The sequence below is a fragment of the Pantherophis guttatus genome, chromosome 7 (genome assembly GCF_059756535.1).
Source record: "Pantherophis guttatus breed Tessera chromosome 7, ASM5975653v1, whole genome shotgun sequence".
Lineage (NCBI taxonomy): Eukaryota > Metazoa > Chordata > Lepidosauria > Squamata > Colubridae > Pantherophis > Pantherophis guttatus.
Genome location: NC_142069.1, coordinates 49,251,999 through 49,454,820, shown reverse-complemented (window position 1 = coordinate 49,454,820; position 202,822 = coordinate 49,251,999). Strand labels below are relative to the sequence as shown.

The 202,822-nt window shown below is 39.4% G+C and overlaps 4 protein-coding genes and 1 long non-coding RNA gene across 20 annotated transcripts in view; 4 read left to right on the top strand and 1 right to left on the bottom strand.

The window, feature by feature from the left end:
* The window catches only part of TBK1 (TANK binding kinase 1), a 41,603-nt gene extending 36,353 nt beyond the window's left edge, over window positions 1-5,250 (top strand). For 5 of the 9 annotated variants that reach the window (XM_087873186.1, XM_087873180.1, XM_087873181.1 and 2 more), the window contains 2 exons: window positions 1,962-2,005; window positions 3,854-5,250. In XM_087873186.1, the coding sequence (XP_087729312.1) occupies window positions 1,962-2,005; window positions 3,854-3,870 (61 nt within the window). In that variant the 3' untranslated portion in view covers window positions 3,871-5,250. Of the gene's footprint in view, window positions 1-1,961; window positions 2,755-3,853 lie in introns of those variants that run through there. The other 4 variants (XM_087873188.1, XM_087873183.1, XM_087873184.1 and 1 more) reach the window with 1 other exon arrangement.
* Window positions 5,251-15,053: 9,803 nt separating this feature from the next.
* RASSF3 (Ras association domain family member 3) lies at window positions 15,054-135,207 on the top strand. 2 transcript variants are annotated; one of them, XM_087873190.1, is made up of 5 exons: window positions 15,054-15,189; window positions 32,964-33,085; window positions 113,406-113,513; window positions 119,887-120,151; window positions 121,147-121,464. In XM_087873190.1, the coding sequence occupies exons 1-5, from the start codon at window positions 15,069-15,071 to the stop codon at window positions 121,320-121,322; spliced, it is 792 nt and encodes a 263-aa protein (XP_087729316.1). In that variant the 5' UTR covers window positions 15,054-15,068; the 3' UTR covers window positions 121,323-121,464. The 2 variants fall into 2 exon arrangements, with proteins under 2 accessions (XP_087729316.1, XP_034258994.2); XM_034403103.3 differs by lacking the exons at window positions 15,054-15,189; window positions 32,964-33,085 and adding exons at window positions 69,636-70,159; window positions 133,944-135,207 and having other exon boundaries at window positions 121,147-121,262.
* LOC148112838 (uncharacterized) lies at window positions 64,241-65,474 on the top strand. Its single transcript, XR_015728745.1, has 2 exons — window positions 64,241-64,347; window positions 65,252-65,474. It is a non-coding gene; the product is annotated as an uncharacterized LOC148112838 (long non-coding RNA).
* A 7,345-nt stretch (window positions 135,208-142,552) lies between the features above and the next one.
* GNS (glucosamine (N-acetyl)-6-sulfatase) lies at window positions 142,553-163,042 on the bottom strand. The gene is made up of 14 exons (XM_034403114.2): window positions 162,658-163,042; window positions 161,190-161,249; window positions 159,042-159,248; window positions 158,282-158,347; window positions 154,811-154,909; window positions 153,970-154,137; window positions 152,508-152,590; window positions 150,345-150,463; window positions 149,900-150,003; window positions 148,578-148,679; window positions 147,943-148,050; window positions 147,598-147,708; window positions 146,022-146,182; window positions 142,553-144,511 (listed from the first exon to the last, which is right to left on the bottom strand). Exons 1-14 carry the CDS (start codon window positions 162,823-162,825, stop codon window positions 144,436-144,438), a joined length of 1,632 nt encoding a protein of 543 aa, XP_034259005.1. The 5' UTR covers window positions 162,826-163,042; the 3' UTR covers window positions 142,553-144,435.
* TBC1D30 (TBC1 domain family member 30) lies at window positions 163,007-201,125 on the top strand. 7 transcript variants are annotated; one of them, XM_034403111.3, is made up of 14 exons: window positions 163,007-163,218; window positions 168,385-168,549; window positions 181,750-181,811; window positions 182,594-182,659; window positions 184,808-184,933; window positions 185,904-186,089; window positions 186,312-186,480; window positions 187,326-187,494; window positions 192,080-192,185; window positions 194,146-194,252; window positions 194,347-194,486; window positions 195,418-195,624; window positions 195,829-195,885; window positions 200,158-201,125. In XM_034403111.3, the coding sequence occupies exons 1-14, from the start codon at window positions 163,188-163,190 to the stop codon at window positions 200,886-200,888; spliced, it is 2,322 nt and encodes a 773-aa protein (XP_034259002.3). In that variant the 5' UTR covers window positions 163,007-163,187; the 3' UTR covers window positions 200,889-201,125. The 7 variants fall into 7 exon arrangements, with proteins under 7 accessions (XP_034259002.3, XP_034258998.1, XP_034258999.1 ...); XM_034403107.3 differs by lacking the exon at window positions 163,007-163,218 and adding an exon at window positions 165,553-166,162; XM_034403109.3 differs by lacking the exon at window positions 163,007-163,218 and adding an exon at window positions 165,570-165,966.
* Window positions 201,126-202,822: the final 1,697 nt, after the last annotated feature.

The following is a 202,822-nucleotide window of genomic DNA, read 5'->3' as shown; positions in this document are numbered from 1 at the left end:
TTTTCTTTTTTCTTCTTTGGGGGGATGACTTTTTTTCCCCATGTATGAGAGGCCCATTTCTTCTGCTTGCTCTCAGCAGAGCAGGAGGCCATGTGGTGTGCTAGTGCCACTGCCGTGACTCAGGGAAATGGAGCTGCCCCACACTGGCTTACCTCAGGTTCCCCACAGCCAGGACAGCCAGGCCCCAACACCTGCCTTGCCTTGTGGCAATAGCTCCAACAGCCCCATCCAGCAGGACTCCGCATGGCTGCTGGCCCACTTCTTTTGATTGCTCATAACCACAATGGAGCAGGAGGCTGAGTGATATGCTGTTGCTTTGGGCACGATACAAGTTGGTGTGGAACTGCCCCATGTGCCCGTATCGGTTTATCTCAGGGCCCCTGCAGCCAGGCCATCCACACCCCAACAACTGCCTCATCTTGGCGGCTGCGGCACCACCCACCACTTGGCCTCCTGCTCCATTGTGGCAGTGAGCAAGCAGAAGAAGCGGCCACATGAGCTCCTGCTGCACATGGCTGCTGCTGCTGCGAGGCAGGTGTCAAGGCATGGATAGCCTGGCTGCAGGAGCCCTGAGGTAAGCCGTTACGAGACGCGTGGGGCAGCTCCACCCCACCTCACCTCATGGCTGCAACACCACGAGCAACCAGACAGACTGGCCAGCCGGCTCTTAATTAGGGCTTATTTTGGGAGTACTGCTTATATAAGGTGCATGCATAAAAACATGCTAGGGCTTATTTTGGGATATATTTCTTTTCAGGGAAACGGTAGTAAGACATCTCGTAAATATCAGTGCTTTATAAACTAGAGATATATAAATCAATCACAGTTCAATTTGAATTCAAGATTCAAAAATGGCAATATTTGAGTCAAACTTTGATTCAACCAAGTTTCAAGCATATGCTATAATGGGAAAGTTCTCTGTAGTTCTTTATATTTTTTTTATGGAATGTAATTTTTTTTGGCAAATATAGCAGAAATATGGAAAGAATAAATCAGTGCAGAATGGGTCAGATTCTAAATAATAACAGCAACTTTTTTAAAATATAAGCTATTACTAAAATTCAGAGAATGTGCCATTCTCTGACTAAATGCTTTTCTAGGCTGCCCGTTCATTGACAGTGTTAGCCTCTTTAATGACTGTTGCACAAGTTGTATGTGCAACTTTTTATTTAAAAAATGCATTTGAGATGTATATTATTACTATGACAGATATAATACACTGACCTAAAGTGTTTATACACAAGCATACTATCTCAGTCCACTACAACCTAAGACAAAACAGAGAAACAAATAGTGTAAAGATGGTTTATTTCTGGATGTTTTATTTCTAAAATTGTTGAGAAGTAGGACGAACATAAAGGGGGGATGAATAGCATAAGAAGTGCAAGCCAGCAAAACGCAGAATTTGTACTGTAAACCAATAGATTGATAGGACAGAATAGCAGTAAAATCGGATGGATTGATGGAAATATAGAATATCACCCAAGGAAAATCAATCTGGAATTTTTTTTAAAAAAAACAAACCTTCCTGAATCAATTTTAGCAGTGAGAGCAAACAACAAAGTGGCCACACTGCCTCCCACCCACCCACCCCCCGATGTTCTTCCTAGGCAAGGTTTGTTGAAGTGTTAACAGTCATGGGAATTCTGCTTATGGCAGAATGGGGATTTGTGGGAGTCGTCAGTCAACTTTTCCCAACATTGTTCACATGTAAACAGAAAGTTTAGAACAAGAAACAGCAGATTCTTGCTTCTTCAAAGCAAGAAACAGCAGATAATCCATCAAATATCCACATCCTTTACCATCTTAAAGCACAATATTTCTTTCAAAGCTTTGCCTCACTTTAGGTATTACTTTGTTTATAACCTTGCGGTTACATCTCTAAGATAGTCTAAAAGCTAAGTTATGTAATATTTAGCATAGTGTTATTGGTAATAACTGAATTGTGTTTTTTAATTTAGGTTTGGTGCTTTGACAATGGATGGTGGCCCGCGAAATGTAGATTGTATGTAGCTATATATTTACCATTATAGCTTTATTGACTTTGCACAGCAAGAACTTTTATATGCAAAAAGAATATTCTCTTTTTGCATTTCCCTCAGTATTTAACAGAAATATGTAAATATGTATATACTGTAAATATGTAGACTTTATGTTTTGGTAATGTTAAAAGTAGTTTTAACATTTTCCATAACATCAAGATTTTCCCCTATATAAATATGTGTAGCAGCATATTGTGGCGATTCTGAGTACACTGACATAATTTTAAAAGTTCTTATTTCATTTTTGTAAGTGTTACTGGAAAAATTGTGGCCTTTTGAACTATCATGTTCTTTAAAAAATGATGAGGGTTTCCTTTAAATAATTTCAATAAAATCTCAGTAATGATAATCTAGAATTTCCCGTTTTGTTGTGAATATACATTTGTCACCAGTGACAGAAATATTTTTGGATTTTAAAATCATTCCTATTCTAGATGTGCTGATACTTTATTAAAAATGTAATTTTTCTAATTGGCACTTAGAGCTAAATTCAGCCTTCATTTGCTAAATTGCTAATTTGCTAAATCACAAATAAATTGCAAACTTGAAACCTTTTAAAATTATTTTCTTTAAGACAACACTATTTCAAATTCAATGAATCATGATAATTTTTATTGTTAAAAAGGTTGTATGTGTTTTTAAATATAATTTTAAATCCTAGCCCTAACATTATAACATGGAGATTCATAATAAACAACTTTGGTACAGAGAATATATTGATTCCAATCATTCAAACATTCTAATAAAATATTAGAAAGTTGTTTCCTTTTTTATTACATTCATACAGGTAATCCTCAATTTACAACCACAATTGAGCACAGAATTTTAGTTATAAGTCATAGATCTAATGACCAGATTCAATTTTTATGTCTTTATGATGATTGTTAAATGAGTCACTGTGATCATTAAGTAAGTGATGCAATTGTTTAGTTAATGATTTGGTCATAAGTCTAAATCCAATTTATCCAATGGCCATTTTTTGCCCAAAACCGCAAAAAACATCACAAAACATGTTCATGTGACTGCAGGATGCTGAAACTGGTCATAAATGCTCCTGATCATGTGACTAAGAGTGGTGGGGCAGTTATAACTTCACGGACTGATTACAAGTAACTTTTCAAGTTCATTGTAATGTAACAATTAAGCAACTGGTCGTAAGTCAAGAACTACCTGTATTAAGATATGACCATCTTAAAATAAAACAGAAGTTACAGAAGTTTGCACAAATACTTTTCATGTAGATGCCCCACATACAGAGTTGGATTCAGATGGATGGTTATACATGCTTAGATCCACTGAAAATACTGGGTTTTTTTTAAGTCTTATAGGAGTTGAATCTGAATAGTTCTGACTCCAACCCACAAAAATGTTCAAAGTTTCACTTCTGGTGATTAATTCTTGCAGATCAACCAAACCAAGCTAATGACATCATGTTGACTTCAGTAATAACTTGTTTTCCTGTTTGTCAGGTATCCAAGGCTGGTGTATCAATCTGTTCTGAGTCACTCCTGGAACAGACTAGCTAATTTGACACTATTTCATAATTAGTTAGCTTGAAGCTTTATGCACATTGTGTTTCTTTCAGTGGAGTTTATATAAAAAGCAAAACAAAACACCTAATTTCTATATAGATTGGCACTTGGCATTTTAAAGTTAAATAATACAGAAAAATTATTTCATTATTGTGTTTTGTAACTTCCTCATGGTCTCTTGGTTTCTAACCTTATGCTTTAACATGATTGAACAGAAGAAAAATCTGTCTAATAGTTTCAACATTCAGTGCAATTATGACTCTTATCTTTGTGTTGCAGCTAAATATAGAGAGTGAATCATTTTTCAACACTGCAATATCTCTCTTTTCTCCAAAGTTATGGTATGCAACTCTGTCTTAGGGGAACAAAGTGGAGATCTGGAAAGATGCAGAGAACTGTGCTAGCAAAATCTATTTAATTATTATGCTATATCTGCTGCCATAAGCTTTAACCACAAGATTCCGTGAGATTTGGTTGAGTAATAATGTCACTGCAGAAAATGTGGAATCTCAGTTTGCTTAGTTCTACTGATAAATATGCTCAGAAATGCCTAATTTAAACACTACAACATTCACTATCCAAAATATAGTAGAGAAAAGAGCATCTCCCTTATTTTAGACAATTTGTGTGTAAAAACAGCTATAATGCTTATACTGCAACTGGGAGCTGTCTGTGTACAGTATATGTAAAATTGCAGTCTGCAGAAACTTAAAGTAAATGTCCCTCTGCACCTATCTTGTAATTCAAGTACTAACCACAAGATTGCGTGGGATTTAACCTGTGGGTTAAAAACTGCCCTATTCAATAGCCTAATACAAAAATAATCCATGTTAAGTAGCAGAGTGTCAGGTATTAAGTAAGGAGCAACCCGACGCATTTAAATGGCATACATTTTGGTCCTTCTGCCCTGAATTTTCTTGAGTGGGAGCATGGCCAAGGATGTCCTGCCACCAATCCTGTCTCCAGGCAAGAAATCCTGAAGGATACTGTGAACAGGCTCTGGAGCCAGTTCATGGTGAAGGTCCACACAAGAGGCACTGTAGGCTATCCCAAGAGTTGGAGGAAGAGTGACATTTCTGGACCAGCTCCTGAAGTGGCTCAGCCTATCTACAGTATGGTGGGAACTGTGATGGAGAAAATGCTTCCCGCTCAGCTCAGCAGGATCCCAAGTTCCACAAGCGAGAGCAAGCAAGGAGCGCCCAAGATGAAAGTGCTACGGATTCTAGTTCCCCAGCCTCAGGAGCACTTAGGACACCCTTAGAAGGAGCTGCAACTGCTGCTGTCTTTTCAGCTTGGTTGTTGACGACAAGCAGCGCTTTACTCCATTTCGGACCAAGACTCCCGCTTTCATCAGCTTGGTCCACACCTGCCTTTCCGTGCTTGTCCTGATATTCAGAGGGTGTTGCACCTATATAGATATGAACGCTGCTCCCCTAATTCTATGCTACTCTCTTGTCATAATCCGTGAAGAAGGATGGCTGACAATCAACCTGTACTAGAGTCTTCTACCTGTCCATTCAGATATTTATTTTCTGATTATGGCCTATATAAATATGCATATGTAATTGTAAATACTGTATTTAAAACAAAGTATATTTTTTGTATCTAAATCCAATAATAATTTTAGTTTCAGAGGCTCTAAAAATTTAATGAACAGATTAATATTAATTGCCCAAATAGGTCCATATGATACATTTCTTAGCATTTCTTTAACCAGGAGGCAAATTTTCATGATGTCAAACAGTAGCATTTCTTGCCTCCTTCCCCTTCCCCAGTCATTATTCCAACAATGGGAACTCTGTAATGCTATAGAAGATTTTGTGACTTTCCCCTTCTATTCCACACATCTACTAACCATCCCTAGTTGGGCTGTACAGATTTCTGGAATGAATGCTTATATTTGCTATGGGGTGATGTTTTGGACATACATGTCCCACACTGAAAGGGGGGGGGGAAATCCTTTTTCTCTTCTTTATTCTTGATAATTTTTATATAATGCAGAGATGAGATAATTCATTTAAAAAACATAGTGTATATTCTCTCTTCCCATACGCACAATACTATAGAAAGAAAAAGTTAAGACTTTCAAAATCTGCTTTCAAAAACTAGAAATTAGTCTTTACTTATAACAGATTTTTTTTTGTTGAACATCAGAATTCATGATATGTATAAAACCTGTTCCAGATCGTCACCACTACCTTGTTCCTCACAAACAAAGCAGTGAGTGTTTGGGTAGAAAAAAGAACCAGTGAAACATGGTAAAGAATAAGCTTATTACATGAAAGTAAACATGAGCTGAGAGAGAGATAAAGATAGCAAGATTTTAAAGTTGCAGAATTTTGTGTAATATTTGGTTGCAAGAATAAGAAAACATTGGTGGAGTGCAAGCTTATTGTATAAGCTTGTAAAATTATTAATTATATAATTTAATTATTGTAAAATAAACAAGAGATAGAGATAGCAAGACTATAAAGTTGTGGAATTCGCCTTAATACTTGGTCTCAAAAATAAGAAGAAATAAAAGATTTTGCTAGAAAGAACAGGATAATTGTAGTATGATTACAAGTAATAATAAAGGCATTTGGATTATAAATACTGTAAGAAAAGCTCATACCAATCTTATGGAGTTGTTTCTCAGCCTTTTAAGTACTGATTCTTGAACTATTCTAGTGTTTCAAGCTAACATGTGCTAAGTCAGCAATCCCTAGAGCAGCTCCCAAATAATTGGTGATATTACTGAAAAACTAAGTAAAAAAGACACCTAACTATAAAGACAGTGCAACCAATATGGCTCACAATTTCACTGTCTACATTTATGGTTAAAGGAGAATGGAATGGTATGGATCCTTCTAAACTTCCTGCAGATGATGATGATGATGATGACATCCATTCAGTTAAGTCCGATTCTTGGTGATTCTGTAGGGCAGCTCTTTCTCCACATCTTCTGATCTTGCATTACTTCTTTGAGCTTTTCTATGTTCTGGTTGGTGTCAATTTTGATAGTGTTCAGCCACAGGGTTCTTTGACGCCTTAGTTTCCTTTTACCGCTAACCCTTCCAAACATAATTGCTTTCTCCAGTGAATGCCCTGCATGACATGACTAAAGTCAGTGAGATGAAGTTTTGTGATTTTGCCTTCCAGTGACATGTCTGGTGTTATATGCTCCAGTACTTACTTGTTAGTCACCTTTACTGTCTAAGAAATACATAGGAGCCTTCTCCAGCACCACAGCTCAAACAAATTGATTTTCTTCCTGTCTTGCTTTTTTTAAGATCCAACTTTCACAATCGTAGGTAGCTACGGGTAACATAATAGAGCAAACTATTTGTTGCCAGGCTGTCCTTGCTTCTACATATTCTGCAAGCAACCTAACAAATAATGCTTGAGAAATATTGACCCAGTACAGGTAGTCCTCAACTTATGATCACAATTGAGCCCATAATTTGTTACTAAGAGAAATTTGTTAAGTGAGTTTTGCCTCATTTTACGATTTTTCTCACCACATTTGTTAAGTGAATCACTGCAGTTCTTTAATTAGTAACACCGTTATTAAGTGGATCTAGTTTCCTCGTTGACTTTGCTTGTCAGAAAGTCGCAAAAGGGGATCTCATGACTCCAGGTACTGCAACCATCATAAGTGTGAGTCAGCTGTCCAAATGTAAATCAGGTGACCATGAATGCTGCAATGGTCATAAGTGCAAAAAATGGTCATAAGTCAGCTTTTTCTCTGCCGTTGTAACTTCTAACAGTCACTAACTGAACTGTTGTAAATCAAGGACTATCTGTATGAAAAATATAATTAAGACATTTTGTGAAATACAGTTTATTTCAGTTGTAAAGTTTATCATGAATTCTCTGGAGGGAAGAATTTTATTTAATGATCACCCTTTCCTTTGTATGGGGATTCCTTATAACTTGTCCTTAAAGACCAGAAACACTTTCTTGAACCACATAGCACCTTATTTGTCCTTTTAATCTACAGTATTACTTCTTAGTTCTCCATTGTATTCTGTTTGGAATGAAACAATTTGCTGCAGCCATCTCACCATGGCCAACTTGATTTGACCATGTTGATACAGCCATCTCGCTGCAGGACAGCTTGCCATGGCCAAGTTGCCATAGGATAATTTGCCACTGAAAATTCCATGTGTAATAATTCAACACAATAAATGTTATCTGCCACTGTTTCTTTGACATAATTTCCATTTTTGTCAATGGAAATAATGTTAAAGAAACAGTGGAGGATAACCTTTATTGCACTGAGTTATTCCACGTGGAATTTTCTATGGCAAGTTGTCCCACAACAAGTTTGCCACGGTGAGATAGCTGCTGCGAGATAGCCATAGTGAGATGACCATGGCAAGCTGTCCTAGACCCTATTCTGTTTTCTCTCTAGAGCAGCTCCCAAATAATTGGTGACTGAAAATTGGTGACTGAAATTTGCCTCGTTAACTGACTGTTGTTATGGCCATTTCAGAGATTCTTAACTCTGCTACAGAGAGCCCTTGACTTAGAACAGTTCAGTTAGTGACCGTTTGTTCTGCCCCAGCTACGGACCCCAAAGAACACAGCACACACAAAGTCCGTTCAAACCTTAGTTTACTGAATAAACCAGTCTTTTACAACAATGGCTGTTAATTAATTGCATTAACAGCTGCCAAGAATTCAAAGAATAATAACTGAAAGCTTACTATGGTTGTCAGAATGCCCAGAAGCAATTTGCAGGAAACTGATAAGATAAACAAGACGACACGAGAGTATGTGAACTAAGTTGTTCCCTGCAAATTGCTTCAGTCGGCGTTCCTCCTTAAATAGGCTAAGGGAGTGGCCAATTAGCCCCAAGCCTTACTCCGAGGAGACCTCCTCCTAGGAGCCACTCCTGCCTTTTGGCAGCTCTGTGCGCCCGTGCATCGAGAAGATGCTCCCCTTCATCCTCTTCACTTAAGGGAGCTTCTGAAGGCCCTGGCTGAATCCCTGCCTCTGGCACCACATCTTCTCCAGCCTCCTCATTGTCTGACTCGAGTGCCAGCTGCACAGGCTGCTGGCGCAGCACCATACCAGCCTCCTCGCTGTCGGAATCAGCTACTAGCTGCACAGGCCGCTGATGGGCCACAACACCATTTGAAGTTATAACGGCACTGAAAAAGGTGACTTACAACCATTTTTCACACTTATGACAATTGCAGCATCCCATGGTCACCTGATTTACATTTGGATGCTTGACAGCTGACTCACATTTATGATGGTTGCAGTGCCTGGAGTCATGAGATCCCCTTCTGCGACTTTCTGACAAGCAAAGTCAACGAGGAAACAAGATCCACTTAACAATGGTGTTACTAATTGAAGAACTGCAGTGATTCGCTTAATAAATGTGGCGAGAAAAATGGTAAAATGGGGCAAAATTCACTTAACAATTTTCTCACTTAGCAACAGAAATTTTGGGCTCAATTGTGGTCATAAGTGGAGGACTATCTTTTCATTGGTTGAAAACGTCAGGTTTTCAATATGCATTGTAAAATAGCTTACACATTGTAAAATTGTGATAATATTCATGTTTTGATGGGTATTTAAATATTGGTGGCCTGCTTTTGGGATGCTTTTTTGTTTAATGTAGATTTTTGCTGATTTTAGTTTTACTTTACATGTTTTAAGTTTACTGAATGGTAAGGATTTTAACCAGAAGCTTGCAGTATGCATAGCAAGCTTTTAACACTTGTATTGTATTTTACTGTATGAGCTGCCAGTCTCTTGAGACTGCACAATGTACAAATGCTTGTACTGTAATAAATAAATAAAACTATTCAACTGGTGCATTCTGCCGTCAGTACATTCCATCCTACATTACTGATATTTAAATAAAACATTGCATTCTGATTTTGCTGCATCTTTGTCAGAAAAAAAATGCTGTAATAAAAATATTAATCCTATAAATGGCAACTCAAGATGAAATTACCATATAATTGTTTTACAATTTAGAGGGTTTTTTCATCCTATAATTCCTATTTGCAACTTTTTATATACTACATTGCAAAATGACTCCAAGTGATTTATATTATAACATAAAAAATAGATCATCATCTCACTAAAAAGTAAAAAGGGTTATACCATAAAACCCATTCTACCGGTAGATAAATAATCTCAAGCATTGACCATTTTATCTGAGAACTATTTTAATGGCCATTTTAAATGATAGCAAAGAGCTGTTAAAATTTTAACCTCATTTCTAAACAAAAGGTTATATTCCAGAAGGAAGAGGCTACAGTGGGAAAACATTGCTTCTGCCCCTAATATTTTCACAATGTGGGGTACTTTGAGCATTCCTTCTGGGGTGAGAGATGCGATGGGACAATTCTAACTAAAGGAGACAATCCAGAGATACCTCAGAGCAAAGCTATGCTCTTTATATCCTTTAGAGGTTAAATTCAGCACTTTGAACTGAATCCCAAATTCTTATTAGAAGCCAATGCAACTGTCAAAATTTGGTGTTATGTGATAGTGGAAACTTGCCCATTTTGCAATGATTGCAGCTTCCACATTTCCTTCAAAGGCAGTACTATTCCTATAAAGTGCATTGGAATATCCTAAGTAGGACCTGTTGCCATAGCTGTGCAACATTTCTTCTATTTGTGGTCTCTACCTGCAAATCCAGGAGTAGCTGAAAGTCCAGGAAAATCATCAAGCACTATTTTAAAATATATAATCCTATCCAGAATCAAAGTAGTAACAACAGGCAACCAGATTATTTTGGAATAAACAGTATCAAGGAATTATGCAATGTTAGCTTGTATTTTTTCATCTATACCCATTCGACTTCCACACTGAGCCAAAACTGCTCTTGTCTCCAATTCTAACCAGAATAGCTGTACACTAAGTATGATCAGCATATTGATAAAACTTCATTGTGAAACAAAGGATAAAATCTCTCCGTAGTTTTATGTATATATTTAAAAAGCAGGAGCAAACTAGCTACTCACCTAGCTTTCTCAAGGAAGTAATCATTTCTACCTGCCACCATCAACCGTTACTGACCACTTGAAGAGTCAGTTCACTGTAAAATAGAGTGTCTCCTGCTCCCAGTCCTAAAGAAGGCGGTCAAGACGGATACAGTCAACCCCCTAAAATAAACAAACCAAAATTATGAATACTCATGCTACTTTTATTATAAGGTTACGGTAATACCATTGCAAGTGTGAATACATTCCTTCCCTCCACCCTTTCTTATCTTCATGAGAACTGGGGAGAATCTTGAGATTCTTTCTCAAATTACTTTTCTGTCCCAGATTCAGAATTCTTTTATTGGACTATTGTCTTGGTTGAATCTCTTCTGCCTGTTTCTCAAAGTTATTCCTTCTCTCCATTAGAGTACAATAAGCCACCACCAGGAGATCTAAAAAACCCAGAAGAGTTGTACTATCCTCAAATAATTGAACAATCTTCATCCAGCTCCTAATATTTATCAGAAGGACTTAACTAGTTTCACTCCCATTTGTTGTTGTTAGTTGCGAAGTTGTGTCCGACCCATGGACAACGTTCCTCCAGGTCTTCCTGTCCTCTACCATCCTCTGGAGTCCATTTAAGCTCATGCCTACTGCTTCAGTGACTCCATCCAGCCACCTCAATCTATGTTGTTCCCTTCTTTTGCCCTTAATCTTTCCCAGCATTAGGCTCTTCTCCAGTGAGTCCTTCCTTCTCATTAGGTGGCCAAAATATTTGAGTTTCATTTTCAGGATCTGGCCTTCTAAGGAGCAGTCAGGGTTGATCTCCTCTAGGACTGACTGGTTTGATCGCCTTGCAGTCCAGGGGACTCACAGGAGTCTTCTCCAGCACCATAGTTCAAAGGCCTCAATTCTTTGGCGCTCAGCCTTTCTTATGGTCTAACTTTCACAGCCATACATTGCAACTGGGAAAACGGTAGCCTTGACTATACGCACTTTTGTTGATAGGGTGATGTCTCTTTCATTCCCATACCTAAGCCTGAAGCTATATCAAAAGGGGTAATCCATTTCTCCAATGGACTCTCTACTTTCCCAACAAGTGGAATTGGCAATGGGTTTTAATTGGCCAATATTACTAGATCTAGAGAAACCATCTGAGGAGCTTTTCTCCATAAGAAGCATTGATAATTGGAATCTGTTATCTGTATAGGTTCAAGAGGAATAACAAAGTAGAATAACAGAGTTGGAAGAAACCCCCGAGGTCTTTTAGTCCAACCCGCTGTTCAAGCAGGATCAGGACCAAGGATCCAGTCCAAAGATGACAATGCTTATACCACAAAGCAAAATGCTTACTACTTCAGGTATACCAGCTGAAATGAGTTCCAGATAACATTATAAAATAATCCCAATCACTTTATCAAACCCTATTGATATGCAGTCCAGGCTAGTATGAACATGAGCAATATTACAGGTAATGTTTTCCTTAAGCAGGGTGCACCAACCTGCTGCTGTATTGCTTTGAGTCCTGTTTCCAAATGTATAACTGGCCCCCTCAAAGACTTCTGATCAACACCCTGTGGATGCAATAACACAGAAATACAGAAGTTTTGCTATCTTTATCATCATGTAGGCACAAACACGGGCCTACACACATACATATAAACAGATATAAAGGCCCATATTTGTTTTATATATTAGGGCCATGATGGCGAACCTATGGCACGGGTGCCACAGGTGGCACACAGAGCCGTACCAGTGGGCACGCGAGCATTGCCGAAGCTCAGCTCTGGCGCGCATGTGTGCGCCGGCCAGTTGATTTTTGGGCCTTTCGGTCCTACCAGAAGTTGGGAAATGGGCCGTTTCCGGCCTCCGGAGGGCCTCCAGAGGAGTGGGGAAGGCTGTTTTCGCCCTCCCCAGGCTCCTAGAAACCTCTGGAGCTTGGGGAGGGTGAAAAACGGGCCCACTGGGCCCACTGTGCCATCATGTGCTAAAAGTGGGGGGGGGTGCATGCACAGGGGTGGAACACATTGAATTATGGGTATGGGCACACGTGGACGACCTCGCTGCGCTCCCCCCGCTTTTGGCACGCGATGGCAAAAAGGTTAGCCATCACTGTATTAGGGTAAATTGTGTGCTTCATTACAGGCATATCGGTGTAAAAAGTGTAGAAATTTGATTACCGCTATCAGTCAATTAGAAGAATGCAAGGAAATAAATTGTTTTATTTTTCTAGTTTGAATCATGTCTTTGCTTTCAGAAATACAATCTGCATAATTTGTTTGTTTTAAATACATTTCCACTTCATCTTGTCCAACTCATCTCCTTATCAGTATTTTCAAATATAGGCAGTCCTTGACATATAACCACTATTGTACCCAAAATTTCTGTTGCTGAGCAAGACAGTTGTTAAGTGAGTTTTGTCCCATTTTATGACCTTTTCTGTCATATTTGTTAAGTGAATCATGTGGTGTCTCAGGAAATCTGGCTTCCCCCATTGACTTTGCTTGTCAGAGGTCAGCTAGGAAATGATGATCACATTTGCACAAGGACAGTGCAACTGTCATAAATACATGCCAGTTGCCAAATGCCTCAATTTTGATCAGGTGACCATGAGGATGCTGCAACGATCGTAAATGTGAAAAACAGTCATAAGTCACTTTTTTCAGTAACTTCGTAAATTTGAAAGGTCATTAAATCAATGGTTGAGGACTACCTGCAATATATTTGTGACAGAAATGTTGGAAAAGAAGAAAGCAGTATATTGAAAAGATTCAGAATAAAAGCTGAATCTAGAGTATCAGGATAATTTCTTGTTGGTAGATAAGCCAATATTTAATATTTGATTTTATCTTTAGTTTTTGAAACTACTTTAGCTTTATTATACATCATAATAGGTGGTTAGGCTTTGCTGCACACTGCTGGCTCATATTCAAATGATCATCCACTAAGACTCCAAGATCCCTCTCACAGTTACTGTTTTTGAGCCAGGTCTTGCTTAATCTGTACTTATACCTTTGATTATTCCTGCCTAAATGTAAAGTTTTGCTTTTCTCCACATTAAAATTCATTTTGTTGGATAGGGCCCATTGTTTAAGTTTGTCAAGATCTTTTTGGATTCTGAGTTTGTCTTCTGGGGTGTTGGCTAATTGTAAGAAGATGACCAGCCTCAACTTCTATAACATAGTCTAGTCCAGGGACCTTCCCTGGTTAAAATGAACACTGTGAATAATTGTAGCATATCACACATGGCAAACAGAGCCATTTGTAACAATTCAAATATTCTTGAGGGAAGATCTTGCAGATATGATTTCAAGGCTGGGACTGATTTGTTGTAAAGCTAAACTATGAGTTATTGTAATGTAGAAATAAACTGAATACTAAAGCTAAAGCCGCTTCAGAAGTTAAGAATAAAATCAAATATTCGGTTTCGGCTCTGTTATTTCCTAGAATCTAGTATTTGAATATGTAACTGGTACTTATTTCTGATTTCTGATTAGATTATTACTCTTAAATATGAAATGTCAATTAAATGTCTTCTATATTAACATTATTATCTACACAATTGAAATATATTTACGATAGGTCCCTAACATTTTTTATATTTATTCCTGAGCCTTTGTTTCTAGCCTTTGGTCTTGAAATGCTTTTTTGTTCTTTATATAGTGTTGCACATAATAGATTTTTTCAGCAGGATATTTATCTCTTATATTTAAATTAACTGAAGAAAGAATTGTAGTATATCTGGCACAATTGGATATGTTAGCTTTCAGGAAATAATGTTCTAGGAAAAACTATCTTGATTTAGTTGGCAAAAAATAAGTTAAAAATAACTGAAAGTGGGATATTAAATATTTAACATATTTTACTGTCTCTGAAACAAATATTTACTGAACAGCTGATACTCTGCATTGTTAGTCAAACTTTTTACCATTTTAGCTACAGAAACCTGAGTTCCATAACTTCATAACTTCCTGCAATTAGTCAAAGGACTATTAACCAGATGAGAAAAGGTAAAGAAATGATAAACAGAATCAAAATGTCAAACTTTTTTCAATTTAATGCAGTCAATTTAAATAATTACATAAGTGTCTGAAAATCAAATAATCAAAATATTAAACTGTCATTGTTATATAAATTCAGTCCTCAAAAAGGTTTTTTATTTTTATTTAAGTATGTCATTTAAGAAGACTTACCTTGGCAACATGAAAAGCAACCTGAGACCTTTCTATTTTATTCTATAAGTGGATTCTTGAACCAGGAAGAATAGTGTGTTTTAAAGCTATAGTCTAAGATTGCACATCTGGAAAGCCTAACACACTTAAAAGAAAATGGGAAATTATAAAAAGAAAGTATTCCTTAGTAAATATAGTAATTTAGTAATGCAGGTCAGATATGTATTCTTCCCTGAATGGAAAAGAGAGGATTTAGGACTGACAGGTGGTCCTGAGACACACTGTCTGAGGTTCTATCTATTCCCAGCTTTGAGGATTTAAGCTTCCCCCCCCTTCCTTTCTACAGTTTGCTGTGGTTATCTCAAGATTAGTTGATAACTTGACATTATGGCAATAAGACATGATTTTAATAAAACAATTAGAAGGATAGCCCGGTTTTTTTATTGGTTCCCAAAATCACTGGGGAGTCCAAGGAGGAGACATTTTAAACTTCTCTGGAAAACTTCTGGTAAGTTTCTTTTATTTTTTTTTCTTGCAACAAATACTCATTTGATCATAATAGAGCTAAAATTTCTTTATTTTTCAGTTTTGTTAAACTACCTATTTCAGATAATGTTCTAGGTCTCAGGTTATTCTAAGCAGATTTACTGTTTGAATATGATCAAAGGGATCTACTCCTTGATTTGAGCCCAAACATCTCTATGTAATATAATGAACTCCATTTGAAACTTCTGAAATTTCAAAAGTGATCTGCCATTAGGCTTAGAAGGCTGTGAAAAAAGAAAAATGCATTCCATCTACTGTTCTCTTCATAGGAATGGTTGTGCTGCAGTTTGAATTATTTTGTAAGTGTGTTACTACTGCATCCCAACCTGGAAAGTGCTGAAAAATCCTAGTAATTACCTAATCACATGCCTTTATTTTATTTTTTTTATTAACTTAAAACTTGTTGCTTCTTATTAAAACCTAAAATATATTAACTGAAGCTGATTCAAAAGAAATCATCTTAGAATTAAAAAGTTATTTTCATAGTTGTGCATATCAAAATTTTGCTGCTGTTGTCATATAAAAAACAAAGTTCTTTCCCAATTATTTGTCCATCAATCCCAAAAGGAGCATCTCTGATTTCAATTGTGAGTCTTCATTAAGTCTTTCAGAACTTCTGAATCAATGTTTATATTTAAATCCAATTTTAAAGCTTTTTTACATGTCCACCAAGCATGATAACAAGTTCCTTCTTGTTGATCACATTTCCAACATATATTTAGATAATCCAATTATCTACAATAAGTCACAGGGATGACATAGTCATAGCTCTAATAAAAATCTATTTCTAATTTTATAATCTTCCTTTATAAAATAAGGTGGAAGGAACTTTGTCGCTATTTTTATTGGCAGTATTTGTAGACAAGTGAATATCAGTCATATTTTATCACTATATAAAGTTTCCATGGGTGATGGCTCCAAAGAGTGGAAAACTAAACACTATTTTTCATTTCTTTTAGTCTAAAACATATAGTTCAATTAAGTTTCTTTTATAACTTCATGGTAGTCATCTCCACAAAGCTAATTCAGTTTGCTGGGACACAGACTTTCAATTATTTGGGACTTAGATGGACCACATTTTTTTCTTCTTGCCTCTCTTCAGCAATCTTACTTTTCCCCTTTGGATGAATACTCAGCCGTATTCAACAGTACTCAACAGTATTCAATCACTGTTGATCTGTTGAATATCTGTTGAACACACATTTTTTTCCTCTTATTTTAAACAGCAAAGTTATACTTTTTAATGGGTAGGTACTCGAACACCTATGTATACTTTTAGACAGGATTATATCCAACTATAATTAAAACTGTTAAAATCAATTCTAAATAATAATTTAAAAAGCACTACCTGTAATAACTTCCTATCTTTCTTGGCAGGATTGCTATATATTTTATTGATCCCATTAAAGTTAATGTGCATTATATCTTCCAAAAGACACAGAAGCCCGTTAAAGCTGACATTCTAAAATGTAATTTTGTTCTTTAAAATCTTAAATTGGGAATGAAGGGAATGAATTCAATTTTCTGTTGTCATGTTGCCTATCAGCACTAGGGGGCAATAAATAATAAACTAAACATGCTATTTATTTTTGATAGTTTTATTATTTATTAAGGAAAAGCTATTTTTAAACTTTGTTCCATCCTGATTAGAACTATGATAGAAAACAGTTCTGTCAGTTTTCAGAAATCATGGTTTGTATAAAACAACATATTTTGAGTAAACAGAATGTTCCATTCAAACAATTGATATAGTCTATTAAGAAATACAAAATAATTATTTCATATTTTTAATCATTATTTTTATGAACATCTACCTGGATTATTCTCCACATCAGCTTCTAAAGATAGTTTATAATTTAAAAACTAATTATAAAATAAACGGATTCGACTCCCTAGCATTGAAGCATCAGTAATCTCTATAGGTTGATGATGCCCTCCCAAACCTTTGGAGGGTGGGCATTAAATAATATATCAGGAGATCAGATAAGCAAAATGTCAGAGGTAGATATGTTTTAATCATATTTAATACTTACTCTCCTTATGCAGATTTATGGGCATGTCAAACCAGTTAAATCAAATCAGAATTATACTGCACAAATTCATAAAGACTACAATAAAATTAGCAGTTGCTGAGCAGTGGCAATAGCATCTGACTGTTTTTATTAGCACCAGCAAGCTCAATTATCCTATTCTGCTTGGGAAGTGTCTGTTCCTGCCTCTACAGCCCTGCAGATGTTCTATGATGGGAACAGCCCTATATAAACTATCAAGCAAAATCAATCTAGAAATGAAGAAAAAACAGGTAACAGGTATGTGGCAGTTGAAGGTGAACATTTACAATACATTCCAGGAGTATATATGGATTGTATATATAGAATTATAATGGCAGTTTTCAGGTTTTTTTCTCATAATTCTCTTTGGACTTTGGATTATAATACAACCTGGTCATTCAGTAGAACTAAACTTTGAGGCATGCTCTGCTACATTGCAGCCATATCCTATTAGTATGTCTAGAATCAAATACGTGAATAACAATTATCACAGCATTGTATTATTACATTAATTCAATATTCAAGGGAGTCATTTTCTGTTATTGATCTGGTAGTTTTTGAATCACAGTAAGGCCATCTTCAACTATCATTCAAAGTTTTCAGAAATGTTTAAGAAAAAGAGTTGAATAATCATATATAGGTAGTAAAATGATTTTTGCAGTAAACTGTTTATAGTGCTACATGATGCTTATTTTATGCAGGTCTGCACAAAAAAAATCAAAAGACTTTTAAAAAATATCATAATACATAATTCCTGCATTATTGATTTTGTTTCTGAGAGCAAAATTACCCATGATAATTTATTTCCTATGCCAGTTTTGAAACAGGATGGGGAATTAAAATGTTAGCAAATGTTGAAGATGCTGTAATAGCATTCAGTTCAATCTCATGTTATTATTTTTAACAAAAAAAGACAATTTAATACATAGTTTAGTTTTCAGTGGCTCTAGTGATATCTGGTAATTCCAATTCTTCTGGCCTCCTAAAGCCATGTGTGTGATATACTTGGGTTTTATATTCCTACCATTGAGGTTAACTGCAGGGAAAATGAAAATGTGCTATTGCTGTCAATAATCTCAGAAAATAATGAATGCTACATTAAATTACAAAGATAAATGGGGGTGAGGTCATTGTATCAGTAATACAAAGACAGTTTGGGTCTGAAATATGAATTATTCTCAAGATATTCAAAGTAAAATAGAATGTGAGAATTAAAGCAAATCTAGCAAAACACATTTCTTAATGTGATTCTTATCCTATTGGGGTATAAATAAACCACCATTCATTAGTTTTAATTATCAAAGTATGGAACACTATTATAAATAGCATATTAGGTTTGTGAAATACCTCTTTCTTAGCAATGTGCAATGACTATTACAGCATTTGTGAAGGAAACTTCTCAAATCTGCTGTGACTCTGGCTTGCTAAAGTCATAATATAAAACACATAGGAAAGTTGAAATATTTAATGTATTAAGATGTATTACTGAATATTTAATTGTTATCCTACATATTAAAAAGTGAAATAAATCCTTACTGATTAAATAGCACAATGAAGCTTAAGTTTTCAATATTACACAAAAAAAAAAAACCACCCCACTGCTTCTCCAGGAGCATTTCTCTTGAAATTATATTCAAGTGGACATTCAATACTTCTAGAACTAAAATGATTTTTACTTAAAAGTAAAAAAAAAAGAAGCCTCTGATGATCGTGTGGCATGGTGGGGGGGGGCACAGGGATTTTTGCTACCGGTTCTCCAAACCACCCGCTGCCATCGCTACTGGATTGGGCAATCCGGTCTGAACTGGGAGCATTTCACCCCTGTACTAAACCAATTTGCTAACTGATCCGGAACCCATTGCTGTTATCACTGAAGAATCTCTGGCTTCCGAAATAAACCTCCTTTCTGATAGCTCACTTCTCATTATTTTGTCTGTCAGCACTGATTGCGTTATCCTGGGTGGAGAGACTGAGATAACTTTTCTTCCATCAATTTGGTGACCATGACATCCCAGCTAACCTAGTCATTGGACTGGGCCCGGAGAGTCACCACCCTGCTGGCAACAGACCTCCTTCATCTGTGGGTGAGCTCCACGGACCCTGCCCTGGTGGCACAGAGTAGTAAAGGGAGTTTTTGAGTCTTGCGCTCAATAGCTGATTGGAAAGGAGCTAAATTAAAAATTGTTGGGAAAACCCCAGTGGGAGTGAAAGGATGTGAGTGTGTGTAAAGGGCTTTTTCTCCAACCACAACTGGATCCTACTCTCTCCGTGCCTTTCCATTTTTTTAAAACAAGTTTTATTAATTTTTTCTTTTACATACATATTTTATGAACAGAGTGTTGACCAGGTCACATCTTATACATCTTGTAAGTTATATATTGATTTTTATAGTCTATTCCAATCTTCCTTTTTGTTTTTTCCAAATACAATTTACATATTTCGGTTTCAGCCATAATATTCTTTTTCCCTACATCTTTATCTTATCTTAATCTTTCTTAATACATAATATGTAAACAATATCACCATCCGCCCTTCAATTCCTATTTTGTTAGCATAACATCAATTAATTATCTTATTTCTTTATTTATAAAATATATTTCTCAGAATCCCCATCACACTTTTTGTCTATAAACTATGTGCTTCATCGTATTTAATTCTTAGATTGAAACCCTTTAACTTAATTAACCTTCCACATCTTATTTTAATCTCTTCTTAGTACATAAGCAATATCACTATCCACCCTTAATTCCTGATTTCTTACTATAGCATCAATTATTTTATTTCATCATTTACATGTTTTATCAAAATCCCTATTGCACTTTTTATCATTTCAATTTTGTCTCTTGATTTCAGTTATTTTCATAATTGAACCAAATTGCCATTTCATATTTCATCTGCTGTTCTGTTTTACAATAAACAACATACATCATCATATTCGTTTCTTACATTCCCAATTAGTAATATTAATACAGTTCCCTTAGATCTACTAATAGATCTAATAGATAATAATTAGTAGATCTAATCTACTAACCTTCTGACCACTACAACCCACTGCAGGGAGGCGGAATCAATTAAATGGTTCCGCCCCAGGCGCCTGATGGATCCTGATAGTTTCCGGATGGAGCTTGGGCCATTTCCTGAGACCTTGGCTCATGACTCAGCTGAAGACCTAGTGGCGTCCTGAGATAGGATGGCTGCTGGTGCTTTAGACCGGGTCGTGCCTTTGTGGCCTCTGACCTGGCGTCGAACCTACCCAGCTTCTTGGATCTCTGATGAGCTGATGGGGATGAAACGTCGGAAAAGATGCCTAGAGAGCAGTTGGAGGAACAGCCGTTCCGAATCTGATTGAACACTAGTTAGATCTTATATTAAGACCTACTTAGTGGTGATAAAAGCGGCAAAATGTAACTATTTTTCCACTCTTATTGCATCGGCAGATAATCGCCCAGCCGCCTTGTTTAGGATTACCCGCTCTCTACTCCAGCTGAGAGTCCGGGAAGACCCTCTGCATGGACGAGCTGAGGATTTTGCACAATATCTGCACGATAAAATCGCTCAGATTTGGGAAGGCTTGGACTCTAACTGGGTTAATTCGGATGAAATGACGAGGGCAGATCTTGAGGACATTATCTGGGATGAGTTTGATACTGAGACTCCTAAGGACATGGACAGGTTACTGGGGAAGCTGAATGCGACCACATGTTTATTGGACCCGTGCCCTTCCTGGCTAGTGCTGGCTACCCGGGAGGTTACACGTAGCTGGCTCCAGAGAATTATTAACGCTTCTCTGAGCGAGGGATTCTTACCTCCTGCCTTGAAAGAGGCGGTGGTGAGACCCCTCCTTAAGAAGCCCTCTCTGGATCTGGCTGTTTTAGCAAACTACCGTCCAGTCTACAACCTTCGCTTTTTAGCGAAGGTTGTCGAAAGTGTGGTGGCACGACAGCTCCCACAGTACCTGGATGAAGCTGTCTATCTAGACTCATTCCAGTCCGGCTTCAGGCCTGGATACAACACAGGAACAGCATTGGTCGCATTGGTTGGTGATCTCTGGAGGGCTCGGGATAAGGGATGTTCCTCTGTCCTGGTTCTATTAGATCTCTCAGCGGCTTTTGATACCATTGATCATGGTATCATTCTGCACCGGTTGGAGGGGCTGGGAGTGGGAGGCACCATATTACGGTGGTTCTCGTCCTACCTCTCTGACAGGTCGCAGTCAGTGTTGACAGGTGGACAGAGATTGACCTCGAGGCCCCTTACTTGTGGGGTGCCCCAGGGGTCGGTCCTCTCGCCTCTCCTGTTCAACATTTATGTGAAGCCGTTGGGGGAGATCATCCATGGTTTTGGGGTGCAATGTCATCTGTATGCTGATGACACTCAGCTGTACATCTCCACCACAAACCACCCCAATGATGCCCTTGAAGTGATGTCCCAGTGCCTTGAGGCCGTATGGGTCTGGATGGGGAGAAACAGGCTTCGACTCAACCCTTCCAAGATTGAGTGGCTGTAGCTGCCGGCGTCCCGGTACAGCCAGTTAGTCCCATCACTAACTATTGGGGACGAGTCATTGACCTCCGCAGAGAAAGCTTGCAATTTAGGCATCCTCCTGGATGCACGACTGTCTTTAGAAGATCATATAACAGCCGTGGCCAGAGGAGCTTTCTATCAGGTTCGCCTGATTCGCCAATTGCGTCCCTTTCTAGACCGGGACTCATTACGCACAGTCACTCAAGCCCTCATCATTTCCCAACTTGACTACTGCAATGCTCTCTACAAGGGGCTCCCCTTGAAGTGCACCCGGAAGCTCCAACTGGTCCAGAATGTGGCCGTGCGAGTAATTATGGGAGCAACATGGCGCTCACATGTAACACCTCTTCTACGCGAGCTGCACTGGCTTCCGGTGGCCTTCCGAGTGCGCTTCAAGGTGTTGGTTCTTACCTTTAAAGTGCTCCATGGTTTAGGACCTGAGTACTTCCGAGACCACCTGCTGCAACTGATAACCTCCCACCAACCAATATGCTCTCACAGAGTAGGCCTACTCATAGTACCATCATTAAAACAATGTCGTTTAGTAGTTCCAAGGGAGAGAGCCTTCTCTGTGGGAGCACCTACTCTTTGGAACAAAATACCCCCTGGAATACGAATAATCCCAGATCTTCGCACTTTCCGATGTGCCCTGAAGACCTTTCTGTTTCAACAAGCAGGGCTAGCATAAACATCTAAATTCTATGCCAAGGTCTTAGCAGATACACTAAGTTGACTCAATTTATTATTTACTGTTTATTAAAAAAAAATATTATATGTATATGAAATCTTATTCTGTTCACCGCCCTGAGTCCTTCGGGAGAAGGGCGGTATAGAAATTCAATTAATAATAATAATAATAATAATAATAATAATAATAATAATAATAATAATATATACCTTATTTCCCTTCCACTTTTCCACTATTCTTCCCCTTTTAACCATTTTCTCTTGGTCACTCCAAAATTCCACTTCTTAATAATTTTCTCCTTTCATCCCATTCTCTTAACTTTTTCTTTTTTTCCTTTTCTTTTTATATTTCTTTTATTTTTTTTATTGAAAAAGTTTTACAATTACATTTTCTCCCCAATTTCCCCCCCAACCCTCCCTGACCTCCCTAACCCTCCCTAACCCCCCTAACCCTCCCCTCCCCTCCAGACTTCCTCAGAATATAATCCAAATCAAAATCCCCTTTTTATAAAACTTGAACCCATCCACCCCCTATATATTTTTCACATCTTCACAAAATTCTACTATTCTATCTCTATATAATACTTTCAGTTAAAAGCTATCTGATATTTCCTAGTTTGATATTTATTCTGCACATAATCTGTCCACTTTTTCCACTCCCATACATAAGTCTCTTGTGAGCGATCTTTTAAATATGCTGAAATCTTCGCCATCTCTGCAAAACTGGCCATCTTCAAAGTCCATTCTTCAATAGTAGGCATAGCTTCATTTTTCCAATATTGACCTATCAGTAATCTCGCTGCTGTTATCATATGCAATATCAGTTTTGTTTCACCCAATGTAAAACCTTTAACTATACCCAATAAGAACAATTGTGGAGAAAACTGAATTTTTTTCTTCAAAACATTCTGCATAACCCACCAGATTTTTATCCAAAAAGCCTTCACCTTCTTACAAGTCCACCACACATGATAATATGTAGCATCTAGGCAGTCACATCTCCAGCATTTTGGTTGAACATTAGGGTACATGCACGACAATTTCTTAGGATCTAAATGCCATCTATAAAACATTTTATAAAAATTTTCCCTCAAATTCTGCGACTGTGTAAATTTAACATTCTGAACCCATATTTTTCCCATGTTTCCAACATCACTGGTTCTGCAAAGTTTTGTGCCCACTTTATCATGCAATCTTTAACCAATTCAGTTTCTGAATCCCTTTCTAACAAAACATTATAAACCCTTTTAATATGCATTAATATGACCTTTCTCTTTTATATGTCTAACCAATTCTTCCTCATGCATCATTATACCAGTTTTTTGGTCCTCTTTCCATCTCAATTGAAGTTGATTATACTGTAACCAAGTTAAATTAATCCCTTCTTCCAACAGCGTTTCTAAAGTCTTCAGTTGCCATCTGCCCGCATCTGCAAAAAGAACTTCTTTATATAAACCCCCCCCGAGTGACATTATATTTGTATTCCACATGATATGACCAAGATCCAGCCATAACGGTATTTTGTAATCCCATTTGAGTCGGTGATTCTTCCAAACTCTCATCAAAGAATCTCTAAGTATGTGGCTTTTGAATACTTTATCCACTTTGTTCTCATAAAATAAGTAAGCATGCCAACCAAATTCAAGATCAAAACTTTCTATATTCTATATTCAGTATCCCAGTCTTTTTCCTTCCAAACCAGTCACTTGCTTGCGTCAAAGCTGCTGCTTCATAATATAATTGTAGGTTTGGAAGTTTAAGACCTCCCCTTTCTGGAACATCTTGCATAATTTTCAGTTTAACTCTCGGCTTTTTCTCGTTCCAGACAAACTTTCTCAGTCCTCTTTGCCATTCTCTCAGTTGTTTATCACTTTTAAGCACCAGAATCATTTGAAACAAAAAAAGAAATCTTGGCAAAATGTTCATCTTAACTGCTGCTATTCTTCCAAGTAGAGACAGCTGCAGTTTTTTCCAGGTCTCCATATCTTTCTGTACCTCTCGCCACAACACCTCATAATTATTTTGAAACAGTTTCATATTTGATTCTGCAACCTGAACTCCTAGATATTTAACCTTTGGTACTATCTCAAAACCTGCCCTGCTTTCAAGTTCCTGTTTTCGATCTTGTGTCATATTTTTAACTATCATCTTAGTTTTTTTCTGGTTCAATCTAAATCCTGATACTGTACCATATTGATCTATAATGTCTTTCATCTGGATTATTGATTCCATCGGCTGTGTTAGGGTAACAACCAGATCATCTGCAAATGCCCTTATTCTATAATCCTCTTGCCTTATCACTATTCGTTTCAAGGTACTCGAGTCCCGTATTGTATTCAACAAGACTTCTAATGTTAAAATAAATAACAATGGGGATAACGGACAACCTTGTCTTGTTCCTTTTTCAATTTTAAACTCTGTTGTCAAACTTCCATTAATAATAATCTGTGCCTTTTGTTCTTGATAGATTGCTGAAACCGCCTGTATAAATTGATCCCCAAAATCCATCTTTTTAAAAGTCTTTAGTAGAAAATTCCAATCCACTCTATCAAAGGCCTTCTCCGCATCCAAGAAGACCAGCACTGCAGGGATCTGTTTATTCTTCTCAAGATATTCCAGTAAATCTATAACTTGCCTTACATTGTATATTTATTGTATCTTTTCTCCTGAATCCTTTTTCTAACTTTTGGGTCTATTACTCGCATAATTCTCCCCAAGCTTTTTCCTAATCTTTTTCCATTTTCTTCTCTTCCCTTTGATTGATTCTTTTTTGGGGGATATTCCCCACTATCCACTCTTTTTTTGCCACTGTAAAGCCCAGTGTAATCACCTAACTTTTTACATTCAATTCCTTTTCCTTCAGTATTATTTTCTTGCTTCTCGTTTATATTCTCTTTTTCCTGTTTTGTGTGTTCTAGCAAAATTTCTGATTTTTTGTTGCCCTTTAATGATTCACACATGTTTTTAAACATCTCCATTAATTCCTCACACATCCAAGATTCCATGTTGTCAATTTAAACAATTGTTAATATTTTAGCTTATATTAAATTAAGATTTTAAAGTCCATATAGTTTCTTTTTTATTTCCAGATAATATCCAGTTCAAATGTTTGTCCAATCTACTCTAATTTAAAGCTTTTTAATTTACCACCTCTGTTGAAAGTCAAGACCAAGCAATTAAAAAAAAAAATCAAATATTTCTTAAAAGTTCTCAAAGTTTCTTTTAGTAGTCAAGGTCACTGCTTTCAATTTTCAGGCCAGTCTTGTAATGCTTTCTTTCCACCAGCAGATGTCTCTCTCCAACCCACAATGTTCTCAGAACAACAAAGTATCAAGCTTACAAAAGTATTTTAAATCCACATAGAAAATACTTCCCCTCGGATTTCTTTTCCTTTTATTATTTTTAATTTCGCCAAAATCAGTTTTAAGTCCAGTTATAAAATTTCCTTTCTTGGGCTTTAATATTTTAACTTCCTCTTTGTTCTTCCTTCAAGTGTCAAAACTGTCAAAAATATTTCAAATCCTCATAAAAAGTACTTTCCCTCAGGTTTCTTTTTCTTGTATTAATTTTAATTTCTCCAAATCCAATTTTAAATCCAGTTATAAAGTTTTCTTTCCTAGGCTTTAGTACTTCAACCTCCTCTTTGTTCTTCTCCCTCCATTAAAATTTCCAGGTGCCAATTAGCCGCACATTTCCGCTCTGGGACACCTTTAAAGTTTTTTTAAAATGTCCTTTTTTACCTGTAAGTTGGCCAATCACTCACCCGGTACCAGCACTCCTTTCAAATACTGCTCCTGCACAACTGCTTATTCCAGTTACCCCACTTCAGAGCGGTCATTTTTTAATGGCCGCTGTCCCCCGCCGCCAGTTCGAAGAGCTTCCTCTGACCCTGAGGAACTTGCCTGTTCCTCTTGGTCATCTGAGGTGCTTCTCCTTCTCCATCGTCCCTACAGGACAATTCCGGTCCGAAGACCCCCCAACAGCGGTTTGTCCGGCTGGATATTCATGGAGCTTGACGGAGCCCGCTATTTTCCAGCTGGTCTTGCTGCGATGCTTCCAGTTTCTCTCTCTCCATGCCTTTCCTAGCCACACCCAGACCCACTGCTACTCTCACCAGACCATGACCGGTTGGCTCAGGCCAAAACTGAAGCCAACCCATATACCTTACTGATATTTCTGAGCTGAACTCTCTAAATCAAGGTGCCCTGAGGAATCCCAAGTTGGCACAAGCACCTTTTCCTCACCTGATAATGAAGGGCCAAAGCTTATGGGCCCCCTTGCTAAGTAAACCTGTACCTGGATGGGCCAACTCAAGTACATCCTGACCCACATGCCTTTCTCCCCATCTGATCTAGTAATCTGGAGGAAAGATATTCTCCCTTTTAAATCAGACCCCCAGTCAGGAATACCCTAAAATCCATCATAGACAGCCACAACCCATCATAGGGAAACTTGACCCAATTATTCCATATCTTCCTCATGAAGGATGAGCTGTTAAAATTATTTGAAAAAACTGAGAAAATTGCCAGGCTACCAATAATAACAACCCCACACGGCAGGTCGCCCCTGTAAGGGTCACCTGGCACTAAATCATTCAGACTGGAACTACAACACTACTAATCACTGGGGTGAATATAATGGAGCCAAGGACAACATATTAGAGGCTCTACAAGAAATAGGACGAAAACCTCTCAATTGATGAGTTCTAACAAACGACCCAGAGGGAAAATGAAATGCCTGATGCTTTCTGGGTTCCTAGAAGCAGGCGTGGCTTATGTCCACTTAGACCTAAATTGGCAGAAGGATCAGAGAATATTAGCCTCTGCTTTCGTTGATCAGTCCACTAAGGGTATTAAAGGGCATTTTCACAAGATAGTTGTCAGGGTTCCAATGGATGCCCTAATTAAATCATGAGTCTTGTGCCAAGCTTCAAAAGAAATCCAGTTATTTATTAGGAGCTTCATGTCAGCACGTTCCCAAGTGAAGCCAGTTCTGACCCTACATAATTTATGCTCTGATTATGACCCTGTTTCCCCCCTCCCCCCAGGGTGTGTCATCAATCACATTCTCCAACGGAGCAATTTCATGAGTTGTAGAAGTCACTCCTCTTTGGCTGCTGTAGGTAACTCTGGGATACCCCCAGTAGTGAAATCCTCTGTGGATTGCCACTGGTTTGCTGTCCACCGCATGCACGGCGTGCACCAAAAGCACGCTGCGCACGCTCATGCTCAGTGCATGCCGAAAGCACATTGTGTGCGCATGCACAGTGCACACCAAATGCGTGCTTCATGCGGAAATAGGAGACTTGGGAAGGTAAGTAGAACAGCAGGGGGGAAACAGCTGTGCCACGTGATTTAGCTTTGCCCTGCTTTCTAATGAATATAAACCACGTGGCACAGCTGATCGTCGGAAATACCGGTTCAGATAAACCAGTAGTTTTATCACTACCAGTTCGCCTGAACAGGTGCGAACCAGTAGCATTTCTCCTTATCTATCGTTTATTATTGGTCTGTGGTATCGCTAAGAAAAACCTTCCAGAGTTACACCCAAAGGGAGCTTATATCTATTAATTCTATACCTTATATTTCCTTATCACTTCTATATCTTATATTTCTTATGTTTTGTTTTTCCTACAGAGAGATGTACACACAATCAAAAGTTATGCTTATAGTCTTAAGAAATGATCTTAAGCTTCTATACAGTAATGTTTATATTTAAAGATATAGAGAACGAATTAATCAATATTTAAATCTAGATTTCGATTATATAGTTAGTTAGTTCAAATAGTCTTAACCAAGATCTTAAGTTTCTATACAATAGCTGGCCTTTTGACAGGTGGATAAGATGCTGGCGATGTGAGGAGGAGGGATGGCTCGATACAAAATACAGGCATTGTTTCAAGTGTGGCAATGAGGGGCATTACAGACAAGAATGTAAGTGAAGCTCCTCAAGACCACAAGACCACAACCTCCCTCCAAGAGCTCCATTTGCAAGGGAGCCCCTCCCAACCCAGAGAACTCAGAGAAGCTCAAAACGACCCCAACAGGTGCAAGTGTGATCTCCAGACACCCTGACTATCAGGGCAGCCAACAGAATTTCAGTCCATCTTCCCTGGCCTTGCCATTCCTTTAAGGAATGGCCAGAGGGTAAACCCCTTCTTACACTCACAATAGGAGGGAGAACATATGAGTGCCTGGTGGACACCCGGGCCACATCATCATTCATTACAAAAACTCTTTTCAAAGGATCAGTAGTCCCAGGGTCTAGGGACAACATAATCGGGATAGGAGGGAAATCCCTGCTGAATTTACCAACGAAATGAGGGTAGAGGTCGGCCCTTTCTCTCTAGATCAGGGGTGTCAAACTCACAGCATCATGGCGGCATCACATAACATATTGGGACTTTTTTCCCCTTCGCTAAACCGGATGTGGGTGTTGCCAGCCTGTGATGCATCCAGCCCATGGGCTGGGAATTTGACAGCCCTGCTCTAGATCGTTGCTTTACTGTTTGCCCCCAATCTTCACTGTTCCTGATGGGTAGAGATCTGCTGTGCAAATTCAAAGCCACTATTAAGTGCACCCCTGAAGGATTCATACTAGACATCCCAGCAAAACATGTACACTTGTATCAGCACACTTGGCTACAGAAAAGAATCAGCTGTATCAAGACCTAAGGGATCTGCCACCCTCGCTTTGGGGATGGAACTACACTGAGGTGAGGCTGTTAAAAGGAGCCACCCCAGTAAAAAACCAAACTAAGGCAGGACCACCTCCATGCCTCCCTGAATATAAAATCCAGGATGACGCAATTGAGCTGATCAGGAAGCTAATAAAAATGTATTTAGAACAGGAAGTTCTCCACAAATACACCTTTCCAAATGCACCTCTAATACTCCCATTTTTCCAGTCTGGAAGCCACGACCTGACCCAGATAGCAAACCAATCTTTCATTTTGTACATGATTTGGGACTCATTAATAACTATGTGGTACCGAGAGCCCCCGTAGTGCCAAATCCAGCAAACATAGTAATGGAAGTGCTAGTGTCAGCCACCTATTTCACCATGATGGACTTTTGAGCTGCCTTCTTTAGCATTCCAGTTGACCCCACCTCCCAGTATCTCTTTGGAAGAATCAGCAATATACCCGGCCTTGCCTTCCCCAAGGTTACACAGAGTCACCCATGCTTTTCTCCCAGATCTTGAAAGTCGACCTCTCCTCTATCTGACTTCCTCAAAATAAAACAATTGTCCAGTATGTGGACGATCTGTTGTTAGCTTCAGAATTCAAAGAAGATTGCCAAATTGACACCCATCATCTGCTCCTCTCTCTAGCTGAGAGAGGGCATAAAGCCTCATTAATAAAGCTGCAGTATTTACAACAGGAAGTGATCTATTTGGCATGTGTCATAGCCCCAGGGATCGAACTTACAGTAATTACAGACAGCTGGTGTTAATCACAATGCTTAGTCTGCTGAGCCACCAGGTTCCTGGGTTTCTTTCTTTCTTTTTTTGTATATGTTTTATTTGCAATTTTCCTTTAACAACCAACATATTTTGTAGACAATGTAATGACTGGGTCAATACATTTTTTACACAGTGCTGACAGCAATACTACAATTACATATATATAGTTTTTATCTTCCAACTTCTTAATATACTCATTGTAATTATATATTCTTTTATATATCAATATATATAATACTATTTTCCCAATTTGTACTTATTTTTTCCCTACTTGTTAGGGTTCTTCAAATTCACCTCTTTATCTTTAAACAATACTATTCTCTCTTTATGTTACTTTATCACTTTCTCCAAAAATATATTTAAACATCAATTACATTTCTTCATATAATGTGTTAAGTCATCAATATTTTAATATTTTAAGTATTACTCAAGTTCCACCATATTTCCAAAATCCCAGTTTTCTATAAACACCAATAAAACCAATTTTTAATAAAATTTAATCGATCCTGGGATTATAGCTCTAAATCCCCTGAATTTGTAATCCTTAAAAGCTATGAATTCCAATATTTTTTGCACACTGTTAATTTGCACATTTAAATATGCCTAATCACCGTCTTCCACCTCCTAATCTTAGTATATTTGGGGTTATAATAAATTCTATTATATATCTATATATGTGTTACTATTTTCCCAATTTATAATTTCTATTTGTTTCTATTAGTTTTTAAAACAATCACAGTATTACAAAATATTATGTCGCTATCCGTCATCTCTCAACCTTTTTAGAATTTCATCATTTATTGACTGGTCGATAGGAGATCGTTGGTGGCAGCAGATGGTCTCAAAGGTATCCAGGTCCTATGCCATGGAGCGCTTTAAAGGTGATAACCAACACCTTGAAGTGCACCTGAAAGACCACTGGGAGCCAGTGCAGCTCACGCAGGAGGGGTGTTATGTGGGAGCGCCATGCAGCTCCCGTCACTACCCGCGCAGCCGCATTCTGGACCAGCTGAAGTCTCCGGGTGCTCTTCAAGAGAAGCCCCATGTAGAGAGCATTGCCGTAGTCCAGGCGAGAGGTGACGAGGGCATGAGTGACTGTACACAGGAATCCCGATCTAGGAAGAGCCGCAACTGGCGAATCAGGCGAACCTGATAAAAAGTCCCCCTGGCCACAGCCGTCAGATGTTCCTCCAAGGACAGCTGCGTATCCAGGAGGATGCCCAAGTTGCGCGCCCTCTCCGTGGGGGCCAACGACTCACCTCCAATAGTCAGTGATGGAGTCAACTGACTATATCGGGATGCCGGGAACCACAGCCACTCAGTCTTGGATGGGTTGAGCCTGAGCCTGTTCCTCCCCATCCAGATCCGCACGGCCTCCAGGCACCGGGACATCACTTCAGGGGCATCATTGGGGTGGCCTGGGGTGGAGATGTACAGCTGGGTGTCGTCAGCGTACTGGTGGTACTTCACCCCGAAGCCACGGATGATCTCACCCAGCGGCTTCACATAAATGTTGAACAAAAGGGGTGAGAGAACTGACCCCTGAGGCACCCCACATATGAGGCATCTCAAGGTCGACCTCTGCCCCCCTGCCAACATGAACTGCGACCAGTCTGAGAGAAAGGAGGAGAACCACCGCAACACGGTGCCTCCCATCCCCAACTCTTCCAACCGGCGCAGCATGATACCATGGTCGATGGTATCAAAAGCCACTGAGAGGTCTAACAGGACCAGAGGAGCAACCCCTGTCCCGAGCCCTCCAGAGATCATCTACCAATGCGACCAATGCCGTTTCCATGCTGTATCCGGACCTGAAGCCCGACTGGAATGGATCTAGATAAGACATTTCCTCCAGGTATTGTGGAAACTGTCATGCGACCACACTCTCAACAACCTTCGCAACAAAGCGAAGGTTGGAGACAGGATGATAGTTGGCTAATACTGCCGTGTCCAGGGAAGGCTTCTTGAGGAGAGGCCTCACCACCACCTCTTTCAAGGCCGCAGGGAGGTAACCCTCACTAAATGAAGTGTTGATAATTCCCTGGAGCCAGCTTTGTGTAACCTCCCGGGAAGCCAGTACTAAGCAGGAGGGACACGGGTCCAATAAACATGTGGCCGCACTAAGTCTCCCCAAAATCCTGTCCATGTCATCAGGGGTCACAGAGTCAAACTCTTCCCAGATAACGTTCTCAAGACTATTCCTCGCCACCCTGCCTGAATCTACCCAGTTAGAGTCCAAATCCCCCCGAATCTGTGCGATTTTGTCATGCAGATATTGTCCAAATTCCTCAGCCCTGCCTTCCATCGGGTCCTCCCGCACTCCCAGATGTAACAGGGAGTGGGTCACGCTGAACAGGCCAGATGGACGATTATCTGATGACGCAATAACGGCGGAAAAGTAATTAAACTTTGCCGCCTTTATCGCCACTAGGTAGGTCTTAATATGCGACCTTACCAGTGTTCGGTCAGATTCAGTGAGACTGGTCCTCAACAGCTCTCTAGGCGTCTTTTCCGGTGCTTCATCTCCCTCAGCTCCTCGGTAAACTATGGAGCCCCACAGGATCGGCACCGGGTCAGAGGCCGCAAAGGCACGACTTGATCTAGAGCCCCCCCCCAGCCGCCTGGTCCCAGACAGCTACCAGGTCATCGACCGAGTCGTGTGCTAGATCCTCAGGAAATGGCCCAAGCTCCATCTGGAACCTATCCGGGTCCATCAGGTACCTGGGGCGGACCCACCTTATCGGTTCTAGTTTGTGTCTTAGGAGGTGGTACAGCTTTGGACAGTTGAGTGAAAAAATGGGCTAGGGCTCCATTCCTCAAAGTAGCACCTTTGTTTGGTTGTGGGGTTGTATATGGCTAGAGGAATAACTGGATTACGGGTTGACTGGAGGAAGTGAGTGTGCAACTCCTATTTAAGATGAGCATTTGTGCTGGAGTCACAGATGTGATGACAAGGGTCTTGACAATGATTGCATTAAAACAATATAAATTTCTTCTGACTGTTTTTTAGATTGTAAATACACGTGCCATTCTCACTGTCGAGACTTAGTACACCTGGACTATCAGCAAAATGGAAAATTGATGGATTGTAGCTCTGGATGTGACAATTCAATTGGTGCTGATCCTAGAACGGTATTACCATTTATTCTTACAGATTTTATTCCTTCCATTTTTCAGCTATATAATATAAAGGGAGAAATGTTGAGTTGAAGCTTTTATTGTGTTAGTATATGCATTAATGTGTTAATATATTATACTAACTTTTCTGAGATTTTCCTATCAAAGTACAATTAGGTCCACCTCTATGCAGCTTTTCTGAGATCAGTCAATATAATTTATGTGCTGCTATCTGCTGTAACATTGTCTAGGAGAGTAACAGTGGTATGTGTTCTGATTAATTGATTGTGTTACATTTCTGTTAGGTATATATTGTACTGTATTGTGTACAAATTGTTAGACTAGACTAAAATGGAACCAAGCCATTTTAAGCAAAATGTATATGGCTTATTGGTTTGAACATAGGATGCTATATGAACACAATTATGATTTGTTAAATTCAGATTGTTTAGCGTATTATGTAATCTTAAACAGATAGTTGATATTATTTTCTTTTTTAAAAAATCACTCAGCTTCTCTTGAGTGATTTTTTGTTGTAAAACAGAGTAAAAAAATCAAAATGACATTGATATAAATCTACATCTTAGAATATTTTACATCCATTTAAAATTTTAAATCCTGCTAAAAAATTTTTTTTCTGAGCAACTAGCATCCACTTAAGGTTTTAATATAAATATTAGAAGAGATCAGTGTTTGTCATGCTGTCTGGAGAATTCTGGGAATTGAAATCCATGCATCTAAAAGTTGCTGAGGTTGAGAAACACTGAAATAGATATAGAATGTTCTTGATTTACAATCATTGATTTAACAACCACTTGAAGTTGTAACAGTACTGAAAAAAGTGATTTATAATTGGTCCTTTCAGTTACGACCATCATAGCATCCCTTTGTCATGTGCTCACAATCCAGGTGCTTGGCAAATAGTTCACACTTACAACAATGGCGTCCTGCAGTTATGTGATTACCATTTGTAATATTTCCAGTTGATTTCTGACAAGAAAAATCAATGGGAAAGCCGGCAGGGAAGGTCATATGTAATGGGCGTGTGATGTTTCACTTAATGACTGCTGTGATTCACTTAAAAACTATGGCAAAAAAAGTCATAAAATCAAGTTTGGTCATGTGATGCCTCATTTAATAGCCAGAACATTTAACAATGAATTTTCTGATCCCAATTATGTTTGTAATTTGAGGACTATCTGTAATGCAGAATAACGGAGCATACACACCAAGTCTTCTATGGATACATAACAAAATATTTATCACGCTAAATGAGAAAAACTCCTTTGCCATTTAAGACTGCCATAGCAAACAAAGCCAAAAGGTAGGAAATCTGAGCAGAATAATCTAATAACAAAAGTACTGCCTTATGTACATCAGAATTGTTGCAATATTTTCAGGATCAGACTCAATAAGATCAACAAGAGTTAAAGATTTAACTATATATTCTTTTATTTACATTAGGCATTCTATATTCACTGAATATTCACAGATAGAAGCAGGGGAAATGGTGTAGGTAGCTCCTTATATATACAATGGGTGGAGCTATATGTGGGAGTGGTGAATTATGAATACATTAAGAAGTGAAGAATAAATTAACCCCTGATACCCTGTCTGTACACTATTTACACATTGGAGAATAAGGCATTTATATCTGACAAATCCCCCTCTAAATGCCGATTCGTTATACAACACCAGTTACATTCAGATTCAGGACAATACAAAACATACAACTTAGAGGTTAAGTATCTATGTTGTTTAGAAGGTAAAGGCTTCGTTAATATATCAGCTAATTGTTCTGAAGTGTCACAATGCACTGCTTTAATAAATCCATCCTGAGATAATTGTCTCACATGTTTAAATTTTATATCTATATGTCTGGACCTTTGTCCAATGGCATCAGATCTAGATATTTCAATGGCTGCTTTATTGTCTTCATGCATAACAAAAGGCAGAGCAGGTTTTTTCCAAACATCTGAAATTAAATCATTAAACCATACAAGATTATTTGCGGCCTTGGATAAACAAACATATTCCGCTTCTGTTGTTGAAGTAGCCACTAGTTCTTGTTTACCAGTGTACCAGTAGACTGGACAGTCATTTAAGAGAAATACATAACCAGATGTGCTTTTTCTGCATGAGGTGTCTCCAGCCCAATCTGCATCTGCATAACACGTAAGCTTTGGTTCTTTAATATCATTAGGTTCTAACATTAAACAAAAGTCTAGTGTACCTTTTAAATATCTTAAAATTCTTTTAACAGCTTCCCAGTGGTACATTGTTGGTTTGCTGACATGCCTAGATAATAAATTGAGTGGTAAAGTGATGTCCGGTCTAGTCCAGTTAGATATGTAAAGGAGTGAACCTATGATTGATCTATAGAATGTATTATCCTTGAACTCGGGAGAAGATTCATCAGAATTCCTTAGAAAGTCAGTTTGCATAGGGGTATCACAAGGTTTGGCATTGTTTAAGTTACATTTATTTAAAAGATCTATGATCTTATCTCTCTGGGTAAGTTTGAATCCCCCTTTTGTCTTATTAATTTGGACACCAAGGTATTTGTTTACCTTGCCTAAAGATTTCAATGAGAAATGTTCATTTAGTTTAGTTACAAAAGTTTCTCTTCTTTCTTTATGTTTTCCTATGTATAAAATGTCATCCACATAAATCAATACAAATTCAACGTAATCATCACCCCTCTTGACAAAGAAACAATTATCAGCAGTGGTAGCGTTGAAGTCCATGGTCTTAAGTACTTTTACTAAACAATCATACCATCGTTTACCAGATTGTTTTAGCCCGTATAAACTCTTGTTTAACAACCAAGTCTCATTTTTGTTTGTGTATGGACTATGAGGTGCTCTCACGTATATTTCTTTATCTAATTTTGCGTGTAGGTACGCAGTCTGTATGTCATATTGGAATACATCTAGATTGAGTGCTGAAGCTACCACTAGAGCTGTTTTGACACTCTCTGTTCTTACAGTGGGGGAATACGTGTCAGTATAGTCCTCTGGATATTTCTGTGCATAACCCTGTGCAACCAATCTAGCTTTGTATAGAGTATTTCCTCCCTCTAAATTCTTAATTTTATATATCCATCTGGTACCAATAATTGTCTTATCTTTAGGTGCAGATGCAGGTGTAAATACATTTAGTCCTTGTAAACTTTCCATCTCTTTCTTCATAGCTAATTCCCATTTTTCTTTTTCTTCGTGAGGAAGTTTTAACACTTCCTCGTATGTATTGGGTGTTGTTGGTTCACCATTCATGTGCATTACATAATCCTTGTATTTATTTGGCATTTGATTTCTGGTGTTTCTAATGATTTTTTCTGGTTTACTATCGTTATCATGCAAATATCTTGCTTCCTTTTTTGTTAGTGTATCTGTCTTTATTTTGAGTTGGCTATTTGTCCAAGTTTTGGTTTTGTTTTTATATTTGTTGGTATTTTGTTTTTCTATAGTCCCTTTCTCATGAGATTTTGTATCTTCATGTTTATTTGGGAATATCTCATTAAGATGTAATTTAGACCAGTTAGCTTGTTCATGGAACACAGCTGTTCTGGAGACTATAAATTTGTTGTTACTATCAATGAATCTGTATCCTTTAGTGCCAGTCTCATATCCCATAAATCTGAGTCTCCTGGACACATTTTCTCCCTTTCTTCTTAATTGCTTAGGTATGTGTACGTCTGCTGTGACTCCAAATATATGCATGTGTGCTAATTTTGGTTTTCTATTATACATCACTTCATATGGTGTCTTATTTATAATGCTGGACCATGTTCTATTTTGTGTGTAATTTGAATAATGTAAGGCTTCTGACCAGAACTGTTTGCTTAAGCCAGCATCTTCCAATGTGCATCTAATCATGGTTTGTAACGTGGAATTTTTTCTCTCTGCAATCCCGTTTTGGAACGGAGAAAATGGACTAGATGTGTAATGTAACATTCCTTTGTCTTTTAACCATTGTGAGAATTCTTTAGACATGAATTCGCATCCTCTGTCTGTCATAATTTGTTTTATTTTGATGTTGTGTTGTGTTTCTATGCGTTTGTAAAATTCTTTAAATTTTTGAAATGTTTCATCTTTGTGTTTTAGTGTGTAAACAAATCCATAGCGGCTATAATCGTCCACTATTGTCAGGAAGTAACGTTTCCTATAAGTGATTGATGGAGTTAATGGACCAACTAAGTCCATGTGTACTAAATCAAAAATTTTGTTAGTTGATCTGGTAGATTTTCTTGGCCTGGGACTAGTTTTTAGTTTTGTAGATTTACATACTGAGCATTCCAGATAATTTTCACAATTCTTTATTTTAACACCTTCTGCGTGTTCAGTCATTTTTTGCACTACAGGAAAACTGGCATGTCCTAACTTCCTATGCAATATGTGAGCACACTCATCATGAATTGGTTTACCTATCTTTGGTTTCTTATCGTTGTGTGCATCTGTGTGATCATGAGATATTTTACATTCATCATTGTCACTGTTGCTAACATTCTCATCATCTATTTCAATACAATCTTCCATATTTGAATCAATGTTATGTAACCATTTTTCTTTTGTTATTAGGTAAGGTAGTCCTCCTTTAGTCACCACAGTGCCTACATTTATTTTATTCTTTTCCAAAGTTGCCTTTCCTTTTGAAAAAACAATGTTAATGTCAGAATCTCTGCTTAGTTTTATGGCACTTAATATGTTATGAGGTATTTCAGGTATTAGTAATACCCCCTCTATTTTTCCTAAACCAGGCAAGGTTACATTTCCTCTACCTAATACTTGAACCTTTTCTTGGTTAGCAACCTTAATTACAAATTTATCTTCTGCAAATGAAGACAATATACTTTTGTTATTAGTGGTGTGATTAGTTGCTCCAGAATCAATAAGCCAATTATTGTTCTCACTTTGTTGTGTGTTAGTGTTGTCTTGTTTATTTAATCCATTCAGTGAACCAGACTTTCTATCCTTTGAATTGTCTCTGCCCCCTCTATTCTCTCTGTGATTTGGTGGGCTCCTATATCTATGCCTTTCTATGGAAGGCTGTCTATAATCGTGTTTGTTTCTGTATTCTGATCTATATCTTTCTTTTAAGACTTTTGGGCAATCTCTTCTATTGTGTTCCCTGGATCCACAATTATGACATTTAAATGTTCCACTATATTTTTCTTGAAAAGCTACTTTCCTATATGGTTTATGTTCTGTGTGATTGTTAGAACGATTCCTTCTAGAATTATCTTCTGTTATCAATTTGTTAGATAGACTTTCTATGGATAAATACCCTAGATTGATTGTGTCTAAATGTGACATGAAATTGTCCCATGATGGGTCAAGTGAGTTGATAATGACACTTTTCATTGTTTGGTCTGAAATCACTTCCCCCCTTAAATGCAGTTCAGCTCTTATTTTGTTCAAAGATATTAAATGTTCACTTATGGAAACCCCTGGTTTTATCCTAGATGAAAAGAAGTCTTTAGATATCCTTGTGGTGGTGGCTACACTGTCACTGTGAAACAAATTAAACATGCATTGAATAATTTCTGAAACAGTCAAATTTGGCTTAATGCTGTGATACATTGCAGGAGACACACTAGATATTATTAAGAAAAAAGCTCTATGGTGTAAGCAATCTATTTTTAGTGTCCAAGGTCTTTTTGGGGGACTAGTGATAAAAAACAGTAAGTTTTCCTTCATAAAGACAACCTGGAGCTGTTGATACCATTCTTGTAAATTAATGCCATCAACCCTTAGTTTTGGGAAGTCACTGGGTAAATTTCCGACATTATTGGGTCCATTACTTACAACCTGAGGTAGTCCGTGGTCTCGTAAATGCAGAAAATTGCAAAACGGCATGGGGATGCTCGCTACGAGTCTGCATGATCTTCTCTCCTGTTCGTGTCTTCCCGGATCGTCAGCGTAGTTTCGCGCATGCGCGTTGTCCATTTCTTCTTCGGCGTCGTCGTGGAAGGTTCTCCTCATTGCGGCCCGCTCGTTCTGCTCCTCTTCAGATGAGTCGGTCTCTGGTTCGACTTTGGGCGTTCTGGCGACGGTGGCTGTTCTTCTTCTTCTATTGAAAGCGTTGGTGCTTGCTTCGGTCTGCGGCGTAGGGCGGTATCGGCAGGGCTCTCTGGGTTCCGGCGTCAGCGCTCTAGTAGTCAGGATGGGAGCGGGCAGGTCTTGAGGCATTGGTTTGCTCGTTCGCTTTTTTAGTGTCTTTTTAGTAATTTTCAGTTTTGGCCCAAATGCAGCAAAGAGCGTTTTCATCGCTGATTTTATTTGGTGTTTTGTTGGATCTTCCTCGCTTTCTGGTTCTGATTCTTCTGAGGTGTTTGAATCTTCCTTTTCGTTTTCGTTGTCCGGTAATATTTTTCGCGCCAGAAATTTTGAATCGAGATTGCTGATTGGCTCTTCTTCGTTCATCTTGGAGGCCGGTTGAAACCAAGATGGCTGCCATTCAAATTTTTGCGCGGGATCATCGTTTTTCTTCTTTGTAATGATTTTCTCCGCAGTCATATTACTCACTATTTTTGGCTCTTTGGGTTTTTCATTGGTGATGTTTTTCTCTCTCGCTGCTCCGCTGTTCTTTAGCATATCTTGGAGGTTCGCGATGAGGCTTTCATCATTCTTCTGACTTTTTAATAGTTTTAATATCTCTGACCTGAGTTCGTTATTTTCTATTTCGATTTCCTCCTGGTCATCAATTATTTCTTCGTCTTCAGTGGTGTATTCTTCGGATTCTCTTGAAATTGCATTCGTGGATTCGTTGATTATTTCTTGTTCCGTTTCCATTTCTTTGCTGTAGGCCCTGGTGTTGGGCCTATCTTTCTTAGACATTTTAAGGCTTTTTATTGAGTCAATTAACCATCCTCTGCTACCAGTGTGTTGCAATATTTTCAGGATCAGACTCAATAAGATCAACAAGAGTTAAAGATTTAACTATATATTCTTTTATTTACATTAGGCATTCTATATTCACTGAATATTCACAGATAGAAGCAGGGGAAATGGTGTAGGTAGCTCCTTATATATACAATGGGTGGAGCTATATGTGGGAGTGGTGAATTATGAATACATTAAGAAGTGAAGAATAAATTAACCCCTGATACCCTGTCTGTACACTATTTACACATTGGAGAATAAGGCATTTATATCTGACAAGAATATTACTGGCAGAACTCAATGCCTTTATTAAGGAACTTTTCTTGCACAAATGATATTAATTAAGAGAAAAGAACATGGCAGATTTTTAAGACTGGAATTCATTACAATCTGGAACTTGTCACAAATACAGAAATGTTGTGGCAGTAGAATTTAGTGATTTCTTTCACTAATCACTGGTGAATTTGAAATCTTAAGGCTATGCACATGTAATGCAAGATCTGCAAAGGTATATTAAAAGATGGCACAAATTTTTCATTTACTGTTCTAGCAAATGAATCTAGAGACCATGATACATCTTTTATTTGCTTTAGTAAATATTTCCCGTTTTTCAAAAACACAGTTTTTGAATATTTCACTTTTTGCTCAGCTGAATAGATTCTGTAGATATGTGGATTTGGTACCATTTAGAAGCAGTCGAGAAATATTTATTGATCACTTTGCAGGTGTTGCGCATTCATTCAACTATAGAGACAAGAAAAAGGAACAGATATGGTGTTCATGGGATGATGCACAGAGTGAAAACATTCCTCCCCTTGTTTTGGCAATAACTTTTCAGGGCCAAATATATTAGAACTACTTGATCTGGGGCATATTATTTTGGTTCCTTCCGGTACTGTTGCTGTTGCAATGGGATTGGGAAAAAAAGGTTCTTTGAGGCATTTTTGTATTTTCTTCATAATTCCAGACTTCTTCTTTATCTGCTTTTTCTCTTGATTCTCTTCTTCACTCATAGTAACAGGAAGCAATTATTTTTCTCTCTCCCTTTCTTTCTATTGATCATGAGAGATAAGGGAGGGAGGCAGTGCCTGATCAGGGTCTGTGAACAACATCTGTCTTTTTTCATTGTCTGTCTCTAAGGTGCTCCAGAACCATTTAGGGATGACAAGAAGAAAAATAATTCAATCAATCAATAGCGGGCCAGGCTCCTGGCCTCTTGTTCTTTGCCTTCCATGGCTGGTAATATTTAACAGGTAGAATTGACTGTGTAACTTGAAGGATTGTTTAATATATATAATGGAATAGAATTATGTACATCCTTTTGAAAGAGACAATAATATGTTCTCTCCAAAGGCTGAAATTTTAAATAAATACTGAATATTTATTTAATACTTTCACTGGCTAGGTCTTCCAAAGAGGGCAGGGATAACAGATAAATTGTAGTTTGGGTACATCTTTACCCATCTTTACCTATGCTTTTTAAAAAAATGCATAGGTGTCAAAAAAGGTAGAAAATAAATTTGATTGATTAATTTCTAGATTTAAATCCATGTTCATAGCAATGGCACTTAGGCTTATCTACCATCCTAATGTGCTTTACAGCACTCTCTGGATGGTTTACAATGTTAGCAAATTTCTCCCACCAATCTGGGTTTTCATTTTACCGACCTCAGAAGGATGGAAGTCTGAGTCAGCTTTGATCGAACTCCAGACCATGGGCACAGTAACCTGCAATACTGCATTCTAACCACTGCGCCACCAGTATTCATATACTAGATGTGGTGTATGATGCTAGCAATATTGTCATAATGTTCAACTATGTTTCCTTGTGTTTTCTGAATTAGAAGAAGATGTGCAGGGGTCATACATATGCCTGGAAGTGATTGTGGGAAGGTGGATCTCCATTCCCTAATTAATAAAAAAAAGTTTGGAATACAATTTGTAGATTTCCTTGCTATCCCCAAAGGCAGGAGAAAGGATTAGCTTTAATTATTTGTGAAAATATTGCAGATTTCAATCACTATACCCTAATAAAATCACAAATGTATTTTTACTGCAAAGAATACTGTGTTTTGAAAACTTCTGCACAGTAAAGAAAATTTAAAGTATTACTCTGGTTACCTGTAAGCCCCCAAACAGTACTATATACACAATACTTAGTAACTATGGTCTGAATATTTCTTTGTACTTGTCAATCAGCTGTAAAAGAAAAAGAGGACCTCCTGGATAATCTGTCTGAAGAAACCTTTCAGGACTGTCTCCCTAGGAAGTCCTGCCAGCCTCACACTGACAGATTGTAAGCAAAACTTTGGTATTTGAAAGAGAACCTGGCCTTGAGAATTTGTTGCATGGAGTTTATAGCTACAACATATTTACTGATTCAAGGGAAGTTGAGCTTGGCTCCATGTAAACTCTTTTAATGTCTTAAGAATGGCTTGGCACCTGTCCATTTGATTGTCAATGTTTTATGAAAAGGTCTAATAGGTTATGCTACAGCAGAGTTTATAGAACTAACATTTCCTGATAATGCTCCATTTTATGCATCTTGTTTCCTTTACCATTCAGACTACAAGGTTAATCTACTTCTACAATTAACCATGTAAACCTATCTCAACTTTCTTAGGAATGCTTCTGGGTAACCACGTACAGTATAACATTGTCTTTAATTGTAAAGTTGAGATTATAATAATAACTACACGGAGGAAAAGACTGTTGCTATCTCAATCTCTTGGAGCAGTATGTGGGGTGGGGAAAGACAAAACCCAAAGGGCTGGTACCACCTTTTTCCTTCTTGCCTTCCTTTCTTCTCTTTTCCTGCTCACTCACCTTCTCTCCTGCCTTCTTCCTTCCTGCCCTGGGAGGGAGGGCAGAAAGAAATCTCGCCTTTAAAAACATTGTTTCAAGCACATATACAAGCGTTCTCAAAAGTAGAATGAGAGTCCCACAATATTTTATTAATTAATTATTAATTAATTAATTAGTTTTTTTTGTCAGAGTTTAGGCAGCATGACTAGTATTATGAGATAAACCCAGGAGCAAAGCACAGCACACAGAGGCTTTAGATAATTAACAGTGGTTTATATACAGCTAAATATATACAGACTTATATGTGGTAAATACCTTATCATACAGCTACAGACACAAGGAGAGCAATGAGATATACGACGGGAGAGAACATGAGGAGAAGGGAGACGCCCTCTAATGGCTTTCCTTATATAGGCAACTTCTTACCCAGCTTCTTAAAGTAGCTGCTGCCTCATTCCCATTGCATCAACTTTCAGTTGCCTCTGCTTACAACCTTACATCAGCTTACAGCTATTAAATCTACATACACTGACAATTTCCATTTATTAAATTATTATACTTCCCATATTCCATGCAAAGTGACTCTGGGCCAGCTAATGGTAAATGTCCATTCTCATCATAGAGATTGAAACACGTGATATGAATATTTATCTGCAATGTTTAAAAATATAAATAGCCGTTTACAGTGCTGTAAAGAAAAGCATTAGCCTGCTGATTTCTGGCAAGACTTTTGCTTCTTGTCCCGTGTCTGGACAATAATCACTGACAAGCAGTAGGTATTTATTTTAACATAGCTTAATTTTTTTTTTGCAACATGTTAATGTAAATCCTGAACATTAAACTTATTTTAATACTTACGTTTAGGCTATGGCTGTTGCCCATTGTTTGCTCCATCATTTCATTCTTAAACACTATGATGCCACAAAATGTCTCACTGTCTCATTGACTAGAGCCTGACTTCCTTTCACAGCAATGATGCTGATTACTCTGCTTCTATGCAAATTTAAATCATGACTGATACAGCTCCATTCAATATGAGACCACTGAAAGATGGCATTTTGCCTTATAAGCAGTGGTGGGATTCTGGGGGTTCTAGGGGGTTCGGCCGAACCCTTTGTTAAATTGCTGGCTCGCCCGCCCCTCGCCTCCCATCCGCGCGGCGCCAGCCTACCGTAGCCAGGGGTAGGCAATTGTGGCTCTTTTACAACCTGTGGACTTCAACTTCCAGAATGTCTCAGGAATTCTGGGAGTTGAAGGCCACAGGTTGTAAAAGAGCCACAATTGCCCACCCCTTCCCTAGCCTGAGTTCCGCTGCCTGGGATCCACGTGGGCTGCCACGTGGTTCCCCACCGGCTGCGGATGCAAGAGAGCAGGATGGAGAAAGCAGCTTCCATGCCTTCACTCACCCTCACTCTCTGCTCTGTTGGATCGCCAGCCGTTCGCTTACCCCACCCACTCCCCATCTATTGCTGCCTCTGATGGCTAGAGGAAAAAAAAAAACTTCAAATTCTTGCCGCTGGGCTTCAAAGGGCCGCCCTAGAGCCAGTGGTGCAGCCGAACCCTTTGTTAAATTGCTGGCTTGCCCCGCCCCTCCGCACCACTATTTATTGCCAATAAATAGTGGTGGGCGAGGGGCAGGGGAGCCAGCAATTTAACAAAGGGTTCGGTGTTTGTTTTGTAATTTTATTGGCCCACGGAGCTTCAGCATAGGCTAATTGGCCTCCCGGCTCTCAGCTGATTTGTCTCAGCTGTTTTGCTCAGGGCTCTTCTGCTTCCTTGCAAAGAGTGCTGATTTTTTTCCCCCTAGCTATGCTGAGAAACGAAACTGAAACTGCTTTGCTGTTGCTGCAAGTTTGGAAAATTAGGCAGGCAGAATTCTTTTCTTTTTCCTCACCAAAAAAGGTAGGTGCAAACAATGGGAAATTAGGGAAAAAGAGGAGAATTCAGGATTTTAAAACACAAAAGAAAAAAAGCTCTATTTAACTAGGGAATTGTAATAATTGAGATACTATTAATTGTATATTTCTGAAAGCAGAAATGGTTAAGTTGTGGTTTGGAGGAATATATGGGGGAAATTATTTGGTTTATTATTATTGGTAAATATAATTAATTGATTTGTAAGAAATTGGATTGCATGGAAATAATTGGAATATTCATGTTCATATTGATTAATATACAAAAAAGGTAGTTATATAACTAATTGGATGGGGATGGAACAGGCTTCGGCTCAACCCTTCCAAGACAGAGTGGCTGTGGATGCCGGCGTCCCGGTATAGCCAGCTGGTGCCATCGCTGGCTATTGGGGGCGAGTCACTGACCCCCACAGAGGGGGCTTGCAACTTGGGCGTCCTCCTGGACACACGGCTGTCTTTAGAAGAGCATATGACGGCCGTGGCCAGGGGGGCTTTTTATCAGGTTCGCCTGATACGCCAGTTGCGCCCCTTTCTGGATCGGGACTCCTTGTGCACAGTCACTCATGCCTTGGTTACGTCATGCCTGGACTACTGTAACGCTCTCTACATGGGGCTCCCCCTGAGGAGCACCCGGAGGCTCCAGCTGGTGCAGAATGCGGCCGCGCGGGTGATTATGGGAGCGACGTGGCGCTCCCACGTAACACCTCTCCTGCGCGAGCTGCATTGGCTCCCGGTGGTCTTCCGGGTGCGCTTTAAGGTGTTGGTTCTCATCTTTAAAGCGCTCCATGGCTTAGGGCCAGGGTATTTGCGAGACCGCCTGCTGCTACTGATAACCTCCCACCGGCCAATACGCTCTCACAGAGAGGGCCTCCTCGGGGTGCCGTCGGTCAGGCAATGTCGGCTGGCGGCCCCCAGGAGGCGAGCCTTCTCTGTGGGGGCACCCGCCCTGTGGAATGAGCTGCCTCCTGGAATACGATTGATCCCGGACCTCCGGACCTTCCGTAAAGCCCTGAAGACGTTTTTATTTCATCAAGCCGGCCTAGCCTAAATGGTTTTTTAATTGGGATTTTAAATTTTATGGATTTGGGGTTTTAAATTTGGGTAGCCAATGATTTAATTCTTTTAATTATCTTAACTTTTGCATTTGTATGTTTTTTTAATTTTGGCTGTTCACCGCCCTGAGTCCCTTCTGGGAGAAGGGCGGTATACAAATTAAATTAATAATAATAATAATAATAATAATTGATTTATATTAAAATGTTGAATTTATATTAAACAACTAATATTACATAATTAACCAATGTGAGGATGGATATAAAAATAGATGACAATGGGAAGGGCTATAATATAGAATAGAAGGGAAAAATTGAATTTGATTAAGATTAGAGATGAGGATGAAGGGTAATATTGGTTTTTTACAAAAATAGATGAGGAATAAATATGGCAAAAAGGAAATATAGAAATTGTAAATTTAACTGAAATGACTAAACACTGTTTAAATTTGTGAACCGGCCAAATACTCTGTTCAAAGAAAATACATTGTATGTTTGTATGTGTGTTTCTAATTATTGTTATTTATTCATATTTGTTCTCTTTTATTCTTTAAAGTTTAACAATTCATTCTTTATCTTAATATCTTTATATTTGTTTGGGGTTGGCTTTCTTCCCTTTCATCTTTTTTATTGTACAGCAATCTTTCTCCTCAAACCTACCACCTCTCTTTTTTCTTTCCTTCTTACTTTCTCTTCCTCCCCCTCTTCTTCTCCTCCCTAATTCCTCTTCCTTTCTCCTTCTCCTCCTCTCTTCCTCCCTCTCTTACCCTCACTCCTACTCTAATTTCCCTTCCCTTCCTTCATCCCTCTCTATTGCTGTATCCTTTTATGCATATGGACTACTCAGAAGGCTGAAAAAGTTATTTCTGACTGGTCCTCGCACTTTTTTTTTTTTTAATTTGATTTTTATTATAACATATAGTGATACAATCGGTACATTTTCGGTTCATTGGTGCAATTATATACATATATACATCTACATGCATTATTGCTTGTCTTTTGTTGATATTGTTTCTTGAAGCTAGATTTAATTTCAATACACTTAAAGATAATAGTGCTCAACTCTCTAAGACTAAATATAATACTATTCATATAGATTTTGTTAATTAGTTAATATTTAATCTCTGTTACCTTCTTTATTTCTTTCCCCCATCCATTCGTACCACATGTCCCACACGCTATAAAATTCTGAATCTTCTCTGTCATTAATTTCTGAAGTCAATTTGTTCATTTCGGCGCACTCCAATATTTTTCCAATAACATGTTCTTGAGGTGGTATTTGTTTTTCTTTCCAATACTGGGCAAAGGAAATTCTAGCGGCTGTCAGAATATGTATAATTAAATACTTTTTCTTTTTTGCATATTCAGTTTTCAAAATTCCCAGGAGAAAAGCTTTTGGGTCGAAATCAAAATTTTCTTTTATTATTTCTCTAATCCACACCCATATCATCCTCCAGAATTTTTGTGCCTGATTACATGTCCACCAGCAATGATAAAAAGTACCCTGCTGATGGTCACATTTCCAACATTTAGGGCTCGAATTGGGGTAGATCTTCGCTATCCTAGCTGGGGCCATGTGCCATCTATAAAACAGCTTGTATTGGTTTTCCTTATAAGCCGTCGCCTTTGTCATTTTAAGATTATTATTCCATATTGAGTCCCATTCGTTCAGATTTATATTCTGTCCTATATTTTTGGCCCATGCTAACATCGGTTCTTTAACTACTTCCTCTGCCATATCGTACTCCAATAAGTAATTATATAATTTGGCTAGAATTTTGTCGTCCGTACCCATCCATATCTTGTCGAATCCATTTATGCTCATTTCAATGCCAAATTCCTCCTTATCTTTTTTATATCTGGATTTAATTTGGTTATATGGCCACCAGTCTATAGAAATACCTTGTTCCATCAATTCTTCCCTTGTTTTAAGGTTCCCTCCCCCATCTAATAATTCATTGTATCTGACCGTTTTACCCATTTCTAATACATTTGGATATATTATAGCCTCCATGGTGGAAAGCCATCTCGGAATTTTCCTATAGTGCTTCTGTCTCATCTCTCCCCATAGTTGTATCAAGATCTCCCTTATTTTATGTCTATGGAAGTAAGTTTTTATCTTCTTCCCAGTATCCCAGAGATATGCATGCCAACCCTTCTGGAGATCATACCCTTCTAAGGTTAACAGTCTTTTATTTCTCAGGGTTGCCCATTCTTTCAGCCATACTAGGTTTGCAGCTTTTTGATATAACTCCCATTTAGGTAATCCGAAACCCCCTCTTTCCTTCTTGTCCTGTAAATTCCTAATTGCTATCCTTGGTTTCTTTTCCTCCCAAATAAATTTCCTGATGATGCTATTGAGCTCCAGAAAGAATTTTTTATCTAATTTAACAGGGGCCGTTCGGAATAGATACAATAACTTGGGTAATATGCTCATTTTTATTGCCGCGATTCTGCCTAATAATGATATCTGTAGTCTTCCCCACTTTTCCAGATCCTGTTTAATATTTCTAATCAATGGTAAATAGTTATCCTCTCTGAGGGCCGAGCACCTTGATGAAATCCAGACCCCCAGGTATTTTACCTTCTTGGCGGTTTGGATCTCCATTGATTCTTCCAGTACTTTTTTCCTCACCTCCGTCATATTTTTTGTTAATAATTTAGTTTTGGATTTATTTAATTTAAGGCCTGCTACCACCCCGTAATTGCCCAATTCTTCCAAAATTTTAGTGCCTGATTCTAATGGTTCTTCCATGATTAATACCACATCATCTGCAAATGCCTGTGTCTTATATATCTCTTTTCTGATTGTCAGACCCTTTATTTCATTATTGTTCCTAATCTTTCTCAAGAATACTTCTAGCGCTAAGATAAATAGAAGTGGGGATAGAGGGCACCCTTGTCGGACCCCTTTTCTAATTTGAAAAGCCTTAGTTAATTCTCCATTCAGTAATATGTTAGCCTTTTGTTTTTGATAGATTGTGGATATCGTATTGACAAAATTTGATCCGAATTCCATTTGGATAATTTGTTGTTTCATAAATTGCCAATTAAGATTGTCGAATGCCTTTTGGGCATCGACAAAGACCAATGCCATTTCTTTGTTCGGGTGTTCCTCATAGTATTCCAATATGTCTATTATCATCCTTGTATTGTTCCTGATTTGCCTCCCAGGGAGGAATCCATTTTGGTCACTGTGTATTATTTTATTCAAAATTATTTTTAGCCTTCCTGCTAAAATACCCATATAGATTTTGTAGTCCGTATTCAGGAGGGATATCGGTCTGTAATTTTTAATTAATTTTGGGTCTTCTCCTTCTTTTTGGAGGAGAGTAATATACGCCTCTCTCCATGATTCTGGAATTTTGGATTCTGTTAGGGCCTCATTATAAATTTCTAACAACTTTGGTAACAAAATTTCTCCCAAATCCGAATTTTTATAAAATTCCCCTGGAAGTCCATCTGGGCCTGGGGATTTGTTCTTTTTAAGTTTTGATATTACCATCCTTAATTCTGTCATCGTTATTTCTTTATTAAGTATTTCTTTATCCTCTTCCCCAATTTTTGGAAGGTTTTCTTTTGACAAGTATTGGACCACCTTTTCATTAGGAATTTGTTCTTCCGCATACAGAGCTGCATAATACTCTCGGGCAATCTCCAATTTATCTTCCTGTTTATTGTTGAGGTGGCCTTCCGGGTCTTCCAATTGATGAATTATGCCTTTCTCTTTTTCTTTTTTTAACCTATAGGACAGCCACCTGCCCGGCTTGTTTGCATTTTCAAAATAATATTGTTTGGTTCGTTTCATTTTGTACGCCAATTCCTCTTGATCTATAACATTTAATTTGTGCCGTATAACCATCCAATTTTCTTTAACATCCTTATTATCTGGTTTATGTTGTAGTTCCCTCTCGGCTTTCCCTAATTCTTCTATCAGTGCCTTCTGCCTCTCTCTTCTTTCCTTATTCCTGTGTGCACTATACGATATTGCTAGTCCTCTTATATATGCTTTCATTGTATCCCATATGATACCTCGAGATGTTGCTTCCTTTTCATTTACTTCAAAAAATAGATTTAATTCTTTTTTTACTTTCTCAACATTTTGCTTGTCCTTTAGAAATTGATTATTTAATCTCCATCTTGTATTTCTTCTCTTGTGTGTACATTCCCATTTAACCTCTAACGGATTATGGTCTGCCCAAATGTTGGGCATGATTTCTGTTGACTTAATATCTAACCCTATATCTCTGCTTATCCACATCATATCAATCCTAGACCAAGATTTCTTAGGATTAGAATAATATGTATACTGCCTCTGATATGGGTGCAGAACCCGCCAAATATCCACTAGATTGAGTTCTTCTACCATATCAAAGAATGGTTTTGGTAAATTTTTTCTCTTTTTCTTTTTACCTTTGGTCCCCTTATAATCTCTATTTGAATCTATTACCCCATTAAAATCGCCAATTATGCAAATCTTGCTCTTATCCATCATGCTTAATCTCTCTCCTAATTTTTTATAAAAGTCTCCTAGGTTTTCATTCGGGGCATAAATTGCTGTTAGCAATTGCTGTAAGATTGGACTGTTGCCTCTTTTAACTTCCACCATTAATACCCTTCCCTTCGGGTCTGCATATTTTAGTTCGGCTTTTATTCCCTTCTTGATGTACAATGCTACTCCCCTTTTCTTTTTATCAGCTAGGGATGCATAAAGATTCCCCAATTTCTTATATTCCAAATATTTTTGATTTTCCTTTTTAATATGGACCTCTTGAAGGCACACTATATCCATATTTTGTTTAGCTAATTTTGTAAAAAAAAATTCCCTCTTTTTGTTATCGTTTAGGCCATTTACGTTAACCGATATCAATTTCCAATCATCCATCTCTTAATTTTTGTATACTATCCTAATACTTCTTGGCACGTGTGACTCTTTGTGGACTTTGGTCTTTCTTTGTCTCCTTACTATCCTTATCTTCGTCCTCCTTTTCCTTCGATGTCCCTTCTTTCTCTCTTATCTGCTGGGTTGCTTCTTCTTTCGATGTTTCCGCCTCTAACTCCTCTTTACTACTTTGATCCTCTTCAGATGCTCGTAATTGATCCAGGAACTCTTGAGCTGCTACTAAGCTATCTATCTTAACTTTATTCCCTTGCCACGTGATCCACATGCCTTCTGGTAAGATCCACCTGAAGAGAATATTCCTTTTGTTTAATTGAGTAGCCAAAAACCTATAATCTCTCCTTATCTCCCTTACCCTCCTTGGGATTTGTTTCAATATGATCACCTCCTTTCCCTTATACATGATTGGCTCATCTCTTGCCATACTATAGAGGATATCCCTTACCTTCTTCCTTGCAAATCTTATATGCACCTCCCTTGGCAATTTATTTCTTCGTGCATAATTTGTCTGGACCCTATACGCCTCGTCAATTTCCTTTATAATGTCCAATTTATCTTGTTGCAACACCTCAGCAATTAATTCTGCCATCACCTGGCACAGATCTTCTTCCTTATCTTCCGCAATGTTTTGGAAACGGAGGTAGAAGGAGGCTCGATCCATTTCCAATTGGGTAATTGAGTCTGCCAATTCCCTGTTCTGTTCCATCAGTTTTTGGTCAACCGTATCTAATTTTTTTTCCTGTTGTTCCATTTTAACTTCCATCTTTTTAATCTTCTGTGTATTAGTTTGTATCGATTCCTGTATGCCAATCATTTTTTGATCTAATGCCCTAATATCTGTCTTCAGTTCAGTATGGTTACTAGACATTTTTTCTTGTAACATAATCATCGTGTCCTGTATTGCTGTCAATGTTGATTGCATTGCTTGCATTGTGGGTAGCATTCCTGATTTCTCCATTTTAGAGAAACCTTCAGTCAATTTCTGTGTAGCAGGTGATGTCGTTGTGATCGTGGGATTTGAGGATGTTTTCTTTCCTGTTTTTGTCACCGTGGATGAGAAGCTCATCATCTCTTTTAATACCTCTTTCTGTTTTCTTGTTATATTTTCAATGTTTTTCCAAATTGTCATCCACCAATATTTAACTGCCTCTATCAAATGAATTTATATTATATCGTTCCCTTCCGTTCCACTATTCAATATTGTTTAGTAATACGAATCAATAATTCAAATTTTTATCTGTTGCACAAACCTATCTTGTAATAAATCACTTATTAATCAATTAATAGTTAAACTAATTTGAACTAAGATAACCCTCTCACCTGCTACCACTATTTAAGCAAATTATCTTTACCTACTCTTATTTAACACTTAAGCACTGATGACTTTCTAATATATCTTAAGCAATCTAAGTACACATATAGATAATTATGCAATCTCAATATTCAATATTTTAAGTTATAAAAAGCTAATCAAAATTAAGAATCAATAATTGAAAGAAGAAAGGAGGAGAAGAAAGGGAAAAATCCAATTATAGAATATAAAAAATTATAGCGTATATAAATTCCTTAATAAAAAAATCTAAAAAGTACTTAATAAATTTTAAATAAGTTCACAATTAATTTAGATTATCTAAAATGGAATATGTAATATATATAATATTAATATAGATATATACTTGTAGATATATAAATTTTCTAATGTTTTTTTTTTCTTTGTTGTTGTTATTTGCCCAACTCGTTGATAGATTAATTGCTCAATAACTTCTCTCAGTCATAAGAGAGCAAAGGGGAAAAGCAACCAAAAATATAAAAAATTCTTTTACAATGATGCAGCAGGCACGCTTTGCTGTATGATCTGCTTCGCGTTGCTCTTAAGTTCAATCACTCTCCATTTGCATTGTCATTCAGATTTCATCAGCCATGTTATCTTCCCCAAGTGCTCCTTCTCAGTCTCTCGGCTCAAGACAGTCTTATTATTAGTCCTGACAGCTACCGCACTTCCAAAATCCAGTTCCTTTGTTCAATTAGTCTATTCCACACTCTTAACTTTCCAGAGTTTGTTTGCTCAAAACAAAGTATCAATCCAATCCACTGAAGGCTCCGTCTCCCTTTCTAAAAGTGTCCTCAGTCTCACCAGCACGTCTGCGATTTCATCTCCCACCAATCTCCTCCAACCTCACAATCGCCGCCAATTCCTTCCAGGATCCTTCTTATCCGACGCAGCCAGCACAATCCAATTGAACTCACTCCGAGCGTGTTTAAGGGAGAGTAGTACGAATGATCATAGGCAACAACTTCACCGAAATCTTCTTGCTTCCTGTCTTTTGTTGGCTATCACAGCTTCAAGTCTGCCATTTAAAGCAGACGCGCCGCGTTAGTTTGACAGCGGTAGTCAGTCCAGCAGAGAGTGCTTGCGCCTCACTGCTCTGCCTGCTGACACCCCGCTATCGTCCGCGGAGCTCTCCGAGCTCCCACGCCTCGAAGGGACCCCAAAACGCAACAAAAAAGTGGTGCTGCAAGCAGTGATTGCTGTCACAGCGCCATATCGCTGGGATTCACCAACCGGAAGTCCTGGTCCTCGCACTTTTGACCAGTCCTCGAACTTACGACTGTCCTCACATTTTACGTTTTTGCCCTATCTTGTCACCATGGTGAAGAGAAGCAGTTGTGAAATGAGTGACATGGTTGTTAAGAAAGCTGCACAGGCATAAATGTGAGGATGGTCAAAGTGTGAGGACCGGTCAAAAGTGCGAGGCCCAGTCAGAAATGACTTTTTTCAGCCCTCTGAGTAGTCCCTATGCACATAGCCACGCCCACCCGGTCACATGATGAGCTACCCACGCCTACACAGTCACATGACCAGCTAGCCATGCCCACCCAGTCACATGATTGCCAAGCCACACCCCCAGCTAAGCCACGCCCACAGAACCTGTTGTTAAAAAAATTGAATCCCACCACTGCTTATAAGTATGCATGAATTTTAGGATCTTTGTATGTCTAAAGTCGTATTTTCAAGACACGTTATTCTTTCTACTAATTTTTCTAAGCAATTGGAATACCTGTCCAAGGTATGCTCTTCTTTTGCCAAACAATGTGGCACATCACTTTCCTAACACAGAGATACCCCTTGACATTACAGGGCAAATCTTTTCACAGCTTTTCCCAATCCTTTTTTGTCCTAAAGGGTGGAAAGTGGCAGATCAGCTGCTGCTGATGGTGGTGGTTGTTTTCAGTGGTTTTATAAAATTGTCCTTTAAACTATTTAATTATTGTGCAGAAACTATTTATCTGTTGTATTCTTAGTATTATTGCTGTCTTAAAAGGAAAGGCCGGATATAAATGTAACCCCTCCAAAAACAAAACAAAACTTTGATAGATGAATACGGTAAACATTTATTGTTGCATAGAAGTTCTGCAAGCAATGTTTGTTTCTTCCTGCACATTTGGGGATTTACTATTTTCCAAATTCTCCCAGGAGAGGAAAATGTGTTTTTGGCAATAGCTGTTTAGTAGATTTTGGCAGGTTTGTTATCTACTTCCAGCAATTATTTCTATCCCTGACATTCATGCCTTGTCTGCCTTCCTTCATTCTGACTGTTTGGCTTCATTAAATTTAAAAGTGCTGAGCTAGCCAGGGCAGAATCTTCTCATAATAATATGAATCCTTATATAGAAGTTCCATTTGAAGAAAAAAAGTGAAACAAACACTCCTGTCCTTTTGAGCTATTTCAAAATGTATGTGTCTGCTGTGTATATAGACATGTCATTTGCTGAAGATGTAAATAATTAATGGGAGAAATGTTTCCTTGAAAAGTACATAAATATATGCCAAAAAGACAGTTGCTGTAAGGTTTAAGACAAAAAATACATGTATTACACCAGGCACTAAAATGCACAACACTATCAAAAATTACTTTGTAATTTATACAATATCTGTATTAATATGTTAATAATTACTTTGTGACTGATATCTTGCAATCCAGATTATAATAATCAAGGTTAGAGCAATCTTTTTGGTTAGTGGAAGCATCTGGATTTTTGAGAACATACAGGATTGTCATATTTCCCCAAAATATAACCATGCGGCCTAGTTTTGAAAACGTTTAATAAAACAACTGTTTTCCATTGCCTCATCTGCCAGTCCACACGTAGTTTCTCCATCATCTCACCTCAGCTTTGTCTTTTATGGAGTGCTCATCCATTATTTCACTACTTTTTTTCTGTAGGATCTTTAAGATGAAACTAGAGATCCTTGGCATTGCACCATGCCCACTTCCTATTTAGTTTTCTTAAAATTATCAGATAAATAAAATCAGGAGGAAAAGCTAACCTACCAATCTAACTGTTGCGGTCCGCCAGCAGCCTGCGGAGCTGGCAGCAGAGTCGGACAATGAGGAGGCTGGGGAGGAACATGGGCCAGTCCTGGAGTCTGGGGAAGGCTCAGATGAGGGCTCTGCGTCGGAGGCAGAGATGGGGCCAGGGCCATCTGGGAGTTATGTGCGGACTCTGGAGCCTCCAGAGTCGGACATCAGAGATGCAGTGTGCGTATGCGTAGAGCTGCCAGAAGGCAAGAACAGTTAAAACAAAAGGGACGACTTGGGAGTAAGGCTTGGAGATGATTGGCCCCTCCCATAAGATATAAAAGAAGAGCAAAGGTACGTGGGCCTTTGTAGGAAGCAATGTTGTGGATGGTGTTGGTTTGTACTTTGAAGCTCCGTTTTTTACTCTATGTTTCCATGTGGCCTTGCCAAGATAATTGCCAATTAGGTCTTTGGCAGCATGTCAAAGAAGATAAAGGTGGGTGTTTACCAGCCTTATCCGAAGGACTGTGGCAGATTTCTGTTGAACTATTTATAAACTCTTGGTGATTTAGCATGTGCTGTGAACGAAAGGAATTGTTTTAATATGTGTGTAATAAAACTTTAATAAAAAGAAAAGAAAAGAAAGGAATTCATAACTATTTAAATAAAAAAAGGGGGTTTTGGGACTAATTGTGTGCTTTTTACTATATCAGGAAGCCTAGGTCAGAACACTAACTTGGGAAACTGCCCAGAGTGGACTTGTGGCAAGATGGGTAGCAAATAAAATTAATAATAATAATTTAAAAAAACAAATAGGAAAGGAAGTATCTGGAAACATACTGGTATCCAGAGGCTTCATATTTTCTATGCCTGTGAACTATTAAAAGCTCATGAAGAAAGCAACTGTTGAATTGTATTTAGGACTAATGTCATCCTATAATTACACGGAACCAGCAACATCTGCAAAGTTGGAAGGAGTGTTATGATGCTTTATCTGTCCAAGTATTAAAATGTAACTGTAAATGTTCTGTTCCTCCATTGGAACTGTACATTTTGTGTAGTCATGGAGCAAAGCATTAGCAATAAATATTTGTAGTTGCCCTATTAAATGCCAAATTAAGACTTTATAATTCTCAAAAAGTTATTTTAAGTGTTTTATTGAATGCAGACTTCTTTGTCAGTTAATATGATTGTCTCTAGTAAGGATGGTTACATTGGATTGTGGCTCTTTCTATTTATGATGGTTTTGTTGAATTATTTTAATAATAGCATATTTCAAGATCAATTAATATAATATTAGATAGAAATTATTTAGTAAATAATTTTCAACATTATGTGTTGGGTAGCAAAAGACAACTTTGACCAAATAAACAAAATTTAGTTAATGAACTCCATCTGATATAGAAGAAGCAATGTTTCCTAGTTTTTAGGGTTTTAGGTGAATGCAAAAAAGTTAATGATTAATCAATGATGATTCTATTAGATAACAATCAGAAGGGATTTTTTGCATATTTATTAATTAAATTAATTAATTAATTAATTAAATATTAATTAATTAATTAAATATTAATTAAATAAATTTATATTTCTGCCCAACTCAAACATAGTGCAGGTTGCCTTTGTTAGAGTGTTCTACTTGCTGTGACTGCGATTCAGTATACCTAGGTGGTTTCAGAAGACTCTTATTCTTTTTGTTTCAGTATCTAGGCTACTCTTCTCCTTTATTCTTTTCATCATTTTAATATTCATATTGGTAGAAATGCAAAATATTACAAATATAGGAAAGAAATAAATTTTGATTAGGGAGTTGTTAAATATGCTGGAAAGACTGTCTTCCAAATTGGCAAGGCATAGCTATATTAAAATTGCTTTGGTGGTTTTACTGTACTACAAAACCCTGAGAGTAGGAATGTACATAGGATTGAGATTCAAATTTCTGTCTTTTGCCAATGTACAAATCTTGTGCCTGTTCATTAATATTAAGGTATTAATGAAGATTAAGTGCAAATACCTGAGAGCAGATGTGAGGGAGGGCAGTGGGTATGGAAAAATAACTGGGGACTGAATTTTCTACATCATATAAAAGTTACCAGTCTGATTTTATGATAGGTACCCTCTTCAAGTTACAGTTTTCGTGACAGATGCTGAGAGTCAAATTGCATTTGCAGGGCATTGAAAGCTTAGAATTCTCCTAGAACTTATAAACAGGCTAAGCTTCCACAGTTGGAAGCTATATTTAAACCCCCAAAATCTCTGTTTCATTATTGCAAATCTTCCTCTATACTATCAGCAATTAGTGGAAAGAATAAAAAGTGGTATTCAAAATTCTACAAAAAACACCATTTGTTTAGACAAATGCATTATGTGAAATAAAAAAAAAAAGTAAGCAATTTTCAGCTCAAGATTATTGTCCTTGCAGTGACTAGTACTGAAATTAATTCACAAGTTAATTCTTTTACGATATATCAGGGAATATGAATATTTTCTTCAGCATAGTATCATTATAGTTCTAGTATTTTCATATTTTATTAACTTTAATTGGGATACCTGGGTAATAAGGGCATTATAGAAAGGAAAGGAAACAGAAGGATCAGAGATAAACAAATGGAGGAGTTGTTATCTTCTACAGATAGCAAATAGGGCTTTTCAGTGCTATGTTTGCATCTCTGTGCACATCAAAACATATTTTCTGGAACTGAATCTGAAGTGCTGTATAGCCTTCACGTTTACCTCTTTACTTCTTCTATTTCATTTTTCTCTATTTTCTCTCTTCTATTTTCCACTATGTAATTCCTAGCCTAGATGGTATACTGTATATGCATGCGTGTGCGTCTTCTCTTCCAAGGTAAGAGTGATTTTTTTTTTTTGCTTTAATTTATATGCCGCCCTTCTCCGGAGACTCAGGGTGGCTTACAATGCGTTAAGCAATAGCCTTCATACTTTTGTATATTTATACAAAGTCAGTTTATTGCCCCCACAATCTGGGTCCTCATTTCACCTACCTTTGAAAGGATGGAAGGCTGAGTCAACCTTGAGCCTGGTGAGATTTGAACTTGCAGTAATTGCAAGCAGCAGATGTTAATAACAGTGCTTTAGTCCACTGTACTACAGGCTCTTCTTAGGAACTAGACTTGCAGATTGCTATAATATATTTGCTTTTCTAAAATGCCATTGGATTATTTACTATTTTTGTTGGTAGCAGACTAAGACTGCTGGAAGCAATTCTTTTCATGAAACAGAGATTATGGAGGATCGTCAGAAATGCCGGAATGGTCCCAGGTGGTAACTGAATGAAAGGATTGCCTTTCAGCAAGAATAAGTGACAGATGGAGCAGGGTCAGCAGGTGCTGTAATATAGTCACATGGCCAAAGGAAGATGATGCTTATCTGAGACAGCCAGCTGCTCCAACTAGGAGTTAAGACACTGTAAGCATATTAAAAATGCATTTCCTTTCATGTCCCATATTTATTTTATTTAATTATCAAATTTCTATACTGCCCATCTCACCTAAGTGACTCCAGCCAGTTTATAATAAAATGATAAAAACATAATTAAAAGGAATATTAAAACAGAATTTTAAAAAGTTAAGCATTACAAAAGTTACCCCTAGGATTGCATACCACTTTTACATCCCCATGTTAGGTGCATGTGTTTACACTCTTCCCAAAAGAGGGGGGAGGGTTACCTCACCACTGGAGGCAAGATGTTCTACAGGGCAAGAGCAACAGCAGAGAAGGCTCTCTTCCTAGACCCCACCAGTGGAAATTCTATAACTGATGGGGTTTGCATCAATAACTCCCGGCTTGATTAGATGAGACAAGTTGATGATGATTCCTCATATGTTTATCTTTCAGATATTAGGCATTTGGGTTTTATAAACAAAAATGATGCGAGATCGAATTTGGGTCAGTCACCGGTACCAGAGATGTACTCTTCTGAGCTTTTGGACTCATGCTTAGAGCCCATCCAAGGAATTATCTCTACTGGAATACATGCTTTGGGCTGTTCAATGAAAAATTACTCTACAATTACATATACTCATTTGGTCACTTTCTCCATAGAAACATTAGCATTTCTTGTCTATGGAGATTCTCAGTCATCCAGGTCATGGTTGTCCCAAACGTGCTTTTTTAAGAGGCAACTGGACTTTCTGGTTTTTCTTTGAAGATGTTTCGCTTCTCATCCAAGAACCTTCTTCAGCTCTGGCTGGATGATGGGTAATGAAAGTTAACATTGAAGTTTACAGAAAACCCACACACAGAGATCAGTATTTACATTTTGATTCTCACCACCCACTGGAGCACAAAATGGGAGCCATCAGAACCCTACACCACTGAGCTGAAGGCCTGCCTACCAGCAAAGATGCAAAAGAAAAAGAACTAAAATACATCACACACAGGAAGCTCCCAGAACATGTGGTTATCCCAAGTGGGCCCTCATCAAATCTCAAAAAATATCTTACAGGAGCTCCTCCATAACAGACAACGAAGAGAACAATAAACGAAGCAACATTGTCATTCTATACATTGCAGGAATATTGGAAAAGCTCGGGAGGATCTTCAGCCAACACAATATATGTGCGCACTTCAAACCCAAGAATACACTAAGACAGAAGCTTGACAAGCCCAAAGATAAAACACCCAGACAAAAACTGAGCAACATGATATATGCAGTACAATGCAGCGAGTCATATGCAGATCTGTACATTGGGGAAACAAAACAACCACTTCATAAATGCATGACACAACATAGGAGAACAAACCCATCAGGACAAGATTCAGCAGTCCATCTGCATTTAAAAGACAAAGGCCATTCTTTTGAAGACAGCAAAGTCCACATTTTGGACAGAGAGGACAGCTGGTTTGAAAAAGGGGTCAAAATTGAACAGCCCTCTCTCAACAGAGAGGGAGGAAATCAGTGGTGGGATTCAGTCAGTTCGTACAACTTCGGGAGAACTTTTCGTTACCTTTCTGAGCAGTTTGGCAAAGTGGTTGTTGGAAGAAATCATTAGAGAAGAGAACCGGTCATTAAATTACTTGAATCCCACCACTGGAGGAAATATGACATCATCATCTATCTCCAGTCTACAACACAGTCCCTTTCAACAATTCCAAGAAGGCTCCACATCCATTTGCTCTACTCTGGTGACAACACAGATAAACCTCCAGTTGGCCTCAACTACTTTCTGAAAGAATGCAATTGACCAGCTGTCTGCAAGGAGTATAAATCCTTCCGTACCCCCCCACCATCCAGACCTCAATGCTGCCTAAACATGAAATATTTTCCCAAAAATGTTTTTCTGTTCTTTCATCCTTTAGATGCACTTTTAATAATGTGTCATTCTGGCAGGTGTTTTAATGAAAATATATTTCATTAAATATACACTGGTAAGGTCGCATATTAAGACCTACCTAGTGGCGATAAAAGCGGCGAAGTCTAATTACTTTTCCGCTCTTATTGCGTCATCAGAGAATCGTCCGGCGGCCCTGTTCAGAGTGACCCGCTCCCTGCTTCACCCGGGAGTGCGGGAGGACCCCTTGGAGGGCAGGGCTGAGGATTTCGGACGATATCTGTATGACAAAATCGCTCAGATCCGGCGGGATTTGGACTCTGATTGGGTAGATCCGGGCAGGATGGCGAGGAATAGTCTTGAGAATGTTACCTGGGAAGAGTTTGACTCTGTGACTCCGGATGACGTGGACAGGATTTTGGGGAGACTTAATGCGACCACATGTTTACTGGACCTGTGTCCCTCCTGGTTAGTACTGGCTTCCCAGGAGGTCACACGAGGCTGGCTCCAGGGAATTATCAATGCTTTGTTGAGTGAGGGTCACTTCCCCGCTGCCTTGAAAGAGGCAGTGGTGAGGCCTCTCCTCAAGAAGCCCTCCCTGGACCCAGCAGTATTGGCTAACTACCGTCCTGTCTCCAACCTTCGCTTTGTGGTGAAGGTTGTTGAGAGTGTGGTCGCACGACAGTTTCCACAATTCCTGGAGGAAACGTCCTATCTAGATCCATTCCAGTCGGGTTTCAGGCCTGGGCACAGCACGGAAACGGCATTGGTCACGTTGGTTGATGATCTCTGGAGGGCTCGGGACAGGGGTTGCTCCTCTGTTCTGGTCCTATTAGATCTCTCAGTGGCTTTTGATACCATCGACCATGGTATCATGCTGCACCGGCTGGAAGAGTTGGGGATGGGGGGCACCATGCTACGGTGATTCTCTTCCTTCCTCTCCGACCGGTCGCAGTTTGTGTTGACAGGGGGGCAGAGGTCGACCTCGAGGCCTCTCATCTGTGGAGTGCCGCAAGGGTCGGTCCTCTCGCCCCTTCTGTTCAACATTTATGTGAAGCCACTGGGCGAGATCATCCGTGGCTTTGGGGTGAGATACCACCAGTACGCTGATGACACCCAGCTGTACATCTCCACCCCAGGCCACCCCAGCGATGCCCTTGAAGTGATGGCCCAGTGCCTGGAGGCTGTATGGATCTGGATGGGGAGGAACAGGCTCAAGCTCAACCCTTCCAAGACCGAGTGGCTGTGGTTCCCGGCATCCCAATAAAGTCAGCTGACTCCATCGCTGACTATCGGGGGCGAGTCTTTGGCCCCCGTGGAGAGGGCGCGCAATCTGGGTGTCCTCCTGGATACACAGCTGTCCTTGGAGGAACATCTGACGGCTGTTGCCAGGGGGACCTTTTGTCAGGTTCGCCTGATTCGCCAGTTGCGCCCCTTTCTTGATCGGGATTCCGTGTGCACAGTCACTCATGCCCTCGTCACCTCTCGCCTGGACTACTGCAACGCTCTCTACATGGGGCTCCCCTTGAGGAGCACCCGGAGGCTCCAACTGGTCCAGAATGCGGCCCCACGGGTAATTACAGGAACTGCATGGTGCTCCTGCATAACACCGCTCCTGCGCGAGCTGCACTGGCTCCCAGTGGTCTTCCGGGTGCGCTTCAAGGTGTTGGTTACCACCTTTAAAGCGCTCCATGGCATAGGACCTAGTTATCTTCGAGACCGCCTTCTGCCACCGACGACCTCCCATCGACCCGTATGCTCCCACAGAGAGGGCCTCCTCGGGGTGCCATCATTCAAGCAATGCAGGCTGGTGACCCCCAGGGGGAGGGCCTTCTCTGTGGGGGCTCCCACCCTCTGGAATCAACTGCCCCCAGAGATAAGGAGAATCCAAGACCTTCGTGCCTTCCGCCGTTCCCTTAAAACTTTCCTTTTTCAACAAGCCGGGCTGGCCTAACAAATCCTTTTAAATGATTTTAAATGATTTTAAATTTGTTTGTCTTTTTAAATTGTGGGCCAAATTGAGATATTTCCTTTTAATCTGTTCTTAATCTATGTATTATGTACTATGTATTTATGTGTTTTTACTTGGCTGTACACCGCCCTGAGTCCCTAGGGAGAAGGGCGGTATATAAATCTGAAGTAAAATAAATAAAAAAAGTAAATATTATTTATTTCTAATTTATTTATTACAGTATGTGAACACCACTTACACAAGTGACTAGGTGACTCAACCATAAAAAAAAACCCTAATTCAATAATTATCAATTATGCAATAATCCATTTGAACAGTGAAGGTGAATTACTGTATGAGTTACTGTAGGTGATTACTGTAGCAACCCTATCACATTATACTAGTGTAGAAAGTCAGCACCCCTCCCCACAGAAGAATGAAATATTTTGAGAAATATTAAAAAGATAGAATATTACATTTCCCTAAAGGAGAAATGGAGAAACATGTTCTTGGAGACAGAAAGCAGCCACCAAGTCTTTCTTAATAGCCCCCAGGAGATATTTTGTGCCCATTAAGAAAGATTGGGCCAGCCTATTCAGAAACCAGCCCCAGTTTCCCTGCCTCAAGCAAAAACAGAGGCTATCTTTTAGAAATGCAGATTTGGTAATCCATTCAGAAAGATTGGGTCAAGACAGAAACTCAGATAAACAACAAACAAAAGGTTGACAAAATTAGCTCAGACAAACACCTAGGATTTCCATTTTCTCTTTTGCATATAGAGCCAGCTATGACCCCTACATAACACCTACATGACCCCATAGGAATCTAACAACAGCCAATAAAATAGTAAAGGACATGTTCTTGCACAGGAACAGGAAGCTCAAATACAAAACCCAAATAAGGTATAAAAACCACCCACTCTCAACTCCAGAACCCAGAACAACAAACCCATGTGGTTCTGCTTCATCATTAAACCATCTTTCCAATCAGCCTCCATGTTTCCAGTGTCTTTTTCCCAGCTTGGAACTGAACCAGAGGGATATTTCTTCCCACACTAGGGGGAAGAAAGCACCAGAGGTGGTATTCAGCTGGTTCGGACTGGCAAACCAGTAGCAGAAATCATGGGTGAGTGGGCTTGCCCCGGCTCTATGCCATCCTATTTAGGCACGTTTTTGAGGCCGGGCACATGCACTAAAGGCACACGCATGAGCAAAATGCATGTGCAGAAAGGCAGGCGCATGTGCAGGAGGCAGGCGCGTGCATGAAGCGAGCGTGCACACGCGGGGCGAACTGGTAGTAACATAATGTGAAACCCACCGCTGTCAAGCACCTTTAATGAACTCCTGGAAGACTTTATCCTCAGAGTGAAAATGAGATTCAGGAATCAAAAAGATCAGAGCCAACATAGAAATTCTACTCCACTTCCTTAAAATACAGAGCACCCAGTATTAAATTCTCATATATAGAAGATGAGACACCATCAAGCTCATGAAAAATGCAGATATTTGGGTTCACATATCTTAAGACAAAATATTTACCTAAACATTTTCAGTTTACATCATACCAGATCTGTAATGATGTCATTATGTTAGCTTTGAACCTTGCTCGGTGTTGTGAAATCATCACTAGGTTTCTGTTGTATTGACCCACAGATTGAATTTAACATTTGGATTCTTACTATTTCTTACTATTTTGCTTCTGCTTGATCTTTTGCCTCCCATTGAACTTTATGGACCTTTATAATTTAGAATTTATGTGTCTTTCCACATTCCGTGTTAGCTATCAGTTGTATTATCTATGGCTGGAGATTTCTTCACATTATAGCAAAAATGCCTTGTCCTTGGGTGCTGGCTAAGAGCTATAATCACACACAATAATTGGAACCAAGAACATGCATCTGCTGAAATTTGATGAGAGAAATAGATTGCTGTCAAAAAGAGCCACTGACTTCAGGCAATTAACTCTGCAAACTGTTACCATAAGCACAGGAACTATAAAGCACTGACACAAAAAATAAGCAAGAGAATAATTAATTAAGGTAATATTATCTACCTTTGTATTAACTGCAGAATTGCAAACTGCCAGATCTGTAAACTACCAGAGAATCTGTAGGAAAATGGCAAATAAAGTCAACAGAGATATGGGAAAGTGACCCCTGAAGTGTCTGCATCCATTTTGAGGTAAGATACAATTCCCCTAAGGGCTTGGCACCTTTGGATAAACTGATACCAAGAAAAAGTCTTTGTGCATAGGAAAGAGGAAAATGGAAGTTTTTTCAGACATGGTAGGAGAAAAAGAATATATCATATGTTCTTGGAAGCTGGAACCTTTTTTGGGGAAAAATCATAATTCAACTATTGTTGGAGTGCCATTACACACGTTATTATACAAAAATTATGGCAAATTTTGCTTCTGCTCCTGCACGGGCATCACATCCGTCCCCTGTGATCATAAGCCATCATTCTCCTTGGACAGCAGAGATAGTTTATTTCAGGGAGGCAGGGAGAAGTCAGCTGTGGCACAACTGAAAGCACATACCATAGTTTCTGATACAATAGTGGAAGTCCATGAGGCTTGTGGTTGATCCATTTTTCCATTTATTCTTTTGAACCTTTGCCCTTTTCTGCCCTTTGCTATCTGACCTTGGAGCTTTCCCCAAGGCAGTATATCTATGATTGCTATCTTACAGTTTGAAAAGGCCATTTGGCCATCACATTAAACCCCTGTTTATTGCTGGCCAACTCTTTTCTCTTAATCCTAGTCAGTTTCACAATCCCTATGAACAGTCCAAATTGATTTATTCTGAAGAAATAAAACTCCTATCTATTTTCCAGCCTTCAGGCATAATTCTCTTTCCTAGTCCACTTCTCAACTTTATGCTGGAATTTACAACCATGGTCTGGCTGCATAACTACAGTGTGATGTTGTAATCATGGTTTACAGTAGTATTTAAAACATGGGAAGAATTAGCCTTAATTTTTGGGGAGACAAAATGCACAGGATATTGACAACATAGGGAATGATTATAGCTTTCAGGGCAGGGCAACCATGAATGATTTTTACATTTGCTTGTAAATTGGCTAGAGAGAAAACATTGAAGAACTCATGATGCTTCCTGCCTTTTGTCTGTGTTCCACTGTGAGAAGTGGTGAAGATAATGGCCAAGCAGACTTGGAAATGAAAAGTCTGGAAAAGAAATGATAGGAAAATGCCTCGATGATTCATACTAATGGAATTAATTAAGAGATTTAAGAGACATGTGCTTAATAATAAAAAGGGACTGTATAAATCATTCATTACTGATAAACAGGTGATTTTCTCATTATTCCCAATAGTAATAACACAGGGGGGAAGATAGCTTTAGAGCAAAGAAGAGATAAACCAGGCATTTTAAAGCCTCTCTAAACTCAATGCCAATAGTCTTAATGGCTAGGCTTATAAAGGCTGAAGTCCAAAATATCTTGAGGATGCAGATTACAAAAGGCTGAATTAGGGAACAGCTGCTAAACTGAAGGTGAAAGCTTCAAAGTTCATCTCATTAATTGCTGTTGTAAACTCATCACTTGAAATTTAAAGGCTACAAATAATGTTTCTCATGAGGACATATATGTAGAGGAACTTGCAGACATCAAGCTGGTTTGCCACTTGCAGTGTTTCATATTTATCTTGAATAAGCTAATAACAGTTTATTACAAACTAAAGTAAATTATAATCATACAGAAAAGTCCATTTTAGTGAAACACACCCAATTTCATATGCTTTCTGTAAGATTTTGAACTTTTAGACACTTTATTAGATTATAATCATAATGACTGTACAGAATCTTTCTACTTGTGTGCTGTTTAAACAATGAAGCAAGATTTTATTCCCAATAGAATTAATCCTTAAAACTAAATAACCACTTATTCTAAATTTAAGCATACATCTTAAAATATACAATCTAAATATCCAATAATAGCAATAGACTTATATAGTGCTTCACAGTGCTCTATACCCCTAAGTGGTTTACAGAGTCAACATATTGCCCCCAACAACCTGGGTCCTCATTTTACTGACCTTGGAAAGATAGAAAGCTGAATCAATCTTGAACTGGGATCAAACTGCTGGAAGTTGGCAGAATTAGCCTCCAATACTGCATTCTAACCACTGCATCACTAAGGCTTTTAATACAAAAATAATACACAATATTTCTATATTGAATAACTAGATTTTATTTTTTTAATAGAAAACTATAAGTGGAGGATATTTTAAAGATATTTTTTTCATATTTTCAGGCAAGCCCTAAGCCTTTTTTTTGCTATCGTAATTGTTCATTCTCCCCCTTTCTGAACTCACATTACATCTGATCTACCTTTAGTTGAATAATCAGCTCATCCTTTAGTAACTGAAATATAGGACTATTTTCCCCATTTTGGGAAATATGACAAACAACAAATGAAAGTTTTGCAGAGGAAGTTATAATATTACTCCTACAGATTTCAGGAAACAGAACTTTTCTGATTCAGTGTATGAGCCATACTAACCAGTGGTATTAACTGCTGTAGGTAAGTTTATGGAGGAGGATGATATACTGATTAGTTATCTATTAAGACTGTCAGTTTGTTAGTCCTTGAAAAGCACTACAATATTTTGCATTCTTGTCAAGCCTCTTAATACCTCATAACACTAATGTTGTGATTAGTCATCTTTTCTAGACAGAATTATCTTCCTCCCACCCAACATTCATTATATCAAGCAAAACCTTTTAAAATATTTACAGTTCAGAATACTTGACTAGAACTAAATTCAGTTTGTTAAAGTTGGTATGGTGATGTTTTAAATTGTCTACTTTACTAAAAGGGGTTAGTGTCATTGACGCAGAGAACACAAGTGTGAGCAAGCCCCAGGAGATAGTGGAGGACAGGGACTCTAGCGTGCTGTGGTTCATAGGGGTCACAAAAAGTCAGACACAACTTAGTGCCTGAACAGCAACAAATTGTATTTTAGTGACTTACACATAGAAATAAAACAGAGTCAAAAATCCTGCCCATTATGGATTTTTTCCTAAGGTTTGAATCCTGGGCCTCTTCTTCCTACCTTTTTGAGTCAGTGACTATTTGGCTGTTCATTTCCCTGCCTTGAAGATTTATATCATCTATATTTGCAAAATGGCACAAGTCACAGATTACCACCTCACATTTCTATCAGTTGCAATAAAGTTTTTTGGAAGTAGCAGTTGGCTGACTTGTGTGGTTTCAGAAAGAAAGTTTGCTAAGAAATAGTAAACCACTTTTTAATTTCTGAAGCCATACAAGTCTGCGAACTGTTACTGCCTGTTGGACAGCAAATCATGGCTGATCAAAAAAATAAGTAAATCAGATCTAGTTAATGCTTGGAAGGGAGACCAAGAAATATTAGAGATATACACTACTGGAAAGTTGTAAAGAGGTCCTGGAAGATGGCAGGGTCAAACCATTTCTTTATTGTTCTAAAAACAGAAGACCCACACAGGTGCGTCTGAGATCACTGAGAATAAAACCCAAATTGAATGACATTTTATTGCCTTCTGTTATGGTTGCCATGTCATGCAAAAGGTACCATTTCTTAAAATATTATCTCTGCAACACACACATATACAGGTAGTCCTTGATTACAATCATTTGTTTAGTGACTATTCAAAGTTATAATGGTGCTGAAAAAAGTGATTTATGGCCATTTTTCACACTTACAACCATTGCAAGCATCCCTATAGTCATGTGAACCAAATTCAACGCTTGGCAACTGGCATGTATTTATGACAATTACAATTTCTCATGGTCATGTGATCATCTTTTACAAACTTCTGAAAAGCAAAGTTGATGGCGAAGCAGATTTACTTAACAACCATGTTACTAATTTAACAACTGCAGTGATTCACTTAACAACTGTGACAAGAAAGATTGTAAAATGGGCAAAAGTCATTTAACAATTGTCTTGTTTACAATGGAAATTTTTGGCTCAATTGAGGTCATAAATTGATGACTCCCTATTGCAGGAAGTTAGCATTCACCCCTCTCCTAGAAGAATGAAATATTTTAGGAAATATTAAAAAGGCAGAATATTATATTTCCCTGGATGAGAAATGGAGAAACATGTTTTAAAGACAAAGCAGCTTTCTGCCTCCTCCTACCTTTGTCAATGGACCATCATCTGCAGTACAATAGGACCCATCTAGCAACAGAAACTCACCACATGGCACCTGGGAAGATTACATCAGCCAGCAAGGCTAGCTAAGAACCCCCACCCCATGGGAGTCTGACAACCAATCAGCATACTCTTCCTGTGCCCCAGGAAGTTCAAAACCCAGAGAGGGCATAAAACCCAGGGACTCGCAGCATCTCGCCCCTTTTTCTGTTCAGGAACTCAAACCATGTGATCCTGTCCATCATTAAACCATCTTTTCAAGCAGTCTCCATGTTTCCAGTGTCTTTTTCCCCACTTGGAGCTGAACCCAGAAGGATATTTATTCCAACACTGTAATGTGTATCTTGCAGTCCAATTTCTTCTTCCATTGATAGTCTATAGATAGAAAACACATTGCTAACTCTGTAATGGCAGGAAAAAAGATGTAAACCAGCTTGACTATTTTTAACCTCAATGTAATGAACTTCAGCACTATTGAGAAGACATCAGATCACATATTCTCTAGTTTAATATTTGACAGCAAGCTACCACAACAAATTGTTTCCATAGGATCTCTCCTCCCGTTGATCAAATACTATATCAATGGCTTTAGTACTGCTATGTATACAAGTGCAAATTCTATATTAAAATAAATGTTTCCAGGCATCTCAGTATGCTGTTAGTTATTACAAACCAGATACCACAGTGTTCACATATTGGTTTTATTCCTCTGGCTAAGAGCAATTAAATATCTAAAGCTTTTGCACATTGATTATGGAAAACATACTTCTTCCTTGAGTTTTGTTCTATCTGAGAAATTAAAGTCTAAATCTATTAAAACCTCTGAAACCTACAGTATTTATGTTGTCAGTATTAACACTTGCAATACAATTTCTTGTTATAGAAAAAATGTAAACCTTTAAAAATATTATGGATTTCATACATTAGACTTTATTTACCGAAGGCTACAGGAAACAAAGTAAATAGTTCGCTGAGGTGTGTTTCAGAATAAATATCTTGAATGGATAATTAGGCTGCATTTCGGTAAATTCAATTATTTTGTAGTACCTTGGGTTGAAATTTCTGTTTGGGATTTCTGTTTGCAGATCTTTGCAGAGACAAGAATTTGAGTTATCTTTAAAGTCAAAAGCTGAGTTGCACTAGGTAACAACATCCCTTGTATTCTCAAGGAGCTGGGATGGTCTGACATTAGGCAATAAAACACGAGAATGCCGGATCTCTGTCATCTCGCCTCAAGGGTTTTTGCATTGCATTCAAATATATCACCCCACTTCAGCCCATATGATGCTTCTATTAAGTCTCTGACAAACGCAGCTAAGTATCCTTAAGCTAAGTGCTTTTCAAGGAGCATTAAACAGTTGCATGGAAACGAAATCCCGCTTAGGTCACCTGCTGGGGCAGGATAAGACCGCCAGTCGAGCCAGTTCAACAAGAAAAGAGGAAGCGAGCGAGAAGCCGCGCCAGCCGCGCACACAGGTGGCCGAGAGTAGCCCCGAAACCGCCTCCCCTCGGCCGCTTGGGGAGGGGTAAACGGTGCCGCCTCCGACAGGGCGGGCCCGCTGGCACGTAGACTGGAGGGCGAAGTGGCCGCAGGGCGTCGCGAGAGGAACCACCGCCGCCTCCGAGCCCCGGACCGGCGGATCCCCATGCGGCGGCGGGGACGCCTCCGGGCTCCGGCAGAAACGGCGACGGCGGGCGCCCATGACTTGGACTAGCAGCATGAGTAGTGGCTACAGCAGCTGGGAAGAATCGGAGTCCGAGGAGTTTTTCTTCACAGCTCGCACCTCTTTCTTCAGGAAACCCTTCGGCCAAGCCAAGCCAAGCCTGCAAGTAAGCGACTGTCGGCCTCCCTCGAGGTAGCTCCCACGGGGTGCCAGTTGAGCGGGAATCTTCGGGCCGAGTCCCAGGCCAAGCGCCCTTCCCTGGTCTGCCCCGTTGCAGGCCGCGCCTTCCTCGGCAGTCCCGCGTGCTCTTTCCAGCTCCGGGGCTAGCACTTCTCCAGAGCTCGCTCTGGGATGCTCCCACCGTTCCCTTCCTCCCTTTATAAATTCTACCAAGGATCCGTGTGAACCGGGAGTCTCGGGGAAAACGTAGTGAGACACCCGTTTTTTGGGTTTTTTTTTTTTTTTTTTTTTTGCTATTGCAAGATAGCTCCAGTCTCGCTCCCTCTGTAGCTCAGCCGTTGAAACGGTTCAAAAACGAGATTGATCTGGCTCTCCAGGCTTGCCAAAAATAGTTTTTAGCGGATCCACTTCCTTGTGAGGCTTCTCGGAACTAGTCCCGGACAAACATTCTGCCCGCCGGGTGTCAAAAGGCGGTCCTCTGAATTCGGCTACTCCTATGGAACCGCGTGGTCTTGTAGCCGTGACCCTCGTGTACAGTAGTTTCAGCGTTTGTTGTTATTGTTGTTTAAAAAAGCGGGTACTGTATGCTCCCCAGGGTCACTGGGTTGCTATACAGATACGGTAAATACAAGTTTATAAAGACGTGTAGTAACAGAAGTAAGTTAAGCCGTTTATGTTAACTTGTCCGCCATGTATTTCGATATCCTTTCGATATGAGAAAAGCATAGTCCATAAGAAAGGAATTGAAAAAAACATGGTTGTGCCGCTTATGCAAATCTCTGCTATTTGGAATATTGTGTACAATTGTGGCTGTCACATTTGGAATAAGTTGTCATAGAGTAGGAAAAGTGTGTAAGGGACAACTAAAATTATTAGAGGAGTGAAGGATCTGACTTACAATTAAAAAGTAGAACATTTGTGACTCCGCTTGGAGATGGGTCATTATTGAAATGGAAACAATGCTGAATGATATGGAAAAAGTGGACATGGAGATGTTTTCCTCTGTCTTTCAAAACAGAAATTATCCAATGATGCTGATATGAAGCAGATTTAAAACACAAAAAAGTACAGCGGATAATTAACCTGTAAAATTCATTATCATAAAACATGATAACAGGTTTTCTTTTTATTAAACAGTTATAATTAAAGTAATGACAAAATACAGGGTTTTTGCAAGTATTGTAATTTTCATTAAAGTTTTCAATATTAAATTAATGTTTGCGTGTGTATGCATGTGTGTATTCCTTGGAGTCAGTGTCAGCTCCTGGCGACTACCTGGGCTAGTAGTCCCTGCAGTTTTCTTGGCAAGATTTTTGGAAGTGGCTTGCTATTGCCTGTATCTTAGGGCTGAGAGAGTTCTACTGGCTGAAAGTCATCCAGCTACTCTTCTACTAAAACTTGGACTGGAACTCATCCCCCGGTTTCTAGTCTGATGAATTACATTGTTGACAATGAATGAATATTAAAATCAAATATATGCATACCAACAATCGACATATTATAAATCATAAAGTGTGAAATTAAGATTACAGTAATTTATGTCTAAATAGCAAAGACATTGAGAAAAAACTAATTTTTGGATGTAGTACAAGCCCATATATAGAATTTTAATGAATGACTTTCAAAGTCATTGGATATATTCATAAAAAAACGATCTATCAACAGTAGTAAGTCTTGAAAATTCAATGTAGGTAGTTCGTTTAGTTATCATTCAAAGTTACAAAAAGTGACTTTGGACCGTTGCAGCAGCCACATTCAGATGCTTGGCAACTGATTCATATTTATGACAATTGCAGTGTCCCAAGGTCATGTGACCATCTTTTGCAACCTTCTGACGAGCAAAATCAATGGGAAAGCCAGATTCACTTAACAAATGTTGGACTAACTCAACAACTGTTGTGATTCATTTAACAAATGTGACAAGAAATGGGATAAAACTCATTTAACAAATGTCTCACTTAGCAACAAAAATTTTGAGCTCAATTGTGGTCGTAAGTTGAGGACTACCTGCATAGTTTCCAGTAGATGTAGCATAACCACCAAATATTTGTTGCATCTGTAAACTATGGGAAGAGTATCATATCCTGGTGGGTGGTCTCTAGAAATATCTTGTGAATTATGATGAACTTTGTTTCGAGAGGTTTCTATTTTCTAAAGAAAATAGTGTATTGTTTTTGTGTTTTACCTACTTATCTTTTAAGTATTAAACTTAAATTAACCTATAATAAATGATCAAGCTACATCAGCTGCAAAAGAGCTTGCTTGGTATAATGGTTAAGGCATCAGGTTAGAAACTTTGAGATTGTGATTTCTAGTCCATCCTTGAGCACAAAGTTAGCTCTAGGAAGCAGGCAATGGCAAACCATTTCCAAAATCTTTCCAAGAAAACTGCAGGGACTCCAGGAGTGAAGAGTGACCTGAAGGTAGAAAGAAAAAGGAAGGAAGGGGAAGGGAAGGAATAGGAAGGGAAGGCAGGAAGGAATAGTGTAAGTTATGAATTAAAAGAGAGAAAAGTAAACAACTTGCATTATATATATTATAAGCAACCCAACTTGAAGATCCTGGAAAAGATAATAAAAAAAAACATATCTGCGAACAATTAGAAGCAAATAAAGTTATAACTACCGTGTTTCCCTGAAAATAAGATCCGGTCTTATTTTCTTTTGACCCCCCTCCCCCAAAATAAGCAATAGGCCTTATTTTCGGGGAGGTCTTATTTCCCCCATGTAATGGTATGAGGCATGGGGGAGCGAGTGGCCCCTTGCGTCTCACACCAGCTTCCCGAAGGGTCGCAGCAGGCCATCCTACTATCTATGAAACAGCTGCTTCGCGTGTGCTGCTCAGGCCGCTGCCTCCAGCAAGTGTTGTGGCTTTAGCAGCCGATGCAGCCGCAAAAGCAGCAGGAGGCCAAGCGATGCGCCCCACAGGCCTCACACCGTCCTTACCTAATGGTCATGGTCGCAGCAGGCAATTCTGTCCACAGAACAGCTGCTTTGCGGGTGCCGCTTTGGCCGCCTCCTCCAGCAAGCACAGCTGCTTTTCCAGCAGAAGGCCAAGTGACACACCCCATGCGCTTTGTGCCGGCTTCCTGAAGGCTACTGTACTGGTAGCAGCAGCTATCCACAATATTTTTACTGTTATTTCATCCCGACCCACGTGGCCCAGTACCGTGTTAAAAATTAACATTTCAGAAATGTTACCGTACCACAGGATTGCAAGACGAGGCTCTAAAGCCATGGAGGAACATTTTTGGATGTGCGTCTGTGCAGGGCTTCTCTTTGAAAGGATGAGCAGCAGGAACACCCCACCCCACCCCGCAGATCACTTTCTGAAAGAGACCTCCACAGGTAATTTCAGAAATGTTAACTTTTAATACCGTACTCACAGGAAACCCCAACCCCCCCCCCCCCAAAAAAAATCACAATTTGATTTTGCTTGAGATGCTGGAGAGAGATCGTGAGGAAAACTTTCAGAAAATGATCTGTGTGTAGGAGGAGATTTTCCTGTTGATCGTCCTTTCAAAGTGGAGACCTGCACAGATATACATCCAAAAATGCCCCCTCTGTGGCTTCGGAGCCTCCAGCCTTGCAATACTGTACAGGGAAGGCAGAGGTTTGCTCTGAAGCTGTGGCAGGGCATTGCACTGGGAGGCCTCCATGGGTAATATTGAGTTTGCCCATCTTGCTCAAGCGAGAGTGGTGCAGGCCGGGGGCTCAGCGGCCAAGGAAGATGGGGTTTTGGGGTGCAAAGAAGGAAGAGGTGATCTCCCCCTCCCTCCTCCGTCCCGCTGCAGGGCCTCCACAGAGCTTGCGCAGGCCAGGGCGGCAGGGGGTAGGTGCTCCGGAGATCTGGGCTGAGTTGTCCCAAGCCCAGTAGGGCTGCTGAGAACAGTGCACCCAAGAGGATGATGAGGCCCCGTGAGGCCAGCAGTACCAGCCCCAGCAGCCAGGTAGAGGGGCGGAGCTGATTCCAACACGCTGCATGGCTTTCTGCCTCATTGTAGCAGCAGCTTGAGCAAGACCCAAGCTCAAGGCCTGGCGGAGCGCAAACCGTGGTCCCTGCCTGCTCCAGACCCACAAGGTGAGCTGCTGGTGGAAGAGAGGGGCCCTCAGCTATGAGGTTGCCTGGCACTGTGGGCAGGGTTGGGGCTGGCACGAGTTTGCCGGAAACATCTCCAGGTGCCCAGAGAGACAGAATGAGAGGCAGCTCCCGGCCCTTGCTGGCTCAGCTGATCTGCAGGCCCCGATTAAGGGAACGAACAGTCATGAGGTGACTAGGGAAGGGAAGGGCTACCTCCTGTGTTGGCAATGCCCACCCCCTTCACTAGGGCTTATTTTTTGGGACAGGGCTTATATTGGGCCCACCCCAAAAAAATCTGGCTAGGACTTATTTTGGGGAAAACATGGTAGTAACCACCACAGGTTTGTTAAAAAGAGATCATGCCAAACTTGCACTCTTATTTCATTTGGCAAAGTGACTAAATTAGTAGACCAGCAAAATGCTGTGGACATAGTATACTTAGTTTTCAGTAATGCATTTGACAAAGTAGACCACAACCTACTTCTTGGTAAGCTAGAAAAACATGGAATAGACAACATTACCACCAGATGGTTCTGTAGCTGGCTGACAAACCATGCTCAACAAGTAGTCCTTAATGGTACTCCACATGGAGAGAAATAAGCAGTGGGGTACCACAAGGCTCTGTCTTGGGCCCACTACTCTTCAATATCTTCATAAATGACTGGATGATGAGGTAACAGAAGGGGAACTCATCAAATTTGCAGATGACATTAAACTGGCAGGAATAGTCAACACCCCAGAAGACAAGGTCGGGGTCCAAAAAGATGTTGACAAACTTGAACAATGGACCCTATTCAACAAAATGAAATTCAATATGGAGAAAAGCAAAGATTTACCTTTAGGCAGGAAAAATCAAAGATATAAGTACAGATTAGGTAAGACCTGGCTCAAAACAGTACGAGGGACCTTGGAGTCCTAGTGGATGATCACTTGAATGTGAGCCAGCAGTGTGCAGCCGCTACCAAAACGAATACAATCTTGGGTTTTATTAACAGAAGCATTGAATCAAGATCACATGAAATATTAGTGCCACTTTATAAAAGTCTAGTAAGACCACACCTGGAATATTGCAACCAATTTTGGTCACCATACTACAAAAAAGATGTTGAGACTTTGGAAAAAGTTCAGAGAAGAGCAACTAAGACAATAAAAGGCCTGGAGACTAAACCATATGAAGAACGGCTGCCAGGTTTTGGGTCTGGCTAGTCTAAAGAAAAGAATTAGGGGTGACATGAAAGCAGTATTCCAGTATTTGAGGGGCTGCCACAAAGAAGAGAGGGATCAAATTATTCTCCAAAGCACCAGAGGACAGGACAAGAAACAATGGTTGGAAAGTAATCAAAGAAGCAATCTGGAATTAAGGAGAAACTTCCTAACAGTGAGGACAATTAACCAGTGGAGCAACTTGCTTGCAGAAATTGTGGGCGTGCCATCACTGGAGGTTTTTAAGAAGACTGTACAGACGCTTGTCTGAAAGGGTATAGGTTCTCCTGCTTGAGCAGGGGGCTGGACTAGAAGACCTCCAAGGTCCCTTGCAGCTCATTCTATTCTATGTGTTGTAAGGAAGTGTTAGGCATGAAATAACAGTTTAGTTAGCAAGGACTGACTTCTGGTTGGCTTCGCGCGTGTCACAGATGCTCCTCCGTGAGCGCCCGATCCCCGGCATCGTAAAAGCCACCAGAACAGCCGAAAAACAGCTGTCTGGTGGCTTGGAAACTTTCTCCCCGGGCAAAGGGGAGAGAGGAGAGCCGATAGGTGAAGGTAGAGCTCCCCAAGTGCCCTAGGAGAAATTCTGGGGTGTGAAGGGCAAGAGCTCCCTAGAAGCCTGTCAGTCTGCTCCGGACCTGGGACAACTCTGCTATTTAGCAGAGTAAGATGCCGCGACCAATTCTGCCAATAACAAATGAAGGGATTTCCAACATCTTAATTTGCTGCAGGCAGAACAAGCCAGGAGAAGTCAGACTGCAAGTATCTAAACTTAACTCCAATGTTTTTTACCTCCTTCGGAAATAACAACTTAGCAAATTTGTAACAAGATGGCGATTGAGGCTTGAAAGGGCGTGGAAAGTGAAAGTTAAAGAAAAGTTTCGTTTCGCTGGTAGCCTCTTGCTTGAAAGGACTTTTGTACCGAGACAAGGAGGATTTTAAGACACTAATTTAAGACTGGGAAATTTTTTGACTTTGTTGAACTCTTCTTTTTGGCTTCTGATTAAAATACAAAAATTAACTTAAACTGAAAAATGGCCTCAAAACCTGTAACGACTATTCCTATTAAAGGAACTGGGAGTGCTGGAAGCTCTCCAGCCCACACTTCTAGAATGCAAGCCTCTGTTCCCCCAACAGGTCCACAGATTTTAACGTTTGAAATGATACAAGAAGCCCTAAAAGCTACACAGGATAAAATTGCTACTGTGATTAATCAAAAAATTAATGAAACTAATGAAAAAATACAGTCTGTCTCAGATGAGATTGCAGCTCGGAATCAGGAAATTAAGGAAGATATAATACTGGCATTTAAAGGTTTGGCAGGTCACATTGAAATTTTGGATGATAAAGTTGAAGAAATTAAGCAATCTACAGAAATTTTGGATAACAAATTAGGAGAGACTCAGAATAAAATTGAAAGGGCTGAAGCTGATGTAACAATGATTCAATACAGAGATAAGGAATTTGCTCTAAGAATAAGAGGGATGAAGGAGAACAAACAAGAGAATTTGAAAGAGATGATGTCAGAGGCATTGGCACAGATGTTGGGGGAGCAGACAGTGGAGTTAGGCTGGCAGATTGACAAGATATATTGTGTCAATTCGTGGGTGGCCAGACAGAAACATTTACCAAGAGACGTAATATATTTTACCACAAGGAGACTACACAATGAAATTTTACAGGCTACCTTTAAAAATAAGCTTCAAGTGGAAGGCCAGGAAGTGATGACAATGAAAGAAATTCCCCCCCAAAATGTTGAGAACCAGAAGGGAGTATGCTTTTCTGGTGGATGAACTGAGAAAACGCCAAATACAGTATAGATGGGAGGTGCCAGCCGGCCTAGTGGTGAATTATTCGGGTGAGAGATATCGGCTTAATACAGTATGGAAAGCAAGAGATTTTTATGCCAATGTGTTAAAGGCTGGACCACCAAAATCACCAGAAGTTAAAAGAAAGAAAGAAGTAATGGAAGGAGAAAGAGAAGAGCTGATCACAATAGTTCAGGGGGGAGCTTCGACCAGTCAAGATGATTTACTACAAATTCAGATTGCTGTTCAAGATTTGGATTTAATTGATACATCAGAAGAACCAAAGGATCAAAGACAGACCAGAGCAGCAACAGCTAAACGCAAGGAAGGATTAAGACTGCAACAACTTCAGATGGCAACTCAAGGAACTACAAAAACAGAAGCAGTGGGAGGAGCCAGACCTAAAGGTCAAATGAGGCAAGATCATCAGCGAATGCTCCAAATGCTTCAGAGGCCCAAAGATGGGAACTAGATTTCTAACTTGGAATGTCAATGGTTTGAATTCTCTACAGAAGAGGAGGAAAATATTTCATTATCTTAAACAATTTAAAAATGATGTAATTTGTTTACAAGAGACTCATATTAGGATATAAGATCAAAAATATTTAACAAACACAAGATTAGGAACACATTACGTAGCGGCAGCACCAGAGAAGAAAAACGGTATAGTTATATATTTGAAAAGAGACTTAATTGCCAAATTAATTGAAGCAGATGATCAAGGAAGATTTTTAGCGATTGAACTTTTAATAAAAGGAGAAAAAATACTTTTAATTGGAGTATATGCCCCGAACCAACAACAGGAAAAGTTTTATAATCTTTTACACTCAAAGTTGACACAATGGGGATACAAAACTTGTATCCTACTGGGTGATTGGAATGTTGTTTTAGATGTTAAAAAGGACAAGAAGGGACCTAAGCAAAATGTTTTAACAAGAGCAAGATTGCCCAAATCATTTTTGGAGATGATGGATGATTGGGAGTTGAGGGACATTTGGTGTGAAAGAAACCCAGAAGAAAAAGACTTTACTTTCTTTTCGGATAGACATCAATCCTTTTCAAGGATTGATTTTATACTAATTACTAACGACCTCTTTTCTAGGGTGAAGAGTACGAAGATTTGTTCAAGAACATTGACAGACCATAGTCCAGTCTGGATGGAACTGGAGTATGGAAAGGGGCTTAGGAGGTCCTGGAGGTTAAATGATAATTTAGATATGAAGAAAATGTAAAAGAGTGTAAAAAATTTATGAAAGAATTTTTTGTTATGAATATGCAAAAGGGTACATCTATGGAAATGGTGTGGGATGCAAGTAAAGCATATATACGAGGTATTTTGATATATTTGAATAATAAATATAGAAAGAAATGGGGGGGAAAAAGAAAGGAATTAGAAGAAGAGAGTGAAAAACAAGGAAGAGCTTTGATGGTTAATCCAACAAATAAGAAAATCAAAGAGGCAATTAATTTACTGAAAGGTCAATTTTAATGTTAATAGCAGATCAAGTGGCAATTAATTTAAAATATGCTAAACATAATACTTTTTGTAATGCTAATAAACCTGGCAGGTGGTTAGCATATTTGTTAAGGAAAAAGCAGAAAGCAAGGACTATAGAGAAAATAAAATACAAGGGTAAAGAGGTTTATGAGCAAGAATTGATTAAAAAATCTTCTTTAGAGTTTTACTCAAGGCTGTATACTGGTGATAAAATTCAAGACACAGATATAGATAGATATTTGCAGAAAGAGAATATTTATACGACTTCAAAAGAGCAGAAGGATAGTTTAAATCAATTGATAACTTCCGAGGAAATTCTGTTTGCAATTAAGCAGTTGAAAGTGGGTAAAGCTCCTGGGACTGACGGTTTGACAGCTGTTTATTATAAAATTTTACAAGAGGAAATGGTGGAACCACTGAAGGAATTATTTAACAATATACAACAGGGAGGAGAGGTATCTCCAACTTGGAAGACAGCTTTTATTTCTTTGATCCCAAAATAATAATAATAATAATAATAATAATAATAATAATAATAATAATAATAATAATAATTTTATTTCTATACCGCCCTTCTCCCGAAGGACTCAGGGCGGTGTACAGCCAATTTAAAAACACGACACAACAATGATTAAAATTTAAAATAATTAAATAGATTTGGCTGGTTTAAAACCCCAAAAATTTAAAATACCCCAATTTAAAATCATTATGTTGATAGCCCGGCCTGGCGGAACAACAGGGTCTTCAATGCGCAACGAAACACCCGGAGGTTGGAGATCTTGCGTATTTCCGGGGGCAGTTCATTCCACAGGGCTGGGGCTCCCACAGAGAAGGCCCTCCCCCTGGGTGTTGCCAGCTGACATAACTTGGCCAATGGCACCCTGAGGAGACCCTCTCTGTGGGAGCGAACTGGCCGGTGGGAGGCTATTGGTGGCAGAAGTCGAGAAGTCGGTCTCGAAGGTACCTGGGTCCTATGCCATGGAGCGCTTTAAAGGTGGTAACCAGCACCTTGAATCGCACTCGGAAGACCACTGGGAGCCAGTGCAGCTCGCGCAGGAGGGGTGTCACACGGGCACAATGAGTTGTGCCCATAACCACCCGCGCGGCCACATTCTGGACCAGTTGGAGCCTCCGAGTGCTCTTCAAGGGGAGCCCCATGTAGAGAGCATTACAATAGTCCAGCCGGGAGGTGACAAGGGCATGAGTGACCGTGCGCAAGGTGTCCCGGTCCAGAAAGGGCTGCAACTGGCGGATCAGGCGAACCTGATAAAAGGCCCCCCTGGCCACGGCCGTCATATGCTCTTCTAAAGACAGCCGTGCATCCAGGAGGACACCCAGATTGCGAGCCCTCTCTGTGGGGGGCAAAGATTCACCCCCAATAGTCAGCGATGGCACCTGCTGACTATATTGGGACGCCGGCAGCCACAGCCACTCGGTCTTGGACGGGTTGAGTCTGAGCCTGTTCCTCCCCATTCAGATCCGCACGGCCTCCAGGCAGCGAGACATCACATCAAGGGCATCGTTGGGGTGGTCTGGGGTGGAGATGTACAGCTGAGTGTCGTCAGCGTACAGATGACACTTCACCCCAAAACCACGGATGATCTCACCCAGCGGCTTCACATAAATGTTGAAAAGAGGGTCAAGATCATACAGATCCAAAAACTATAGGCCAATTTCACTTTTAAATACAGATTACAAGATTTTTGCTAAAATATTAGCAAATAGATTAATGACAGTTATGCAGCAAATGATTCATCATGATCAAACTGGTTTTATAAACGGTAGACAAATGAAAAGCAGTGTAAGGCAAATTGTTAACTTACTAGGGTATTTGGGGAGGAACAACCAGGTCCCCGCAGTGCTAGTATTTTTGGATGCTGAGAAAGCCTTCGATAGATTGAATTGGCATTTTTTATTGAAATTAACAGAAAGGATGCAATTTGGAGAATATTTTATACAATCCATTAAGGCAATATATCAGAAACAAACAGCGCAAATAATAATTAATGGTGGTTTAATAGATATTTTTAATATAGAAAAAGGAACAAGGCAAGGTTGTCCCTTGTCTCCATTATTGTTTATTTTGACGCTGGAAATCTTACTGAGTAAAATACGTGGGACAGATACAATAAAGGGAATTAAAATTAAACAGCATGAGTATAAGCTACGAGTATTTGCGGATGACCTGGTTGTTACCCTAGCCCAACCAGCACAATCGATTACAGCCTTGATGGATATAATTAATTCATATGGACAAGTATCTGGTTTTAAAATAAATACAGCCAAAACAAAGATAATAGCTAAAAATATGACTAGAAACCAAAGAGAAGAGATAGAAAGGGTAACAGGATTTGAGATAGTAAAGAAGGTTAAATATTTAGGAGTCTATATTATAACTACAAATATGAAACTATATCAGCATAATTATGAACCATTGTGGCAAAAAATACAGAAAGAGATGGAAAACTGGAGAAAATTACAACTGTCTTTGCTGGGAAGGATAGCTGCAGTAAAAATGAATGTTTTACCAAGGTTTTTATTTCTTTTTCAAATGATACCTATACTTAAAAATGAAAACTTGAAGGAATGGCAGAAGGGCATAAATAAGTTTGTTTGGGCAGGGAAGAAACCATGAGTAAATCAAAAGATAATGCAAGATACATGAGAAAGAGGAGGTCTTAAAATGCCCAATTTAAGATTGTATTACGAAGCCGCTGCCCTCTCAGCAATTACTGACTGGATAAATTTAACAGAGGAAAGGATATTAAATATTGAAGGATATGGTCTGGTCTACGGCTGGCATGCTTATTTATTGTATGACAAGAAAGTAGATAAGGCTTTTAAAAGTCATAAATTCAGGAATGCTTTATTGCGTGTCTGGAAAAAGTATCAATACAAATTAAACGATAAGTTACCAATATGGACAGTACCCAGACACGCGATAGAGAATATAAATGTGGAGCAGAAACAAGATAGGATTACATACAAGGAACTCCTCTATAAAGAAGGAGTGAGATTACAATTAAAATCTATGGAACAATTAAGAGAAGAAGGAATAACTAGAACTTGGTTTCAATATGGACAGCTGCAGGCCAGATGGAGAGAAGATCAAAAAACTGGTATTTTGCAACAGGATGAGAATTTGATAAAACAAATAAGAGACAAAAGTCAAATGCATATAAAAAGGTTGTATAATGTATTAGTGGAAATAGATTCAGAAACTGAGCTAGTCAAGGATTGTATGATAAAGTGGGCACAAAATATAGGAGAACCAATAATGATGGAAACATGGGAAAAGATATGGGTTAGAAATGTAAGATTTACACAAGCCCAAAATTTAAGAGAGAACTTTTATAAAATGTTATATAGATGGCATTTAATCCAAAAAAACTAGCCTGTATATATCCAAATTTACGACTTAAATGTTGGCGATGTGAGTGTGAAGATGCTACGTATTTTCATATATGGTGGACATGTAAAAAAATTAAGGCTTTTTGGATAAAAATATGGTGGATTATTCAAAATATTTTAAAGAAAAAGATTAAATTTACACCACAGGTTTTTTTGTTGGGAATAGTTACGGATTGTACTGTAATAGAGACTAAGTTGGTTTTAAATTTAATAACAGCAGCCAGGTTACTGGTGGCACAGTATTGGAAGAAGGAAGATCCACCTACTATTGAGGAATGGACATTAAAAGTTGCGCATCTGGCAGAGATGGCAAAAATTTCATCATATCTCAAAGACCATTCAAACGAAAGATATATATCGGAATGGAAAAGATGGACTATATTCAAAACAAATATCAGACTAAGAAGTTTCATATAGCTTATGAATGAAACATTCTTAACTTTTTAGTTTATGTTTATAGTGTTTTGAGTTACAAGGAGTTAAAGACCTGGGGAGAATTTGAAATCAACAAATTGTTAGCATATTTTAGTTTTATGTTTGTGAATGCTATACCCTGTGCTTGTTCTGGGAAGTCTAGGGAGGGGGGTGGGGGGAAGGGGGAGGGGGAAAGGGTGGAGGGGGGTAAGGGAGGTGGGAGGGGATGAGGGGGGACGGGGGAGGGGGGGAGAAAATGTTTGTATCTTTTATAAAACTTTTCAATAAAAAAAAACAGTTTAGTTAGCAAGGGAGAATCCTGTAGGATTTAAATGCCTTCTGGAACTATTCGCAGGTTTAATTGACTTTGATTTGTATAGTATGTGTCAGTCTTATGAGGTGGCCCAGATAGGAAGAATGTCTGCATAAATCAATTGTACTTTATTATATGGCTATGTTAATAGAATTTTGCAAGTCTGCAAGTACGTATGTTCGTGTTGCCTTTACAGCCTAAGAAACTATGGAGGGTGCCATCTGATGTTTGCCTGGTCCACATTCTTTCTGCAAGCTAAGTGTCCATTCCCCTGGCTGTAGCTCTTTGTCCTGTCTCCCAAAGTTATTCCCATATACCTGTGATGGCGAACCTATGGCACGCGTGCCAGAGGTGCCACGCAGCGCCCTCTCTGGGCATGCAAGCCGTCACCCCAGGTCAGCTCTGCTACACATATGCACATGCCTCCCGCCAGCCAGCTGGTTTTCAGGTGTCTGCCACGCATGCACGGGGGGCAGGGCCCATTGCATTTGGGGGGTTTGGGCATGCGCGCACGTATTCGCGTACTCACACACATGATTTGGGCACTCCAGTCTGGAAAGAGCCTTGATGGTACAGTGGTCTAAGCACCCTGTTATTAACACAGCTGCCTGCAATTACTGCTGGTTCGAATCTCTCCAAGGCTCAAGGTTGACTCAGCCTTCCATCCTTTCTAAGGTAGGTGAAATGAGGACCCAGTTTGTGGGGGCAATAAGCTGACTTTGTATAAAAATATACAAAAGTATGAAGGCTATTGCTTAACGCATTGTAAGCTGCCCTGAGTCTCCGGAGAAGGGCGGCATATAAATCAAATTAAAAAAAAAAAAAAAGGTTAACCCTCACTGCCATATACTATTACAGTATGCTGGTTTGGGTAAACTTGGATTTACAATCTGTTTAGTTTGTCATAGATTTGTATAAAACACATGTGAATTAAAGATTCTGGAGAACTCCAACTCAATTCATGCTTGCGGACTATCTGAACTCACTCTAGATCAGTAGCGCCCAACTTTTTGGGCACCATGGACTGGTTCTGTTGAGAGAAGGTTTTCTGTGGACTGGAGGGACGTGGTTTTGCATGCTGCCTGGATCCTGTGGATTGGGCTTCGCTTGTTTGCGTGGCCTGGTTTCTGGCATGCCACAGCCTGGTGCCCATCCATGGACCAGGGATTGGGGACCCCTGCTCTAGATCATATGATTCCAAAGATAGTTCATCGATTTTCTGGAAGTAAATCTTCTGAACTGGAAAAAGTTATAAATATCCTAAGGTAATATGTCCCCAGAATGGTCCTGCTTTAAAGTATTTGGTACATCATGTTTGAAACATCTAAATTTGCTTTAATACCAGAAGAGTATTATCTGTAGCAGGTTCAGCTTGGTTCAAGAATAAACAGACCATTATTGAGTTCTCTGTAATGTTTTATTCCCAAAGAAGACTTTTGCATGTATTTGTATGCATGTATAATATCTGTTAGGTCAACATTCCAAAGTTGTCCACCAGCCAACTTTGGTGGACCTTGCAGTGGTGGGCTGCAACTGGTTTAACAACTGGTTCTGTGAGTGCACACTTAGTGCGTGCACGTGGGCTTCGCACACGCCTAACACACTTGCGTGCAGCTTTCAAAATACAGCAATTTGAAGCTTGGCTCCTTACCTTCTAAGGCAGCTCTGGTAAGTAGAACAGTGGTGGTGTGGAAATCAGCTGTGCCACGCAAATCAGCTGAGCCAGAAAGAAGGAAATATAGGACAGGATAGTGTGGGAGTGTGGGTGGGGGGGCCAACTGATCATCAGAACTACCGGTTCGCCTGAACTAGTACGAACTGGCAGCAGCCCACCACTGGATCCCTGTGTTAAAGTCTGAATTGGACTGATCTGGAATGAATAATGCCCCCTTGCATATGGAGCAAATCATTATGCACTTGCATGATCTGAAAATGTGTAATAACATCTTTCTTTCCAGATTAGCCACATTGTGGCTTACAATGACATAAGAACTTGCTCTGTGTCTACTCAGTTAGGACAAGAGTTTTGGGTATCACAGAGATCTATCAGAGACAGACAAGGCATGGAATTAAGGAGGATAAACATTTAAGCCTTAAAAGATTTAAGAACAAAAAGTTTATGGATGTGGAAGGGCAAACTGCTATTAATACCACAGAATTCTGGCAAAATTATATAGCTGAACCACATGTTTCTACTTCTAGCTCTTAGTGTAATATGAGAAAGAAGACAGAATGAACTTGATAGTAGTTGGTTTTTAGTTCAAGAATAAATGACTAAGTAATTCTTTTATGTTCTTTTAGAATTGGCATGAAATTCAGAATAAAATAATTATGTATTGTTTAATTAAAATATATCTATTTTAATCAAAACATTTAGATATGTCAATGAATATCTGAAAAGTAGAAGTTTTCAGTTTTGCGCACTTTTAATTAACTTCTGAAATACCTTCATTCTAATTTGTTTTTAATGGACTCCTCAAGTTATAATCATCTTTCTGACCAATTGGCATTTGGCCTTTAAAAAAATTAAAGCTCATTTCAGAAGCTAAAATGGCCATAGGAAGTTGTATGACAAAATGATTGATTCTATTGACATTTTAAACTGTTTTTAACCTTTGTAACTCTTAAGTATTTAACTCTCTTTTTAATACAATTTTTTCACGGTTTTTGTAAACCATCCAGTGACACTTTGATAAGATGAGTAGTGCTATAGGGAGTGTTATATGTATACAGGTTGGTTTAAATATTTAGAACCAACCTTACATTATCCTTAGCATTAATACAGATGGTCCCTTTGTTCAGGATACAAACCTGAAAGATTATTGCATTGTTCCATGGAAAGGGGTTAACTGTGACTTTTAGTTTGAAAGTTGTTCTTATAAATCAAATATTTTCTTTATTTAAAGAAATAATTTTGCTGACAGGTTAACAGCTGGTGGCTCAGCAGACTGATAGCATTGTGATTAACACCAGCTGTCTGCAATTACTGTAAGTTCGAATCTCACCAGGCTCAAGGTTGACTCAGCCTTCCATCCTTTCTAAGGTAGGTAAATTGAGGACCCAGTTTGTGGGGGCAATAAGCTGACTTTGTATAAATATACAAAAGTATGAAGGCTATTGCTTAACGCATTGTAAGCTGCCCTGAGTCTCCGGAGAAGGGCGGCATATAAATCAAATTAAAAAAAAAACAAAAAAATTTTTTTTCTTCCATTACTACAGATAGTCTTTGACTTTTGACAGGTTGCTTAGTGACCATTTAAATTATGAATTCCAAAAGGTACTTGCAACCTGGTTCTAAAATTCTGATGGTCGTGCACCCCTATAGTCACAGAACTGCATTTTGGATACTCAGCAACTGACCTACATTGATGACCATTCTATCAATCTATCCTAAACATTTCTTACAAATTGACATTAGGATTCAGTTTGTGGATTGTTGTTTTAGTGTCTTATTTGAAACAGCAAATTATTTCTATGTGTTTAAGGTACCTTGTAAACTCAGGGTTTGGCATAGACTAGTCTGTATTTTATTCATATTAATCATTATGTCTGCTTGCATACTCCTTTTAAAGAGGAAAGGGGCATTTTAATGCTTTACTTCAGAGGAGGCAGCAAATGTAAATCACTTGCTAGCAGTTTTACAGTTTATCTTTACCTGTGTGGAGATACCGCAAATGGTTGGTGTTGTTTCTTTGTTTATTTCATAGGGCTATGAAAAACTCATCAGAGAAAAAAGCAACATTCCATCCTTCCACTGGACCATCTAATTGGGAGTGAGGGAGTGTTCTTTGACAATTTCCAGACATAAATCCTTTAGGCCAGAACACCATGGCCCAGAGGAGATACAGAACGTTCTGTTTCACAGTAGATGAGTTTTGTAAATCCATGAAACATACATAACTTGTTTGGGCATATCCAGAGCTTTGAAAGTTGAAACATGTAATTTATTAAGAAAGCATGACATTGATAGTTATTTTTCAGATATGATAGAAAAAATTAATCTTAGTGTAAGTAGGCAATAATGACTATATTCCAATATTCCATGTATATTCTATTTCCTGTCGTTAAGTGTGGAGTGTGTGTTAACTGTGTAAGTAGCATCATAGAATTATTTGGATCATGATCAGAAATGACTATGATAAACAGGTGTTTCTTAAATTAAAATTGTACTTATTTTTGTATTGTGATAATTTTCTGGTTAGAATTTAATGTTATGTTGTGATCTCTTCCATTGTTGGCTGATAAAGGTAAAGGTTCCCCTCGCACATATGTGCTAGTCGTTCCCGACTCTAGGGGGCAGTGCTCACCTCCGTTTCAAAGCCAAAGAGCCAGCGCTGTCCGAAGACATCAAGACACCACGGGGTCATATGGCTAGCATGACTAATCGCCAAAGGTGCATGGAACGCTGTTACCTTCCCACCAAGGGTGGTCCCTAATTTTCTACTTGCATTTTTTACATGTTTTTGAACTGCTAGGTTGGCAGAAGCTGGGAGCCGGGAGCTCACCCTGTTACGCAGCACTAGGGATTCAAACCGCTGAACTGTCAACCTTTCGATCAACAAGCTCAGCATCTTAGCCACTGACCCTACTGTGTCCCTTTTTGACTGATATATCAGCTCAAAAAACTTCCAAGGTAGATTAATACTATCTGCAGGTTTAAGAAAATGAAAAAAAGAGTAGGGAGTAGCAGAAAAGCAAATTTCTGTACCAGTTCTTAAACCTGCACAATTATTTGCATAATTATTCTTGCAATTATCTTTTGGAATAGTAAACAGTTCAAGGAAAGGATGAATACCATACTGTAGAGATAAGTATGGTTAGATACTTATCTCTACAGGTTAGATCTAAACTTTAAGCAGGTTAGATTTGGTTCTGGTTTAGAAACTTAAATATGTAATATTTTTATTGGAGAATTAATATTAACTAAATTATATATTCTGTCTTCATATCCATTGATTAATGGCAGATGTTGGCAAATTCTGCAGGGAGAGGGGATATTTCATATAAGACTGTATGTATATAATCACGTTTTCAGGATTTAAGAAACTTTCATGAAAAATATAGATTGTGTCAGTACTTATAACAACTACAATATTTTATTAAATACAAAATAAAAATAATACTACAGAAGAAAAACAAGCTTTTGAGTTTGATTGTATTTGTAGGAACACCTTATGTGCATTTAGATATACCATCTCAATTTCATTTCTAAATTGCACCATAAATCCTTGATTATTTTTGCAATTTTTCATTAATTACAGATAATGAAATGCCAGCCAGAGAATTCTCATATAAATATACTTCATGTCAAACTAAATAAACAGGTGTCTCTGAAATTTTTTGAATAATAGTCAGGCTATAATCCTGTGCATACCAAAAAGTGTGATTTTATAACACCTTTCTAAATTGCACTATAAATAATTGGTTATTTTTATAATTTCTCACTAATTACAGATAATGAAATGGCATCCAGAAAATTCTCATATAAATGTACTTCATGTCAGACTAGATGATTAAATAGGTGTCTCTGAAGTTTTTTGAATAATAGATTCAGGTTATAATCCTGTGCATGCCAAAAAGTGTGATTTTATAACACATCATGTCTATGGATAAATTTCAACTTTAGTGATTTAGTTGTGATTAACAATTTTTTTTTAAAAAAAACTGGAAATTACTTTCCTGATATCATATTTTTCCTAACATGCTACTGATTTCTTACAATAGTAAAAAATTGCAAATTTAAAAGGAAAAAAGATATATATGGAGAGAAAACGTACAAATGCTTGGGGATGATTTGCAACTGGGACTTCCGGTGGCACCGCAGGCGCCAAGGACGCTCTTTTCTTGAGCGCCAGCCCCGCGATCTTGTAAAGCCGCTAGAACAGTGCAAATCAGCTGTCTAGCGGCTTGGAAACTTTCTCCCTGGGAAAAGGGGAGGAAGAGAGCAGACGGGCGTAGGTAGAGCTCCCCAAGGAGCCCCAGGAACAATTCTGGGGCTCGAAGGGTGAGAGCTCCCTGGAAACCCGACAGAGCTCTGGATCCGGGACGTTTCTGCTTTAAGCAGAAGAAGACGCCGCAACCACCCCTGCAAACAACGCTTGGAATAAACATCATTCGGAAGCAGGCTGAGCAAACTCAGGAGAGATTAGATCTGCAAGTACTGAACTTTAACTCCAAATGTGTATTACTTCCTTCTGACTTATTAAGGGGAGAAAGTGAAACCAAGATGGCGATTGAGCTTTAATGGGGCGTGAAAGCAAAAGTTAAAAGAAGTTTCTTTTAGTGTTGGCAGCCCCTGTTCAAAATTAGAGATTTGTGTTTTTAAAAAAAGGAGAAGATCAAAGATTACAGCAGTGATTAAAAAAAAAAAAGGATTGATATTATTTAAAGACTGATTTGGTGGATTTATTGTTCTGGCAGCTGATTAAATTTAAATTGGAAACTAAAAATGGCTTCAAAACAAATTAAGGCTATTGTCCCCAAAAGTGCTGGAACTTCGCCAGCTCAAATGTCCAGATTGCAATCTCTCTGTTCCAACGGAACCAACAATATTAACATTTGAAATGTTGCAGGAAGCTCTCAAAACACAAGCCTTTGTTACAGAAAAAAAATTTGCTTCAATGTTTCAGGAGCAAACTTGAGAGGTTGCTGAAGAGATAGCTCAAGTCAAAGAGACTATTCAAAAACGAAACCAAGAAATTAGAGAAGATATTATCATGGCAGTACAAGGATTGGCAGGACATATTGAAGCAATAGATGAAAAAGTGGAAGAAATTAAGCACTTGAGAACTTGGAAAATAAAATGGGGAAGGTTCAGGACAAGATGGAAAGAGCAGAGGCTGATGTGATAATAATACAATATAGAGACATGGAATTTGCTCTGAGAATAAGAGGCCTCAAGGAAAATAAGCAAGAGAATTTGAGAGAGATCTTTTCAGAAGCATTTGCACAGATAATGGGAGATCAAAAAGCAAATTTTGAATGGCAAATTGACAAAATTTATCATGTCAATTCATGGGTGGCCAGACAGAAACATCTACCAAGAGATATTGTAGTTTATTTTACAACAAGGAGACTACGCAATGAAATCCTACAAGTCACTTTTAAAAATAAACTTCAAGTGCAGGGGCAGGAGGTTTTAACATTGAAAGAAATTCCCCCCAAAATGTTGAGAGCCAGAAAGGATTATGCCTTTCTGGTGGAAGAACTGAGAAACCGTCAGATACAGTATAGATGGGAAGTTCCAGCTGGTCTAGTGGTCAATTATTCAGGAGAAAGATATCGTCTCAATTCAGTGTGGATTGAATGTATTAAAGGCTGGATGCCCACAGCCCCAGAAAGCTAGAAGGAAGACGGAAATAGAGGGGGCAAGAAAGAGGGAGAAAGAAGAATTGTTGGCACAGGCCCAAAAGGGTGATTTGTGATCTGTCCCCGTCTACACACACACACACAAACACAGCCAGCTGAGGGTTAAGAAAGTACTTGGCACGCACACAGGTCGTTATCTCAAACTTGGCAACAATATAAGCACCGTCTGCCAAGAGCTTTACTGCAACAGATAACATAAAATTACATACGCATTGCAAATAGTCCAGCAAAACAATATCCCTTCGGCAGCTTCAGACGTTGTTCAAGTGACTAGCCAGAGTTAGTTTTTGTTCGTCACGGAGTTTTACCAGCCACCACCCTCTCTTACATAGTCTCTGGGGTGTGGTCCAGTGACTCAGTTCTAATCCCTAGCACGCCTCCTTAACTGCTGCAACCGTTTATCACGCCTTCGTTGGCGTGCATCCAGGAACGACGGCTCTCCTTCCTCGCTCTCATCCGAGACACCTGGCTCCTGGCTAATCTCCTCTCCCTCCCATCTCACCTGAGATAGTGCCAGAGGGGAGGGGCCTGGAGAGGGAGGCCTGGCTGACTCCTCTCCCTCGTGTTCGGAGCCTTCTTCCTCCGATGAGATAGGCTCAGAGGGCGGGGCCACAACAATTCGATTATTCAAGAAGAATTAATACAATTTTCGACTACTGTTCAAGCTTTGGAGATAGAAGAACCTAAGGATCAAAGACAGACTCGAGCGGCAGCCAAGCGTCAAGAAGAATTAAGAGTGCAGCAACTTCAAATGATTCAAGATACTACAAAAACAGAAGCAGTGGGAGGAGCAAGGCCAAAAAGTAAAATGCATGGAGATTTCCAGCATATGCTCCAAATGCTTCAGGAGGCCAAGAATGGCAACTAGATTTTTAACCTGGAATGTTAATGACCACAAAAGAGGAGAAAAATATTTCATTATTTGAAACAGTTTTAAAATGATGTAATTTGTTTACAAGAGACTCATATTAGAAGTAAAGATCAAAAGTACTTAATAAATGCAAGGTTAGGTATACATTTTGTTGCATCTGCTCCCGAGAAGAAGAATGGTATAGTTATATACCTAAAAAAAGTCTTAATTGCCAAATTAATTGAAGCAGATGATCAAGGAAGATTTATAGCAATTGAACTTTTAATAAAAGGAGAAAAAATACTTTTAATTGGAGTCTACGCACCGAACCAACAACAGGAAAAATTTTGTAAGCTTTTACATTCCAAGTTACTACAATGGGATTATAAATCATGTATTTTATTGGGTGATTGGAATGGAGTTTTGGACACTAAAAAAGATAAGGGGCTCTTGCAGAACATTTCAATGCGTGCCAGATTGCCAAAATTGTTTTTTGAAATGATGGAGGATATGGAGCTGAGAGATATCTGGCAAGAGAAACCCCGAAGAAAAAGACTTTACCTTTTTCTCTGATAGACATCAATCTTTCTCCAGGATTGATTTTATATTAATTACAAATGATCTATTTTCCAGGGTGAAGAAGATGAAGATTTGTCCAAGAGTTTTAATGGATCATAGTCCTGTTTGGATGGAATTAGAGTATGGAAGGGGATCTAAGAGGTCTTGGAGGTTAAATGAAAATCTGTTTGGATATGAGGAAAATGTAAAAGAATGTGAAAAAATTATGAAAGAATTCTTTATCATAAATATGCATAAGGGTACATCTATGGAAATGGTTTGGGATGCAAGTAAAGCATATATGAGAGGCATTTTGATATATTTGAATAATAAATATAGATGCAAACAGGAAAAAAAAAGGAAGGATTTAGAAGAGGATATTAGAAAAAAAGAACAAGCTTTGATATTGAATCCAGCAGATAAGAAAATAAAAGAGGCAATTAATTTATTGCGAGGGCAATTTAATATGTTAATGGCAGATCAGGTCGCAACTAATTTGCAATATGCTAAACATAATATTTTTTGTAATGCTAATAAACCTGGGAGGTGGTTAGTATATTTGTTAAGGAAAAAACTAAAATCATGGACTATAGAGAAAATAGAATATAAAGGTAAAGAGGTTTATCAGCAATATATGATTAAAAAAGCATTTTTAGAATTTTATACGAGGTTGTATGCTAGTGATAAAATTCAAGGTACAGATATAGATAGATATTTACAGAAATTTATTCCTACAATTACAAAAGAGCAAAGGGAGGGTTTAAATCAACCAATAACCACTGAGGAGATTATGTTTGCAATTAAGCAGTTGAAAGTGGGTAAAGCTCCTGAGACGGATGGCTTGACAGCTGCTTATTATAAACATTTGCAGTTAGAAATGGTGGGACCACTCAAAGAATTATTTACTAATATACAATCTGGAGGAGATATACCCCCATCTTGGAGGATAGCTTATATTTCTCTGATTCCAAAGGAGGAGCAAGACCACACCCAGCCAAAAAACTATAGGCCCATATCACTCTTAAATACAGATTACAAGATTTTTGCTAAAATATTAGCAAATAGGTTAATGACAGTCATGCAACAAATTATTCATAATGATCAAACTGGTTTTATAAATGGTAGACAAATGAAGAGTAATGTAAGGCAAGTTGTTGGAGTATTTGGGGAAGAACAACCAAATCGCTGTGGTGCTGATATTTCTTGATGCGGAGAAAGCATTTGATCGATTGAATTGGCAATTTTTATTGAAAATAATAGAAAAGATGCAGTTTGGAGAACATTTCACAAAATCTATTAAGGCAATATATCGGAAATAAACAGCATAAATAATAATTAATGGTAGTTTAACAGATACTTTTAATATAGAAAAAGGAACAAGACAAGGATGCCCTTTGTTTCCATTATTGTTTATCTTGACTTTGGAATTTTTGTTAAGTAAGATACGTGGGTTGGACAAAATAAGTGGAATTAAGATTAGGCAGTATGACTATAGATTACAAGCATTCCCAGACGACTTGGTTGTTACTTAACCCAACCATTACAGTCAGTTGTAGGTCTAATGAATATAATTAATCAATATGGACAAGTATCTGGATTTAAAATAAATGCAGGGAAAACGAAGATAACTAAAAATATGACTAGAAATCAAAAAGAAGAATTAGAAAGACTAACAGGATTTGAAATTGTAAAAAAAGTTAAGTATTTAGGGGTCTATATTATGACATCAAATGCGAAATTATTTAAGTATAATTATGATCCGTTGTGGCAAAAAATACAGAGATGGAAAACTGGAAAAAATTACAATTATATTTGTTAGGAAGAATAGCAGCAGTAAAAATGAATGTTTTGCCTAAGTTTTTGTTTCTTTTTCAAATGATACCAATACTTAAAAAAGATGAGAATTTGAAGATATGGCAGAAGGGTATTAATAATTTTGTTTGGGCAGGGAAGAGACCGAAAATAAAACAAAAAATAATGCAGGATATACGTGAAAGAGGAGATCTCAAAATGCCTAACTTAAGACTATATTATGAGGCAGCTGTCCTATCAGCAATGAGTGATTGGATGAATTTAACAGAAGAAAGAATATTGAATATCGAGGGATATGATTTGGTTTACGGGTGGCATGCTTATTTATTATATGATAAAGTGGACAAGACTTTTAAAAGTCATATATTAAGGAATGCTCTATTGTGTGTCTGGGGGGAAATTGTTGTAATGATTGTAAAACTTTTTAAATAAAAAAAGATTCGCAACTATTATATGATTTTTGAAAGTAGATTTCAGAGAGATTTATTATATCTCCTGTGCACTGCTTGGAGTGTCCAAACCTGGGTTCTTGTCAGTCAGATATGATGTCACTGGGTTGGAATTTCTTTGGCCACGCCCTCCATCTTCCAGCCGAGCCTCCAGTTTTTCCAACTCAGTCAGAGGAAAGTCTTGTTAGAGTTGGCTCTTAAATTTATTTAAATTTAAAGGTATTTTTCTTAGTTAATTTGGCCAATTTCTTTAATTCTTCAAAAAAAAACAAAAAACAAACACCGAGCCTTTTGAATTTGGTTTGGGTGGCTGAGTGAGTGTGAGTCAGCAGCTGAGCGCTCTGCAGAGGAGGCTAATAGATCGCTCCCACGCCGGCTTTTTTCTCTAAGTGCAGCCAGGATCACAGGAAAGGCTTGGGGAAGCCTTTTAAAGCATCAGGGGAGTCCGAGGCTTCAGATTTCAACGTGGATTGCTGCAGGAGAGAGAGAGCGCTGACCGCGTGGCCAATAGTCACCATTTCGCTGGTGGTGGCCATTTTGTTTGGGCTTAAAGGCACAGCAAACTTGTGGAAGGCAGCTGGGCGAAAACTGAAAGGATTGCAGCTTTAGAGAGCCGGATCTGCTTCTGCTTATGCAAGTAAACGTGTTCCAGTATTTACTTGGGCTGCTCTTTCTTGTTGCTGCTGCCGCCTGATTATTGTAAAAAAAAACGTGTTGCCGGTTTAGCACTTCATTATAAGCCCTGAACTGCGCAGTGAGTAATCCTTTTCATTTGCCTTATTTTGATTGTTATATTGTGTCCATTATGGCCAATAGTAGTGATTCTGAGGAAACTTATGCTCCTCAACCTCAGCCTGAAGGCTCTAGAAGATTGAGATCCAGCAAGCCGCCTCTGCTAACACCCAGGCTAAACAATCTAAATCATCTGCAGCTGCTGATAAAGATGCCTTGAGAAGACAAAAAGCTTTAGAAAAACATTTTGCAAAAGGCCAACTGCAGGCTGCTTCTGCTGCTTCTAAATCCCCTGTGGGGTCAGGGGATCAAGGTGGGGCTCCCCATATTTTTCCCACTGTTATTATAAATCAAGGGCCTCAAGAGGACCAACCTAACTGGTCTCCCACTATTGTTCAGGAACAACAGGAGTTTCACGCTGTTCCTTTTCAGGAAGGTCATGTCTTGCCTACTGTTCAGCCCACTCCTTGCCTTCCCAGGCCCCAGATGCTCAGGGCCCTGCTCCCTCAGCTACTTTTATGCCCACAGCAGCAGGGCTCTGCCCACAGGAGCCTGCACAGCAGGTTTTGTCCTCAGACTTACGTTTTGCCATTGTGTAAACCATTACTCAGGGCATTGATGAGGCATTAGCCCAGAGGGGTTTTTCAGCTCCTGCTCACCCAAGGCCTTCCAGGGCAGACCCTGTGACTCAGCCAGCTAGACATAGGGATTACAGGGAGGAATCCTATCAGGATACTCAATCTATTCACAGTGAAGATTCCCTGGTAGGTGAGGAGGAATTAGGTGAATTTGAGATGTCTGGGGATGAAGGCCTTTCTCAGGATAAGCCTACTTATTCTGGTTTATTCAAACCTCATCTTTTCAGAACATTATTAATGAAGGCTAAGATGACTGATAAAATGGGCCAGGTGGATAAATCTACTTTTGCCCCTAGGGATTCTCAGGATTTGTGCACCAGCCTGTTTTCAGAATAGGTCACTACTCAGGAGGTTATCCCATCTCCACAGTTCTTTGTGGATACAATTAAGAGGCAATGGGAACATCCTATTTCTGTTTCTCCTCCTAGTGGCATGGATAAGAAGTTGTTTTCTGTAGAGAAGGAACTTGAGGATCTTCTCCAGATTCCTACTGTGGATTCCCCCTTGACTAATTTGGCTTTGGCCTCTATTCTTCCCTCTGATAACACAGAAGGATTGAAATCTGAGGATAGGAAGGCAGATTTGGCTGCGTGCAAAACTCATCAGGCCGTGGCTTGGGTGATTAGATCTGCTACTGTGACTTCCTTCATGGCCAGAACTTTGCTCCTCTGGTTCAAGCAGCTTCAGACCAGGGTTTCCCCTGAGGATACCCGCCTGCAACAGAACCTTAGTAAGTTGATTGCCACTACTGAATACACAGCTGATGCTTCCATTACTGCGGCAAAATTCGCATCCAGGGCTTTAGCTTCCAATGTGGCGTCTAGACGCTTGTTATGGCTACGCCTATGGCAAGCAGGTGTTAGGGCTAAGTGCTGGCTGGCAGCTGCACCTTTTAAAGGACAACAGCTGTTTGGTGATGTGTTAGATCCCATCCTAGTAGAAGGGAAGGACAAGAAGAAGGAAGGTGTTGCCACAGCTGAATAGGAGATATGATAGGAGACAGGCTCCTTACTATCGTAGGCAGTCCTTTCGGAGTGCGGAGGCGGCCAGGGAGGAGATAGACCTCGTGACAGATCAGGATTCCGAGATAGATGGGACATTGGTCTTACCGTGATACGTTCCTTCTCGTAGTGTAAAATGGGAGGTGCCAGTCTGGGTATTCCCTTGCTCTAGCTCTATGTCCTGAGCTGAAAAATTCTGAAGATCCGCCTCCCTGGTGACGTCTCTTCAGTTTTGCCAGCGAAGCCAAAGCAAATGGTACGCAGTCCAGGCAAATGACACTCAGTCTGAAAGATAAAAAACAACAAGCTCCACCAGGGGAGCCGGTCCAGGCAGCCACAGACAGGGTGGGGCTGGCACCTCCCATTTTACACTACGAGAAGGAACGTATCACGGTAAGACCAACGTCCCTTCTCCATAGTGTAGAAATGGGAGGTGCCAGTCTGGGATATACCAAAGACTGGCCAGCCCTAAGGGTGGGAGCTGTCCTGGGCCGACGACCCCGGATCTTCAAGAACCCGCTGCAGTACTCTTCTCCCAAAGGCCGCTTCCGCCGAAGCGAAGGAGTCCAGTCTATAGTGACGGATGAAGGGAGTGGGAGAAGTCCACGTGGCCGCCCTACAAATGTCTTCCACTGACGCCTGCATAGACCAAGCCGCCGTAGTGGCAGCGCTGCGGGTAAAGTGGGCAGTAATCCCCTGGGGCACAGGTAGAGCCTGGAGCTCATAAGCAGAAGAAATGCACGTCCTAAGCCAGCGTCCCACCGTGGAAGAGGTCACCCTGTGGCCAAGAGTTGACGGCTGAAACGAGACAAAGAGTGCCTCCGTCTTTTGGAAAGAAGAGGTTCTAAAAATGTAAATGCGGAGGGCCCTCCTCACATCCAGGGTGTGCCAGGTCTGCTCCAAGGCGTGCCTAGGCCGAGGGCAGAAGTCAGGCAGGACCAACTCCTGTGCTCGGTGGAACAAGGAGTTGACCTTAGGAAGAAAGGCAGGGTCCAGCCGCAGAACCACCCTGTTGGGATGAAAAATGCACAGGTCTTTCCGCACCGATAAAGCCGCCAACTCTGAGATCCGTCGGGCCGACGTGACGGCCACAAGGAAAGCTACCTTACACGATAGGAGACGGAGACTAGTCTCCTGTAAAGGTTCGAAAGGTGCCTTTGTTAAAGCCTGGAGAACCTTAGCGATGTCCCAAGTGGGGTAACGGTGAAGAGGAGGCGGTTTTAAATTAGCCGCCCCCCGCAGAAAAATCTTCACCCTCGGATGGTTAGTGAGGGAGCCCCACTTCCTAAAAGTCAAGACAGTGCCTAGCGCAGCCACCTGTCGTTGTAGAGTGTTAGTGGAAAGTCCCATGTCCAACCCGTCCTGAAGGAACTCCAGCACCTCCACCACCGATGCCGAAGTCGGGCTCAACTGTCTGGAGGCACACCACCCAGCAAACCGGTTCCACGTTGCCTCATAAATTCTTGTGGTGGAGGGTCGCCTGGCCGCCTGCATAGTCCTGATGACCCTGGACGGAAAGTTCTCCCGCCTCAAGAGGCCCCGCTCAACCTCCAAGCGGCTAACTGCAGTCACTGCGGGTCCGGATGCAGAACCGGGCCCTGGCTGAGCGTGACTGTCTGGGGGGATCCGCCAGGGATGGGCGACCGACAGGTCGACCAGGTCGGCGAACCAAGGCCGTCTGGGCCAATGAGGGGCCACCAACACCAGTTCCGCCCCCTCCAGCAGCAACTTCCGAATGATGGCTGGGATAAGGGGTAGGGGAGGGAAAGCGTAAAGGAGGCCCTTGGGCCACGGGGTCCGCAGAGCGTCCACCCCCGCCGCTCCCGGAGCAGGAAAACGGGAGAAGAAAAGAGGAAGTTGAGTGTTCGCTGGGGAGGCGAAGAGGTCCACTACTGGGCGACTGAACCGGTCGACTACCTCCGCAAACAAGTTGGGATGGAGTCTCCACTCCGAGGGGTCCACCATGGCTCGGCTCAGCCAGTCGGCTTCTATGTTGTCCGTCCCTGTGATGTAGTCCGCTGTCAGGGACAAAAGGTGAGTCTCTGCCCAAAGACAAAGGGTCTCCGCCTCTCGCATCAGAGGCCCGGAACGAGTCCCCCCTTGCCTGTTGATATGGGCTTTCGTCGTCGTATTGTCTGTGAGAAGGAGCACATGCTGCCCCGTCACCTGCAGAAGAAAGGTCTGAAGAGACAGACGGGCCGCCTGGAGCTCCAACCAATTGATCTGATGGGATAGTTCTTGGTGGGACCAGCGGCCCTGGGCCACCTGAGACCCGCAATGGCCCCCCCAGCCCATCAGGCTGGCATCCAATGTTACTATCACCCTGTGGGGTTCTCTGAAGAAGCACCCCTTCTGGATGGCCCCTGACGTCCACCAGGTCAGGGATCGTAGGACCTGCGGGGGAACCTGAACTCTGACCTTGGACGAGCTCGTTCCTGCCTTCTGAAAGGGGAGCAAGAACCACTGTAGTGGTCTCGCATGGAACCTGGCCCAGGGAACTATGTTCATACAGGATATCATTTTTCCCAACAATTGGGATAGCTGTGCTATCTGAGCTGTCCGGGACCCCCGAAGAGACTGGATCAGCGCCCTGATACTGTCCTGTCTGTCCGGGGACAAGAAGACCTGCCCCGCTAGTGTGTCTATCGGGGCCCCTAGATGAACTAACCTTGTAGAAGGTATGAGATGACACTTCGCCAAATTCACCGAAAACCCGTGGTCCCTCAATACCTGAATTGTCGTGGTCAAGTCCTGTTCCACTCGCCGCTGGGAGGACCCTTGAATGAGCAGATCGTCGAGGTAACATTGAATTCTGATAGGAAGAGACCTGAGATATGCTGCCAAAACAGAGAGAATCTTGGTAAACGTCCGGGGGGCGGAAGCCAGCCCGAACGGCAGGGCAAGATATTGGTAGTGACGGCCTGAATAGCAAAACCTCAGGTATTGACGATGCTCCGGTCGAATTGGTATGTGGAGGTAGGCTTCGGTCAAATCTATGGAGGCTAGGAAGTCTCCCTCCCTGATCCCAGCTAAAATGGAATGCAGGGAGTGCATTTTGAACCTCTTGTAGACGATAAACTTGTTGAGGTCTTTCAAATTTAGAATTGCCCTCCACCCTCCTGAGGCCTTTGGGATGACAAAGAGGATGGAGTAGAACCCGCGCCCCCACTGTCCCAGTGGAACCGGCTGAATGGTCCTGATATCCAGCAAATGCTGGATAGCCGATTCCATGAGTTCCCGCCTGAATGGGTCTCCAGAAACGGGGCAGTGGAGGAAACGCCTCGGAGGGGGTGAAAGGAATTCGAGGGAGAGCCCTGCTCTTACTGTCTCCCTCACCCAATTGTCTGTAGTTAGGTCGTCCCAGCGGTCCGCAAACAGGCCGAGCCTGCCCCCAAGAGGGTCCAGCGACGGATAGTCACTTAGATCGCCTGGCTCCTCTGCCACCGGAGCCCCTGAAGGGCTTGTTGGATGACTGTTGTCGACCCCGGGAAAAGGCTTACCTATCTGCCTGATAACTAGATCTGGAGAAATGAAACGGCCGTTGCTGATGGGGAAAGCTTGGCCCGGCTCCCCCCTGGCGGAAGGAGGGCCGCCTATAGTAAGGGGATGAATGGAAGTCCGTTCGTCTACTCTGGGACGGGAGGACCTTCCTCTTATCCCTGGTCTCGATAAGTAGGGGATCTAAGGCCTGCCCAAAAAGAAACCCCCCTTCAAAGGGAGCGGAAGCCAACTTCCACTTGTTCTTCCCGTTCATTCGCCAATGACGTAGCCAGAGCATACGTCTAGCAGTGACTGATGAAGCCATGGCCCTGGCAGAGAACCTGGCAGCAGCCAAGGTAGCGTCCGCCATGTATTCGGCTGCAGCCAAAATCTTAGAAAGGTCTTGGTGGGCCCGACCCTCATCTGGTGCCAGATGGTCTTGAAGCTGGCGGAGCCATCTGACCGGCGCTCTGGTGAGAAAAGATGCCGCCGAAGAAGCTCGTACAGCCCAGGCATCCGCCTGGTGCGCACGACGAAGTGCTGTCTCCTCTCGCCTATCTTCAGCCTTTAGAGCATCCTCTGCATCAGGTGGTAAAACAGAAGAAGACGTGAGAGCCGCCACTGGAGCATCCACCTTAGGAACTTCCAACAAGGCAAGCATGTCCGCACCCACCGTAAACAACTGATTGTCCAGACCTGACGCCCTGGATGGGAGAGCTGGGGCCGCCCACTGTCTACGGATCATGTCCAGAAACATTCCCGGAATAGGAATAGTATCTGCCTCCACTGCCTGCTCTGTAAAAAGATAATCATCCTGTTCTCCCATACCCGAGGTACCAGAGAGTGCTGGGTCAGGGCCCAATCGAGCAGTGGCCCTGGCCTTTGTCAGAAGTGGTTTCAAAAGAGCGGGGTTAAATAAGCCCTTGAAGGTGGGCCTAGGTGGCTGCATCTGATCCCCATCCGAAATCTCTCCTTCCTCCAGACAGTCTTCTGCATAGTCAACTAATTCAGAAGGAGAAGGGGAAACTTGCCCATGATAATCCTCAGAAGGGGCAATAAAGCCCTGGGGCTCCACCTCAGGTCTAAGGGCATACATTTGGGCAAACATCTGTGACTGAAGTTGCATCCCCTCTGCAATGCCCTGCCTAATTGCCTGCTCCACCCACGACTTCATGGAATTCTGCACATCCGGCTCCCCCACTTCATCCTGACGAAGGCCAGCCGCAGTGGGGGTATAGGTGGCCTCAGGACGTTTGTTGGTACCAGAAGGCCCTGGACGCTGATGGAGCTCGACCTGCATCTCTGGAGACCATGCCCTGGATGGCCCAGCCAAGATGGGAGAATGGACAGTCTGAGGGACAGAATCTTCCCCAGTCTGAACTGATGTCTGAAGTACAGGCGCAGAGGCTTGAGAGGTGTCAGCAGCCATATTAATGGCAGCAGCCTTTGCAAATTCTCTGTCCAAGGCACGTTGTCTAACTTGAGCTGTCTTTTCCTCAGCCTTGGAACACCCGGGGCGAGTTCTAGCCTTGGCCTTAATTTTATTTGCTGCAGCAATGCTGGCAGTTCGAGGCCTAGAAGCCCTGCCCTTGCCAGGTGGAGGAGACCAGGAGCCCTCAGCAGAGAAGGATGATTGCCTGTCAGCATCCTCCATGATATAAAGTCAGTTGGCAACACAGAGAAAACCAAATTCCAAAGACTCTGCAAATAGATAACAAAGGAGAGAAAATAAATAAATAAATAACTTATACAGGCCTTGAATTGAAAAACAAAATGGCTCCCGGGTCTCAAAATGGCCGCTCATCAACTGACGCAGTTTAAATAAAGGTCCTCTCTGAAGATCAGAAGCAGTATCAGGTCAGGCTGGCCAGCAAACCCGCAGATAGAATTACTCTGGTCAAAAAATTCACTCTCTCCTCTGCTTCTCAAATAGAAAAACTGCAGCATTGTGCCCAAAGGCTGCCAGGGGAGCAAAGCCGCCTGAGCCAATTCGCGCCCAAAATGCGCGGGGACGAAGGCCGCCGCGACTTACAGGCCGCCATCACAATCAACGTTATAGTGTGGCCCTGGCTCCAGGCCAACACCCCACAGCCAACGCCTTTTCTTAACCCACCAGCCAAATCCAGGCTGGTGGGGCTGCAGCCAGTCTCCAAACAAACGAAAAAGGCAAAAAAACGCCGCTCCGCTGCACAGCTGACGAGTGGTGATCAAAGGGACGCCGCGGCAAGGCAAAATGGCGCGCGCGGCTCCCGCGGCTGTTTTGCAAGCCCTAGAAGCTCCAGGGGTGGATCAGAAGGGACCGGGGCGAAAGCCAGCCGGCTAGCCCCTCACCGCCGTCCAGCGTATAGGGGAGAGTGGGGGGAGAACAGCAGCCGCCCCCCCACGCTCAATCCAGGTACCGGAGAGCTCCCCTTAGACCAGTACCTGTAAATCCAGACCCAAGCTGAGCCGATAACAGCAGCAACTTTCCAATACCAGCAAAGAAAGAAATAAAGAAATAAGAAAAATAAAGAAAATCTAAGAAATCCAGGGAAAATTAACTATTTTTCTCTGGCTCAAAGCTCAGGAGCTAAAACTTGCAACCGTGAGCTGTGCTGAGCTGAAAAAAACTGAAGAGACGTCACCAGGGAGGCGAATCTTCAGAATTTTTCAGCTCAGGACATAGAGCTAGAGCAAGGGAATACCCAGACTGGCACCTCCCATTTCTACACTATGGAGAACTCGGCAATCACAGTCCAGATGCCCCTACAGGGGTTCAGGAAGACACCCTATCGTCGTTCCAAGTGATTCTTGGGCCCACATTCCCATTGGCGGCAGGTTGAAGGTGTTTGCCGACCAGTGGAGGGATTCCACCATGGACGCGTGGGCTTTACAAACTGTGTCTCTCGGACTAACACTAGAATTTTGTTCCTCTCATCGTTTCATTCAGTGTCCAGTTCCCAGGGAGGCCACCAAGAGGGCCATGATGGAGACTGAAATTCAGCATTTGCTGGATATCGCTGCCATAGAATTGGTCAAAGGGTTTCAGATTCTATTCCGTACTCTTTCTGGTGCCAAAGAGTTCGGGTGGCCAAAGGGCTATTTTGAAACTGAAAGACCTCAACGTTCACATTCAATACAAGAGGTTCAAGATGCATTCTCTGCATTTGATCCTGGGAGGCCCCAGACATGTTTCTTGAAAGGTGCTGCTAACTTGTTGCCGCCTGTGGTCCACCGTTACCCAAGTTGGGACCTTTCTCTAGTTTTGCAGGCGCTCACCTCGCCTCCTTTTGAATCTTTAAGATCTGACACTCTTCGGTTATTCACATTTAAAGTTGCCTTTTTAGTGGCTATTACTTTTGCACGCAGAGTTTCCGAGTTGTCAGCGCTTTCGGTCCGCCAGGATTTGTGCATTTTTCATCCGGACTTGGTCATTTTAAGACTGGACCCTACGTTTGTTCCGAAAGTTAATTCTTGGTACCATAGGGCACAGGAACTTATTTTACCAGATTTTTGCCCTAATCCTAGGAATCAGACTGAGAAGCTTTGCTGGCATACCCTTGATGTGCGCAGAGCCTTGCGATGCTACGTCAAAAGGATGGCCTCGTTTTGATGGACGGAGGCCCTGTTTGTTTCGTTTCAGCCCAGGTCAATGGGGAAAAAGGTTTCACCATCTACAGTTGGTTGCTGGCTCAAGGCTTGCATCACATTGGCCTATGAACATCAAGCTCATCCAGTGCCGCATTGCATTACGGCACACTCTACTCGTAGTGCGGCCACTTCAGCTGCTTGGGCTACGCAAGCCTCCATCTTGGAGATCTGCAGAGCCGTGACTTGGACCTCTCCTTCACCGTTCGTGAGGCACTACAAGTTGGACTAGTTCGCATCAGCCGAAGCAGCGTTTGGGAGGCATGTTTTACAGAGAGTCCTACCGGCCGAGGGGACCCTGGACCAATCTGCTTCCCTCCCTTCTTCGATTTAGCTTGGGTATATCCCAGGCTTGGACACTCCAAGCAGTGCATAGGAGATTGAACGTTGGGCTTACCTTGAACGTTCCATCTAGGTGCACTGCTGGAGTGTCCAAATCCCACCCTGGCTTGTGCTGGTCCGGGGTCCAGGAGTGGTCGGTTTTGATCAGATGGCGTCTTCCATGGTTCCGGTTTCGTTGAAAAAACTGAAGGCTTGGCCGGAAGATGGAGGGCGTGGCCAAAGAAATTCCAACCCAGTGACATCATATCTGACTGACAAGAATTCAGGCTTGGACACTCCAGCAGTGCACCTAGATGGAACGTTCAAGGTAAGCCCAACGTTCATTCTGTACTACAATTGTACAGATGGAAATAGAGTAAAACAACAATGAACATTTGTCTTCTCCAAATAAAATGAGAATATTAAATGACAAGATGCCCCTTAGCCATGTATTGTAAGACTGGGAATGAATGAAGCCACATGTTAAGAATCTGAGCATTATAATCCTGTAACAGGAAGAAAAATATTCTCACTGGAACACATAACTTTCTTTTGTGTTTTAATTGTTTGTATGTAACTATTCAATTAGGTTTAATTCAAAGTAATGTTTGTTATTGCAATAATATTAGAAAAAACCTGAAGCAAAAGTATACATTTATTTTTAAGCTTCTGTTAGGAAGTCTTTGTTATCATTCTCAATTATTGAACATAATTTACTTAAAAACAATCTACTAAAGTTTCTTACTTTAGTAAGTAGCTGTGTTATAGAAACAGCAATTTTTTCAGTCAAAAATATGACAGGTTGTGTGTTTCAACACAATAGTGAACTTTGTAATGAGCAACCATACATTCTTATTTTTTTTCTTGAAGGAAGGGTGGAGCAACAGCATTTCCTTGTGATGGATTTCCTTAGCATGCAAATAAGGAAATTGCTGTTTAAAAAAGATGAAAGCCTTTCAACCTAGAATTGAAAAAACCAGGAATTATTATTCCACATACTCTTAAGAACAAGTTCTGCTTGCTTTGTTTCCTGATAGCTTTTTTCCAGAGTTAGTAAAATAATTTGCTCACTTACAGCTTACATACAAGGAAGCTTACGTACAAAGGAAGACTCCTTGTGTGTGTGTGTGGGGGGGGGGAGATATTAAAATGAATCTCTAGTTAAATATATATTTTAAGATGGATTCTGATGTTAATTTTTATGAGTTATTTTATATAGATAGAAAAACGTCAAGAAAATTTTTATGGCAAGGAAAGGATCTTTAGTTATTTGACATTGGTAGCAATTATTGGTTATATTACATTAGTAGCAATAATTAAATTACTGTATTTTCATTTTTATCATTGGACTTTTATTTTAACATTCATAATCTTGGAGTAACATATATTTCATGTTTATTTGAAGAGTTAGTGTGTGCGAAACCTGTGTAAAGTGACAGAACCTAAGCTATAATAAATGTTTCAGACATAAACATGGGGATAATAAACAGGATTTGTTTTTCCTAGTCTCGAAACATGGTAGACATATGTAAACATTAATAGGTTGGGGATTAAATTTGAACCTAGAATTGCATTAGAAAGTGACCTTGTATTAACCTCAGTTTGAAAATGGGAGTATAATATCCTACTGGAAAATTTGGGCCAGGTAAGATGTTAATATATTGAATCTGCTACTTCCTAACAGCTATTTTAAAACTTTCAAGAGACTGTGCTTTGAATATACCTTAACTGAATCAGCTGCTTCACAGTAAATGCAGTTAAAATACACTGATAAAACAGTATGGCCTTGATGCATTTCAGAAGTACACAAAATACTTTGTGTAAAAATTTAAGCAATTTAAGCAATGTTATTTTTAAGTAATCAACAATCCAATTCTATGGAAAACTTTTTTTTAAAGTTGAAGATTAATGTAGATAAGTTACATGGAATGAGACACTGAAGATTAATGGATCCAGGTATTACACCTGGCTCCTTGCCACGTGGCAGCAACCCTGCCTGAGCTACGTTATTGCCGCGGTGGCGGTTGATACCCCCAGACTTATGGTCATGGGGGATTTCAACCTGCCGTCCGTGGGTGAGACGTCTGAGGTGGCTCGGGAGTTCATGGCTTCCATGACGGCCATGGACCTGACCCAACTAATTCATGACCCTACGCACATGGGGGGAAAAACACACTGGACTTGGTTTTTGTCTGGACAGTGGTTGAGTGATCTTGAGATAGGGGATGTAGTCATTGAGCCCTTGTCATGGTCGGATCACTCTCTCCTTTGCCTTGACCTTCGTACCGCGGCACCCCGCTGCAGGGAGACGGAACTGATAAGATGGTACCACCCCAGGCGCCTGATGGAACCCGATAGGTTCCAGACGGAGCTTGGGCCAATTCCTGAGGTTCTGGCTCACGCCTCGACTGGAGACCTAGTGGCCGCCTGGGATAGGGCGGCCGCTGGGGCTCTGGATCGAGTCGTGCCTTTGCGGCCTCTGACCCGGCGCGGATCTCGCCTGGCTCCTTGGTTTACCGAGGAGCTGAGGGAGATGAAGCGCCAGAAAAGACGCCTAGAGAGTAGTTGGAGAGCTAGTCTTTCTGAATCGGACCGGACACTGGTAAGATCCCATATTAGGACTTACTTAGTGGTGATAAAAGCAGCAAAATGTACACATTTTGCTGCTCTTATTGCGTCATCAGATAATCGCCCGGCCGCCCTGTTTAGGGTGACCCGCTCCCTGCTCCACCAGGAAGCGCGGGAGGACCCCTTGGAGGGAAGAGCCGAGGATTTTGTTCAGTATCTGTATGACAAAATCACTCAGATTCGGGAAGGTCTGGACTCTGACTGGGTAGATCCAGCGAGAGTGACGGAGGCAGGTCTTGAGACTGTTATCTGGGATGAGTTTGATCCTGTGACCCCAGATGACGTGGACAGGATTCTGGGTAGATTGAACGCGACCACATGTTTGTTGGACCCGTGTCCCTCCTGGTTAGTGCTGGCTTCCCGGGAGGTGACGCGAGGCTGGCTCCAGGGGATTATAAACGCTTCATTGGGTGAGGGTGTCTTCCCCGCCGCCCTTAAGGAGGCGATGGTGAGGCCCCTCCTCAAGAAGCCTTCCCTGGACCCGGCAATATTGGCTAATTATCGTCCAGTCTCCAACCTTCGTTTTGTGGCGAAGGTTGTTGAGAGTGTGGTTGCGGGACAGCTTCCCCAGTACCTGGATGAAGCGTCGTATCTGGATCCGTTCCAGTCGGGTTTCAGGCCTGGGTACAGCACGGAAATGGCATTGGTCGCGTTGGTTGATGAGCTCTGGAGGGCTCGGGACAGGGGCTGCTCCTCTGTCCTGGTCCTGTTAGATCTCTCAGCGGCTTTTGATACCATCGACCATGGTATCATGCTGCACCGGTTGGAAGAGTTGGGGGTGGGAGGCACCGTACTAAGGTGGTTCTCCTTTCTCTCTGACCGGTCGCAGTCTGTGTTGACAGGGGGGCAGAGGTCGACCCCGAGGCCCCTCATATGTGGGGTGCCGCAGGGATCGGTCCTCTCGCCCCTTTTGTTCAATATTTATGTAAAGCCGCTGGGCAAGATCATCCGTGGTTTTGGGGTGAAGTACCATCAGTACGCGGATGACACCCAGCTGTACATCTCCACCCCGGACCACCCCAACGATGCCCTTGAAGTGATGTCCCAGTGCCTGGAGGCCGTACGGATCTGGATGGGGAGGAACAGGCTCAGGCTCAACCCATCCAAGACCGAGTGGCTGTGGTTTCTGACGTCCCGATATAGTCAGCTAGTGCCATCTCTGACTATTGGGGGCGAATCATTGGCCCCCACGGATAGGGCTCGCAACCTGGGTGTCCTCCTGGATTCACGGCTGTCTTTAGAAGAGCATGTGACGGCCGTGACCGGGAGGATTTTTCATCAGGTTCGCCTGATCCGCCAGTTGCGTCCCTTTCTAGATCGGGACTCTCTACGCACAGTCACTCATGCCCTCGTCACCTCTCGTCTGGACTATTGTAACTCTCTCTGCATGGGACTCCCCTTGAGGTGCACTCGGAGGCTCCAACTGGCGCAGAGTACGGCCGCGCGGGTGGTTATGGGAGCGACGTAGAGTTCCCATGTAACACCTCTCCTGCGTGAGCTGCACTGGCTCCCGATGGTCTTCCGAGTGCGCTTCAAGGTTTTGGTTATCACCTTTAAAGCGCTCCATGGCTTAGGACCTGGTTATCTACGGGACTGCCTGCTACCACCAATAGCCTCCCACCGGCCAGTACGCTCCCATAGAGAGGGGCTCCTCCGGGTGCCGTCGGCCAAACAATGTCGGCTGTCGGCCCCTAGGGGGAGAGCCTTCTCTGTGGGGGCACCTACGATTTGGAACGAGCTCCCCCCAGAGATACGTAGGATCCCGGATCTGCGCACCTTCCGCCGCGTGCTTAAGACTTTCCTATTTTATCAAGCTGGCCTGGCCTAAATCTTCCCCCTTTTTAAATGTGGAAATTTAAAATTTTTAAATTCGTCTTATTTATAGGGTCATGGGTAAGGCGTTTTAAATTGGGGAGCCATTTTGGATTTAATTCTGTTTTAAACGTATTTTAATGTTTATATTGTATGTTTTTTTAAGTTTGGCTGTTCACCGCCCCGAGTCCTTCGGGAGAGGGGGCGGTATAAAAATCAATCAAACAAACAAACAAACAAACAAACAAGATCTAGAAATGAAGTTATTCATTAGAAAATCTTGTTCTATGTTTATTGCACTCCTCAAAGGATGTTTTCAAAAAGTTGGAAATCTGCTAAAAAAATTGATAAAATCAATGCCTTTATCCAAATCCACGCTGTAGCCATACTTGAAATAATACTCACAGTTATGATCAGTTATGACTTTGAAAGATATACAGAAAAGGGAACAAAAATAATTGAAAGATTTTAACTTTACCTTAAGAGGAAAAATTTTCAGATTTTAAAATAATAGAGAAATATAAATTTTGGATATAGTTAAAATTATATATACATAATGAATAAATAATGAAGAAAATGTATGAAATGAAATCTCGACAGGTAACTTTAATATAGACTTCTGATACAATGGATGAAATTCCTATTTTATTTTTCATAATGACATCATAAAACAAACTACACAATTTATACCATTTGCATAATGATATTGCCCCAGATTTAGTGGATAAATGGGATCTCCTATTTCCCCAGTTGCTCCATTAAATTGAGGTTTCATTCTACAGTCTTGTCCGATCTAAGGAAAACCAGCAGTATAGCATGAATTTTTTCACATGACTAAATTGAACTATAAGAAACCTTAATTTTTAAAGATATTTATTAGATTCATAAAATATATTTGGAGGTTATGATTGGTTGCTATATTACCTCCAGCAATTGTGGAATTAAAGCCCTCAATTAATGTATTGTAAAATGTTACTGAGATCCATTGGGGTTGCACTGTGGGAACAAAATGCTAGACTAAATAAATCTTGGGTCTGATCCTGCATCTTGCCTTCTATTCTTTAATGACAGTGTGAGAAAATATCAGTGTCCTTTTCCCTCAGCATACACAAGCTAACTTTACTCATTAATACTGATACATTAAAGGTGTGACTGGCATGCTGTCTGAAGACTTGATAATGTTCTCTTTTTTTTGTCCTGATAATTAAAAATCTCTTTCCGGATTTTCCAAATTGCCTGGAATTACGCTGATTTAAAGGCATTCACACATACAGAGAATATATCTATATGCATTCCAACTTTTGACTTCTTCACTACAAAATTTCACCTGTTGCATCCATAACAGTTTTCCTTTTTTAGTCACAGCAGTGTACTTATTCGTATTCAGTGTTGCTAAATCTTTCTTAAATTGCTCTAATTTTGATATATCTATTTGTATGGCTGCAAAATAAATTGGACAAATCCACAACAGTATTCCTGCTAGCGTGCTCATGTATGCCCTTATTTTTTTCTGAGAACTATGTTTGTATAGAGTTGTGGGATAGTGAATATTGTGTGACCCAGTATGCTGGCAAACAGAAAATTATCCCATCTAGCAATTATGGTATGATAAATTTATTATATTGTATTCCATCTTTCGTCTTGATTTGTTTTATAGCCAGTAGCAGCATATTGATATAAAGCTAAGCGGATCACTAATTTTTATGAAAAATGATTATTTTTCATGAAAACTCTTATAGGTGAATACAATACTTCTTCATGATGTATTATGGGCTCCCTTATAGTCCTAAAACATGATTTGTTTTGACCATTGTTTGTTGTGGCAATAAGCCAAAATAATTAACAACATTACAAGTAATCTTCAACTTAAGACCTTTTGTTCAGTAACCATTCAAAATTACAACGGTGCTACATGAAGTGACTTACAATCTATATCCATAGCATAGGGTATAGCATGGGGTAAAGCACTCCCATGGTCCTGTAATTGCAGTTCGGGTGCTTGACAACTGATCTCAGGGATGCTGCAACTGCTCTGCATAACTTGCTCATCCCTCCTACCCCACTGGGTTCTTTATGCCTAGTTCCTGGACATGCTTCCTACCCTGTTAAGTCCTATAGCCTTGGGCCTCTTCACGACTCCATCATGCCTTGCTCCAGTTAACTCTTCTGCAAACTAAATTTCAAAAATAGTACCCAGCCAATGTCACATCATGCAGACTTTTATAGAAGCTGTCTTGCATCATTCTGGAAGCAGCCACTATTCCTGTAATTTCTTACTGTAGAAAGGTTCAGTTTTCAGCATATGAACTATACCTACCTCCAGAATAGTGCGAAGTGGCCTTTGCAGGATGGTCGTGCATTGCATTGATTAGCCACTTTTTTGGAAAGGAATCTTTGAAAGAGGTAAGTGGAGCAAGGCAGACAGGGAAGAGGCTCAAGGCCTGCAGGGATTTAGCAAGGTGGGAAGTTATGCAAGGAGTGACTTGAGGGAGAGCCCCTGAGAGGTCTTGTACAAGCCATATGTGAAGCAAAGTGAAATGCCCTATAGGTCTTGGAGAGTCGCAGCTTTCCTGCCTGACCTGGGGCTTATTTTCCCTCAGCCATGATGAAGAGAAGAGACAGTTTAAGATGGCTGCCACGAAGCTGAGACAACCAACGACCATCTAAGCTTTGAGCTGGAGCGAATTTTGGTGAACAGTGTGGAACTGAGTGAGAGGATTTTTTTTTAACCCAAAAGTTAACCCCAAAAGAGAAATCTAGGATTTACTAAGAACTGTCTGTTAAGCGATCAAATACTTTGAGAAAACTACCAGACCGGAATGAAAGGATTAAAGAGAAAAAAAGATCTTTAAAAACACAGGAAATTGGACTCTCAAATTGGGAAGATGTAACATTGGGAAGGCAATTTAAAATGCTGGAATTATGGATTTAAAAAATTAACATTGCTTCTATAATTGAATTACAATTTAAAATAATTAAAACTAGATTTTTAGTAACAATATTGAAAATTAACCTGAGAGTGCAAAAAATTGGAAAATATACAAAGGACAATGAGTAATGACCAAGATGCCCAGGAAAGGAAGGAGCTATCAAAAGAAATAGAGGGAAAAACAGAATTGAGGAATCAACGAAAAGAAAATAACAAGGAGTCATCATATAAAATCAATAATGTTTGATGAATCAAACCAGGGGGAAAACATTCTAAGAGATCTGAAAAGAGAACGGGAGGAGCAGGAAGATACTTTGGGAAGGGAGTCAGGGCCAGGCTGATCATTTCAAAGCTAAGCAGTGGAAGAGGGTAGGGATGTGAGAAACACTTAGATTGACTAGGCAGGATGTAGACACAGACAGAGATGAAGATTTAAGAGAAGAATATGGAAGGCTAGTTAAGAAAATAAGAAAGTATTGGTGCGGGCAAGAGATGATGGATAGAAGGCAGATAGTAAAAAGAAAGAAAAAATATTTTTCTTTTTTTATATAATGGTGGCAGGAGGAGAAATTAGAACAGAGGAATGTGTTCAATAAGAGATTGAGGGATTACTTGTACATATACCTTTACATAATGAAACAAAAGTAATAATAACATGGGAAAATTAGAGATTGAATGATGATATTATTAAGTAAGCTTAAATAACATTGTGATTGGTAAACGCTGAGCAATTAAATAACAAAAAGAGCATATTTTAATATAAATGTGTATTAATACTAGAACCATATAGATTGGATGAAAGCAAAGAATATGAATAGAGTTATTTTGTATGTTTAAATAATATCGTGATTGGCATTAGAATAGTATATTAAATATTGAATAATGAAACAATGAAGAATAGTATTTTAATATAAATAGATTCGAAGAGTGAAATATGGGAAATATGAATAAGAACTGAGTATTAAAAAAGGGGGGGAGCACTTCAGAAAAATAGTATTCTTATTTTATTGTAACGGGATAGGTAACCTAGTGTTCCTTATGCTGTAAATCTTATATAAGAACTCTAAATGCCATTCTTGTAATTTAGCCTTCAAAGTTTAAACAACCAACTCTATTTAGAAATGGGTTGCATGCCAACAGTTAAAGCACTGCCATATAGGGTATGGCAAAACCAGTGGTTTTGGAATGAGATCATGATAAACTTGTTCAGCTTTACTATCACAAGTACATATTAAGTTTTCTCTCATTCACTTATATTCAAACACAAACACAATTATTTTGTATTTTTGGTTTTCTTTTACATTTTAGCTTTCTGTAGCATAAACCTCCATTATAGTTTGCAAAAGAAAGAACAGTCACAGTCTATTAATGATGTTGTAGAACTAGTTTACTCAAAAACAAAGGTGATTGCTGATAAGGGTAATGTCTGCTTTGATATGAATATTATATATGTTTGTGTGCTTTTCAAAATTTTAAATTCATTCCTCTTCAAGGCCAGCAGATTCAAAATTATTTTACTAACCCCACATACAGTTACTAAATCAATTGATATCTATAACCTTGTGTATGTGCTTCCCTCTTTGTTCAAATAACTCTTAAGTTATGGCTAGAGGTTTGGTATCCTAGAAATTCTGTGTACCAATTACTTTTTAGACAAACCAATAATATCCTAAATCTTGCTAATGAATCAGTATGTTCTACAACAGTTCTGAATTTTCAATGCTATTAGTTATATCATTGATTCCTCAATTTTAAATGCTTCAAAGAGAGACATAAATGCATGTTCAGACCTTAGTAGCTTTGATGAGATGTGCCAGTACAATATTTGATAATAATATTTATTGGGTTCATTTTGTATACAAATGAACAAAGGGTCTTGAACGTATTCTTTTTATGAGTTGGATTCCTGTAATATTAGAATGTATTGATTGGGAATATTTGAGCCAAGCAAGTTTTGAAACCATGAGTAGAACTTCTCTTCTGCCTTGTCTTCATACCCAGATATTCATTTTTTTTCATCCACAATCATATTTTTTTTTGGTTTTAGACAGCATATTTATGTAACTTCCTTTTCTTTTCTGTCAGAAGCCATTAAAGAAAAAGAAAAAGAGGCTAATTTCATAATAAATGTTTGCAGGATATAATGCTGTCATTTTACTATGCAGCTTTCAATCACTTTATTTTTTTAAAAAAATTGTTGTGCACTACCAATCGTACATATTATGTATAGTTCCCCAGTTCATAGTTTTACTTTTTAATTGTAGTAGAACTAATATTTTACTATCTTTTTGTTCTAGGATGTTCAGAAGGAGAGAGAAACTCATAATTACCTCACCAAGGAAGCAATCAAGGAAAAAGTCCAAATATACAATTCAGATGTTACTGACAAGCTAAAGATGACATTGGTAAGCTTTTTATATAAGGTATTTATTATGATTAGGTAGCATGTCTGTTTGGGACAGAAGTGTTAATCTTGTGTCCCTGAAGTCATCACTAGATGTGATTAACAATGCTGTAAATGATGGCAAGTGTATTCTATATTGCATAAAATATTTATTAGCATCCACCTCCTAGATTTGCAAGAATTCATATTACTAGACAGGATTATACCAGACAGGGAAAGGAAGATGGGAGGCAATTGAAGAATAAGCAAATTTGGGCGGGGGAGGGGGGGCTGTCAGTTTTGTCCTTTGTGTGGTCTCTGTGTATTACAGTTTACTATACCTATTCAGTAACAATTGAAATATACAAATATTGAGCTACGTTCTGTGCTCTGAATGTTTCTTCTCACTGTGCATGCCTAAAGGACTTAGAAATATAAATCTACGATTTTTGTAATTGCTACTTACACATTATTAAAAAAACATATCCTTTTTTCGTTTGAGATATTGCTGAACTTACTCTGTGGGTTTAATTATATTAAGATTATTAATATAGTATTAATATAGTATTATTATTATTGCTCTTTTTTTGTTATTGTGTTTACAGTTTGTGGATTGAAAATCCTAACCTCCTTATGATTTGGATACCTATCTTAGAAGGTTTACAAGTGCAGCAATGTATCCACCATCCGACAAACGTGCTCTGTGCGTTGTGTGTTTGAGCAAGGAGCATTTAATAAATTGTAACATCATTCAAAATGAAGTTACTCTACTTTTCTCAGACTTTCTGTTAGGCCATGCAGTATAGCAGTTATTGTGGCTGCCGGATCAGATTAACTGGTTTAATTGAACTCATGCTAAGGCAAAAGTGACCCAAGTCACTTTGTCTTCGCATCCCAAGACCTAGCTAGTATTCTTGGTCTAGCTCATGGTATTTTTGGTACAAGAACTCCAAAACCAAAGGTTACCATTAAGATTTATTTTATTTATTTATTAGATTTTTTCCCTTTTTTCCCCACAACAAAACCCTCTGAGGTAGGTTGGGTTGAGAGAGTGACTGACCCAGAGGCACCCAACTGGCTTTCATGTCTAAGGCAGTGTTAGAACTCTCAGTCCTCTTGTTTGTGTTAACCAGACTTATTCCACATCCTGCATAAGATCATTCAAGTTGGTAATGGTACCATTAACGGCAGGTTTTAAAGTCAGTTTTCTGGCATACATTATACAACAATCTAGTCCTAGCTGTTGATTTTGATTTTCTTGCATTGATTATTCTTTTTCACTTCTGGTAAGCATAACTAGTTAGTCATCTTTATGCATGGTTCACAAGAGACCTCAACATAAATTCAGGTTGCTTATTTGTAATCTGTGGACTTTCAGTCACATGATTCTCCCTACATTTCTCATGCAGACACTTAGAGGCTTATCTGTGTGTGATTACGGTGACTTCACGGTTACTGTGTGCAGTGGGAAGGACTCTTAAGGGCCTATGAAAATGCAGAACAAATTTAGAATGTTCTGATGGTATTTGCTTATAATCTCATGTAAATGCCCAGATGATTTATATAGATATAGATTAACAGAGTTAGACAGGACCTTGTAGGTCATCAAGTCCAACCCTCCGCCCAAGCAGACCCTATACACTGGATGACAGTCCAGTCTCTTCTTGAAAGTTTCCAGTGATGAAGCTCCCACAACTTCTGAATGCAAGCTGTTCAATTGGTTGATTGCTCTCACTGTCAGAAAATTTCTCCTTATTTCCAAGTTGAATCTCTACTTGTTCAGTTTCTATCCATTATTCCTTTTCTGGCCTTCAGGTGCTTTGGAAAATAACTTGACCCCCTCCTCTTGGTGGCAGCCCGTCAAATATTGGAACATGCTATCATGTCTTCACTAGACTAATCATGCCCAGTTCCTGCAATTGTTCATCGTATGTTTTAGCTTCCAGTCCCATAATCATCTTGGTTGCTCTTCTCTGCACTCTTTTTAGAGTCTCAACATCTTTTTTTATAGTGTGGTGACCACAACTGGATGCAGTACTCTAGGTGTGGTCTTACTAAGGCTTTATAGAGTGGTATGATTATCTCCCTTGATCTTGATTTTATCCCTCTGTTAATGTAATTTGGGATTGCATTGGCTTTTTTGGCTGCCGCTACACATTGTTGCCTCATATTTAATTGGTTGTCCACTAAGACTCCAAGATCCCTCTCACAGTTACTGCTGTTAAAACTGGTTTCACCCAATCTATATGTGTACTTTTGGTTTTTCTTGCCTAAGTATAAGACTTTACTTTTCTCTACATTGAATTTCATTTTGTTAGATAGGGCCCAGTGTTACAGTCTGTCAAGATCCATCTGGATCTTGAGCCTATCATCTAGGGCAGCGGTTCTCAACCTGGGGGTCGCGACCCCTTTGGGGGTCGAACGGCCATTTCACAGGGGTCGCCAAAGCCCTCTCTCGCCCCCCCCACGCCTTCACTCACCCTCACTCTCTGCTCTGTTGGATCGCCGGCCGTTCGCTTACCCCGCCCACTCCCAATCTATTGCTGCCTTCTGAGTCCCAGCTGATGGCTAGAGGAAAAAAAACTGTTTAAATTCTTGCCGCGGGGCTTCAAAGGGCCGCCCTATAGCCAGTGGTGGGATTCTGCCGATTCCGCTCCGCCCCTTGCCCCGCCCCTTCGCACCACTATTTATTGCCAATAAATAGTGGTGGGTGAGGGGCGGGCGAGCCAGCAATTTAACAAATGGTTCGGTGTTTTTTTGTAATTTTATTGGCCCACGGAGCTTCAGCATAGGCTAATTAGCCCTTGATTAGATTGGCTCCCGACTCTCAGCTGATTTGCTTTCAGCTGTTTTGCTCAGGGCTCTGCTGCTTGTTTGCAAAGAGTGCTGGAGCAATTTCCCCCCCCCCTAACTAAGCTGAAAAACGAAACTGAAAGTAAAGCAGGCTGTTGGCTTTGCTGTTGCTACAACGTTGGAAAATTAGGCAGGCAGATTTCTTTTCTTTTTCCTCACCAAAAAAGGTAGGTGCAAACAATGGGAAATTTAGGGAAAAAGATGAGAGTTCAAGATTTTAAAACACAAAAGGAAAAAAGCTCTATTTAACTAGGGAATTGGAATAATTGAGATACTATTAATTGCATATTGTGTTGAAAGCAGAAATAGTTAAGTTGTGGTTTGGAGGAATATATGGGGGAAATTATTTGGTTTATTATTATTGGTAAATATAATTAACTGATTTGTAAGAAATTGGATTGCATGGAAATAATTGGAATATTCATGTTCATATTGATTAATATACAAAAAAGGTAGTTATATAACATTGATTTATATTAAAATGTTGAATTTATATTAAACAACTGTAATATTACATAATTAACCAATGTGAGGATGGATATAAAAATAGATGACAATGGGAAGGGGTATAATATAGAATAGAAGGGAAAAATTGAATTTGATTAAGATTAGAGATGAGGATGAAGGGTAATATTGGTTTTTTAAAAAAATAGATGAGGAATAAATATGGCAAAAAGGAAATATAGAAATTGTAAATTTAATTGAAATGACTAAACACTGTTTAAATTTGTGAGCCGGCCAAATACTCTGTTCAAAGAAAATACATTGTATGTTTGTATGTGCGTTTCTAATTATTGTTATTTATTCATATTTATTCTCTTTTATTCTTTAAAGTTTAACAATTCATTCTTTATCTTAATATCTTTATATTTGTTTGGGGTTGGCTTTCTTCCCTTTCATCTTTTTTATTGTACAGCAATCTTTCTCCTCAAACCTACCACCTCTCTCTTTCCTTTCCTTCTTACTTTCTCTTCCTCTCCCTCTTCTTCTCCTCCCTACTTCCTCTTCCTTTCTCCTTCTCTTCCTCTCTTCCTCCCTCTCTTACCCTCACTCCTACTCTAATTTCCCTTCCCTTCCTTCATCTCTCTCTATTGCTGTCTCCTTTTATGCATATGGACTACTCAGAGGGCTGAAAAAGTTATTTCTGACTGGTCCTCGCACTTTTGACCAGTCCTCGAACTTACGACTATCCTCACATTTTACGTTTTTTGCCCTATCTTATCACCATGGTGAAGAGAAGCAGTTGTGAAATGAGTGACATGGTTGTTAAGAATGCTGCACGGGCATAAATGTGAGGATGGTCATAAGTGTGAGGACCAGTCAAAAGTGCGAGGACCTGTCAGAAATGACTTTTTTCAGCCCTCTGAGTAGTCCCTATACACATAGCCATGGCCACCCGGTCACATGACCAGCTAGCCACGCCCACCCAGTCACATGACCTCCAAGCCACACCCACAAAATAAGCCACGCCCACAGAACCGGTAGTAAAAAAATTTAGAACCCACCCCTGGTTGGGGGTCACCACAACATGAGGAACTGTATTAAAGGGTCGCGGCATTAGGAAGGTTGAGAACCACTGATCTAGGGTGTTGGCTATTCCTGCCAGTTTAGTATCATCCGTAAATTTGGTAAGTTCACCTTCTATTCCCTCATCTAAGTCATTTATGAAGATACTGAAGAGTACTGGGCTTAGGACAGAACCTTGTGGTACCCCACTACTTACTTCCCTCCATGTAGATGTAGTACCATTAAGGACTACTCATTGAGGATGGTTTGTCAGCCAGTTACAAATCTATCTGATGGTGATGCTATCTATCCCACTTTTTTCTAGCTTACCAAGAAGTAGGTTTGTCAAATGCTTTGCTGAAGTCTAAGTATATTATGTCCACAGTATTTTACTAGTCCACTAATTTAGTCACTATGTTGAAGAATGAAATAAGAGTGGTTTGGCATGATCAGTTTTTAACAAAACCATGCTGACTTCTAGTTATTACTTTACTCGTTTCTAGACGTTGGCAGATCTGGTTTTTTTATTATCTTTTCCAATATCTTCCCAGGTGTTAGGCTGATTGGTCTGTAGTTTCCTGGGTCTGGTTTTTTTTTGTTTTTTTTTTTTGAAGATGGGAACCACATCAGCTCTTTTCCAGTCCTCTGGTAGTTCCCCGGTGCTCCAGTATTTTTGGAAGATGTGGTATAGTGGTTCTGAGATGACTTCTGCCAGTTTCTTTAGAACTCTGGGGTGTAATCCATCAGGTCCTGGTGATTTGTATTCATCAAAATCAGACAGGTGTTCTCTTACAATTTTTTGCTTATTTTAACTTTTATTTCTAGCCTGTCTTTTACAGTTATGTTTTTGGTAGATTGGACTACTGTTTCTTTTTGTGTGAAGACTGATGCAAAGAATGAGTTAAGCAACTCTGCTTTCTCTCTGCTGCCTGATACTTTTTTCCCCGTCTTCTCTCTTTAGTGGACTGACTGTTTCTTTTTTTTTTTTTTTCTTGTTATTTATATGTTGGAAGAAACTTTTTAAATTATCTTTGACTTTTGTTGCAAGTCTTTGTTCATTCTGAGCCTTTGCTTTCCTGACACCATCTTTGCAGATTCTGGCTATCTGCTGATATCCTGTCTTAGTTATGTGTCCTTCTTTCCATTTTTTGTACTTGTCCTTTTTGTCTTTCAATTTGTCAGAGAGATCTTTGTGCAGCCATGCTGGTTTCTTCTTGTTCTGTTCAATCACAATTATAAATGGTTTTTGCCTGTTCAGAAACCTTTCAATTTATGACAGCACTGAATGAGTGGTACCACTTAGAGAGGGGCTATAAAGCATTATGAAGCGGTATATAAGTCTTAAGTGCTATTGTTGCTAAGTGCTACTTATGGCCAAACCGACCATCATAATCTCCCTGCACAGGATTCCCTGGATTCTCAGTGCCCAGCTTGCAATTATGTTGTTGCAGTATTCTACAGTCATTTGATTGCCATTTGCAATCTTCACTGCCAGCTTCTGACAAGCAAGTCAACGAGGAAGTCAGTACGAGTCACAAATGGTGGGCACAAGTCATTGTGCTTAATGATAGTGCTTAACAGTGGCAACTGGAAGTGCCAGAATTTCTATTGCTAAGCAACATGATAGTAAAGCGCAGTGTCATGTGACTGCACTGCTTTGCGGTTGTTAATATGATTTATTGGGTTAGGGATTTTCTGTCTTCACTGTGAATTGTAGTGTGTTTTGATGGGTGCACTGAGGGAGCTCAACCAATCTCATTGTACATATGTTGTGCACTGACAATAAAGATTTGAAATTGAATTGAAATTCTGGTATTTCCAGTTGCACTGTTAACTAAGCATTGCTTGTACTGGTAAGCAATCTGTATTTACCTAAGTATCAGGGGAAATAGCAATTTAATTATTTGCTAAGTTTATTCTTTTTCTTCCCCTGTGCCATCTAAAGCATGTACATGAAAATATATCTGTTCTCCATTTTGTTATAGAACAAAAAAATATGATTTCATTGTTATATGCATATGTGTTTTTATTTATAGAACGCAAGCGGAATATACACTGGCTTCATCAAAGTTCAGATAGAACTTTGCAGACCTATCACTCTACAGACTTCTGTGAATGTAGGGAAGCATCTTAACAGCAATGAGACAACTTTTTATTTGCCTAATGGCGATATGAACACTTTTCATATCAGCAGTACTAACACAGTCCGTGAAGTTATTGAGGCTTTGCTCAAAAAATTTCTAGTGGCTGATAATCCTGCCAAGTTTGCACTTTATAAACAATGTCACAAGGAAGATCAAGGTATGAAAATAGATTTTTCTGAGTTATAAGTGGATTAAAGAAAAGTATTTTGATGCTAATTTTGTTCTTTTATGATCTAGATGTAGTAGAATTATTTCTGAGACATTGTGTGTTGGGAAATAGATTTGACAAACTTATATTTCTAATAAAACATAAAAAACTATTAAAATAGCAGAAATCAAATTTCCCTTTTTGACCTGTTTCATGCATATGTATGATTAATTTCAGCTGAATAGAATCTTTGGGTGACTTTTCTAAGAGTAATCTTGATTGCTGTCAGCCTTTTGAAGGAGACCAGATAAGGAAAATATACTTTATGGTTCAAGGACATAGCAAATACTTTCTCTCCTCCTTTTTACATGAAAGAAAATCAAGTTAGGGCCTTCTTGGATTTGTTTTTCACCTTGTGCTCCCTTCCAAGGCTAAGCTGATATTTATTTAACAGCTGTTGCATTCCTTCTTCAAGGCTATCTTGATATTCTTTTATAGTTATTGCTTCAGTCTCTTGGAATTCTTTCACCTCCAGCATGTGTTAACCTTGTAAAAGAGAAACAGTGAAGTATGGAGAGAGAAAAAAGCTAAGGAAATAGGAATTTTTCTCCCTCCTTGCTCTTCTTCCCTTTCACAATAAATTTCACAATAAACCTTGTATTTTATTCTATTTATTTCCAAAGTTGCACATAAGTTTTAGAGAATATTTCTTGAGTTTTCTGAATGTAAAGGGTTTATTTACTTAGAACTGTTCATTAAGCATACTGTGTCACTATTGACTTTCACAAACTATAATAAAGAGCAGTGAAATAGGAAGGTAGGATATTCATCACCAGTCAAAGATTATAATGGTTCTAGTGCACCATTTGTTATTCTTTGTTGCTCATCGTTCTCCATTTATATAATGTAATACTGAGATTCCTCTATTTGTCCGCTGATAAAGCTGTGGTTCTGATAATCAGCAGAAATCTGAGTATGTATTCTTTCTTTTGTATTATTTGCAGTTTATATGTGCAAGCTCTCAGAAACAGAACATCCTCTCTATTTGCGGTTGGTGGCTGGCCCAAGAACAGATATGCTTAGCTTTGTTTTGCGTGAGCATGAATCTGGGGAGTTTTTGGTAAGTTATACTTGCGTTGTGTACTTGGAAATCTTGGAAGTCCAGCTAGTTCATTGCTAGGATTTCTAACTAGTGGTGTACAACTTCCAGTTCAAACCTATTGAATGTATTCATGTTTATAGAGAAAAGCAAGCAAGTAGCCAATTTAAGTTAGGTAGTCCTTAACTTGAACAGTCACTAAATGAACTGTTTGAAGACTATTTGTATAGTGTAGATTTTATAGACTCTTATATTGGAAAGGATATTTAAAACCTTTTGGGTTCAGTGCTATGCTATGCTTGGTATAAGAATCTGATCTAAAGTATTCCTAACAGATGAAAATATCTGCCAAAAGAATCCACCATCTCTTTGGCCAACTGATTATTTTACTCAACTATTTTTATTGTTAGTAAAGTGTTTTTTCCCGTTAACATTCAATAAAAATCTGACTATTTGCCTGCCTGCCTGCCTCCATCTGTCTGTTTGTCTAATATCTATCTATCAAATTTATGGCCATCCACTCACTCTCACTGATTGTGGGTGGCTTACAAAAAAAAATCCAATATGCAACATTAAAACAATAATCTTCTCCCATAAGGCTGCGGAGTGGGTCAGGAGTGGGATGATCCAGCTGGTCTGGCCAATCACTGAGTCGAATTGCTTTGGCCACGCCTCCGTAGGCCTCCATTGCTTCCAGTTCCGAACCAGTGGTTCTGACCAGACGTATTCCTGAGTCTCTCACTCCTGACAGATTAGAGATCGTTTTTCTATTTGGGGCTGTGCGTGCTGGCCACTTCAGTTTCAACTGAAAACGCCGCCGCCGCACCGCCGCTACCTCCGCCATCTCAGCGCTCATCAGCTGGGAGGCGGGAGATTGTTTTCTTGTATTTAGCCCTTTTCCTCTGTGCTGTGCGAGCAGGCCATTTCAGTCTCGGCTGAAAACACCGCCGCCGCGCTGCCACCGCCATCTCAGCGCTCATCAGCTGAGAGGCGGGGAAGAAGATTTGAAGGTTTTACCTTTGGCGCTTCGAGAGGGGATCGCTCCGGCTTCCCGCCGCCGCCACCTCAGCGCTCATCAGCTGAGTGCATATTTGAAGGTTTCGCCTTCGGCGCTTCGGGAGCAGATCGCTCCGGCCTCTCCGTCACTGTCACCACCACCGCCTCAGCGATCATCAGCTGAGAGGCGGAAGAAGAGACTTTGGAGACCTCCGCCACCCCAGCGCTACTCTTGTGAGGTATTTCCTTGGCGCGACGGTGTTGAGAGGTGGCGAATTGGGACCTCAACGACATTTCCTTGCCGCCATTACTGTCTTGCAGAGTGACAGTTACGGTGGCCATTTTGTTTGGGCATCATTGTCCCATTGTTGGCAGCCATTTTAAAAGGACTAAGAGAACAGTGTTAGCACTAACTGTGCTCACTCCCAGAACAGCTGCCTTTTATTAATAATAATAATAATAATAATAATAATAATAATAATAACAAAAAATCATTATTCTTATTTGTGTGCAGGTTCTCGAGGCCATTTAGGCCTGTTCATTAATATGGCAGACCAGTCATCTATCAAGACTGAGCCTGGCCGCAAGGCCACATCCAAATCAGTGTCTGTAAAAAAGTCACATCACAAAAATTCTGAACAGAATGTACTGGTGGAGAAGACCAGATCTGATCTGAACACAATTCTCCCTGCAGATTGTGAGAATGCTCTTGACCAGGGACCTAATGATGATATAGATTTATCTAGGGCCCCGTCTCCAGAGAGACAGGACAGACTTTCTACCAGTTCTTCGCACTCCCCTGACAGGCAAAAAGGGGATCCCTTTGATTGTTCCATCATGCCTCAGGACCCTCCTCCGGCTCATCCAGCAGCTAAGCCCTCCAAGTCGGAACTGGAGGACCTTCCTGAGTCTGTTCAAATGTTGATTGCCAAGGCCATCTCCCATGGCATTCAGGCAGGCATTAGGGAGCATCGCTCCGCATCATTAGTTTCAGAAAGCCTTCATTCGAGATGCTCTCGAGTTTCTCCCTCTGCTAGTCTGACTGGATCACCCGAGCATTCTCCCACGAGGTCACGTGGCAGCGCTGACATCGGCTTGGAAGACGAGCTGCAGAGGGATGCTGATCTTTCGGATGACGACACCGCTGCACCAGATGTCCCAGCATTCACGGGTTTATTCCCACAGAGGCTTTTCAAGTCACTGCTCCACAAAGCCAAGGTTACATCGGGCCTCTTGGATCCTGCTTCTGCTCCGACAACTACTTCCACTGCCGTTGGTCAGGGCATTTTTGCTGAACCGGTTGCTGAACAGCTTTTTGTTCCCACGCCCAAACTCTTCACGGATGTCATGCGTAAGCAATGGGCTAACCCGGCTACTCTTCCCACTCCCAGTGGATACAACCGCCACAACTACAATATGGACCCCTCTTTGACCAGCCTATTGCAGGTACCTGTAGTCGATGGCCCGGTGACTGCCATTTCTTCTACCTCTCCTTACATTTCGGGAGATACTTCTGAGGGCCTTAAACCGGAAGATTGGAAGTTTAATTTATCCTTTAAGAAAACTCACCAAGCCTCGGCTTGGGCGATTCAGGCCGCTACCATGGCCTCGTTTTCCCGTTCTTCCCTATTGTGGCTTCAACAGCTACAATCTCGCTTGCCAGCACAAGAGGTCAGAGTCCATCAGGACCTGAACAAATAATTGCAGCCACTCAATTCGCCTCTGATGCCACACTCAACGCGGCCAAGTACGCCTCTTGGGCCATGGCATCGTCAGTGACTTCACGCCGCCGTCAATGGCTGCGACAATGGCCAGCTGACCTCAAAGCCAAATGGTGCCTAGCCTCCACCCCATATTCGGGGTCTAAGCTGTTTGGCGATCCCCTTGAACCTTTACTAGTGGAGGATAGGGATAGAAAGAAGGTTTTACCTTCTGTCACCAGAAGGGCCGATCGCCGAGCCACTCCCTACTACCGTAGGCAGCTGACTTGAAATTTCCCTCAGAAGGGTACTAGTCAGAGACCATATTCTCAGGGATCCTTTCGTCCCCAGGATGGGGGTTCTTTTCGGGACAAGCTTAAATCATTTGGCCCCCCCCCAAGCGGTCCTTTCATGTAACAGGCGGCCGCCAGTTCCGCCATCAAAAATGACTGTCACCACTCTTCCCCCTGCAGGCTGAGTCTCTTTATAGACAAATGGGCCTGCAGCACGACCGACCAATGGGTTCTACACACAACAGAATTTGGCCTCCCGTTGGAGTTCCTCTCCCGCCCCTCAAGCCACTTCGTACCATGCCGTCTCCAACTCCCATTGCAAGCGTCAGCTCATGGAGCTTGCCATTCATCATCTTCTAGACATCAAAGCAGTCGAGGAGGTTCCTCCCGACCAGTGGAGACAGGGATTCTACTCAATCCTTTTTGTGGTATCGAAACGCTCTGGGGGCTGGAGAGCGATTCTAAACCTAAAATCACTGAACACCCATCTTGTGTACCGAAAATTCAAAATGAGCACACTAAAATCTATCCTGGAGGGCATAAGGCCCGGAGACTTTCTAGCCTCCATAGACCTCTCCGAAGCCTACCAGCATATCCCCATATTGCCGGCCCACCGGCGGTATCTCAGATTCAGCTACGCGGGGTGTCACCTCCAATATTGTGCCCTTCCATTTGGACTGGCATCGGCTCAGCTCAGCTTCACCAAGATTTTAGCGGCCCTTGTGGCCTACCTGAGATCCGTTCTAGTGAGGCTTCAAGCCTGTCTGGACGATATTTTGGTCCAGGCCTCTACCCTCCAGAAGGCTCAGGTCGATTTGCAACTGACATTACAGGTATTGCAGGATCCTAGTCAACATGTCCAAGAACCAGTTAGAACCCCAGACCTGCCTGACACATCTCGGGGCAATCATCGACACCAAGGTGGGACAGGTTTTCCTCTCTCATGAGAGGAAGGACAGCCTCCGATTGCTCATACGGCAACTTCTCTGGGAACCGACTGTGACCAAACTCGAACTCGAACTTTCACGCCTACTAGGGAAGCTAGCGTCGTGTATAGACTTAGTCCCTTGGGCCCGACTGCATGCCCGTGTCAGGTTTCAACGGCTACTACTCCCGCATCAACGGACAAAGACTGCTGCCTCCCAAGCCAAGATCAGGGTTCCTCTGTCTGTCCGCCAGTCATTGCACTGGTGGCTGTCCCAGGCCCTGGACAAAGGGTGCGTTTTCTTAGAAGTTCAACCTCTCCTCATGACAACAGACGCCAGTCTGCTCAGCTGGGGGGCTATCTGGGTCCTCAAGTAGCCCAGGGCCATTGGTTTCCGATGGAGACGCAGTCAGCATCAATCTATTGGAACTCCGGGCAATTCGCCTGGCCCTTCAGGCCTTTCAACCGGCGATCCAGGGACACCATCTATTAGTTCTTACCGACAACGTGGCGGTGAAATCCCACGTAAATTGCCAGGGAGGAACAAGATCCAAGTCCCTGATGCAGAAAGCTCTTCTCGTAGGCCGATGGGCGGAGGCTCATCTTCTCTCTCTGCGGGCGGATCACATCGCGGGCAAGGACAATCTCCAGGTGGACTTTCTCAGCCGGAATACATGGACGCATTGGAGTGGCGTCTCAACCCCGATCTTTTCTGAGACATTTGTCTTCGTTTCAGGCGACCGCAGGTGGACCTGTTCGCCTCTCCAGTGAACACGCAGCTTCCCCGCTACTTCACTCGTTATCCATCACCGGGAGCGGAGGACACAAATGCACTCCGCTGCCACTGGCCTCTGGGACTCCTTTATGCATTTCCCCCACTGCCACTAATCCCACGGGTGATACGCAGGATCATAGCAGAGGAAGCGGACGTCGTCCTTGTCGCCCCTTATTGGCCAAGAAGACCCTGGTTCTCAGACCTAGTGACACTATCAGCAGCACGCCCTTGGCGGTTCCCTCCAGGGAGGGTATCCCTCAGCCAGGGGGCGCTCAACCACCCAGAGCCCCAGTGGCTCAACCTGGCTCTTGAGGGGCTCCTCCTGAGGGAGGCGCTTTACTCAGAGGATGTCATCTGCATTATGCAGGCAGACAGAAAGCAGTCCACCATCAGACTCTACAACATCACGTGGAAGGTATTTATCTCTTGGTGCTCTACGCACGAGATTAATCCATTGTCAGCTTCTGGAATTCCTCCACGATGGATACCGTAAGCGACTAGCATTTGTCTAGCTGCAACATGCACTCTCAAACGGCATGTTGCAGCTCTCGCCACGGTGTTGTCTCCTAGAGAAGGTGTACCTTTGTCACATCATTTTTCTATTCGAAGGTTTTTACGTGGGGTCCAGAATCTTCGTCCACCCATAGTCCATCGATATCCCACCTGGAACTTGCCACAGGTGTTGAAGGCACTTACTGAACCTCCATTCGAACCTCTCCGTACTTCCACCCTTAGGTTCCTTACCTTGAAAGTTGCCTTCCTGGTGGCCATAACTTCAGCCCGCCGCATTTCAGAATTGGCGGACCTTTCCGTCAGGCCGGATTTATGTGTCATTCATCCGGATAGGGTCATCCTCCGTTTGGATCCGGCCTTTGTACCAAAAGTTAACTCCCGATTCCATCGGGAGCAGGAAATTATCCTTCCCAATTTTTGACCCAAACCTGCTCATCCCCTAGAACATAGATAGCATACTGTCGATGTCCACAGAGCTATTAAAATCTACATCTTGCGGACCGCCCCTACCAGATGTTCTGAAACCCTTTTCATCTCTTTCCAACCTGCCTCGCTAGGATCTAAAGTATCTTCGACCACTATAGGTCGCTAGATCCGGGCTTGTATTGCCCGAGCTTATGAATCACGATCCCTTCCTACTCCGAGGCGTATCACTGCTCATTCGACTCGTAGTGCAGCTACCACCGCTGCTTGGGCCACGCAGGCCTCCCTCGAAGATATTTGCTGGGCTACCTGGACTACTCCTGTTCCCTTTATTAAACATTACCATTTGGATGTCTTCGCATCTGCGGAGGCATCGTTCGGCAAGAGGGTCCTCCAACAAGTGCACCTGGCCCCACGGCCTCCTAGATCGCAGGATTCCCACCCGTAGGGCTGACGAGCTTGGGTATGTCCCACTCCTGACCCACTCCGCAGCCTTATGGGAGAAGAGGCGTTGGACTTACCGTGAACGCCGTTTCTCTGAAGGATGCGGAGTGGGTCAGCCCCTCCCACCTGCAATTTTCTTGGTTCCTTTCTGATTTTGCTGGAGCCTATCTTGTAGATCTGCCTTCGTCGAACAAACTGGAAGCAATGGAGGCCTAAGGAGGCATGGCCAAAGCAATTCGACTCAGTGATTGGCCAGACCAGCTGGATCATCCCACTCCTGACCCACTCCACATCCTTTGGAGAAACAGCATTCACAGTAAATCCAACGCCTCTTCCCCTCCTTGGCGATAGCAATCAGTCAAACAAGCCACTTGATGGGCTCCATCCCACTCTGGGTTCCCTAGGCCTGTTGGGAAAACAAGGTCTTCAAAGCCTTGCGAAAGGGTCCAGTCTAATCTCTGTGAGGATGATGTTCCAAAGGGAGGGAACCACCACGGAGATGTCCCTCCTTAGGAGAGGAAACCCACAACATTCACTGCCTCCCTGCTATGGTGGGTCAGGTAGTTGTAATGAGGGAGAGTTCTGTCCCAAGCCATGTAGGGCTTTAAAGATGACAATCAGCACCTTGAATTGAAACAAATTGGCAGCTCCTACAGGAGAGGTAAAATACGTGCACACCTGGGCTTGCACAAAATCATGTGGGTTGGTGCATTTTGAACCAATTGGAGCTTCTGAATAGGGCAGCCACATTTATTTATTTATTTATTTATTTATTTATATATATATATATATATATATATATACCGCCCTTCTCCAACAGGACTCAGGGTGGTTGAACAGCCACGGTAAAAACACAACATATAAAATTTAAAAACAATTTAAAAAACATTAAATACTTTTGGCCGTCAATTTAAAATAACCCAATTAAAACCAATTATAAATTTAAAACCGTAAGGATGGGGTCAAGCCAGCCCGGCTAGATGGAATAGATGTGTTTTCAGGGCCCGACGAAAAGTCCGGAGGTCTGGTATTGTGCATATGTCTGGGGGTAGGTTGTTCCAGAGGGCAGGTGCCGCCACAGAGAAGGCTCTCTCCCTGGGGGTCGCCAGCCGACATTATCTGGCTGACGGCACCCTGAGGAGGCCCTCTCTGTGTGAGCGAACTGGTCGGTGGGAGGCTATTGGCGGCAGAAGACGGTCTCGTAAATACTCCGGCACTAACCTATGGAGCGCTTTAAAGGTGGTCACCAACACCTTGAAGTGCACCCAGAAGACCACAGGAAGCCAGTGCAGCTCGCGCAGGAGAGGTGTCACATGGGAGCGCCCCGTCGCTCCCATAAACCCCCGCGCGGCCGCATTCTGGACCAACTGGAGCCTCTGGGTGCACCCCAAGGGGAGCCCCATGTAGAGAGCGTTACAGTAGTCCAGGCGGGAAGTGACGAGTGCCTGAGTGACTGTGCGTAGGGAGTCCCGATCTAGAAAGGGACGCAACTGGCGTATCAGGCGGACCTGATAAAAAGCCCCCCTGGCCACGGTTGTCATATGCTCTTCTAAAGACAGCCGTGTATCCAGGAGGATGCCCAAGTTGCGAGCCCTTTCCGTGGGGGCCAATGATTCACCCCCAATAACCAGCGATGGCGCCAGCTGGCTATATCGGGACGCCGGAAGCCACAGCCACTCGGTCTTGGAAGGGTTGAGTCGGAGCCTGTTTCTCCCCATCCAGGTCTGCACGGCCTCCAGGCACCGGGACATCACTTCAAGGGCATCGTTGGGGTGGCCTGGGGTGGAGATGTACAGCTGAGTGTCATCAGCGTACTGATGGAACTCTACCCCAAAGCCACGGATGATCTCACCCAGCGGCTTTACATAAATGTTGAACAGAAGGGGCGAGAGGACTGACCCTTGCGGCACCCCACAAGCAAGGCGCCTCGGGGTCGACCGCTGCCCCCTGCCAACACAGATTGCGACCGGTCAGAGAGGTAGGAGGAGAACCACCGCAAAACGGTGCCCCCCACCCCCAACCCCTCCAACCGGTGCAACATGATACCATGGTCGATGGTATCAAAAGCCGCCGAGAGATCTAACAGGACCAGGATAGAGGAGCATGCCCTATCCCGAGCCCTCCAGAGATCATCCACCAACGCGACCAATGCCGTTTCCGTGCTGTACCCAGGTCTGAAGCCGGACTGGAGCGGATCTAGATAGACAGCTTCATCCAGGTACTGTGGAAGCTGCCGCGCCACCACACTCTCAACAACCTTCGCAATAAAACGAAGGTTGGAGACTGGACGATAGTTAGCCAAAACAGCCGGATCCAGAGAGGGCTTCTTGAGGAGGGGCCTCACCACCGCTTCTTTCAAGGCAGCCGGTAGGACACCCTCGCTCAAGGAAGCGTTAATAATCCTCTGGAGCCAGCCTCGTGTAACCTCCCCGGAGGTCAGCACCAACCAGGAGGGACACGGGTCCAATAAACATGTGGTTGCGTTCAGCCGTCCCAGAATCCTGTCCATGTCCTCGGGAGCCACAGGATCAAACTCCTCCCAGATAACACTCTCAAGACCTGCCTCAGTCATCTCGTCTGGACTTACCCAGTCAGAGGCCAGGCCTTCCCGAATCTGAGCGATCTTGTCATGCAGATACTGCACAAAATCCTCAGCTCGACCCTGCAAGGGATCATCCCGCACTCCCAGATGGAGAAGGGAGCGGGTCACCCTAAACAGGGCGGCCGGGTGATTATCTGATGACGCAATAAGAGCGGCAAAATAGCTAGATTTTGCCGCTTTTATCGCCACTAGGTAGGTCTTAATATGAGATCAGATTCGGAACGGCTGGTCCTCCAACTGCTCTCCAGGCGTCTTTTCCGGCGCTTCATCTCCCTCACCTCCTTGGAGAACCAAGGAGCCAGGTGAGTTCGGTGCCGGGTCAGAGGCCACAAAGGCACGACGCGGTCCAAAGCCCCAGCAGCCGCACGGTCCCAGGCGGCCACCAGGTCTTCGGCCGAGTCATGAGCCAGAGTCTCAGGAAATGGCCCAAGCTCCATCTGGAACCTATCAGGATCCATCAGGCGCCTGGGGTGGAGCCACCTAGTCGGTCCCACCTCCCTGTGGCGGGGTGTAGCGGTTAGAAAGTCAAGTCGAAGGAGCGAGTGGTCAGACCATGACAAGGGTTCGATGACTATATCCCCTATATCAAGGCCACTCAACCACTGACCAGAGATAAAAACTAAGTCCAGAGTGTGCCCGCCCGTGTGAGTAGGGCCCTGAATTAACTGAGTCAGGTCCATAGCCGTCATGGAAGCCATGAACTCCCGAGCCACCTCAGACATTTCACCGATGGATGGCAGGTTGAAATCCCCCATGACCAAAAGTCTGGGGGTATCAACCGCCACCTCGGCTATGACGTTAAGCAGCTCAGGTGGGGTCGTTGCCACGTGGCAGGGAGCCAGGTACGTGATCAACAGACCCATCTGCACTCCACGGCCCCACTTCACAAGAAGGGACTCACATCCGGCTATCTGTGGAACAGTGGTCTCCCTCGACTCAAAACCTTCCTTTATAATAACCGCCACCCCCCCGCCCCTGCCCTGAGCTGTCGGCTGGTGGAATGCCCGGAAGCCTAGTGGGCACATATCTACGAGGGGAACTCCCCCCTCCTGGCCCAACCAGGTCTCCGTAATATCTGCCATGTCCGCTCCCCCCTCCTAAGATCGCAAATGAGGGGGGCTTTATTTACCACAGACCTGGCATTGCACAACAACAGCCGAAGGCTCGGGCCCTGAGAGTCTGTGCAACCTGGGGAACGAGAAGGGCTATGGGGACCAGGGCGTGCCACCGCTTGAAGATAGCAAGTGCGTGCCCCAACCACGTGATATGGCCCCCTGCTCCCGCCGTATCTGCCCCTCCCACTCAGCGTATTGATAGAAAAGCCCTCAGTAGAGTGAACTCTGATACCCCTCTTACCCCCAGAATCCGCACCCCCCCGTGGCCCAATTAGCAGCCGGGCCAGACCCCTCCCCTCGTGGGTTATCCCCCAAACCCACACAACCCTCCCCCCTCCGAGAACCCCTTAAAAATCTGTCTAAAAATTTCCCCAAAAAACCCCTCAATCCCCTTTTTGCGACATGCCACCTCTCGGGGTTCCAAAGCCCGTCATAAAGGTAGGCCCTCGATAAGAGTAGAGGGCCACACCTGCGAGAGGGGGGAGTCTCGCAGTGAGAGGAGGTCTGCCGAGGTATAGGCCAGTTCACAAACATGGGAGGTGGTTAAGGGCGACTATGGGTGCCAGAGCTGGTAATGCCGGGAGGAGTAGATGTAATACAGCTGAGCATGGGGCAACTGGGAAATCCACCGCTCTCTCACCACGATGGAAAGTCAACAAGCAGCTGCAACGATTTAGTCCGGAGGGAATTAGCCGCAGCCTCCCTCTCACGGCGACTAGGCGACAGAAGAGCCGCCAGCAGAGTCATGGTTCATCCTTCTGGAATGAGGCAGCAGAAATTGTCCAAGACTTTCAACACCGAAGCCCATAGCCCGCTGATCCTCTCCGCAATGCTGAGGCTGATAAAAGGCGATGGAAGGAGGCCAAGATGTAACAGGCACAGTACCAGAGGGAAGGAGATCAGGTGGCAACACAAATAGGGAGCACATTGCAATAGTCAAGACGGAAGGTAACTAAGGTGTGAGTGACAGTGAGCAGAAAATGTTGGTCCAGGAAAGGGTGTAACTGGTGAATAACCCGCAGTTGTGCAAAGGCCCTCATGTCCCTGATTGCCACTTGCTCCTCAAGCAGGAGTAGTGAGTGGAGAAGAACCCCTAGATTACACACTGGGTCTGCCGGGGGCAGTGCTATCTCATCTAAGATCAGTTCTCCAATGAACCAAAGGACTCCAAAACCTAGAGCCATTCTGTCTTGCCAAGGTTCAAGTTCAGCCCGTTGGTCCCCATCCATCCTTAATAGCCTCCAAACACTATAAAAGCTATCAATTTTATCACTTTTGGTAAATTAATTATTTCTCTTTACTTTCAGTTACCTTGTTGATATAGTCCTGATTTAGCTAATTGTTATTTTTTTGACTGAAGTTATATACAGTAACAGAGTTGGAAGGGACCTTGAAGGTCATCTAGTCCAACCTCCTGCTCATGCAGGAGACCTATACTAGGGATTCGAACTGCCGACCTTTCTGATCGACAAGCTCAGTGTCCTAGCCACTGAGCCACCTATGGAGCCTACTTATACTACTAAGAGCTCCTTGTGATTGTGATAGGTTGTAAGTATTGTTGAATGCATATACAATATCCTTAACGTTGATGCAGTAGGAAACAGGTCTTGCCTTTTTTTGGCATGACATGCTTTCAGATACTTCAGTGCTGTTATCACCCATAAGGATTTTTTCCCCTATTCATGGTAAACATTACCAGTTCTATCAATTTGTTTTTATGACTTTTGGTTTACAATCTTTTAATGGTAAAGTAATCCTTCTTGCCCTTCTTTTAACTTGTTCTATTTTTTCGAAATACTTTCAAAAATAATGTGTACAGGGCAGGATAAAATATGTGAAGCTGGATCTGATCTATGTAGAATAAAATAGATCAGTTATTTTTCCTGATTAAGAAACTATTTCAGTTGCTGTAGCCTAAAATTGCATTTATTTCCCAGCCACATAGTAATTGTTATCTCAGTTAGTTTTCCTAACTGATCAAGATCATCTTGAGTTTTATTCCTGTCATCTATTATACTAGTACCTATTCCATACAGAATGGGGATGAGTTGGATCATCAGTTAAAGATTCTGAGTTTGTCAGCTGGAAAGTTAACAGCCTGGGTTCAAAATCTGAGTGTCCCACAATGGAGTGAGCTCCTGTTACTTGCCCCAGGTCCTGCCCACCTAGCAGTTCAAAAGCATGCAAATGTAAGCAGATAAATAGGTACCACTTCAGTGGGAAGGTAACAGTGTTCCATGTATAGTCATGGCCACATGAACATGGAAGTATCTTCGCACAACACTTGCTCCCTTAGCTAATAAACAGATGAGAACCACCCCCTAGATTGAACACAACTAAATAGGGGAAACCTTTGCCTTTACCTTTATTCCATACAATGTCATCTACAAATTTGATAAAACATTTTCCATCAATACTATTTGCACAGACACCTATGCTTCTGTACCAATATTTATATTCCATTTTTTCTCTTTTCCATGGGACTGAAGGATGGATGAGAACACCACTTGAGCCTCCAACTTATTGAGGTTCCTTCCCAGATCTTTGCAGTTGATGATAACAATTATGATTAGTCATCATCCCTCTTGGCCATTGCATATAAATTGGTATTTATTAAAAAACTAGCTAGATATAATATTAGTGTTTTGGTCTTTTTGTCTTCCTGCTTCTGAACTAAAAATTTCAAGAATGTGGAGTTATTCTCTTTTTTGCATGCTTTTGAAATTTGTGAGAAATACATGGATTTAATCATGGATGGATTTATCTATAGGTTTATGTATTTCTGTATTTTGTAGATCCTGAAGGAAAATAAATTTATTGGTTTCTACTTGAGTAGCACAATAAAATGAAAATTACAAACCAAATTGTCAATTGTTCTTAGATGCCATGGATAAATCCACAATTTTATTTTAACAGTGGGAAGCCTTTAGCCTTCCTGAACTACAGAACTTCGTGCGTATTCTGGACAAAGAAGAAGATGAGCAACTACAAACCTTAAAAAGACGCTACGCAGTATACAGAAAAAAACTTGAAGAAGCTCTTGGTGGAGTTTGGATTCCAAGTTAAAGGGGGGGTCAAAGAATACTCAGGGAAGACATGTGTTGCTTAATTTTAAGTAACTTGCCAGATCCAGTACCTTTAGCAAAATGACTTTCACAAAGAATAATTTGTTTCCTAAAGGCAGTTCTATAGATTGATATACTTATATTTTGCATGTAGGAAATGCAATATTTGCAGGCTTTTGTTTATGCTATGTCTTGATTTTTTTCCTCTCTAGTTATGATTGTCAGAGAAGTCTGTTTTCAAACGCAGTAAAAAATGAAGCTTTTCTGTTTTAATGTTAAAACAATGGGGGTATGATATGCTACTCAAACTCGGTTTATAAGAAGAATTAGCAGACTATTTGATAGCAGAATTGATTTTGACTGCCTGTTTTCAAATATTTCTTTATAATTTTGCAAATTAAATTATTTTTATACATTGAAGAGAAATAATACTCAAAATGTTAAGTTAAAGTTGTTCAAGCAAATGGAACTATAGAAGGTATAATGGAAGTTGAAATGAAGGTAAGAGTTGGAGAAAAGAAATGTTGAAGTAATATTGAAAAGAGATTGTTTTGCAGTTGGGTAATGTAATGAGAAAGAAAGTTGACGGATTTTGTTGTTCATTACTGAAATTAATATATTCAGTGCTATTGTTGAAGAGGGTTTATTAAATATAGTAGAGAGTAAACTGCATGTGATATGCAGCACATGGTCACAAACCTATATGAAGTTTGTGATATGCTCAAATATTGTAGAGATTTTTATGAATCTAAAATCAACATTAAATTGTTAATTTGGAATTCTTATAATTTATTAAATGTCCAAATGTCTATTTGAATTCCATTGAATATACAGTTTATCTCTTGGAAAAAAGATAAAAATTATCTTCATGATGTTATTTTTAATATGAAATTTCCTCCATTTGAAACCAAGTATTACTTTTACTTATACTCATTGCACTGTGAATAACTTGACAATCTATAAATTTTAATTTCTATTCTGAAAAGTCAACTAAAAGTTGACTAGGATTCTAGGTAAGATATTTGTGAGGGGGGACATTTTGCAGTTAATTAGTATTTTTTCCTCAAAAAATAGATAAACTATTTTTTAGTTTATCTAAGGTATGTATAACAAAACCAAAGAAATGAATGTGCAATAGAAACATTTAGAAAAATATATAACAGAGGTCAATGTACCCATTATTTGCAGCCATCAATCAGAATATATTCACTTGGGATAAATTTAATTTTCATAATTTAAAATAATCACATTGGCCAATCCTTTTAAAAATATAATCCATTTGGACATTTACTTTAAAAGTTTGAGGAACATCCTTAGAAATGGTGACATCTGGTGGATATTGCAGGCAACACTAATATATTATTAAAAAGTACCTTCATGGCAATCTTTGGTTGCTTTTGTCAAAATAAGGTTATAACTTTCAAAGTACAGAGACAATCTTTACTACAATAGAATATTAATTAATATTTTGAAATTTGTGGTTAATATATAATGACATACCTTGTTTTGTTTTCTGTTCACACTTAACTGTAGTACTCTGTATTTGTCTTTTATTTCATTGGAGATAGAATCAAAGTTACATAGAATAGTGGTGCTTGACTGCAACTATGATGTTATTTTCCTTAAGATACTAAGTCAGGTCAATGGATCAGTTTGGATATTATTAGTCATCTAATGAAGCAGTGACATATTAATGCTGTTTTACTTTATATTTTATCTTAGCGTGCATCCTGGGTTCCACTATAGTTTGTTTCTAATATATAATATAATATATATATATATATATTATATATATAATATAATTTGCACATAAATGACCAGTATGCAAACATTACTCCTGATTACTCCTTCATAAAGCATCACTGAAAAAAGGGCATTAATCTAGAGCAGAATAAAAAGTTCTGAGGTAAAACAAAGAATGCTTGGGGCGATTATTTCAGTTTCCCATTCAATATTCTGTTCTTTCCACTGAATAGTTGTTCATTTGCTCCATGTTCAAGATATAATTTCTTTCCCTATCTTATCTCGGTAGAAAATATCACTTCCTTGTTTACTCTTTTAGCATAAATCCAAAGCCACATAAGAAAGCAATATTGCTTGTCAAAAGGGCACACTGTAAAAGTAGTATTACATGTTATGGTAGAACTGGTGAAAAATAAATATCACCATGGTAAAGCAAATCAGAACTTGTTTTTCTGTGTATGTGTATGCAGATATGATTTCAGAATGGTGATTTGAGAGTGTTTTCCAATTTGACTCTTTTCCTTAGCTTGCTTATTGGAGCAGTTAAATTGTAAACCAGTGTAAGAGTCATTTAACTGTATTAAGATAAAGCATTTAATGTTTTAGTTTTTTAAAAACATCTGATCCTAAGTTTGAAATGCTGTTTTTGAATATTGAATGACAATTTACAAATATGTGAATTATAATTTTAACTTGAACTTTGTTTTCTTACTCTTTTTTGATGTGTTTTATGTACTACAGGTTGGAGTAAGAAAAACAGTTTGTATTAATCCAGACATTCTTTTACTTGGGTTACTGCTATTATTATTTTTAATTATAAAGAGACTCAGTGATTATTTTAATGTAGGATTCAATTTTTATTTTAGTGTAACATTCCTAATCTTCAAAGATGTTAAGGATGTTATGTTTTGATCATATGTTAATGAAGAATAGGTTGGAGAAGACATGGAAAACACTTTTTGAGAAACATTATTTATTATTTTTGAGTTTTTTATACAGAAATCCAATTCCCTTTGATGTAAAGAAAATACTGCAGCAAGTTTTCCATAAATAAAGCTGAAGTTGGCATTGTACTGTATGGTTATTTCTTTTACTAACTTATTGTTTTCCTTCAAATGTGTAATATGGCACTAATTAGTGGGTTTTTCACATATTTACTTCTCTGTTTATTCAAGCATATGACCACTCAATTATTATGTGCAACACACTTCAAAATTGATTAAGTATTTATTAAACAGATTTATATGGCTTATCAATTCACACACAGGTAACTCCAGGAGGCTCTTACTACATTCAAAATCCACATCTTACTCAGAATCAACAATATTAAAACACACACACACACACACACACACACACACACGGCAGCAGCAATACAATTAAACCATTTGATCAACTCCATCTTTATTTGGGGTCACTAGGCCCTCTAACAAAACTATCTTCAGGGCCTTTCGGAAACCAACAAGGTGGGGCTGATCGTCTCTCTGGTGGAACAATGTTCTATTGCTTTCTCCCACCCAGTATGAAATTATGCGGTTGTCATTATCACTGTGGTGATCATCCACCTCTGGTATATATACAATAGATAATGCCTGCCTACTTACTCAGCTGCAACTGAGATAACATTCATGTCTTGGATGGCACTTCCAATGTTCTTTGCTCATCTTCCCAGGAGCAAGTCCCCACCTCAATGAAGCTGCATAGCAGAAATTAGAGACATTTACATTTCCTAGAAAGTGGACAATTCCCTTAAAAAATAAATTGGCACCCTGCTGCATTTTGAATATGTATTAACTATGTGGATTTAGTTGCTTGGTGATGCCAGACTTTGCTGATCTAGTCAGCCATAGGCTTATTGGGATTGGAGCTGCTAAATTCTACAAGTAGTGTTTTATCTAGTTTTTTATGCTTAAAAGTCATTGTACAGGGCTTGCTTGAGTCTAAAATTATATTTAAGTGTTATAGGTCTTTTAAAAATATCTTATTCTTTAAACCGGTATGGAATTATCTTTGAAGCTTATTCATTTTTTAAATGGCCAAAGTCAATGCTGGAATAATACAGTAAACTTAAAAAGTCATTTTCTATGGATAGTTAAGCTAAAAAGAAATTTTCTTTGGAAATAAATGGTTTTTTTGTGTTTCTTTTATATCTTGCCTTTAAATCTATACAAAGATCTAATCTTTCTATATATTTTATTCTTGAATTACCAACTTGGGAATTTTCTACAATGAGAATCTGGAACAGTAAGATTTACTATAACATTAGGGTTTTTTTACCTCACCATTGCTATATAATCAGCTCCATTAAATGTATACACTAAGAAAGTATTTTAACTGAAGTTTGATCAAGACAGCACATTTATAAAACACACACCAAAGCTGCTACAACAGAACTGAATTTATATTATGATATAGGACTGTGTGTATGTATATACACACACTGTATATACATATATACACATACGTGTGTGTGTGTCCCCATACCATAATGCGAGTTCAGTTCTGTTGTAGTGGCTTTGGTGTGCGTGTTTTATAAACATGCTGTCTTGATCAAACTATAGTTAAAATACTATCTTAGTGTATACATTTAATGGAGCTGATTACTTAAGAAAAAGTGATGTGTGGATTGAAGCTCCCCTCTGGGAAAAAATAATTGTATTCCAGCCTCATTAATATTTTTTTTTGTGGGTTCCTTTAAGGTATGAGTTTCAAGGCAGGATACATGGAACAAATATATCAAAAGGAAGATACTTCAATCTTCTCATTACTTTTAGTCTCTTCATAAATCATATTCTGACGGTATTGCTTAATCTCCCATTCTACAATTACAATGAACACAAAACTTGCAGTCCACACAGAGAAGTTGGCGTACTAATGTCTTCTTTCACTGAAATCAAGCAGTGTGTTACTATGTTTTGCCTTTTATATTTTCCAGCTTGTGAGGGATGCAAAGGAAGCAGTAGTTCCTTTGTGATCTGGTCTGCTACAATGGAAACCAGAGTCTTCAATTTACTACCATTGAGCCCAAAATTTATGTTCCTAAGTGAGAAATTTGTTGCGAGTTTTGTCCCATTTTATGACTTTTCTTGCCACATTCATTAAGTGAATCACTGCAGTTCTTAAATTAGTAACACTGTTAAGTGAATCTGGCTTCCCCATTGACTTTTGCTTGGCAGAAGATTGCAAAAGGTGATCACATGACCCCAGGGCACTGCAACCATGATAAATGTGAGTCAGTTGTCAAGCATCTGAATTTAAATCACATGACCATGGGGATGCGGCAATGTTCATAAGTGTGAAAAACAGTCATAAGTCACTTTTTTCAGTGCTGTTGAACTTCAAAGAGAACTGTTGTAAGTCGAAGACTACACCTGTATTTTGTTCAAAAATATTTACAAGCCTGTTATGCAAAATATGACTTTAAGGGGGATATGAGTACACTTAAGCAATAGCTAAGGAAAAGATGCATAGGTCCAGATTTGCAGAAGGGCATTTTTACTTGTAGCCACCTTTGAAATAAATGTTAGGGTAGTTATTGACTGAATAACTGATACAATACTGTGACTCAGGAAATCTAAAATTGAAAGAGAAATTGTTAAAAATGACTCAAGACTCAAGGGGACTCAAGAAATTAGAAACATTGCATTCTAAGCACCTGATTTCCATTTGTTATTAAACTTCAGCAATGTAGGTATTTGTAACAAACATTTTTAAGTGAATCAACCTGTTTGAAGAGTAATTTCTTAATTGGCTGCATATGTATATTGGCAAGAGTATTAAATGGAAACACAAGTAATCCTTGGCTTGTTACCACAATTGGGTCTAGAATTTCTGTTGCTAAGCAAGTTCAATCATGCCTGATTTTACAACTTTTTTTGACAAGTTAAGCAAATCATTGCAGATATTAAGTGAATCATGCAGTGTTAAGCAAACCTGGCTTCCCCTGTAAACCTTGCTTGGCAGAAGCTGACTGGGAAGGTTGCAGATGGAGATCGTCTGACTCTGGGGATATAATTCATGGTTGCTGGCAAGTGTCTGAATTTCAATGCTGATTGTAACTTTGATGACTAAATGAATGGTTCTAAGTCAAGCACTATTTTTAGTGCCAGCCATTATTTTTTAAAGAAAAAGATCATTACATTAGTCTAACTTACATTACATTTTCACATAATGTGGAAGCAAAAACATACGATATTTACTTCATCGTTTATTTTAAATATGCTTCAACATGCTAAAGAAACTAAAATTTCTATGAAATATTTATGGAGCAGTTATACAAAATTGGGTGGGGGGGGGGTTGGCGGCAGCGGCAGTGAAATGACCATCAAATACAAGGGCATACAGTTCTACAGACCCATAGGATAAATGTAAAAGCAATAAGAATCTTCGACAATGTGGATATTTAATACTGGCTTCCAGGCTGTCTGTGCTTCAAAGTAATATGTCTGCACCATGTTTTATAGCACTTCCCAGTGTTTGTTCCTAATCAACTAGGCCCAAGTATCAAAAAATTGAGTAGCTGAGCAGTTTAGATATGTATAGTAGCACGCTGATTAGTACATTGATTTTAAACGCTCACTTTATTGTAGACAAATTCAATTACTGAAATCGTGTGCAGCAATATACAGGATCCTTAAAATGGCACTTTGTTAAAAATACTGAACGTATGTATGTACAGTTCCCATATTGCACATACACATTAATGACATGATAAAGAAACCTGTGCAATGGTTGAAATAGCTTCAAGCAGCCTTGCAAATAGCTAATTTTTGACAATCAATGTAGAAACATTGCCATAAAAGCACCTGGAAACCTGACATTGCATAAAGTTCATGCAGTGATTCTTAGCATATCAGATAGAACAGTGGTCCCCAACCTTTTTATCGCCGCGGCCCGCTGAGCACGCGCAGGGGTGGGGGCACGGCCCAGGAGCTTTTGCGCACGGCCCATTGCGCACAGCCCAGGAGCTTTTGCGCACGGCCCAGGAGCCTTTGCGCTGCAGCGTTCATGTCCCCCGGCCGCTGTGCGGCCCGGTGCCAGGTACTCCACGGCCCGGCACCAGTCCGCGGACCGGGGGTTGGGGACCACTGAGATAGAACATCTCCAAGGGTGATTTGTCATTTAAAGCATTTGCTTTGGGGCAGGGGTGAAATGCTCCCGGTTCGGACCGGCTCGGGCGAGTAGGTAGTGATGGTGGCGGGCAGTTCAGAGAACCGGTAGCAAAAATCCCTGCCCCTGCCCTGAGTTGCTAATCAGGCAACTCAGCTTGGATTGTCAGACCCATTTAAAAGAAAAAAGTTTCTTTTTTTCTCCCCCCCCCTCCGCGCCTCCAGCTTGCTTACCTTAGCTGCTGGTCACAACGCGCTTGCTGTAATACCTGCAATCAATTGCATCAGCAAGCAACTGAATCTCCCTGCCTGCAATCAAGCTCATTGGTGAGCAGCTCTATCTGCAACTTTAAGATTGTGGACTTCAACTCCCAGCAAAGTTGGCTAAGGAGTTCTGGGAGTTGAAGTCCACAAGTCTTAAAGTTGCCAAGGTTGGAGACCCCTGTTCTATTGGGTAAGTTTTTTTCCCCTTTGGGAGCTTTAAAAAAAATAGTTAATTGGGGGGTTTTTAGTTGTTCTTTTTTTAGACCTAGCCATTTAAAGTTTAGGAAGTTTTAAATTTAGCTGCTTTTATATAAAAATAAAAATAAATAAATAAAATAATATTTGTGCAGCTTTCTGAGATTTAGTGTGTTTCTGTAGTGTTTCACACTAACTACACAAACACAAAATCTCACAAAGCTGTATCTGGAATTTTGTGTGTATAAAGTGAAAGTTGGTTTTTTGGGCTTTTTGTGGCTGTGAGGTTCCTGCTTTTTGCGGGGCCATTTTGGGTCTAGCACAGCTGCTTTTACATTGTGGGTGAGCCAGTTGTGTTGTGTTGTGTTTTGTAGGTTAAAAAAGGGCAAAGAAGTGACATTGACTTGGCCACGCCCACCCAGTCACCTTACCACCAAGCCCCGCCCACTAATTAAGCTCCGCCCACAGAACTGGTAGCAAAAAATTTTAGATTTCACCCCTGCTTTGGGGCGATTGTTTTTAAAGAGAGAAACAGCTGCTTTTAGCATAGTGTGGGAAAGCATTACTTAGCCCTTCTAGTTGAATTAATAAAATTAATTTGCATTTGTTCCTGCAAAATGTTTGCATAAATACAGCAAAATCCAATTTAGCTGTCACATCAATTCAGGACGTTTATGAAACATGGCAATAGTTCCATGTTATCGAACAGTTGTGTTACAATACCAGCTTGCCAGACAAAAAAATCCCCCCAAAATGGCTTTTTGTCATGTATTTCCCCATCGCCCTTTTATGTATGGATGTTATATTTATATACAAGTAATACCCTATAATGCCTATTTTAGTACCCAACAGTAGCATAGTAGTTTTACAAGAAGGCATGGATAGACAACTGCCAAAACAATGCACTGTATGTTATAATTTTTGTTAAAATGATTAAATCAAGGGCAGATAAATGTTGAGTAGCTATTACAGGGAAATAATGCTATTTCTCATTAAAGCTCAGGTGGTTTGTAAATCCAAATATATATATTTTTCTGTACTGATTCTTTGGAAACAACCTAAAATCTTCCAAAATCTTATTTTCATAGTGAAGTTACAACCATTTTCATCATATCTAAATCAGTTAAAAACAATTTGAGATGCAAATTGATCAGTGTTGTAAGATAAAATCATTTAATAGGAAAGAAAAAGTATAAATATTTCACAGTATGTTAACTCTATGCATAACTCCTGATTTCTCCTTACACTACTAATTAATTTAGAAGTGGTTTACGAACGCATTAACCAAATGTGAAAAATATACAGATGAATAATAGTTGTATATAAGAAAAACAAGACTAATGTAAGGAACAGTTCAATACTGAATTTCTGTCCTCGGTTTTGCACTGCTTTTGCATGATTAGTATTATAGTATGAAGGGAAGACATAATATTACAACTATGTTCTGACCCAGGCATAAAAATAATCTTAAATATTTTGCTAGGCATAAACCTGAAATACCTCAAGTGTATGTTAGGTATCAATCACATGAGAAATCTAATCACTTTCTTGAGAATATTAAAAGCTGCTGGAACTTTAAAAGCATTAAATGTAAACAAATCTGATTTCAGAACCATCCAGCTGTTAGGTCCAGACTTGGTCATAGTTGACACTCCTACATGTTGAAATAACCTGGGGACAGGTTATTTCATGAGTAATATGTACCTTCGTTTTCAGTTATTATACCTTATAAGATTGGATCCAACATCAGGTCAGTTTTCCATATATTGTTTGATTTAGATCCTTAACAATCTCTAAACTGATGATATAATTTCAAAAGCTTGAACATGTTCAGCTGCAATAAATCAAATCACAAGATTCACCCAAAAATAAGCATGGAGATAAATGGCACTTAGAGGAGCTGCACTTCTGATTAAATGTTCCATAGTCTATTTCAGAGTAATTTGCTGTTATCTTGCTATTTACTTACTCCCTTCAGACAGAAACTATCATAACAGCTTTCATAAGTTATAAAATGAAGCAATCTTATTTCAAATTATCTATCCACTATAAGAGTTATATCCTGTTTAATAGATTGTCATAAAGATACAAGTTTTCTTTTGAGAAACAGCTAGCCTTTGACTCTGCTTTGCCCAGGACACGTTCCACGTGATTTGCAAGAAATCCATTCAGAAAGCTCCTAGTCTTATGCAGTGACCAGCTTTTGTGAAGGCATTTTCGTAAGAATTACCCAGTGCAAAAATACATTGCATTACAAGTGTAGAATACGAATGTGCTTAGCCATGTAATAGCCATCCTGCTTAGATTTAGATGCAAATGCATCAGTGAAAAAAACTGTCCTGAAAGGAATTTCTGCACCGATGTAATGCAATTTTCATTTTAGTTATTGCATCTAAGGATACCTGTTCTTCTTAACTATTGGCCCAAGTTCCAGTTTAAATATTCAGAGTGGCATGCCTTATACCAGTAGGACTTCTACTATTTCAGTGTACACGTCAAGCAGAAAACACAGTTGGGGGAGGGAGGATTCTCATTTAAGGTTTGATTCTGACTTAAAATATTGAGCTGATTCTGTAGGTAACAACACACATATAATATCAGACACACAGATTCTAGCCAGTGATCCAAGTGAACCCTGAAAAACAGGAAAGTAAACAAATGGCAACTAACCTGCTTAATTTAATTCATCAGATTCAGAACGGAAGCAGTACTGAGATGCACACTGTATCTTTTAAAAAGCTGTTAGGCAGTGGTTGTACATAGGAGACAGTAGTTCTAACCTCTGTGTATAAAACAAAACCAAAGAAGGGCATTCAGATTCACATCCCAAATTAATATTTAACTTCAGATGAAACATTTGTGTGGCAATCAGATTTGAATAGACAGGGCAGATCATGTCACTAACACATGGCCAGAGATTGTTTAACCAGCAACATCAGCTGATCTAATATCTTGACGTTGGAAAGGATTAAGTAGTTTTCTGCAGTCATTTCAAAGAAATTGAGTTGGCAACAAAAAAGGTGGGAAGTTCAGCTACAGGGAAGGTGCAAGAAGTCTGCGAGTCTGAAGTTCTTGGTTGCCAAACATCAGATGTGGGTTGAATTTATACCTAAAGGAAAAAAAGGGAAACAAATGTAAGAAAAGGTCTCACACATGTTAAAAAAATCTCAGTAGAGAAATGTGCATTACCAAATCTCTGAGTTCTGAATTCAAATGTACCATAGGGTAGTAATTACAAATACTGAGCTTAGAAACTGGAAGACCACAAATCCTAGTCTTGCTTTAGATATAAAGCCAGTGGGGTGACTGGGCCAGTCAGTCTTTCTTAGCCATCCAAAGGAGGCAATGGCAAACTACTGAAAACGTTGCCAAGAAAACTACAGGTATTAGGTCAGGCAATCACAAAGAGCCAAGAGAAACTCGGGAGAAAACATGTATTATAGAAAAGTACAGTATCACCCCCCCTCAAAAAAATCAAATCCCCTAAAATTAACAGAAAATGCTACACATAGCAGAATGTGGTCCATTAAATGAAGGATTCATTTAATGCTAAAAATAACCAGATGCCCCATTTACAGGGCTTTTGATCTGTAAATGTTTATACTGTAGCTGTGTGCACATGAGCAAGGGAGGCAAAGTGTGTTTATTTAATCAAATGTATAGAGCCACCCAATTCATATATCTCTGGACAGCTTAGATATACAGAGCCATTACAAAATCCCCATTAGGAGAGAAAGAAAAAATAAAAATGCCAAAATCCAAAGCAAATCAGGCCTAATAATAAAAAGGCATGAAAACCCCTTATCCCAAGTTTGCTTGGATCAAGAACCAAGTCTTCAAGGCTTGATTAAGGGCAGGAGGGCCAGAACAATATGAAGCTTTGTAGAGATGATGGCATCTTTGCCATCATAGAGGGCAGATGCCACAATAGAGAAGACATGCTTTCTGCAACTATCAGGTGACATTGTATCAAAAACAGACCCCATAACTTGTCAACCCTGTTGGAACATTCAAGACAGGAACAATGAGAGAAACGCAGTCCCTCAAGCAACCAGACTATGGGTATGCCTGGTGGTGCAGTGGACTAAACTACTGTTAAAATAGTATTTAGCTGCCAGCTGCCTGCAATTACTGCGAGTTCAATTCTCACCAGGTTCAAGGTTGACTCAGCCTTCCATCCTTCCGAGGTAGGTAAAATGAGGACCCGGTTTGTGGGGGCAATAAGCTGACTTATTGCCCCCTGACTGAGTCCTAGTCTGGGAAAGATTGAAATAGGTGTACCTGATGAATCTGGCAAAGACTTCCTGGCCACAAGCTACTCCCAAGTAGAAGCAGAGAATCCAGGAAAACCTCCAAAATGCACAGCAGTTTTATTTACGGAAGTCCATTCACATCCAGAACTAAAGATGTCAAATCTCTCATACCAGAAAACCAAGAGCCCAAGTGATTCTGCCTTATCAGGGTTGAATTTCAACCTGTTCCTCCCCCACTTTCATAGCCTCCATGCATTGGAACATGAAGTTAACAGGAGTACTTGGTTTGCCTGTGGTTGATACGTACAACAGAGCATCGCAGCATATTGATGATATTGAACATAATAACTGAAGGAGTATATTTACCCTGGATCAAAAACTCCTGGTGTGCGACACGTTGCTCCAGCACAGGACTGTAGCATCATTAGCCGATAATTCATTTTTTCTAAAATTTCTTGATCTATTGTTTTTGCAATATTAGTAATCTGGTGTGGGTCTGCAGTCAGGTTGTAAACTTCAACAAACACCTTCATGAAAACAAAAGCAATGCTATTAGAAATAATTCATCTGACAAATCATTGTGACTGAAATTTCTTCCAAGTTCTAGCACCTTAATATTTTTTCACTCAATTCAACTAGATTTTTTTTCATTGATGAATGGAAAGCCTAGCCTTGGATCTGATTAGAAGTTAAAAATCATCTAAATGTTAATTTATTCATTAAAGGTGAATTCACTCAAAGGTATTAGAGACACAGAAGACCCAAAAAAGTAAGGTTCAAAATACTTTTCCCGAATAATTTTTAAAGCACGCACATCCCTAATAAATAAATATGCTAAACTTAAGATACCAAAATAATACACATCAGTTCTGTCAAAACAATGAATTCATGTAAGATTGAAACCATGTTGTGGATACAATAAGGGTGGCTGACACAGCTGTTCTCCTACCCTCAGGGTAGCAACTCCAGGCTCTCTGAAAATGCTAAGCAGAGGTTTGAAACTGCATTTCTTCAGGCAAGAGCTAAAAGTTAATTTTTCATTGTAATCTTAAATATATCCCTTATTGCCATAAACATGCTGTCTCCATTATTGATAACATCCACAGTAAGATTATAATGGAAGCTGCCTATGTAGATTGCACATTCTAATCTCAGTCTTCCCTCAGCTATAAAGAAACTAGCTGTTAAGTCAGAACAGTCATCTGTCAAATGTTTGCTGCTAATGTTGGTAATCATTACAGGATTTCAAAATTATGTTGTAGGAAACGTATAGTCTGTTACCTATGCTATCTAAAATATATGACAACATAATAGAATATTGCAGCAATATAATGTATTACTAACATTTTAATCTATGATAAATATTGGAATGATACATGGCTGCAAGTACATTTTTGTAAGAGGGAATTGGATATAAAGTGTAATAGGAATATAAATATAGAATTATTAGCTAGAAGAGAATTAGCATGACAATTCTCTTTGCTCATAAAATGTCTTTCTGGTATATCTTTAGGTTCAGCTTGTGAAAGCAAATCATTGCATTTTATAAACATCTTGATACAAAATATTGACATTTTTGAAACACAGAGAACAAACTTTTTCAATGGATGCTAATGGTTACTGTACATTTGTCTTTTAAAGAAATAGAGCTTAAAATCTTCTGGAATATATAGTATCTTTTTAGAAATGGCTACTGCTACTTCACAGTATTAAAATCAATAGCTATTATAAATCCAAAGGTTTAGGAATCTTTGTAGCTGCTTTATTGTAGTAAGCTCCAAAATGCATCTGATGATTACATATGTAAATGTATAAGAGAACTTGTGTTCCCCGTGTTTTAGCAGATTTAAAAGGCTTAATTCAAATCATTGTTAATTGTAGAAGTATTATATTTTCATAAGGACTACCATTAACATGGAATTACAAAAACAGACAAAATTACCTCACGGTCATCAAATTCACAGTACTGCAGATTCCATTTAGTTGATAGCGTCCGTACACATGCATAAGTATTGTTATATGCATCTTCACAAACACAGTCTGGAAAACAGTGCTATAAAAATAGCTAAGTGTTAGAATAATTTTAGTGTCATTCAAATGTATAGATCATTGAAACGTATATACCTCTGAGTCCGTCCCAGAGACCTCCAAAAATGACATCCAAATTTAATTTTCCCTGTTTTCAGCCAACATTTGACTACTAAGTATTTCCATATACAGCCATCTCCCTGTAAATTTAGAGTATGAAGGATTCTAAAAGGAATGCAACATTTTCAACATTACGTACAGTAACACCAGGCCCAAGGGCAGGACAAGTAGGATCACTGCTGTTATGTCCTTCTCCTTGGTATTCAACCAAAACATCTGATCTCCAGGTCTTGTTTATTTCTCCTCTCTATAACAAAGGATTAACAAAACTGGGAATTATTGCTTTTTACAGGCTAAACTTCTGTAATCAATCTATTTCTAATCAATAGATTAGAATCTCTTAGAATAGAAATAAACTCAACAAATATGAGGACCCTCTCAATAATTTCATGATGAACAACTGTTGTCTTTTTCCAATATGTAACGCCATCAAAAACACAACTAGTGAAAAATACATTTATTTTCATGTGCACAGGAAGATGAGGCATTTTGTTCATCTTGACCAGGGTTCTCAAACTCACAGTGCTCATCTTAAGTTTTCCAAGATCTCATAGAAAGCTGTTTTGCATTACCTCAAACCTGCTCAGTTTAAACAGAAACTAACCTTTCTGTATCTGAAGCATACTGCTTCAAGCTGTAAAGCAATTCATTCCTACTAGTATTGATAGAAAAGTGTGTGTGAAAATAAGAGATTTAATGTTATAATCCAGTGACAGTTACACTAAGGAACCCTTAGAGCAATTTCCAAAATAAATACCTAATTTGTGCACTCACCAACAATGGTAACAATGACGTTCCATCCATCTGCGTTTTATTCAGATCATAGCCTGCAATATCTAATATAGTAGGACCTAAATCAATGTTCGCTACAAGCATCTAGAAGGCAAGAAGAATATTACAGATTTTCCAGCTGAAACAATAAGAGTGTTACAGATTTACAGAATGTCATAAAACTGGAACTAGAAATTGCCAAAACTGCAAAGTAACAAAACTGAAGCATAATTTCCTGCTTCCATTTGCCATTTACTTATATAATCACCAGCTAACATTCCATCTCAGTGGATACTCTCACTTTAACTTAGACCTGATAACTGGTCACCTGGGATTAAATAGACAACGTTTTTTGTTTTTAAGCATAGAGAACAATGGCTCCCAGTATATTCTCCTGAGATCACTAGCAACTCAGAGGTTATTGCAGATGATAAAATAGATGTTTTGCGAGATTTGTCGTTTCTGACCATAATCTCTTAAATTTCAGGTGAGAATGCCAATATTCTCTAAATTTTAAACTCTTGAGAATCTCCATTTAGAAAATGTTGCTGTGGTCCCACAAATATTGCATTATTTCTGGATTATGGGTATGCCTTACCAATTTTTGATAACATAGTGGTGCACACATGAAGAAGGTGGCTTAAAGCCATTCATTCAGAATGTGAACATTATGTAGTAATTCAACTATTAGCCTAACCTTTTCCCATTCTTAATCATAAAACTATGCGTAAGGATTTAGAAAGGAGATTCATTCCAGTGTACATAAAATATATAAGAAGCAAGAGTGAGAGAAAGAAAAGGAGGTAAAGAAATCAGTCCCATATGACATATTTCAGTATGTGCATTTCTTATCCAAACCCAACCTCAGTAAAATGATTAATTTTATTAATGGGAGAGTGGTGTTCAACATTTTTTTATAATTTTAGGGGGTTGCAAAGACTTCTTTGCTCGTACCATTCATCTCTTATAGCAATAATACAATGTTCAATCTTGGCTTGCAAATAGAAAACTTATCTAGCCACCCATGTGAGTAATAAATGCTTCCAAAGTCTAGATAAGAGGCTTTATAACAACTTTTTAAAAATATCTCAGGTATTAAAATAAATGTAACTTCTGCTTTTTACCAAGCAGATTCAGAAACAAATACTATTCGATTGCTTTACCTACACATGTACATACAGTTTTACTACATACCTCTCCTTACACAGCCTATTTCTATTCAAAATATCTTGCATTCTTATTAATTATACTCAACCTATAATATAGTATATATATACTATAAATGTTATGGAATCATATAGCATTGTTCTCAAGGGAAAATATACCTTGTTTGTCTGGTTGGGTTTTATTCCTGGCCCTCGAACAAGCAATGGAACTTTAATATCAAATTCATATAGCTGCCGTTTGTCAATAGGCAAAGAAAACTGGCCTATAAATATAAAGAGCAGAAATTCTATCACCCACAATTTTCAAGAAATTCTGAAGCAGAATATTTATTTCTTCAGATATTGGTTTGCAAACTACTATTCTACTTTATCTGATCTTCAGGAAATATTTTTGATTAGCTGCTCATCTGTTGGCTTGAAATTTAGAGTTTCTAAATGACAATTTCTGAGGAGCATATATGATCATCTAAGTTGAAATAAATGTTGTCCAATGAGTCTGTATTATTTCTCTCCCCAGAAATATCACATTTTTTGAAAGTTTTCCAAATTCATATCTGGAACTCTTTAATTAATTCTAGGAGTATTTTATAAATCTATATATTACCTGTATGAAATCCATTGTCTGATGTGTAAAAAATGTATGTATTATCCAGCTCTCTCTGAAACTGCAGCTTCTTCACAAGTTTTTCTATTAGATCATCCACTGACAGAAGTGTTTGCCATCTGCAGAGAGATAGGATTGTTCAGATCAAAATACAAAAACTTTTAACAGCATTTTACATCTCACAGAAGACATTTATTTCACACATTCTACAAAGCCATGATTTATTTAGGTCAAGTAAATACTGTCACTTTAGCTGGGCAAAGATTGCTTTGGGTTTTGTTCTGTTTTTTAATTACTTGATTTGCTCAATTGTAAGAGCACTCATGTGAAACTTACAAGAATATTTTACTTACTACTAAAGAGCAACATACTAGCACATGCTGCCACATTTCACTATTTAGTTCTTCCATCAATGGAAGTAAGCAAATCATTATGATTTTGTAAAGTTAGGGTGGATGAACCATGGTAACGCAGTGGTTAGAATGCAGTACTGCAGGTTACTTTTGCTGACTGCCGATTGCCAGCAGTTTGGCAGTTCAATTCTCAGCGGCTCAAGGTTGACTCGGCCTTCCATTCTTCAGAGACTGGTAAAATGAGAACTCAGATTGTTGGGGGCAATATGCTGACTCTAAACCGCTTAGAGAGGGCTGTGAAGCACTGTGAAGTGGTAGGGTAGGGTAGGGTAGGGTAGGGTAGGGTAGGGTAGGGTAGGGTAGGGTAGGGTAGGATAGGATAGGATAGGATAGGATAGGATAGAATAGAATAGAATAGAATAGAATAGAATAGAATAGAATAGAATAGAATAGAATAGAATAGAATAGAATAGAATAGAATAGAATAGAATAGAATAGAATAACAAAGTTGGAAGGGACCTTGGAAGTCTTCTAGTCCAACCTCCTGCCCAGGCAGGAAACCCTACACCACTTCAGACAAATGGTTATCCAACATCATCTTAAAGATTTTCAGTATGGAGCATTCACAACTTTTGCAGGCAAGTTCCACTTATTAATTGTTCTGTCAGGAAATTTCTCCTTAGTTCTAAATTGCTTCTCTCCTTGATTAGTTTCCACCCATTGCTTCTTGTTCTACCCTCAGGTGCTTTGAAGAATAGTTTGACTCCCTCTGAGATATTGGAACACTGCTATCATGTCTTCCCTAGTCCTTCTCTTCATTAAACTAGACACACCCAGTTCCTGCAACCGTTCTTTGTATGTTTTAGCTTCCAGTCGCCTAATCATCTTTGTTGCTCTTCTCTGCACTCTTTCTAGAGTCTCAATATCTTTTTTACATCGTGGTGACCAAAACTGAATACAATATTCCACGCATGGCCTTATCAAGGCCTTATCAAGTGGTATTAACACTTCACGTGATTTTGATTCTATCCCTCTGTTTATGCAGCCCAGAACTGTGTTGGCTTTTTTGGAAGCTGCTGCACACTGCTGGCTCATATCTAAATGGTTGTCCACTAGGACTCCTAGATCCCTCTCACAGTTACTACTATTGAGCAAGGTACCACATATACGGTACCTGTGCATTTTGTTTTTTTTCCCTAACTGTAGAACCTTGTTCCGGTATATAGCTGGTATATAGACCGGTATATAGCTGGTCCTCAACTTACAACATTTAGTGACTGTTCAAAGTTGCAACAGCACTGAATAAGTGACTTATGACTATTTTTCACACTTAGGATCGTTGCAGCATTGCTATGGTCACCTGATTTACATTTGGATGCTTGACAACTGACTCACATTTATGATGGTTACAGTGTCCTGGGATCATGTGATTCCTTTTTGCAACTTTCTGACAAGCAAAGTCAATGGGGAGGTCAGATTCACTTAACAACCATGTTACTAATTTAACAACTGCAGTGATTCACTTAACAAATGTTGTAAGAAAAGTTGTAAAATGGGGAAAAACTCACTTAACAAATTTCTCACTTAGCAAGATAAATTTTGGGCTCAATTGTGGTTGTAAGTCAAGGACTATCTGTATAAGTCTAAGTCCTATTGCTATTGTTATGACAGATTGTTTTTCTAAAGTACTATTAGCTTTATACTTTCTAAAGCTAATTTCTATATTAAAGCAACAAATTGAAGCATGCATTTTCATATAAGCTTTTCTTCGCATTTGCAAAAACAAATTCCCATAAAACAAATTTCCTACCTTTTCCTAAAAGCATCATCTAGAAATTGTATTGATGAATTAGTCATTGGAGTCTTTGCTTGTCTGATAAGCCAATGTTTGTCCTGTAAAAGCATTGTTTAAAAAATGAGAAAAAAATGTATTTAATGTTTAATCAACATTATCTAACTCTAGTTGAAAATGAAGTGCAAAGTTTATTAGTCTACTCAGAAATAAATGGCACAGAATTCAGTGTGGCTTGCTCTCAGTTATTATGTTTAGAAGAGGTACCCTTAGCTAGCTAGCCTATTTATTTAATGCAATCATTAATTTCAAGTATCTTTTCCCAAATAAAAAACCGGCTACCACATTTTGGCATTTGATCAATTTCAATAGTGACTATTGGTTAAATAACCTCATACTTCAAAAGACCAAAGGAAAATTGAGCACCAGAATTTTCCATAAATATACAGTGTTTTTTGCCAGTTGCTGTTGTACTGTTTCTTCTACAAAGAAATCTAAACTCAAACATTACACTTTCTAAATATTATTATTTTTCATTAATAAAATAACATTGAGCGCAAGGTCTTACTAGGCAGGAAGTAACAAAAACACCAAGTATTGCTAAAGCACAAGACCTTGAATAGAGGAATAAGAAAAAACACTAGCCAATATAAAATTAAGAGATATCATTATGCTTATATCATGAAACATCATACGGCCTTCGTTTTCATTTAGAATCAGAACAGAAGGCACCAGTCTAATCTGGAGTTGATATTTTGACAAAACAAAATGTGGGTCTCTGTTTGCTAACTATATATAACCCATTTTATTGCAAAGTCCGCACAGATCAACATGTTTAAAAGAGAAATCTATCCAACAATAAATATAATTTCAGGACAGTTTGCATCATCTTCTTAATAAATGCCTTAATTTTATTTCATAATCTTCAATCTAGATATGTAAATTTAAATTCTAATTAAATAATTGCATTTACTTACAATGGAATCTTATATATACTAAAATAGGACCTCGGGTTTAATTATCTATATTCTCAAATAAATGTATTTGAGGCAAAAAAAAAAAATCAGCAATAGAGTCAATTTTTTAAAACAAACAATTTAAAAGCATCTACCCTTACAGTTGCCTTAGAAATGAGAAAGCTGAATCATGCTTTGGATACAGATTAACAAACCTGTGTCAGAATGCTAGGTAACAGGATGTAGGAAAAGCTGTTAAAAATAAATTAGTCAAAAGAACAAAGTATATAGAGAGTCATATGCATCAGGTGGCAAAAAATGAAATGAAGAAGTGACATGTAATGTAATATTCTACTGGGAGAATATCCAGTGTAAACAAAACCTAAGAATTAAAAAAAAAGAAATTTGCTACTACATATATTTACTCTACATATATTCTGAGGTCATGAAATTAAAGCAGGGATTCATTAATAATATCTAGCAAATACTAACAGGAGTATCTGTAAAAGATCTAGAATCCATACCTTTCCATGGATATTGAAGTTATTATTTCTTGGAGCACTGACATTCTCAAAACTCTTCTTATACTGCGGAGCAGCTATCCAAGGTGAGTGTGGTGCTGGAGTTGCTATCATCATGAAAAATGGCTCAAAGCTGGATTTGTACTCCAGAAAATCCAAGGACATATTAGCCTGAAAGCAGATGCTTATTAATTTATTTACTCATTATCATATTGAATCAGAACCAGGTGTCTCTAAGATAACATTTCAAAGTCACAAACCATTACATTTATTTTAAATGTCTTGTTTAGCATTCAAACTAAGAAATAAAGAAAAAATTGCAAGGCAAAAGAGATAATATAGCAATTCAAGGATTAAATTGTATAAAGAAGAGGAACAGTCCCTATAGATTTGGATATAAAACTCCAATAAAGTACGATAGTGATGAGAATAACCTTGGGAAGGTTCAGAAATGCCTTGATATCAAAATAATAATAATAATAATATAGAAAACTAGGAACTACAAAGTGACGTGCAGCAAATTTGTATCCTAAATAATTTTATAAGTACAATGTGACATGCACTTAAGAGTTAAGAATCTACTCTCAGGATTTCATTCTTCTCATATTGTGAACAATTCGAGCAATATGCTATTTCCAGAAAGATAGCCATATTAGGACTGTATAGCAAAACAATGTTCTGTCTCATTTTAACACAGATAACTATATTATGGCTAACATTAGAGGGACTGTAGTATAATCAACTACTCTGAAGTCTGTGCATAACAAATTTGATAGCATTTTATGCACATTCAATATACTAGTAGAACAAATAAACAGGCTAAAGCTAGTTGAAAAATTCTTACCAATACATCTGTCAGATAATCCATGCTGTAGTTCGCACCATGCTTACGTGCTTTTCCATTTACTGAAAGTGTGTAGTTATAATATTTGGAGTTTTTTTCCTAGCGTAAGAAAATAAAAATACAATGTTTATGCTCAGGAAACAGACAATAATAGAACAAAACCAATATCCTTTAGAATTTTGGCTTATTGAGCCAGATTCTGATATATGCCTTCCAATTGGCTTCCAATTTGTCATAATTATGTCTGAATTATGAACCTAGGGTTGTTTCTGCTAATCGTCTAAAATCTTACCAACCTAAAATATCCTACCCTGGCTTTGAGCAAATCAAACTAAGGTTACTAATTCACAGATAACACTAAAAGAACTTGCAGGAAGAAGTTTTTTGGTTTAACAATTAAGCACTACCAATCAGGAAGCATCTTCCATTATACTTAATCTGAATAAATCAGAATTCTTATAATCTTGCCTGAATTTGTCGCACAAGACTATTGTTGACATGCCCATAGTCATAGCAGATATAAATCTTAAATACCGTGTTTTCCTGAAAATATGACCTATCCCGAAAACAAGTGGCGGGTGGTTCGGAGAACCGGTAGCAAACATCCCTGCCCCCCATGCCAGTTGAGCCGCGCAATCATCAGAGGCGATACAGTATCACCTATCCTTTTCTCAGCCTGCCTTGAAGAAGTATTTCATGAGACTTCCGGTTGATGTTGCAGTGAGATCAGACATGAGGAGCGGGTCTCTGCGCTCCCGTGCCAAGTTCTCACTGGTGATGGGCTCCAAAAGGAACCAAAGCCGCCTTTACAGAAAGTTGGACTTTTAAACTGAGCAGGCATTGTTCTGGAAAGGCACTTTAAAAATACTGGAACTATTTACCTAAAAAACTAACTTTGTTTCTATATTTTGACTTATTAAACTGGTTAACATTGAAATCTAAACTGAAAGTACCATCTGCTGATGATAGGAAAGTATAACATATTCTTAAATCCTGGAAAATTTTGACAAGGATATGTTTTATGTACCTACGTCGTGACTGCTGGAGACTTAAATATGAGAATAAGGAAGATTTTTTCATTAAAGAGACCCCTGAATGCTATGATACAAGACTGAATGCATTTAAGGAGGTTCCGGAAAGCTTTTGGGATTGTCTAAAGGAACAGATTGATTAACTATGGAATACAAAAATTGTGAACATTGAATTCTTTTTGGAGAGTGACTTTAGGCTTGAATCTATGGTTTTTGGATTACTGGACAAGAGAGGGACTTACTAAAATAAGATGAGATGCTACATCAGGACGAAATAAATGGAATTTGGGAAGAAATGGCATCAATGTTTCAAAACAGCAAGGACATTCTGATAAGAAACCACAAGGAGATTAAGAATTTAATACATGGAATGGATGAAAAACAGGGAAATATTATACAAAGGACAATGAGTGATCAAGATACCCAGGAAAAGGAGGAGCCAATAGAAAGAGCAGATGAAAAAGAAGAACAGATTAACCAGCAAACAAACAAGACGACAAAAAGGAGACAATAACAAAAACAACAATGATTGATGAAATAAACCAAGGGGAAAACATTTTAAGAGATTTAAAAAGGGAACCGGAGATGCAGGAAGACATTTTTGAAAGAAAGACAGGAGCACGGCTAAATATTTTCGAAGCTAGACAATGGAAAAGGGCAGAGATGGGAGAAATGTTTAAAATGAATAGTCAGTACATAGATGCAGATAGGAATAAAGATCCAAGAGAGGAATATGGGAGGCAAGTTAAAAAATGAACAATTAAAGTTTTAAAATGGGCAAGAGATGATGCATAGAAAGGATTTGTTCTTAAATATAATGGTGGCATGATTAAAAGTTAGAATAGGGATAGAAATAAAAGAGAGGGGGAATATTAGTATACACATTTTTATACAATAAGATAAAAGTAGTAAGAGGAAAGATTAGAAATTGAATGATCATATTATTATGTTTAAACAATATTGTGATTGGCATTGGAATAACGTATTGAAACATTGAACAATTAAATAATGAAAGTTTATAATTTAATACAAATATGTGTGTTAACACTAGAATTACATAAGCCTGAGGAATGTAACAAATATGATTAAAATCACTATTTTTATTTGTATAAAATGTATATGTAAATAGGGATAAAGATTCAAGAGAGGAATATGGGAGGCAAGTTAAAAAAACAAACAAATCTTTAAAGTGGGCAAGAGATGATGGATAGAAAGGATTTGTTTTTAAATATAAAGGTGGCATGATTAAAAGTTAGAATAGGGATAGAAATGAGAGGGGGAATATTAGTATACACATTTTTGTTCAATAAGACAAAAGTAATAAGGGAAGATTAGAAATTGAATGGTGGTATTATGTATGTTTAAACAATACTGTGATTGGCATTGGAATAACTAATTGAAACATTGAATAATTAAATAATGAAAGTCTATAATTGTGTATTAATACTAGAACTACATAAGCTTGAGGAATGTAACAAATATGATTAATAGCACTATTTTTATTTGTACTAAAATGTATGATACCTAGATGCCACACTATTCATGCATTGATATGGATATACTGTAAAATAAAATAAAAAACTTGAGCGGGGGGGAGTAGTATTTCACAAACTAGCTGGGCAAAAGATGCAATAAAAATCAGTGGTGCCTATTTAAATTACTTAAGATTTGCAGGTGATGTTGGTCTCTTTTCACAAGACCCAGAAGAGCTACAAAGACACATACAAGAGCTGCATGAAGCAGGAGAACCATTTGCTTAAAAATACACCTGAAAAAGAGCCAGGTTATGTTTAATAAATTCACAAAAGAAAGAAAAAATATATATATTTGGAGAAGAACTAGATGAAGTAGACGTAGTAGACCACTACATATATCTTGGCTTACAGATCTCAATGGAAGGTGGTACAATAAAAGAAATTGAATGGAGTGTTAAATGTGGTTGGCATGCATTTGGCAAGCTAAGCATACTTTTCAAGAACAACCTCCCCCCTAAGCCTGAAGAGAAAAGTTTTCAATCAGCGTGTGCTATCTGCTTTAACATATGCTGGTGAAACAATGTACATGCTCAGCATTACAAGACAAGATAGAAAGACCTGCACATGGATTAGAGAACAAACGAAAGCATATGATATCATCAAGAGAGTAAAAGAATTGAAATGGAAATGGGCTGGTCACATAGCAAGAAGAACTGATAGAAGCTGGACCAAGGCAGTCACTAGAATGGATCCTACTTGATAAAGTGTCCATGAAAGAGAACTAAAACAAGATGGATCGACTACATCAGCAAGTATTACAGGCCCAATAGGCAAAAGAAAATTCAGAACTGTATTGATTGGAAACATGCGGAAGAGGCCTTCATCCTGCAGTGGATAGACAATGGCTATGATGATGATAATGATGATGAAAAAAAGACATACATACATCCTTCTTTAATACTTACCAAGGCATACCAAAAACTCCATCCAGGAGGAACATGGCCAAGTCCTCCTGCATCCTCTGCTCCATACTGGAAAATGAAAAATCTATCATTAAAGGAGGTTATTTCTTCATTTTCTCAGCAAAAATCTTAAGAGTATCCACAGTAGTCCCTAGAAGAGGTTTGAAGAGTGTACCATCGCTATCTGATCTAAGAAATACAAAGCTTTAAGCTAAAGTAAATGGCATGTTTTCTTCATGTAGATTTTTTTTCAATTGCAAGAGGCAATCCGTGTTGCAAATATTGAGAGCTTGCATATAATTGCCTAATCCCTTATAGGTTTTATAACCATTAAATGATTTAATCAAGAGCTTCACTATTAAAAGTAGTGCTCATTTACTTGGGGAGAGGTAACTTCTGATGCTCACCTTCCATTATTTCAATTATAAACAGTCTCCTAAGAACAAGCAACTCCACTGAATGCCACAAAATGTACCACACAAACTCTCTCACAATATTTAGATAACATGATAATTGTTCAGATTTTAAAATAAAGCAATTCCAACTAACTCCCATTGTATTTAAGTAGTGTATAAATTCTTGATATTATATTAATACATATCCTTAATTTTATAGTTTAATTTTCAGGAGCATGATTTCCTCCCTATATATATAATATTTAGATTTAGATTAATCCAAAGAGATTCTATTCTATTAAAATCAGAGATTTTACACATGCAAAAACCTTTTAAAATGGATATTTCAAACAAAATATAACATATACCTCATTCAAATATTTTCCAGCAAAAAATGTTTGATAGCCACATTCAGACTTGAGTAGAGCTGGAAAGGTATATGGCTCCTGAATCTTCTGCCAGGATTTGCTGCTGCAATTTCCTTCCAAAGTATTATTTACAACATGATGATTATGTGGATATTTTCCTGTCAAGATGCTGGCTCTACTAGGACAACACAGTGCACTGGGTACATACTACATGAAAAAATTGATTATAGAAATTAATTTCCTGCATTCCTACATTTCAGTCTATAACTTTTACAAGCAAATTAACATAAACAGGTTGGTAATTGTAGGCCTTACTGTTTGGGGATTTAGTAATTTCCATCAATTTTTAAAAACTATTCTACATACAATATCCAAATATATTTTAAAATATTTGATGATATAATATCCAGATATCCCAAAAGTGGAAAGGGGTCTAGAAAATATAATGAAGTCACTGTGGTGCAAATTGCTATCTCTAATATTTTGCTGAAGTAAAATATTGGAAAAATCTTATTTTTTAGCTAAGCAACACCAGAAAACTATTTATTACTTTTTGCTTAATATTTATTACTTTTTGCTTGATATTATAACCTAGTAATCATTTTAATTTTATATTTAAAGAAAGAATAGAATTAGTGACAATTGCAGTTCCATCATTACTGAAATGAACAAGATGTTTATTGCAAAATATTTTACAACACACGAAATAAGAATCAAATGTGTCACATTTTTAATGAATATTTTAGCATTTTTACTGCCAAATTTTAACTGGCTTCTGGAATACCATCTTTCATAAAGGCAAAAGAACACAGCACTTCAAATAATACTGCTAAACAGGGTGGATTTGATTTAAATCGAGTTGATTTAAATCACAATTTAAATCATGATTTAAATCACTAGTAAAAAGGCTTGATTTAAATCAACTCGATTTAAATCATAATTTTTAAAGAGCAACTGTCATCTCTGCTACTCCTTTGACCCACTGTTGACTCACCAATAGTCCCAGTGTTGCAGAGTATACAGCCTCATGCTACATAACTAAGCTCCATTTCATGCTGAATAAACTAAATTATTTATGTATCTTAAATAGAAAACTATCTACAATAGATTTTTACCCCAAAAGTTTTTTATTAAAATAAATTCGATAAAAATAAAAAAAAAACAACGATTTAAATTTAAAAAATCTGATTTTTTTGATTTTTTAAAAAAAAATCATTGATTTTTATCCACCCTGCTGCTAAACCAAAACACTGTCTAAATTGGAAACTCTTCAAAAAATATTGAAACACCCTAAAGTGCTCTAGTTAATCTCAGAAGATATAAATACTTTGAGCATTGGAATAATGTTCTCCCACTTGACTTAAAACAATATAATTTACAATGCTGTTTAGGTTTGTATTATAATAACACTTATACTCCAAGTCCCCTAAAAATCTCTCTCCGTAGTTTGAGATGATAACCAATAGGAAGGACACATTCAGAATTGAGGGATAGCATAAGCCAAACAATAAGAAACCCTCCTAAACTGCCTCTCCGGACCCCCTCATTATCTTTGTGACTAAATTTCTAGGAAGAACAAAAACAACTCACACCATTCATGCCAAAAGTATTTGAAGGCAATGTATATCTCCAACCAACATAAAAAGGAAAATCAAATTCCTATCAGTCTTTATTAACAGCTTAAGTGCCACCAAGATGAATATACTGTAAACATGCAGAATGTCCATAATTAAGGAAAAATTACCAAGTAAACTTGAATGTTGATAGAAATCAGAGAATCTAATTAAGACAATGCCCAAACCTAACAAATTGTTCAGAGAGTTCTCTGGTGTTGCCTAGCTAGAAAATTAAGATTTTCCCAATATTTTACTTCAGCAAATTATTAGAGATGGCAATTCTGCACCACAGTGATTTCATTATATTTTCTAGAGGTTCTATGGCCCTATAATATCCTTTTCAAATGAAATAAACTGTAACTGTATTTACAAGCAAGCTAATTGACTATTTAGGACCACAATTATTAGAAAATTAAAAGTTCTGGCCAGCTCTTTCCTTGACTTTAATTATTCATGCCTTGTGTCAGTTGCCTTCAACTGTCTTTTCTTATATAATCAGTTTTGCAAAACCCACCAAAAACTATGTACTTACTGCATTTGAGAAAGTTAGGCCCATTTCTGCAATAAGAGCATTGGTCTTTTTCAAAGGTGTCTGAAATAAAGGAAATATATAAAGAACTGTACTTTGTAAAAAAGGAAGATTTTACAACTACAATCTTAAGATTTACTAAGAAGTAAATAACACTAAATGCGCTAGAATTTTTCCCAACTGCACATTTTGAGGAGCTGCGTATACAGTATTCCAGTTAATTCAGAACTGTTTGATGTTGCATGCTTTAATCTTCAACAATAAAACTCGATGCACATAGAGATGCAAAGCAGATACTATTAACATGTTATAATAGTGGAATTATATATTAAATAGAAAATACCTTTAACTGAAATATTGTTTGAATGTGAAACACTCATGCTTCACCCAATTATTTATTAATAATGAGAATAGTATGTAGTAAACAACTTTTTAGAAAACATATTTTAAACAAATGTCATTCACGGCCTATTCTGATGGGTAATTCAATAAATATTCTGAATTTTTTGTCTTTCCAGTTTCCATGGAATCTAGTTTAAAATATTCAAAGATTGCTTCAGGACTCTGCTAGTATTTTAAATAGCATGAGCCCCGAACCTGAAGCACAAACCAGATATTGTTCACACCCCAAAGAATGTAATAACAAATCTTGAGGCAGAAAATCCCACAAGCATTCTGCTAAGGAATAAGAGCACAACCCATAAATTAAACAATTTCCTTCCTTTTAGATCACTCAGAATCAGCTGCTGCAAATGGGCTGCTTAATTCTAGAGCAATCCCTGCTAAACACCAACAGATGCAACTATGTCCCAAGACTTTGCATTTTCCTACTGTCTCAACACTTATTTTCATTGGTTCCACTACAGGTGCATGCAGGATTGTGTGCATTTCGTCTACACACCACTATAGCTGCAACTGTTTTTAAAGTATAATAAGAGGATCTTTTGAATCCCCTTTTTAAATCATGGAATGGAAAAACAATCACACACCAAGTCTAGTGTGTGTGTGTGTGTGTGTGTGTGTGTGTGTGTGTGTGTGTGTTGCTTCCCTGATTACCGCTCGACTTCAATCCTCAATATCCCCACCTAAGAAGCGGTAACTTCTTCTATTCAAGAAGTTCCAGGTGGCTTCAGTTCTCTCGTTTCCCTTTCCCTTATTCATGCATGTTTGCTCAGAACTAGGTTCCATAGTGCTCCCGCCACTGCAAGCTGCAGGAATGCAAAACAGAGGGTAGCACAGATGCATTATCAGGACACTCCATCCCGAGTTCTGTGGGCACCGAGGTCGTTCCAGAGTGCTTTCTCCCCTCCCTCAAAGATGACGGGGCTATTCTATGCATCCGTCACTACCGCATCGGAAACTCTCCGAACCACCCGCATTCACTTCGCCTGCTACCCGAGGGTCCATCTCTCTCCCCACCCCACCCCACCCCATCCCATCCACACGGCGCGTAGAACAAGAACAAGGCTACCATCCCCCCCAGGTAGACGTCCTGGTCATCTGTTAGAATCAGCACCACATTGGGCTTCCGCTCCCCGCTGAGACCCGTTGCCCCTGCTTTAGCGCCGACCCAAGCAGTGGAACCGAGGACCACCAGGAACACCAAAGGCCGAGCCAGAACCGGGCAGGCTCGAGCCATCCTCGCCAGGCGCGAACGGAAGGGAAAGAGGAGAGCAGCTAAAGCACCCGACCAAGCAAGAACAGTCGCGAGACAAGGAGGCGTAGCGCCCTTCCTTATTTCTCCACTCCTCTCCCCTCTGATAGGCTGACGGACGGAGCCAAATCAGGTTCACGTGACCTAGAGACCTCCGGCAACTTCCGCGAAGGCCGTAAACGCGCTCCGGGTCCACCCACTTGCTCTGCCTTTGCTGCCGCGCTCCGGTTGTGATTGGCTCCGATCGCTTCAGCCGTCGGATTTCCTCGAGGGAAGGTCGCCGAAGGGCGGCGCCAGGATTTCATTGGTGTTAAGACGCTGAGTCCTATCACCTGTTTAGGGGCTGGATGTTTGTCTCAGCTTTGAATCGTATAAATCGTAAGAACAATGATGTATTACCGTATAATCCTTTACCAAATCATGGAACAAAATATTGTTTAAAAAAAACACAAGAAAATAATATTTGCAAACTGTCAAATTAGTTACCTCGTAGCTAATTTGTATCCAACAACTTTAATGGTGGGCATTGCAACAGTTCATATATATCTGATCACACGGTTACAATTTTCACATTTAGCTATAGATGAATGAATGTATGCTTTTAACTTATGATAATGGCTGCAGTGGCTCAAAATATACATAGGTTCATTAGTTATTAAAATCTCAGACTCTTTTTTTATCCTGTTTATCCAAGCCAACATTGTTGGTTTGTGAATTCTTTAGGAATTCTATTTATAAACTGATTTAAATGCTATCCATACTGTGCACAAAATATGAAACTGTATGTTAAATCTTTCTGCCTCTCAGATTGAAAATAAAACAGAAGAAACTGAAATTTGACCTTGAAACAGTCTTTTAGCACAAAGTTAAAAAGGGGAGGCGGTTTTCCAGTGGCCTGGACATATGATTGCAAGAATTATTTGGGAGAGCATTAAAATTCAAATCATGATTAATGCTTCTGTATTTTATGGGGAGGAAATCTGTAAAATATTGTAGTTTGCTCTTAATAGCCTTCTATAAATATTTTATCACTTCTGTTCTTAGGAAGAAGCAGATTTTGAGTCATCAAATAGGAGCCTATCCAACAGGTTTTGTTTTCCCTAGAACTTAAAAAAAAAGCATGGGGAAAAGTACTTATAAGAAAAACATTTTTAAAATGTTATGTAAATATTCAGTTTATTTTAGTTTAATAATAGCAGTTCCATGCTAAATTATCTTGAATGTTGCCAAACAGCAAAAGTTTCATTATGTAACCAGTGTATTTCTTATAGCTAGAAGTACCCACCCAGAATGGAGAATTTTGTATACTTCAAGTAATTGCAGTCCTATAAGTTGCAAATAAGTTCTATAGCTTTTACGCATTCTTTATTTAATGAGCTTAATGCAGCCATGAAAAGAATCAGTCATAAATGTAGGTTTCCTGGTCTGTTATTCTTCCAATCAAAATGTATGCTTGGAGTAATAACTCTTAGGCTGTATTTGTATGATAGCTAATTCTGGTTAACTATAGTTTGTTCTGTCCAGTTCTTTAAAGTCTGCATAACACACTGAACACAACCCACTAGGTTAAGAGGTCTAATCTGGGATTCAATGCATTTTGTGAATCCAGCCTTAAACTGAGGGTGAAGTAGAAATTGCATGAAAAGTGAGGTGTTATGTTGCCATGAAACAAATAAAATTATGATCCAGACTTTTAAGTGATGCTTGTTTTTAACTTCAATGTATATATGAGATGCTTTATCCACACATTAGCCAAATATTAGTCACTTAATGATCCAGTATGTCACACAATTTTTAAATGTTGGGTCAGATACTGTGTTTAAATTAAGTATGGGTTAATTCTTGTGTAAGATAATAATTCCTACTCCAAGCATGTTTTATAAATGAAATATCACAGGTCGGATACTATACTTCTGGCCTGCAGAAATAAGTTTTCTGCACATATTAAAATGTTTTACCTAGTATGGTTATGTTTAGCTGGCATGAAGCTTCCCTATGTTTATGGTTTAGTTTATGGCAGTGGCTATAGAAGCACATGCTTCTACCATGTGCTTATCCTTTATTAATTTACTCAGGATAAACTTGATAATCTGAATTTAGACAACACATCAAACCAAACTATCACACTGGCTGGATATACACAGTGAGTTGCATTATAATTTGGCCAATCACAGAACCAGTTTGATCTAGTGGTTAAGACACCAGACTATAAACTGGGAGACTGAATTCTAGTCCTGCTTTAGGTATGAAAATCAGCTGGGTGACTTTAGGCCAATCAAATTTAACCAAACTTGTTGCATGTATCCAGAGAAGTTGCATTCATTAAGTAAATAATTGTTAAATTAACCTTGGCTTATGTTGTGCAAGGAAAGTTACTGTTTTGCTGTCCATTCACTTTTTAATGGTGTATAGTTTTTCCTTTCCAAAATGGAAAATTATGCAGGTCAGCCACAGCTATTAGCTGAAGTATAATCATTTGTTTTTGCTACCTGTACCAGTTTCAGTGTGAAATCTGGATCACTTTTCTAGAATAGATAAAGTTCAAACTGGTTAATGAAAAACCGGCCAATCCCATCTACTGCAGCTGGAGGCTCCCTTTGAAATTAGCAAAGGACCGGTGATTCGAAGTGAGCTGATTGGCTCCTGGCAACAGGTGCAGAGCGGAGATTGGTTGGAAGCCACTACCTGTTAGAGGGGTGAGGAATGCAAGCCGACAGTGTCGCAGTCTAATAGAGGCTGGGAGGGATGTGACGCTCTGCCGGCGCAGGTCCTCCGTTGAGCAGAAGGGCTTTCCCTTCCTCTTCCACCTCCGTTTCGTGGAGAATGGGACAAACCCGGAACTCTGGCCTGAGAACTGTTCAGGCGGCGAAAGCGTTGCTCATCCCCTTCTCTTAGTAGCGGCGCTCTGCAGCCGCTGCGCCCGAGGCGCGGAGAAAGAGCCCAATGGAGCTCTCGGAGGTCGACTTGGGCGACGACAGGGAGGGCGCTGGAGCAGAAACGGGCAGATGCGTTGCGGAGCTGCCTGCTCGGAGCAGAGTAAGCAGCAAGGCGGGCAGCCTGGTGGAGGACGAAGAAGCGGATCAGGAGCCCGGCCGGAGCAGAAGGGCCAGCCGCGCCTCCTCTCTGGTGAGTGGGCTGCTAACCGAGCTCTACAGCGTGGCGCGCGTTCGCCACCGCGACAGCGTAGACAGTTCCACGGAGGCGTCCGCCGGCTCCGACGCCTTCCCCGGGGGGAGAGGCAGCAGCGCTGAATCCCGCGTCCTGCAGGAGCTGCAGCTGAACTCGGGTCAGCGGCACCAGAGGAAGTACCTGGCTCAGAAAGGTAAAGCGGACCGAGGATGCCTCCAAGGTTTCCCCTCTACTGGGCCCCGTGTCGTCCTGTCGTCCCCCGGCCGATACGAACCAGGGAGCTGGCTTCTCTGTCTGAGAGACGAGCTGGACTCGGTCTGCGCTGGATGGTCTTTCTGGGAGTTAAAAGCAGGGCAAGCAAGTTGGCAGAGAAAAGATAAAAATGAAGCGATCGGGATTATGATAAACAGAGCTCCATTAAAATATAGGTAAATGCCCAGTCCTGGTTGTGAATTTATGGCAGGGCTGTAGGAATTCAGTCTGAGATGAAAGGTAATGAAAAGCAGAGTCTAATGTTTTGAGGATTACAAAAATGAAAACCCTTTAAACCTTGATTCTGCTTCTTTATTTGCCCTGATCCTCTTATTTGAAGAAAGTGTTTCAGTTAATTGAGACATATGTCAGTCAAAGCAAGATTTTCCATTCTTGTTTCTTATAGGATTTCATTTTGTTAGTTGTCTGCAATAATAACATGGTGACCTAACAAAATGTTTACAAGGATCACCAAGATGGCCCATGTGAAAGCTGAAAAGATACTTTATAAAGGATAAGAATTATCAGCCGCCAGATAGACGTGTGTGTGATCACTCATATTTGAACTAAAATTTTCTCTGGTGTTAATTCCAATTGCATAGAAAGCCTGTCTAAAAGTAGTGCTTGGCTGTTAGCCTCTTGCTATTTAACATACTTCATTAGTGTATAACTCAGAACTGAACCTTTAAAGTATCTTTACAGTAAAGTTTGTGCTATAATTTTTGTTAGGTGTAGAAAATATTCTTTTTCCCTGGTAGATTTTTGCTGTGTCTGTTGCTACTGATTTTTTTTTTTAAATAAAGTGTTGGGTTTTGTTAATGAATGACAGTTTGATATCTGATTTAGTATGTCTATTATCTACAGTTACTTATTAGTGATAAAACCTCTCATTTGTTTTAACTACAGTAATTTCATGAATGGTCACCAACTGCTAACTTAAAATATCAGTTTGATGTCTGTTTTTGTCCACTAGAGGGTGCCTTGTGAGTGCATGGAAGATTTTAAAAAAAGGTTTTGAGTACAACCTTATTTAATTACCTAGAATTCGATAGAGTATCAGTGTTTTATTTTGTCTAAATCTAATGGCAAATTAAGATTGCTATGAATTATTTTGATTCCATATGATGTCACTATATAAAGAAAACTTAAATTAGAATTTTATATTTGAAAATTTCAAATTCAGTCTATAGTAAAATCAAATTGACAGATTAAGGTTCAATTCTATACATACCTATTTTGGAGTAAAAGTATTTGAAATCCATGCAGTTGTTCTAAAAATTTTAAACATTTTAATTAAATAATTATTGGTAAAATTCAGATCTTCTAAAATGTATTGAATGCCAATAATAAATAGGTTTATTCATTTCTGGTTGTTTCAGTTAAACTCATCAAATAGTTTACTATCTCTATAGTGTCCTTCTTACTAATATTTCAGTAATGAACCATGCATGTCCCAAGTTAAAGAATATGTTCAAAGAATATGTTCAAATCTAAATTTTGTTACTACCGGTTCTGTGGGTGTGGCTTGGTGGTGGTGGGTAATATGACTGGGTGGGCGTGGCCAACTTTTTTTTACTTTTAAAAGCATTTTTTCTACAACCTTAAGAGGTTGTAGAAAAAATGCTTTTAAAAGCCTCTGACGATCCCAGCTGAGCCGTGCGGTCATCAGAGGCTTTTTTTTTAAACTTTTAAAAGCATTTTTTTGGCCGAAGAGGTTGTAGAAAAAATGCTTTAAAAAGTAAAAAAGAACACCCTCTGATGATTGTGTGGCTCGGCTGGGCATGGAGGAGGGGGGGGTGCAGGGATTTTTGCTACTGGTTCTCCGAACCACCACCCGCCATCGCTACCGGATCGGGTGATCCGGTCCAAACCAGGAGCATTTCACCCCTGGTTCAAAGTTATATGGAGAATTTGGATGTGGTTTTAATTAATGATTGCCTTGCATTTTTCACAGGAGTGATTCCAAATAATAACATTGATGCCTATCATTTTCCTACAGTATTCTTTTATAAGACTTTGTAGTATATATTACCTTACAATCATGCTAAGAATTTTACCAAGGGATAAGACCCTTTTGAAGAAAATCATACTGATTATCAAAGAGGAAAATAGATTTTAAAGTTGCAGATTGCATCCTTTGGCCCTTTTTTCTTTTCTTGACAGATACTAGTGAACTGACAACAATAATACAGGAGTTGAATTATAGAATTTGTGTTCAGTCAGCCAAACTGCTTCGCCTTCTGAAACAAAAGGACAGACTTTTACATAAAGTCCAGAGGAACTGTGATATTGTAACAGCCTGTTTACAGGCAGTTTCCCCCAAACGACGTAAGTACTATTTATGTTAATCCAGAAATATTATAATTTTATTCCAAATATTATGCTACTGTTGCATTTTCAAAATGCTTTTCAGGACAAGAAAAATATATTTCTATAAACTTTCTGTAGTAATGTGGATAAGAAAATCATATTTTGAGTTAAACTTTCTAAGGATTTATCACATAGAATTGCAGGATATTATTGGTAAAAGTTTTTATATAGTAGTATTTTAGAACTAAAAGCTCTGATTGTAACAATATATTTGTTCAAATTCATGAGTCCTGATTTTTATATAACAAAAGTTCAAGGCTCCATGCAGCACATATTTTCCAAGTAGTAAATCCATTGTCAGCGTGAAGGCCAGTGTCCTTAGTTTCAAGGAAACAGGAATTCAATTATAATTTCTTCAATCTTAGAAACACTTTATTGGAAAATATACCTAATCATGATTACAAACTCTACTACAGTAATGTATGTCACACAAGTTATTCTCATAAATGTTTTAAAGCTAACTGTCTTGTGTCTTTTTCATTAACATGCAGCATGGCAATGTGCTATCCACAGGTACAGTACATAAACTAGTTTGAACTGCACTAAAATGAACTGGTGCATGCAACTATCCATGTTAAATGTAGAATTTTTAATGATCTTCCAGTTCTGATTTTAAGGGGTACGAGATTAGAAATTTCTACTATTTGATTTTAGTAGCTGATTAGAATTTTGTATAATATACTGTATTTTTCGGAATATAAGACACACCTTTTCCCCCCTAAAAGGGGGTGAAAATTTAGGTGCATCGTATACACCGAATGTAGCCACGCCCACCCTCTGGCCCCCACCCTTTGGCCTCTGCCTCGTAGCAGTTACCTCCTTGCAAGCAAACAGCAAGAAAAGACAGCTCCTTTCAGCTTCAGCACAGCCTAATTAGCACAAGTTGATTGGATCGGCCTCCCGACTCTCAGCTGATTTGCTCTCAGCTGTTTTGCACAGGGTTCTGATGCTTGCTGCAAAAAGATAAATTGCTGGAGCAGATTTTTTTTCCCCCTTGTGCTAATCAAGCTATGCTGAAAATGAAAGTAAAGCAGGCTGTTTGCTGTAACCAGGCAAAATTGCTCAGAGGCAGAGGGAGATTTTTTTTTTCTTCTTTTCCTCACCAAAAAAGATAGGTGCGTCTTATACTCTGGTGCGTTTTATACTCCGAAAAATACGGTAATCCTGGACCTAAAACATGGTTCCTTGGAAGTAAGAGCCACTCTGTTAAAGAAAATTTATTCCGGGAAACATGCATAGGTTGCAGGTTACACCACAGATTCTTTAAATATAAATTTGGATCATACTTCAGAGATGTAGACTAAGCATAACTAGAGGGTTTTTTTGCTTTGGCAAAATAACTAGCCTGAAAATAAAAATCAACTAGCATGACAATGGTACTTTTGCATGATTTCCTGTGATGTTTTGCAGTATCAGTTCTGAAAATCGTATGAATGCAATGTTTTGCTTAAAGCAGGAAATAAATTGTCCAAACAAAACTGCAAAACTCAGCTATATTTATAAACCTGAATGTCTGCCAAAATTTATAAACACACAGACACATTTGTGAATGTGAAAATAATAATTAAACTCACCTCAACATTATTTTTAATACCACTGCAAGAAGGCATTATTCCTCAATGTGGACCCATATTTAATTATTGGAATGGGAGGGAGGAGCTCCAGGTTCAAGATCTTATTTGGCCATGGAGCAAAGTTGGTGATCTGCGGACAGATGGTCAGTTTACATGTAGCAGCAGGGCTGAGCCCAAAGGACAAACAGTAGAAAAACTCAACTCTCTTCTTCCTAAAGTCCCCTGAATTTTATGCACCATAGCCTTGCCTACTTGCCCTGGTATGCAGCTTGGTAATTATTATTATTGTTGCCATCACTTATCTTCTAGAGAGATACCTTTACTTGGTGCCCTGTCCTTTGCACTCAGCATGTATATAGCTAAAGATTCCACAGCTTTTATCCTTACTGTCCAAGAATAGAAAAAAATGATAAAAAAGTATCATTTAAAATTGGGGACATCTGCAGCAACCCAAGATTTCCTCAAAGTGATGATATATGGGCTAAAACACCACAACGCAAACACTGTCTCTTATATACTTGCATGCAATATCAGAATAGAAGTACTAAAGGGCAACGTTTACATTGGGGTATTGTGCTGAACCCTCTTGTTTAGGTTCAGCATTGTCAAAAGAAGTTGGCTAGTTTATTTAAAGTTTCCTTTATAGGCTATAGTCTAAGGGAGCTCATCCACCTTTGAGAAGATAAGGTTAATATATGGGCCTTAGAGTGTATCTACGTAACATGGAGATAAACAAAATTGCCATGCCTACACTCTTTGCAGCAAAGACAATGAATTGCTACAGTTGTCTCTGGGTAACAGTGGTAATTGGGACCAGGAATTCCATTGCTAAAATAACATGGCCACAAAGCATGATGTGACATGACCGCACAGACCTATAATAGCAGTTCCAGTTGCAGTCATTAAGTACAAAGTCATGTGATTGCCATTTGTGACATCTGACAGGCTTCCCCATTGACTTAGCTTGTTGGAAGCCTGTAGTGAAGGTTGTAAAGGAAGACCACATGACCATGGGATGCTGTGATGTTGTAATTGCAAGCTGGTTACCAAACACTTGAATCATCACATGATGCAGGGGCACGGTAACGCCCACAAATACAAGAATCATTCATAAATCTCCTTGTTCAATGCTGTGATAACTGAATGATTGCTGAATGAATGGTCACTGAACAAGAACTACATGTATTAGAATTTAAAATTGTGGTAGCAAGAATCAATCCTGGGTTCACCATTACAAAGCCATAATGTAGCTCATTCAGTCTCTGATCTGTTTTCCATATGAACCATTGCCTAGACTGGGGAATATCTGGTTTAATATTTAGAATTATCATAGCATTGACTAATACTTATCTGCTCACAGTAAGAGGCACATTTGAATAGATGTATTACATTTGCTTTGACATGAAACATGTTGCATTATGGAATGGAACCTTGTCGCATTATGTTGTTTTTAATAAGATCCAATATTGTACTTTCCTCCTTTGTGTCTGCTATAGTCTTAAGATCTGCCAAAGGAGCTTGTGTATACTTTCCATTTCTGAAATTTGTATAGTCAGATGGAGTACACAACTTGGTTGTAAAAAGATTGGGCTAAACTTTGGTGATGCTATCTTGATTGTGGAATGTTTTGGTACAAATGTTGGCATAACAGTGGGTATCAGTTTAAGGTTTAGATTTTACTAAACAGATTTTACTGTATTTTTTCAATTGTAAAGTTTAAGATATTTGGGATATAAACATACCTTGGTAAATAAAATGCTTTGCTACAATAATGCATACCTTTGATTCAGTATTGCCTTAAACTAACTGGTTTTCCTCAGTTCTATCTCAATAGGCTAATAATGTAATCTGTAGTCTTTATCGCTTTATTCTGTATTAAGGTAATGCTGTTTCATTAGCTTAAGGTTTCTTGGAGTTGTCTTGTTTACAAATAGTTTACATGTGTGAATTTCTTAATACTATGTGTGGTAGTATTAACCAATTCAAGGATAAAATTATGCTGAACTCTTTGAACTCTTGCTGTTAATATTGTATTGAAAAATATTTTGAGTTTTTATCTAGGAGACTTTTCTTTTGTAAATATATTATAGCACTGCTTCTTTTGTTGGCCTGGGTATTATACACTGCTCAAAAAAATAAAGGGAACACAAGCAGAAGACATCCGAGATCTGAATGAATGAAATAGCCTTATTAAATACTTTGTTTGTTACATACAGTAGTTTTGTGTTCCCCTTAGTTGTTTGAGCAGTGTATACTTTGTTCTTTACATACAGTAGTTTATAAACTACTGTATGTAAAGAACAAAGTATTTAATAAGGCTATTTCATTCATTCAGATCTTGGATGTCTTCTGCTTGTATTCCCTTTATTTTTTTTGAGCAGTATATATCTTTCCATTTGACAGATCTGCTGGAACTGATTTAGTTGCCCACCAAGGTTTTAAAATGCAGTTAGCAATCAACTGCTAAGCATAATTATGTGACTGAAAAAAGTCAACATGAGATCATAGGACATGATATACACTGCAAATGTGTTAAAGTTAACTAGGTAGTCCTTGATGTACGACCACAATTGGGACAGAATTTCCATTGCTAAGCAAGGCAGTTGTGCCGATTTTATGACCTTTTTTTCCATGGTTGTAGGCAAATCACTGTAGTTGTTAAGTGAATCATGAGGTTACTAAGGGAATTCAGCTCGCCTCATTGAATCTACTAAGGGAATCCAGCTCGCCAATTTGCTATTGGAAGCTGACTGGGAAGATCTCAAATGGTAATCACATGACCCCAGGATGCTGCAACCATCATAAACACATGTTAGTTGCAGAGTGCCTGAATTTTGATCAAATGACACTGGGAATGAGCAACAGTTGTAAGTGGTGGGTTTCAACCGGTGTTACCACCAGTTCGCTTCATGCACACGCTTCGCTTGACTGGTCCAAAGTCACCCAGCTGGCTTTCATGACTAGGCAGGGTTAGAACTCACCATCTCCTAGTTTCTCTTTCTCTAATAGAAAATTGCAAAATTCAAAGAAAAAGGATTTTAAAGAAGTGATTTCAGATTTTCTTTTGCAGCAGTTATAAATGTAACCTAAATTCCTACTCTATGCTACAGCATTGTTCACATTTTCTCAATCTATTCTCTATGTTGTGTATGAGCAATACAGAAAACTTCTACAAGCTTCTTTATTGCATACATGCTATCAGATATGATCCTGTTTTTTTCTTTTGAAGTCCATATTTCAAGAACACTACTATGTTGAGGGCCATTTGCTGAGTGGCTGAAGTAAGCAAAATCAGGCCATAGTAGGAAGTCAGAGACCCCCATTCATTTTTTAATCTTTTTGACATTCAACTGTTCCTTTAAAACAGCCAGAAACTGAAATAATTATGATCCAAATACCAAAATTATATTTTTCAGAGGATTGTTTGAAACTTAGCCAAACAACCAGGAAGACCATATATGGGTATAGGTTACCCACTTGTATCTTTTTTTACTATTTCCAAAAAAGGTTTCTAAATTTTCATACTTGGAAGTAATCTAACATAAAATTAGGAGACCTACATGATTACATCATGTATATTGCTGGTATAATTCTTATTATATCAAGTTGCAATATTTGTGTGTTTCAAATCATCTAAAATCTAGAAAACGTAAAAGTCATATCAGTTCTTCCATCTGATGCATAACCATTCAATCTTGAATCTTTTTGCTATAATATCTGCCATAAATAAGGAGTGCATCATAACACATACGTTATAGTTTAATCTTTGTGAAGCAGTTTTGAGAACTCTGTTGCCTATTTGGGGGTGGGAAAAACCCAGTATACTGAATAGGGTTTATAGAAATATTTTTTAAAAGACTGGTAAATGGGAGTTACATATAGATAGACGAATGCATATTAAGTTGATCTGCAAAGCAGCTCTGTCTAGCATATAGTGTGTCGCATAAAATAATGTAAATAGATTTTTGATGGAATACTGTAGATGTCACTATTTTCTAAATTCTTAAGAGCAGAAATGAAAAAAGATACACGGAAAGTGATTTTTGTTTTACTTTTCTGCAGATTAGACTTGTAACTAGGAGCATCCTTCAGCCTACTTCTGGATATTGGTATTTAATATCAGTCTAAAATCCAAGTCGATTCGTTCCCTCTTCCCTCTTTTTGTCTTCCCCACATAAAAGAAATGCGTAAATGACAGATGCCCTTTTCCGATTGTCATGGTTATAGCTTTCTGATTAATTTTCATTGGTTAATTCCCCGGAAAGCAAGCCGGGAGACCTCTCTTCAGACGACGGTTACGTTTTCTGTCGTCGGCGCCTTTCTGTTGAAATGTACGGCGAGTCGGTTTATTTTTAACGCAAGCTTCGCCTACTGGCAGGTGGCGGCAGAGAAGCAAGAGCTGCTTGGCTCTTCTGTCAGTGATGCTGTGATGGTGGGCGGGAACGGCCTTTTTTCTTCTTTGCCGGGTTGTGCCGCGCCTCGACTCGCCTGCCTTTCCTCTCCTCTGCACTGCGGAGTCCCGCTAAGAGGCCGCTGGACGCCTTCGCCGTCTCTCCGAAGTCGCGCTCCCGCTGCTCTAATTCTCTCCGTTCTGAAACCTCGGCTCCCCCCCGCCGTCGCTCGTCCCCTTCCCCCAGCAGCCCCAACCTTGCTGAATTAGAAACGCCGAAGGTCCGGATTGCGTCACTAGTCGTGAGCGCCGGCTGCACCTGCGGGAAGCTGGCGCGACCGCTGGCCCTGGAACCGCAGTGGATGGTGCGTTTGGCTCCTGCTCCTACCCATGAGGCAAGACAGACTGACCAGTTCCCTGAGGCGAGGGGGAAGGTCTTTAAAGCGGCAAAGCACCGGCGGAGGTGGCGGCGTCAGCACCATCCTGAGTAACGTCTTGAAGAAAAGGAGCTGCATATCCCGAACTGCGCCTCGCCTTCTGTGCACTTTGGAGCCGGGTAAGGGCTGCCGCAGGCCGTCTGGGCCGCGCTCTCGCGTTTCCCTGCCTTTGTCGGAAAAGGGGCGCTTCCTTGGCCGGCGGGAAGGGATGTTTGGCTTTTCTTGAAGGTTTAAGAGCATCACGATTTAACTGCTTGCTCTTGGCCCAGAGAGGAAGGGACTATTGCGGACGGAGGAAAGGAAAGTACCCGGAGTCGCTGCGCTTCTAGTTGATCTCCGGGGATCGGGCAAGCGGAATTGGGGGAATAGTTTAGGAACCCCCCGCGTGCTTGGCCAGGTGGTGGAGGTGAAGGAGCGTCTTGATGGTCGCTGCGGCCGTAAACAGCGGAAAGGCCACTTTATTGCGCCTCTGGAGCGTCGTGCGATTTCTAGAAATGGCGGCGGGGCTGCAGAATTTCCCAAGGGCTATATGTGGAAAGGAGCAGGCTTCCCATCAATATGTATTGTTTGAATCGCTCCGAGAATATCATTCAGTATCAAAACTCAACATACAGTGTTGTCTAGAATTGCACGTTGAAATTTCCTTCTAGCAAACGAGAATAAAAAATAAGAAATATGATATGAAATATAAAAGAAAATGTGAAACTTTTGAGAATTCAGGTTGTTTAAACAATCTGGATAATGAAAATATTTCATGAAGATTTCAAGATAAATGAATAAAATTGAGGCTTTCATGTAGGCTTTCAAAAACAAAAACAAAACCCCCCAAGTCTTTCTACTTGAAAAACATCACTAAGGACTTGGACATAGGATCAGGTCTTTAGATTGGGCTAACCTTGCTTACTTACATGATGGTACAATTGCACACCACTCCACAGAGGGTACCTAAATACTTCACCATAACAATTTACTTATTCCTAACAGGTTTTTCATTTATATGGATTGGTGGCCTATCCATTATAATGACAATAGATGGTTATATTAGTGTTCCATAGTGTCCCATACAAGTGCACTTGTGTCTTTTCAGACACAGAGATTGAGTTAGTAACTCACACACTGTTAAACCATCACTCATGGCTTCTGGTACTCCTAAATCAGTTTGTCAGAAAAGTTAATTACGTATCTCTCTGACCAAGAAGTTACAAACTTCGTCTACCAGATTAAACATGGGCCATCACTTAAAAAGTTGCCAAGTTTTTATAATAGCTTTAGCTTGTAGAAGTCAGTTGGTACTTTCTTTTCATTATTAAGTCTGGCTTGTTAGAAACTTTTAAATTTTGTATTGGTGTTTTATGTGTGTAAACCATAAATAAAAGAAATAAAGCATCAGTGAAAATAGAGGCAAATTTGTGTAGATAGTATAAACATAGAAAAGAGTTATAGAAATACAGTATTTTAGGGAACAGATTTTTATAATAAGAATAAATAAACATTTGGAAAGTAGTTTAGATGTACAAGATCAAGGACTCTTGGCAAAGGGTATTGGAAAACACTCATATAGTAAGTCAACAGTAGAACAAATCCATTGTCTTACTGAAAATATTTGTGAAAAATAGAAAGCATGGAAAGCAAGATGAAAATTCATGTACCAAATACAAGCAAATTGATTTTCAGTAATCACTTAAGCATGTACTACTCTAGAGAGACTATTTACATGCTCAATTTTATTTTATATTTTATTGAGGTGATTGAGAGGTTGGGGTTAATTGGTTTTCTTGGATCTAGTTGAATTACATAGCAAATCAAGTTGATAATTAAAAGGACATCATTGTATTCATTTGTGTATATTTTCATTTGCTAGTAGTGATCTTATAATAGTACTTAATTCTATATTGGCAAAACTTGTAACCGATTATATCATCTTTAATCTAGGCTAATCTAATTTGATATCTCTTAGCAAAATAATTTGACATTCCTGATCAGATTTTGTTGCATGTAGCAATTGTTAAAATCTTTTTTTTTAATTGACATTAAGGATGTATAGTAAGAACTACAGATTCTGTTAATTGCTTTTATATGCTGCAAATAATCTTTTAAGAAAATTAATAACAATCTAATTCTAACAATACACTTCTGGGGAAATTTGGCATGCTACTCAATTTGAGGGAATTTTAATTAAATGGAGAATCTGATACTGTGAACGCAAACATCTCAAAATTGGTTTGAGTGGTAATCAAAACACCTTAAATTTAATACATTTATTATGAAATGCAATTTAAGTGCTAAGATTTTATTGTGAGTAATGTCAAACTTTTATTATAAGACATATTAAGGCACGAGCCTAGAAACCAGAGACAGAGAGTTCTAGGCCTGACTTAGTCATGAAAACTGAATGAGTAACTTTGAGCCAGTAACACTCAGCCCTCCTCACAGGGTGGCTGTTGTGGAGGAAAAGGAAGAAGTATTGGGTATGTTTGCTGCTTTCCATTGACCAACTGTTTTTTTTAAAAAAAGAAGAGACAAAAATATGCTGTAATAATTTTGTAAGGAGTGTCGGATGATATTTCAGCACCATTTGCTTGGACAGCGACATTCTATAACGGAGACATCTTCCTTGGTTAATGTGCAATATCAAATGCACTAAAGGCAGACTTCTTCAAGCTTAACTCCTGGTGACTTGATGGACCATTCAAGTCTGTACCTTTGCAGCTGTTTGTATTAATTTATGTAATGTTGATTACATTATGTAAAAAATTAATATTTCAAAGTATGGGTAAAATTTTGAATTATTTAGGGACATATAGAAAAATGAGAAACATTGAACAAAATACTACATTCTAGAAGTTCTGTCAGTCAGTTTTGGACTGCTATGTTCAGTGCAGAAAAGCATGTAAACAGTGCAACCCTCTTCCCCCAAGTTAACAGGCCAGGTAGTATTTTTAAGCAAACACTGAATTTTCTCAAAAGGATACAACATGATGCACAGACTGCAATGATAAATGAACAACATGGAAGTCAGTAACTCGAAAAAACAAATCTAAGCAAGCAATGTGGACAACAAGGTGTGCAGTATGAATGATCTTTTTTCCATTGATTGTGAAACTTTCAGAGTGTCTTTGAAGATGACATGCTCACTGCATAGGCAACACCACAGAAGAATCCAAGAACAGTGCACACAAACCTAAGCTATAGACGAATGAGTACAGTATTGGTGTTTATGTGTGTTGCATTTGAAATGCACTTTGAACTCTCCATAAATAGAAAGGTACTAGAGAATGCAGCAGGCAGAGTACAAGAGTACGAATAATGACATCAAAATAAAAACAACTTGATTTATTCTTTGCTTTTCAAATACACTCAAAATAAAAAAAATACAAATACCCAAGTAAACCAATGAACAAAATGTAAAGAAAAAAGGTGGCAACTAAGTTACACCAGTGATTATTTGCTAAGTGTAGCCATCTGTTTTGTACTTTGTGAATCCTCTTTTATCTTGATAGTGGCAGCTTCAGAGTGTTCTTGAAGGTGAAACACAACATATTGTATATATGAATTTCATATATCCTTAATCTCAACATTAACAGGAATCAGGAGATTCAGGGTTCATGTACACATTAAAAGAGCAAATCAGTCAAACCTGAATGTATTAGTACTTTTTGCATTTACAACAGTTGTGTGCAAACTTAAGCACAATGCTCATGCATATGTAAAAATAGAAATTTTTAACATTAGTCTCAATGATCCACTTGTTTTTTTTGAATGCCATAGACAGTAGTAAAAGTCCAGTTTCTCATAGTAATTGTTAACATAAACAACAGTTTAGCTTCTAGGGAAGCAGTGGTATAACAAGTGGAAAAGAATAGTATTTTTCATTTGTTTAAACTATGTGTGTCTGTTGTGATCACATCAGTGCTATATGTGCTTGTATGTGTTTGTGTGCTATGAGCGAACATGTCCTCAGAGCTAGCACTTGTTTGAGCCGCATGCATGAAGAAAGATGAGCCATGAAGGACAGTGAGACATTTGAGAGATGGTAGATAAATCCAATTGTATCTCTGATAGTGCAGGAGCCACATAAAGCCATATAGAGTCTCTTCTAGTGTCAACTCAGTGATACTGCCCAGAGATTGAAAGGATCAGCTGGTGAGCCATATAGATCTCATCCATTGTGCTTCTCTAAGAGAGTTGCTTCAATGATGTGGTCAGAGTGTGAATATGACCCAGATGAGTTAATATCCTGGAGAGAGCCCACTACTTATCAGAACTATGTATAGGCAGTGCACAGGCTGCTGCCAGTGGTCTGTGAAAAGAGGTAAGGCTCTAATCATCAGTCTCCCATCAGATGACAGATCTGGGAAGTCCAGCAAGGGGAGAGTTCCCTTAGACAAATTGTTCCAACCAATCAGCCTCCAACTTCAACAATGGAATGTCACCATATGACATTATTTTACTTCATGTGTAATATATTGTCTTTATGTAGAACAATGGTTCTCAGCCTTCCTAATGCTGCGACCCTTTAATACAGTTCCTCATGTTGTGGTGACCCCCAACCAGGGGTGGGTTCTAAATTTTTTTATTACCGGTTCTGTGGGCGTGGCTTATTTTGTGGGTGTGGCTTGGAGGTCATGTGACTGGGTGGGGGTGGCTAGCTGGTCATGTGACCGGGTGGCCGTGGTTATGTGTATAGGGACTACCCAGAGGGCTGAAAAAAGTGATTTCTGACAGGTCCTCGCACTTTTGACCGGTCTTCGCACTTATGACTGGTCATCATTTATGCCCATTGTAGCATTCTTAACAACCGTGTCACTCATTTCACAACTGCTTCTCTTCACCATGGTGACAAGATAGGGCAAAAATGTAAAATGTGAGGACAGTCGTAAGTTCAAGGACTGGTCAAAAGTGCAAGGACCAGTCAGAAATAACTTTTTCAGCCCTCTGAGTAGTCCATATGCATAAAAGGATACAGCAATAGAGAGGGATGAAGGAAGGGAAGGGAAATTAGAGTAGGAGTGAGGGTAAAAGAGGGAGGAAGAGAGGAGGAGAAGGAGAAAGAAAGAGGAAGTAGGGAGGAGAAGAAGAGGGGGAGGAAGAGAAAGTAAGAAGGAAAGAAAAGAGAGAGGTGGTAGGTTTGAGGAGAAAGATTGCTGTACAATAAAAAAGATGAAAGGGAAGAAAGCCAACCCCAAACAAATATAAAGATATTAAGATAAAGAATGAATTGTTAAACTTTAAAGAATAAAAGAGAACAAATATGAATAAATAACAATAATTAGAAACACACATACAAACATACAATGTATTTTCTTTGAACAGAGTATTTGGCCGGTTCACAAATTTAAACAGTGTTTAGTCATTTCAATTAAATTTACAATTTCTATATTCTTTTTGCCATATTTATTCCTCATCTATTTTTGTAAAAAACCAATATTACCCTTCATCCTCATCTCTAATCTTAATCAAATTCAATTTTTTCTTTCTATTCTATATTATACCCCTTCCCATTGTCATCTATTTTTATATCCATCCTCACATTGGTTAATTATGTAATATTACAGTTGTTTAATATAAATTCAACATTTTAATATAAATTAATTAGTTATATAACTACCTTTTTATATATTAATACGAACATGGATATTTCAATTATTTCCATGCAATCCAATTTCTTACAAATCAATTATATTTACCAATAATAATAAACCAAATAATTTCCCCCATGTATTCCTCCAAACCACAACTTAACCATTTCTGCTTTCAACACAATATACAATTAATAGTATCTCAATTATTACTATTCCCTAGTTAAATAGAGCTTTTTTTCTTTTGTGTTTTAAAATCTTGAACTCTCCTCTTTTCCCCTAAATTTCCCATTGTTTGCACCTACCTTTTTTGGTGAGGAAAAAGAAAAGAATTCTGCCTATCTAATTTTCCAACCTTGCAGCAACAGCAAAGCAGTTTCAGTTTCGTTTCTCAGCATAGCTAGGGGAAAAAAAATCAGCACTCTTTGCAAGGAAGCAGAAGAGCCCTGAGCAAAACAGCTGAGACAAATCGGCTGAGAGCCGGGAGGCCAATTAGCCTATGCTGAAGCTCCGTGGGCCAATAAAATTACAAAAAAAACACCGAACCCTTTGTTAAATTGCTGGCTCCCCCGCCCCTTGCCCACCACTATTTATTGGCAATAAATAGTGGTGCGGAGGGGCGGGGCAAGCCAGCAATTTAACAAAGGGTTCGGCTGCACCACTGGCTCTAGGGCGGCCCTTTGAAGCCCAGCGGCAAGAATTTGAAGGTTTTTTTTCCTCTAGCCATCGGAGGCAGCAATAGATTGGGAGTGGGCGGGGTAAGCGAACGGCCGGCGATCCAACAGAGCAGAGAGTGAGGGTGAGTGAAGGCGTGGGGGTGTGTGAGAGAGGGCTTTGGCAACCCCTGTGAAATGGCCGTTCGACCCCCAAGGGGTCGCGACCCCCAGGTTGAGAACTGCTGATATAGAAAGAGATTATCATACTCTGTAATTTAAATATTTTTTCTCCATATTTATTTTAGTTTAGAATATTATTTGCTTAATGTCAGTTGGCATATTAATAATAATATAACTCACTGTGAAAAGTTGCATTATTTTTGTATAGTCATATTTATATTTTAGGTTATGTTATCCATGCATTAATTTTGCATATCAAATTTATAATATGCTATCTAATGGGATGCAGTTTCGATTGATAAATGAAGATATTAGTAATTGTTTTCTATTTGTGTTGCATAGGAGTGGACACAAAGTTGAAGTTTACACTTGAGCCATCATTAGGTCAGAATGGTTTTCAACAGGTAACTGATTTTTATTCATTGGAATAAATACTCTTACAAAAAATCCTTATTTTTCCAAGCATGTGGACAAATAATAATTTAAAAACTGCATTAATTAATTAAAACTGGGATGTATTTTATTATTTGAAAGAGCTGAACTGTAATTGCATTTGTTCCATTTTATTTTGATTTTTTTCTTCCTCAGTGGGAATTATTATTATTTTCAATAGAAAGAAGCTCAAAGTATTAAAATCAATTATATATTTTTGCAGTTCTTGTGTAAATGAATTAATATGTAGCACCTTTTTCTTCTGTTTTGCAATTGTATTTAAATATTTTGTTGTCAAATAGTTTAATGGTACATATTGCTTCTATAATATTGAAATACATGTAGTCCTCAACTTACAACCACAATTGTGACCAGAATTTCCACTGTTAGGCAAGGCAGTTAAGTGAAGCACGCCTAATTTTATAATGATTTTTTCCCTGGTTGTTAAGCAAATCTGGCTTTTTTCATTGACTTTGCTTGTCGGAAGCTAACTGGGAAAATCGCAAATAGGTATCACGTGATCCTGCGACATTGTAGCCATCATAAATACAGGCCAATTGCCAAGGGCCCAAATTTTGATAGGATGCAGGGATGGTTTAAGTGGGAGCACCGGTTGTAAGTCATTTTTTCCAGTGTTGTTGTAACTTCAAATGGTCATTAAATGAATGGTTATAAGTCGAGGATCACCTGCACTGTATGTTGAATTATGTTTCAAATTGAAATAATTTCACACTGTTGGGATGGTTGATTTTAGTGGCATGATGCTCTCAAAGCAGTGGCTAGACTGTCCACAGGAATTCCAAAGGAGTGGAGAAGAAAGGTAAGTAAACTCCTGTCCTTCATAGAATGCATAGTGATCAACATTATGTGAAGCTCTGGACTGAAGATAAATAGTTGCTGTTTAGTCCAGCAATGAAAACTTCCATGTATTTAATACTATAGGCTAGGTACCAGTAAAAGTTTCTAATTAAGCAAAATCCTTCTTAGAAAAATACTGAAATTAGGAATAACAGATAAGATGTTTTCCTTATTTTGTACCAATAGAAAGGTAATTAAGAAAGTCCAATTAAATTAAGAAATGTACAAATACTAAAATAAACACCTACTAGAATTTTATTTTGGTCATTGATCAATAAAAATAAAATGAACAACATAAAACTATTCCTTAAGAACAGGAATTATTAGCAACGATTTGTGGGCGGCAAAGCTTACAACACATAATGTAGCAAAATTTTGCTATTTTTAGAGAAATAAATTTATCATTATCATTATTATTATTATTATTATTATTATTATTATTATTATTATTATTTGATTTATATGCCGCCCTTCTCCGGAGACTCAGGGCAGCTTACAATGTGCTAAGCAATAGCCTTCATCCTTTTGTATATTTATACAAAGTCAGCTTATTGCCCCCACAACTGGGTCCTCAATTTACCTACCTTAGAAAGGATGGAAGGCTGAGTCAACCTTGAGCCTGGCGAGATTCGAACCTGCAGTAATTGCAGGCAGCTGGTCTTAATAACAGGGTGCTTTAGACCACTGTACTACCAAGGCTCATTATTTAATAGACAGTGCAGGTAAAAGCTAATAGAGTGTCCCAGAATTTTAAATAAAAGAGAGGTGGTCAACTGGTGGTGAATATCCCGTTAGAACTAGCAAGACCAACATGGGCTGTGTTTTCTATGGCACCCATATAGAGTAGTAGAGGGTTTCATATGGGGTTTTCGTGTATTTCCATTCCAGGGCAGCTGTGGGGAAAACATTAAATCAAATGAAAGATAAAGCTCTTCTGAATTTGGGAAGTGTGATATAAACATGAGTCTGGTTTAGGCACTAAAACGTGGTTATTTGCAATTATATTGTATGAGAAAGAAGCAATTTGTGTTTGACTTTATTTAAGATCCTTTGATTTAATATTGATCTAACTCTGAGGTTAAGATGGTATCACTGGAGAAACCATAGGGGCTCAGTTTCTTTTGGATCAGTCTTTTCAAGAAATATTTGTAATTGTATGCCAAAATTAGAGGGGTCATTCTGCTAGAGTTGTGATTGTAGTTTCAACGAATAGGCAAAGATATTTATCCACAGATTAGATTCATGTTTACTGCTTTCTTCTGAAATACTGCATTTTGAACACACTGGGTAACCTGGAAGATACTTCTAAAAAATTTTGTTTGAATCCTTTCTAAGGTAATCATACTGTTATATGGCTAATATATTTCACTATAAACGTACACATATACAGGCATTTCATAACTATGTAACTTACTTTAATTTAGCATATGGTTTTTAATTTGCTATGATTGTAAACTTTATTGTGTAAAATAAGCAGAATAAAGAAGTAGATTTAGAAAACAATATCACTTAAAAAGTTGTAGGACTACATATTTCTGTCTGGGATATATATCAAAACTTCTTAGTTAGCATGCTTGGAATAATTTAAACAAATAATTTCCATCCATATACTTAAGTTTTGCTGGTAGAAATGTTATTCCTATGAGGGAAGTCACAGATCATGATCAGGGGGTGAGGCTACCTAGCTTCCAAAGAAAGTCATGCCTATTTGTTCTAATCATTGTTCCAATAACTCCAGCTCAGTTTAGCTTATTGTCTGAATATAAAAAGGCTAAAGCTGGGTAGGTGCAGCACAGGGACATGATGCATCTATAATGTGACCATCTAATTTAGGTTCCTCCCCCTCCAGTACTTTGCATAGAAAGCACAAAGTCTAAAGTGAGAAAGATGCTAAGTCTCCATGCTGTATATTTTCAGAGTCTCATTCTGGCAGGGCATGGAACATTCTGCCTCTTCCTTAATTTTAGAATAAACAAGTGAACACATTTATGCTCCTGTGCTATATATATAATTGATGGCAACATATTAAATATGCAGAATATTTTTGAAAAGTTGTAAAATGCAATCCATTTCAAGCAAAGCTAAAATTGATTGTGGTATATCTTTTAAGGTTTGGCTCACTTTGGCAGATCACTATTTAAAGAGTATAGCGATTGACTGGGATAAAACTATGCGTTTCACTTTCAATGACCGAAGTAATCCTGATGATGATTCCATGGGAATACAGATTGTGAAGGTATTTAAAAGCTTATTAATTTGCTTATTAAAGTCTTTACATTCATAGTACAATAATGCTTATGTGCTGAGTGTTCTTATTATATTTTATAGTAATCAATTAAGAAATTATAATTTCTCACTATTGTCTCAGTTTGATCACAGTTTCCCTGCTTCCTTTATTTTTGTACTGCTAATGGCATATTTATTTTTTCATTTTATACTGGTTTTGTAGGATGATCTCCGTATTAAACAAATAATCATCAGATTTGCCCTCAGAATTGCAAAACAAAGCAGTAAACAGAACAACAATAAATTACCACTGTCTTCCAGAATAGATTCAATTCTTATGAAATGTATTAAGGGAGCTTCCAAAGTAACAAAAATTAAATTCTGTTAATGCCCAGATAAAAAAGTAGCTGGATAAAGGAAAAATCCAATTCTTTTTTCTCATTGTTAACATGTCTCCTTAAAAACTTACATTTCTGTGCTACCTTTCTGAGTCTTCCTTCCTTGATATATTGTAGATGATTAGCTGGGAAAAATATTAACTTCAGTGCATTATTTACCAGACAAGTAGCTCAAGGACAAATTAATTTATTTTCCCTTAATATTCTGAAAATTCTAATTTGGACTAGTATAGCTAGTTGAATGCTTGGAACAAAGGTATAAAATCTAGTCACACATATCTTACATTCTATGGTATATTCTACATTCTACAGAATTGAAGAATTGTTCAACAAAAAGAATGTTTTATGTGACAGTTTCTACATTATTGTTAATGCTTATTGATTCAGTATAATTACTTCATGAAATGCTGATTATTTGCTGCTCAAACGTTCTAGTGCAAAGATGGATGTTTTCATACCTTAGATTCCAGAGCACAATATGTGATCAGTTGACTTCAGAAAGTAAAAATACAGAGGTATAATTTATACTTGTATTTAAAGAAATGTGAAATATTTCATTGTTTCTCTTCCATTCCCACTTAGGATCTTCATCGAACGGGATGCAGTTCTTATTGTGGCCAAGAGGCAGAACAAGACAGAGTGGTATTGAAAAGAGTTTTATTGGCTTATGCCAGGTGGAATAAATCTGTAGGATATTGCCAAGGTTTTAACATCCTTGCTGCTCTCATCCTGGAAGTAGTAGAAGGCAATGAGGGAGATGCATTAAAAGTAAGTATATCTGTTGACCACATTTTTATTCATATTGTATTCTGTTGGCTATTAAAAATACCATAGTATAGGAACAAGGCCCCCTAAAGACTAAATGAAGATGTATGGATATAAGAATCAGTTATGATTCAATTTATAACTTATGTTTATACAAATAGACTGCTGCTTGGATGGTAAAGATTTATCTTTTATCTTTATCCCATTTTTCTGCTTGATTTTCAGATAATGATTTACTTAATTGATAAAGTGCTGCCTGATAGCTATTTTGTCAATAATCTGAAAGCACTGTCTGTTGACATGGCAGTATTCCGAGATCTTCTGAGAATAAAACTTCCTGAGTTGTCCCAGAATTTGGATACTCTCCAAAGAGCTGCCAACAAGGAAAGTGGAGGTATACAATGATCATGCAAATATTTCTTCCTTTCTTTGCTTCTTTATCTCTTAGAAATAAATTTCATTACTTCTAATTTAAAATAAAAATGTAAAAATTCTGGGTTGAAACCATAAGCGCTGTTTAAAATTAGAAGGTGTTTGAGATGATACCATTAAATAGGAATCTATGAAATCAGATATGCAGATTGACAATATCTTAGGTGATAGCTAAAAACCTTGGTTTGATGCATGTGTACGCAAGTTAGAAATAGTAGATTGTAGACACCTTTACTTCTGGGTCAGGTCTAACAATGCGCCAAAACCAGTTATAAATGAGGTGGTAGACAAAAAAATTCTAATATAGCAATTACAGATTTGAAGGATTGTGCTATTTAAGTACAGTATTACTGAGGACAGTTTTGAGGTTTTCTGCATCAAGTGAAGCTTTTACATTTTTAAATATTAAAAAGCAGAGCAGAGCCTGTAAATATTTGACAAGATTGTTTTTATGGGGCTTCAAACATATTTTTACATGCTTTAATTTTATTTTGTGATCTCAGGTGGTTTCCTGTTTCAAGTATCAGTCAGATCTCACTCAGTTTAGCTTTTCTGACATCAGTTCAGCTTGATCACATGCTAAAGTTGTTAAGAGGGAGTTAATATATTATAAACTTAAAAATGGCATCCCACGAACATGATTATCTACATTAATGATTACTTTTAGCTCTTTGAATTCATAAACTGAAATTGAACACAATATAATTTGGTATCATATTACAATTCTGTACTCTATCCATTTTTGTGTTAGGATATGCAGAAGAGACAGCAAGTGGTTATTTTCCTGTTTTTTTTTTTCTGTTTTAGGTGGATATGAACCCCCACTTACAAATGTCTTCACTATGCAGTGGTTCCTGACCCTGTTTGCTACATGCCTTCCTAACCATACAGTTTTAAAAATTTGGGATTCTGTATTCTTTGAGGGGTCAGAAATTATACTGAGAGTAGCACTGGCTATTTGGGCAAAACTAGAAGTGTAAGTATATTTTCACTTTATGTCTAAAAATAAACCATTGATAAATTTTGTGGAAAAGCTCTTTGAAATGTTATTTAAGTACTGAAAATTATTGTTGTGCACCTTTATTTTCCCCTTGTAGCATAAGATTTTGTTTTGTTTTGAATTTCTCTATTTCACCATACCAATACAATTTCCTTCTTTCAGTGAGGTTATGTGCACTTGCTCATGGAAAAGGCAGTTGTTGGGTTGGGGCCTAAAACCTTTGCATGAAGTTGAATTATTCTGTTCAGTGACTGTAGTACTAGATCGTAAGTGATACTTTAGTAGGTACATAAGAGACTGGGGGCTCTACATTAAAATGATGGTGATGATTTGTTTTTATATGCCACCTCTTCTACCAGAATCAAGATGGAGTACATACCCTGTTTCCCTGAAAATAAGATCTAGCATGTTTTTATGCCTGTGCCTAATATACCCTACCCTCAAAATAAGCCCTACTTAAGAGCTTGCGCAGCTGCTCGCCCATTCTGCCATGAGGCAAGGGGTGGTGGTGGAGCTGCCCCATGCGCCCCGCACCGGCTTACCTCAGGGCCTCTGTAGCCAGGCCATCCGTGCCATGATATCTGCCTTGTAGTGGCAGCACCAGCAGCCATGTGCAGCAGGAGCCCAAGTAGCTGCCTGCCCACTTCTTCTGTTTGCTTGCAGCCGCAGCAGAGCAGGAGGCTGAGTGGTGTGCTGGTGCCGTGGCTGCAAGGCGAGTTAGGCGTTGGGGCATGGATGGCCTGGCTGCGGGAGCCCTGAGGTAAGCTGGTGCAGGGCATGTGGATCAGCTCCATCCCCCCACCTCAGTTCATGGCCGTGGCACAGGAACGTCGCTTGGCCTTCTGCTCAATTGCTGGTGCGAGCAAGCAGAAGTGGGCTGGGGGTCACGTGGGCTCCTGCTAGACGTGGCTGCCAGAGCCACTGTCATGAGGCAAAACAGGTGTCACGGCATGGATGGCCTGGCTGTGGGGGCCCTGAGGTAAGCTGGTGCAGGGCATGTGAGGCAGCTTCACTCACAGGCCATGCGGTGGTGGCAGTGGCACACCACGCGGCTGCCTGCCCAGCCATGAGCAAGCAGAAGAAATGGGCCTCGCGTACATGGGGGGAAAAAAGACAGCCCCAAAAATAAGCTCTAGTGCTTATTTTGGGGCCCAAAACAAAATAAGACCCAGTCTTAGTTTTGTGGAAACACAGATAGTCCAATTTATACATACATAGTTCAATTTATGTCAATAGCCTGGTGAGATTGGGTAGCCTGAGTAATATAAAATCAGGCCAAAAATCATTTAGGAAACTTCATGGCCGAATGAGAACTTGAATTAGTTTTCTTTCAGGCCTTGTTCAACATTTGAATCATCACACCATATTTTAGACAAACTCTTATAACCTGAAGTCTATCAGATTAGGTAAAAATACACAAAGAATTAAATAAGTAATTTAGCTGAGAAATACAATTCACACAAACAAAAAAAGTCTTGATTTTCTCCCAAGTATTCTTTTCCAGCAATTTATTTTAACATGATAAAATTTTCTTGCAGAGATCTCCGTCCAAATCATGATCCTTTGCCTGCTCCTTCTGGTTCTCACACTTACAGCCCTTTGTAGCATCCTCATAGTCACCTGATCAAAATTTGGACACTTTGCAACTGGCATGTATTATGACAGTTGCACTGTTCTGGAATCATGTGATCATCATTTGTAACTTTCTCAGCTGGCTTCTAATAAGCAAAGTCAATGGGGGAAATCAGATTCACTTAATGACCACATAATTCATTAAACAGCTGCCGTGATTCGCTCAACAATTGTGCCAAAAAAGATTATAAAATTGGGTGCAATTCACTTAACAATTGCCTTGCTTAGCAATGGAAATTTTGGGCTTAATTGTGGTCATAAGTCAAGAACTATCAGTAGTTTATATATTACAACATCATCTACTATAGAGACCGAGCTTCATATTTTGTGATTTCAGGAACGTAATAGCAAGAAAAGGGGAACTTGGTCCTCTGGATAGTTCCCATTCTCTCATCCCGTATCAGTGTTGAGGCTTGTGGGGACTGAAGTAGAATTCCAATAATTTTGGAGGTCAGATGTACTTAGATCGTATTTGAAGCCCACATTGAAAGCTTAAAAAACTCTTCTAATATATAAAACAATTTAAATTTCGCAAAAATAAAAATATGGTTGTAGGTGATACTAGTTACCCAGCACCAACTTGTTAGAAGAATTACTTTTAAGTGCTTATAGCAAGTTATTTCCATGGTAAATGTTGGAAGTTGAACAAGCTTTCTAAGTATTGTCACTATAGTCAGATTTTTTTTTTATTCCGTTTGGTAGACATTAAACTATTTTATTGGTCTTTACAGATACACTGAAAACTGTAATTAACAGTTTATCTCAATGACTGTAAAAAAAATTCTAAGCAAAAGCTTGCTGGAAAATGGTTTATATTATATAAAGGCATTTGAATTATTTTTCTAACATTCATATGGTTTATCTTATTTTATTTATTTATTCAATTTCTATAGCTGTCCATCTCAGTCAATGACTTTGGGTGGCTTACACTTCAAAATTCCTATAAAGGGGGTCTGGAGGCAGAAATTATCACTAAAGAGAAATGCTAATGCAATTATTAATAAACTACTTTGAAGTCAGTCTTCAATGAGCTTCATTTCTATTGAGTTTGAAATCTTGAGGCAGTGAATTTCATGAAACAGTCTCCTTGCAGCTTATGTAGCTCCTTGCAGACCTACATAAAAGTTCTTTTAAAAAAGACCCATAACAAGTCTTATTGTTCCTGTTCCTGGAATACAGTCAACCCTTGAGGTAATCTGTGCAAGTATAATGTTTAGATAATTTTCTTCCAGGAAGGGATACATCCAAACTGATAAAAATGCTTCTAACTGTTGTCTCAATCCAGGAGGCCCCTGAGAGAAATGAGTCTGGAAGCACTCCAAAAATGTATACCTCTTCCTTCTGGTATTTTGGTCCCCCATTTTAGAACAAGCAGATCTGCCCCCTCATTAAAATTATTGTCCCTTACAAATGAGCACTTCCCTCTTGTCTGGATTCAGTTTCAGTTTTATGTATCATCCAACCCATTACAGATTGCAGAGAGGCACTCGGGAACAATCCCATTTCCTGATGGGGGTATATTTCCTGTCTCAGAAAAATATACTGGTATATGGGTGTCAGGATACAGTTCTAAATATGAGACTAGTGATTTCTCAAATCAGACAGATCAGAGGAAATATTATTTTGACCCGTTTTCATATTATGCCTCCTGTTTTCAAAGAGCAACTATTTCCAGGCTACACTATCTGAAATCTACTTGAGAAATATAAATTATTGGTAGAATCAGTTCCAAGTCATTTGAAGATTTCTTGGTAACTAGCTGAGTACAATAAATGTTTCAGGCACCTCTATAGAAGTGAAGTATAACCATTAATCCAATAGGGTTCCATCCATGACAAAGGAGAAACTTGAGATTTTCCCACTAACAGAACATTCCCCTGATTAGAATAAATTGTCAAAATATATAATCTACATCGTTTATCATACCTGTGATCAACTGGGATAGACTATCCTTATTATAGCTGCTATGAATTCCTATTTTTTTCTAGACAAAACCTAAAATGGATATTGAAACCCAGGGGTCTCAGACATCAAATGCAATTCCCACTGGTCAGTTAGGGATTCTTTCAGACTGTACCACAAGCAATAAATTAACAAAATCTTCGATTTATTTCTAATTCCAAACCAAGGTGCTCGGGCTGAAAGATACAGTTTTGTCACAATTGTTGAGGTAGATCCTGTTTTCATGAATAATAGCTACATCACATTTTCTCCTTCTTCAGCTGATGTATACTTCAGAATATCCAGCCAAAACGGATGTGGCCCATATCAGCATACTTGCTTCAGGGGTGGGTTCTATTTACCTTTACTACCAGTTCGCAACAGGGCCCCGTGTGCGCATTTGCTTCGTTCGCGTGGTCTTCTGCACATGCACAGAAGCTTCTGCGCATGCGCAGAAGCATTTTGATGATGTCGGGGTCGGTGGGCAGAGCCTCCCGCCGGTTTTACTACCGGTTCTATAGAACCGGTGCGAACCGGGGGCAACCTACCACTGATTTGCTTTCCTAAATAGGTATCTATTTCACTTTCAATGTAGCTTCTCACCTGCTTTATAGGACTGACTGACCTGACACTACTGAGACTAAAGGTCAGGTTGTTTGAAGGGTTGATCTGTCCAATAGTTGATTGCTGATAAAGACTTCCAGGAGGGAAAAACTGTTAAATGCTTAATTTCCCTTTCCTTGTGTAACTGGATATCACCATATCTTTGTTCTCTGCCATTACTATGATGACTATCCAAGGATACTGATCTCAAGCTATCCTTGAAGTAGCAAGGATTTGTAATTCCCTGTTTAGACCATCATTACCTAGGCCAGCCGGCCTTAAATGTAGTCCTAAGGAAACAAGAAAAACAGCTTAATAAAGCAAATAATGTGCAATATAGGATTGCAACATGTATAGTAACAGAAATATTTGTATTGTGATGCAGGCAGGTCAATTCTTGTGAAACTGCAGATGACTTCTATGGCACCATGGGAAAGTTAACCCAGGAGATGCTGGAAGATAAACTCATTGATAGCAATGAACTCATGCAGGTTAGTAAGAAAATATGAAATTATTTACACATTAAATGGTTGTTCACACATTTGTTGATTTTATGCTGCTGAATTGCTTGCCTGCCACTATCAGTACAATGTGGGATTTTTCTCATCTTTCATGCAAGATATACTGTTTGAGGTCTAGCAGATTTGCATATTAAGCCTTTTAGCTTAATGCATATTTAGCAAAAATTTGCATATTTAGCTTTTTAATCAATGTCTTATTTATTTAAAAATGTAATCCAGAATTCCCCCCAAAAAACATTTTCAAAATTTCATCTGGCATTATTTACTGTATGCCTTTTGTTCATTTCTTAAAATTGCAACATCTGTTAGTCCATAATTTAAGTTTGCAGAGGCTTATATTTAGAACAATATTTGAGAATAAGGAATCCAGTGGTGGGATTCAGCCAGTTCGCACCACTTCGGGAGAACCGGTTGTTAACTTTCTGGGCAGTTTGGCAAATTAGTTGTTGGAAGAAATCATTAGGGCAGAGAACCGGTTGTTAAATTACTTGAATCCCACCACTGAAGGAATCACTATATTCTAATAAAAATATCTAAAATCAAGCAGTATATATAAATTTATTTTATCAAGACAATTCAATTTCCACATTTTTCACATGAATGTGAAAGATTGTGCATGAAAAATTACCTGACCAAAATAAAGAACAAAAATGAGTTTTTGAAAATAATACTGTAAATTTAAAGGATAGTTTGCCCCCTCTATCCTATGGAGACGTTATTAACTAGACTTATAGTATCCAAAACTGCCCTATCAATGTTTTTCAGTCCTAAGCGTGTATTACAAGTATTTTCAAGTTTTCTTACTATTACTGTCAGCCTTAATAAAATCTTGATAGTTTTGATTATTTATTGGATGACTAACTGTAATGAGAAATCGACTTGACACGACAGGGATAGTATTCTTGTTGTAATATAATGCACTACAGTAATTTCACTGAACAAGCCTAAACCATTAGTAAAATATTAGTCCAAAGTCACTTAATGAAGTGTTGAGATACTGAGAAATCCATAAAAGAGAGAGTTTCTTTATATAAGTAACAGACATATTTCTACGAATATATCTGTTGCTGTTGATACAGATTGATTTTTTAAAATTGAAATCATATAGTTCAGACTCCAAGGCATTGAGGATAAATGCATTTAAGGTGTAAAATAAGTAGTTGTATATACATATGCATGGTTTGCTCTGCAAACAAATTCTTTTGAATACAAGAAATACATGCATTCACAACAGGGTGGATAAAAATCAATGATTTTTTTTTTAAAATAAAAAAAATCGGATTTTTTTAATTTAAATCGGATTTTTTTTTATTTAAATCGGATTTTTTTTATTTTTATCAAATATATTTTAATAAAAAATTTTGGGGGTAAAAATCTTATCGTAAGATAGTTTTCTATTTAAGATACATAAATAATTTAGTTTATTCAGCATGAAATGGAGCTTAGTTATGTAGCATGAGGCTGTATATTCTGCAACACTGGGACTATCGGTGAGTCAACAGTGGGTCAAAGGAGTAGCAGAGATGACAGTTGCTCTTTAAAAATTATAATTTAAATCAAGTTGATTTAAATCAAGCCTTTTTAGTAGTGATTTAAATCATGATTTAAATTGTGATTTAAATCAACTCGATTTAAATCAAATCCACCCTGATTCACAACTTTTCATTATTTTCACCCTAACACTCCTGTTATCTCCAGTGGTTATTTCAGGAGTTGACTGGTTATATTTCTTGTAGATTATTCTTTGTAGTTCCTACAGACAATGTTTGTTGCATTAGTAAAAATCAAGCTTTTCATATTTGCTTTTGTAAATGTGGAAAAGGCATTGCCTAATCTTGCAAATATATGGGAATTATCTTGTATTTGAATTTGCATAAAAAGTGTCCTAAAGGCATTTTTACTTCAGTTTCTTTCCTCTCTTTTTTCATAGATGGTTTATTCTATGGCCCAGTTCCCCTTCCCTCAGCTATCTGAATTAAGGGAGAAATATACATACAACATTACACCATTTCCTGCTACGGTAAAATCAACTGCAAGGTAAGGCACCTTCTGACTTTTTGTGGTGTAAGTAAAGAAAGATAGAGCTTGAGGAATCGCTCAAATTATTATTCTGTGTGCCCTGGGTTTTTAGCCGACTGGGAAAAATAAAAGACAGTGATGAAGAAAATGAAATAGATGATGAAGACTCCATAGCAAATGTTATTGGATGTCTTGGACCATTTAGTGGATTTTTGGCTCCAGAACTACAGAAGTATCAAAAGCATTTCAAAGGTAAATATTATTTCTGAAATTTCAATAATTTTATGGGAGTTCAATTGGTATATGAAGCTTTGTTGCTGAGGCTAATTTCATTTCCTCAAACATGATATTTCATTTCTTACTCCCAGTCAGATCTAAGTTGATAATCAAATATGCAAATAAAAAGTCATTGCAGTTGTGTGACTTTGACTTTGATAAGACAGTGATGTGATGTGTCTAGCATCTATGGCAAGGGCCATAGATTGTATATTAGTATATACTATATAGTATATAGATAATATACTATATTGTATATTAGACAATATAGAAATCAAAATGTGGCCCCTGAACCCTACTTTTTGCATTTCCTAGATCCTCTGCCATTGCTCTATTGGAAGTGGCAGGAAAACATCAAAAAACTGAAGCAAGGTCTTTGACCATGCCTTCATTTCTACTGATATTGCATAAATAGCATATTGCTTTTGGCTGTAATAAAGTTTTTGTTTGCAAATTCACTGAAAGGTATTGCAAGAGGTGCCTCTCCACAAAGACTACAAAAATACAAACCACAGCCTGCAGGTGACATTATGATGCCAGCCATGCCATCACAGTTTACAGACATTGGAAATAATATTTTAAATAGAGAAATTGATCTTCGGTTGAGAAGTCCCCATCTACATATGATATGATAATTGGATCTTATAAGTTCATTAAGGAATTGGTTTTTTTATCAGTATCTTTCCATGGCTGACTGTACACTACATTCTAAAATAACCTGTAATCCTCAGCCAAGTATTTATCACTAATAAAGCAGTACTTTCTCAAGGTATTTACAGATTTGCTTCTAGATAGTTTCTGTATGTAGGACTTTTTAAGTTTTCTAATTCAGTTAAGTGGAAATATCAGGGGTAGCTTCAACTGTATCATTGTGAGCTGGCTGATATATGTCCAATGTTTTTCCCAGACCATAATCAAGAGCACAGTTTAGGCTCCAGTAACATTGCAGAACTAAGTCCTGGTGCAATAAATGCTTGCCGAAGTGAATATCATGCAGCTTTTAACAGTATGATGATGGAACGTATGACCACTGACATCAATGCATTGAAAAGACAGTATTCTCGGATAAAAAAGAAGCAGCAACAGCAGGTTCATCATGTGTACATCACAGCAGGTAATTAATAATTGGAAGGACTTATTAGTTCAAGTTGTATTTGTATTAAGAAGCAAATCACAGTTGTATTCAGTTTAGTTTACAGTGTATAAGAAGAAGAAGAAGAAAAAAACATGAGATCTAGCAGCGTGACTGAAATAATCTCATCTGATGGTGAAAAGCTACTTATAAAAGAGTTTATAATCTTTGTTTTTCTTTTGTTAGGGTATGAAGATGATGACCTTGGGATAGTTTTAGATCCCAGGGACCAGCTGAATAATGGTATTTAAAGATATCTGTGCTATTTGGGCTCTAGGGGTCTTTAGTATTGATTTCACTAACACTTCTGGCATCCTTGGATTTGGAATACAAATTTCTAAACACCTAACTAGGTACTAAGCAGCAGCCTGAACTACTGAAGTATTACAAGAATAAGGTGATTTAGTGTATAAAGACTTTTGATCTAAATCCCGTAAATTTATATATAGGTAAATACGTTTTTTTCACAGGCTTATATGCTGCTTCAGTTAGAATAAATCGATATAGTTAATGGTCATATTGTCTGTGGGATTAACAATGGAGGTCTTGCATTTTCACTTACTCTCCTGCAATAACCTCTTGCACTGGTGCAATAATGAAAGTGTTTGCATGCTGTATCTTGCACCTATGGCCTCTTCTCTGTCCGCAAGGATGGATGTTCAGGACAGTTGGTCTGCATGTCACAAGGCAGCATCTTTTCAAAAATTTGACAAATGCAATACAATTACGTTGTCAAACCGAAACAAAAGTTTCATTTTCCAAGATTGCCAAATCTTCCTTTTACTAATCTTTTCTAATTACATAGTTTAGCTATGTTGATTATTTTTGACATTTGGATGTGCTTTGAGAATACCATATTCAATTAATCAACCTTCATTGCATAAGATGAGGTATGACGTGGCTTTTTGACTATGTACTTTATAAATGTAAGTTTTATTTTTATTTTATTTTATTTCGAATTTATATACCGCACCGTCTCCCGAGGGACTCAGGGCGGTGTACAGCCAGATAAAAAACATACAATACAAACATTAAAAACAATTAAAAAGATATATATTAATTTGGCCCCAATTTAAGATAACAAACCAATTAAAAATATTTAAAAATATGTTAAAAAATATGTTAAGCCAGCCCGGCTTGCTGAAAAAAGAAATTTTAAGGGCACGGCGGAAGGCACCGAGGTCTTGGATTCTCCTTATCTCTGCGGGCAGCTGATTCCAGAGGGTAGATGCCCCCACAGAGAAGGCCCTCCCCCTGGGGGTCACCAGCCTACATTGTTTGGCTGATGGCACCCCGAGGAGGCCCTCTCTGTGGGAGCGCACAGGTCGGTGGGAGGTCATCGGTAGCAGCAGGTGGTCTCAAAGATAACTAGGTCCTATGCCATGGAGCACTTTAAAGGTGGTAACCAACACCTTGAAGCGCACCCGGAAGACCACTGGGAGCCAGTGCAGCTCACGCAGGAGCGGTGTTATGTGGGAGCGCCAGGAGGCTCCCGTGATTACCCACGCGGCCGCATTCTGGACCAGTTGGAGCCTCCAGATGCTTCTCAAGGGGAGCCCCATGTAGAGAGCGTTGCAGTAGTCCAGGCGCGAGGTGACAAGGGCGTGGGTGACTGTGCACAGGGAATCCCGATCAAGAAAGGGCTGCAACTGGCGGATCAGGCGAACCTGACAGAAAGTCCCCCTGGCTACAGCCATCAGATGTTCCTCCAAGGACAGCTGCATATCCAGGAGGACTCCCAGATTGCGCGCCCTCTCCGCGGGGGCCAAAGACTCGCCCCCGATAGTCAGTGATGGAATCAACTGACTATATCGGGATGCTGGGAACCACAGCCACTCAGTCTTGGAAGGGTTGAGCTTGAGCCTGTTCCTTCCCATCCAGATCCGCACAGCCTCCAGGCACTGGGACATCACTTCAAGGGCATCATTGGGGTGGCCTGGGGTGGAGACGTACAGCTGGGTATCATCAGCGTACTGATGGTACTTCACCCCAAAGCCACAGATGATCTCACCCAGCGGCTTCACATAAATGTTGAACAGAAGGGGCGAGAGGACCAACCCCTGAGGCACTCCACAAATGAGAGGCCTCGAGGTCGACCTCTTCCCCCCTGCCAACACGAACTGTGACCGGTCTGAGAGAAAGGAGGAGAACTACCGTAACACAGTGCCCCCCATCCCCAACTCTTCCAACCGGTGCAGCATGATACCATGGTCGATAGTATCAAAAGCCGCTGAGAGGTCTAACAGGGCCAGAACAGAGGAGCAAGCCCTGTCCTGAGCCCTCCAGAGATAATCTACCAATGCGACCAATGCCGTTTCCATGCTTTGCCCAGACCTGAAACCCAACTGGAACAGATCTAGATAAGATGTTTCCTCCAGGAATTGTGGAAACTGTCGCGCGACCACACTCTCAACAAACTTCGCCACGAAGCGAAGGTTGGAGACAGGACGATAGTTGGCTAATACTGCCAGCTCCAGGGAAGGCTTCTTGAGGAGAGGCCTCACTACCGCCTCTTTCAAGGCAGCGGGGAAGTGACCCTCACTCAGCGAAGCGTTGATAATTCCCTGGAGCCAGCCTCGTGTAACCTCCCGGAAAGCCAGTACTAACCAGGAGGGACACAGGTCCAGTAAACATGTGGCCGCACTAAGTCTCCCCAAAATCCTGCCCACATCATCAGGAGTCACAGAGTCAAACTCTTCCCAGATAACGTTCTCAAGACTATTCCTCATCACCCTGCCCGAATCTACCCAGTCAGAGTCCAAATCCCCCCAGATCTGAGCGATTTTGTCCTACAGGTATTGTCTGAAATCCTCGGCCCTGCCTTCCAGGGGGTCCTCCCGGATGGAGCAGGGAGCGGGTCACCCTAAACAGGGCGGCCGGACGATTATCTGATGACGCAATAAGAGCGGAAAAGTAGTTACACTTTGCCGCTTTTATCGCCACTAGGTAGGTCTTAATATGCGACCTTACCAGTGTTCGGTCAGATTCAGCGAGACTGGCCCTCCAACCGCTCTCCAGGCGTCTTTTCCGGTACTTCATCTCCCTCAGTTCCTCGGTAAACCAAGGAGCCACGAGGGATCGGCACCGGGTCAGAGGCCGCAAAGGCACGATCCAAGGCCCCACCAGCCGCCTGATCCCAGGCAGCCACCAGGTCCTCGGCCGAGTCATGTGACAGATCCTCAGGAAGTGGCCCAAGCTCCATCTGGAACCTATCAGGATCCATCAGGCGCCTGGGGCGGACCCATCTTGTTGGCTCCGCCTCCCTGCGGCGGGGTGTAGCAGTTCGAAGGTCCATGTGAAGGAGCAAGTGATCTGACAAGGGTTCCATGTCTATATACCCTATAACGAGACCACTCAACCACTGGCCAGAGACAAAAATCAAGTCCAGAGTGTGACCCCCCCCATGGGTGGGGCCATGAACTAACTGGGTTAGGTCCATGGCCGTCATGGAAGCCATGAACTCCCGAGCCATCTCAGACGTTTCACCAACGGATGGCAAGTTGAAATCACCCATGACCATAAGCCTGGGTGAATCAACTGCCACCGTGGCTATCACGTCAAGTAGCTCGGGCAGGGCCGTTGCCACACGGCAGGGAGCCAGGTATATAAGCAACAAGCCCATCTGAACCCCATGACCCCATCTCACAAAGAGGGATTCACATCCGGCAGTTTGTGGCACAGTGGTCTCCCTTGGACCCAGATCTTCTTCAATGATAACCGCCACCCCCCCTCCCCTCCCCTCCCCGGGGCCTTCGGCTGATGGAATGCTCTGAAGCTTGATGGGCACATCTCAACCAGGGGCCCCTCTCTCCAGTTAAAGTTAAAGATATCTAGCATCCTATTGACATGATTTAGTTAACCTAAGTGGGAATGGAAACATAATTACTTAAATTATTATCATGGTGTTTATTCATTGACTAAAAAACCCTAACTTAATTCATAGATTAATTATTGGAGTATTTATATTAGATTTCACATTAATATCTATTCTGATCATCATTGCTAGGAAAAGTGTATTTTTATGTGGTTTTACTTTGGGATAGGCAACAGCAGTAGCAGTGCATAAGAGAATGGCATTTTCTGGGAGGAGAAGGAAAATTCTGAAGAGTCACTCCTAGTTATTGCAAATGAGAGAGAGGGAGAGGGAGAGAGAAATTGTTCCAAGGCTGCTTCCTATATACAACACCTTTCCTTTCATTTGTAGAAATGTTAATTAAAATTACTTTCAGTATTTTCTACTCTGAAAATAATATTTTCTATTTTTTTGCAGCCATTTTGTTTTCCAGTGAATAAAATTGCAGCCAATCATAATGCAGTGTTTACTTGTTGGGCAAGATAGATGACTCAGGTTTGGTTTTAAAAATAATGCTGTAGAATATAAGTGAAATGAACATTCCTCTTCTTCAAATCCAGAAGTCTTTACTTTTGTGTCTACAACACAATCAGAAAATGGTCTTTCTATTTGCCATGTCTCTTTCAACAGTATACTTTAAAATACATTTATTTTTATTTCAGATAAAAGTCCAGTTACCAGTCTTACGCCTTCTCAGGTGAATCATTCTCCAGTAATCAACCATCTTCTGCTAGGGAAGAAGATCAAACAAACCAGCAAGTCTGCCAAAAACAATGTTCCAAGCCACACTGGGGGAAAGATGCTACCAGGTCCGCATGAAGATATTAAAGCAAAGCTAAACTCTCCATGGCGCACTCACATGAGGGTACACCGAAAGAACATAGCGCGAGCCAAAGGCCATCTGGGTTATGGAGATACAATAGGACTAATAGAGGAGCAGAGTGAATGTGGGAAAACTAGCAGTATTAATACAAAAGATGAAACTGCAAATAAATTTAAAACTATGGAAGGTGATGGGAACATTTCAATAGATGGACAATCTCCTCAACCAACTTATAAAAATAATGATTCCAGTGTCTATGTATCAGAGGTCCAGCAGAAGTTGGAAACCTTGGAATTTACACAGAATAGTAGAGATGGTACTGAAGATGAATCAAGCAGTTCTGAGTTGCCAAGTTTAGCCAATGACAGTGGAATAGTGGCAAAATCCTGCACTTCTAAGCCACAAGTCTTTTGTCCTTTCCCTAGCGTCAAGCCACTCAGAAAATCAGCTGCAGCCAGAAATCTAGGATTGTATGGCCCAAATGAAAGAACCCCAACTGTACATTTTCCACAAATGAGTAGGAGCTTTAATAAGCCTTCAAGTGGTAACAGTGGGTCTAAAAAACGATGATATGTAAAACAACTGGCACTTCATTAGTATAATTATTACATACCATTATTGTAGGTTTTATTATGCTTTATGCTTCCAAAGGGATTTCTAATTAATTTAATTCTTTCATTGGAAATAATGAAGAGACATCACTTATGTATATACAAAAATAATTGTTTTGGTTTTTTTTTGAAAATGTAGAACTACATAGTGGCATAATTCTTTTTCACATTAAAAATTGTCTTGCAGCATGAGAAATGTTTGCCACTTTATAGATAATAGCCATAGGAAAGAACTTTAGAAAGTTTAATTCTAAACCGTTCGGTCAAGAATTCTCAAATACTTGAAGGGCATCTTTTAACTTTATTCACATCCAAAAATGTTATCAAGACTTCCAGTGGCTTACTAACAGACATCCTTTAACAATTTAGAAGAAAAGTGCTTGTCATCTGTATTCTAAAACCTAACATATTTAAGTATCTGCATTTTCAGTTTTCTACCACTGCTAATTTTTTTACATAATTTTATCAGGCTAAGAGAATTGTTAACACATTGTATTTTTTACTTATCCTGGGAGACTAATTATTTTTAGTAAGTCACAATGAGTGTAGGAAGACATTCTTACATCTGGTTCTTTTTATCATTACAGTTTTTAGCAGCATTTGCTATTACAACAAATGTTCTTGGCCTAATCCTAGATTACTCAAATTTAAACTAAGGGAATTTATTCCCATATGAGTGAATAAAGGATGCCTGACAACCAACCAATCTTCCTTAAGTCAGATTCAGTGTAATGCTTTCCCTAATGTATCAGCTTGCCAGTTAAGCAAAGTCATGTTTGTGTCTGTGTACTTTTTAAAGTACTTTTGACAGCTAAGTGTTTTAACCAGTTTTCTCCATACATTGCTACTTCTGTCCACACTTGTAGTGAAATGATTGTTTGATTCAAAAGCATGAAGAGTTTGAATCTGGTGTGCACATTGCAGTATAAAACAGAATGAGGAACCTGTGTCTTTTTACTGAAATGTGGTTCCAACAGTCTCATTATTAGCTACCGTATGTTGCTTTGAAGTAGCAGGAAAAGGAGCTTTTTAGATGTTTCTGAACTACAAGTTCTCAACTCATGATATAAAGACTGTTAAAACTCTTAAGTCTGGAAAGTATTATAAAATGTGGGATTTTTTCCTTGTTGACATTTTTAAAACAAAACTTTTTATTTTTAGGGCTAATTGATCAGGAGTGTGTAGACAGACTATCACAGAAAAGTTTTCTGTGCTGCTCTAAATACAGGTAGTCCTCGACTTACAACAGCTTGTTTAATGACCATTCAAAGTTACAATGTCCCTGAAAAATGTGACTTGACCATTTTTCATAGTTACGATCTTTGCAGCATCCCCATGGTCATGTGATCAAAATTCAGATCCTTGGCAACTGGTTCATATTTATGAGTGTTGCTGTTTTCCAAGGTCATGGGATCACCTTTTACAACCTTCTGATAAGCAAAGTCAGTGGGGAAACCAGGTTCACTTAACAACTTGTTATTAACTTATCAACTGCATTGATTCATTTAACAACTGTGGCAAGAAAGGTGGTAAAATGGAGGAAAAAAAATCAACAAATGTGTCACTTAACAAATTTTGGGCTCAATTGTCATAAGTCAAGGACCAACTGTCCTGTACTCAATTTTGGTCTGGTGGAAGGTAAGACAGGGAGACTATTTTAGAAAAAACGGTACATAGAAAATAGCTTCTCTTTTGTCCCTTGAGTACACTTTGCAAAGCATTTGTATTTCTAACTACTTTGCAGTACCTGAGATTAACTGATAGCAAATAAATTAATTGCAACATGCTGGAAAAGTTATCTTTCTGAAACACTTTGCATGAGCTGGAATAAGAGCATTGGAAACTTACATCATAAGATAATTCTTGGGACAGAATATTTGTGAACTGTTAATG

Bases quoted from the DNA above. Each gene is read 5' to 3' on its own strand.
- RASSF3 (XM_087873190.1), top strand. From the start codon at position 15,069: ATGGCAATAAGACATGATTTTAATAAAACAATTAGAAGGATAGCCCGG. The intron at 33,086-113,405 runs GTATTACCATTT...TTTTTGTTCTAG, and splicing joins TTGGTGCTGATCCTAGAACG to GATGTTCAGAAGGAGAGAGA. The intron at 113,514-119,886 runs GTAAGCTTTTTA...TTTTATTTATAG, and splicing joins ACAAGCTAAAGATGACATTG to AACGCAAGCGGAATATACAC.
- GNS (XM_034403114.2), bottom strand. From the start codon at position 162,825: ATGGCTCGAGCCTGCCCGGTTCTGGCTCGGCCTTTGGTGTTCCTGGTG. The intron at 154,138-154,810 runs GTAAGAATTTTT...ATCTGCTTTCAG, and splicing joins ATTATCTGACAGATGTATTG to GCTAATATGTCCTTGGATTT. The intron at 146,183-147,597 runs GTAATTTTGTCT...GTTTTCATGAAG, and splicing joins GTGAATTTGATGACCGTGAG to GTGTTTGTTGAAGTTTACAA.
- TBC1D30 (XM_034403107.3), top strand. From the start codon at position 165,784: ATGGAGCTCTCGGAGGTCGACTTGGGCGACGACAGGGAGGGCGCTGGA. The intron at 181,812-182,593 runs GTAACTGATTTT...GGTTGATTTTAG, and splicing joins GTCAGAATGGTTTTCAACAG to TGGCATGATGCTCTCAAAGC. The intron at 194,487-195,417 runs GTAAATATTATT...TGTTTTTCCCAG, and splicing joins GTATCAAAAGCATTTCAAAG to ACCATAATCAAGAGCACAGT.